Source organism: Mercenaria mercenaria, chromosome 2, assembly GCF_021730395.1.
Source record: "Mercenaria mercenaria strain notata chromosome 2, MADL_Memer_1, whole genome shotgun sequence".
Lineage (NCBI taxonomy): Eukaryota > Metazoa > Mollusca > Bivalvia > Venerida > Veneridae > Mercenaria > Mercenaria mercenaria.
Window position 1 is genome coordinate 34,949,453 of NC_069362.1, and position 288,358 is coordinate 35,237,810.

Here is a 288,358-nt window from a genome sequence, read left to right on the forward strand (position 1 = left end):
ACAAAATCGTGGAATAAGGCTATTGACGGTAGAGTGTAGAAAGTGTTCCGACCTACTGCGGCAACACCTAAGAATATTGACAGTAGAGTGTAGAAAGTGTTCCGACCTACAGCGACAACACCTAAGAATATTGACAGTAGAGTGTAGCAAGTGTTCGACCTACTGCGACAACATCTAAGACTATTGACGGTAGAGTGTAGAAAGTGTGGCAACACATGCGACTGCCTTTGCTCGTACCGGCGTCAAATAGCCGTCGGCATCATCTTAAAGTTTCTCTCGAGCTGTTATCCATATAATTACTAAACTTTATTAAAACAAAATACAATAATAACCAACTCAACACCGCACAAATCAACATACGAAAGGTAAACTCTTTGAAGCTGTATAAGAAACTGTGCTATGAGCATCGGAATATTGAGTGTTGGATGGTTGGCCTGGAGGATTTTACAGCTTTGGTTGGTGTCTCGAAATTATACACACAACTTACAGTTTAAGTTTCCAAAGCAATGACTGCAAGAGATCCTTAGGAATTAAACAAAATTAGACAGTGGTAAGAAAACCCGAGTACTACGACATAAATGTTTCGAAAAAGGCGGGCTAAATGTGGAAGTCGGAGAACAATGAATCTGACCACCTCACTTGCAACTGCCATAATCCATTAATTTGGTGGTTATTTATAGGTAAATTAGAACGTGCTACGCTCTTAGTAACTCATTCTATAGAAACGTTATGCTGCAGAAGTAAGCTGCGAAATGAAAACATACCGCCAGTCATCTTATATAATTTTCATAAAATAACACCACACAAACATGTTTATTTTTGAATAAGCAGATGTTTGGAAATAAAGGAATTCATGTTACAATTTTGTAGCTGGCTTACGGAAGGTCGGTGGTTCTACCCAGGTGCCTGCTCGTAATGAAATAATGCATGGAGGGGCACCTGGGGTCTTCCTCCACCATTAAAGCTGGAATGTCGCCATATGACATTTCATGTGTCGGTGCGACGTTAAATCCGACAAAAAAAAATGACGTATATTTCGGCCAAAAACCATATGTCTGTGAACCTGTTAAACTTATCTTTACATGTTATTCACAAGAGCTTACCTATGACTCCTTTTCGTATTAATCATCATCTTTTAATAAAGCACTTTTGATCTATACGCTTGTTCTTCAAATGATAAGTATATATCAAGATATTTACGAGCGCCTCTCGATTTGCAATTAATTTTATGCTGATTTGAAGGAACCAATCTTGCTTAGATGCTTAAAACACAAAGTAATATGCTATAAAGATTTCGTTGGATGTTTTTGTTGATAAATGTTCTAAATAAATACAACAATGATACAAGTACAGAAATTCTGAATGTGAACAGAATGTTGCTTTAGCTGGTTTATGGAAGGTCGGTGGTTCTACCCAGGTGCTCGTCTTAAATGAAATAATGCACAAAGGGGCACCTGGAGTCTTCCCCCACCATCATAGCTGGCTTTTCGCCATATTACCTAAATTGTGTGTCGGTGCAGCGTAAACCCCACTCCCACAAAAAAAAGAACTTGTGACCATTGAGACCATACAATGTACATTCATTCACGTTCCTTTAAAACCGCTAGTTTATGGCTAGTGATGTTTTTTCATGTTCTATGCGTGGACAATATACCCTATCAAGTTTCTACTCAGTTTGTTTTCTTGTAGGTTTTGTGTACTATAAAATAGCGAGAGGAAATGAGCAATGACTGAGTTCGTGTAACATTTAAACAAAAATCAAATCTTAAGGAAAAGTCCATATATTTTTATGAATAATATATGAGGATATTTCATGAGTTTCTTTTTATAGTGAATTTATTTAAATTTCTTTAACGAGTTAACTAAAATAATAATAATAATCGAGGCTCTGTCAAACTTCAATTTTGTTTGAATTGCTACTGTCATTTTGATTAAGTTCGTTTGTCGTTAAACTTTCGCCCTGGCATTTCTCCTGTTAATAACACAAAGTAGCCATAAAAGGCAGGCACTTTCGAGGAAATAAGCCCTCGTCCACAGTATTTCAATACAGTACTTATCACTTTTAGGAAACGAGTAGATACTTCAGTCACTGCGGGGAATCACATTATCAAAATAATCTCTAAACCAAAATGAATTTATGAAAAATATGGGATAATATTGAAAGAACTTTTGCTGTACATCTAAAATATAGCCTAGCATATGACAACATAGATGTATCCTAAAACTACATAGATTTCAATCACAGACACCTTCTGATTTTCTGGAACACTTCAAGAAACTGAGACTTCTAATTTTCCCTAGTGTTTGTAATTACAGGATATCTATCATTATTGTCAACTACATAATAATTTAACAATTTTGATTAGTCATATGTTAGGCTATGTCTAAATTCATATCTTATCATGGTAGGACATTTATTCATGTTCTTCAAAATATAACTTTGGTTTAGAGATTATTTTGATCATGTGATTCCTCAAAGTGTCAGTGTAAGATTAAATAAAATGCGTATAGACATCATGGAGTAAACACATGACTTTCTTCAGCATATGGAGTGCCATATTACATTAGATAAAATAAAGTGATATTTTATAAACATAAAACAAATGTGTCATAAATGTATATACCGGTATTTGACTAGGTTATATGTATCCTATGTTCTTAGAGTAGACGCTACTCCCTACCAAGTTCTACCTTGTAGTTCAAAGTTGTGTATCATAAAGTAACGAGTGTCAAATCTTGAAGCAGGCAATATCTTATATTTTGATTATATAAATCAAAATATAGTATTTTAACGTATTTTACATAATATGTTAGAGTAAAATCAAATTATATAAGTTGACATTTTTACTTTTTTTCTTGAAGAAAAAGTATAAATAATATTGTTACCCCATCTGAAAATATCAAAGTTTTATCTAATTTTAAACGTTACATGTTTGAAAAATATCTATTAATAAATAACACTGAATTAACAGCAGTATCGTAAGTATTCAATAGGAAGCCACGCTACAATTACTATTATCTGTTCGAGGAAGAAATATGCAATGCAAAAAACAAAAAAAAATCAAAACAAAAATCCTGGAAACACTCATATGAATATCAAATAATAGCAATATGAGTCATCTTATTATCTTATTCATCCCTATGTAATCAGATAACTTTGCTTATATATCAAATACATCGGGGATATAATAGTAAAAAAGCTTCATTCATTGCTTTTATATAAAGATTGATGTACAAGTAACAAATTGATTGTTTTCTGCCCCAATAATGGAACTGACATATAGATAATCAGAAAGTATCAATTCCTCTAGCTGCTAACTGAAGCCCATTTCAATACATTGTTTTGTATGAATTTGTATATATCTTACATTTAAAAAATATATAGTTGAAGTAAACATATACACAAGGACAAACAATAAAGAAAGACCAAAACACAACCGGTCAGCGCATAAAGCAGTTCATGTATAATCGATACTTATTTAGACTTCATACAATATAACCAATGATAAAAACTAGCCTTCAACCCATAACAACTGCAAAAACTGAGTTCCTACTATACTCCGTTCAGTTGAATGTCAAATTAATCAGACTAGACAAAAATGGAAGAAAATGCATCATAAAAGATTCATTTCCTTTTAAAGATGGATAAAGTCTGGATGTTTAATGATAATAACAATCAGTATCTAACAGATATCAAACATCTAAAACTTGCTAGGTAGTGCGATCTGTTCGGAAAAAAACTGAGAACACTCAGACAATATATCAGTTTTCTGCTAATAAATTATTAATGTGGTTTGTAAATATATGCGGCTATAGTGTCTATAATATTCATTTTCCACCAATGAAACAAAATACGAGTCAAGGCTGTACAGGGGCTCTTGGTTTGTGTAGTTCATGTGATAAGCGTGTGGTGACGCATTATGTCGTTCACTATTTTGATCGTTTTCATACTTTTTACAAAATATATATACCAATCCATTTTTGGACCATTTGTAGTTCTCTAAACAATACTGCCTGTAGTGCGTATGACGATAAAAAGATTTAGGCAAAAAATTTAAATAAAATATATAAAATGTCACACCCATCAACTACCATTTGAACAAGGCTTACAAGTCGGAGTAAAGGATTAATAGGTTTTATTTCCTAAAGTGACATAGTTTACATCTTTTTTCTCGTCATAGCACAGTGACCAGCTTTGTTTTATCTGGGAGGAGATGTTTCAAAATAGTGTAAGAGTTTATATACGTATTGAATATCACAAATGTACACAACGTCTTCAAGTGGCTCCTGTAACACATCACTTTAGCCGAAAATTAGTTATAAACGAGGATAAAAATGCAACCGTAAAACACATTCAAAGAACGCAACGTCCATATTTTAAGAAGATTGTGTAATTGAAACAAATCGTGAGATATTATTTTGTAATATTTAATGTTGCTCATAAAACAGTGAACATGTGTTAAACATTTGAACTATAGCATTTAATCATTTTGCCTAGAAATAAAGATCATGTAAACATACAAATTTCAATAATTTCATAATTAAAATCATTTTATTAACAACTGACGTATGAATTAAAAATAATTACAATAAGTTTCGCTGTACTTACCCTCTTAAATATAACCCGTTTACCAAAGCATTGATAAAATACCTGTAGGGAAATCTTAAATAATTATAAGTCATAAAGCTTATATATAATGAAACAAAAAAAGTAAAGAGAAGCAAAATGAATAGCCATGTTCCCAGAAAGTTATCACCCCGAAAAGAAATGAAATCAAACAGTAATGTACTTATGGATGTGAAAATGACTGGCATTTACGGAAGAATACATTTGTAATAAGGGAACCTGAAACATCGATATTAGAAATAATACTTATTTAAACGCAAAATATCTACATATAAACTGATAAGGCAAAAATGTTGTTGTTGTTTTTTTTTTAATCAGAATATCAATTTATATGAAAAATAATACTTTTCATTGGTCGGAATCATTTGACCAGTCTGGCCAAAGAAATACGAAGCCACGTCGATCGCGGTATTCAGACGTACTTCAATGAAATAAAATCATCTAGATTGAAAAATAAACGACAAAATATATATCTAGATTAGTAAAAGCTTGTTGAAGTGGCCTAAGGATCATAGATAAAGTTGTTTTATATATGTTAATAATACCACAAGTATGGCGTAGTTTGTATGAGATGTACTAAAACAAAGAACTATTTTCATTAACTAGCTACTCCTGGTAACTGATACTTATAAGTAACACCCTTGTTACCCGGATAATACAAAATGATGTGATATCTCTAACATGCTTTAAAATGGCCGATCAACGATTTTGAAAATTTCACGTTTTTCGGTAAGTTGCTGTGGCTTGATAAGAGATTTTAACCCCCAGGTGTTGCAAAAAGAACGAATGGCGATTTGTTTCCATGAAACTCAAACTATTTTACTGTATTTTTGTGAATACACAATATGTTAAATAGTTTACAGAAACCATGTAAGTTTAGTTTGAAAAATCATAAAAAAATATTTAAAATTGTTTTTCATGCTTGTAATTCACTGTATATACGACTCTACCATTTCACTATCTGACATAGTTTACAGTAAGTTGATTACTTTTGATCTGTGTATGAAAAGTGGGTAATAGCCAAAAATGACCATGGATAATGCCCTAAATGCGTTGTCTTTGAAAGTGGATAATAGCCAAAATTGATTTTTTTTTCATTGACATTACTTTGTAACAACATGATGATATGAGCCTGTTAACATTTTTATGCTTGTAACAGGCACAGTGTACAACTTGCACCTTCCTGGTATCAAGTACACACATGTGCATAAGTATTATTTCCCCCCCCCCCCCCCCCACACGCTGTCCCTTTTTACCCCACGGTCTCCATATTCCATATAAAATACAGACATGTATTTGATTGTCAACTACCTTTTATAATCACTTTTATTATACCTCACATAAATGTCCAATGCAAATTTCCCATCAGTTTAACTTGAATAATATATCATATTCCCCAGTGATTTTATATCACATGCGCAAAATCGTTATTTTCAATTGTTGCGCAGGTGATATGATCCAAAATTTCATATCACATACGCAACAGCGTTATTTTATTTTTCTGCGCATGTGATATTATTTTTTCATATCACCCGTTGAGAGATTGATACTTTTGCATTGATTAAAAGAGTGAGTCGATAAATTTTCAGACGAGGTGCTTATATAATTATACTTTAGGATTGAATTACCCTTTTCTGCTGCTCTTGCATGTGCGAACACGGCCGAATTTTGTTTTCATGCTACGTGCAAAATATTTCGAAAACACTTTTTCATCAAATATTGAATCGAAACTACTATAATAAGTTTGGAAATGATCTAAGAAAATGAGCGCTCACACTTACATGTTTCGTTTAGAAAAAAAGAAAGTTATCGCCGTTTTTCGAACGCTACTGATTGACACAATGTTAAAATATTTGAATAAATATAGTATGTAAACGTCTCGATTAAATATATCAAAAAAGTCTTATTACATGGCAAAGTCGCCACAAATTATAAGTGCTAACAAGTAAAGACTTTTAATTCTGTCTTCTTTATTTGGTTAGTAATTACTCTTTAATGCTAAATAAATTACTATGTTGATTTTCCAGTAAATGCTTTGACCCTTATAATCTTTCGGTATAATAAAATAAATATTGCATTCCTGAGAGGGTGATATGAAAAATGTTCACCCCTCGAAATATGAATATAGACCTCGGCTGGCGAGGCAGCCTCGGTCAATATTCATATATCTCGCGGTGAACATTTTTCATATCACCCTCTCAGGAATGCAATATTTATATAATAGCACAAACCCTGTTCACATTCTGAAAACCTAGGTGTACATATTGGTACACCAAGATCTCTCTTACACGCACACGCACACGCAATCCACGTCACATGTTGTAATTGGAAATCCCGGACCGACAGTCATAAATTGTTTGCGTAAACGCGGGATTCATTTCCGTCGTCCAGCTCGATGTCAGGCTCTAGTCATCGTCAAGAAAGCAACGCTGGGCTCTAAATGACCGACGACGTCACTGGGGAACTGTTGTATTTAGCGACGAATCAAGATTTAATCTCCATCACGCTGACGGATAGGTCAGAATATACAGACGCCGCAACGAACGTTTCGCAAATAACTGTGTGCGTGAGGTTTATCCGTACAATGGTGGCAGAGTCATAGTATGGGCAACAATAAATTCCACCTTCAAGTCCACCCTTGTATAGGCTGTCATACAGAGCAATGGTGGCTATACGCGTTATTGACTGCACTGACGTTGAAGCATGGAAAGAAATATGATCTCAGACGATATTCATTTTTTGATGATAAATTTTTTTCTGTTATGTTTACTTTGATTACACATATAAATTTGTATGGCTAAACATCAGTAGGTTATAAATATTGACTATTACAATACTTGTTGCGTTTCTTTTTCGTGTCAGTTTACAATGTTGACTATTATCCATATAACATTTTGGGCTTTATCTTCGAAATTTCTGTGAACACTTTGGTCAGTATCCATCGACAAATACATATACTTATATATTTGTAAATTTGGGTTATTTGATCTAAGATAAAAACTTCTTAACATGTTCATATCATTGTTTATATAATAACTGAAAATTACAAAATAACACTCATTACCAAAAGTCCACTAAATGAGGTTGACAACGGTTTGAATCGCCAAACGCGTTCTCAAAAGCAAAATGTAAACATTATTAAAGGGTTTCCGAAGTGAATAATATGTCCCACATGCAAATTGTTTAGTGCAAATGGTACAGCTTGTAAACTATTTTGAATCAGTTATAACACTTTAAACGATCAGAATGAGTAATTAGAAAATACTGAAATAAACAATGTCCTTACCAAGTCTGACAGTTCATCCAGTTTGTAGCATTTTGGAATTATCATATAATTTTGTATTATCCGGGTAACAAGGGTGTGTAAGTCCCGTGACACAATGCTAATTTGTACTACAAGTATAAGTAAATTGTGCACAACAACACAGAGGCACACGCCAGAAACAGATTGTCACACCCCACAAACACTCGGAGCCTCGCGACAAGAAATAGTCATCGCCACACATCACATATAGTAAGAGCCAAACACCACTAACATTCAGATCCACAACAACACAAACAATCAGGGCCGCACACCACACACCTCAGGCAGAGCCAAAAACAACAAACAGTCAGAGCCAGAGTAAGGGCACACACCACAAACAGTTAGAGCCATACACCACTGACATACAGAGCGACATACAACAAACAGTCAGGACCACTCACCACAAACAACAACAACCTTACACAACTAACATACAGGGCCACATACCACAAACAGTCAGAGCCACACATCACAAACAATAAGAGCCACACACTACATACCTTAGTCAGAGTAACACATCATAGTGAGGGCCAAGCACCACTCTCAGAGTCACATACCACACACCACAGTCAGAGTCACACACCACAGTCAGAGCCACACGCCATACGCCACAGTCAAAGTCACACACCATGCACCACTGTCAGAGTCACACACCACAGTCAGAGCCACACACCACAGTTACAGTCACAAACAATAAACAGACAGAGCCACAAACAACAAACTGTCCGGGTCACACACCACACACCACAGTAAGATACACAAACAACAAATTGTCCGGGTCACACATCACGAGCGATCAGAGCCGAACACCACATACCATAGTCAGAGTCACTAACAGCAAACTGTCAGGGCCACTAACCACTAACAGTCAGAGCCTGACACAACTGACATTCAGAACCACACAATACAACCAATCAGAGCCACACACCACAGTATGAGTCACATACAAAAGAAAACAGACATAGGAGCCCTACATCAAAAACATTCAGAGCCAGCACCACACAGCAATACATCAAAAACTACATCGTAAAACAATTGCAGACGGAGTGCTTCAAATATCCTTCAAGAATGTCATTTTAATTACATAAAAGCGATAGAATATTTGAGGGATTCAGTTTGGGTAAAACAGGGCGGGGGCATATAAAAATAGGGACGTAAGACGGGGAGAGGAAAGAAAAAAAAGAGATAAAGAAAGAGGACAGTGATTCAATAGCAACAGTCACGTTCCAAGTAAAACCATACAAGGCAACATATATAACATATCAAACAATAAGCAAACAAGAAACGCGGCAATGCCACGAAACCAGGTTTTCAACACTTTTCATAAGAATAAAAATGTATACTGAATCACAGTGCACCACTTTAAAGCACAACCCTTACCCTAACCCTAAACCCTAAACCCTAACTCTTAACCCTAACCCTAACCCTAACCCTAACCCTAACTTTAGTAACAATGACCTTGACCTTGATCCCAGAAACCCCAAAATCAATCCCAAGCTACAACTTTATATAAGTTTTCTATACACCAAGTTTCATCATGATAGCTCATTCCTAAGTTACGTTATTGACCGGAAACCTTTTTACTATTTTAAGTAACAGTGACCTTGACCTTGACCCTAGAAACCCAAAATCAATCCCAATCTTTGTCTTGATATAAGCTACATACATACCAAGTTTTATTCAAATATCTTTACCGAAACAAAAGTTATTGACCGGAAACACCAGTTTGACGCCGCCCCCCTCCCGCCCGCCCGACCAACGACATTCCCCAATCTAATAACTCAGGTTTCGTTGAAAACCTGGTTAAAAAGCAAGTTGAAACGGGAAGAGAAAATTGTTGAAAATAAGTCCAATCATATAAACAAAATTAATCCAAAACACTAGTACACCAATGTACACAATAACATTATTTGTCAGAAATCAGAGTACAAAGGGCATCGTTTTTAAATGACACGACTGAACAAACTGTAAGACAGGTTTAAAGAGTCTGAACAGTATAACAAACGATTTTTTAGAATTCTTAAGAGAGGAAGAAAGAATGTAAAGATGAACAAATTATAAAACATATATCATGTAATTTGAGATGTTTATCCGCCTTCTTGAAAACCTAATATGAATGTCAGATTAATGGAGCATGTGTTCATTTGTACTGAATATAATTACGATATTAGTCATATTCCAGCTGATAGGTTGAACTCAGAGTATCAGTGCACTTTTGATATATCAACATAATCACCACTGATACCATTCCACGCGTGCTGTGTTGCACAAATACAAATAAAAGGTATGTTAATTGGAAAATACATAAACACGAAAACAAAGAATCTTTTACACCTTTGGAAATAACATCGCTTTCAAACAAAGTGTTTGCTCTAACTGTAGCAATGTCGTTTACGACAGATAATGTATTGATGTTATAAAATAAATATTTCAGTCAAGTGGGAAGTACACCTGCTGAGGAGAGAAATCACAAATACGACCTCGATTAAGCTTGTATCATTCTACTGAAACTAAGCAGGTACGTTTTGTTGGATGGTATTTATTTCCAAACTCTTGCAAAGACATTGATCACGAGAGTGAGAAGACACTTTAAAAAAAAGAAAAACACTCTTGGTGTTATTCGTTTCCAATCTCCCCAACCGTCAAGCGTTCTGATGGCTTGATATAGTGATTGAGGAGATTATGTACCTCCTACCTAATTTCGAAAACAATAATAAACGACGTTGCAACTGAAAATTCTTAATGCTTACATTTCCGTTCCGTAAATATCTCAAGATTTGATCCTTGATAAAATAAAGAAATATCACAGGCCTACTCGGGTGATATGGGATATTGTCAGCATTTGAACAAAAAGAACACCCTCGGCGAGCGCCTCGGTTGTTATTTGCAATAATCCCATATCACCCTCGTTGGCCTGTGTTATTTATGTACTATTACTCAAATTCCGTATCTATAAAGTGCTCACGCCTTGTCTGAGAAACAGCTGTGGAAAAAATATTACGCAAAAAGTGTTCTGGTGATACTTTTGAAAAAGCAGGTTGTTGCTTGATTCATATCCACAAACAAAGGAATTTGCGGAGAATGTACCCCCCCCCCCCCCAAAAAAAAAGAGAAAAAAAGATATCTCATTGTCCAAATATCTTTCTCGAAGCTTACCATTTTATATAAGTGGTTTGATATTAAGAATTATTTGTCAAGTTCTCGGGGCTTTGTAAGGAATGACATATACACTTAGTCTTAATGCATCAGCCAGTGCATTTATTCTTTACCAAGAAGAATCTTTTTCTGCTCCTAATTCAACCAGGTCACATTTATCTGTTAGATAGACATGTGGACTTATCTAATATCTCAAAAAATCGATTAGACAGGAATGCGGACTTACGCAATATCTTTATAGAAATCTAATTTCTATTGCCGCTGAAAAAAGCTTTTAATGTTCCTCGCTCTCACCAAGGAGATTGCAAGAGAGATAATGGTAATAGCACCATGCAGATCTTCACAAATGAATTGTTTTGAGGTACGTGTACTTATCTTAAATTTACCATGGAATAATTTGTTAAAAGCCTTTCATTAGTGCATCTGTTAGATATTTCTAGTACACAAGGTGAAGTCAAGGAAAATCTTTAAGACTTTATGTTCAGGTAAAACTAATATTTTCACACACGGAATGTAGCTTCTTATATGATATTTATTTTTGATAATCAAGAGCATTACAAAACACGGTGTGATAAATAATTCTTGTTTAATTACCACGGCGATACGTAGTACTAGTATATACTAGTATTCACAAATGGATGGTACTGTACACATCATAACTGGCAACATTCGTAAAAAAATACATAGAAAAAGGTCAGTGATTAAATGATAACTTTGCAAGAAAACAATAGCTGCATGCATTCAAATATTTAACATTCGAAACTCTTACAGATGAAAATGCTGAGTAGTCGATGGTAAGGGCGTGCTTTAGCGACTGCTAGACAATACAGGCCAGTTTTAGCGAATTCTGTCTAGTAGATGGTTATGGTGGGCTTTAGCGTTCGACAAACGAAAGAATGCTCAGATGTTTAATACGGCTCCTAGGTTCCGACTTAAATCAAGCGGAAAATTAGCTCAGTATACTGAGTGTAAACTGCAAGAGCGCCAGCGACAACACCTAAGACAACTGACAGTAGAGTGTAGTTTTGTTCCGACCTACTGCAGCAGCACCTAAGACTATTGACGGTAGAATGTAGAACGTGTTCCGACCTACTGCGGCAACACCTAAAACTATTGACGGTAGAGTGTAGAAAGTGTTCCGACCTACTGCGGCAACACATGTGACTGCCTTTGCTCGTACCGGTGTCAAATAGCCGTCGGCATCATCTTAAAGGTTTTGAAATGTTATCCATACAATTACTAAACTTTATTCAGAAAAATACAATGATAACCAACTCAACACCGCACAAATCCACATACGAAAGGTAAACTCTTTGAAGCTGTGTAAGAAACTGTGCTATGGGCATCGGAATATTGAGTGTTGGCGGGATTGCCTGGAGGATTTTACAGTTGTGGTTGGTTTTTCGAAATTATACACACAACTTACAGTAAGTAAGTTAAGTTTCCAAAGCAATAACTACAAGAGATCCTTAGGAATTAAACAAAATGAGACAGTGGTAACAAAACCCGAGTATTACGACATAAATGTTTCGAAAAAGGCGGCCTAAATGTAGAAGTCGGAGAACAATGAATCTGACCACCTCACATGCAACTGGCATAATCCATTAATTTGGTGGTTAATTATAGGTAAATTAGAACGTGCTACGTTCTTAATAACTCATTCTATAGATACTCTATGCTGTAGAAGTAAGCTGCGAAATGAAAACATACCGCCAGGCATCTTATATATTTTTTATAAAATAACACCACACAACACGTTTATTTTTGAATAAGCAGATGTTTGGAAATAAAGGAATTCATGTTACAATTTTGTTTACTGCTTTTGACGTAAAGTTCGGCCAAAAACCAAATGTCTGTGAACCTGCTAAACTTAACTTTACCTGTTATACAAAAAGCTTACCTATGACTCCTTTTCGTATTAATCATCATCTTTTAATAAAGCATGTTTGATCTATACGCTTGTTCTTCAAATGATAAGTATATATCATGTTATTTACGAGCGCCTCTTTTGATTTGCAAATAATTTTATGCTGATTTGAAGGAACCAATCTTGCTTAAATGCTTAAAACACAAAGTAATATGCTATAAAGATTTCGTTGGATGTTTTGGTTGATAAATGTTCTAAATAAATACAACAATGATACAAGTACAGAAATTCTGAACGCAAATAGAATATTAGTTTTTGCAGGAGCTCATCATTAAACGCATTTTCCAATTGCCACACAATACGAAAAGTAGGAAAAGAGGCCACAAAAAGTAAACCCGTGCTTGCATTCGATGTTGTTATATTTTTATACTTTGTGAGTATGGGACCTTCGTGGCCGAGTGATTAAGGTCACTGACTTCAAATTACTTGTCCCTCACCGATGTGGGTTCGAGCCTCACTCGATGCGTTGAATTTTTTATGTGAGGAAGTCGTCCAGCTGGCTTACGGGAGGTCGGTAGTTCTACCCAGGTACCCGCCCATGATGAAAAAATGCACGGAGGGGCACCTGGCGTCTTCCTCCACAATCAAAGCTGGAAAGTCGCTGAATTGTGTCGGTGCGACGTTAAACCCAACAACAACAACAACAAAACTTTGTGACCACTGAGGCCATATAATGTTCCTTTAAAGCCAATCCTATGGGCGTAAATGACATTTATTATTTTTCATAGACAGGCTCAGTCCAACAGAGTTGGATATTATTTCAGCAAGGATGGACTTATATTTGAAGTTTTAATCAAAGTGCAGCCATATCTATTTATTTGAAATCTATTTTGTACATGTAAGCCGTTTAAGTGTCATGTCCGTCATATAGTATGTTCAGAATAAAAGCTCCCTTATTTTCTAGAATTAATATAATAATATTATCATTTTATTACAATAAATTAATAATATAATGTTATTAATCAAGCAAGTTCATAATGGCCTTGTTATTTTTCCGAGGGTGATCGTATTGGTACCGACGAAGGCCGTATGCCGAGCGCCAATACGACTGCCCAAGGACAAATAACTAGGCCAATATGAAATCGCTTGATTAATGATACTATTATTATTCAACTTTCGACTGTTGGCGGTAACACCACAAGAACCCTGTGAGTTACCTTATAGCAGCTATGCACGTTCAGGTGAAAAATCTTGACAAAATGTTTAGACTTATTTTAGAAAGCATCATCGTTTTAGCCAGTAAAACAGAATGAGTTGTATGTACTAGGTACTTGAGAATAATTTTGAGTGATATTTTTTATGTGACATAATCAGCAGTAACTGGGACTTACCTTATTGTTTTTTTTTGGAATTCTTATTTTCTTTAGTGGGTATCATATCATTTGAACTGTGATATAAACTGCTTTAAAAGTCATTTCTTTTTAGGCTGCAGGCAACGAGACACAAAATTGTACACATGTGTTTATCAAGATAATACAACCAACCAAGCATATATATTACACCCCCATGCCTCGTTTAATTCTTATCCGAAATTGTTTGCAGTTCAACTGACACTCGTGTTAGCCAATTTATTCATCCACTTTCCAGTATGTGAATCGCTATTAATTTATCATTGCACAAATAGTCCACACTATCAAAATGTCTGTTAAAGATAAGTCCCATCCTTTTAATTAATCTGAGTTTCGCATATTTTCTCATTATTGTCCTTGGAAATTGTCAGAATTTCTGACAGGAAACACTTGTTTGTACACAATACTGAATAGGCGAAAGTATCGTTGTAATCTATAAAGACGTACATCGACATCGTACGTCCGCTCAGTCATACTTGGTTATTACATGAACATGTTAGATGATATTGGTCAAAAATGTTGTAGTGTATAACTTTGATGTAAAACAAAATGGCGTCATTTAAAAATCTAACGGAAGTGACTTCTTTGTATGTGCCCTCTCTTTTGAACCAATCAGAATGCTTGAATTCCATATTGGCCCTGTTTTCTCGTATTGGCCCTACTTTTCTCATATTGGCTCAGTTATGCTTTGTATTATCTCTACTTGTTTCATATGATGTGCGCAATTGATCTAATACAGTGTGTACTATTGTAAAGTTGAATAATAAAGAAATATTATTATTCAACTTTACAATATTTTACACTGTATAAGATCAATTGCAAACATCATATGAAAGAGACAGAGCTAATACAAAACATAACTGAGCCAATATGAGAAAAACAGGGCCAACACGGAATTCAAGCATTTTGACTGGTTCAAAAGAGAGGGCCAATATGGAGAAGTCACTTCCGTTAGATTTTTAGATGACGCCATTTTGTTTACATCAGAGTTATAGATTACAATTCTTTTTCACATTTTGACAAAAATCATCTAACATGTTCATGTTATAACCATATATGACTGAGCGGGATGTACGTCTTCATAGATTACAACGAGTGTCAGTTGTGAACTGCAAACAATTTCGGATAAGAATTAAACAAGGCATGGGAGTGTATAATATGTGCTTGGTTGGTTGTATTATCATGATCAACACATATGTGTACAATTTTGTGTCTCGTTGCCTTCAGCCTAAAAGGAAATGACTTTTAAAGAAGTTTTTATCACAGTTCAAATGATAACTCATTAGAGAAAATAAATAGAAAGTTCTAGTTACCCTTGATTATGTCACATCAAAAATATCTCTCAAAATTATTCTCAAGTACTTACATACAACTCATTCTCTTTTACCGGCTAAAATGATTATGATTTCTAAAATAAGTCTAAACAACTTGTCAAGTTTTTTTCACCTTAACGCGCATAGCTGCAGTAAGGTAACTCACATAGTTCTTATACTGTTACCGGCAACAGTCGAAAGTTGAGTAATAATATCATCATTAATCAAGCGATTTCATATTGGCCTAGTTATTTGTCCTCGGGCAGTCGTATTGGCGCTCGGTCTACGGCCTCGGGCCAATACGACAACCCTTGGACAAATAACAAGGCCAATATGAAATTGCTTGATTAATAACATTATAATATTGATACGATCTCTGAAAACGCTTAAATTAGATTTGCTTTTGTAAGTGAATGTCTGTTGAATATTTGTTGATAGATAGCACTATACTAAGACATATTGAACAGTAGAGTTTAAGGCATTGTCATATTACTGAAGGGAAAAGCCACGTTCCAGTACGCATTCCCCTCAAAGAGCTTGGTACAATGGAGTTATTGTCAAGTTTTCAAATGTAGAGGACTGGCAAGTATTTTCCAGTTAAAAAAGTACGCGACCAATGTATTTGTTGAAAATAAGAATATGTGGTTAATTCATGAACTGACACCCCTGTAAAACTGGCATTTCCACTATTTGCTCTTTAAGTGATTTACTTTTTGTAGAGCAGTCCCGACGAAATAGTGTCATTTTTTTTTCTGTCCGTTACCGGTGTTTTGGTAAGTAGGCTTGGTGCGGTATGGGTGGCGTTTTAGTTAAACTTTTGTCCTTTTTGATTTTTTTCGCGTGTTTTTGCCCATTTTGATTGATGTTCTTGTCGTTAAACTTATTTTGTCTTGGTCTTTTCCCTGTTATCGCCATACTATATCACTACATAGTCACCAAACAGGCCTATTAATGCTTTTTAAAGTTTTTTGTCTCAATTATCACTTCCTGAAAACAAAAACAGTTTTTCGGTGCAGGATTAGAAAGTAAAAATACGCAGGGCACCATGTAATAACACGTAGCTTTCCTAAGCATGTGGAGCATCAGATTACAGTAGAAAAAAACCCACAATGTTACAAGAAATGTGCCATAAACGATTAGTTATGTCTTTTCATGTTCTATGTGTAGACACTATACCCTATCAAGTCAAAGCTTTCTTACACAAGTATAAAATGGCTTTATTTCACTCCCAAAACGCCAAACATGTGAGAAACTGCTTACTTTTAATTCAATTTGTACAGCAACAAGGAAACAGTCCAACTGGAAAAGACAAATTCAAAGAACAATCATTCAAGTCAAATAGTACGTTTAGATTAAATGGGCTTTCTTCACTTTTTAGACGAGTTAAAATTTTAATAACACTGGTACCTTGAAATTATATCAACTATTAAATGTGAATGTTTAAAGAATATTTATTTATTTATTTATTTATAGACAAATTGTGTGAACTATAGAATGGAAAAGCAGACCCTTCGAATCGCAGCTGTTGTTTTATGAGCATTTTCGTAAGTGACCGATGCTTTTTCCATTTTCAGTCAAATGCAAATTTCTAAGAGTTGCACTTGTTTAAAATAATGACAATTCGTGACAAACACCCTGTAAAACTGTAGTACTTTAGTCAGGAAAATATAGGTTGTTTTGCTGTCCGTTACCAATGATTTGGTAAGTAGGCTTGGTGCTGTATTGTTGGCTACGCACTCTGAACGTAGAGTTTCCTGTGAGACTTGTTATTGCTTTTGTTTGCTTTGCTACTGCCACTATGATTAAGTTCGTTTGTAGTTAAACTTATTTCGCCTTGGCATTTCTCCTGTCGATAACACAAAGTAGCCATAAAAAGCAGACAATTTGGAGAAATCAGCTCTCTTCCACAGTATTTCCATACAGTACTTACCACTTTTAGAAATCGAGCAGTTACTTCAGTGTAAGACGAAATAAAAAAAAATGCGTATGGACATCATGCACCAAACACATGACTTTTCTCTGCATATGGAATGCCATATTACATTAGATAAAATAAAATGATATTTTATAAACATACAACAAATGTGCCAAATGTATATATTTGACTAGGTTATGTGTATTCCATGTTCTTAGAGTAGCCGCTGCTCCCTACCAAGATCTACCTAGTTCAAATTTGTGTATCATAAAGTAATGAGAGTCAAATCTTGAAGCAGGCAACACCTTATATTTGAATTATATAAATCAAAAAAAAGTATTTAAACGTATTTTACACATATTAGAGTAGATTCAAATTATATAAGTTGACCTTTTCTCCTTGAAGAAAAAATATAAATAATATTGTTACCCAATCTGAAAATATCAAAGTTTTATCTAATTTTAAACGTTATATGTTTGAAGAATATTTATTAATAAATAACACTGAATAAACAGCAGTATCGTAAGTATTCAATAGGAAGCCACGCTACAATTACTATTATCTGTTCGAGGAAGAAATATGCAATGCAAAAAAAAAAAAAAAAAAAAAAAAAGAAATCACACCCAAACTTCGAAACACTCATCTAATGATACATGACAGAGCACTGTTTTACTCTCCAGTGTATGAATATCAAATAATAGCAGTATACGTCATCTCAATCAAATTGTTACTTGTACATCAATCTTTATATAAAAGCAATAAATAAAGCTTTATTGCTATAGAAATTATATCCACGATGTATTTGATATATAAGCAAAGTAATCTGATTACATAGGGATGAATATTATTGTTTTCTGCACCAATAATGGAACTGACATATAGATAATGAGAATGTATCAGTTCCTCTAGCTGCGTACTGAAGCCCATTTCAATACATTGGTTCATGCATGTTTTCAGTGTATTGTGAAAATCAGGAAGTGAGCTACGGCCATCTTGCATTTTTGCATTTTGTACGCTTTTTGCCGAATTTACTGTTAACAATGCCAATTTGTTTTCTACTATCGATTTCAAGTTGCTTTATTGCTTTAAATTGTCTATGTATTTATTTTGTAAATGTCAGCCATTTACACATCCATTAAGTATATTGCTGTTTGACTTTTTGTTTGTTTCGTTTCGGAGTGCTTACTTTTTGGGAACATGGATATTCATTTCGGTTCTTTTTGCCGTTTTTGTTTCAATATATATAAGCTTTATGACTTATAATTCTTTAAGATTTTCCTACGCGTTTTTTATCAATGCTTTGCTTAAGGGGTTATATTTAAGAGGGTAAGGGCAGCGAAACATATTGTAATTATTTTTAATTCGTATGTCAGTTGTTATCCGGATTCTTTTAATTATGAAATATTGAATGTTGTATGTTTTACATGATTAAGAAATTTTGTATCTTTATTTCCAATATACTTTTAACTATAGCATTTAATCATTTCGCTTTGCTTCAAATGTATAACACCTGTTCATCGAGCAACATTAAATTTAACAAAATAATATCTCACGATTTGTTTCAATTTCACAATCTTCTTAAAATATGGACGGCTGCGTTCTGTCAATGTTTTTTTCCGGTTGCACTTTTATCCTTGTTTTCGGCTAAATAGATATGTTATAAGAGCAATTTGAACACGTTGTGTACATTTGTTATATCTAAAACTTACATAAACCCTTATACTATTTTGAAATATCTCCTCTTCTCCCAGATAAAACAAGAGCATCGCAATGCAGAGCATATACGCCCGAAGGTATGACCTTTGACCCTTAAGTGTGACATTGACCTTGTAGCTAGCTATCCAGAACATGCGCTCTGCACATCGTCTCGATGTGGTCAATATTTGTTTCTTCGAAATCCTTCAAGGGATTCAAGAGTTACAGAGCGATGATTTTTGACCCCTTAGTGTGACCTTGACCTTGAAGCGAGACTTCCAGTACATGCGCTCTGCACGTTGTCTCTATGTGGTGAAAATTTATGTCAAGTTTCTTTGAAATCCTTCAAGGGGCTCAAGAGTTACAGAGCGGACACGAAACACACTCATATGACCTTTGAACCCTAAATGTGACCTTGGCCTTATAGCGAGCAATCTTGATCATGCGCTCTGCTCGTCGTCCCATGTGGTGAACATTTGTTTCAAGTTTCTTTGAAATCTTTTGAGGGGTTTAAGAGTTACCGAACGGACACGAAATTGCTAACGGACGGACAGACGACACAGGAGGTAAAACATAATACGTCCCTTCGGGCGTATAACAAAGTTGGTCACTGTGCTATGACAAAAAAAAGATGTATGTCACTTTAGGAAATAAAGCCTATTACTTCTTTACTCCGACTTGTAAACCTTGTTCAAATGGTGGTTGATGGGTGTGACATTTTATTTCATTTTTTTTTTGCCTAAATCTTTTTGTCGCCAGACGCAACACCAGCAGTTTTGTTTTATCTGTTTAGAGAACTAAAATGTTCCAAAAATGCATCGGTATATATATTTTACAAAAGGTATGAAAACAATCCAAACCGTGAAAGAAACTCTGCGTAACCACAAGCATATTACTTATATAAACTACACAAATCAAGAGACCCTATACAGGTTTGACTCATGTTTTGTTTCATTGCTGGAAAATGAATATTATAGACACTATAGCACGCATATATTTGCAAACCGCATTAATAATTTGTTAGCAGAAAACTGATATATTGTCGCAGAGAACAGATCGCATCACCTAGCAAGTACTTTAGGTTTAAAATATTTGACATCTGTTAGATAATGATTGTTATTATCATTAAATAATCAACTTTATCCGTCTTTAAATGGAAATGAATTTTTTAATGATGATTTTTCTTCCATTTTTGTCTAGTCTAATAAATTTGACATTCAACTGAATGGAGTATAGCAGAAACTCAGTTTTTGCAGTTGTTATTGGGTGAAGGCTAGTTTTTATCATTTCGAGAGTTTATATTGTATCATATATACATGAACTGCTTTATGTACTGACCGGTTGTGTTTTAGTCTTTTTATTGTTTGTCCTTGTTGCGTATATGTTTACTCCATCTATGTAATTTTGTGAACAGGTAAGATATACACACATTCATACAAACACTGCTACATGGATACGAATTTTATGTGCCTTCGATCTTGAAACATGGCTCCTCCTAATGGATATTTAAACTAATTGTTTTAAGTATATGACCGTTACTATTTTACTTTTCTCCCGACAAAATGGAACCAAAAGAGGAACATATGTGCAAAGCTTTCTTGTGTCTGTTAATTAAGCCCATCTGTTTTGCTAATAAAACACTTCTTACGTTTCGACACATTGCACGCTTATAATGTAGAACGTCGATGACATGAAAGTATTTCATATTACAAGGTGACATATGCTTACAAAAATGGCCATTCAAGCGATAAAACTAATGGGAATTGGAACGCAATAATGTCTGTTTAGAGTTACATTGAATGAAACTCATTTAGGTTGTAAATGTATGTTTTATATTTTTCCTGTCACTCGTTTCAATGCAAGAACTCAATAAGAGATTTGTTCTTGTCACTCATTGCATTGACAGGACGGAAATTTAATGTCTCTCTTTGTTAATTACAGGAACAGACATTGCAACTGAATGCAGACAACCTGTACAACAACGTCATGTCAAATATGGCAAAGTTAACAAGCTGGCACGCAGTTGAGATATTTCTTTCCGGTATACGTTTATGCAATAGTGTTTAAAAACTTTTAATTTCTGCCATATAGCACGTTATCATATAAACAGATGCAAGGAATATCATAACATAATATTTCTAAATAACCAAAGTATTTCTATATAACCAAAGTCTGTAAAATATAGAAGCATTACAGTAACTATAACATCATTAGTATCGTTAAAATAGTGAAATTTCAAGTACGAGGGTCCTGCAAAAAGTTCTGTCATTGGGTTCGGATTTCTTAAGTGCTACGTTTTATCAAAATTATTTTTATTACAGACCTTCAAAGTATTCCCCCTTTACCGAAACACATTTTTGTAAGCTTTTACCCAGTCGCGAAGAGCAGATACATAGTCTTCTTTTGGTATCTGTTTGAGAAACTGATAAATAGCGCTGCCAAGAGAACGTCTGGACTTATATTTCTTTCCAGAAAGCATTTCTTCTGAAGTCTACAGCAGCGATGTTTGCGTTGGTAACAGAGGTTTTAGGCCTACCAGAACGGGTATCATCTTCGACAGATAATTTCCCAGCTTTATAAGCGTAAACCCACCTAAAAACTGTGCGCATTGAAATGGCCCGAGGTCCATATATACCACACAATTCATCAAATATCTGCTTTGAATCTATATCAAGCCTAGTATAGCTACGAATTTCAGTCGTCTGTTCTCCCAATTTACAATGTGACATGTAAATTGGTCAGTGTATATGACAGCATGTATTTTGATTTGAAATAACTCGGCCATTTGAAAAGCCATTTGCTCGAAATTAAGGTATATCGTTAGCTATTGGACACACCATTCAAGTGGTGCCATGAAGCATTTAAAAAAAACATGGATAAAACTATGGAAGCCCAAAAGTAACAGAACGTTTTACAGGATCCTCGTATGTACTTATCGAACAATCTATCGTAAAAGTACACTGTCTACGGTCATTGTTTAATACAATGACATAATTTCCCCACTTAGCGTGTCTGGTGCAAAGGCTTACCAAATTGCTATACGCTTAAAGACATTCTCTTCAGACTCAAAATTGTCCCCTTTTTTGTCATCAATTTATAGAATAAATACTTGAATCGCAGATATTCTAATGCCAAATTTCTGAATAAGTATAGCTATGTCAATTTAATTTGCATAATACACAAATATGATTGCAACATAACTGCAATAATCTGTACCGTTTAGAAGGTCCAATTGTTCGTATTCACAATATTTATATCAGCTCTTATTACTGCTTGATACAACAAAAAACAAGGATAAATATCAAACAGGCAATGCCACGTTCTAAAAACGCAGCTTCCCGAAAAAGAAACTCACAACACGCAGATCTGCACACTGCCAAACACAATCACATACAAAGCAAACACACGAGGACAAAACGAACAAATTATAAAGGAACACCGTGGGGTACCGCCTTAGAACGGTCATTTGGAAAACACTACTGGGAGAGCTTAAACCGGTTGATGGTGGCACCTAACTCTAACCTCACTCTTACCCCCACCATGTTCCAAAGTCACACAACAGTGTAAATAAAAGTAATACATCCATGCAGATTACTGGAAAGTTTCATACATTAATGGATGATTTACTCAAGCAAATTAATGTTTTAAGATAACAAGTATGTGTCGAATATATTTTCTATTTTATTTATTGATTTGGTTTCTAGTCTTGAGCTGGTCTGTTTGGTTTTATTTTTACTGGTCATATCCTGAAAATGGTAGTATCACCCTAGAGCGTGTTCCGGTTATACTGTCTCTTGTTTAGAAAGAGCCATGAACATATGCAAAATAAGTACAGGTTTTAAATACAAAACAATAATGCCGTCCATACAGGCGTCTCTTGTTGCAGACTATCGTGAGTATTATTCATTCTGCACTAGTGTATGTATATAATGATTTTACAAATATTGTATGTCGAGAAATACTTGTCCATAATTATTAGTATGATTTGAAGGAAAATCACGTAGATTCATACGTACTTCACTGAAATGAATCGTCTAGATTGCGAAATAAACGACAAAATATATTTGGATTATTACACCACTAACATACAGAGCCACATACCAGTCAGTGCCGCCGTACACCTCAAACAATAAGAGTCACATACCACACACCACAGTCAGAGCCACACACCACACACCGCAGTCAGAGTCACACACCACACACCACAGTTAGAGTCACACACCACAGTCAGAGCCACACACCACACACCACAGTCAGAGTCACACACCACAGTCAGAGCCACACACCACATACCACAGTCAGAGTCACACACCACAGTCAGAGCCACACACCACACAACACAGTCAGAGTCACACACCACAGTCAGAGCCACACGCCACAGTTAGAGTCACAAACAATAAACAGACAGAACTACAAATATCAAACTGTTCGGGCCACACATCACACACCACAAGAAGATACGCAAACACCAAATGTCCGGTCACACACCACAACACATCAAGCCGAACACCAACACCACAGTCAAAGTCACCAACACAAACTCAGGCCGACACACACACAATCAAAATCACCAACAACAACTTCAGAGCACAACAACAATCGGCGACACCACAACACAATCAGAGTCACCAACAACAAACTGTCGGGGCACTACATCACAAACAGTCAGAGCCTTACACCACTGACATTCAGAACCACACACTACAACCAGTCAGAGCCACACACCACATACCACAGTAAGAGCCATAAACACAACAAAACAGACAGAGGAGCCCGCATCACAAACACTCAGAGTCATCACAGCAATTCTTAAAAAACTACATTGTAAAGCCATAGTAGATGGAGTGCTTCAAATATCCTTCAAGATTTTTTATTACATAAACGCGATAGAATATTTGAGGGATTCAGTTTGGTTAAAACAAGGTGGGGACATGTAAAAATAGGGGCGTAAGAAGGGGAGAGGGAAGAAAAAGTGATAAAAAATCGAGGACAGGGATTTAATAGCAACAGTCACGTTTCAAGTAAAACCACCAACATACAAGACAACATATATAACATATGAAACAATAAACAAAAATGCAAGTTGAAACGGGACGGGAAAATACTTGAAAATAACTCCAATCATATAAACAAAATTAATCCGAGGCACTAGTACACCAATGTACTCAATAACATAATTTGTCAGAAATTAGAGTGCTAAGAGCATCTTTTTTAAAGGACACGACCAGGCAAACTATGAGGTATGTTTAGAAAAGTCTAAACAGTATAACAGACGGTTTCTCAGAATTCTGAAGAGAGGAAGACAGAATGTAAAGATGAACAAATTAAAAAAAAAACATTTTATTATTTTGAGATGTATATCTGCTTTCCTGGAAACCTAATATAAATTATGTATGTCAGATGTATGAAACATTTTTTCATTTGTACTGAGTATTATTAAGATATTAGTCCTATTCCAGCTGATAGGTTAGGTTGAACTCAGACTATCGGTACATTTTTGATTTATCAACATAATAACCACTGATACAATTCCACGCGTGCTGCATTACACAAATACAAATAAAAAGCGTGTTAATTGGAAAATACTTAAACGCGAAAGCAAAGAACCTTCTTCACATTTCGAAATAACACCGCTTGTAAACATAAGTGTTTGCTCTTAACGTAGCAATGCAGTTTACGACAGATAATGGTACTGATGTTATAAAGCAAATATTTCAGTCAAGTGGGGAGTACACATGCTCATTAGAGAAATCCTAAATACGACCTCGATTAAATTTTATCATTCTACTGAAACTAGGCAGGTACATTTTGTTCGGGTGTTATTTATTTCCAAAACCCTGCAAAGACAAGCATTCAAATTATTTGATCTAGAGAGTGAGAAGATACTTAAGGTAGCAGGGTACACTTCGAATTTTGGCCCCCGTCAATATTTGTTGTAATTAGAACTTCGTGATTTTGAATGTCTGTGAATTAATGTGAGAGATACTGATTGTTAATTCTTTAGAAAATTTACACAGCCGATACATGTAAAATTCTGATGTAAGTTGTAAAACTAACTGCTGCTAGCTTTGTATGAATCGGTGAGTCACCTTGGCGCGGGAAATTCAAATCACGGAAGGGTTCCATGCTTGTTGATTAATACTTAGGAACTTTTTCGCTATTTTGTTAAAAAACGAGCTGGATGGGCTCCATTCCGTTTATATCCTGAAGTTCAGTAGGGACTATCAAATTGAGAAATGCAATAAAATTGGGCATTGTTCCTGCAGCGGGATCATTGCAGGCTGTTCAAAAAGTGCAAAATTGATGATTTTTGGCATGCTATTTTTATTGGATTGTGTAAAACTTTTGTTTTGATAACTTTCTGTATTCTTGTATGAGAGTCCTGATCTTGCCATTAATTAAAAGCACAAAACATGCATGCAATTTATAAAATGGCCACCCTAATTCTGCTCATTAGGGAAGTGCAATATTGCGACTCGTTACATGTAAGCCTGGCCGTGCCCAAACTTTTCGAATCTAAGTGTACCCTGCTACCATTAAAAAAACTCCCTGGCCACCAATCTCCCTACCGTCAAGCGTTTTAATGATTTGATAAGGTGATTGAGACTCTTATAAACCTCCTAATTTCGAAGAAAACGAACGACGTTGCAATTGAAAATTCTTAATGCTTACATTTCCGTTATTGTAAATATCTCAAGATTTTTTCCTTGATATAATAAACAAATAACACAAACCTACTCGGGTGATATCGGATTTTGTCAACCTTTGAACGAACAATAAGAACACCCGATTGTTATTGGCAATATCACATATCACCCTCGTTGGCCTGTGTTACTTATGTACTTTTACTCGAATTCCGTAACTATAAAGTGCTCACGTCTTGTCTGAGAAAAAGCTGAGGAAAAAATATTACGCAAAAAGTGCTCTGGTGCTACTTTTAAAAACAGCAGGTTGTTAACTGATTCAATTCCACAAACAAAGGAATCTGCGGAGAATATACCAAAAAGATATCCCAATGTCCAAATATAATTTTCGAAGCTTACCTTTTTAGTTCACCTGAGCCAAAGGCTTAGGGTGAGCTATTGTGATCAGTCACCGTCCGTCGTCCGTAAACTTTTACTTTAAACGAAATCCCCTCATAGACCGCTAGGCCTATTTCATCCAAACTTCACAGGAATGTTCCTTGGGTGAAGCTCTATAAAAAGTGTTCAAAGAATTGAATTCCATGCAGAACTCTGGTTGCCATGACAACCGAAAGGAAAAACTTCCAAGTTTGTTCAAATCATGACCCCGGGGTCAAAATTGACCTCGCCTGAGGGGTCATATGATTTTACATAGGAAAATCTTAAAAAATCATCTCAAAAACCAGAAGCCTAGAGCTTAGATATTTGACATGTAGCATTGCCCAGTAGACCTCTACTAAAGTTGTTCAAATCATGACCCGGGGTCAAAACTGACCCCGCCCCAGGGGTCACTTGATTTTACATAGATTTCTATAGGAAAATCTTCAATTTTTTTTGAAAAATAAACCAGAAGGCCTAGAGCTTAGATATTTGACATGTAGCATTGCCTAGTGGACCTCTACAAATTTTTTTTCAAATCATGACCCCGGGGTCAAAACTGACCGAGCCCCAGGGGTTACTTGATTGTACATAGGGAAATCTTCATAAATTTGCTAAAAATAAACCAGAAAGCCTAGATCTTAGATGTATGACATGTAACATTGCCTAGTAGACTTCTACAAACTTTGTTCAAATCATGACCCCCGGAGTTAAATTGACCCCGTCCCAGCGGTAACTTAATTGTACATCGGAAAATTTTTCTAAAAATAAACCAGAAGGCATAGAGCTTAGATTTTATCATCAGTTTGACATTTGAAACATGTAGCTCATATTACTCAGGTCAGTGATCCAGGGTCATCATGACCCTCTTGTTATATTAGTGGTGTGACATTAAGAATAATTTGTCAAGTTCTCGGGGCTTTGTAAAGAAGTTAGTCTTAATGCATTAGCCAGTGCATTTATTCTTTACCAAGAAAAATATTTCTCTGCTCCTGATTCGACCAAGTCACATTTATCTATTAGATATCCAATATCTCTAAAATATCTATTAGTTAGGAATGCGGACTATCTTTATAGAAATCTAATTACTACTGCTGCTGAAAAAAGCTTTTAATATGCCTTGCTCTCACCAAGGAGATTGCAAGAGAGATAATGGTAATTGCACCATGCAAATCTTCACAAAATGAATTGTTTTGAGGTACGTGTACTTATCCTAAATTTACCATGGAATAATTTGTTAAAAGCCGTTCATTAGTGCATCTCTTAGATATTTCTGGTACACAATAAGGCGAAGTCAAGAAAACAGTTTAAGACTTCATGTTCAGGTAAAACTTATGTTTTCAAAGATAAAATGTAGCTTCTTATATGATATTTATTTCTGATAATCAAGAGCATTACGAAATATGGTGTGATAAATGAGTCTCCTTTAAAGGTGGATAATCAGATTTTGGCCATGTAACGGATTTGTTCGAAACTTTAGCATCTGATCATTTACACTCATTTATGTTCACTTAACACTTAATTCAAATTAGATTTTCACTGGAGGTATTTTTAAAATTTCATTTTCCTATCCTGGTTGCCCAACCAAAATAGAGTTATTTTATCATAAGTATAAATTTGATAAACATACTTTGCCTAAGGAAATGTATAAATATTAGACATATTGTAATATATTTGTAAAATATTTGCATTAAAAATTATGTATTTAGATGGAATTCATTAGAAACGCAAGTTTGAAAAATTATTATTACCTCCCTTTGCCTATCTTGGTTGTGCAACCAAGATAGATTGGAAATAAATGAATTCAGAAGCTACACACAGCTTTTAAACTTGCATTTTGGTTCAGATTGTTCAATAGTTGATATGTCTATCAAATGCAAATGTAAAACTAGACATTGTATCGAAATGAAGAGAAATACCCAGCTTTTTATATACTTTCATATTAAAGGGGAGTAATTACAAAATTTTATAAAAATAATAAAATATACATTTCAAACAGGAATCTAACTCTATGTAATCGGTCTTTTTGTTCCTTAAATAATTCTCTACCAGAATATACAAAAAGTAAAAAATGTCATTAAATGTTGTTTAAATGTGATTGACCACCTTTAATAACTACGGTGATACGTATAGTATGTACACATAACAACCGGCAACATTCGTAAACAAGAAATATCTTTAAAAATGATGGTCGGCGAATTGTAATAAGGAAAGAAGTTTATGAATTTTTCATCTAACATTCATCTTTCATCTAACATTTTTCAAAATGCAAAACTAAACACTCTTTTAATTTTTCGCAAAGGTTTCGTAGGGTTGCAATTTTGTTTCGTTTATCCTTAGACGAATAATTACAGCAGTAGTTTGATGAAGATTCATGAAGCGGTTCATGAGAAGAGGTCATTAAACGTGTTTATATTTTTAGCTAAATTGGTCCCTATCCCCATTTGTAACAAAATAGCAGGAGACCTTACGATATTGTTACACATCGAGTTTGATAAAAATCCATTAAATTTTAGTGGTTAATGCGAAGAAAGGCATATCTACTTCTAGCTATAGTGGTCCCTAATAGGGCCCAAGTTCCTATATAAATAAATTTGGAAGAGGACCTTATAATAATGCTCCAGACCAAGTATGACAAAGATCCACCAAGCTGTTCATGAGACGCTGTATAAAGGCATTTCTAGTTTTAGCTCTAGCAGCCCCTAAAAGGGGTCAAATGTCCCAGCTGAATAAAGTCGGCTGCGGGCCTAATAAAGATGCTACAAATCAAGTTTGATTAGAATACATGAGAAAAAATCAATTTAAGGATTTATTTATTTATTATTTTTATTTATTTCTAAAATAGGCCAACTGATCCCGCTTTAACAAATAGCTTATTCGCTATTCATGAATCTTTGGACAATGACGTCACACCTATAAAAAAGTGAAGGTCAAGCAAAACATACAATTGTAATTATTTCAATATTTCTGTTTCATAAGCAAAGTTTGACCGAAGTCATATCACATAGATAAACTGTATGCAGCGTACCTTCATTTCAGTGTAATGAGATTCAGTCATTATACAGCACATATATAATAAAACAGATTTCAACTGAGTTCAATATTTGCATACCATACTAAAGAAAAATATTCATATATAATAAATCAGTCAAATACTTTATAACAAATATATCAAAGCAAACAAGTACTCATTTTAATATGCAATCTGAATAAGTCACAAAAGCAAGAAACATTTTCATATACAGACGACAACTGTAACAAGGAAAATCTTTTAAAAAGCACTTCTCTACATAAAAGTCTCTTATCACACCCTTATTAATGTGATACGCAGACCGTTTTCAGCTCTTTCTTTAATTTGATATATGTTGGTATTTGAACAGATTTTTATCATATTTATTAAACTTACTTATCATTTTGAGATATATTAATATTCTTGCTAAATATACAGAGCCAAAGTTAGCTTTAAAACTGTGAACAGCGTCGTTTAGGATAAACGCTTTGTCTACATTTCACTCAGCGTAGCACAATCAACAGAGTGAAAGAAATTGACACTCTCGTCCAATCAGGCAGAGTGTTACATAAATCTTCCATTTGATAAATTATCTACAATGCGTTATCAAGTAGTTTGATTTGCAAACTCAAGTCACGTGGCATAGGTAACGAAAACGAATATAGACGGCGTCGCCGAAAAATAACGTAGAAAAAGACCATTGATTAAATGATAATTTCGCAAGAAAACAATAGCTGCATGTATTCAAATATTTAACAGATGTTGGTGTCTTTCGAAACTCTAACGGATGAGAATGCTGAGCAGTCGACGGTAAAATGCTGTCTAGCCGATGTTAAAGGCGAACTTAGCGATTGCTGTCTAGTAGATAGTAAAGGCGCACTTTAACGAATATTGTCTAGTCGATGGTAGAGGCGAGTTTTAGCGAATTCTATGGAAAGCCATAGAGGACCCCCGCTAATTCCATTAAGATTATATAGTAACAGCGGGAATTCGGGTAACCCCGCGCTTCTGCAACCCCGCCAGTAGCTCCCGCTGATTCAATATACTGATATAGTAAATGCGGAAGCCGCCGATTTAAACGATCTCCCGCTGATTCATTATGAATTAAATAGTAAATGCGGAAAATCTGAAAACCCGCTGCTTTAGATAGGACCCCGCTGATTCAATATAGTAATTGCGGAACTTCGGAAAACGCGCCCATTCAATAACCTGCGGTATGGAAAGTCATAGAGGACCCCCGCTAATTCCATAGAATTCAGTCTAGTAGATGGTTATGGCGAGCTTTTGCGTTCGATAAACGAAAGAATGCTCAGACGTTTAATAAGGGCTTTGGGGCCGGCTTAAATCAAGCCGAAAATTAGCTCAGTATACTGAGCGTTAACAGAAAGCTTTATATTAAGACCAGTTTTAGGAACGTGTCTATAAGGCTGATATAAATGTACCGTTCAATGCGCTAATCAAGAGAAAACCACCATTTAAAGCAAACTTGCCGTGGACAGTTTCCAGGCTCTTGGCTCTAAAAGTCAAATCATTCTATTGGTCGACAGTGAACTCGTTATTTCCAAAGACCAACATGACAGTTACAGTCCCACCCCAGCCACTTTATTTTTTTAATAAACATGTCATAAAAATCTCCCTAGAAATGTTCAAGGGGTCTGATTCATATTTCAAAAAATAAAAGAAAACTATTCGAGAAAGTTCATTTTCTAAGAATGATAACGCTACGTTATTCCAATTTTTTATTTTGTCCCTTTACATTTTTATTATGCTTGTCCCGGACATAACAAATAACCTGTTCAAGGTATTGTGATGAAATTACACATGTACATGTTGAGGGTTCAAAATGCCAAAGACGTCTTTAAAGGTCTACTTAACGATATGTGAAAAAAACAGGCTTTCAAATAAACTATTACGTTATACGTTACCCAGAGGCAGGAGGCTTACATTGTTCCTACAACAGCCGTTTACAGTTAGTGTTAAGATGATTAAACAAGAAATATCTTTAAAAAAGATAAACGGCGAATTTACATTAAAGACATATGTTTGGCATTTTAAAAATATACATTGGTAATTATATATGTTTTTTTCTTGCCCGCCCTGTGCAGGTTTTAGGATTTAACCCGATATATTTGAGGCCCACTTCTTCAGTTGTGTCTTTACAACAAAGCCTTGATTTTCCAAGCAATTGAATAGTCACAACACAATTAATCGGGCCTCAAATTGTCAAACGTGTTTAATAAAGTTTCACTGTAGTGTCATTTTATTACAAGTCACGAGCTTTTTGTGTTTCGGCCATGGCCAAGTAATTTTGCGTTTTTGTTTCTCTGCTCTGTTATTGTCATTTTTCGGGGGTGTTTTAACAGGAGAGAAAATGTGTGTTAACAGAGAGATTCTCGCACTCACGTGCTGTGATAACACCTTTGTTAAAAAAATGTATATATGCGCGTTCCATGTCAAAGCGTAAATTACGGCCCCAAAACGGATAATACAAAAGGAGAAATTTAATGACGTTTAATGACAATATATTCATTTACTTGGTTTTTACGAATTTTATGCTAGAATAGCGTTAGCGCATGCTCTTTTCTTGTTATAACAGCTTTATAATCCCTCGGGAATCGTTGGTAGCCTCGCCCTACCGGGCTCGGGTACCAACCGATCACTCGGGATTCTGCAGATGTTATAACACGACAACAAGAACAATCTTTAAAAAAGATTGTCGGCTAATTGTAGTAAGACAAGAGGTATATGAGGTTTACAAATCGTGTCGTTCTATTATCTGTCTAACATTTTGCAAATAGCAAAACTAAACACCACACTCAACAACAATTTAAATGGCTCTCTTTTAAATGTTCACAAAGGTTTCCTAGATGTGCAATTTTGTTTCGTTTATTCTACGACGAATTATTACAACAGCGGTTTGGAAGGCTCTTCTCTACACAGAAGACTCTAATCACACTCTTATTAATGTGATATGCAGACCGTATTCAGCTCTTTCTGTAAATTGATATGTGTTGGTATTTGAACAGGTTTTTATCATACTAATTAAACTTACTTATCATTTTTAGATATATCAATATTCTTGCTAGATATAGTGAGCGAAACTTAGCTTTAAAACTGTGAACAGCGTCATTTAGCATAAATGCTTTGTCTACATTTCACCCAGCGTAGCACAATCAGCAGAGTGAAACAAATAGACACTCTCGTCCAGTCAGGCAGATTGTTGCTTAAATCGTTCATTTTGATAAATTATCTATAATGCGTTATCAAGTAGTCTGATTCGCAAACTGAAATCACGTGGCATGGGTCGGTCAAGGTCACGAATTCGTTCTTAATAAGGCATTCGCCGAAAAAAATACACAGCAGTGATATTTGTTTGCGGAGTGAGTTCATTGCCACTATACTTAGTTGATAAACAAGAAAAGTGCTATCATTCCCACTAATTAACATGTACGCACGTATTATGTGGATGTGGTATTACAAAAATAGATATAAGAAGTCACCATTGTTTACAGAATAATGCTGAGGATTGTCTATATATTGATATCTATGTTTTTCACCTTTTTAAACATATGAAGAAAAATGTAAAAGTATCCATAAACTTTATTCAAAATAGGCTTTCTTCTTAAGGTTTAGACCTGTAAATAGGGGATTATATTCTGAAATCTCGACAATTTATATTATTACAATATCCGTTTTTTTCTTTCAGACCGCACCTTCCACTCAATCCAATATCTCATAAGAAAATGAAATGTCTTTGACCTCTGGATAAGTTAGTTTGAAGGCGACCTTATCAAGTATTTATAAGAAGATCCGTTTGAAAAATGAAATGCGCGTATGATAGAAGACGTCAAGTCGAGCTATGTAACGTATGTTTGTTCGTGTTATAACGTCTGAAGACGTGGACGTTATAACACGAAATGAACATGCGCTAACGCTATTCTATCATGAAACGCGAAAAAAAACTAATAAACGGATACATTCTCTCTCGCCATTAAATTTCCATGAAATGCGCGGGAGTACCTGAGTTATTTTTTTCACGTTGACGTCATTTCAATTTGAATTATCCGTTTTGGGGCCGTAATACGTTTACGCTTTGCCACGGAACGCGCATATATAAAAAGGTGTTATAACAGAAACTCTCTGTTAACACACATTTTCTCTCCTGTTAAAACATCGCCGAAAAGTGACAAGAACAGCAGTTTTATGCTAGCATGTTGGATTTAACACCCTGATAAATGTAATAGATCCTCAAATTACGGTGTAAACGGGGCCAGGCTCTAGTTGCAAAATAAGCTTAACAAAATGATAAAGCTGTCTTGTCTTAAAAACGTATTAAAGAAATATTTTAGTAAGTAAATTAGTAGAAAAAAAAAACACTCGTCTGTGCGTTATTGACATATGGCAATATGTAAGAAATAAACTGTAGCTCTTGTCCTTTTTAATTATTTATTGATGCAAGATAAATATATAAAATTTCAAAGCCAAAGTAGCAGAGAAAAGAGGATCCAAACAAAAAATAACCAAGAAATACCAGTCTTTAAGATTAAGGACCATAGTTCTGTCAAAATGCAATAGAGTTACGGATTTAGACCTACTTACTTCTCCAGTGATAATGAACAAGTGTACAAAGTTTCAGAGCTAATTCATATAGTATTCAATAAAGTGTTCTGAAAGTTTAAACTAACATTTCCACTTTTCGAAGTATATAAAGGGCCATTTTTCTGATAAAATACCTGTCAGGGTTATGATTCTTGGTGAAAGCTTGTAACTAGTCCAACTCGTGCCATAAGTAATTATCAGTCACTCTGATAATACGTCCAACTCACTCACGTCAGAAAACAGGCGTTATCATTAGTCTAGAAGCTAAGAAACGAAAACCATATTTTAATTTGCTGTAGGTAATATAGGTATTTGCTAAGTAATATAATTTTCTTGTGACAGAAAAGTCCTGTAACATGTTCTGCATAAAACCTTATGGCAAAAACAGACACTTAATATATGCATGAACATACGCATTGTCAAGCTAGATTTATCCGCTGAAGTTAATCCCGGGTCAAGGGAAAATTTTCTGTTCAGCAATATTTTTCTTTTCACCATTAAATCAAAACTTTGTTAACAATCATTACTGGAAGACTGAAGTACCCCTATTATGCCAGTTTTAAATTTAATTTTAATTCGGTAATAGATGGTCTTTTTGCGTCAAATCGCCATAAAATCCCTCTCGTGTATTCAAGACCTATTTTCAATAAACTATCTTATCATCTTTTGTGTAAAAGCTCATTTCGAATCCAATTTTACTCTCAAATAAGTATCTAAATTAAACCTAAATGATTGATTAAATTAAGAAACTTGATTAAATGCAGAAACTGGTATCGGAACACGGAACTAAAAACGAGAAAATATAAAAACCTCAATGACATGAAAATAATTCACATTTTTAACTATATTATGACAGTGACATTAAAAATGTTTGAAGTCCTTTATCGTTCTCATACACATTTATCAGTTTATATTTTTCTCTTGCATACCAGACGGGGATTTCCGGCATTTTACCGGTGCTGGAAAAATCCTTCTTACACCCGAGATGACTCCCGTGATGTAAATGACATATTACGAACTAAATATATGTAGGAGATTGATGTAGTAGTTTATATTTTATTTCATAAAACGGAATAAACCTCCAATACCCTGACATTTCCGCTTTGTTCCCGATAGCATATTTCTCGATTCAAAAAAGGTTCCGCTGCAACTAATAAAACCAAAGACCTATGAAAATAAAAATGTATTTTATACTTTTTTGATAAAACAAAACTGAAGTAAGCTTTGTTATTTGTCTTTGAAGCATCATGGCGTTTTTAGCTCACCTGTCACGGAGTGACAAGGTGAGCTTTTGTGATCGCTTTTCGTCCGGCGTCCGTCCGTAAACTTTTACTTTAAATGGCATCTCCTCATAAACCGCTGGGCCGATTTCATCCAAACTTCACAGGAATGATCCTTGGGTAGCCCCCTTTCAAAATTGTTCAAAGAATTGAATTCCATACAGAACTCTGGTTGCCATGGCAACCGAAAGGAAAATTTTTAAAAATCTTCTTGTCCAAAACCACAGGGCCTAGGGCTTTGATATCTGGTGTGTAGCATCATCTAGTAGGCCTCTACCAAAATTATTCAAATTATCCCCCTAGGGTCAAATATGGCCCCGCCCCGGGGGTCAAATGGTTTATAAAGACTTATATAGGGAAAACTTTGAAAATCTTCTTGTGTAAAACCACATTGCCTAGGGCTTTGATATTTGGTATGTAGCATCATCTAGTAGTCCTCTACCACGATTGTTCAAATTATCCCCCTATGGTCAAATATGACCCCGCCCCGGGGGTCCCAAGTTTTAGATTGACTTATATAGGAAAAAAAAGTTAAAATATCTTCTTGTCTGAAACCACAACACTAAGACCTTTGATATTTGGTTTGTAGCATTGTCTTATGGTTCTCAACCAAAATGGTTCAAATTGTACCCCTTGGGTGAAAAGAGGCCCTGCCCTGGGGGTCCAAAGTTTTATATAGACTTATATAGGAAAAAGCTTTAAAGATCTTCTTGGGCTTTTGATATTTGGTATGATGCATTGTCTAGTAGTCCTCTACCAAAATTGTTCAAATTATGCCCCTGGGGTAAAAGGGGCCCCGCCCTGGGGTCACTTAGTTATTATGTGAGTTAAATAGGAAAAATACTTAAAAAATCATCTGATTCTATTTCCAAGACCGTTTAATTATAATTACCTGATGACCCCAAGTAATGTGATGTCACTTGACTGTGACCTTGACCTACTGACCTAGTTTCTTGTTTTTTAAGATACAGTCTTGAAATTTTGAGGACATACACAGTTTTGCACACAATCGTAAAACTGAATTTCATTGACCATGAATGTGACCTACTGACTTTCTTAATATTTTATCATCAGTTTGACATTTGAAACATGTAGCTCATATTACTCAGATGAGCGATCCAGGGTCATCATGACCCTCTTGTTCCTATTTACGGACGTTGGTTTCCCGCGCTACTATAAGAAATGGTTCTAAAAAAAGTCGTTCGATTGATTTTATTTTTATTTATTTATTTTTTTTTAATATGGTATGCAAGAAAAATATTCGATCACTGGTTGTAGGAGCAGATGGGAATATCTAGCTCTCGGAAAACTGTTTACGCGGTAACTCGGCGGAGCCTCATTACCGCCTAAGCAATTACCCTCGAGCCAGATACTCCCATCTGCACATGCAACTAGTGAAAGAATCTTATAGTCTGCGTACATTGTACACACTTTGAAATATGCCCAGCCCCTTGCTCACCAGTGAAATTTATGAAACAATATTTTGGCAACGAAACCGGTCACATGATTGCGTTCAATGTGAAGAACAGTGATATTCAAAACGCCTGTGATAAAAACCCTTTTAGTCTGCAAACGCTCAGTAAGGAAGTCGTCAAAATTCGTGTACTATACATTTTCCGTATGGAATTTGTAAATGTTGTTTTTACTCAGACCTTCAGTAAATTAAACTTAAAACTCCTAAAAGACACAAGAACAAATATATTCTTCCTACAAAACACATTGATTTCTCAGAAACGGCATGAAAACATATGTGCTCACTAAAGAGCTGATTATCAGAACAGTGCAACCCTTTTTCTCCCTCTATGTATTGTCATTTTTATTGATAGCTATCAAGGCTATCAAGTATCAATGTATTTGTATCAATACATAAACATAATTCTTACCAGGATGAAAAATATGTATAATGAACTTACTATGACACTATCTACTTCAGGCTGTATGCATTCAGTTTTGAGGCATTGGACTACTGCTCTATACCATGATTGACAATAAAGATTTAAGATCACAATTTCTGCAGGCCGACACAATTTTAACTTACCTATATAAATTGATATTATATTGATAGTATGAAACACAACTGAAATACGTTATAAATGTGTTTTCCTAATAGGGCCCATATGTGCAGTGGATATTTATATACAAAAAACGACAGCGCCTAAAGCTACAGAGTAAGGTTTTAGCTGAATTCCATCGTTTTAAAACATTTTGTTGAAGAAATAAAGTATTCACGTGAAATAAACTTGGGCATACATATTCTAGTTAACGTGGAAAACCCATACTGTACTCTTTGACAATTCATCATGTTAAATAGAACCGTCCGTATGCTTTTCAGAACACCGCAAACCAAACTTTGCAACGATATCATGTGTGGCTGATCGCTGGATCACCAGAAAATAGTGAATAAGACTCGTCTCTAAATTTCACCGCTCGGAATTGCTTCGGCGTAATGAAAGGTTGGTCATTTCAGTAACCTAGCAACAAACTTCCTGTCTTGAACGGAGTTATATTTTATGATTGATTTGTACAATTTCTGAATGTTGTAAGGGAGCAGTTGTTGCTCAGCCTTTTTCATAACTCCATGAAAAGCGAAGGGATTCTTGGATGATTTGAAAGTTTATTCCAAATAACATTGAATCATGTTTTACGTTTTTAAAGTAGCTTAATGCAAAAATAAGAGGCTTTTTTCCATGAGTAACAGAAAATCAAATCAGAATACCGATATTTTCAATAGCCAACAGGCCACACCCATATTAAATTCTAATTCACCTTCCGAACAAAATACAGTTGAAAGTATCCTTAAATCAAACAAACCATCATATTGTCGTGTTGATTAAGCTTTGATCTTTACCATCAGAAAAAAATATCAGCTATAATATTTTGTCCATTTTATTCATATTTTTTGTGAATGACGTAAGATCGCGCTTGCAATCATGCGGAAAGGGTCACACTTGATATTATCGTACTCTTTTATTTTTTTCAAAACAAATATATCGAAGAGCAATGTGTCAACATAACGGCATCATAACATAACTAAACTTCCCTTAAAATATTTCGTATTGACGCCACTGAAATGTGTACAACCAAAATGTAGAAATCTTAGTTAAATTACACTTTTTTTGAAGCAATGATCTTTTGACGGGGAAATGGGAAAATCATTCTCAACATATTACATAGAGAGAAATAAGATCTGATTTCCCGAAAGTCATACTTAGAAGTAGACATGACTCCATGTAGCGTCAGTTTATCATCTTCAGTGTCGTATTTTACTGCTTCTGTTCTCCCTCCACCACGTCTGCGCCATATAATAATCAACAATTTGCAACGGAAATATTATTTTCCATTCGTAAACATATTTGTGACTTGTCATTTCAATACATCCGTTGCAGAAGAAGATTCGTACTTTTTCCAAATATATCATTAAATTGTTTATGTTTAAAATACATATGTATTTTGTTGTAAATAGCAATTGTTGTTGATGTCCCAAATGATTATGTATCACTACTCTTGTCCCAAAAGAAAAAAAACAGATAACAATCTTTCTTGGAATTTATATTGTCCCGTAACTTAGATAGAAGATGCAGAGACTTGCAATCTAAATTCAACAAAATGAATCTGTCTTGAAATATAGATTTTTGTCTTTAATATGATGTATTGCTAATAACTGAAGTAATTCTGTGGGATGATATTTCATGGACAACGTTATTTACCTACGATATTTGATAGATGACGTTATTGTACCTGCGTGATATTCAACGGATAACGTAAATTAGCCTCCGTAATATTCCTAGGATGACGTAATTTTATGTCGGTGATATTCCATACATAACGTTATGTTACCTTCATGATATTCAACGGAAAACGTAAATTCACCTAATATGATGTTATCTTTGTAATACTCCGTGGATGACATAAATTAATCTTCATGATATTCCATTGGTAACGCAATTTTACCTCAATGATACTCCTTGATATTCCACGGATAGCGTAAATTCATCTAAGCGATATATCACGGATGGCGTTAATCTACCTCGGTAATGTACCATGGATATATTCAATTTAAGGTTTAGCAGTATATCACCAAATCACAGAAATGTTTGGTAAAGAAACAATATTTTTACCAACAACCTACCTGTCTAATACATGTTTTACCTTACTGTCCTGTACCATTGGATATTTAAAATATTCTCAAAAATTGTCCCCCTTTATAAATGAATGTCATTTGTAAAGAAATAAAAGTAATAAATTGTTCAAATCGATGTCTATAAAATTTTGTTTAGTTAGAAACAATTGTTTTTCTTTAAAAATTGTTCTTCATTCTGGTTATTAAAGGCACTGACCTCCAGACTTTGGTTAGAAATGATCTTTCTTTAATACTGAAGTTTTGTCATATTATGAACATTAAAATAAAAGTTTTTATTTCTAATTTACCTAAAAATTGCATATCAAGAACAAAAAGAAGCCCGCGTCTCGGGAATCGAACCCGGGCCGCCGCAGCAATAAATTTTTTTACTGTCCTTACCAATATTGCCGCGGAGGATTATGTGTTATTTCTTTAATACTGAAGTTTTGTCATATAATGAACATTAAAATAAAAGTTTTTATTTCTAATTTACCTAAAAATTGCAAATCAAGAACAAAAAGAAGCCCGCGTCTCGGGAATCGAACCCGGGCCGCCGCGGCAATAAATTTTTTTCCAGTCTTTACCAATATTGCCGCGGAGGATTATGTGTTGTTGTTGTGGAACGATCTGGAGGCCAGTGCCTTTAGTGGCCTAAGCAACATTTATGACGCGTTGGACAGATGTGCAGGATAGATCCGACAAGTCTCGCTAAGAATGACATATCTGAAGAAACAAACATTCAATTATAAACTCTGAATCTGACAACATATTTCCTCCACTTAATGGCTATTGAATAATGAGCAACCGACGGGCAACTCGCTACGGGATTCATTTCAAAGTTGCAACATTATTTTTCTTTTTTCTTGCAGTCTGTATCGTGGAACGTAAATGACATGTATACTGTTTCTTATCTGATAACAAGTTTTGTAGGCGTCTCTAAAAGAAAATCCTTTGAAATGCAACCAAGAAAATAATAGCAAATTAAGTTTGATGTTTGTCTCTTCATAGAAAATGTGACGTGCAACACTTCTTACTCCCACTATTATCGGCTCAAATTGAAATATGTGTACAGATACATTGAATGCGCCCCATGATCCTAAAGAACAAGGCAAATAAAACAACACTGCGTGGCAAATACGGAAGCATGGAGGGGACATCGGACTTTTTTATTTTAATTTATCTCGTGGCCAAGCATGGAGGGGACATCGGATTGTTTTTATTTTAATTTATCTCGTGGCCACGAGATATAACTAAAACGAAACAACAATTTTTTAATTCGTGGCCACGAAATATAACTAAGAAAAAAAAAAAGATTTCTTAATTCGTGGCCACGAAATATAACTAAGAATAAAACAAAACAAAAAACAATTTTTGCTAATTCGTGGCCACGAAATATAAGTAAGAAAAACCAAAAGACGATTTTTGCTAATTCGTGACCACGAAATATAACTAAGAAAAAAACAAAAAACGATTTTATAAAAGAGTATTTCGTTCTTTTCTTACTTATATTTCGTGGCCACGAATTAGCAATGAACGGTCAATCGTGGTAAATCAGACGATAAACCACAAAAAGGCATTGTTTGTTTCATTCTTACATGCTCCTTCATTTGTACTGGATAAAAATGCTGCACTTCATTTATGTGAGTAGATCTTGTAATGAGCCAGATGCCATGCAGTACTGTCCTTGCTTTCACTAGATAATCCATTTGCATTGGTTTTATTTTGCTTTATGGTATTAGTTTGTCTTTTTTATAAAACCTATTACTGAGTAAGATATATCGTCGGGTTAGAGCAAAAACCTAGTATCTCCATTTTTGAAAACTTTTCAGGAGAAGCAAAAAACTATCATTTTCATGTACCTTTTATTTAGGATACAATTTTTACACATATACTGGAAATAATATATTCTATGTTCTGTTTAAGTGATTTTTAGTAAACTTAGTAATTTTGGAGTTAGAAGCAAAAATTGTTTTTGCACGAACAGTTTGTACATATTTCAAAGATAATTTTTATGCAAAAACCACGTTTTTTGAGAAACAGTGTTTTTGTTGGAACAGTTACTCAAAAATGCAAAAGAAATCAATGATGAAAAAATATTGCAGTTGCAAATACAGGCTTTTTGCTGGCACATTTATGTTTATTCCAGTCTTAATACACCATGCATAAACACGGTAGATGTACATACAGGATTTTTGCTCTCACAGTCTGATTATATTATCACTAAATTGTTGCGCAAGAACATTGCTTATTAAACTGAGTAGCTTATGCACTGACCATATCCATAAAAGTACTCGGTAAAACACCATTTAGAAACATAATATATTCAGATAAGATAGTTTGCCACAACAATTATAACAGATTTTAAGATAAAAATTATGACAATATATAGCAACTACATACACAACGTCTTTGCTCAATTGATTCTCTATTAAACTGTGTGAAAAGAAGAAAAAATAACAGTATCTGAAGTACATTACTTTAATAAAAAATAATTATGAAAGCATAGAGTAATTAATATTATGCGAGTTATCTGGTATATTTCCAGTTTTTATTCCTGGCATTCAAAAATAGTCATAGGGTAACTTCTTTTTCCGTTTCCTTCAACAATATTTCTTGCTAGGATCTGTGTCTCCATCGCTTCCCTCAAAGTCTGGTTCTGCAAGCATTTCATTAGTCAATTTACTTGTCGGAAGAGACTTGTAATAATCATGAAACTCACTGGGAATAAATCTTTTTTTTCGCAAATTGTAAAGAGGTTTTTCTTTTTTGGCGATTGATATACAGCTTCAGTAGTTGGCATTTGGCTGGTAGTTGACCATCTTTTGTGAGTTGTATCCTCTAAAAATCCTTATCTGTCATACAATATTTGAAGTAACAAGCCTGGAATTGTCTTTAATTAACCTGACCCACTTCATTTTCGTCCAGTTTACTTTCACTCCATTGTCCGAATATGTGATCTTGATGTTGAGAACATTTTGTTTGTTTGTGTTGGGTTTAACACCGTTTTTCAACAGTATTTCAGTCATGTAACGATGGACAGTTAACATAACCAGTGTTCCTGGATTCAGTACCAGTATAAACCTGTTTTCCGAAAGTAGCCGCCAACTTTCCCACATGAATCAGAGGCGGAGGACGAATGATTTCAGACACAATGTCTTTTATCAAATCGTCACAGGGAACATATGCCCTGCCCGGGGATCGAACTCAAGACCCCGAGATCCGTAGACCAATGCTGTACCTACTGAGCTAAGCGGGTGGGCAAATTAAAAGAAGTGTTCGTATTTTACTGGCACAATAGTGTACGGCTTGCCACGTCTGGCCATAGTTATCACAGTATCCCACTAGTTTTGAACGTTAATCTATTTTTTGTCAACTAGATTGCAGCGTGCATGCTGTCGCACTCCATATGTGTGTTGCCAGATTCAAGAAATTTGCAATCTACATTGTATTTGTTTAGTATGCTTGATTGGGTTTACCGTACGTAGCAGACTTGATGAAATAACTTGATTTCTGGTTGGCCCGGACATTCATCCGACTATTATACCACAGTTTCAACTGATTGTGGTAGAGATTGTAGGTAAATGTATATACTCGTAAAAATCTCTCAGGAACCCCTCTTTCCATTATAACTTCGGACATAACATGAACCGTTGCCGTTTCCGAAACTGTAAGCTGGTAGATTAAAGCAACAAAACTTCCTCATACAGTACATTACACTGACTAAAGTACAAGGTGTGTACAGCACCGATTGTAGATCAAAGGTGCATGTGTGTTGCGATTAGTCTTCCAATGGATCTTTTTACAGCTTTTATTTACTGTCATGCTTGGCTAGGTTTTTGTCTTTTTCCTTTTCTTCCCGAGCTGTTAGTTTACATTGTTGGTGTTTCTGGAACTATTGTTTCATTTTTTCTGTAAACACAACATCTTTTTCAGCTACATTGTATTTTGCACACAAATTGCAATGATCATTTTTAGAAACTTGGAACGTGTGATAAAACTCGTGATTAAATATACGTTTGTACATCTGACCAAACGATACTGTCCATAAGTATGGTACGCTGCACACTGCATTATCATTAATGCTTGTATTTCCCGGTGTTATTTCATTGTAACACGCATTATTTTGACCATCTTTAACGTTAGTGTCCATCACTATGTTACTTTGCACTGCGTCATCATTATTGCTTGGAGTTTCATTGTCACATGCACTATTTTGCAACGTTATTGTCTATCATTATGTTTTTTGTTATGCGTCAGCTTTATCATTGTTTATTTGTTTGTATTTTAGGTATAATTTCTTTGCTTTTGTCACACACACTATTATGATTGTTGTTAACGTTACTTTCCATCACAATGTTACATTACACTGTGTTATTATTAATTGTAATCCCTATTGTTCTTTCATTTCTGGACCATCGTCAACGTTATTATCTATCACTGTGTTACGTTGCTTATTGCTTATATGTTCAGGTAAATAAACTTTTCACAAGGATCATTTCTAAATTCTATGATTTCATCATTCACTGTTATTGATTCATTTTCACCACTATGTTGCTGTTTTTCTAAAGCTGAATGTCAGCCTTCTGTGGTACAAACTCAGGGCACCTTTGACTTTGCGTGTATTTGTTTTCTATTTGTTATCCTTCATTTGAAGAATCAAACCAATATAAATTATAAGGTACTTATAATGTTACATTTATTAAATAATGAGTGTTCTGTTTAAATGTTATACTTGATAAAACTAGAGCTATCACAGAAGGTGATGAATGTATCCCTGGCATGCACTGACACTGTATATTGCAATTTGACGCACAAAAGAAAGTAGCATGCACCATGCACAACTAGGGTTGGTACTGATCACTTGTCTGAAGTTTCATTAAATTGTGTGCAAGAGTTCAGGAGATTAGGCACGCACAAAGTCCCATAACTGTGGACATTTTCCTGAAAGAACCTAACATGCACAACTAGGGCTGCTACTGATCACTTTTGTGAAGTTTCATTAACTTGTGTGCATGGGTTCAGGATATTTAGCACGCACGAAATTGCATATGCAGACTTAATGTATATAGTAAAGTGACAAAAAGTCCCGTAACTCTGCAAAGTTTTATAGGAAAGAACCAAACATTCACCGTGCACAAATACTCTTGTTACTGATCACTTATATGAAGTTTCATTAAACTGTGTCAAGGGGTTGACGAGAGATGGTGTGCATTAGATTGTGTCTACAGACAGACAGGTGGACAGGCGGACAGACAACCTGAAACCAGTATACCCCCTTACAACGAACAGAAACACAATTTGTTTTATATAAACAAACTAATAAAATAAGATATTCATATTACATGTAATTAGATTTTCAATAATTATTACCTTAAAACTCTATTTTCAGTTGCTATAATTAATATTGAATACAGTCATTTGTTTAAATTTGTTTAAAATATAATAATCTTTCCTATGCTAGTTTGCACAAAACCAGTCACATTAAAGATGCAACATTTACCTTACAAAAACTGTAAATGAGAACTTAATAATGCAGATTGAAATCCTATATAATTGTTTTTGTATCATGACTTGATGCTAAAGTTTTATGTATATTTGGAGCAAAACTGTCGTATATGTTTATACAAGGACTGGGCTGACATTTAAGCAATTTAAATGTAAATCTGTCAGTGCAAAAAAACACTGCAGTTTTAAATACTTGGTTGCTGCACCAACTGCTTCGTAAAATATTACGGACATGTTGCATTGCATCTTTTTTTACTTTGTTTTTGCTCCAACTGCATGCACAATGACAACCGGTTTTGTTCCAGCAAAAAGCCAGTATTTCTAAAAACGTGGTTTTTGCTCTAGTAATGAATTAAGTTTACAAGAAATTGTTCCTGCAAAGTGATAGTATTTTGAAATACGTGCTTACTGCTGGCTTGTTTAACTATATAGATGTGAATGTTTAGGCAGCATATCAAAATACGAGGTTATGATCTTGGAAAATCGCTAGAAAATCAATACTTGATTTGGTCACAAATCAATATCTCATCTAACAAAACGACATTTCCTATAGGTCTAAAAATTTGTGACAATGTGCAAATGACCAAAATACATGTATTTATGTAAAAAAGTCATTTTACCAAAAATGTATAGATACTAGGTTTTTGCTCTTACCCGGCGATATACTGTAATGTTAAAATAGAGTTTATTCTTTTATAAGTAGAACATTTCCGAATGGGGTTTTTAATTCAATATCCATAGAAAACTATGTACTTCTAATTTCTTTCGGGGAAATCTTTCAGGGTTATATTTGCGCTGGTTTTCACGCGAATTTATATGCATTTCAACTGTCAAACTTGACAGAAACCAACGGAATCTTGCATATTCAATTAGGCAAGAAATTGCATGGTAATTTACCTATTCATGAATATTTCCTATCTTACGCAAAGCTGAAAACATGCTGAATAATTTGAAAATCCAGGAATTGATTTGTTCATAGAATTTGCTTGATAATGTCGGTATGTCTCCGGAGAACTGATGTGATGAAGCAATTTCTGTCAAACGTCATTAGGTAAGTATAAATTTATATTGATGTTGAAAGTGAATCACAATCCAGATATAATAATTTAATTTCTCATCGACTGTTTATGAAATCAATTTAACAAATATGATTCATTTTACGACTACCACAATAGTTCTAGATCTGTTGCCACTTTGCATCGAATGTTTTAAATTATAGAAACATTCTATTTTTTTTCTTGTATCTTAGAATTTTGGGAGCGTGATCAAACATAAAGAAATAATAAAAAAATACTAATATAATTGACATAACTTTCACAAAAAAGCCGTAATTTGTATTTACGACATAAAATCTATATTACCTGCATCGCAAAATCTTTATTATCTATGTCATAAAGTCTTTGAAAATAATCTTAATTTCGGTAACATAAATAATGGCGCATGTTTTTCTACTATCTGATTAACCTAATCCAGCATAAGTGGGAGAGGGATAACTACAACAGGCCCCGCATGGTTTCGTCATGCGCATGCGTCAATTAGTTACTTTTTTTAGACGTTGGGAATTCCAATACAGTATATACAATTACATATATAGCTGTTGGAAATTCCAAAATTTACATATCATTTCGCTTAAAAAAGTATGCATCTTGCCACCTCCAAGTTTGTCAACACGTGTGTTTAAAACCAAATAATGTTGGCCTGATATGTCTCATTAGATTTATGTGGCATTGAAAAAAACATCAAGTAATGAAATAACAATGTAGTATTTTCTTATTAAACCGTTTGAACTTGTGTTGTGAGCTTACTGTACAGTACAGCAGTCTAGATCTAGTACAATTTGAATACGTACATTTTTTATTTTAAACTTTCTCAATGAAAATGTAAAATTTAAAATGTAATTTTGCGAAAATTAGTAATATATTGAAGTAGAGTTCGATATATTAAGTTCAAATAAAGCAAACTGACACAAATACCAACAGAATATTGAAAGTAACTTCGCATGTGTACAGAAGGACAAAATCACAGAATCATGCAACAAAACTCCTTGTAATTTACTGCGTTTTTTTAATGATGTAAACATTTTTGTCTTCGTGTCAAAACCGTTCTTTTTATCAGAACAGTAAGTTTTTTAATGAATTTAAACATAATTAGATCTAAATATCGTTATGCATTTTTCATTAAAGCTCCAGTCTTGCATATTCTGCATAGATAGTGCATGGGTCGGATAGCTTTATCAAAACATGTACATACCATCCTGTTAGTGATGGTTCCCAGGAATATGTACTGGACAATAAGACACACAGACAGACAGACAGACATTTTATTTATGTCTAATGGAACAGCTTAGTATATCTAAATCGCTTTCGACGCGAAATAAAAGAAAAAAAAAGAACAATAGTAAAAAGTCGCGGTTACATATGTCTAACAGCAACAAACGTAGACTGACACATTTGTGCTTGAAAATTTAAGCTGTAAATTTAATATAATGTCTTATATTAAATTGTTTCAACGGCATATGGTATACGCAAGACATTCGGAGTATAATCAGTACTATAGATAACCTAGCAAAACGGTCAAATATACTGAACAAAAAAAAGTTTAGTCATTATATATTTTGCAGTAGATATATGTTTAACTTGTACTTTTTTTTTTCAAATAACACATTGACATTATAAACAACGCGACATACTACAGTATAGGCACTGGTATTGTAAAATGTTCAACATAACGAGTTGAAAATTTGTTGAAATACGTAACAATTAAGTCGCACACAAGAAGTAAATGATGCTTTATTCATGAAAAGTATGCGTAAATATAGCACACCCAATCAGGATAAAAAATCTGGAATTACTGAGACTCAATCTTCAGCATCTAGCCGGTAATCGTCAAATAAAATGTCACATTTTCAAATTACTTCCTTTTATATTGAATAAAGAGTAATCTTGAATGATCCAATAATCGATTATGGATTAATAAAATTGCTGTCTCTTTATGCAATTGTTTTAAGTTTATGCACTACTATTGTTCTTTGTTTCCAGATAAATTTTCGCATGATATTGAAAGGCAATCAACCGACTTAAAAAGAAATATCTTCAAAGTTAGGCATCTCGAGAAGGACTGTCCAAAACGTGATCACTAAAGATTTGTAGGTTAAACTTCAAATAAAGTGCAAAGTACACAAGCTTAACAGGGCCCAAATTAAAAAAGTAGGGCTAGATTCATGAAGGCTGTATCTTACATTTCGCGGCGAAAGATGGAAAGAATTGTTACTTCTGACGATACATTGTTCTTTCTGGGTAGTTCATATGAGTCGAAACGTTTGTTATTTTGAGAAAGGGAGAAAAAGTTAGAGACAAACTGAAATTCGATAAATGTCATTCGTTCGCCAAGGTTTCATGGCTTGGGTAGGTGTTTTGTACAGAGGAAAGACCAAAATTCGTGTCATTGATAAAGTCAATATGATAAAGATAAAGTTTTTAAGCCATATAGCATGCTACGCCTGTTGAAAATGTCTGTGTGAGAACAGAAATGAAAGAAAAAAATCGATGATCAAAAAATTTTGTCACTGTGTTATATAATACGTGTTCTACAAGTATTACGAGTAAATCTCCATAGCGTTACGGTCTCGTTGTATACCTTTTCCATATTATATGACACGGAGACAAAATCTTTTGATCATCGACTTTTTTCTTTCATTTACATATAAAAACATAGAAAAACATGTCTGTGTTGAAAAATTGGTGTTTTGAGGGGAAAAACACGCTGGACTCCTGCCTGCGGATTTGGCGGCTTTCTAACTAAATTCGTAATTAATTTTTTTTTTCGATTGGTTAGCGCCGTTGACTTCAAACCATTTGCCCCCTCGTCGATGTGGGTTCCAGCCTCATTCTGAAAATTGTATTCTTTACGTGAGGAGCCCGTGCAGCTGGTTAACGGAAGGTCGTTGTGTCACCCAGCAAAATGAAAATGCCCAGATACCTCTCTTCTGTAGCCCGGCCCGGCTGTCTCCATAGATGATTTCTTCAGTAATAGATGATTTTATTATTTCAGCAGGGATATGCAACAATTGCGGGGAATCTGGACACATTCAGAATAATTGCCCTGATGCAGATGGTGACTCTAAAACGTGCTATAGTTATATAATTTTTTCATATATTAGAATATTTATAATTCATTGTTCCTGATAAGATTCGGACTTACAAGTCATTGAAAAAAGCGGCAACGAAAGCATTTTGATTTAGAAGTCCTACATTTGCCACCATGGAAAAGAAGGTCGCTCGATCAACCTGAAATCATATTTTAATGTCTCTAATACCTATGTGTTACTTTTGAGTTAAGGTATTGTTCGGTAAAGGAGTGTCCGTTCATTTTAAAAGAAATCAACCACTCGCTAAACATTTCCCGTGACATATGGTCTTACAAATACCTTGGTATCTTCTATTTATAAATAAATTTAACGGTGTTGTCAAATGTGACATAAATGACGTCACTATCTATACATGTAGCATGGTCTGCATCAGTACTATAGGTAATCATGCTCTGCCTGTTGTAAAGACTATGTAACAACAGTTGGAGCCTGGTCTACATCAGTACTATAGATAACCATGCTCCGCTTGTTGTAAAGACTATGTAACAATAGTTGGAGCCTGGTCTACATCAGTACTATAGATAACCATGCTCCGCTTGTTGTAAAGACTATGTAACAATAGTTGGATCATGGTCTGCATCAGTACTATAGATAACCATGCTCCGCCTGTTGTAAAGACTATGTAACAACAGTTGGAGCCTGGTCTACATCAGTACTATAGATAACCATGCTCCGCTTGTTGTAAAGACTATGTAACAACAGTTGGAGCATGGTCTACATCAGTATTATAGGTAAGCATGCTCCGCCTGTTGTAATGACAATGTAACAACAGTTGGAGCCTGGTCTACATCAGTACTATAGATAACCATGCTCCGCTTGTTGTAAAGACTATGTAACAACAGTTGGAGCATGGTCTACATCAGTACTATAGATAACCATGCTCCGCTTGTTGTAACGACTATGTAACATCAGTTGGAGCATGGTCTGCATCAGTTTAATAGATCACCATGCTCCGCCTGTTGTAATGACTATGTAACAACAGTTGGAGCATGGTCTGAATCAGTACTATAGATAACCATGCTCCGCCTGTTGTAAAGACTATGTAACAATAGTTGCAGCATGGTCTACATCAGTATGATAGATCATCATGCTCCGCCTGTTATAAAGACTATGTAACAACAGTTGGAGCATGGTCTACATCAGTACTATAGGTAACCATGCTCCGCCTGTTGTAATAAAAATGTAACAACAGTTGGAGCATGGTCTACATCAGTACTATAGGCAATCATGCTCCGTCTGTTGTAAAGACTATGTAACAACAGTTGGAGCATGGTCTACATCAGCACTATTGGTAACCATGCTGCGCCTGTTGTAATGACTATGTAACAACAGTTGGAGCATGGTCTGCATCAGTACTATAGATAACCATGCTCCGCTTGTTGTAAAGACTATGTAACATCAGTTGGAGCATGGTCTGCATCAGTACTATAGGTAAGCATGCTCCGCCTGTTGTAATGACAATGTAACAACAGTTGGAGCATGGTCTACATCAGTACTATAGATAACCATGCTACGCCTGTTGCAATGACTATGTTACAACAGTTGGAGCATGGTCTACATCAGTACTATAGATAACCATGCTCTGCCTGTTGTAATGACTATGTAACAACAGTCGGAGCATGGTCTACATCAGTACTATAGGTAACCATGCTCCGCCTGTTGTAATGACAATGTAACAACAGTTGGTGCATGGTCTGCATCAGTACTATAGATAACCATGCTCCGCCTGTTGTAATAAAAATGTAAGAACAGTTGGAGCATGGTCTACATCAGTACTATAGGCAATCATGCTCCGCCTGCTGTAAAGACTATGTAACAACAGTTGGAGCATGGTCTACATCAGTATAATAGAAAACCATGCTCCGCCTGTTGTCATGTATGTGTTACAACAGCTGGAGCCGTTGGTGCAGTACTTTCCGGAGCAAAGGGCCTTAACGCAAAAAGTTAACGTCGGGCTGAGTGACCTTGACCTTTGACATGGTGACCCCAAAGTCAGTAGGGGTGGGGATGTCAACGTGTACTATCAGACTGCCAAGTTAGATAGCCATGGGTGCATTACTTCCGGAGCAAAGGGCCTTAATGCAAAAAGTTAACGTCGGGCCTTGTGACCTTGACCTTTGACCTGGTGACCCTAAAGTCAGTAGGGGTGGAAAAGTCCAACTGTTGTTACATAATCTTTACAACAGGCGGAGCATGATTACCTATAGTTCTGATGTAGACCATGCTCCAACTGATGTTACATTGTCATTACAACAGGTGGAGCATGGTTACCTATAGTACTGATGCAGACCATGCTCCATGCTCCAACCGATGTGACATAGTCGTTACAACAGGCTGAGCATGGTTACCAATAGTACTGATGTAGACCATGCTCCAACTGTTGTTACATAGTCTTTACAACAGGCGGAGCATGATTGCCTATAGTACTGATGTAGACCATGCTCCAACTGTTGTTACATAGTCATTACAACAGGCGCAGCATGGTTACCAATAGTACTGATGTAGACCATGCTCCAACTGTTGTTACATAGTCTTTGCAGCAGGCGGAGCATGATTGCCTATAGTACTGATGTAGACCATGCTCCAACTGTTCTTACATTTTTATTACAACAGGCGGAGCATGGTTGTCTATAGTACTGATGCAGACCATGCTCCAACTGTTGTTACATAGTCTTTACAACAGGCGGAGCATGGTTATTTATTATACTGATGTAGACCGTTATCTATAGTACTGATGCAGACCATGCTCCAACTGTTGTTACATAGTCTTAACAACAGGCGGAGCATGGTTATTTATTATACTGATGTAGACCATGCTCCAACTGTTGTTACATTGTCATTACAACAGGCGGAGCATTGTTACCTATAGTACTGATGTAGACCATGCTCCGACTGTTTTTACAAAGTCATTACAACAGGCGGAGCATGGTTATCTATAGTACTGATGTAGACCATGCTCCAACTGTTGTTACATTGTCATTACAACAGGCGGAGCATGGTTATCTATAGTACTGATGTAGACCAGGCTCCAACTGTTGTTACATAGTCTTTACAACAGGCGGAGCATGGTTATCTATAGTACTGATGTAGACCAGGCTCCAACTGTTGTTACATAGTCTTTACAACAAGCGGAGCATGGTTATCTATAGTACTGATGTAGACCAGGCTCCAACTGCTGTTACATAGTCTTTACAACAAGCGGAGCATGGTTATCTATAGTACTGATGTAGACCAGGCTCCAACTGTTGTTACATTGTCATTACAACAGGCAGAGCATGATTACCTATAGTACTGATGCAGATCATGCTCTAGCTGTGGTCAGCCTAGATAAAGCTGTCACCTGTCTATATAGGTCACTCCCGCTCAGTCCCGAGGCTGACCGCTGTAGTCAAGTTAGACTGTATTTCCAAATAATACAGGAAAGGGAATTTATTAAGGATAAAATGTTCAAGTGTTATAGCTGAATTTTGTAATTCAATATTACCGTTAAAAAATAATTTGTATAAGCGTTCACTTTAGAGGCCTCCAAGGTCGAGTGGTTAGAGTTGCTGACTCTTAAGCCATAAGCCTCTCATCGCTGTAGGTTCGAAACCTCGCTTGGGGCGTAGAATCTTTCATGTGAGGAAGCTCTCCAGCTAGCTTAAGGAAGGTCGGTGCTTCTACCCGGGTGTCCGCTCGGGATGAAATACTGCACGAAGGGGCACCCGGGGTCTTCCTCCACCATGAAAAGCTAGAACGTCTACGTTCCTGCAAGGGGTTTGACGTTAATGAAAGATAGAGAGATAGACTTTCCTTTCTTATTGATATAGAAATAAATGTAGAACAGTGAGAAAGATTTTTTACAACTTAAACATGCATTCAGGCCAGATCGTGTGAAGGTATTTCTTGTCATGGCCCACTTATTTAGTGGCAGCAGTAGTTCTTAGTTTTTATTATTTTAGGTGTTGTTTCTTTGGGTCGAGCATTAGTTATTATATTCATTGTATTATCACCCGACCCTGCTGATTTCTCACTCATTAGCGCAGATTAACACGAGGTGCCCCGATCCTTCACACTGATTATTTCTTTACAAATTTAAATTGAACGTTTCTGCTGGTAAATATAAATAATTACAGTAACGCTAGTATTATTTCTTATTACAGGATTCAGCTTTAACACTTGAACACGTTATCAGATATTGACTCTTATTTCCTTTAAAATATGTAAATTTACTGATAATATGTAAATAAATAAATAAACAAATAAATAAATAAATAAATAAATAAATAAATAAAGCACATTCTTAGACCAGTTCCTTTGTCAAAAAATTTACACTTGAGCTCGAAAGGTAAGGTGAATATTACCATAAACAGAAAAACATAGTGAAATTGGCTATGTTTATGACCCTTGCTGTAAATACAGAGGGTGTCCAGCCGCATATGTCTCGCATTTCATTAAAACCAGGGGCCACTATCTCGAAGGTACCTTATCTCTTGAAATGTTCGTAAAGGGTTCGTAAGGCATTCGTAGCGATTTTTTCCGCTATCTCGTACACCTCGTAAGTTATGAACGTTCGTAAGCTGTCACGTAAGTTAAGGTGACAAAATCCATCCCTTAACACTCTCGTATCTTTTAAGCATCTCCTTTACAGTTTTTTAAAAAAAACATATTTGACGATGTTTGTATTATTTGAAATAGTCTAATTTCAGTTTTGTGTCATAAATTCATCCAGTCGAATGTTCGGTCAATAGCACAATTGAATTTTTTGTATGGTCGTATTGAAACGGTATGTTCTTTTTAGAAATCATGTTACCTGTATGGTGTCATGTTTCTTTTTGACAAAAGAAATCAACATAACACATAACAACTGTTCATGCCATGTGTTTGCGTCTTCTCTTTCAACAGATGGGCCCACGACATCATATAACAAAACTATAAGTAACATTAAGCATGCGATATGTAGCGGGGCAGACAAAACTACGGTTGTCAAAACGACATCTCGACTCAATATGTTATTACACATAATCATTTTCAGTCTCCGATTGCTTACAGTGTTATTTCAAGCGTTAATATTTTTTCCATAAGACGTTCAGTTTTCATACTGGCCGTGTGATGTCATTCATAGCGTCACCTTCATGTACTTTGTCTCCATTAAACACCACTCACTTTATGTAATCTTTTTCTACACATCTTCGTATTAAATGTTATATACTGTTGTATAGGTGCTTATGTGATAAAAAGATTTTTAGATTTGTATTAAGAAATATGCACTCGTTCTTTCGTGGAATGCTATTGTGCTCCTTAAGTCGCGCAGAACTCTTGCATATTTCTCGATACAAATCTAAACTTTCTGTAAGTACTGGATGTCTTGTCACATGTCGTATTTTCGTGTGAGATACGTTATTATATTATTTATAATAATATTATAATATTGTAAATTATAGCATATTAACACAGTTTACGTCAATGACGTACAACGAGCATAAATAATGATATTAAAGGGCAGCACGAACGGATGCACGGCCATATTGTCGCTATCTCATGTATTGTTACCCGTCGATAGACATTTCACACCAATGTGTGTTGCTAAGCATCGTATGGTATGGACTGCGTTGACCTGTAATAGTGGTCATATCACACAAAACCCGACTATGCGGCATGACCATGATTATTGATAACGCTCATAACAATGATTGGCATGAAGCCGCATGTCGTTTCGCATTGTCGTATATCGTATTTAAAATTCATGCATCTGGTCATGTCGTGTTGTCTCATTTACACAAGTTGGTTCAGAAAAATATTACTATTCATAATTTATGACTTACGAGTATTTTGGTAGAACCACGATGATTTTTAGAGATGTAAATACACATCTTTCGAAGTATGGAAAGACGTAGGTGGTCCTAGCCCGCGTATTTGTTTACGACATGGATGTCATGCATTCATTTCCATTACTTTCAACGCTCGAGATGAAATCGCCATGATATGGAAAAATGTTGCACGATTGTAATTCATTGAAATGCAATGAAAAATATTTTTTTTACTTTAATATAATAATACCCATTTCTATATTATCAGTTTATAACAAAGCAACTCTTGCTTCAGTTCTTCTGATTTTATAAAGTTTTACTTATTAACCATAAATACAAAGCTTGTTTTACCACAGCCTTTAATAACATATAGATGTGCAATGTGGTTTTAAAGTAACACTTTCTATCTCCCCTCATTTTTGATTTCAAAGAACTGTCAACTCATCGGAGACGCAATTTCAAAGTGTTTGGATCGGAACTGCCTACCAATACATTCTTATCAGAGAATTTAGTTTTAAAGCAGCATAAAACTTAAAGATCATGTAAAAAATCATGCCAACTTATACTTAAAACATATTTCCGCTTTTAAGCAAAATAATGTACACGCAATGCAATCTAATTCTGAAGAGAAAGGATTCTTTTAAACTAGTTAAATAGGATGGTAGCATTTTCATTGTATTAAAGTTCGTCATACTGTAGATTTTCATGCCGCTCTTAGTTTATTACACGAATCAATTAAAAGAGCGGGTAGTGCGATGGCACATATGTGATAAAATTCATATCATATTTCAGTAGGAAAAAAGTAGTCATGATTTTAAATTACATATGCGCTATTTTTTTCTAAACAGTCGTTGATTATACGGGCCAAAATAATACGTTATACATGTACTAGTACAACTGACGCATGCAGATATTACCTCGTCAAAAAAGAAGGAAACTGATACGTTTGCAAGTATTATTACATGCGCAGATTTCTTAAATTATTTTTAATATGTGCATTGATGTTTTCATACAAATACATGTGGTGAAGTTTAATAAATAATTAGAAAAACTCGGTGTAAAATTTACGTGTTTTGATCTTTTTTCTGTCTTTCTGTGCGTTTATTCTTTCTTTGTTGATGTGTGCTGTTTTCTTTGTTGTTGTTATTTTTCATCAAGATACGTGCGTAAAACACCAGTAACGCCAACATCTATGTCACCGTAGGATAGAAGTACTCTCTGGAAACATGTCTCCGGACACTTATGATAAATTTACATATATTTAGCCTCACCAACCACTTTTATTATTCCGACCCACAGAGTTCTTAAAACTTATCAATTACAAACTTGTTGATTAATATTTAATTGCGAAAAAAGATATAAATTTATTAAAATACAAATTATTCGGTCAACATTCTCATTATAAACACGTGGAAGAGTCCATTTTATAGTTACGATATCGTAACCTTACGAGAACGTTAAGTACTGTTTAGAGATAGCGGAATAACATTACCTTAGTCTTACCTTAACATTCTCGTAAATCCTACCTTAACTTACGATACGAACAACTGATGGAGATAGTGGCCCCTGGTCTTTAATCAATGACGAATTAATTTTTTTTTTTTTGTTTTTGCTGGGTTTTACGCCCATTCAACAATCTTTCAGTCATATACAGGCGGGTAGTTTCCTAACCATCGTTCCTGGGAAGTACCAGTACTAAACTCCGATCCTCCGACACAATCTACCAAGTGTTCTCACATAAACGATCATGGTCGGTAGCCGGGCTTGAACCCACGACCCTCCAGAGATGAGACGATTCAGTGATTACAAGTCAGCGACCTTAACCACTGGACCACGGAGGCGGTCATGACGAATTAAAGTAAACAAAAAACATGTATATCAACACATGTTTTGGATGTTTTAATATCAATGAATCAATGTACAACTCTATTCTAAGCGCCCCTTCGAAATTCTGACAAAACACAAAAAAGTATTAGACTTTCTATAGATCTATGTCATTGAAAACTAGGAGTAGTCTTAGAGTACAACATTTGAGAAATTGTCTGTGTATTGATATAGTTATCAATAATTTGGAAGACAGGTGTGATAATATTTTTTACACAACTGCTCTATTGTTCTCTACAGGTTAATAACTAAAATATTAACCTACATACCATACCTGCCCACGTGCGCAGGTGTCATACCATACCTGGGCACGTGAAAAACGCATAAGACGAGCTTTTAAATTACCTGAATGTTTACATAATGCGACTTCAGACGATTGCCTTTGCCAGTGGCGTAGGCGTTGAAAAAATGAAATGCGTGTCATGATTCATATAGTAAGTTTACAGAGTTAACCGAAAGAAAACACTAATTGAGGTTTATGTCAGAAAACTGCTCTCCAAATTTGTGAAAAATTAACCCGTGACTGCGACTGTCCAAATTTGAATATTATTTCATAAAAATCGTTCTAAATATATAATAGTGCCAATTATCAAATATGGAGAAGAAAATATAGTCCATGTATGATTCTGGCTGACTTTAATAATCAAAAGGTAGAATGAAAATGATTTTCCGCTTACACTATTTGAAAGAAATACTGAAAAAATATCAAGTAGAGATAATGTTTTAAGGTGCAACGATAAATTGTCAGAAAAAGAATAGCATAATATACAGTAATTAGCCAACATTTTTTTTTCATATTCCAAGATATCTTTGAACTGCACATACGATTGAGCGACTTTTTTGTAAGATAATTTGAAAAGGCATAGTAAAATAATAAACTAAGATTGGCGACATATGGGCCACCAAGATCATTTTGTTCATTGTTGATATCAATGTGATTTTAAGTAAAATCATTTCAATGACATATAAAATATGATTCAAATCGTTCAAAAATTGAAACTGAATTTGTCGCTTGTACACCATTTGAAAATAAATATCAATATTAACAAAAATTGTAATACAGGAACACTGAAATTGAAAAACAAATAACCATCGAATGTGAAACTGAAAACAGCGACAAGGAACATTCCCTTTTTTCGATATCTCCAACCCATCGATGCATGATACAAATAATTAAAAGTGCTATAAAAATAATACGTGAGCATGTGTGTCAGTGCATTGCCTAGCTACGCACCTGGGGTCAGATTTCCAAACATAAGGTATAAGTATGTAAATGATATTCCCGATACATGTATTTTACATTATAAACAGGTTTCCGTAAATGTCTTCCATCTGACATTTTCAAATAAAAAGATAAGATAAGAAAATTTAGACGTTGTGTAAGTCGGTTACTTACCTCTTAGATCGGCGTTCATGAAATGAAAATACCCGCGTTGTGCTGTAACACCTCGAGCGCTACGCGCTCTCGGCGTCACGATTCGCACGAGCGCGGGTATTTCCATTTCATGAACACCTCCTAATCGGTTAGTAACCTATACGTATATGCATGTACATATGTTAAAGTTAATTTAGTTTTGTGCACTTCCATTGTACTTCACTTACAAGAAATACAATTACTCAGTGCATGTCTAAAAATATATATTGTGCTGGCTAAATTTAGATAGGCTATATTAAGATGGGCTATTTTTAAAGAATATTCGCACATGCGCACTTTACCACCATGCGGGGCCTGTTGTAGTTATCCCTCTCCCAGCATAAGTAGTAAATTCTTTGTTTTGTCTTTGAAGATAAGACAACACCATTTATTTTCATCATTTTAAGATTTTATCTCCCTTTTTAAATGCGTTATACAAAACTGGACCACATTATGCTGTATCGCCATATAATGTACTGTTAAAATGCGAATGTGCTGCTTATCAATAAAACGAACGTTTCATTTGGAAAAACAATTACCGAAAGATTAATAGCGAGCAATACAGCTTAAGTATAACGAATATTTCGATTCAAAACGAACGACAACAGAATTTTAGAAACTAACGGCTTCCTCCGACCAAAATGCAATAGGCAAAAGACAGAAATTCGACTCATAACGATTATGTCAATTATTTAGATACTAAACAAAACTTCCAACTTGACCTCGGATGAATTGTTCTCATGTGTATGTGGATCCTCAGGGGTGGGATGCCGTAGGTAACCCTTAAAGAGGTCCCACCTATGCCTCTGGCACATGCAGACTTGCCGTATTAAATTGTTTGTTTTTCTTACTGATAAAACGATTTGGACTACAAAATGCTAGTTTCTGCTTACAGAAGACATACTAGGTGATTTAACGTAAAGCGCAGCCGCTAACGAGAAGGTGGTATAAATGGTTTCTTCTGATAACTACACATTGAATGGTCAAAGAGTGTATGTTGCAAATATCTAACGAAACAAAGAGTAGATTTAGAAATACCAAGTTCATTTGTTTTTGCAATTCACAAGGAAGATGCTTATGCTCGTAATTCGAAACTTGATCGGATGATAGAAGAGAATGCCGCAATGAAATCTGTGAAGAATTCGGAAAATGTCATCGGCCGTATATTCCGAGTAAAGAACATACATTAGGTATATGGAAAAAACTTGAGAAGTCTAGAAAGACATGCATAAGGGCGCAGTAATTCGACTGTCAGACAGAGGATGAAAGAAATAAATCTTGGATAATGAATTGCTTCCCTTGTTCCTATGCGTGTCATTCCTCATCGTACACTGTTTAGAATGGAATTTTATGTCCGTGAAAAGACTCGTCCGCTAAGCTTGATTGATTAAGGCAATACGTGGCAAACTGATATTTACCATCCGTAACTCGAAGCAGTTTCTGTCCGATACCATTACGTAAGGATGACTCCATATTTCCTGTGTCTGTCAATTAGTGTCACTGGTATGCTTCATTTTTCTGGCAGACTGTTTATGTAATCAGTATCCATGATTTTGTATGGGTCATCTGATATTAACAGTCGGCTTTGGTGCGAATTTGGAAAGAATAAAAGTATGGGTGAATCGATCAGTTTACCAAAAATGAGGTTTGCAAATGAGGGATGTCTCGCTATATGTGGTAACTGCTTTTTTCCGAAGCAATGCACAAATCAGTATAATGTTGTTTTTTAATTGGACCACTTTAGGTGTAGTTTTAGTGATATTGTTAATTATAGGTATGGTACCAAATATCCTTTCTTTTGACTGAAAATACATATTTTTGAAAGTTCGTATCAATCCGATTTATGTTTATCCTACTTCTGCTTTCAAGCCTTTTAAGGTAGTTCTGCACGTTTGATAAATCGGAAGAAATGGCGTAACGTCATTTATCCGGAAAAGGTAGAAAAAAGCCTGGATTCGGCGTACGGAAAATCAGTTTATGAATAAATGGCAACCTGTCAATAGATTGGCTCTGCTACTATCTTTTTGAAGTTAATATATGACATTAAAACATCTGACATCCTAATTAATTCAAAATAATGTCTTGAAATTAGCGTGTGCGGTTCCCTTAAATCATGGTCAAACATCTCAAAAATAAGCACTCGGACCTATACATTTTATTTCACCAATTTATAGGCCATATGTTTATTTACAACTGTGAGAAGATTCATTAAAATTTACATTGTAGAAACATTTCAATGAAAATTTTATGAAAGTTATGATTTCAGACTCCCATTATGAAAAAAAATGCGTGAGGTCCAAATATTTCAAATCAGTCTAGAAAAAATCAAACACACGACCCTATGTTTTTATTTGCTGAATTTTCTAAGTATTTTGTGAAGTTTTTAAAAATCAGATTTTAATCAAATTCTACATTGCAGAAAAAATGCCGATCCGATACGAAAAATGCAAAACATCTGATAGCGGCACACAATACGATAAACTGCATGATTTCACTGTTAATTTTGACGAGTATCTTTTCCGTACCAAAACACTAGTGAGACTAATAAATCCGCTAATGAGTTTTTTTAGAGTAGTTTTATGACAGAGATGTAAAACCCTTTGCCTGCTTAACGCTGCTTACTTGTTTAACGGATGTTCGTTCATGATTATTTCAACGATTCATAAGCTTTATAATTTACGATATGCGAATTCTTTTTATTTATTTTTAATTTGCTTATGTTAAATTTATTTCGTATTTGCTTATTTCAAAACAAACGGTGGTGTTTTCCTGCGTAGCGGACTGAAGTTTCTGGTGTTTTCATCTATGCCGGAAAACACCAATCGTGCATCCGGGATGTTAGCCTGGTACCCGACTGTATATCGAGAATCATTCGTTTATGGAATGTAGAGAGTAAACACGGGCACCAGTCTACCGGGATGTAAGGTGACTTTTCTGTTGTAAATGACGTCTGACGAATAACATCTTACAATTTTTAACAACAACAAATACAAATGTCCCGTAAATGATACACATTTAGCCGGATAGGTGTTTTAATCACTGTAATATGTGGTGTCGAAGTAGTTCCGGGTCACTAGGGAGAGGTTCTTTGAAATTGCTATGTCTCCATTTGAAGCTATTGGTATTTTGATGCACTCCGTTGTCCGGTTTATGAAAATTTACCTTGCATTAATATCGTGTATGAACGGCTTACAAACCGCAGAAAATCACACTGTAAATCCTATCTTAATACGGCTTGCCGGTTGGAAAAATATTCTGTCGAAATGATTTCAGTCACGCATTGAAGGTTATTTAGCAGTAATTGAGTATAGGGAATGGTGTTGTCAGTTTCGCAAATTTAATATGAAAATCTTCGCCCGACTGTCTCTTGTACATGTGGCAATCATTAGTAATTGTCCTTATTATCGTTATTTTGAGAGAAACGTTCCTGTTGGGACCAGCTCATTTTCTGATCAGTATTTGCTCTCATATACCCATGTGTATAATTTTGTCGAAGAAAGAATAACTTCTAGGAACAGTTTGTTCATTTCGTCTGACCTAAATTTCGATAGTTACTAATTCATCACACGCTATATTTATAATGGGGTATTAGTTCTCAATTAGTTAAATGTGTTGTTATTATGAGTTTGTGATGTTTCTGCTGTTAAATTTGGATTTTGGATTCGTATATCGTTGGCACGCACTTACAATGTAATTATTATTATTATACCAGATTTATATAGCGCCCTTTTCATGATAAACACGTTCAAAGGCGCTTTACAGCAACTGCAGCCACAGAGGGCGCGAAATCATCCTCTACTAGTACAGACACAGAGCGATCTGACCAGAGGTACAGAGTGAGATAAAGCCCCCAGAACAGACAGAGAGAACTTTTCAGATACAGACGTGATGTAATGTCAATGTAATGTTGGAGGAATCGAGATTACAAATATGACGTGTGGTATCTAGATTTATCCAGTATCACAGTTTATGTTCTGTTTGAAGAATGATATAATTAGTAAACAATGTACCGTTAGAGAGGTTGATATTTATCTTGTGTATTCAAAGTCAAAGCACCTGTTAGATAAAATTATAAGATCGATTACAGTTAAATAACAAGAGTTGGTTTCGACACGTTTTATCCTTACTTTTCTGATGGTGGCTGACCTACATTAAAGAAAAAGAAATCATGTCCTGTAATTTATCTCTAGGAATTTTTATGATGTTTTTACTGCTTCATAATATTGCATAACCCTTTTTACGTGACCCTCTCTCTTATTTTCCATTTCTGAAATGCTAGAGGACACGCAGTAGCCAGTGTATAAAAAGGCTACAATGGTACAGTAATTTCGTTTTCATTATTTCATCCAACTTTATGTCTTCAATATCAGTACATAAAAAACTAGGGAGTGTACATCTCGATTTGATGTAAACAGGAAAAGTCTGCTTTATGAAAGAAACAATTATGAACTGTACAAGATAGTTGTGAACTATAAAATTAACTTAAATCAATCGTGTATACGTTCATACATAAATATACATTAGATACATTATATACGCAAAAAGAGTTTATGGCTGTGTCTGTATATTCTATTTTATCATATTTAAAAAATAAGAATTTCTTGTCAATCTAACTGATTCGAGAGTATTTTATTAAATATCCAATAACTATTAATTTAGACCCTTTTCTTAAGCGTTGTCAATATGAAAGTACAAGATAAATCGTACACAAAACAGTCGTACAGTGACAAACTTTAGAATATCGACATGTACCTCGCAAGTGAAACAGAAGCGGTAAAGTAAAACGCAAAAGTATCTCGAAATGTACACCATAGGTAAAACAGTTGTAGTGTAGTGACATGCTTAAGCTTCTCGACGGTTAAACAGGGCCGGTAAAATAATGGCAGAAGCAAATGTAAGCATTACAGATGAGCAAACTGTTTATCAATTGTATGTATTGAAATGTATTTCATTAAGCGATTTTAATCAATCAACAATTGTTATCCAGTTAGTAATGGAATGTGCAACACCCCTCCTCCCCAGCATCCCTTCAGCGGAAATTTAGTATACAGACATATTGAATGGTATCTAAGATCACAAAGGACCTCCAAATATAACAATACACTGTAGGTATGACGGTATTAAAAACATTTCTTCTTTGAGTCATATTAAATTGTCAAAGTCTACAGCATTTTATTTTACTTTTCCTTTCTTTCACTTGTTGCCAGACCTTGTTCCTTGTATAAAATAATCCAAATCCTATTGAAAACACAGAAAAAAAAAACAATATGTCGACCATAATGCAAGAGCACCGGCTAACTTTGAATGACATCACTATTGTAAACAATGTATTCTTCCGCAAACTTGCCCAGCATCCTCAGCTGTCACTAAGCAACATCACAAAACTTCATATAACCATCTTCCATATATCTGACCTCTTCTAAAATACTCTAGAAGGATATTCTTACTGATTAAATTGAAAATAAAAGCAATACCTAGCATGAAAATGCATTTTTTAACCAAAAAAAATTTGAACTATATAGTGTCAAGGACTACATTCGAGTGGACCGCGGATTACTACCGTCATACCTGTACAGCTACGGGGAGATGAAGCATAATTAATGTAACAACTGTAATCATGTTTTTAATAAAAAAGGAAATTCTTATTATGTGCGTAAAATGTCAGAAGTTTTGCTGTACTTAGTAATTACGCTGGTATGTTATAAAAGAGTCTTCTATAAAGAAAGTTATAAGAAAAAATTGTTAACCAAGGTGTCCTAAATATGCCCATTTTTATGTATTATAATGTATAATGAATAAATCTGAGAAGTTTCAACCTAATCTGCTCAATGGAGACTTCAAAAGTGCCATTTCTGTACGGCTACCCGAACCGGTTTCAAACATCATCATTTCGGCTATTTTTTCCACAACACAGTATGCATAGATTTTTAGCGATAATTTAAGAAATGCGTCAAAATTTAAAATAAAACTGGTCTGGAGGAATGCGAAATAGTTGAATAAGTACCATAAAGAATGATTGTTTTACTCTTTTCCACAACTGCCAATTTAAGCCAGTTACACCTTAAACAATCATGAAAAAAATACAAAAAAAGTCACTTCTTTCAAAATTATCATCAATTTTTTCCCCTTTTTCAGTAACAAATGTCTTTAAAAGTACTTTCATCAAGCAAGTTGACATATCAACAGTATGTAATGAAAAGCTGCTACAGCAGAAGCCTTGTTTTCTTCATACATTGTCACCTGTTGAGTTAATGGGTTTAGAAATTTAAAAAAAGTATCTATGGCTCTAAAACTGTGTGATTTGAGCAACAGGATGCACAATGAAAAGTGACACAAATGAGACACATGCATGTTTCTAGGTAATGCTTCTAAGCTCCTGTCAATCTGATACATCACTCTGTGTGCATGATAGTACTTTGAAACATAAATCCTGGAAATTTCACCCTAAGCCTCCTGTATCTTACAGATTTTTTTATCTCTGAGGGTCCCATCCCACCCCAGACATCCAATTTCACTAAAACTTTCACATTATTCCATTATCCTTTCTCTAGTTTGCTCATAAAACTCATTTAACTCCACTATTATTGCAGAAGACAAAATATAATAATGATCTACATACTGACCCGGAAGTACTTTTAGGTATGACGGTATTAAAAACATTTCTTCTTTGAGTCATATTAAATTGTCAAAGTCTACAGTACTTTATTTTACTTTTCCTTTCTTTCACTTGTTGCTAGACCTTGTTCCTTGTATAAAATAATCCAAATCCTATTGAAAACGCAGAAAAAAACAATATGTCGACCATAATGCAAGAGCACCGGCTAACTTTGAATGACATCACTATTGTAAACAATGTATTCTTCTGCAAACTTGCCCAGCATCCTCAGCTGTCACTAAGCAACATCACAAAACTACATATAACCATCTTCCATATATCTGACCTCTTCTAAAATACTCTAGAAGGATATACTTACTGATTAAATTGAAAATAAAAGCAATACCTAGCATGAAAATGCCCTTTTTAACCAAAAAGATTTTGAACTATATAGTGTCAGGGACTACATTCGAGTGGACCACGGAAGAATACCGGCGCATTACTACCGTCATACCTGTACAGCTACGGGGAGATGAAGCATAATTAATGTAACAACTGTAATCATGTTTTTAATAAAAAAGGAAATTCTTATTATGTGCGTAAAATGTCAGAAGTTTTGCTGTACTTAGTAATCACGCTGGTAAGTTATAAAAGAGTCTTCTATAAAGAAAGTGAACTCGAAATAGTTCTACTGGATAGCCATTTCCGACTTTTCTCATATTCCCTTGTTTGTGATCAGGAATATGTGTCTCTATATTCATTATTTATCAAAGTACTCTTATTGATTCACATGCAGTCAAATAAAATCTATTGATCATTAATATAATTTCCAAAGCACTAAAAGCTGTAAAAGCTAGTAAGCTGGTAAATTGCATTAATTACATGTGAACGAAAAACTGCGAAGTTGATTATTTTCTGTACAAAATGATGAAATTATTTTCTGAACAAAATGATGAAAATCCTCGCATATGTATCTTCACTAAAATGTTTAGAGAAATTTTATTTTCACTCTCTCGTAATAAATGAACATGCTGGCGTTAAAAAGTGGTAATTGGTGTCAGTAAACTAGTATTAGCTCTCAAGCTGTGCCAGTAACCGTATCAAGGCATTGTCCTGCTGTCGTCTTCATGCGATATATGCTTGTGTTTGATTGTTCCACCTGTGTGTTAATTGTTTTCTATTGCATTCATTTGTGTTTATGTAAACATAGTCTGTGTGGATATGTGTAAATTTGTTCATACCCCTATTTCTACATGGAGTGCTGTTTGATTGGCTGTGTTCTTAAAATGTGTTTTTATTTTCTGTTGGTATGTTACCCTTGTTTTTTATTCTTAACCTTCTATGCGTTGGTTGTTAAAAGCTGCGAAGTTTAGAAATTTAGTTGTAATTGCATCAATTGCATCAATGCTCTATCAGCAAAGAGAATAAAATGCGTTTTCATCTTTTCTTAGATAATGCTTTACAAAGTTACATCTTCAATCCTAATTAATTATTTCCAGTGAACTTAACTGATGCATGATCCCCTTTATTAACTTGTCAAGAACGTGTTCTCGATGACTGACACAATAGCATAATTATAGTTTCACTGGTGACTTTGAATGATATGAAGAATTGTGATGATCAATTATCTTGCTGTCAAATACAGTAGAGATTGCTCGAGGGAAAGCGTTTACCAAGGGAACACTTGCATAAGCAACAAGTTCTAAGTTCTTCTTTTGTGCTGTTACAGAGAAAGTAAATGTTGCAGTAAGAGAATTTTTTGTTAAACTAGAGATCACGTTTTGCCTGCCGTTCTCTTAGGCGATGTCTTAATGCATGTTGTACTGTTCATGTTAAAACACATGTCTAATAAAAAAAAGTAAGTATTTATATCTATTAAATGAGGAATGCGATCCTACTAATTCTACATAAACTTTATAGTTAGCCCATCATTCTAGGAACATGTAACAATTTGTGAAATGGGGGACAGTGATAAAGTTCCATGCAAAGTCCTCTTCATATTATAAATCTTGCATATGCTTAAAACATAACTGAATGAATCAGGACACAAGGTAGTTGTAATAATGTGTAAAATATCAAACTTTTAGTAACTGTACCATACATGTGCAAATTTGGTGCAAAAAATGCATAAATGAGATAAATATATTAACAATGCTTTGACGTGCATAGATTATGTTCAATATAAAATAAATGCAGTAGTCATAAGTTGTTTTAATAATTGAACGCTGGTTTGTGAACCAGTATTGCCTTGAAATCCGTGAGTACGTAAAAACTTCCGAATTTAGATCAGCATTGGATACTTATGGTCTCCGGAATTGCGGCTTTTATTAAATCGTTCAATAACATGGCTTTACAATACACTGACCACTTTGTAATCTATTGCTTTCAAAATACGTTTAAAAACAAAATACTGAGTTCTAGACTTTTTAACCCTAAGATCAAAACCACAAACAAGGATACATGTGTTACGGCTAGGGTTTTGTTGTAACAGTTACATTCAACGGATGCTATATAAATATCAAGCACGATGAACGCGTGTATTGCTGATAAAGGTATTTCACCTTCAGGAATGTTCACACAGGACGACGACAATAAGAACTTCGGATTTTGTTATCATATGCATGTACAATTTTATGAAATAAAAATGATGTTAAGACAAAGAAAATGCACATTAAATTAATTGTCTAGGGTTATTTTTCTGTTGTTTTTTCCTCTTGGGCGGATAGCTCAGTGGTTTGCACACTGACCTTCTAATCTTGAGGTCGGGGGTTCGATCCCTGGCAGCTACTCGGGAATTTTCAGAAACGCTTTTCAGTGTTTCCCACCCAACTAGAGGTGAACTTGTCAGGAACCCAGGCAATCCTTGCGTGTATCAGTGCTATACACTGGGCACGTTAAAGAACCAGGCTGTCTATTCGCAACGAGCTAGGCTAAGTTAGCCGGGCAAGCCTGTATCTGATTTCTGATCTCTCTGTCGTGGGGACTTTGTCTCACTCTGTCCCTCTGGTCAGATCGCTCTGTGTCTGTACTAGTAGAGGATGAATTATGCGCCCTGTGTGGCTGCATTTGAACTATGTAAAACGCCTTTGAACGTGAAATTGATCATGAAAAGGGCGCTATATAAATTTGGTATAATAATAAAAAAAACGAAATACGCATAACGGTAAAATATTTCATAACGAACCAAACCGAAACTGCATAGCAAAATAATTAATTAAATTGATTTTCGGGAATGTGTTGAAACATATTAGAGACATCTGAGATATCGTCTGCCTAACTAATAGTAACGCTCATATAAATTTGAGCTTATTACATGGAACTCCTTGTCGTTTGATATATTTCTTTGCGAACTTTATTCAATAACTACAGCGTTTCTGTACAAGTCCTTAATTTTTTAAATATCATGTAAAATAATATAAATTTTGAACGAGTTTGGTGGCTGATTTACCTGCTTACATGGTTAAAACAAAATTTCTGAAAAAAGAGAATGCTTAATTTATTCCTGACAGCCATTAAGTACATGTGCAACATAAAATAGTTCCATTCAACGACAACGATGAGACAGAAGTAGTCCAGTCCAAGATTATATCAGGTCAACCTGACCGTTTGGATTATGTAAGCTTGTTACATCACTGACTGAATATGTAAGTTTCTGATTCATGTGGGGTCTCGAACAAGACAGTTCTACTTTGATTTATTACTTGTATATAGAATGTATATAGTAACATGTCAAGCGGATTTATTTACCATTAATAAATAAATGCGTTTACATCTGGCTATTTAACTGACAGGCTTTCATACACGATGAAAATGTGTTCAATAAGTTTTGCGGCTGGCTTTCCTACTGTATTCATCTCGAAACCATTAATCTGTTTGTTTCTTTTCTGGAGATAAAATGTGTCATCTGAAAGGTTTCATTAAATTGTATTTGCAAAAATTACGTATAGCATTAGGCAAACATTGATAAACTGTAAATGCAGTCATTCTCTGCTTCCTTTAAACCGTCAACAAGTATTGTTAAGAGATGGAGTCACTGGAATTGAACAGGAAAAAATCTGCCAAAACCCGTCTCCATCAATGTTACTAAAGCTTTGGCTATAAATAGAAGCATAACATTTGAAAAGCATATGACAACGACTATATTAAACTATTTCGTGCATAATTGATGCACAATATCCTTGAGAAAATAAAATCTAGCTTATGTCAAGATCATTCAACTAAGTTTCATTATGCAAAGTTCAGGTCCCATCACTCCTCATATCATTTCTAAATCTTGTTCTGATATTTAGATATTTAGATATTTAGAATGCTTTGAAAATACATCAATAATGTGAAGTTCCTTTTAAAGTACTTTAATAGCGCATGGTATTTAACGTCGAAGATTAACTAATATACACTAGTAGATATTTTAATCCTGATGTACCTTTCAAACAACTGCAAGCCACAATTCTGTAAAAGATACTTAACATCTTTATTGCTTCGAGATAGTAGCCAGCCTATCCTACATACTTGGTGTTGTTGTTGTTTATCCAGGAGGCATGTTTAGAAAAGAAATATTTTATTTCCGGACGAACGCAGGGAGGGAGAAAATAATTCCTTTTCTTTTCGGTATTTAACTCTTTGGGGTAGATATTGCACGGGATTTTCTTGTATTGAGCGGGAGAAATCAGTTTCGAGGTTAGCTAATGCACAGATAGGTTATTATCTGATGCGACAAATTTCTCTGTAAATAGTCTTGCTACGTTTGGAGTTATAATCATGTTTATATTTATGTTATGCTATTATGAGTACGTGCTTCTAATTCTGATTTAAGCATGATTACCATGAAAGCCGGGGGGGGGGGGGGGTACCTTTACTGTTCGCAGCATTGGATACCTTCTACCTCCCCTTCCCTCTAAAAACGTATTTGGGGGAGAAAAAAGATATATATTTAGGTTTGGGTTGGGGCAGCTGGCCCACAGTTTTACCGGACTTTCTTTGTTATTTATGAAAAGAAAAAGTCGTTTATGTAGAATCACTCTATCATTTTTAGAAAACGTTAGTAACAGTTAGATGTTTTACATTTAGAGGTAGAGATGTGTACAGAAGGTATTATATCATGGATATGAGTTAACATTATAATATATTACGATTGATATTGTTTACATAATATGTTCTGTCAAATGCCAAATTCATAACATGTTACAAAATGATGCATGTAAAATAAAATAGAGATAGTAGCCAGCCTATCCTATTTGTACAACATCCTTGTTGTATATTCAGGAGGTATGTTTAGAAAAGAAATAATTTTATTTTCGGACGAACGCAGTTGGGGAGAAAATAAGCAAACGTATTGTCACTCCTACTAATTAGTACATGTGCTGGTACGTCATGCACATAAAGGTGGTAATTGGTTACTAACGACAAACCTTACGTTGTGAGTTGCCAGCAAACTGATAATTGTCTCGTATTTGATGTAAGAAATCATGTAAGGAAAACGAAGGACATATGAGCCGTGTCATGGGAAAACCAACATAGTGCGTTTGCGACCAGCATGGATCCAGACCAGCCTGCGCATCCGCGCAGTCTGGCCAGGATCCATGCTGTTCGCTAACAGTTTCTCCAATTCCAATAGGCTTTAAAAGCGAACAGCATGGATCCAGACCAGACTGCGCGGATGCGCAGGCTGGTCTGGATCCATGCTGGTCGCAAACCCACTATGTTGGTTTTCTCATGGCACGGCTCATATATCACATGATTATGTCTTAAATGACCTGTATCCATTCTGACTGAAATACCAACATCAAAAGTTGACGAAACTGTTACATAATGTAGTTGAGGAAATTTAAGTTTATATGTTAAAATTATATTATTTTTTGACAAATAATTAATAAGTGGTATTTCTACTGCCAAGGTGGTATGACGTCATCTGGCCTAGTTTTGTCTCTTTTTTTGCTTTGCATTTTCTTAAATATTTCTTGTTACTTACCTATTTTAAAGCTACGTTTTCTTAAATCGTGTGACTATTAACGGGACATTATTTGGCAGGCACATCGTGTTTGTCATCGCTTGAAGTTTTGCGATAACATTTCTTGTTTTGATTAAAAATTCAAGAATAAGAAAGAAACCGACGCTTTGATGCGTTAGATTAAACACACAATGAGAGTATCTCTCTAGACCTATTTGAAAATTTGGACCCTAACAAAGGATCATTTCGCAGAATCTGTGGGAAAATTATGATTTACAGACAAGACGGAGAAAAGAAAAAAAATCTACAGATATTTCTAATCGTCGTAAATAAACATCATTATAGGGTAAAAGAAAGTTTGTAAGTACATATGCTTTTGAGATGTATGCTTGTATTTAATGAGTCCTGCAAATTTCAAGCTGATTTTAAGATATTATGTTAAAAAATCGCATGCTTAAACACATTATTAATTTTATCAACATATTTTATCTAAAGAAGGATAGTAATGTTGTCATTTTTATGAATTAACTTGTTTGTTTTTAAGTGATTTTTACTTCCGAATGTCTGATCTAAGTTCATTTTGTGTTTTAACACCTTTAGAATCCCTCGGGATTATGCAGATGTTATAACAAGAAAAAATGTGTTATCCCTACAATGAAACATACACTGATATAAAATGCAACTTAGTTGATGAAAATGATCATAAGACTGGTGTAGCTAAGTTAAAGTGAAATAAAATTATACCTTAAAGTTTACTTAACAAATAATCAAGGCCTTCGAGTGATTTTACCACGGTTCAGAGTCCAGATGCGTAGAAGGCCTTGATTGTTTTCATTCTGACATGCTCATTGGCATATTTCAATAAGTATTATGGACTTCATTTACCCGAGGTTTAATGTGTCGGACGTCGTGTGGCAATATTTGACGTCATAATTGACGTCATAATGCTCTCTTACCGGTCCGCCCGTCAGTCGTTGTTTATCGTAGAATATAGTTAGCTTGATTCCCTTCTTTGTTTAACTGGAAATCAAATCGAGTCATGTTAGCATATTGCATATAACATAATGTGTGATGCTGGGATCCAGCTATCACTGTAATTAACCTAAATCGTCCACAAATGACCCATTTCCAATTATTTATAGCAATTCAACTATAATTATATCAAAAAAGAATGCATGTTGAATGATGCACTACCCGCCCGGTTAGCTCAGTACGTCTACGGATCGTGGGGTCGCGAGTTCGATCCCCGGGCGCGTATGTTCTCCGTGACGATTTGATAAAAGACATTGTGTCTGACATCATTCGTCCTCCACCTCTTAATTCATGTGGGGAAGTTGGCAGTTACTTGCGGAGAACAGGTCTGTACTAGTACAAAATCCAGGAACACTGGTTAGGTTAACTGCCCGCTGTAACATGACTGAAATACTGTTGAAAAACGGCGTTAAACCCAAAACAAACAAACAAAAATAATGCACTATCTGTGCCTATGTATCACGTTTTAATACATTAAAAATACAAATTATTCTGACAATGTGAGCCGAAGCTGCGACCGTGTGACTGAATACCAAACTAGACAAACAAACATGTTTTCTGTTAGGTCTCTACTTTCCAGATTTTATTCAATTCCGAAATTTGTCATTTTCAGTCAAATATGTGAAGTTTCTCTATTGTAGAAAGCAACTTTCAATTATTATATCGTATGTAAAGCAAGATTTTATGTTTTAATCTGTTGAGTTTTTCATTTTTGTTATGTATTATTCTCAGTTGGACCATTTCCACTTTTACCAAAACGGGTCTATAATGCTCAAATAAGACACATACTGATAATACTGTGAATATTTAGGACCTAGGCGAATATGCCAGTGATCGTATATGTTAATTATGTTTATTCAATTAAGCAAATATACATATTAATGACGCTAGAAATGGAATACAGATGAAAGATATGCAAAGATCCAATTCAGTTACATGTCTCATCAATCACCACACTCAAAATTCTGTACGGAATATGGTAAACTTTATTTGTATCGATTATTCTGAAAATATTGTCATTTTACGTATTTTGATTAATTCACCTTACGCATATTTTCTAAGAAAACAATATATAGCGGTAAGAATTTGAGATATACGTATCTGGATGGCACATTTTGTACTTTTAGAAAATGTCCGACCGTTTTTCAGTAAAGTAGGCATGATAGTACGACATGATGCAAATTACTGTGTGTCAGGCTAAAATGGACCATGAATTGGTTTGATAAGCACAAAAAGAAGACTATTTCATATACAGCACGCCTTCATGCAGTCTTCTTTGTATGAAATAACTAACAATTATAAAATAAACAAGCAAATTCAGTGAATTTATATCCCCCGCCGAATAAGTTGTTTTGTGAAATGAAGGGACTGTATTTGAAAGACTTTCAATTTCCAGATATACACAAGATATGTACAAAAGGACCGTGCAACAGTTTGTTGGTTCCTGCTTTTTACAATTCCCAGGCGAACAGCTCTGTGCTATAGTGATCGATATTTGTATTTATGAAGATCCATCGATGGGTTACTTTGTTATGTGGGAATTTATGGATTGTAAAATAATCCAAGGGCAATGACTCTAAAGTTGATGCAGTGATCCTGACGAAATTATGCATGCAATACTACCTTAAAGTCATCTACAACTGTGAAAAGTTTCAGGAAGATTCATCTATAGGTTACTTCTATATAGTCAAAAATCCCTATGTTTTTACCAAATCATGTGGAAACACTTTTCTTTAACTGGGTCAAGGGGAATACTACATTATGTGAGCAAAGGGTATGTACTAATTAATGATTATGTGAGGTTTAGTGATCCTAGCTGAAATATTTTCTGATTTATAAGCATTTTCAACTTTTTTCATAAAAAAAAAATCAAAAGGAAAAACTCTTACCAACCTTTACTTGGTCGAGGGGGAGTGTGGTGGTGGGGGGGGGGGGGGGGGGGGGGGGGCGATAATACTATATATACGTAAAGGTCATGTACTAAGGAATAATTGTATGAGGTTTCGTGACTCTAGCTAACTAGTAAATACTTTTTCGAATCATAGGCATTTTTAATTTCGGACGGACTCACGTGCGAACAGCCGGATGGACAATGCCAATATAGGAGAATAATAATATCAGGTTAAACAACATATTAAAACGTTATAAAACCTTTGCATTTAAGCATACTTATGTATTTCTTAAAAAAAAGAATAGAATGACATTTAAAGTTACTAGAAAGATACTGTAATCCACAAATATGCTCATGTATATCATGTATATACACCGAATTTTAATAAGGAACAAAGCGGAGGTTGATGAGTAAGATTTGGCCCCTGGAAACTAATCTAAGCCCTTCGCTGGTTGATCAGCCCAAAACCGTTCCAATGTGGTGTCCTACTATTTTGCGTTTCCATGTATATATTTTTTTTGCTACTTCTGTGTTGATATTATTACATTCATTTGTGATTATGTCCACATATTATCTGCCTGTGTGCACGTATATATAAATAAATACCAACTCTTATTTCCATTTGAAGTGTTGTATGGGTGGTTATAGTCATTGAAGATTGACGTGCGTCCTTGTTTATCTGCAGAAGCAGCCTTACACAAAACACATTTACAGTAATTCTGCACGTTTCATAACCCGGAAGTAATAGCGTAACGTCATTTATCCGGAAAACGTAGAATAAAGCCTGATTTCGGCCTACGGAAATGGAAATCGTTTTATGAATTTATGGCAACATATAAGTGAAATTATTACAACGGCAACGTTACTATCTTTCTTTAAAGTTAAAATATGATATTAAGGATCTGACACGTTAAAAAATTCCGAAAATATCTTAAAATTAGCTTGAAAAGCGCGGATCACTTTAATCGGGGGCAAATATCTCATCAAGCGTACGGACATATACATTATATTTTACCACATTAAAGGCCGTATATCTTTTTACGACTGTGAGAAGATTCATTAAAATCTGCACTGAATTGATTACGCAAGATTTCTCCAGATTCTGTTCATTTTGATAGCAGACATTCTCGTTAGAAGTTTTGTTTGTTTGTCAGGGTAAAACGCCGTTTTTTTCCCAACAATTTTTCAGTTACATATCGGTGGGTAGTTAACCTAGCAAGTATCTGTCGACTTTCCAATGTTATTCAGAGCATGAAGGACAAGTGACTGGGAAGGTCATGCAGATAGAATTATTTTGTGAACATTCTGGCTTCAGTATTTTATTCGGAAATAATAAAACATAACAGTACACACTCTGTTGTTGTTTTTTTTCTACTCATGAGTACAAGACAGTCATTAAAATAAAGCATAATACCGCTTTCCGAAATTATTCGCAAAATGAAACACGGAATGCAAAAGAATGACGGAAGAGCTGTCATAAACAATACCCAATTGCTAAAACATTATTATTATATAGAAACGTCCGTATTACACCAGCTATGTCAAATGTTGAGAAGATCCTGGATATCAAATAAAGACATGTTCCCATTGCATTTCTGTAGGAAATGTATCAAAATGAACAAGTAATCAATTTGTGTTAATAAGTAATCTGGTTTAATTTCACTCTGAGACAGGGCTTACTGGTACTTGATAAGAAGATCTATAAGGCGCCATTATATATAGATTTCTGGTGGATTAAATCGAAATTTACTTTATTCACTTTGAGAATTTCGTATCTGTTAAAAATATTTCGATTTTATATTACTGGTTCTTTGTAAGAATCCAAATCCCCAGTTAACTTATAGTCATTTTGATGATTTTAGACATTGTTGTCTGTATTAAAGGAAGACTGAATTACAACGCAAAACTTCGTTTCTGTAGACAGGAGGCACTGCTTTTAACATTTTCTGCTTTTTAAAAACTTTTATCAGTCTAAATTGGCAGAAGTATTTCCAGTTATTTTGATATCCAGTTTGTACGGGGGACGAGCCAGATTTTACGATGACTTTTCTTCTTAAACAAAGATTTAGTAATATTTCACAGTGAAACTTTGTTGTTTGTTTTGGGCGTTATGTGTTTTCTGGAAATCTACCCTTATTTTTTATTTTTTATCCGAATGTACTTTCATATATCTTCTAACTGTTGCTTGAAACAAGAATTTATCGTTGTTACAGGTACAATAGTACTAAATAGGTATTCAAGCAGCACTTCCGGGCTAGTCAGATAATGGCGGAAAGAAAAAAATCCTCAATGTTTTCCCAGTTAAGTAGCATTTTCAATTATATATATATATATATATATATATATATATATATATATATATAAAAATGTAAACAAGCCTTATTACACATGTGTTCATGTCCACATCTTAGCTGTCAGTTTGGAAGATACTCCATAGTGCTGACCTGTCAGACAAATCTTCTCTCTTAGAAGACACATGACCCCTACTTTTCTTGGGTGTTGTTTTGTGGTTTATAGGTCATTTAAGAACATAAGGCTAGTAATACGTTTTTAAAATTTATTTACTACTGTATACCCTAATAGTAACAGGTAAGCTCTGGAGCTATGCATTCAAGTGCAAATATATTTAACAATATAAACAAACCTTGCTAAGATCAGGCATTACGATTCTTTCAAAATAATATACACGGTTACTCTTGTGTTTAAAATCACTCATCTACATATGAGAAAATTGTAGCGATACCATATTTTTGAAACCATTGGCTATTTATAATATCGAAGATTTAGGAATCACAGTTCGAATATAGGAATGATTATAGTCTCACTTTTTTATCAAAACGATATAAAATACATTATTGGCAGAGTAATAAATTTAGAATCAAATTATGTTCAAAATGAAGTTCTCCTGAAGTTTTGTGAAACAAGTACTATTAGCAAAGTCTGTTATTGATTCAATGTAAGATATTTGACAGCAGTATTATCTTTGAATTGAAGGAAGAAATTCACGTCCCTACGACACTTGCCCCGGGTTTCCAGGCCCTCACCTATGTCTGACTTTAACACTATGAAATATTATCTCCAATTAAGAATCACAAATCGAGGGCTGAGCGCGAAACTATTGTATCTTGTTCTTTATCTATATACAGTTACAATAGTTTCGCGCTCAGCCCACGAAATGGGATTTATTTAACGTTTTCTAGACAGGCACTGTGTTAGGAGTGTGACATTTTACTTTCGTATAATTGTACAAAATTGAATGTAATAACGCTGTCGTCTATGTCACCAGGCGTCACAGTTATGGTAACATTAATTGAAACAATTTCTAGACATTTCTTTATGAATATATGTTTTTAGGACATCAAGCTGCTGTGGTAAGTTAAGTATCTGTTTCCGGCAAAAGATTAAAGTTGTATGGTGTAGCAGGCAGTAGCTTATATTCCATTATACTGTTTCATAAAATTAAACAAAATTATATTTCATTTAAATGCATGAGTTTTCATACATTTGCATGTAAAGAGAAATTGATGATCCGCTTTAACCTGTTTCTGCGTTTAAAACATTGGTAAATCAAATAATGGTTCAATGAACAATGTAATTATTCTCAATTAACCATAGTAATTGTGCTAAAGTCTGTAAAAAGAAAAAGAAAAGCATTTTTCTCTTACATTAACCTTAATCGAAAACTTTCTTCTTTAATATAAAAAGTTTCACTGACGGTTCTAAATGATTAGAAGAGGAAGAGAAATATGCAACTACCCTTTTGCAAGTTGCGAGAAACCGTAAAAGATACGAGGTTATTTGTATCACTTATCATGAAAACAAATATTAGTTCATCTGTTCTTGATTACTACAGACAGTTCTAAGAACGAACATTGTTAAACCCTTAGCCTTTTTCTCTATAATTGCTATATATCTTGCAAAGAACGGTCGCTCTTCAATTGATCAAGTAAAAGCAGCTTGCATTGACAGGGAAACTAATTGAAAAAGAATTATCTGTACTACAAAGGAATGATAATTGTTGAACGTGAGCTGATTTATTCATAGGTGTTGACAGATCAATGACTCCAGTCATTATGTAAGTACTTTATCCATGCTGGCAGAGATACATGCAGACATACAAAATAGTTTGACATTTCCACAAACTTTGTTATGATTAACCAACACTTCATATGACACGACTGTTGCACCTGCATTTAATCTAACATTTATAAAAAGTGCTAGTTGTATATATATCTAAATTTTCATGTAAACGATATGTATGTAGTCTTATACGCATTGTTCGAAAAGAAATGACGTCGGTGTGATCAAACATCCCTGACACTCTCGCTCATTTTTATACAACTTTAGTTGCAGTGATCGAATTTTTTCCCCAGATTTTACACGTTTTATACTGCAGATATTTCAGTCTTAAGAACCAACTGAGTCATATGTAATAACACGAAAATCATTTCCAAAGATCTTTCATACCTGTACTTAATTTCAAACTAGTTCTAAACTTATAACAGCACAACTTGTTACCATGTTACCTTAACATATATGGGTAGCGCTTATTTCATAAATATATTACAGTATTGTTTAAATTCTAATCTACAACACCAGTAACGTATTGTCCCTCGGCAGATCACATTCTAGTACACACTGTCCGTTTACAGTCCACCTTGTATATATGTTTCTGTTGTTGACATGGAGCATAATTGAGCCGCGCCATGAGAAAACCAACATAGTGGGTTTGCGACCAGCAAGGATCCAGACCAGCCTGCGCATCCGCGCAGTCTGGTCAGGATCCAGGCTGTTCGCTTTTAAAGTCTATTGCAATTAGAGAAACCGTTAGCGAACAGCACGGATCCTGACCAGACTGCGCGGATGCGCAGGCTAGTCTGGATCCATGCTGGTCGCAAACCCACTATGTTGATTTTCGCATGGCACGGCTCAATTAATGATGTGAATTACATGGAGTTACAGCAATATAAAATACCATCGGCGGAGATAGGGGTCTAATTACTTAGAGTATGGAAGCGAATTGTCTGTAAATGCTTGAGGTAGGATATCAATCACACTGCGATTAATCGGTCAGTCACCAAGACAATAGGGTAACTGGTGGTTCATTGTATACATTAGCATATTGATAACCTTGTGAATCAATGCATTCAATGCAATAGTTCTAAAGCGATATATATATATATGTCACATTCAAACAAAAATTAAAAAGCGGATTATCTGACAAAATGTAAGTTTTCGTTATGAGTCCGGCTCTTTGAAGTTGTCTTAACGATAAGTTGCCGAGTCATACAATCTATAAGAACCTTTGAAACGATAGAACTCAGCAAGAAATAGCAGACTTTGTTTCATAGAGTATGTTCTTGAGCGAGTATGAAGTGTGTAACACGCCTTCAGCTTAAGCTAAATTCTTAAATACAGACACATTGAACGGACTCCAAGAAGAACAGAGCCGAGACGTTTAACATACATTTTTATAGACACCTTAACATATAAATATTCTACATACTGAACAATTTCGATGAATATTTGAGTTATTCAGAATTTGTGTCGTCTATTTTGATTTATAATGTCTATGAATTCCTTTTATAGAATTTTCCAATTTTTTAAATTAATGTAGCACCTGGTTCGCAGTATCAATTGTCATTTATATTTTGCTTTAAACTGAGAAGGCCTTATATGTATATTTCTTATTACAGATTCTTGATTCGTATATTTTGATATGATCATTTTAAAGCAGCAAGATTTTTGAACACGCTTCCATTTTACGTTGGACTTTATAAAAATGCACGCTTATCTAAAATGAGTGGTTTCACGTCCCACTGACACAAGAATATGTTTATAAAATGCTTCTTTTTTGTTAAGGGTACACCATGCGACTACCATTTTTTCACAATTTTCCTTTATAGTGTCTGTATACCTTTTGGCAGCGATTTTTTGTAAACGAAATTCCGGGTACCAATCAAATGTTTATTCAACCTTAGACACCTTAGACCTGACCCGCGTGCTTGTCAAGCAGTAGAAAATAACATATTTCACACACGACGTTGTACTAGAAAACGGTCAATTACATGCATATGTTTACCTTTACCAATAATGATTTATGATGCTATTAATAATTAGTACTTACAGAGATCTTACACCTAGCAATGGCAATGGAAAATTGAATATCTGTTATAACGGTCCTAATTACGAAGATGAAAGACTGCTAGATTAGAGAAATGCAGAGTATGCCAAACAAACATTACAACCACAATACAATGTTCTCGTTAAGTTGTTATAAATTGACAGTATTTATGTAAGTTTGAAAATGTTTTGTGTGAGCTAAGAATGCTCTCACTTTATCGCTATTTCAGATTAATGTGGTAATTGTTCGGCATTGCCATATTTTATGTTTCTTTGAAACATGGAGTATGTTTCTTTGAAACATGGAGTATATTCAATATACCATCTATGAAATAAACTTCAACTTAAGCCTGTGCTAGTGGGATTGAGAGGTTTTGTACCTACCATTAAAAGCCAAACGACGTCTGTTATTTTGTTCAGTTAATACATTAGCTTCCAAAGTATGTTCTTACACATTTTAAGATAATTTTGGGTAAACAGACCAACACTTTGATAACGGTGACTGTCATGGCGTTTAATAGTAGAAATACTCTTCAGTCTTTTTGATTAAATGAGGGTTCTATCGGGGCAAACGTTCTCCAATACTAAAAGTGATTGTGTCATATTTGCATGTCAAGAATTACGTTATAAATAACCAAAGAAAGATTTAGCGCTTAAAACTTCAGGAAACTGCTATATAATGTAGACTAGGATATACTGAGTTGATATGTCAAAATGATATTGTCTTTGGATAAATAATAAGTAAACGCTAGTCCCCATGGCAACGTCATATGACGTCATCCGTTCCATTTTTGTCTTTTTTTCTATTTTACATGCGATAAAGCATTAAAATTGGTTTAAACAATATTTATTCACATAATCGCATTTGTTACAATGTTACAAACATCATCTTTAAGGACTGAGTAGGACACTATAAGCTTTTTTTAGAAACTCTCTCCCTATTCATAATGTAATCTTAAAGGTAGCAAAATAAATCATCTGTTTTACATGTTCTGCTTGCAGTTTCGTCGTTTATCCATATGGTTTACGTATGAGACATAAATTTGTCATATTGTAGTATAAAAATAGGTTGAGAAAGAATACATTTTCGCTTATAAAGTTTGACTGTTTATATAAACATAAATCTTAACTGTAACGACTTATTATATATTAATGTCTTAAAAAATGGGATAGGAAATAAGGGAACGAGAATAATAGGTCAGGAATGTCACTTAAGACGCATGGAGTTTTGCGCTATGGAGTAGGTCTAAGATGGCATAGAACCTGGTACACGAAGCTATTGTCAAAGCTATTATTGCTAATAGTATAAAAGTATATGTACCAAATGTCTTTTTTTATGTATATAGTTTTGTACATGTCATGTATATGTGAAAATATTGGTTTATTTAGTGTGCTTGTAATTGTGAAATCACCATATAACAATGTATTTAGTGTAACAGTGCTCATTTGCCCAATATTGTTTAGAAGGTCTGTGCTTTCTCTTTGATATATGGGACAGCTGAAAAAGAAATTATATGTGTCCCCCCCACTCCCCACCACACACACACACACACACACACACACACACACACACACACACACATACACACACAATGGACTGGTTACAATATTTTGTTGAAAAAGATGTTCATTGAGAGAGCTGCGTTGTGTCCTAGTTCTTCCATGAAGAATCTGGTATAATTAACGTTCACCTGCATAATAATAACATGGGATTTTCAGGCTGTGCTTAAAGTCCGAAAATTCCTCTGATCTAATGGTAGTTGGTTCCAGTCAGTGACAGCTGATGGCAGAAAGTAGTCGAGTGTGACAATGCAAAACATTACTTGCCACTTACCAATTTTTCAAGCTACCCTTTTCTGTTTGAGTGAATATTGACGTGAAGTGTAAACGTTATACCAATAACGTCAAATCAAAAATGTCACATCATTAAAATGTTTAGCATGCATATTGGTTTTGTCATCGCTTAAAAATAGAAGTGTTGAAAGGAGACATGAGATAACATTTTGTGTTTTAAATCACAAATCAAGGAAAGAAACAAATGTTATGCTGCAAGAGGTTCACGGGATATGCTCTGAACACACCCCCCCCCCTCCCCCATAATTTTATAAGAGGAACGCGACGTTTTCAAGTGGTCAGACGAATATCGCTGACGACTCGTGGTACAGTCATGAAAAATAACGTTCAGTCACGTTTTATAAATTAAAGAGCTCCCTGATGCAGCATCACAGTTCAGTGTACAATGTCTTCAATACGACATGATTATCATATGAACAGTATTTATTTATTCGTACGAATGTGTAAAAATGAATTTAATGGCGATAAACATTCAACCAATGGTAATCACGAGTTGTATTTATTTATTGTGCTTAATATGACATCGTCATAATGACGTTGGATCGCTTTTGACGTAGTGACGTTGCCTAAAAGACGACAAATAAATAATGTGAACGTTCTGAAATCTGTAATTTAGATATTCGAATTTAATATGTGCATATCCATCATATCTTCAAAATTTAGCCAACTGGGATCAGAAATAAAGAAATGAGAGCACTTTTCCCGGTATGTATTGAACACTACTCGTAATATATTCAAGTTTTCTTATCGTAGAACCAGCTGTTTTAATACGCGACGTTATATAAATTACACGTACTGATGCATTGTGAAACTGAAATAATTTTTATGATGAGAACTTGTATATTTATGTCATGGTATTCACTACACATGTTTTGAAAGCTAACACAAGTACATATGAATAGCTAATACAATATTTGGAGGTACTTTTGCTTACTTTGTAATTATCAAACTTCCTAACATATGATATCTTTAATTTCAATTTTCATGATTCTCGTTTATGTGAATACAACCAAACATGGAAAATGTTAATCCACACTAACGTGTGTTCATAATTTATTCATACGAAAAATATTTGATAAATTACTGTATTTACTTTATTTCTGTTAGTGCAATGAGCTTACAATAAGTATTTGATTTGTATATCAAACCACCAGAATGTACACATTACACCTTCTGTGTTGCAGTTGTAACAAATGCAAGAAAGAGTACAAGTCAAATGGTTTATCGCGGCCAGAAATTTGTACAAACCGGACAGAAGTTGCGAAATTGTCATTTGTGCAAGAAAGAAGCGTTTACCACAATGTCCAGTACTGGACAGGTATAGTGACATACGTTTAAAATATCATGCTTTCTGTTTATGCAGGTAAACTTGTGTTTGGTTAAATTTCAACAGAGCACAATTGTCTGAACAGTGTACAACTCATTACTGTTTTTTCAGGCAAGGGTGGAAAAAATTGGCAGACAATGAAAGCAGTAACATTTTTATTAAAAAAATAAACAATGAGACAAACATTTCCAACATCTTTGGACGGTTCAAAAATCCCATGTTAAACATACGATAAAGCCCGAAACGCGTGAAAATGTTCCGAATGTAAATCGGGTGAAGTAGGCGCTCTATGTATAGAGTTAGATTATGCGTCTTGATACTGTACCAGAGGGGTCGGTCAATTGTGGGTTATTGATTACACTGGGCGAGTCTACTTACTTATTACTTGAGGATGAAAAAAAACGTGTTTTTTAAATGTTGCTCTTAAACAAGGGTGGCGGTGGAACTACAAAAAGTACAACAACAGTTAATTCACAACAAATCGTACGGTATGTTTTATAATCAGTAAAAGGTAGTCGTATTTACGCTTATGAGACCTGTTTCACCCATAAGTAAAGAATTCACAGGTCCATCATGAAATATTTTCCCCAGCGCGCATATACTTCACCTATTTCATATGATCGCGGCTGCCGATCGCGGCCGCCGCGATCAATTAACAAGATACATGCTGTTTTGTTTTAATGCCAAGGCAAGCGTGTCTGCAAGAGGGACTTGATTATTCTGCATCAGTCAGTCTCACGGAATTTCACAGTATTATTTAAATCGCCATTATTTTGTTCTAGACAAAATATAATGTTTAAATCAGCATACCTGAAATATTAGACTTACCACTAGACTGATAATAAAAAATTGGTCACATTCTTTTAATTTATGTTATTGTGACATAGCCAGTTCTAATCTACAGATTTCCCCAGATAACTGATTCTTCGAATATTATCATATTGGACCTAGGATATAGACTGCCTATATTCACAAGATTCAAAAATATATATCACAGTCTAGGAGCTAGTGTACTGAAATATATACTAGTACATGTATATCAGGTTCTGTTTGCCAAGGCTTGGTGGTTAGAATATAAAACATTCAGAAAATCATTATTAAATGAGCCGTGCCATGAGAAAACCAACATAGTAGGTTTTCGACCAGCATGGATCCAGACCAGCCTGCGCATCCGCGCAGTCGCAAACCCACTATGTTGGTTTTCTCTCTTTTTCTGTTTGCATGGCTCAAATATTTATTTAATAATTCATGTCACTATTGCACTACCTAACACATAACTTAAAAACGTATAAGTTTCAGATAAGCAGAAATAGATACTTATAATATAATTTTAGCAAAAAATATGTTTGTTCTTTTTTTACATCGAGTGAAATTCCGTCAGACTGGTAAATGTAAACAAATGACTTTGTTCTCGCAGACACATTTTTTTCCGGAATTAAATCAAAACCGTCTCCAGTTAACATTTGTCAGATCTCTTTTTGCAGTATGTGTATAAATTTTATTTGAAGTTAATTGTTTGACATATGAATTAGAAAGATTATTACATATTTCACTGATTCATTGGTCGAATATATCATTGCACAAATGGAAAATACACTGTGGTTATTTATCACTTTCTTTTTTGTATGCATTATTGATGAACAATTATACATTAATGTGGATTAAAAATATTCAAGTTTGGTTGTATTGGTATGAAAAGTATCAGAACATTAGATACAGCACGATATAAACTTTACAAAACATTATTTAAGTAAATCTGAATAATCACAAAATGTCAAGATTGTTATGTACGAGGTTTCGAACATAATTTCAAATTATTGCAGTCTTTTAACAATTTCGTTTTAAATCGCATTACTTTTTAAATCACATGATCGTATCTAGTTACGATTACTTCCTTTTTGTTTTGTCGTAGGCATGTAAGATAGAACAGTGACAGTAAAGTAGCAAAATATTGTCTAAAAAGACTTGAATATAATTATGATTACATTTCGTCATCATTCTGAAAAAAGATATAAAGGTGCTCATGCTCCAACTATTCCAGCATATTGTTACAGTGATGTGTCCGGCATTACACTGTTCCAAAATAAGCATAAGAGTGTTTTAATATTCTATTGTGCACAGTGATTTTGCAATTTAGGTAACTATAGATATCTATATGCCAGTTCAGTATTTTGAATACCTTTATTGATTATGGTTCTGTTTTCGGCAACATTATGAACCTCAACCTGTGATTGTGCGCTTGCATTAGCCTTTCGAACATTTTCGTTCCACACAGATTTTCTAGCGATGACCGGCTCAACATACCTGTCAAAGATTTCAATAATGTCATTTGATAGTAATGATGTTACGCTGGCTTTTTTTTCACTTTTATATACTCCCGATTTAAGAAAAATATCTTAAAATCTAAGTAAATGGCAAGCTTGCATAATAGAAAAAGTGACAAATATTGGCTTGATGACGTTGCCACGGGGCCTAGCATTTATTTATCATTTGTCCAAAGAAAATAGAATTTAGTCATATCAATATTCCCCTGTCTACATTATGTAACAATTTCATCATTGTTTGATGATATGAGTATCTTTCCGAGTAATTATTGTAACTATTGAACACCCCTCGGACTTTGCGGCAATAGTTTGAAATGGCAAGACACTCGGTATATATTTGAGTTCAGACTGATTCTTTTTCAGCGTATATAAAGACTATGAATTCATATCAGACTAATGAGAAAATTATACTGTAGTTGGCATGTTCTCAGCATTTCTTTTGTCTAGGAATAGCAGTCTTTTATCTTAGTAATTAGGACCATTATAACAGGGCGTCATCAATTTTCCATTGCCTTTCGTTAATGATAAATACTGCTCTATCTCAGTAAGGATTGTTCATACATGTAGTATCATAAATCATAGTCAATAATAGTAATTGGCAATTTTCTTGTAAAACCTCATGGGTATAATATGTTAAATGTTCGTGTGCTACATACGCACGCACGTGATATAATGCTGAAGAAATACACAACTGTTACATTCATAAAAGATATATCTGTTAATTTTGTTATATGGCAATCTCATGTAGTTCATTTAGATAGCTTTCTCATACAAAAATGCATGCACTCCGAGCAAAGCTACAATTCACAGCTACGATGCTCTTCTGAGTAAGTAGATGTCAATAATATTTTTATAGATTTGATTAACTTCTCGGACATTGTGACCCACTTCACAAAATGGAAGCTTTTTAGATACGCGTGCATTTTATACGTTCTTAGGTGAAATAGAAGTGGGTCAAATATTTTGGAGCTTTTAAAGGCTTATATCAAATATATGAATCACACATCGATGCTTACTATGTATAAAGAATATATAAATGATATCTGATACAGTGAAGCAGATGCAACATTAATTGTTAAAGTAATTCACTAAACATACACCCGCAATTGGAGTAACTCGTATATCATATTGAAATATTTCTTCATATAGGACTTTTTAATTTTCTGGTCTTTTGGGAAGTTGTAATCTGTTCAAATATATGTATTATACCGTTCTACTATAAACTGTTCCAGAGTTTGACTTTCATAACCTCTCATAAACAAATTCAGTGAAACCCCATCTCCTATTACTTTGCTCGGTAACGTTTTATGTTTCCATTTTGTCAAATTATTCCACTTTTTACATTTTAAAAAAAAATATTGTTTAAAGGTATGTTTCCTGGTAATCAGAAAATGTATTAACTGTAGAAACATTTTGTCTGTTTTATGGTTCAATGCCTTAGTAGAAATGTTTACATAACGACTTCAAACATTCACTTGACTGTACCAGCTCACGTTCAGTATGTCATTCCTAAGTATAACAAATGATTTTTTATAATGCCGGATTTAGATATTATAAGCTGCTTTACTTATTTCCAATGAACAGCGATCGTACTTAGTAAGATACATATCAATCTAGAACTACATCGAAAAAGAAAAGTTACGACTAAACGATGTAACCGCGTTGCCACAGCAAAATGCAGAAAAAAAAAACACTTAGCAATAATGTGAAAAGATAGACATACAATCATCGTTATATTACCTTATTGTCACAAATAATTAGAACATTTACTTCTGATTACGTCTAATTATCATAAAATGTCGGATAATAGACAAAATGGAATATCTTATTGCTTTTTGTTTGGATTCGTGTGAGTTGTCTGGTTTGTCAAGCCGTAAAGATAACACGACCCGGGGGGAGGGGAGTACGGGAAAGAGTAGATAAAAATAAGTGATTCACTAGTGCCAACAACCACACGTCTTGCCTGCAGTCCAAAAACAAACAAGTTTTTTCATCTTAATCAGTTCATTATTTTATTAATTTGCTAACCTAAATATTCGAATAAGCCATTAAAATATATAAATGGTTATGAGGAGGTTTTACTGGTTTTCTATCTATAGTTCAGCAGTATTTGCAGTTTCGTTTTAAGAGTATTACTTCAAATTGTTATTTAAAACACATCAACTATTTTTAAGTTGAAGTATTCACCAAAAGTATTGGCATATAATTAGATCAGCTGTATTGTCTGCGACTGTTTTCAATTAGCTACCATATTTTTGTAATTAAGCTCATCATCCTCTTTAGTAATCGCCTCAGTTAAAAAAACTGTGCATTACGACATAGAGTATATTTTTCTAGAGCTTTCCTCCTTGATTTTATGTGAACTAGAAAACGCATGGTGTGCGTTCTACGTCATACAAAAGTTAGAATTTAAATTTATAATTTTGGTATATCAAAATACATTCACAAAATCTTACATTTCCTGAAGACATTCAATATCGGAAAAAATACATAACAGACCCTTTTCCCATTCCATAGTTACATGCATAGTTATCTGCACATTGCTATCCAAAACAAGGCGCAGACTGCTGGTAGGAGACATTGATATATCATAATAATCGTTTTTTTCTAATAACATATCTGACCAAATTGAACTTTATTCTTGATATTATTTTTAAAAGACTTCTTCATACATTTCCTGTCGGTTGGTTCCGTAATGATAACTTCATTTCTGTACATATTCATTATATTATCCTTATTACGTTGCAAGTGAAAGTAAAAGCCTAAAACTCGCACTGAATTGCTAATACAAACCGTGCCCGAATATGATAAAGATCTTGACAGTATGTGGGACAGTCCTTCTTGATTGACACCAGGTTGGTTTTCTGATTACTGTGATCAGTTTGCAAGCAGGAAAATGCCTCCAGAAGTATGCCTCTTTTTTAAAATACTTTCATTTGTAAGTAATTATAATAACTAAACAGTAAAAGTCAATAAGGCGATTAAGCGAGTCTAGGCGATGCGTTTGCGCAGTGTATAAAATAGCCAAAATGCTGTAAAAGCAATGTTTAGATGCATCTTCACTTAGGAAATTGTAACATACTAATAGAATATCAAATTATCAACTTTAAGATTTCTGCTAAAAACCTCAAGGCAAGTCTGAAAAATATTTGGATTGGCGAGAAACACATTTACATGGTTGTTAATTAAAATCATACCGCTTTTCAAATAGATACAATATCGCATAAAATGGAAAACTGGTAAAGTTCTTTTGATTTGTTATATTCTAGGGTGTCATTTAAAGTTTCCATATGGTGCTATATATAGTCAGATAACTGCTTGCATTTAGATTGTCAACAGCCTAGAATATTTTGCAATTATGCGAAATAAAACTGTCTTTCTTTTACATTTTCGCTCGACTGATACAAAGAATTGTCAAAATGTAGACTAATCACCAGGGCGCAACAGTATTTTACATAAAACTGTATAAAAGTCAATCGTTACATCGGCTGAAGTAAATCCAGTGTCATAGTTCTTCATTGCTGAATAAAATGAACCTGTTGGTTGAAGAGCTACTAAATGCTGTTTATAATCCGATGTCTTTGCATATATTGAAAAGTAATATTTCAACTTGATTTTACTTTTAATTCAGATTCCAATCACTGAGTTAAAATTTAAAGTCGGAAACCAGAAACCTGGTTCCAGAAATCGAGGATAGCTAAAACAATAGCAAATTTTGATATATACAAAATAAATGAAACATAAGCATTAAAATGATTAAAAAACGAAAAAAGCATTGTACAAAGTATATGATAACTATTACTAATGGACACAATTTTTGTGCAACTGAAAAGGCCGTGACGGGCTGAAAGCATTTTAGCGTCTTTTCCTCGTAAAATTAGTATTTAAATAAGTCTAAAGAATAGTGGGATTAAAGTTTTGAACAGGAACTACCTATCAACTACCTATTTTGAAACATAGCAGTTATTTGAATGTCAGAGTACTGTGTCGCACTTAAGTAATTTAGTTCTATCAATGTTTGTCTAATACTTGTAACCAAATAAAGATTTACATTTAAGATTTCTTTTTATTGACTTTTAAGGAACTCAAGAACAGGAATGGAAAAATATTTTGTCAAGCAACATCCTATCGCTTCATTATCATTATCACATAGTTCTGACCCGGAAGTCTGCGCCTCGTTTTGAAAATTCGGGATTTGGTGAGAAATCCCGAGAATGCTAAATCCGCCGAATGGGAAACCGGTCTATTGTACAATAGTAACTGACAAATACCACTCTCAAGTGCTTTATTTGATAAACATATGCACACAGCCAGTATCTTTTTAAGCCTTTGAAAGAGGAAAAAGTCACAAGGACTTGAATCTGGTGAATAAACTGGATGATTGATTTGTACAACTTTTTCATCTCTTAGAATTGTCATGGGTCACTGCAAACCACTTCTTGGTGCATTTCGTTGTATTTTCTTTTAACGGCTTTCAGTACTTTGTCTCCATAAAACTTTCAAGTGATTGTCTGTCCTGACGGTGAAGAAATTTGAGCAGCACAACCCTTTTTTGAGTTACAGAAGATGGAACACAATAATAAAATCTCTAAGAAGACCCTTTGGAAAAATAGAACCCAACCAAGCAAAATTACAGCAGACTCGGTTTGATCGCTTCCCCTGTTGGATATTCATCCGTGTTCTTACAATATTATGAAAAGTAAACTTGCTATATTGGTGTTTTCCTTTTAAGCCAATGCTAGGGGAGGCTTGGCACATACCATTTCCTCTCGTTGACAGACTTCAATCAGTTATTACGTTACGCTCTATGCTTTCAGATGTTCTCCTTGTATATTTCATTATTTATTGTTTGTGAAACATCTTGATATACGTTATGTTTGTTCATCTTGCTATACGTTATTGACGCCAATGCAATACTGATTAATATTCATGTCATATATGACAAATATTCTCAAGGAAATGTCAAAGTATTTCTTGTCGCGTTCTGAAGGTAGACTTTTTTATGGAAATCTCTAAAGGGAGAGTTCAAATATTAAAAATATATTTTATCACCGACATATAATCATCGCCTATTTACGCTACGCATTGGATCTGAAGACAAACTATAGAGAGTCACGTTTAGACGACCTTTCCGTTAGCAAATCAGACCCTTACTTTCAACATTTTGAAAGTGAAAGTAGAAGTTAAAAAATCTATATTTAACTTAGGATTTCAGTCGTCAAGGGTTTATTATTCTTATGTCTACGGTTTCGTGCTTTTTCTTTGCGAAGAAATAAGATAATAAAGCTTATGGAAACGCATAAGAATTTGTTGTTTTCCCTTTTTTCCATTCAAAATTGAAAAGCGTTTGTAACTTGATACTGGAAGTAAAATGCTTTAATTATAAAGCTTTATATTTTACAATTGGTATGTGTCCCTCTGTGGTGTATTGGTCAATAACGCCGAAAAAATTTTATTGCCGGGGCCGCCGGGGTTCGATTTACATTTCGGGAGTTAATTTTTTCTTGATTTCGCATTTTAAAAGATAGTTTAGAAACAAAACTCATGTTCTTAAACATATGATATGCCGAAAGCTCAATTCTACAGAAAGATTATTTTAGCCAAAATCTGGTGTCCAACGCGCTTGTTAAAACAATTTAGTCGTCTGATTAGTTCATATAAAAATAGATTGGTGGAAATAAAAATAGCAATATTGGAAATCCGATTATATAGAAAGATGAATTTGAACGGGTCGTCATCAGATCTAACATTTGGAAAGATCGAGTACTTGTTAGAACTGACATAAACGTAGAAATCATTCAACCATGATACTTGCGCTCAGTCAAATTAGCTAACAAGAACCAAATATTTGTTAACTGTCATTCTCCATCTTTTTAACTAAGTCGTTCGGTAATCACGGGTCATTTTACAGTTGAAAATCTGTTCAGTTTCTGAGTACAGTGGTTCCGGTATTCAGTTTTTAAGTTTTAGCATGCATTTTCACTACCGTCCATGAACAGGCTCAATCAAGCCGAGCCTGCAAAATTTTCGTTTCGGTCGTGTTGAGCGACTTGTGGAGTTTCCATTTTCTATTTAAAAAAGATAAGAATGCATTCGGTGTTGATGGATCTTCTTTTTATTCATGGGTTATAGTGTGGAGGGGTTTCCTCCTCTAATATTTACGAGTACAATACCAAGGAATGCATTTATAAGCCGGTGCTAAGGAATGTAAATGGTGTTGTCCGCTTCATTACTCCTTATGACCAGACGCAACCGGAAATGGTTGCGATTATTTTGCTGAGCCGTGTTCTATACTTAAAATGAATCGTTTCATAGATTTAATGGATTTAAAAAGGGTGATTTCTTCAATATGAATAACGATTATTCAAACACTGTATTGGTATTGAAGCAAACGAAGATAAAATTTACCTTTCCGCCAACACAAACTGTTCATGAAGTAGTGTATTGTTGTTTGCATGATTTAAAATGGGTGTTAACGATGTAACGTTACAGTGATATGTAACTAATGATGTCATGTTTAAGAGAGAGATGAAAATATTACCTGTAATTAATGGAACAGGCGAAAACCGTACCTGTAATCAATTGAAAAGTAACAGAAATAAGGTTCTGATTACAAACACATGCGGTTTATAGTTATAAGATAGATTACATATTACAATGCCAAAAGCTAACAAATACTTTAGTATTTTGCACATTTAATCTTAATATTTTGAATCTTAGATATACATTTGTGCCCTTTTTACTTACAATTTCAGTTTAATTTTGATGCTTTTGCCTTATCTCTGTTGTAACTAAGTGTATTTGATTCATACTTAAGACTAAAGGTTGTTCAATATATCACCAACATTACAGTATACGGACTCTCTGTACGCCAAAGGAACACTGGTTAGGTTAACTGCCCGCCGTTACATGACTGAAATACTGTTGAAAAACGGCGTTAAACCCAAAACAAACAAACAAATGTACGCCAAAATGGTAGTCGCCAAAAACTAGGCGTTCAAAAATCAAAACACAATTTTTTGCTGTCACGGATGACTTGGTTTACTTTTCTTTGTTTAATTTGTTAATACCGCATACAACAAGTGTATTTCTAATTTACATACTGTCTAAGAGCTACTATTACGTAGATACTAAAAATGCCTGATAAAACTCATTATATACTTAATTTCAAGTCAAATCGCGTGTTGATATTTGTTCGATTTCGTAATCAAACTATCAATTCTTTGAAATACATGTTTCTTGAGCTTTTTCAAAATGAATACGTTTTCAAGAAAATGTGTTTTTCTGGAATATGTATGTCGATTACAAGTGTCCCACTATTCGATACATTACTGGCCCACTAATCGCAATTTTTAAAATCCTGACTGTACGCTTAGTCGAAAAACTGTACGCCTATTCAAAACTTCAAAACTTCTTTTCATTCTTATATTTCAATGTTTTGACTTTGTCTTATGGTAACCAACAGTTAAAAATAATAGTTATAATTTCTTTCGTTTTTAGAACAGTCGTGGACCAGTTTAGATGTTATTACTGCAGTTTTCTCACTACTCACTACACTTTACACAGCAATTAGATTTGTGTCTCAAGAGTCCTTTATTTTCTAGATTTTGAAAGGGAGATACACTTAGATGTAGAAATACCCTACTATTCATGGGGTTACAGGTCAAGTATGGAAGGGGCATAATTCTGCAAAATGCAAATCAGAATTATTGGTATTGATCCCACAGATGCAGTTGTTAACGGTAAAACTATATTTTGAGTTTCAACTCAATAATTTTGATAGTATAAAAGATATGTCCAGAAAACACTATAACCAAGTGTAAAAGGGGTATGATTCTGTCAAAAACACAAACAAGGTGATGGGGATTGATTTGACACATGCAGATGTTGAACACGAATATATAGTTTCAAGTCATTATCTTTGATAGTAACAAAGGTATGTTTCGGAAACGAAGCTTGCGAAAAAGGTTTAACCAAGTATGAAAGAGGCATAATTCTGTAAAAATATCAGATTTATGGGAATTGTTGCCACACATGAATTGTTGATACTAAAGATGTATGATTTTCAAGTCATTATATTTGATAGTACCAAAGATATGTCAAGAAAACGGAGCTTTCCCAAAACCTTTAACCTGAAAAAAGTATAACACCTTGGTGACCTTGACCTTGGGTATAATGGGCTCAGCTCCTGCATAAACTTTGTTTGTATGCTGCACAATGTTTATGTGAAGTTAAAATAAGATATAAGCAATAGTAAAAAGATGTGACAGAAAAACAAAGGTTGCTGAAAAACTTTATCCAAGAAAGCCAACGCCAAAGCCGAGGCGAGTAGAAAAGCACCCATTTCTCTGGAGCTAAGAATACAAAGAAAAAACTGAAAAACAAAGTGTCCTGTCAAACTAAGCGGAATAAATATATACTTTTCTCTATGTTAGCGGAAACACGCATATATATGTTTTATTTCTTGTCCAGGGAAATAGACCAATAAATGCTGTTTGACTGTCACAAGTGATATACAATATAAAACTTGTATCTATTATTTCAATGAGTACAGTGCATGGAGCTTATAAGGTCAAACACTTCATCATTTCTTTATTGAATAGTCGTACAGTTTTTTGGCGAATAGTTGAACAATTTTATATCAAGTTTTGCGACTAGGCGGTCAGTGCATAATTCAGATGCATTTTGGATTAAACAATATTTCATTCAGGATTGTAAATGCATATCATGTGCAATGATTGATAATGAAACATTCAGAAGCGGTTCCGACACGAATTTCCTTCGCAATTCCAAATTAACGGGCATTTTTAGCCTGAAAGCTTCGTCTTTTGCTTTGACCATCCTGTGTTTTTTGTGAAAATATGTTTTAATTTCAAGCGTTAATATCTGTTGTACGACTGTGTGTTGCAGAGACATTTATCATACACTGAATAATACATGCAACAAGAATATTTATTCCAAATAGCCAGAGAAAAATATAAAAATACCTACTACCGACAGCTTCCAAAACTTTGAAAAACGAAAGTGAACGCCTAATTTTTGGCGACTTCCGTTTGGGCGTGCAGATTCATAACTCGGACACAAATATGTTATGAACTATGCCCCGCCCCCAATTTGCTAAGAATATCAGGTTCAAGTTGTGATGTACTTTTGCTCTGTCTCAGTTATTTTTAAACAGATTTATTTCAGACTTAGTTATTCCAAATTATTAGCCACATGACACAGCTGTATTACTCTTGCAGATGTTTTCCATTTATGTCCCTTTCATACCTAATTAATGTTTTGGTACACTTTACCTCTATTTATGTTATCATATTCCTAATTGCTGACAAACATATTTACAGATGCGTAGCAAGTTTGAAATTTTGTTATATTAATATTACCCGACAATTTTAAAACATGGTGTTGTTCCTTCTTTTATTTATTTGTATTTAATTATACATGCATAACGTTTAACCAGCCTGGACTTTAAAAAGCATGCAGGGTAGTTAGTTATCATTCTCGGAATAGAGTTCATGGTGTTTATAGACCTATGAGAAGATTTGAATACCTCGCTCGCTACGCTCGCTCGGTTCACAAATACTCACAGATCTATAAACACTTTGCAGAACTATTCATCGAATAACAACAGTTACTTACTGACAGAATACTATTAGCAAGAACATGTTGCTAATATGTCTCTGTTTCGCTTCACTGAGGGTTTCCAAACATAGCCCTAACTGATAAAGTCTTAACAATAGAAAGCAGCTGAGCAAACAGCAGATTCCCTCAAGTTAAGTATGTTATCTTTCTTTAGAAAAGTAACAAAACTTTGCATAAAAATCTTGCTTTATATCATAACCAGGATTTTTGTAAAGTTTATAGCAATCCATTCCATTCACAAAGTCAAAATCGTTATTTTACAATTATTCAAATGTTGTATGTCAAAAAAAGCTCTAATTTACAATATGAAAAACACAAGTAAAATAATTCAAATGATGAATATAAAGTTAATGAAGATATTTTGAAAATCAGAATGTTCCTATTAATTTCTTCGAAGTTCTGCACAACGACGGTTAATACTAATCTTATTACCATTTTTCCCGTACTAAGACATACTGCTCCGTAGTTATACACCCACAGACTAATCCTATACGCACCGTACCTCAACGCACGGACATATCCGTATGTGTGACTGTAGCTTTATATTGAAAAAGGAGCCAGGTAAAAAAAACAACCTTGTTACGGATATATTGGAACAATAGTAATTGCAGGTACGCGTGAGATATACAAACACAAGTATGATTTATAACATGTTTCCATTACGTGCTTTTTCACTTGGACGTAATTGGTAGTAACAAATTAAAGCAGCGTAAAACTCATTACGACAAATTACGGCTGGCACTTCTTCAAACAATTTATAAATGTTTTTGCACGGAAACAAACGCTGTAATGTTTCCCAAATGGTTACGTGAATAATGTTATTTTATGCTAAATACACTGTTTCACAGATGGTAACGCTTTACAGGTATCTCGAATTTATGTCAACAATATCAGTCTCAATTTAGAGAATGAAAGGTAATTATACCAAAAGATAAATCATGAGAGAAAGCCTCGAGCAAGATAAATCCAGAAACGTGTCTGGAGGGAGAAAAAACATGGTCCGGAAAATCAAATGTTTGTTGGTGTATGAAATGAGCTTACATATTTCATATTTCATATGCTGATACGCTCGTACCAACCGCCCGCTTAGCTCAGTAGGTAAGAGCGTTGGTCTACGGATCGCGGGGTCGCGAGTTCGATCCTCGGGCGGGGCGTATGTTCTCCGTGACTATTTGATAAACGACATTGTGTCTGAAATCATTAGTCCTCCACCTCTGATGATTCATGTGGGGAAGTTGGCAGTTACTTGCGGAGAACAGGTTTGTACTGGTACAGAATCCAGGAACACTGGTTAGGTTAACTGCCCGCCGTTACATGACTGAAATACTGTTGAAAAACGGCGTTAAACCCAAAACAAACAAACAAACAAACAAACGCTCGTACCAACGTTAAGGCACATACAGTACATTGAGTTGACACGTAGTGAATAAGTGTCAGATAATTGCTGAATCATAATGGATTTTTTATCTTTTTTTGTTGTTTTATTTTCAGAATAATGCATATTTCAGAGAATCTTCAAGACTAACCAAATCCGAAAACCAGCTAAAAAATGTTTTACAGCTGGTAATTCTTGATGTGATTGGTTTGTTTCAGAACAATCGAAAGGAATGAAATAAATCTTTCTATTGTTAAGCTTAAAACGAACTATCTGAAACAAACAGTTAGTCACAAAGCTGCACGCGTATGGAATTCACTTCCTTCTTACATAAAACTTCATAATAATATGTCTGCGTTCAAACGTGCTTTAAAGAATTTTCTCTTGCTACAATAGTTTTTAGCAATTTATTACTTGTAATAACAAGAATGTTGTTGAATTAATGTTATTTGTTTTTAAATGAGAGTGAATGTTGAATAATTCGGTTACCAATAATAATAATAATAATTTTATCGTCTCATAATCCAAATCTGGAATATGTATGTTATTTCATTGGACAGACGCCTTAATTGTTATGAATTAATCTTTGTGACGCTTGGTAAATTTTTGAGCCAGGTTTGCAATGGGTAGATTTTCAGGAAATATGTCGCAAAGGTTTGAATTTTCAAAGCCCGAATGTTTGTTACCGTTTGGAAAACCTTATCCAACTTACATGGTTACAAATTGCAACAATGGCAACTTTTCTGTTATATACATGCAGGTATTGTTACATATGTATTTTTAATGTAAAACCTGGTAAGCTTAAAATTCCTGTATGTGGGGATTGTGATAATCAAATTCTAGACTTCTTTTAAAACAAGATTACTTATAATTTATGTATATCATGATTTTTAAGACTTCTATAATTTGAGACGTGTTTGTCGAAGAAACATTTAAGTAATTCTGATATGTGTATTTTTGTATAAATATTTGATTATAAATTGACTGTATGATTGTGTAAATGTATGAACGTATATGAAATTTAATTTAAGACCATACAGGACATAAGTTGTATGATATTTGTATTTGTACACTTAGTATGTAACCTTCAGAAAATAAAGTTGTTATCTTATACTGATATAAAAGCTTCGAGGTCTCCTCGGCCGAGTGGTTACGGTCGTTCACTTCGAGGTCTCCGTGGCCGAGTGGTTACGGTCGTTCACTTCGAGGTCTCCGTGGCCGAGTGGTCACGGTTGTTCACTTCGAGGTCTCCGTGGCCGAGTGGTTACGGTCGTTCACTTCGAGGTCTCCGTGGCCGAGCGGTTACGGTCGTTCACTTCGAGGTCTCCGTGGCCGAGTGGTTACGGTCGTTCACTTCGAATCACCTGCTCCCACCACTGTTGGTTTGAGCCATCCAGCTGACTAACGGTTCTCTCAGCTGCCCACCAATGCTTGAAATGAACCTGGCCCTATCAAAAGCTGGAAAGCCACCTTATGACAATAATTGTGTAGTGTGCCATCCAACCCCAAACAACATCAACAATAACAACAAAAAAGTGTCAAAAATTCGTTTTTAGTGGAAGTTCGCATTATGTAGTTGTAACCCGTATTGGATCGTGTTTAGTTTTATATGTACGGATTCTATTTTAAGATGTTAGTTATTGTTGCGTCTTAACATATTTGAAATAAAGCTATAGATACCATTTCTTTTCTGAATTGTTTAAACAAAGTCGATATGGTATCAAAACAAATATATTTATCAAATTCTTACTGATATTGAAATGCTGATTTATGTTCTGGTATGCAAAAACCATTATGTACTGAAAGCTCTTCTTTATATATCTATGATATGGCTAAATGATATAAAGTTATCTTAAACACGTTAGGTAAATAATCCCACTACATCTGTTTGCGGGTAAGAGCTGAACAGTGCAGAAGAAATCCGCGATTCAAAGCTAGTATAAAGTACTTGAACTTTCTAAGAAATCCCAATTAAAATAAATACCAACATCCTTCCACTTCGAAAGTGATTTTAGACGTAATTGTTATCATAGTGGTTCTCAATCAAAGCGAGGTATTAGAACAACATGATTGCAAACAGAAATAATAACTTGTAATTGAATAAAGCAAACAGACATATTAATGGCGCTCAAAATGGATTACCCCAGAAATATATGCACAGATCCGATGTAATTACACTTTCCCCAATTTTCACTCACGAGTCTGTACAAATATGATTGATATTGTTAGCATCGATCATACTTGGAATTGTTTACGTGCTTTGATAACATAATTATTGTAACGTGCGCCGTTATACCGTATAATATAAGCACCAAGAATAGAACTGTAACTTTATTTTTTCTCCGGGCTACCGTGCCAGTTTGATTATGTATAAATAATTCAGGACAGCAAAATAATTATGAATGTTATATAAAGCTGTGTCCCGGGAATACTGACATCATTTCTGCCATAGGGATAAAATATTTAACTATCCCCAGGACACAACTATATGAAATAAAATCTGTAAAAAAGATCCCTTGGAAGCACAGAATGCAACCAAAAAAGAATAATAGCAGACTCGGTTTGATTGAGACTGTTCATGAGAGGTAACGAAATATGCAACACCTCTCACGCCCCCTAGCACCGGCTTCAGCGGAACTCTTACACATATGCTGAATGGACTCCATGATCCCAAAGGAACAGTAAACACTGAGGAACCGCACACAATGGCAAACTACGACCGGAGTAACTAATACTTTTAGCTAAGCATATATCCATGCATCTCAAAGAATATAACGTACATATATATCATACATTTAGGGATTTGGCTAAAAGTATTACAGACCGCCTTCCTGTTTGTTTGTAAGTTTATTTATAGTCGCTACCGGTAACCCATGTGGGCAGACTGTTAGTACTATTAGTGGTAGGATAGTCCAAGATACAGAAGGCGCTAAAATTCCTGAAGCTTCCCGAATCTTTAGCGTGCCAGTTGTAAAGTTCCAATACACGGGACTCTTATCGGACCCCAATGTAATTTTTGTTGGAGAAGCAGGGCCTCGAGGCCAGATGATACTCCTGCTGTTTATGGCAATTAACGATTCATGCATTGATTATATATTATCTATGTAAAATTTGATAGAATTCAAATACAATGGTAGTTGTTCTTTATTTCTTATAGTATGTTTCTTGATTAAAAAAATATTTTACAGAAAATACATAACATTACGTTTAAAATGATAAAACTGACTAGAAACTTTGTTTTTATTCGTCTTTAAACCGCTATGACGTCATTTAGAGCTTTTCTTTTGTATGGTAATATTAAGGGAAATATGTTCACATCTTTATTGCTGTTGAAGTGGAATAAGATATAAAATATAAATTAGAATGCATTTTGACTGAAATACTCTGTTCAGAAATGTGTAATATGCCAGTAAAATTTCATGTTCTATTTCACCATTTTGATAGATAGTCCTGCAAAATTCTAAAAATCCCAAATCACCTTCAATTCTTAAACGATGAAACCTTTTAATTATAAAAGCGTGTTAATGTAATACATGAAGGAAACAATTGAGGTTATCTAGTAAAATACACATCTTCACGGAGTTTATTTACCTTTTCCCGCTCAAATGCACTTTGTTGTTGCTTGTAAGTTTACCTGCAGGCATATTTGTAATGTAGAATATGCATTCTTTGTTAGATATCTTCCTTTTCTTTATTAATTTCAGAAGCGTAATATTTTGTGTGAACGTTACAATAGGTGCAATGTAGGAATATGCTATCAGTCATCAGTTAGACATTAAATGGTATTAAATTTATTATGATTGTATTTGGATTCCGTGTTCACACGGATATAATTTCTTTACAAATGCAACAATTAGTATCATGTGAGGTGGTATGTGACTTCCCCTAAAATGATCGTTTTTGTTCGATACCATATTGGTCACCATAATTTACCAAAAACGTTAGAAAAAAATAGGAAATACTTTCTACAGAGGTCAGTGTGTTTGGATATAAATGTAAGCGTGTAAAACACATATTTTGGCTATACATGGTCTATCTTTTAAAGAACATAAAACGTTTGTTTTCGAAATATTGTTTCATAACGTTAATTATCATTTAATTAAGGCAGTCTCGAGTATGAAGCTTTTTTAAACCGACATTTTAAGTAGACCTACGGAAATTTCAAAGTACTACATCATTTCAGATTAGATGGTATCGTATCTAACTTCACCCATCCAGAAAAATACTTGGACTAAGCACACAATTGCAACAAACGTCGTACAAACTATGACTGTGAAAAAAGTTTCACTTTCTCTGTCAAATATACTATTAGGAAACAATTAAACCAACGAAAGAAAATATATATTTCAAACACATTTGTCTCTCTAAAATGTTTTGTTTTTAGTTTGGTTTAAATACTATGAAGAACAATTGTCAATGAGGATGCGCAAATCTGAAATGAAAAGTTATTTTAAAGGTAGTAAGAAAAGACCAAACACGATCCTTAATGTAGTTAATTTTATGTTTAATAATTTCAAATTATATTTCCGGGAATAACATATGAGCCGCGCCATGAGAAAACCAACATAGTGCATTTACGACCAGCAAGATCCAGACTAGCCTGCGCATCCGCGCAGTCTGGTCAGGATCCATGCTGTTCGCTGTCAAAGCCTACTGCAATTAGAGAAACCGTTAGCGAACAGCATGGATCTTGACCAGGCTGCGCGGATGCGCAGGCTGGTCTGGATCCATGCTGATCGCAAACCCACTATGTTGGTTTTCTGATGGTGCGGCTCAAATATGTGCAACGAAGGATGAGAATTATTTTTACTTGTACGATGTAACATTTTCTATTCAAATGTTTTAGAATAACAATGAATTACCACATTGATGTACCTGCTAAGGCGAACCAGTTCATATCGCCACCTAGTTGTAATCAATAAAGATATGTAGCTTAAGATGGTAATGATGTTAAGATTGGTTATTGAATATTGTATATTATGACAATGATCTTTAACAGTTGCGTTTGTGGATCAATGGCGGAATCAAGCTTGGACGGTAATGTTCAATAATTTTACATGAACATGTAGGCGAGAAAGAACTATAAATTGGAAAGTGATATTATAGATAATTGATTTCTTCAGTCATTACATGTAGATGTTATTTACTATAAATGAGTTCGGATTTTTCAAAAATTCTTTGGTTATCAAAATGTTATAATAATCTGTTCAAACTAGATTTATATATACCTTTGTGCTGCGAACAGTCTCGGCAAAGTAATCACTGTATCAGTTGCCGGACAAAACTGTCGACTAAATGCTTCTTGTTCGGGCCATTGTTTTAAAGTTATCACTGAATCAGTTGCCAGACATACATTGCATTAGAGTCTTGTAAGCGTCCATTTTTTGAAAGGAAATCAGACATAAAAAACGAATTGTAAATCTTCCTAAGGACTATCTTTGTTTTGTTTTTGTAGGGTTAATAATTACAACGACATCGTTTATTAATGCAATGATGCATGACGATATTTTCCAGCTTTTAGGCTGATGCTTATGTATTCTAAAATTGAACAAGTCAAATGGTTTATCGCGGCCAGAAATTTGTACAAACCGAACAGAAGTTGCGAAATTGTCATTTGTGCAGGAAAGAAGCGTTTACCATAATGTCCAGTGCTGGACTGGTATAGTAACCATGCACGGACACAGCCAATTTTCTCAGAGGGGGTCCGATCCCCTGCCCTCCCCCCCACCCCTGGAAATTTTGAAATTTAGCACTTCATTTTTTGCATTCTGGGACAGTTTTATGGACTAACCTGTTAAATATGGGAAAATGATAAAATCAAGCTTTCTTGAAGGTAAAATTCTTAGTTTCTTTTAGATAAATAATATGAATTATGTCGGGGTCGTATGTAGCAGCAGCCGCATATACTTTACATGCAGTCCTAATGTTGCCTTTTTCGAAAAACATTTTCTTTCCTTTTTGTCTTCTTTCCTTTTTTAAAGATTTTCCAGAGGGGGTCCGGACCTCCGCCCCCACCCCCCGCCCCCCTCTGGATCCGCGCATGGTGACATATCATGCTTTCTGTTTATGCAGGTAAACTTGTGTTTGGTTAAATTTCAACAGAGCATAATTGTCTGAACAGTGTACAAACTCATTACTGTTTTTTCAGGCAAGGGTGGAAAAAAAGTGGTAGACAATGAAAGCAGTAACATTTTTATTAAAAAAAAAACAACAATGAGACAATCATTTCCAACATCTTTGGACGGTTCATAAATCCCATGTTAAACATACGATAAAGCCCGAAACGCGTGAAAATGTTCCGAATGTAAATCGGGTGAAGTAGGCGCTCTATGTATAGAGTTAGATTATGCGTCTAGATTGATTAAACTGGGCGAGTCTACTTACTTATTACTTGAGGATGAAAAAAACCGTGTTTTTTAAATGTTGCTCTTAAACAAGGGTGGCGGTTGAACTACTAAAAGTACAACAACAGTTAATTCACAACAAATCGTACGGTATGTTTTATAATCAATAGAAGCTAGTCGTATTTACGCTTATGAGACCTGTTTCACCCATAAGTAAAAAATTCACAGGTCCATCATGAAATATTTTCCCCAGCGCGCATATACTTTACCTATTCAATATGGCCGCGATCAATAACCGCTTATTCAGTGGACACGTTTAAACAACTCTGAATATATTATGATACACAAAAATGATTGATTTAAAATATCACTTTAGTATGACGTAGATCTTACCCCCTACGTTACTAGTCTAGATGTAATTAACGAGAAGAGCTGTTAAAAAGTGCATTATTCCGTAGTGTGCTGTGCTTAATTACTAAGACAATGGTTGTTAATTGCATATTACTTTCGCTAGCAATACAAGCAATTATATGCAAATGCGTACTTAAACAAATTTTATGTTTTCTACATGGTGATTATGTTTAAGTTTCGAATGAATTCTCTCGGGTGATGGGCACCATTAACCGACTTAAACTCCCCAGTGTTGTGTTTCTGCCACGAACTGTTCAAAAGCGGTGCTTTACTTTCTGCTTTATTTTCTATTTTACTTTATGTTAACTGCATTTCAGTAAGGCTTTTATTCAAGAAATAAAACAATTTTTTAAAGTTTAAAAACATATATAAGCTGATGATATAAAATCACTTGTATATCTTAATGAAATAAACGTCGCATGTCCGGAAAGTTGTCCAGAACAAACCTGTTTCGCTTAATTGTTCCACAGTAAATTGTTAGTAAATTTACAATTGACATGAAACGTTTTACAGCTCAGACAGGAAAGTCATGACAAGTGTTTGCCAAATTTCTTTGAAAACCAGCCTTCATTTTTTTCGAAGATGACTTTCAAATTTCACAAAGGAGATATATAGGAAATGTACACCGTCCTGCAGCCACATCTTTTGTTAGATTTTAACGAATTCAGTTGAAGGCTAACCAAGGAACAGTTCTATTGAATTATGATAAAACAGGACCAGTAATTTAGATGGATATTGTGTTTTACTTATTTCTAATTTTATCTCTGGATACTATAGTTTCAATGAAACAGAATAATTGGAAATACCTTTGTAAACAATAACCTCGTAAAAAGTTGTAAAATTATTCTAAAAACAGGCGCAGTTTCTTACAAAAGGATTCTAAAGTTTCTGCTTTAAACACTTAGAGACCACACCATCCATATGTTTTGCCAAATCTGATCAATGAACAATCTTGAAAGAGGGTCACAAAAAGGAACCTTTAAGTAAAATTGTATTTACCAGAAGGTTTTGGAGTATGATTAGTTTTAGGTTAATGGCAAAATCGTATAAAGATGTTATTTTTTTATATGTGGTGGCCATGTTTTTGTCGAATCGGAATACTAGTAATTTGAAAAATAATTGCAAAATATTACGCATGGAATATAATAAAATCAGTCCTGCGTATTCTGACATTGTTCACTGTAAATACGGAAAAGTGACCATGCTGTCTGGTGTCCATATCTTTTATTTTGTTGGATTAAACGCAACATCGAGCCAGGTATAGATCATCTGGCAATATTCAAGTCTTTTGATAGTGGAGAAAGAACCAAGGTACCCTCCGTGTCATTATTGTAAGCACATGCGGGGCCTCCGTAAGGTAAATGACTCGCATGAAAGGATTCAGCACCACAAGCGAGGGTTCGAACCTACTGTGATGAGGAGCAATAAAAGAGAATTCAGCAAACTTAACATGTCTCTCGGCACGAAGACCCCTAATATTTGAAAATCGGGACAACGGTTTCTGACGTCCCTCTGGTTGTCACATTGAAATAACTTGAACAATTTAAGTAGAGGCGCCCCCAAAGTGAGACCAAGCAGAAATGTCTGAAGAAATCCAAGCGCTATGAAGTTGCACAGAACATTTCAGAGGCAGAGGAGATATTGTTGAAAATGTGAACGACGGACGCTGAATATTTTTATTCAGACTTGAGAAAAGACTGAAATCACAAGAAGAAAAGTCAGCGGAAAAGGTGGATGTGGAAGCTAAACGACTTATTTCCTAAAAATAGAGACACTTCGTATTTCTGAGATACCTTGTAAACCAGCTGCTGGTTTCACGGTTTGGTACGCAAAAGAAAAATGTCCAAGTTGAACAACAAGACCTGGCAGTAGCTGAAAAAATACATTTGTTGCTTCATTTTTTTTTTGTGGTATTTTTACGAGATTCTGTAACACTTTGTAGTCTATTAAGTGTTTTCTTTAGGACATATCTTGTAGCCTAATAAATTGTTTATAAAATTTAAGTGCTTCATCTAAGAAAATAGAAAGTGTTCAGTTGTTCGGATTAAGTTTCGTCTGTCATATTTTTGTCTTGTTATGAATTCCCGTCTTTCTTTCTTTCTACGTCAGTTACACGGACATTTCATTATACCGAAACTTTTGATGCATTAAATATATTTGATTCCTAGTCTGTTAACTTTAAACCTTCACAGTGTTTCTTATTTGTGTTTGTTTGTTTCCTTTTCTTTCGTGCCATAATTATTGCATATGTACAGGTACTCAGCTCCTGTGCGAGGTTCATTCAATATAAATGCAAACATTTCTATAAGATCTTTATCCAATGCATATCGATTATTGGTCCTCTTTTCAATATCGTTGCCCCTTAAATTTCGGATTTTTTGTCACATGGACACGACAAACATTTTTTTACAAGTGAACATAAGATCACTGACAAGATTTAAGATACATTAACCTCGTGACCTGGTGGAAAATGTCCATATTTCTTAATAAATAACGACGACCGTCTTGTCATATTATTCCAATGAAAATTACGTAAACCATATCATAGGTACTTATATTTTTTTTGTTGTAATCGTATTTCTTTGTATGTTTCCCATGACATTTTATTTGCAAAGGAACATATATTGTCACACAGCAACAGAAGAATTCTGATAGAATTAATGCTATTTTAAATATGATTGCATTACTAAGCAACAAAATAAAAAAATATAGCCAGTTTTGAAGTATAGTATATCCGTCTTTAAGGCGGACAAAAACGGATATAAACATTTCATTTATAACTAGTGTTACTGTGAAATACTTTATGTCATCGGTATGAAATTTCTTATTTTGGCCGTAAAAACTATTTCGTAAGGATATAGGTTTCAAGGAATTGTGTTTGTTCTTTGGGATTAGATATCATGGATTGACGAAACCACACACTCATTTTACAATATTGATGTAAAGGAGTTAGAAACACTATGACATGATATATAATAAGAGTTAAATACATTCTTTATTTACCCTTGTGGCTGTGTTATTTATTTAATCACCGTAATGTTTCCTTTTTTGTCAAGATATCACTGTGTCTGTAAAGTTGATCAAGTGTAAAGACGTTTATGAATATGTTATCTCTTGAGAAGCGTGTTTCCTTCGGTGTGTCGACCTTACAAGCGGCAAAGCTATCCAGGTTACGTGCAGAATGCAGGTGTTTTTGTAGCAAGGTACTTGTTTTGAGATTATGTCTATCTAGCATCGATTGTCCAATGTCTTCTACTCTCCACGTAACAATAATATGAAAACGTTTATAGAAGCCAAGAAAACAAATATACCAACGTACAAAAATAACTTCTTAGACAATAAAACTTTACAAGTTGAAACAAACTGGCAACACAGACTGGTCGGAAATGTGGTCGGGAAAGGCTTTTTTCTCTCAAAAATTCTGACTGGAAGGCTTTAAGTAATTAAGGGAAAAGTAGACAAGTCGGCTTAGGTCTTACTGTTTATTCACTTAAATGAAATCATCAATAGCACTATTTCGTCAACAACAATTAATCTCAATATGATACAAAATTATATTTATATACACACACCACTATTTATTTCAGTTGTTTGAAATAAATCACTATACATTTACAAAATACAGTATTGGCTAAAGACATGCCAACGATTTCTAGTTTATGTCGTTAAAACTTCAAAACACTGATCGTTTTTCAAATGTGTTATCAATTAACTGTCATTCTTCATATCCTCCAAAATGTGTATACTCTAAGAACAGCTTAGATCCAATATGAAATAACTTTACCGTAACAATTTAATACTGTTTGTAATTGATTAATGTTATTCTCGAGACACTATCCTATTCAACCGACGCTTGTATTTATAACAAATATCCTCGCAACGTAGCCAGACATTATAATTGTCATTAGTGTATTTAATTGCTTCGCATAACATTTAATAATCACAACATATTACATTAACTTTTTATCACAGAAAACAAGCTATGATTTCTTCATACACTTGGAAACTAACAACAACAAGTTCTTTCCATAATTGGAATATTGCAATATTCAAAGCTCTTTACATGACGTATATTGTAAAGATACATTATTTCCAAAAGGAGTAATTTTTATCCAGCAACATAACAGACATAATCAAAGATACGTCTTAATTGCAAAAGTCACCAAACCGAGACAATAAATGATTCATGCTTAATGACTATTTGCTTTTCAATATTTATCACAACAGACTAAATAAAATATTGATATATACCTAGTTTCGTTTTCGGTTTTATGTAATTAAGACACATAAAACCCTTGTCGTAACTGGTGTTTTATTATTTTTCATTTTCCGTCGAGGCATACATATTTGAGAAATAATGTACAATGATCCTCGATAAAATATTACTACCAATCAATGCATATTTCTAGAGTTTTCAGAAAAAAAACACAACTTCAGCTACGGCTGGATTCGTGTGATCAGATGCTCTTTCATAGTTTTAGTCACCAGTTTGTATCTGGTCACGTTTTCAAGCTACATGTACACGAGAGCAAAATAATTATTGCGGCATTTTACAAAATGTACAACAAAAGACTTTAGATACGTTCGTGCAGAATTCTTAACCTATCAACAGCATAGTACACATGGTCCCTCTTGATCAGACTATGGAAACAAACATAAACAATGTCAGTATCTAGACTATAAAGCAGTGGCATATGTTGACGAATGATACGTTCCATATGTTTTAGGGTCCATTACTGCTGGGTTTCTGTGACAACGAACAGTCTGCCATACCCCACGCAAACCTGTTAAATACATAAAATTGAGATTTATTAAATTAAATTGAACTATTTTGCTATCAATTTGAATGAAACGCATCTGTTTACAGTCATAGTTTATCCATAACCCAATAAAAACAAAACAACTAATCGATACAGAAACTGATATTAATTGATATTGTAACTTACGTTGCACATGTTTTAAAAACAGGTTATAAGTCAAGGTGAAATGGCTTACGAGCACACTTAACAACAATGGCTGTTCGTTAATAAAGGAAATATACATTTTTTAAGAAACAGTCGTGTTTGAAAAGTGTGTCAGTACGTCTGTCAATACGTGTCGTTCATTTGCGTCTTGAAATATGTCTAACTGAGGCATACTTAAGAGTTGTTATTTAATCATTACATTGTCAAACAGTTTCTTAATGTATGTCAGAACTATTGAACGTACGCAATAGGGAGAAGAACGAACACATCCTAACACTTTCAACCTGTATTCAAGCAGTAGGTCTAAATAACTATATTTTCGGTCTTTAAGTATGTAAAGCTCATGTAAATCAAAGACTTATGAAAATTTCTGATAATAAACTTCATATGTTATGTTCAAATATATATAATCGCGTTTGACTGTTTTTTGGTCATTTTCATTAATATATTCGCCATTATTTGAGAATTTTGACTTGTAATGCTTTAAGTTTTACTGATTCGTTGCAGTAGAAAAATATAACAAGTATATGTTATGTTTGATTTAATCAGATATTTTTTCAATACGAATCATCTTTTATGTCGACAATATAAACTAAATCACTTATATTAAGACCACAGTTTTACGAAGCTTTGGTTTCAATGTATTTGGTTGCAAGGCTTAAACTATTGTTTCATTAGCTCTTTCAGTAACAAGATGGTTCGTCTTCGTTACCCCATGAAAAACCCTACTACTACCTTGATATCTCATTATGCAAATTGTAGATGGAATACTCGCGAAGAACCCTGTTACGGATTCTGTACATGGAAAAGTAGGGGTTTCAAAACGTATCTGGAGCATACAACTTATTCATTCCGTCCTCATATATATGATAGCATCTACAGACATCGTTTCCAGTACATTTCAATAAAAGCAAAATTATTTATTGCCTGTTAGTATAAAATGACTATTTACGAGAAATCAAAAAAGTAATAAGCCGTTATTTTTTAAAAGCAAAGAGTATGTCACGAATGAGAATGGATTTGCTTTAACAGTCTAACATGACTGAGACTCACTTTACATCCTTTACAATGCAATGATCGCTTTATTTTGTTGTACAAGAAGTACATATACTACAATATTTATAAGCTGTATCTGATAGGCTCACTGTTCATATTACCTATCATGAAAGATCATCTAGTAGATTTCAATAACAATTGACCATATTTTTTGTTCAACTTCCATTTCAAAAGGTTTTATTTATTAAGCCAGAAAATTGACGCGTTGTCATTCTGAAATAAATTTTGTGGATTTTAAATGGAAGAGAGAATTTTCTAAATTCTAATTTAAAATCACAACGCTTCTTCTTATCGGTGCTATTTAAAGAATCCCGGAACTCACTTTGGATCAATATTGCCGTTCACTAATAAGTATCCCTAAGCAGACAATAAGTGAAATCGACATGAGCCGATTGACTTCTACGGCAAGCTACGTTTTTATCCATTTTGTTTTCTTCTTCTGTATCGTTACATCTGTCGTGATTTTCTTGCAGATGATCGAGCGAGAGTGATTGTCGGCAGAAAGTGTCTGAGTTAAATCCAGTAACAGCATATTTTTCTGCATCAAGTCGTTTCTGTCTAATGTGTGATAATATCTGTGGTGAGGGAAATGCGGCAAGAAGAGGTGTCAAAGTGTCAGAGGAATTCCTTGTCTTCACTTTAATTTCAGGTGTCCTAGGCAGGCTACTACCGTGTGTTTTAATACTGCTTGTGGAGGTCGTTGAATGTATAGACAATCTGTCGATTGCCTGTCGCCTCATCCGTGTTTGAGGTATCATGCTGTGGCGTCTAGGGTCTTCCATTCCTCGTCTCAAGTCAAGAAAAGCTAGAAATAAAGCCAGTTAACCAAAACTATGAAACATACAAAATACAACAGAAAAAAAAAGAAAAAGAAAAACAAGCAAACAAAACCAAAAGAGCAATAAAAGAAAAACAAGCAAGATTGCATTACAAATATAAAATTAGAATATAAACATGCGGATCGTAAGCTTGCATAATAACTAAATTAAATGTTAATTAAGGGTAATCTAATAACTTCTAACTGCTCTAGAACACTTCTAACTAAGTTTTAGAATTGTTTTGACAGGGCTGCATTCATAAGCGGTTAAAATATGTTTACAGTATAATATCTAACTGTATTTCCCAAAACACTAACCATTAATCTAAATGTAGATTCATTAACAGACAGATTATTCTTTCTTTATTCTTTCTTTGTCGATTTTTTACGGCTATGCCATAAAGGTATAGTTTCAGTACAAATTGTGAACGACTTTTTCCGATAGAAATCATAAACTTAATTTCACATTAGACAATTTTGTACACCTTTCATGATTTTGTAGCTAGCTTCCAAATTAATCGTTCTCCGATTATGTGAATAACAGTATATTGGGATATATGCTATAAATCCTTTAAGTACCGAGCATGCAGTTTTGAAAAGGAATAGGTATGAACAAAATAAAAAAAATGATTTTAGATAAAGTAACAAGCAAGTGTTATCAAAATGTAATAAACAAGCAATACAAATACATGTACATCTAAGATGCATTTTAAGCCTAAGTAGACGGTGTGTATTACCTTGTTTGAAATTCTTGTTAAATCCTGCGTAAATCAACGGATTGAGAGCACTGTTAGAGTACGCAAAACATCCTGCCAGAAACTGCATCGTAAAGTACCATTCCCCGAGCTGAAAAAAAAAACAAAAACAATAAGGGACATCTTGATAAACTCCACGTAAACAATATACACATGTTTTATCCATACTTTCTTGTTGCACTGTCAAACAAAAAAAAGGTTCTCATTATGATATCAGCTTGTTTACACTAGGGTTGATATATTTTGCAATGATAATGTTCAGCAGTATTTCCAGATAATTTATTATTTTAGGTGAGTACTATTCGACTTTTCGAAGATTTTGTGTAAGAAAGACAATTTATAGACAATTTATGTACATAAGGTTAACTGGATTCTAAGGAGCGTAAACATTTCGAGTACGCAGAAACAGTCTAAAGATGCCACAGCCACTTATTTATTTTGCCATAGTGGTATGTTTAAGAGAGTGCTATACCATAAAATTCTAAAGCGGGCATGTCAAACCGGAAGCAAATGTGAACATTTACGACACACTAAATGTCCTTCCGAACAAAAACGTTGACCTGTCTCTGATTTGATGCTAAGTACCTTAAAGCTACTTTCCACAGAATAATTGAATTTCATTACAGAAAAGGTTGTTCTACTTGTACCTGATCAAATAATTTTGTTTTCAATATTGAAGCAGTGAAAATGGTTTAAATTGGCGTACGAAAGATAATAGGTAAGGGTAGATTTAAAGGTAGAAACTGAGACAGAAATGACTTACTTAGTTACTAGTATGTGGAAACATATTTAATACTTCCTAGACCAAAACATAAGTCGGTCAAATTTACATTACTTCATTAAAAATGAAATGTTTTGAAGCTATATAAAACATGGAAGATACGTGTTCTTATATTTTTAAGGGCTTGATGTAACATATAGAGGTATTTGTTTGTTTCAGTGTAAGGTTAAAATATCTCTCACGAGTAAAACACCAGATGCAATACTTTCACGATTGTCATAGGCAAAAATGAAAGTGTAAGATTGAAAGATATTTTTATCTTACATGTAAAACAAACATATTTTTTTATCATTTCATGTTTTGACTAAATTAGCCCATTTATAGTTTCTTACAAGCGAAAGATATATATAATACATTTCACTGTCACAATACTACATATCTTTTAAACTAGTTTTTCGATAATTTTCTGAAAAGCATGTAATAAAATTCGTTTTAATGAGAATAGATAGTATATATAAAGCATAATACTAATACGATTTTCAACTACACACACTTCGCGAAAAGAGTAACACCGAAGTAAGTTGAAAAGTGTGTAATATCCATATTTTTCATCTCCTTCCGATATAAAAGATTACCTTTTGATGGTCATGTACTTAAACACATAATAGAATTTTCTTCAAGTGATAAACGAATATTTAGGAGCTAAAACATTTAATTACACTTACAATAAATTGCTAATCTCAATAAATTAGAATCTACTCTCATGAAAAGGTATAATACAGTTTATTGTATTGGAAAAAAATATGAAGTGTTCAGAAATGCTAATGACATCGTAAGCCAATATTTTTAACATTTATTTATCGCTCATTTCATTTCATTCGTAAATATGAAATAGCAAGCTTTAAAATTCATCAAAACTATAGTTTCAAAATTATAACTTCTTTTATGATCTCACCATTTCTCTTGTCTCTCGAAGCTCACTGTAGAGCAGAACTATCTGGTAGGGTAACCAACATACACCGAACACTGCCATAATTGTCACCAACATTGCAATCACCTGAAAAATAAAAACAGATGCACGACATTATTGCCTAATTAGAATTCAAACGGTAATGACTGTATTTTATTTCTAAGATACAGATTCAAATTATCAATTGCTTGAATAAGACTAATAACTCTTTCAACAAGCTACACTTAGTGAATTAAATCTGTAAGAAGATTCTAAAGTCATCATAAAATTCACTAAAAGTTTTCCCTCTATATCAAAACGGTGTATTTACTTGGAAATACCATGTTCTACTCTAGAAGAAATTATATCTAGTTTATCACATCATGCATGTAGCTGCCAAATGATTAGACTGTTAAATTTTATAACAGGAACGCCACCTAGATTATAAACTGCGCTTGTCCACACAAAGTATTTAAACATTTCACAAATGTAGTCGAAACAATATGTACTACATCCTCCTTTGGCTTCATTCATGTTTCAAACACATAGGAAAAGCTTTCAATATCGATATCAAAGTAGCAAGCATTTCTAAATGAACTAGGCTTTATCAGATAGGTATATGAGGTAGGTAACGTCTTCAAACGAACAAATGTATAAATTTCAAAGAGAATTAGGAGATTATCATACTGGCACATTACATTCAACGATTTACATTCATTAGATCCTTGTATTACCGGTTCGTACAATCATTTCAGTGTATCACTGTGTACGGAGACGGTGGGAGGTCTTATTCAAAACATTTTTAATATTGCTTAATATTTATGCAATTAAGTAAGAAAGCGTGTTCAGCGGATTGAGATCACGAATATTGATAATACGTATAGACAGTCTTAAAGCAAGCACAACATAAGAGATTACTCTTGCATGGCACTAATCTACCAGTACTCTTTAACATGCAACAACTATAAAAAGTGATAAGATCAAGAAATATGCATTGTTTAATTGTCTTAACTGCAAGGAAGGTATGACATAAAATGCATCTACCACTGTTTTTAATGTAAGAGTGTGTTGTAAGTCCATCAAAACATTTTACCACAATAAATAATAAGGAAAATATCAATTTTACCTTTCGTTTTGTCTTTTGCTGTGCTTCGTAACCAGCATTCACTCTTTCACCAGGAATGGTACTTGATCTGAGTTTTCTGATGATAACTGAGTACGCTATTGTCATCACAATCATAGGGAAGAAATATAGGACAGCTGACACGAATGTGAAATATATTGTCCTCGATGGCATGTATTCCACGGTATAATTTAATCCTGGAACTGATTTTGTTTCCAGTGGCCACGTGTCATCGCACCATCGTTCTGTATAGTCTAGCCATTGACGTTCTTTAAGCTCTCGGAACCATAACAACGGGGCAGCGATAGCAAATGAACACAGCCAGATAACACCTATGGAGAAGCGAGCTTTTCGATTCGTCATGTGAGCCTTCAGTGCAAAAACGATCCCGAAGAATCTGTCGTAAGCAATCAAGGTCAAGGACAGAACACTTGCTACCAGACATAAGACTAAAAAAAAAAGAATAACGAAATCACTTAATTAACTTGATTATTACATACAACAGTATATTAAACAATATCCCTACATGTGGGTCAACTGTTTCATATTCAGTCTAGTTTATTTTAGAAATGTTTCTCATATGAATTATTTTCTTATCAGATAAAATGATAAAGTAATTTCAAATTTCTTCTGCTCATATTGTAAAAGATTGTAATAATCTCTAAATCTGATACTGCACGATGACATAAATGAATCAAAATATTTAATATACCTTAAATGTCACATTCACAAAACAAATAATATGCCAGAACAACCAAGAGTTTGATTGATAGGCTCAGTAAATATGAAAGGATATCAGACAGGAACTGCCTAAAGCAATGAATGGTAAATATCAGTTCCAACCATATTACCATTATCAAGCTTACTGAGTGGACAAGTCATTTCCTGATCGTAGGAGGCTGATTCAAATTATTCAAAACTGATGCGACTTTGTGTGCGATAGGGGATTTCTGACGATTCAACTATCAGAGTCTATTCAATAATTGACGGAACAGATAAAAGAAACGAAGATGAAATAACACGAAAGTAAAATTAATGGTTTTCTTCTCTAGCGTAAATTTTGTTTTATTTCACACATTTCCTTTTAATATCGTTACAAAAGCAACAATAAACTCACTAGCCCATGCCTATGTGTAGTGAACAAAACAGCTTACCCGCCATTTGCCAAACATTTAAAAAAAATATTCAATGCACTGTTTAGAAATTCAGTAGAAGTTTTGATCAATATATTGTTAATGACATACCAACATTTCAAAAATATCAAATTACGAAAAGATAAATACTTGTATATGTTTTCCTAGAAAATATTTACAAATCATACAAATATCGAATGATCTCTTCGATAGGACATGACAGAGATGTAATTTTGTTTCTCTTGTCATATTTCCCCTCTATTATTTAACTCTGTTGCTAGTTTTTTTTTAAATCTAGACATTTTGGAATATTTTCATATGACTATTCAAAATCGGGTTAAAGTCCGAAAATATGCAACTCAAAGGGAAGTCATCGTTTGATTTTGTTGAAATGGAAAAATGTTATAAGTTATAGAATCAAATAATATTTTAGAAGATGAACAAACTGGATTCTAAACTTCAGACATTTTCAGCCTTTATCAATCTTACAAAAGCCTATGATTAAGTCATAGACATTCTTTTGAGAAAATTAAAACATATAGGAATAAATGGTAACAAGAGTAAAGCCATAAAATCACTTTACTGTAATGTATCAATGTGTGTGAGAATAAATAAAATGTATACGGATTGGTTTGATGTTAAGTTTGGATTAAGACAAGGTTGTGGTCTGTCACCTATTCTTTTTATGACATTTTTAATCAGTGATATGGTCTTGAAAATGAAGGCATTAGACCTAGGTATTAAGGTAGGAAATTATGAGAAGATATGTATTTTGTTGTATGTTGATGATATGGTTTTAGTAGCAGAAAATGAAAAAAAGTTACAAAAGATGTTAGACCAACTTTGTGAATGGAATAAGTATTAATGTTGTGATTAAGGTGTCACTCAGTTCGGGGGTCGTGGGTTCGAGCCCCAATGGGGTCACAACCATGCCTTCTCATATGACACCCGTACTGCGTTTTTTTCCAGGAAGCGGACTCGACAGTGGTTAAAATAAGCTTAAATCTTTCATCACAATCAAGCTTAGTATAAACTTAGTGTGGGGAAACATCATTTGAGCCTCGCCATGAGAAAACCAACATAGTGGGTTTGCGACCAGCATAGATCCAGACCAGCCTGCGCATCCGCGCAGTCTGGTCAGGATCCATGCTGTTCACCAACAGTTTTTCTAATTCCAATAGGCTTTAAAAGCGAACAGCATGGATCCTGACCAGACTGCGCGGATGCGTAGGCTGGTCTGGATCCATGCTGGTCGCAAACCCACTATGTTGGTTTTCTCATGGCACGGCTCATTTTCTTTTTGTTTCATGTTTATTCAATGACTTGCAAGTTAGAGGATGGAATGACTTACGATATTTTTCTAGACTCTTTTGTTTGATCTGTAATTGCCTATGGCACTGCCATTTAGGGTACACGTCAGTTTTCATGCATAGATACTATTTAAAATAAAGCAATGTGTTCATCTTTAAGATACACTCTTTCTGCTGCTTTAATTTGGGATATGGGTTGGCAACCAACAACAGTAAGACAGTTGTCATCAATTACTAATTTATGGTTTAGACTTTGTGAAATGTCAGCTACTAGAATAAATCATAGGATTTTTGTTTATACTTTTCATGTATGTAGAAATAGATGTAAAAATTGCTATTATAGATTCAAGCAATGGTATCAAAAATCAATTGTGATGAATTGTGTACTCCGAATGTCGTAGCGTCTATACAAAGTATTGTTGAAAAGGTAAAGTAAACTGAAGAATTTATAAACTCAGATGTCGATAGTAGTAATGTTGCTTAAAGTAAACTTAGAACATACAAACTTTTTAAAACTGAATTTAATGTTGAAGAATATTGTAAAATGATTATGTGCAGTACACATAGATCTGCTCTAGCAAAATTAAGATGCGGTGTAGTGCCAATTAGAATCGAAACCGGCACATATAAAAGACTTCTGTTGCATGAACGATTTTGTCCATTCTGTATTAACAAGGTCGAGTCTGAATTTCATGTAATCATGGAATGACAGTTATATGATGACATAAGAATAAGTGTTTTGTCCATGCTCAGCAAATGAAAGTTTTTCAAGGTTTTCTAACTCTGACAAATTAAAACTTTTTTTCTAGTCAAAGTCATATTCGTATACTAGCTAAAACCTGCGTTAATAATTTAGTATATAGGTTGGTTTAAAATGCATTGATTGTTATGTAAATATTGCTAAACATGTTTATAAATACAATATTCTATCATTTTTAAGTTTGTCGTTTTAATGTTTTAACTATTGATGGTGTAAGGCTTCTTATTTCATATTGTAAACAGTCTCTTTTAATTTAAATTTTGAACGGCACTGTACTTTTATCTGTTTGCAAAATAACAGAGTAGTTAGTTGTTTTGTTCAGTATATATGCCTCATTGTATTGTTCATAACTTATTCATACATAATACTTGACAATTCTTTCCCTATTAAAAGCAGGAATAAATCAATTCGTAATTAATTGGCACACCAAACCATCGGAAAATCCAAGTACAATGTACATAACGGCGAGAGTGACAAATGCTAAAAGGAAAGAGATAATTTTCTTTTATATGGAAATTGTTTTGCAATTGTGATCAGTTTACGTAATCACTTTAATGAGATTTGACATCGGGATCAAACTACCATATTATTATTTGAAAACCACAGTTATATACTTTTTGATAAGTATTTTCAAACTTCAGCTTTTTTGCAATATATACAAGTATTACAATCCTAAAATCGATAAGGTATTTCATCAATAAAATAAACCAGTTGTTAGGAGTTGATCATTTACAACACATGGTATTATTTTATCAGTACACGATAATTCTAAAGCAAATTTCAGAACTGGTGTTTATTTTAAGACTGATGCGAATCTTTTAGAAAGTAAAAAGAACATTGTGCTTGATTTATTTGTAATTGTCAGAATAATTGGTATGTTTGATATATTGATAACGTAACACATTAAGCACATATAGTGCTTGACTCCCTCTCCATGCTATCATTGCTATAATTATTGTTGAATTGTGGTTAATAATAGGAGTTGGGTCATTTGTGGCTGATTTGGCTTCATTATGTTGATAGCTGGATCCCAGCCTCACACATTATGCCATATACAAAAGTTAAAGGGAACCAGATATTTGATAGAGCAAGTACTCGTTGTAAAACGCTATGTTTAAATTTGGACCAATCAGAAACAAGTTCTGAAAATAGCACGTCTGCTGAGGTATAAATAGGATGGATTACACAGAGAGCATTCGGTATCCAGCGGTAGAAGAAGACACATCAAGGATTTAACTGATAATTTATTCGATTACGTTGATAAGGAGACTATTGCTGTTACCCTGTCAGGGCGGATAAATTATTAAAAAGAAGACGTTTGAAGTTCATAGACTAAAGAAGAGTTACTGAATTTCAACAAGGTTTCGAGCTATATGGCCAGCGCATAGGAGTTTTACCTTAAGGTGAAGAAGGTGTAATGAGCGGGATTTTCAAAAACAAATTACACCCTAGATAACATACGTAGATAACTGCAGAAGTTGATCTTCACCCGATGTACAGTTATTGGAAAGATCAAATGCACACTTTTTACGCAAATGACGTCGAAATTTCACCTTTAAGCCTAGTCGGAAATAGTTGTGACGTTGCCGTTTTCATGGCGATTAATTTAGTCTCAGCGCATTCATTTTATTTAAAAGTATTTTTTTTTCTCATTTTATATGATATGTCAGTCGAAACCTACACGGTGATGTAATTTTCAAATACATACTCCCGCTATTCGCTGAAGGATTGCTTACTTTATGCAATAATCATGACAAAAATGTTCTATGAAATTATTGTTTTCGTGCGGAATGACTAAGTAGTGGACAAAAACTGGTCCACAGAATTTTTTAAAAAACTAATTTTATCTTATAAATTTATTCTACTGTAAATTGAGCAAATAAAAATCAGGGGTCACCGACTTCGTTTTCGCAGTATTGTCATAAATTTTACCCTACCTCCATTTTCTCGTGCATTTTTCAAACATAAAAAATCATAAGAAAATCATTTGATAAATCTATGAAGTACACTTCTACCAGACAAATGTTAGCCCACAGCGACACTGACTGCACGCGAGTTTGTTAAGTGATAAGTTTGAGGCTGGCTCTTTCCGATTAATTAAGTTGTAGCCATAAATCTTAGCATGTGTTGTTCCAAAATCTGACCTCTACAGAAATGACATTTTTTTGTATAAATTGGCAGCATGCATTTACTGGTCCATAGATTTTTTTTTAAAATTTACACAGTAATTTTAAAAGCATTTCTCAGCAAAATAATAGAAAAAAATTCTTTGACTACCGACTTCGTTTTCGAGCTACGAAGTCGCAAAAAATGATAAAGTCTCAAATGGCGCTATGGGCGGCGTTTGACGTTGCGCATTTTCCCGCTTTTTTTCTGACGTTACGCAAACGTCTTATTACTAAAACTGTGTATGCTGTTTGCAAATAGATATTCAGCCATTCCGTTTTAAAAAAATCTAATATTTTCTAAAACATACTTTCATTCTTGTATTTCCAAATCATTATATTTCATAGTTGTCTTTATCACCTGAATACATGTGGTAATTTTCAAGTTACCTACTTAGATTGTACAATTGCGAGACAAAACACAATTAAGCAAGTGCATATACATGTACATATGCAAATATTCGGTCGGAAATAATCTGAATTTTCATTGTATTCCGTGGTGAAAAGAAAGCCGTACATTTTTTCGCATGAAATGTTAGGACATATTTCAAGATGTGTTTTTAAGTATAATATACGGTGCAACTGGTGGTAAATGATTTCTTTGCATGGAGAATGTAACAATATGAAATATATCTTTTTATGTGCCCTATCCAAGTTATGTTTGGTCGGGGCAATTAGTGTTCCCCTCGCCCGTCCGTCCGTCAGTCCGAAATAGTGTCGGGCATATCTAAGAAAGTATTGACCCAGAGTAATCAAACCTCACAGGATTGTTATCAGTATTTCCATTTGAGTATATAATGTTTTAATTTGATCTCACATAGTCAGACCGGTGTTATGGCCCTTGACGTAGTCGAAAATATACATAAAATTGTGTCGCATGTATCTCATTAAGTGCTTCAAGATTTTTGTTACATTTATTTTAAAAAAATGATAGAGACATGAAACCATGTAGGAATAATATGCAGCATGTAAAGTTGTAACACATTTGAGACTGAGCGACCGCCAAATACTTGCTTTTGCTATAATTTATCTTTTGGAACTACTGCATCTAAACAAACCTGCTACAGATGTTGTCAGTAATAAATGTTCAGCAAGTTGATACCGTTAGGGAGTTCGGAAACAATAACAGTTAAATTGACGGTAAATCATTATTACCTACAATACAAAACAAAACACAAACCTCAAAAGTTTTTCAGAATTTTTCATTTTTATTATGACAATGCGTTTGATAACTGCTATGGTTGTATGTTATACGGCAATGATAGTAAATGTCTGATTGATAAATAAAATTTATACACATCAGCAGTCTTCAAAATATATATGAATTTTGACATGCCTTTCATAATTCTCAAGTGTACCCATTATCATATTGAAAAGACTTGCACATTTAAGTATGTTTTCCGACTGCTTGCGAACCTGTCGCGCATCTTCGGGTTTTTTTCCGGAAGAATGCTCCGAAACGAGGCTATAATTTATGAATAGATGCAAACACCAACGATAATGTTTACAAACATAGGGAATTCAACATTTTTGTAACTCACTAAAACTTCATGAAAATCATTCTTATAATACAGGTAGTAAACAGCTATACTACAAGTTTTCGGGGTGCGGGGTGTGTGTGTGTGTGGGGGGGGGGGGGGGGGGGGCTCCGAAATAAATGTGTTTTTAAAACTTCATACGCAAACGTATTCAGTCAATCTTTTTTTTCAGCATAGTTTTAAGAATATAGACCTTATATATGACACTGTCAATTTGAAACTAAAAATGTTGTATAACTCATATTTTTCATGCAAATCAAGTATAATTACCATCAAGGAAATACAAAAAATGCAGTTATTTTGTGCAAGTGGTGCGTCTAAAAACGGAATATTCGTTTGAATGAATTTTAAAATCACGTGATCCCTGGTTACGGAAAAGCGATAAACACGTAAGTAGGACAAAATAACCACTCATGTCAGCCAAAGAAAATACAAAAAAAAAACATCATTCGTTTTTCTGCACATGTTTTGACTTCAAACGAAAAAAAAAAAAAAACGTCCGGTGTATCGCCCTCCCGCATCGCTCGGCGCCACACTTTGTTTCTTAATAGAACGTAATGACGCGACGTTGCGAAGCGTAATGTTGGCGTTCCGCCAGACGTCGCTGAATTACACCTTCTTCGCCTTAAGGGTAGTTGAATGCTATAGACGATAGCAGAAATAGGATGAGCATCGGGAAGCCGAGACAGAGACCCAGAGTTTGGTAATCTACTGAGATAATAGGAGAGTTCCAGCTTATAGACGGTTCAGCGTTAGGGGATATACCTATATGGTAGTTGAATGCTACATGTGATAGCATATAGGCGCTGAGCATCCAGGAGTCAGATCATTCATATAGAGTTGTAACTTCAATTAAGAGGACAGAGGCCGAGCATCTATGCGATAGTACTCATATGTTGTTGATTCAAAGACATTGTCTGACGGGAACTTCAACAAAAAGACCAGTCAAGTATAGAGTCTCCAGCCTATAGGAGTTTGAGCTATTTATGATTGTTAGTTTGAAACATTTAGTGATTTGCCTGATCCCTGAAATTGTCTAGCTCATAACTGAAATCATTTACGAATCATTGGTACACGAATCATTTAGGCAAGGTAGCCAGAGGAAAATTCTATATATGAGATATTTGGTCTCACCAGCTCTACGTTTTAACAAAGGACATTCTACATCGTTTGTCAGCTGGTCTAAGACATGGTCACCTTAGCGATTGGACCCAAACCATTGTTCAAGATACTAAAGGCGTAGGCACTTCCCTGGGTCATATAACTCGTATCCTGACTGTAATGTAGTACTTTACTTCACACAGAAGTCAAAATGTACATTTAGTATTTACTTTCTTTGAATTTTAACTGTCAATCGAGGCAAAGTCATAATTCAGGTTTATGAAATATGAAAACAGACGTCAAGTAACCTTTCTACCAATGAAATGCAACGTAACAAAATGTTTCTAATACATAGTTGATGGTTGTCAAACAAGAATTTCAGAAATGATAAGCAATGTATATCGTGTATGCAAATATGTTATAGAATTCATTAACAGACTGACTGTTGATGAAAATATTTCTTTTTCACCAGAGTGTAAACTCAAACCGCTTTAAGAAGTAATATTAATTGTCCTGGTACTCAGAATTACAGACTAATTTTATTGTATCCGATTCTCTTAGGTACGTAAATTATTATGTTTTACAATACTTATAAAACGCAGAATTATGTGGATCAAACACCGAACTATTTTCACCTGTATGTTATTGCAGAGATATAGGTGCTCCTAAAATATTACGCTATATTACGGCTGCCTTTATTACAAACAAAAAACACATCAAACAACCATTTTCCTTGATTCAGTGAATGACTGTTAATAATATCTGTATTATAGAATGAAAAAGGAACTATACTAAAGCAAATAGGCAAAAAACCTGCCAAGAAAGACAAAAACAAGTTTATAATCGATATTATCTGTTAAATAGGTACTGTTTTTGTCCATTTTGGTATAATGCCATGTTATCATAAACTGAGCTACTGGGTGTGTCAGGATTTGTTATTATTACTTTACAAGAATATGTCCTGTCAAATTGAATGTACTATCATTTTACTATTACGTTTTATGCTTCTAAATAGTTGTTTAACGAGTCCTTCACCTTTTGGTAAAACCCGTTTATATTTTGTGCAACCATTCACACAGGCTTACATTTGCATTTGCATGTTTGAACATCCACAAATTCTTTGTGGTAATTTCATAAAGCATAAACCATTTTGATATCGGTGGATTAAAATATAAACTACCTTAAGCAATGGAATGCTCATAATTATATTTCATTGGAAAATAAAATCGTTCAAAATTGTCTTATTCTCAGTGACGTTCACCTATATGAACTTGACACAGTTTAGTTGTTTTTTAATATTGATAATGTCTAAAAAAAAGGTTCACAACTGGGTGCTTTGCATTTTGAAACAAAGGCACTTGGTCCCATTATACTCTGACTCATGTCTTACAAGAAGGCCAAAGGACAACTGTACAAAACTCGCCAATCAACTTAGAATATGTTTTATACATAACCAAAACCTTTTTGTTTATACACTCCCAATTCTTTTAGAAGGTATCTATGCATATGACTTTATACCTTTCACTGTACGCTATAATAATCACATGAACTGTTTTCATGACTAATGGGCGTTAATCAGATTTTGGACAAATAATGGGTCAGTTCGAAAATTTTATAACTGATCTTTTAAATGTAAAACTAGAAATTTAAATGAAATCAAAAATAATAGTCCACTTTTTTAAAATACTTTGATATATATAAACAGGTTTATTGCAAAAATTCATAAAAAGTAATGAGATATTAATGTCTTATGAAGGTTATTAGTTGATGTAAAGGGTTATTTTGTTCATTAAATAAATCAGAGCTTACACATTTGATTCCGGCGCTTGTCATGGCTAGCTGATTTGGCTACTAGCTAGCAGTAGTACCTCTCCAGACATTTTCAAAATGCTAATATTGTATTTTCCATACGGAAATTATTCCCTCATCCTGTGGCAAGACATTTCGAGTAAATCTTTGGAGATAAAGACCAGTTTGTTACAAAAATGTCTACAGCAGAAACATTCTGTTATCAAAGCACAAAATAATTGGGAATGATCGATACGAACGAAACTCATCATATTTTGTACAGACACTTAGTCTGGTGATGGGCGAACTGTGTAATTGCATTGGATCTTTGCATATCTTTCTCCGGTAATCCATTTTAAACGCCATTAATATATATGTATCTTCATTATTCAATAATGAAATTATCATTTCTGTGTGCAGGCATATTTGTCTAGTGCCCTGCTATGAATGAGAAGCGTTACTATTCCGTCTGAGAAATAGTTTCTAAAGGAGAAAAATTAGTTCCTATGGAGACTCCTTGATAAATCGAATTAGTTGTACATCACTTTTTAATTATTTTTCAACCATGTTATGTAGCACTAACATGCAAACAGCTTGCCTGAGATGTTTTCAAAGCATGTTTTGGGCGATACGTTTAATTTGATAAATTTCAACACTTTTCGTTAATCATATGAACTAAAGCTTTTTCTTGAAAAATGGGCTTTACCTTAGACAAGTACGTATTAATTGTTTCAATGTTTTCTTCTGTGTAAGGTGGATACAATAGGGTTATTATAACAGTAACTCGATCTGGGATGCTGCAGCCTCGTGAGATCCGATCTGGCAAAAATCCACTCGAGCCGAAAATAAAATTTCGGATCTTACTATATTTCTACCTTTTTGTTTGTTGTTTTGCTACTGAGCGAAATATTCAATGTTTATCGATATTAAAATGAAACTAAGTGAATTTTTATTGGGCTATTTATAGAACTGTGTCAGGTAATGCATATTAATGAAAGTAGTCCGGCAGCATACAATACTAAATGTACAATTCCGAATTTAAAAGTTACAATGCGGATTTTTTTTCTGCCTGTTCATATTTAATTTTAATTGTAAAATACAAGCCGATTTGTTTACAGAATTTATATAGGTATATAATAAAATAGGGTTATTATAGTAGTAACTCAAGAGCCAAGTGTGATCCGTCCTTGCAAAATATACGAGAGCCGAATACAAGATCCCAGATCGAGCAACCTTTGTAATGACTCTTTTATCATATACCTCTGTATTTTTGTTTGTTGTTTCGTTATCGAACGAAATCTTTAATATTTGGCGATGTTAAAATAGAAATGAGTGAAGTTTTTGTGTGCACTATTTATAGAACTATGTCAGGTTATGAATATTTAATTAAAATAGCCCGACAACATACAATACAAAATGTAAAATACGGATTGTTTTTCTGCCTGTTCATATATACTTGTGAAATATAAGCAGTATTTTCAACAGAATTGAATTGGGTTTATAATAAATATCTATCTGTCATTAACTTAGACATCTGTTAGGGATGAAAAGACTAAACACAAATACGTAATATGATATCTTAACAATGATTTAACAATGAAAGACTACACGTAAATATCGTGATAACAAAACACATAATGCTCAATACGCATTTTTATAGGGAATTCCAGGCAACAGGTCAAGTAGAAACCTTCTATATAAGTACTGTCTCACAAAAGTGAAGCAATGTTGTGCTTCGGCTTTCTTATAAGATTTAACTCTTCACCTGTAGATATGCCGTGTATAGAATTCAAGGTTTTTTTTGTTTTGTTTCTTTTGTAGTGTAGAAAAAATATAAATAGAGAAACATCTTAGAAAGAAGATGGTATTAAATTTAATATGGCGAAAGAACTTATGGTCACATTATTACAATCCTTTACATATGCAACATTAAGTAGATTAATACGAAATAAAAATATATATATATATATAAAACATCCTCCTTGAATGTTGCGGGATTACAAAGGGTTGTGCTAAGTATGTAGATGCACCCGTTGCGAACGCTCCCTTCTTAAAACAATAACAATATTCTATAAGGACTTGTGATTACTAGCGACTTACCCTTAACCCCCTGTACACAAGGGAAACAACCTGTTTATAGAGTGAAACTGATGCGTGAACACCGCTTTTTAGTCCTAATCATGTCCATGATGTATCAAGACAGTAGAAAGGTAATTCATGTATTTTACCCGCTATACAGGATCACACAGTCCTGCATCCAACAGTCCTGATAATGTTTCCTTAATTTTTTCATATTTCTAGATATTTTCCAATACTTTAAAACATATATTTAGGTAGCAGAGTCTATTCTACTTCCAGTAGTCGCTTTCTCAACAAATTTTATCTTGGGATGGGATATTCTTTGGGTTCTATCATAAAATCCGTCGTCTGTTTTTGACAAATTACATTGCAAAAATGTCAAATTTTCCCCAGGGTTTGATTTGATCTTTTCATACTTTTCTTTTCATAGTACTACATGCTTTTTTCATGCCTAGAGGTAAACAATGCATGTCTTGCAGGATATAATAGCTACAGAGCCACCGAAGACTACAATAAAGTTTAGCAGAGTTGTTACCATTTTTCCAAATATTTCCCCAGGATAATGTTTTATGGCTCAACGTACTCTTGTTCAGAAAATGGTACTTTAAGTACTTTTTTAGACTCTACACTTAAGTTGACTACACATATTTCTAAAATATGCAGTGCATACTTGAAGTTTGTATTTTTAGTTCCACTGCCTATGATTACTTAAGGCGGTAATGATTTTAAGATTGTATATTGATATTGTGTAGATGTCAAATGCCGGAATCAAGGTTTGAGGTAAATGTTTTTTAAATATATAAAAACAAATACCAAAAACACAACATAAACGGGGGATGTGATAATTAAATTTATTTCACCAGTTATTACTTGTTCATGTAATGTTTTATTTATGACTCCGTGATTTTTTTTGTGATTTATTTTCATAGCGCTTTAATGTTGTTAGTATTTCTTCTAACTGTACAGTAATTTTTTTCGCAACGAACTGCTGATGCAAAATTGTCTAGTATATTACTCAATTGTCTCGCAAAACTGTATATTACAATATGGTTGCTTCTAGTACATGAAAGGAAATTGGACTTTATTAAGTAACAGACAAATTTTAGTTCTTCCTCCAAACTGTCTTAGGAATTTCCATATCAGGAAGTTGTCGTATACGGTTATTATCATAATAAGTACTGCAAACAAGTACTGCAAACAAATTAAATATAATATCATATCACAGTACTATAAAATATGTTTAAATTAATACTCCAAACTATGTCTTATGGCCACTAATATTAATTTTAAAAATATTTAATGTAAACTATAACAACAATAAAGTTCATTCGCGAAATTTCCAAATATAGGTTTCAGAAAGTAAAAGTAAATATACAATTTGTACCCTATGTTGTTGTTTTTTTTTTCAAGAAAAAGAGCGAGTGATAGAAAATCTTACAAAACTTTCGAATTACTGAGAACTCGCAACAGGCGTTTTTAGTCTGTAAGTAATTAATGAGAAAAAGCTGTGGAAACGCATTATGCCGTAACGAATTGGGCTTAATTATGGAGAAAAGGCTGTTAATTGAGTAATAAGTTCACAGGAGATAATACAACAAAAATAGGAGAGATAGTTTTAACACTTTCAGCATGAAGAGTTTGTTCAATGTTTAGCAAATGCGTGAATGTCTGCTAAGTTCAAATGTTTGTTATGAAGATTTAGACAAATGAATGTTTACCTGTGCTTTTTTGGCGGTACTGCATTATTGATTTCAATATTGTCTTTTGCTTTTCCCTGCTTCAAGTGCAGTGTTTTCCTGCAAATCTTTACGTATATATACAGATATACTTTTAAACTCACAGGCTTTGATATTTATATACCCTTGGTTTTTAAACTCACAGGAGCAAATACATCTATTTCAATGTTGTTAATGCCGTCAGTTCTCCAATCTTATTTATTATTCGACCTAATATGAAGATAAATAGATTAACATATTCCACTTCCCATGCTAATTATTGTCAGTTGGGAAAATAAGATAATTCAATTGACATTAATAGCTGTCATTCTATATTTCTTGTCAGTTCTTGATGCAGTTAGTATTTAGCAGATAGATATGAAAACATTTCGGTTTTGATAGAAAATGTCGTTCCATTTACAACAGTGTATCTTTGTTATCATTACGCAAATATTGGTTATGGACGAAGATGTAAAAAGCACTAAAATATTTAAATTATTGCAGTGAAATAGCTAGCCATTTCCTTTTTCAAAAAAAATATTGTGTCATTTTTTTTTCTTCCAATCGTACAGTAATTTTGCTTTGACCTTACTTTACATTTCTTATAAAAAAAACAAGGGACAAGAGCTAAGCACGAAAAGTTACATTGAAATAATTGCAGCTAACTTCCACAAAGCTACGATTTTCTTGGGCATTTTTCCTAGTTAACAAAAAGGTATTAATTTTAATCTTAAAAAAATAATGCCGCATTATATCATTTATTGCATATATATGTGCATATTATTGTACAAGCTGAATTTTCTCATAAAGGCACTAATTGTGTCTATTAATTATTCTCTATAATCAATTATGAAATGCACTGCGATCTAGTCCAACGGTTTGTTTGTGGCAGTATGCTCTAAGGACTGGACCAACGGTATTTTATATCTGAATTCGGACATATACCAAGGCTGGAAATCTGACACTGTGAATGACAAAAGGACAAGGTTTAAAGTACTAAAACTCACACCTTTTGCACCAAGGAAAATACGGAATATACGGCTGTTTTTGTATAAACGAAGACTGAGAATATTTGAGCCGTGCCATGAGAAAACCAACGTAGTGGGTTTGCGACCAGCATGGATCCAGACCAGCCTGCGCATCCGCGCAGTCTGGTCAGGATCCATGCTGTTCGCTTTTAAAGCCTGTTGGAATTGGAGAAATTGTTAGCGAACAGCATGGATCCTGACCAGACTGCGCGGATGCGCAGGCTGGTCTGGATCCGTGCTGGTCGCAAACTCACTGTGTTGGTTTTCTCATGGCACGGCTCATTTAACATTTTGCATATACGTTTTGTTAAATTGTATGTGCTTTGTTATATCATAAGATAAGTTCTAATGTTTCCTGATTACGGAACAGGGCATGGGCATATTTATCTCGTCGGTTCCATAAATAAACAAACAGTTACATCATTTGTTCATCACTCGGATTGTTTAGAATATATATTGTTTGTATAAAAATCCCGAGATTGTTTATATTATGAAATTCTAGATAAACATCAGTTCACGACCTCTACAAAATTTTTCTTGTCTGTTAGAACTCCTCCTCAAGAAGCTGTTAATTGTTTTTTAGAATATATGTGCAGCCAACCAGAAATGTACAACCGCGCTTTAGCAAGAGTAAACATGTTTACAGGTAGTTCAAAAATATAGCATGATTTCATAAGTTCTGTCAATTAATCCCTGATCATATTGCCTTCCTAGATTATGATTAATTTATGGAGACTAAAATGAAACCGCTAAAACTTTATCTTATAATATATACTTTTTAATTTTCAGTTACAAATAAAGATCTGTATTTTTTTATGGAAAGTAAAATTTTGAAATTTCTGTTCAATATAAATTCCTGAAGGAGCAGTTTTGGTCATACCAGTGAAGCTGACTACGTGTAAGCCGTAAAAACTGAGTTTGGCTATAAAGTATCTAAATAAAAATACCAATTTTAAAATAAGTATTTCTCCATATTCTTACATTTCATGACAATTAATTAAGAAATAGATTTTAGTTTTGCATACTGTGATGGCAATAAAACACGGTTTTGAGCTCAGATGCGTTGTAATCTAATCACGAACTCCGTAATTAGATTACTACGCATCTGAACTCATAACCGTGTTTTATTGGCTAACACAGCACGCAAAACTAAAATCTATTTCCATTTTAACACGCTCAAATTACACCAGGAAGGGGTACTACTCTGGAATACTTTTTAGACGTAAATTGACTAGGCAAAAGTAGGTCATTTTGCAAAACATGTTTAAGACAATACACGGTAAAATCCTTCTTTGTTTATATAAAAGTGTTAGAATAGTATGTTTGCCAATTTCACGGTGAAATAATACTTTCACTGTTACAGAACAATCATTGATAGTCGTGAATAATCGACTACACATGTATTGACCACACAAAAAGGCAAGAGTACATGATTTCTTACAAGAATGTAAAACTTTATTAGCAATGACGGTTAGCGAGACCAGAATAGACTTGGTGCTTGGTGACTTACATTGAGACAAAAAAGAAATGGGTGGAAGCGCATGCATTTCAAAACTTCAACTATTGTAAAACAAAGTACGTATTAATACTAAAGCTATACCTTGTGAGAATGTGTTGAATTTACAGAAGAAGCCTCCCAACACCCAGTTATTGTTGTTTAGATTGTTTACGAGATGGACCCAAGTACAGAAGACCGTCACAAGGATGTCAGCGACAGCAAGATTCACGATGTAGAAGTTGGTCGTTGTCCTCATTTGTTTATGCCGTAGCACCACCACTATAATCAACGTGTTTCCTACCAAGGAAAAGAAAATGATCATAGCGTAAAGGTAGGATTTCAGAATGATCTCGTACAAGGGCACTTTCTTTATCTCCCCGGGGAAAGGAATGTTTCCATAATCCAACGTCTCATTACCGTAATCAAGTCCATAAAAGCTGTAATCTACATCTACATCTACATCATCATACGCGTAATCCATAGTTCCAGTAGTTATGGTCAAATAAATATTACTGAAAAAAAAGTAGCATCAAAGAAAAAAAGTCGCAACTGATTTCCTTTTCATCATTTCGAATCCATGTTTTACTAAAACCATTTTCTTGTAATAATTATAGATTTTGTGCACATATTGGATCTCGTGGCATCACAATTATCCATTATCAAAGCGACGACAAAAAATCCAAACAATATCAATTTTTTACCTTTTTTTAATTGTCTTTGTTGTTGTTTGATTTCTTATACACACGAAAATGCTGAGATAAAAAAAAATCTATGAAAATGGACGCTAATTAACCCTTTTATAACAATCCATCTCAAAATAAAAACGTCTCCAAAGTAAACTTTATATAAAATGTAATTGTATATTCAATTCATTGTATCGGAGCTTTTGCGTTCTTTTGATGTAAACAGAGTTCGTAGTAACCCTACGATTAGTTCTGAGATTTTCTAAAACTCCCAGTTACTCTCGCGCGATGTGCTAAGAAAATAATATTTGAAATAACTGTTCGCTAACAGTGTGATCAGAAATCCAATCTGTCGGTCATTCTTGTACAATTCACTGTCGTACATTCTTCTAAACCGTCTCCTATTGGATAAAGTGAATTGACGACATTCCAGTATTCTCACTTATTAACTCCTTTTCCTTTGAAGACGTATATACCTGTTTGCACAAGCATATTTTCACAGAACACGGCAGAGCGTTAATGCTAGGCGAATGATGAACAGCCGTACATTTAAAGCGCTTAAGGTAAAAGATGACTGAATTTGATGTATGGCAATGATTTGGTTAGGTAGAATCGAAAGTCCCCTAAGGATCTCCAGTCGGAGAAATTTCTAAATATCAATATCTCATGATTGACATGCATGACATGACATATCGAGAGAGAGTAAACGGTTTGATTATTTCTTGCGCATGAATAAACCAAATGAAAGCATGAAAAATAGATGACATACTACTCGGCAATTAGCGATGTAATTAATAAAAAACTATATCTTGCTGTCTTCTTTGATGTTAGACCAAGCTTTCGTTTTATTCGAGCATAGAATTCCATTGAATACTCCTATGTATTACAATCGTATTAAAACAGACATTTTTTATTTGGTTACGTGTTTACATAAATGATTTTAGATATGCTTTACATTTTTACATAAATGATTTAAGGTATGCTTTACAATTGGCGTTTTCAATATAACTTCTCGGCGATATATGACCATTTAGTGTCGATTTGCCGTAAAACCCAACTCACTCACTCACTTTAATTAAATGACGGAATTGTACATATGAAAAGAATGTGGACTACTGGCATTTGAGAAAAAATGTTTCGGTTTTATTAAGGACCAGGTCTATGTCAAATGCTTCCGAAGTATTGGAACATTTTGATAAAGTTGTAAAAGCTGGGCAGACAACTAAATTTTTATCACATTTATAACATTTACATATATCTTATAATAAGTATTTGTTCGTTATAATTATTAGAATGTATTATAATCGTTATTATTACCCGAAAATAGAACGTCGAATTTACATTAGAAAATTATACCCTCACCCACCTTCCCCTCCAAACATACACGATTTTCGGAAATTTCATATAAGTTATTGAAAGGATGTAAAATAACTTGCCTTCTTTATATTGGGGCTTAAATGTAACAACGAGGTTGTGCAAATCACGAAAAAAATCATTTCTGAATTACTACAGTTACAAACATTGTTAACCAGTACTGTATAAGTGGAAAACGAACGACATTTAAGAAATTCCCATGCCAAGCACCTCTGGATTAACAGTTCCTTGGGCCAGCTATGTTAATTTATTTTTGTTTTTATATTTTATTTGTTTTGTATTTTATTAAATATTGTTGTCGTGTTGTCTATAAGAAAGATACATAGGATGTATTTTCTTTTTGTTGTTACAGAATTATGTTCTGTGTTATTTCTAACAATAAATATTTTCCCGAAATTTTGACGAGGAGTCCAATTTGTTACAATATTTCTCCGTTATCAATGATTTGCTTAAGGGTACCCTGTCATCAACGATTACTGTGATGGTTTAAAAGTAGTATACTGGTACATATTTGTAGAAGATCGTCTGTATAATATGCTATTTAGTTAATGTAGTTTTTACGTAGAGGAGCAGACAACGACTGTTTATATTAACAGATAACAATGTATAGGAGCAGACGAGATTGTATAGAAGCAGACGACAATGTATAGGCACAGACGACAAGGAATTAGAGATGACGACAATGTATAGGAGCTGAAGACAATTTGTAGAGGAGCTGATTAATTGACAGATATGAATGAATAAACATATTTCAAAAGTGCACAACTAAATTAACCCTTATCATACTGGACACGATTGATTCTGCCTTTTCGACCAATGTAGATCATGATCAGCCTGCACATCCGTGCAGTCTGATCATGATCTGCACTGTTCGCCATTCAGTCAGTATCTTTTTGGTGAGCCCCCTTTTAACAGTTAATGGTTTTGTCCAAATTAAAAGATGAAAAGTTAGAAATTTGGCAGGGTAAGTATTACATCTCGTCCTACATTACGGACGATTATGTTCTTAACACAAAATGTTTCATCATAACAAAGAAATTATCAAAACTATTATTCAGGTTTACACAAAGTTATAAAGATAATGCAGAGGCTCATATTAAACTGCTCCCGACCTCATTTGTATATTTATTATAGCATGTTAAGTAATTTACCTGTTCTGCGAAGTAATAGAACCAGAGTAATTACGACATTTATTAGCCGTATATTTGGTTTCTTATTATAATTCCTGGTCTTTAATGAAATGTTATTACTTTACCTCCTTGATGCCAAATCATATCACTAGGTACCTTTGGCACATCACTTACTTATGACATCAAAGTTCAAACTACCGCTGAAGAGAATGAGATTAGAGATTCCCCAATCAAACTATTTGCTGTTAAACGGTTAAAGGGCATTCTTCAAAGGTTTTTTTTTCAATAGGTGTGCTAATGCATTACACACCCATTTTGTATTTCGATTGCTGTAATTATTGAAACTGGAAATACAGTAAATATTTATTAACCAATTAAAAACTACTTTCAACAAATATTTAGTATTAAGATAAAAATAATCAGTTTAACCCCCTTCATTCCGCTACAGTTTCTATTTGTGGTTGGCCTACTTTGTGATGTGTGGTTCTTGCTGTTTTGGCTGTGCTCAGTGCTTCCAGAGAGACTGCTCTTACAATTTTGTATTTTAGCTTGCATGTGCTCCTTTTGCCGTCTCTATCAAAAACAAAAACGCCACTGATATTATCAAGCAAGTAGTGGGTTAGCAATAATAGTAGGGGACGCGAAAGAAGTCACACTTTACATTACCTTTAGTAAACAGACTCAATCAAATTATTCCTGCTAATTTATTTGCTTGGTTGCATTCATCTGAACACTTTTCCTCGCATTAAAAATCACTGACCTCCAGACCACAAGACAACAGAAAATGGGAAACTTTTTAGATATCAGAAAAATTTCCTAAGAAGGCATCGACACTTAGTAACTGAATTATTATGTGTTATGAAAACACATAATATAGCGTAACAAGGTATTTCTAATTTATTTTTATAAAAGAAGATAAGATTTTGGGACTAAACATTATCAGTACTTATTTAAATATTAGGTTGTTTAAGGTTCTTCTACATTAGTTGTTTTACTCTGAAAATTTACTAACTTCCGATTTTTTTTCTGTAGAAATGAAGGAGATATAGCTTAACAGGGTATTTTTAGTTTATTTTTATAAAAGAAGATAAGGTTTTTGGACTATAAATTATTGAACTTCCTTCAATATTAAAGGTGGTCAATCACATTTAAGCAAAATTTAGTGACATTTTTTACTTTTTGTATATTCTGTTAGAGATTTATTTAAGAAACAAAAATACCCATTACTTAGAGTTAGATCCCTGTTAGAAATGTATACTTTATTGATTTTCATAAAAATTTGTAATTACTCCCCTTTAATATGAAAATATTTAAAATGCTTGGTATTTCTTTTTATTTCCATATAATTCCGAGTTTTACATTCGCATTGGATAGATATACCAAATATGTAACAATCTGAATGAAAAGGTGGGTTTTAAAATGCATGTAGCTTCTGAATTTCATTTTTTTTCCATTCTATCTTGGTTGCGCAACCAAGATAGGCAAAGGGAGGTAATAATAATTTTTCAAACTTGCATTTCTAATGAATTCAATCTATATATGTAATTGTTAATGCAAATATTTTACGAATATAATACAATATATCGGTTAGTTATACATTTTCTTAGGTAAAGTATGTTTATCACATTTATACTTATGATATAATAACTCTATCTTGGTTGGGCAACCAGGATAGGAAAATGAAATTTTAAAAATACCTCCAGTGAAAACCTAACTTGTATTAAGCGCTAACTGAACATAAATAAGTGTAAATGATCAGATGTTAAAATTTAAAACAAATCCGTTACTTAGCCAAAATCTGATTATCCACCTTTAAGTAGGTTTATCATTTTTATTCAGTTTCTCTCAGAAACGAGTCTGTCTGTCAAGCATGCCAATAAATTTCTGCCACAGGGTTTTATCATATTTACGATTCAGTTTTATTCACGGAAAGAGAACAGTACTTAAAGTTCAAAAGCGGGTTTAATTTGAAATATAATAAAGTAATATTGAAATTCATGTCTAGCAATTCTTCTACATATAAAAATATATTTTAGATGTACGACACAGAGGATAGGATAGAAAAGAGATAGCCAGAGGTATGCTTAGGTTACTGTTAAAATGCAGTAATGGATGCACTTTTATAGTGAAAATAAATAATGTTGAAACTTTGAGATTTGTTCTTGATTAGTTGTTTGTACTAATTTTTCCATTCAAAATTGAAAAGTGTTTGTAACGGTGTACCGGAGTTACATTGCTTAAATTATAAAGCTTTATATTTAAAGATTCCCCTGGATAACACTACTTTTAAGCCAAAATCTGGAAGTCAGTGCCTTTAAAGACATACAATGTGATTTTAATGAAGCTATGTTTTACCTGTACATTTTTCCATTAATGAGGATACTATGTGGTACTTTATACGTTGTTTAAGTATACACATTCAAGTTTGAAGTTTTCTAAAATTGTTTATAAAATATCAGTTTACAAACGGTTTCAATGACTGATGATTCAGTACTGTGGGTTCGAGACTGTGAATTTTTGAGCATTATTATCTGTCTAAATACTTAGATGTTGTTTTTTTTTTAGAAAAAAAATATTTTAGAATTTTTTTATGCATTATTTTAGGACAAAATAGTTAGGCACTGTGATTTACGGAGCTATGTCAAATGTGTTTGTTCTCTTTCTAAATTTTAATGTTAATTAAAATGTATGCTCTGTTTTACCTAACATGGATATATTCTTATGGTATTTTGTAATTACCAAGATGTATAATAATTACTTCTTTTATAACTTACTGCACAAATTGAATAAATACTTGTGCAAAAAGTGCTTTTTATCAAACAATACAAACTCAGTTTCAGTTTCTTGGTTGCATTTATTCTTAATATATTTTTACAATTGAAGTATTGGATGAATAATATAAATAAATCGCTCAAATAAACGATCTTCTTTCAACGTCTTGCATCTAGAGCATTTTAAATTGCTTATTACTTTAACATCTACCTTGCTTCCGTTTTAGCGAACGAAATGTTTTGTTTAAAAGATATGAATGAATGATGAATACTTCTTGTTTCACATATTTACATATTACAACATAAAGACCGATGTTAAATACAAATATTTAGCCTAAGCGTTGTATCATTGATAAAGAGACATACGTGTAATACCCAGTCACACATACGGCGCGGATAGCTACGTCTAGCCACGGATAGAAACGTAGTAATCCGTATCGATCCGTACCTGAGCCGTACCTTAACGTAGTAATCCGTATCAATCCATACCAACCCGTACGGCTCAGGTACGGATCGATACGGGTTACTACGTTTATATCCGTAGCTATCCGCGCCGTATGTGTGACTGTGGTATTATAATTATGGAACAGAAAATAATCACATGATTTTCACAATCCCGAAAGGATCACAATGGAAATAAGGGGTTTCACATTTCCCTTTTTTGTGTCATCCTGGATATATGAATACGTGTCCTGGTACAATTTTTTCTGCAGTTGTTGTATTTTATGTTAAAATGATTCGTAATTGTCTTCATATATGTTTTAATTCTAGTACATTGTATGTGTAATTTGAAATTGTATTTAATTTGTGTTGTACCACTAACCATTGTATTTTATCTACTGAATAAATCATATCAAAACAAAAAAAAAGAAAGAAAATATTTCTGTACTCATTAAATACATGAAAACCTTTAGCTGAATAAAGTTCCTCCTTCTAATCGTTCTTGTTTCATGATGTATGTAAATTTAAAAAAACTTGCTTGTAAATATTTTATATCAAATATTTGAAGTGAGGAAAATTCGTTGAGGCGAATCACGACCGGATGTCTTTGTATGCGATGTAAAACGTTATGAGACAAACGATTGTGTTGCACGTTTTAGATATTGTTTGTTCTTGGGCGGTGCCCCACAGTGTTGATTTTACTGTGTATGTTATTGGTGTGGTCTTTGGTCTTTTACGTGGATCGACTCTGTGTTTACATTGTAGGTTACTGGTTCAAGGAATGTGCTTTCCCTTTGATAATCATATCTATTGTCCAACTTTTCCCCAACTTCCGCCCTTTATATTACCCTTCCCTCCCTTTTTCTGTATTTTGATATAATTAAAATGGTACTTATTAGAATGTTAGCATATCCGTTTCAATATTTTTTGTATGCAGCATATTTTGGTTTGGCTACTTTGCGATGCATGTGGTGCCTGTTGTTATGGAAATATCCTTCCCTTTTCTATTTTATTATTTTTTGATCTATGTGACCGTTCATTAATTCAGGTTGTTACACACACTTTACATTTGCTATGATTGTAAACATTTTCGTATCTCATATGACGAAATGCCTGACTTAAAAGTACACGTCGAGAGTGATGTAACCTTGAAATGCCGACTGTGGTCAATATGTTTAATTCTCATAGTATATGTAATATGTGTTGAACGGTTAGTTTGGACAATGATTTAACGTTCGAAAAATCAATGCGCTTTGCTTCACTTGCAGATTATGAACCTGATGTATGAAATAGTTTTCTTCGAGTATCTTAAATGTATATTTACACTAATGAATACAGTAAAACTGAATCTGATTGTAGATTGAGACAAGACAGAGTGATCGACCTTGTTTACTTCTATTTATGATTCTAGATGAATTCACTTATATGTAAAAAATCTTTACAATAAATTAATTGGATATTTATTTGTTAGTGAATTAAGAATTATTTGAAGATTGCAGATCAAAAGAAATCTTCGCAGTAAATCTTGAGATAGACAGATTACTTGACATGAACTCGGAATTTAGATTTATGCTTTATACAATTTGCAATAATAAAAGATACGTGGGTTAACAAGGAAATGGCAACAGCATTCCGCATTTTCGAAGTAATGACACGTAAGCATTAGGAACTTGTTGTATTTAATTACTGCATGCCTTGAGTTGATCCTTACCCATATTTTTGTTGACACTAATGTGAAACTTTGACCAAGTTTGCCAAACATTTTGTCTAAATCAAACTCGGTACATATTGCAATTATTTCAAAGATATACTATGAATCTTATAAATTTGAAATTGTTCTTATAATGTGCCCACTACTAACACTTCGTAAATCATAACGAGGATCTTTGTAGCAATTGTAAAATGATGTTTGAGGATATGCGACAGATAATATGTATCATAGACATTCTAATATTGGTAAAATTCAAATGACATTAAATGTGACCACAAGATTGACTCTTGAATGATCACCTTCCTGAATTTGCATCAGGTCAAATTGTCCAATTTCAAACGTACTTGAGGAAAACTTACTTTAATTTGTATAATAATATCTTCTTGTTGGCTTTGCTTACATTCTTTATCTATATCATTAGATCATTTATATACATTTGTTAGATTTAAGTCAGAGACTTTAGTAGTGTGATTTTGAAATCGCGGCACTTTCTTGATCTAAGTACCAATTATGTTAAACAATATCGAAACTATGCAACTGATGAACATATTTTAACGCTGTTTGAAATCAAGTTTAGGTCGACCGTTAAAGTGACTGCATTCAGTGTCTTACAACGATCACTAAAGTCCCTGCTGTAATCACTAATCTTATGTCGAAATTATGTATTGATAACAACATAAAATGTTATGACTTTCTATAGATTATTTATAATGGATGCTTCTCCTTATTCAATATAACGTCAAAGGCTTTAGAAATGTAATTAATATAAAAAAGAACAATATTTTAACCGTTGTACGAGTTAGTAAGCTCTCTCCTAACATCATTAAAAAGATAACGAATATGTTTTACTGTCAGATAATATTATATCTCGTGTAAAATTCAGATTAATGCTAGAATCAAAATCTCTAACTATAATTCGTACTACAGGTACATGAGCAATCCACTACTATGTAAAACTGGCCTAGGTAAATTCCTGAACACATTCGGATTCTTTTTAAACTATCAAATAGCTATTGATAATAAATCGCAGTCATGGTGATTTTTAAGGTGACATACAATGATAATACTAAGTTTGATACATTTATGTTTGTGTCATTTTTTCTAAATTCCAACGTTTACGCACCTTTGCTTTTAAAAGCGGTATAGTTTTTAGTTGATTTGAGAAATGGCTGTTTTCAACGTTGAATGTACACAATCTTCATTCAAATAGATTGTGACTTAATGATACAGCTAGTTAACATTCATATACGAAACAAAATACGAACATCTTAGAACACTTGGTTAAGTGTACCGTAGACTGTTATACTTTCTTTCTTGATCTTAAGACACATATTTGCTATATGACTTTCAAATAACAAAGTCACCAACAGTGAATCGTAAGTTCGGAATAAAGGTAGTTGAAATGACAAGCTTATTTTGACCATGAGTGTCAATGGATCTCGAAGTCATGGGCGGTCTGCCTCAAATGGTGATTTTGAAGTCTTCATTTTAACCCATTTAATGTGTAGCAAGCCCCCGCCTTTGTACATAACGCACGGTACAGATACAAAAACAACTACTAATGCATACCATATAAACCAATATTTAATTCTTTCCGACCTGAATGTCAAATTCAATATCGTGAATACTTTCAGTATACAAACGTAATTTCCAACGCTTCATTTGAACTTATGTATATCAATGTAATGTTGAATGCAAAATAATCATTTGCATGACATTTTTTTGACTCGTAGGAAAAGAAAGAACTACATGAACTACAAATATTAACGATCGTAACATAGTTAGATCATTATTACTGAATTAATATAATGTAACTACAAAATGTACATTTAACATTTGTTTTAGTTAAAGCAACAGACATATATTAGTTGTTATTGTGGTTTAAATCGACCTGGCCGGAGCGGTTTCGCGACGGCCACGCATTATTGTGCGGATATGTAATATTTTCGGCAAGCGATTCTTATCATGGCACTACGTTACATCAACTAAAGTGGGTCGTGTTACCGAAAATTACGGAATGAAACAATTATATTGCCTAACCCATTTTGCTCTTTTTATTGAGTACATTTTTGAGATTACATTATTTGCATAAGCAGAATTAACTCGCCCCGCAGTCAATAAACGCAAAAACTTACGACCAGACGAAGTGTACCTTCAGTAAAGATATATTTAGACATGATATAGAATCATGAGTATTTTGGCAACATCTTCAAAATATGTTTTTGCAAAAGTATTTTACAATTAACGTCGTTTATTGTACTTAAGAATGGTTCATAATTATGTCCTTAAGTGTTTTCTTAATTAATGCTTAGTTGAGTTTTTAATTTGCCGCTTTTAAAAATATCATAATAATAAATCATAGGTAAGTACAAGGACTAGCTGATTCAACACATTTATCAAAATTTTTATTGCGCATTAGAGAACTATGCATTCGAATGATACTTCCTAAACCTTAGTACTTGTGATAAATTTAGTCACATTAATGGAAATATTAAAAGTCATACTTATTTATATCTAATAGACAACAGGAAAGTTGAAATAAGTAAACAGCATAATTTACAGTTACAAGCTGAAATCTGATTTGACCTTTCAGTAAATAGTACATAAGAAACATTATAAATCCAGTCGTTATCTTTTTGTTTCATTCATAGTTTAAAATAAATGCTGTTACATACCACATAATGAATAAATCAGCCTCAGATTTAATCAAACATGTGGGTTCTATTAGTGCTTCAAATATTATATGGCATAACTAATTTCATGAAAGGTTCCGCATTATCTTACACATTGACTAAAATATTTCATCAATTTTTAGTAAAAAGCGGTAGGATCGAACTTGCTATTAGACCATTTTCATTTGATTAGTAAAAGTCATTGTTTTCTTTTTTCAACTTCACAGTTATATGAATAACAGCACGAGCAAGCAAATACAGTTGCACAAAACTGACTTAAAAGTTCTTTCACAAAAATAGTTAATTCTGCCAGTCTGTATATGTGCATAACAATATCGGTATTGATTGATCATTAATTATTTTTATGCAATAGACTTGTTTATCCTTAGACAAATATTTCATTACAAGGTGCATTCAAACTTTCTTAATGTCCCAGTCAATAACTAACTGATCGTGAAGTTGATCTTTCTGTTTGTCTGACTTCATCTTATTCTGTATTCTGCAGATACAAAAATAACCAGAAATAAAAAAATCAATAAATGTAAGTACAAATATCTCAAACCAAATAGATTTTGTCACGATCTGCACCGTCTTGTAATTATCATGATCTCTCCTGCAATCTCTTCAGTTAGAGCGAGACGTATTAAAAGCTTTTCGCAGCGGTAAGAGTAATTGGATTTGTTTAGTACGAGCAGTGTTAGATTTCTGTCTAATAGGTTTCTTCGCAGTTTGACTTTAACTGCCCTAATTCAAAAGACTTTTGCCAGAGAGAATGCTACATTTCTCGCTTGCAATTTTGATAAAGCTTTTTTTACTAGCAATATTATTAAACATTATACAATGTGGACCTGTGACGAAGTTTGTAAAGCCCTTTCCTTTTTATTGAACAACATTTACATCAGGTTTGGGAATGCAGTTTTTAGACAAGTTGTTGGTATTCCCATGCGAACAAATTGTGCACCCCTTGTCGCAGATTTGTTTTTGTATTGTTATGAAAGAGACTTTATGTTGAGCCTTTCTCCAGATACGCAGGCAGATATTATAACTGCATTTAATAATACATCACGCTATCTGGATGATATTCTTAATATGGATAATCCGTTTTTTGGTCATTTGGTGGGTACTATTTATACTAGGGAGCTTCAGTTAATTAAAACTAACAATTCGGATACTGATGCTTCATTTTAGACTTACATTTCTCTATTTATGACAATATTATACATACCAAGATTTATGACAAGAGGGATGATTTTAATTTTCCCCATTTGGATGGGGATGTACCTCAGGCTACTTCTTATGGGGTATATATTTCTCAATTAATTCGGTTTGTCAGAGCGTGTAGTCATGTCAAGCATTTCAATGAACGTAATCAATATATTACAAGTAAAATTCTTCAGCAAGGCTACCGTTATAATTACAAATTGCGTAAATAGTTTGCTAAATTTTACTATCGTAATTCTGGTTTAGTTTTAAAATTCAATAGTAATTTAAAGACACTTCTGCGAGAAGGTATTTCTAAACCCGTTTTTTATGGGGATGTGGTTTACAAACTTCGTAAGATATTGGGTCATGGTAATTTTCCAAATGTATTTGGTAAAATTATAAAACGTTTTATTAAAAGAGGTTACGACCCAACTGTTTTAAGACATACCGCATTTTTAGTGTTCAACCCGTTTACAGTTGGACACTACGCTTCCCTCTTTGATTGTGTCTGACGGAAGAGGGGGAGGACTTTATGATAAGCAGTTTATAAATCCTACCAGGACTGAACTGTTTTGATATTTGTCTTCTGGCCTGTTTCGTCGGGCCCTTAAGGGTGTTTCTCTTGTTGCTCTGTCTTGTGAAAAGGCATTGAGTACATACGTTTTTGGTTCTTAAGGTTTGCTTTTTATATATTTATACACGAGCATTTTTTTGTTTTACATGCCATGCCTTTTTGTTTCCATTACGTATGTAAGAGATTCACCTGGAGGGGATTACTAAGCCTGTGCAGAATTCTTTTTCCTCAATAAATTGGCAATGGATTCTTAAGATACAAACCGCTTCCATGTTATGATAAATGTTCGCTTACCGAAAAAAACAAAGACAAATATCAAACAGGGAATGCCACGTACCAAAATCGCAGCCTCCCCAAAACGAAACCTACAGCACGCAGACGTGCACACCACAAACACACAACCATACACACACACAAAGTCAACACAGGAGGACAAAACGAACAAACAAAGGAACACACACACATACACGCGCACACACAAAGCCTACACAAGAGGACAAAACGAACAAACAAAGGAACACAGTGGGGCACCGCCTTGGAACGGTCAGTGGCAAAAACACCACTGGGGAGCTTAAACCGGTTTATAGTGCGCACCCAACCTCACTCTTACCCCCGCCATGTTCCAAAGACACGGGACAGTGTAAATAAAAGTAATCCCCTCCAGGTGAATCTCTTACACACGTAATGGAAACAAAAAGGCATGGCATGTAAAACACAAAAATGCTCGTGTATAAAAATATAAAAAGCAAACCTTTAGAACCAAAAACGTATGTACTAAATGCCTTTTCAGAAGACAGAGCAACAAGAGAAACACCCTTAAGGGCCCGACGAAACAGGCCAGAAGACAAATATCAAAACAGTTCAGTCCTGGCAGGATTTAAAAACTGCTTATCATAGAGTCCTCCCCCTCTTCCGTCAGACACCATCAAAGAGGGAAGCGTAGTGTCCAACTGTAAACGGGTTGAACACTAAACATGCGGTATGTCTCAAAACAGTTGGGTCGTAACCTCTTTTAATAAAACGTTTTATAATTTTACCAAACACATTTAGTATCCAACGTAACTTAATTAGAATTAATCACACCAATCGCAGTTTTTTGTGGATGTGTTTAACGTCACATCGACACAATTAAAGGTCATATGGCAATTTCCAAGCTTTTCATGCTAGAGAAAGGCCCAAGATGCCACTCCGAGCTTTGTTTCATCAGGGGAGGGCACCCGGGTAGGACCACCGGACTTCCGTGAACCCGCTGGATGGCTTCCTCATATGAAGAATTCTACGATCCTAGTGAGGCTCGAACCATCGTTACTTATCTCCTATCATTATATCATTTAAAGCAGTTCTGAGGTCCTGATCTTCCAATAAAATAAAATAAAATAAAATTGATAACAGGTTCAGTCGTTAGAATTGGATAAATCACTTGTAATATGAATTGCACAACACAATTGTATGATAACTATACTGGCGACATTCGTCGGGTGACGTTCGGAAGTGCGACATTTGGCGGGGCAACGTTTGTCGGGACGACATTCGGCGGGACGACTATTGTCGAGGCAACGCGTTTATGGGCATTATTTGGCGGGGCACAATAACGACGTTTGTCGTTGTGTCCTGCAACAGAACAAATAACGAAATAATAGAAATCAGACCCCATTGTTTATCCTACCAACGTAATGATGTGATGATTTGACAGGTAATACACAAGTTTCATAGCTCTAGTTTGCCTTTTCACCAGGTTAGACCTTTTTCCATTTAGCAATTTTATAATGTTTGTATGTACGCCTGTATCTCAGTAACCTATAGTTACAATTTATTGAAACTTCACACACTTGTTCAGTGTGATGATCCAACATGCAAGGTACATGTTTCACAATTCTGATTATTGTTTTATCCAAATTATATCGCTTCCTTGACTTAAGAAAATACGATGTTGTTTTTTTTGTATGTAAGGAGATATCTCACTAGCAACTTTTAAAACTAAAACAAAATTTCACACACTTGTTCATTGTGACGATCCGACATGCAGTGCAGCACCTGTTCTATGATTCGCTTTTTCGTTTTTCATAAAGTTCTACCAAAATGTCAAACAATGCATCCACAGTGGGGTTAAACACAAATAGCCTGAATTTAGACCTCTGTGGCCAACTCATGTAAAACATTCAAACCGAAATCCTTCAGAAATGAGTGGTGTTTTTGCCACTGACCGTTCAAAGGCGGTGCCCCACTGTGTTCCTAACTTAGCAACTGACTATAGCTCTAAATCAACTACCAAGCGTCAACCTCTTCCTTGTATTTCTATATGACCGCATCACACAAATATTCTGGACGTGTAAAAATAGTCCCATATTTATCTTTTATAATCTTGGTATTGTGTGAGCAATTGAGGACTATTGTTTTAAACAACATAAACAAGCAGCAACGGATTCTAGAATAATTTTCATGTGACAAAATACATAGACAAACTGTAGAGAGTAGAAAAACTAAACAAACAGTTTGGCATCAGCTTTGAATTTGCATTAGCAAAACAACCACTGGGGAGCATAAACCTTTTAACATATATGGAAAGGTGATGAGGTAAACAACTACTAAATAGTCACGTATTTCTGACAGACCATGCCCTTCAACGATGATCCTGTGGGAATTTGTTAACGTACATTTTACGTGTGGTGTGTTCGTCAGAGCGTTTAAAACTTAGCAATGCCTTATCATATATACTTAACTTTTTCGGTTGTAAACCAATAATTCAGGTCATCTTGAAAGATATATATACAATGTTTACCCCTTCTTGGAAATACTGGCATTAAAATTGTCTGTAGTAACATTGGTTTGATAAAATAAACTAGTAAAATAAGCAATTTATAATGATCAACATTTGAATATTTCTTGAAAGTATACCTGAATGTTTTATAAGCAATACATTTACAATAATCTAAAATAATGTTTGATGCACCGCGGAAGGTAAAAGTAAATCTCTCGTGCGACAAAAATAATATCCAGTAAGCAATTACTGCCAATTTCAGAATAGCTCGCCGTTTCAGTGTTTGCATCATACACTTGTAGTCACTGACTGATATCGATTTTCTTATCGTGAGTGGCTTATTTTGTAACCGTCATTTACATTAACTCCGCCCAAGTCGCGAGTCAAGTTATGTGGGTTTTTTCCCATTAATTTGTCTTAACAACACATAAATTGCCAGGCATACAATGTATTTATGGTTTTAAAACTTGATGATATTACAGTTTAAGTCGTATCTCAGAATCAGTTTCAAATGAAACATTTTTTACAATCTGTGACTGATTACAATTACGTAAAACTGTCCCGATTAGTGTCGCATTATCTAAAAGTACTTAATTTTTCTGTCAGCGATGATAAAAATCATTAATCCATTATAGCCTCACTACAAAATGCAAATTAAGTCAGTGCATAAAGTTTATACATGTAAAATTACACATGTGTTTTTACCACTTGGTCTGAGATCTAAGTTTACAATAGTAAATCATAGCCCGATTGGCATCACTTTTCATGTCAAAAAAGTAAAATATTTAATTTAAACATAAACTCCCTGTTTAAATACGTTACTCAAGCTATAAAGGCAATAAACAGTTCTGTGAGTTTGAGATTCTACCAAATATTGGCTCGAATTAACTGAAATATAGCCGTGGTACATGGAAGAACCTCTGCAAGAAACGTCCAAATTTCTCAGATAAAGAGATGTGATCGGTAGCAAGGCTCGAACCCGTGCTCTCCCCACCCACCCAATTGACCAAATCAGGGATGACAGTGATTTCAAGTTAGCGACTAACCACTTGACTACGGGATAGTCACATGATGGATGGATACTACAATTCCTAGTTTAGAAAATCACAAGGGCACATTATTGCAATAAAGCAGAAGTCAGCATTGACTTAGGGCGACGAGTTAGACTTACAGCTTATTTTTACATCTATTTTTTCCGTTTGACTAAAATGTTCATGACATCACATACTACATGGTTTCTGTATGCAGTAATAATTTGACGGATTTCTATGAAAAATTTATCCTTTGTTTTAATATTTTACACATCACGCGTATATATACAGAACTTACGTGTCTCAAAAGTGGACTCGTTTGAGAGAAGAAAATATCGGTAAAAGTATTTTATCTTTAATTTCATTTAAAACTGTGATAGTAGAATTTGAATTGTAAAAGGCGATCTTGCATAGACTTTATTCACCGTTAAATTGCCTGTCACAAATACTAGAATTTAACGACCGTACCATTTAACAATATGCAGTTAATCAGAGTCACATGACCTTTTGAAAGTTTAAAATCATAACTATAGTTTTCCTATCATATCTTGTCCAACTTCGACAATTCTGGGCGTCGAACTTTGAAAAATCGAAATACATGTAGCATTTAGACACCAGACCCAGATAGACGCATAATTATACTAGTAGTGACCTCATCACATTGTATTTTACCGACAATCGGATTACATCTCATCATATGTAGCTTTTTACCATGTAGGAAAGGAAATACGTATTAGTTAAAACATAATTGAGCCGCACCATGAGAAAACCAAAATAGTGCGTTTGCGACCAGCATGAATCCAGATCAACCTGCGCATCGGTGCACTCTGCTCATGATTCTTACTGTTCGCTAATAGTTACTCTAATTGCAATTGGCGTTGAAAGCGAACAGCATAGATCCTGACCAGACTACAGACGCACTATGTTGGTTTTCTCATGTCGCGGCTCATATTTTTTTGTATAAGTAAATGTTTCCGTTGTCATTTAAACAATGAGATTTAATAATGACAGGTTCTTCATGACATTTAATTTGACGGATTGTATATATTTCAATATAAATTAACGGATATCTAAGCTTGTGAAATGTAAATATTTATTACTACGTCGTGTGTTTCCGGGGAGTGACTGATGAGCCCCGTTAGGCTAGGTTTCGTAATTGTATATTCAAACAGTCTTTTGATTTGCTGGGCCTTTTTGTGTTCTCATCGTTCTCAACAACATGTATTAAAAAAGAACATAAATATTATATTTTTCCAAAATACCTTGCACAAATATGAACTTCCGCTTTAACATGACACTGTTATCTTACGTTCAAATTAATTAGATATTGAAAATCTATCATCTAAACTAACATTAAGAGACCTTGAGAAACACTCAAGGGTCCACAGGACCTCCCTCAACAGTCACCCACTCTTGAGAGTTGGCTCGACTGTCACTCACCTTTATGAATACAAATGGAATCTTTCCTGAGTAAAGACGTGACCGTTAGGCAATTTATTTGAGTGTACTCAATGAGTGGTGTTGGAGTGTTGTATGTATCCTTGATAAGCCCAGGGGTGTTGAAAGATATCCGTCATAAAATTACCTTGGGGCTATATTGCAACCTGTATTTGAAAGTAAACGGTGTCGATTGTAAAGATGTCAACTACTACATTATCAAAGTTTATTAATAGTCATTAAATTTACAAATGTGATTGAAGTGATCGTTTACAAGAACTAGGAAAACAAATGATGAATTGTTTATGTTGGACTATATAAGGAGAGTTGTCATTCTACAATTTCGATACTTGAACTGTGCTTATCATTATGTAATACATTTGGAATGAACATTGAAAATGTTGACACATGATTAGATTGAAAGACACATAGATCTAGTTTTTAACAGACTGAAAACATTTTACACAAAACTTTGTTTTTTAACGATATAGTGACACTGCTACAGGCATAATTGTAAAGAAATATTGTTAAAGTATATTACACAATACGAGACTGTACTTCCTCAATACATCACAGTGTTTGTTGTTACTTCTCCGAATGATTTTGTTTGAAAGAATCGAACTAAGAAATAATAAGTTTTGTTGTATTTCGTTTAGAGTACATCAGTGTCAATCCTCAGACAGTTCAAATCTTTAATCTAAATAATTTTATGTGTATATGCTGCGGACGTGTCATGCACAAGTATGTACGCATTATGCAGGATTATCTTAAAATAAATTCCCGCAATATTTTACTTTTGTACCTAACCCTTTACATCGTTTTTTGTACATTTTAAACCACTGCGATCGATAGAAATACACTTTTGGGCGGAGCAAACTACACGCGTGATCCTCTCACTGATAACTAGAGTGACAGCTACGTCATTTACTACATGCGTTTGATGTAAACGCCCATTCGGCGAGCTTTTCTGAAATTGGCAGTAATTCTCACCTGGGCTTATTTTACCTCTTCGCTTACACACCTGAATTATTAAGGCTTCTCATGAGGTCTGTTTGTCGGAAGATATAATTTTCATGTGCGACTATTCTTTACGTTTTCCGTGTTAAATTAGAAAGAATCATTATTGTTTTCAAATTAGCAATTGAAAAAGCTGAGTATAACCCGCAAACATACAAAAAATCCGGTGTACACTTGACATCCAAACTTTAGCCACACTGCACGTTTTGTGTCTTTTTGAATCTTTAGGTACTTAGGTTTATACATACTTACAATAGAGATTATTATGATGTTTTGACATCCATCATGTGAAAATATTTTGATTATACTATAATAAAAACAAAGTGTTTGAACATTTGACACAAAACTGTACAATTTCTACGATTTTAGAAAACTTATTTATTCTAAATACAATTCAGATCGCCTTGCCAGAATAGCGATCGTTTCTATAGACATTGCTAGATTTGCTGAAAGAATTGAGTAATACGCAGGAAATATCTTGAAGAACTTGAACGATCTTTCACTTTCTTTAGTTTTTCGGACAAGCATAAAACGTAAATTTACAGGTAACATTCTTTCTTCTAGTGTATTTACCGCCCAGTCATATATGATTTGTTACTTATAGGCACGCTTCTTGTTGTGCGTGACTGAAATAATATAAATACCTAGTATTTTTAACGCGCCGCAAAAATATATTAATTAAAAATTACGTATTGCTTTATACACTATGGTATTTAGAGTACCGACAGTATCACTTTTGCATATATTCTTGTTTTGGGATTTTGTATGCCCGATATTTCTTTTAAGATATATTTACGGAGAAAAATCAACGTGTATGCTACATTGTTTAGCTATTTTTTTCAGCAATATTTCAAACCAACGGCAATACTATGTGGCAGAATACATACTGCTATTACAAACAGTGAAGTACATAAGCTATAAGAGCCCTACATAACTTTTCTTACTTTCATGTCACACATGTTCAAATGATTACAGAATTATTTTCCATAAGACGTACTAGGGTGTCCAGTCAAAACAAATTATTTGATTGTATTGAAAGTAACTTTTACATTATATTTCATTATTAACGATATGCAACATATCAAATGGGCGATCCTAATAAAATTAGGCACTTATCATACTCATATACTTGTAGTTAATCGAATGATGTATTTTGACAGTGATTTGCCTAATTCGATTTACAGTTCTTACAACCATATATCTGCTGAGAGCTTTTAGAGACAACATAACTAAAGAAAAAGCCAAACTTATAACGTTGTGCACTTCCCCATAGTATAACCACAGGTTCAATACACTTAACTGAAATTGAATTGTACATTTCATAGTGAATTTCCTAATTGAGTTTACACCTTTTGCAAACATACACCTGTTGACTCTGATGATGCCATCCCAAAACGAACCGATAAAACACGAGGTTATGTCTACCATAAGACATTGTGTACTGTCCATTGCAGAACTCTACCAGTTCTAGAGCTTAACTAGTAAATAGGAATTAAACGTACTAGACATGAGAAACGTACCGTCACAATTACATTAACTATCTCATACGTATTGTTCTTTTTTCGGGAGTGGTGTCGGGCGTGCTTCACGGCTGAATGGTTGAGGTAGCTAGATTTCAGTCGCCTCTTTTTGTTCTTAACATCCAGTTGGTTTGCAGAAGGTGGAAGTTTGCTAACACGGTTCTGGTCCATGTCTGACATCTGATTCGAAGGATCACTTGAGCTTTTATCACATGACCTATATTTTGTCGGTCTGCCGTAAAACCAAATAAACTTTGTTTTGTTCAGTTGAATATAAAGAAGCTTAAGATATTTTTAGCAAACAATCTTTAGATGTTTGGTTATGAAATACTTTCTAAGGAAATGTATTTATCACATAATTTATTTCATCAGAAGAAATACTTTCTTAGGAAATGTCGTATTTATCACATAATTTATTTCATCAGAAATATTCATAACGAGGCTCTGGAATAGCTGTAAGTAAATCTTTTTTTTTCTTTTTGTTGGATTTAACGTTGCAATAACTTAATAGTAAACAGTATATTCAAAGCGACGGCACTTTTCTGGCAATATCATGATCATTTTTTGCAAAGAAATTGTTCTTAAGTCATATTTATTTCGACTCTTGCTTCTTTTTATATTCATCCGCGAACTACATAAGAGTAAATACAGGTCAGACGCTTTTCCCATTTGTTAAACTGTCTAGATATTAGATCTATTATGAGTAATGTGCAGACTTGTTCTAATAGCATAGCCGAAAAGGGGAAAAAGCAGCTAAAAGATAAACCAGTCTGAATAGTGAAATAGTGTCCACTGGACCGTTTGGCATATTCTCTGCAGCTGAGATTTATCAATTACTACGAGGTTGATATACGGCTACAGTGTGCCTAAAGTCGGTATTGGCACACCTGTGACGGTATTGGTCCGAGGGCCGTATTTCCTTACAGGTGTATCAATACCGACTACAGGCACACATCATATTTCATTGCAAATAATTCGTGCCAAAACACTTTTTTTCCAATTTGGACATCCTTGACTTGGACAAAAGTAAATTTAATTGTTATAGCAAAATTGCAAGTATTGAAATACCCCAAAACATTAATGTGCACATTATCTTTACACCAAATATTTATCGTCCTCATTTACATAGGGAGTAATTTTTAAAGAAAGACCCATCAGCATTGTGAATGAAAGGCGGCATTCTGGTGCAGTTTTGCTAGTTTCATAAGTACTAATGACTTATTAAAGGTAAGGTGAGGTTAGGTGCACCATAAACAGGTTTAAGCTCTCAAGTAGTGGTTTTGCCACTGACCGTTCAAAGGCGGTGCCCCACTGTGTTCCTTTATTTGTTCGTTTTGTCCTTGTGTGTTTACGTTGTGTGTGTGAGTGTGTGTGTCGGTCGTGTACGCGTCCGCGTGCTTGGTTTACGTTTGGGGAGGCTGTAGTGGCTTTCCCTGTTTGATATTCATCCTTGTTTCAGAACAAGATATCAAGTCAATGTTAGATCTGAATCACCATACTTTGTGTCATTGTCCTGGGCACTACTGATACGTGTGTCCAAGTTATTAACAAGTGTCTCATAAGAGTCTCCACTTAGAGCGATGTTGTTTACTATGGTGGACAATTTTCAAAATGCCTCTTTATTTCAGCAGTGTTGTATTGATTAAGGAGGTAGGTTACCTTCATATTTGTATGTGCGCATGTCCAACCGGAAGCTAACGTGACGATTTACGACGACGTTTACGACAAATTAAATGTTTTTGTATATTCATTTTCCTGAAAATAAATCATGAACCTGCCTCCGATCTGATACTTTATGGTTTAATAATGCAAAAAGAATGAATCAATTCCCAAAGAAACGCTTCAAAACAATGTTGCCTTAAAATGACGTCATTGACGTCATGGCGTTACGTGTCAGTTACCGCGCAAAATTAATAGCTTTTATCTTGAAAGTACGTAATTCTGTGCATTTTCTTTATTTTAACTATCTTCAAATAACAAATATTTGCTGAAATATTTGTTACGAATCTTTTGCTCTGAGTAATCATCAATATTTTGCTTCTTTTATTTAGTTATATTGAAAGGTAATGCGGATTGTAAGAAAATGAATGATGGCAACCAATGTTATTTGGAAAATAGTTGGATGAAAGGTTACTTGTAACGGCCATTTTCAAATAAAAAATCTAGCAGTTTGATTTGTATTACCTATTTTTCATGTTCCGTTGATAATTTGTTACTTATGTACTAAAAATAAGATCTAAAGCTGTTCAAATTTCAGTAGAAAAATGTGGTTCCTTAAATTTAACTGATGTTACCATTGAAACGAAGCCCGTGACCTATGTATCTAAATGTAAAATTCAAAAGCGTTGACACTGGTCTATTTAAGAAACACAACTTCGGCTTTTTATTTTCATTTCAACAATATCCATTAGAATAATATCAGCATGCTGAACGATTTTTCCATGAAAAATGCCAGGCGAGGGGTACTGTCGTATGTATTCTAAGCTTTGAAATTTGTTTGAATCAATGCAAATAACAAGAAAATATAACTAACGTTAGAAATAATATGTTAATAAAGTTACATTTACTAGAAAGATAATCTTATTCAATATTTTTGTACGAAATTACGACAAAAAGCAAGATATAAGCTATGTTAAACATCTCTGTTGCCATGGTTACTGTAAACTTTAAGAAAAATAGAGAACCATGTAAAGTGCATGGTATTTTGCTTAAAATATTTCCCAAATATTCCATGTTAGTCATTAACAGAATACCACTTAGGCCGTCGAAAACCCCTATTTTTATACATAATTGTTTAAAAATGAGAGAAAATGCGTTACCATGAAAACACGAGCCCCGCGACATATGCATTTAAAGATTATATTAGAAAGCTAACGTGCATACTAGTAAAATTGTTAATTCTGCAGACTTCTACGGATATCAGTGAAACTAAAATACACTAAAAATTGTTAAATATCCGTATTTTCCTTCTTCTTTTAATATGAAATATCTTTAGAGGGTCATGTTCTTCAAACCTAGATAAAAATTGAATTTGAAGAGACAGAGACAAACAAAATTGAGATTGTAGCAGGTAAAACTCCATATTACACGAAATACAAACAAATGCTGCGGTTAAACTAACTTGAATTTACCGTTTTAACAAGGTAACCTACCTCCTTAAGGCTCATTTTTTTATATTTCCGTGATAGCTGCTGGTGGAGTGTGTGTGTTGGGGTTTAACGTCTTTTTCAACAATTTTTCAGTCATATCAACGACGGTGTCTACTTGTAGCAGTGAGCACAATGCCCAACTTTATAGTGCTGCCTCATTGGAATATCACGCCGTAGACACGTGACATGATACCCCACCCAGTCACATTGCTGACACCGGACTGACCAGTCCTAGCACTACCCTCTTAATTTTGAGCGCCAAGCGAGGAAGCTACTAGTACCATTTTTTACGTCTTTGGTTTTTGACGCGGCCGGGGATCGAACCCACGACCTCCCGCACTCGAAGCGGACGCTCTACCAGAAGGCTACCGAGGCGGTTAGCTGCTGGTGGAACATTTGCGTTTTAGAGTTTATGTAAAGAAACTCTTCCTTCCTAAAGAATAAGTGTTGTCTCGGCTATTCGTGAGCCAGTTTGCCCCAGTCTTTTTTTCCCACGGGTGCATTCTCAAAACACACATCCATTTTTCACGCCCATTCCGTAACGAGAGTTGATTGCAATGTAAAACATAGAGCTTGGAGCACCCATGTCCTCCGGCCTCTAGTCATCAAACAGCTTGTAAAGTTTCACTGGACAAAACTCATCTGAAAGATGAACATTTTATATTAATTTCAGTGAGCAAATATTAATTTAGTGTCAGTGTTACACTGATAGAATGTAAGATGCTTATGTTGAAATATGTTTGAGTTCCTTAAAAAATAGAAAAAGCTCAACACGTCAAAAACGAAAATGTTTCAGGCTCGGTTTGACTGAACCTGTTCATGGACGGTAGTCGAAATTGATGCTACCGTCTACACCCTGTAGCCCCGGGTTGAGCAGAACTCAACATTTACACATGCTAAAAGTACAAAAAACAATTTAGAGACATCCACAGATGTGTCCATACGGCGGTGCACATGGAACCTTCAATGATACACTAGCGCCATGAAAAGCGGCGCATGGTCCTCAGGAAAAATAATGGATTTACCCTAAAAGAGAAAACAATGAGCAGAACTAATCTGATGTTATGGAAGCCATGATATTGGACGATTGTAGTTATTTAGAAAATAATGCACGATTAGTCCCGATTAAAATGTAATGGAAACAGAAGAAAGGCATGTAATTCATCTTTTCTGCATTGCCTTAATTACTCTAAAAAACCGTTTCATTCTCAGTTCAATACTATCAATAAATGTATGTACCAAGCTACGCAAACATCTTTTGGAAGAGAGCTTTCGCGTAACTGACATTACCATTCTTTGTCTCTGTCTATCATTCCGTATATGACAAATGCTCTCGAACTAACTCAATTACTCACCATAGAATAGATTTATGCACTCGGCTTCCGTAGTTAGATTTAAGAAATAATATCTCATTTTGTGATCTTTCGTTTAACAAAATCATTGTTTGGAGTTAGATTTGTTTGGAGTTAGATGCGAAGGAATTATAGCCCTCGTAATATAACAATACGCATCTGAACGAGAAACAGATTTTATTCAAGAGCAAATCATAAAATTAAGATATATTTTTTCAATTTTTAACGAGAAATTGTTTTATTCAAGAGCAAATATATTCTTTCGATTTTTACACGTTATATCAAGGATGTTTAAGTACTTCATTGACGTAATTCTTGTAACGTCAGAAAAAAGTATTGTTGTATAATAAAACACAGTTTTCAGCCCTCTTTGGTAAAATCGGAAAATGAATCGGTTCGTGTTAGAATGTTTAGCAAAATTGCATTGGCGGATGCCTGTAGATTATCTACAAAAAATCCAGACAACTATGAATTAAATACGAACTTGCCACTGCTTGCAGATAACATCATCATTGACGGCGAATCGTTTATGGTACATGTAGTTATAATCTAAAAAGTTACACTTATGTTATTATTCATTTATTCAAAAAAAGGTATGTTCATTTTAGTATAAAATTTATCTTTTCAGCATATTTATAAATTCCTATATTATAGTGACGTGTGCAAGGACATTATTATAACAAAGAGAACATTACACAATAAAAGCACTAGTGATTATTATTTACAATACATAACAAGATAATCAAAGATTTGTTTGTTTTTTGTTTTGGGTTTAACGCCGTTTTTCAACAGTATTTCAGTCATGTAACGGCGGGCAGTTAACCTAACCAGTGTTCCTGGATTCTGTACCAGTAAAAACCTGTTCCCCGCAAGTAACTGCCAACCTTTCCACATGAATCAGAGGTGGAGGACTAATGATTTCAGACACAGTGTCGTTTATCAAGTATTCACGGAGAACATACGCCCGAGGATCGAACTCACGACCCCGCGACCCGTAGACCAACGCTCTTACCTACTGAGCTAAGCGGGCGGGCAATCAAAGAATGTATTATATTATTATTATTATGAAATGAAATAAACTGTGATTGTCGCTTTTGATACAGGCTAGAAATTAAGTCATATTTCAGGGTTCGTGTTTGTTTCGTGCATGAGATGTTTTTTTCTTGTTTCAAAGGGATAATTATGATGCTAATGTCTGAAAAATAACTGAAAAATAAAAAAGGCATTGCACCAAAATAACATTCCTATTTATGACCAATTTGTGCTTTTACATTAAGCAAAAATAGGAGAACAACAAAAGCACAGCATTGAAAAAATATAGATCCATCTATAAAAACATACATTAGTCACGAAACAAAACAATAAAGGTGAGTCATTGAAACACAAAAACAACCACCAAAAAATGTCTAAAGGAATCATAACACTACATATTATTTTCAACGGAGGTGACTGGCCGTATTGTTCGGAACGATTTTCTTGTATATATGCTTCAGAGAGGACAGCTTTAAAAATATGGAAGACAAGACATCATATGCCGATGTGAGTGGGCAGTGTTGCATTTTCCATTACTGCTCATGAACAGACTCAATCAAACCGAGTCTGCAATTTTCACTGTTTGCCTTGTTCTCGGTGCTTCCGAGGGATCTACTTTCCAGATTTTATTAAAGTAAGTAACAAAAATAGTATTGCCATACATGTAATTGTCAAATCAGATAAGATATACGACACGGTCCTATTGTTATAAGGTACAAAAAAACAAGGAAGAATATCCAACAAGGATGCCGCGTTCTAAAAACGCAGCCTTTCCAAAAAAATAAAAACAAAGACAAGTATCAAACAGGGAATGCCACGCACCAAAAACGCAGCCTCCTCAAAACGAAACCCACAGCACGCAGACGCGTGCACCACACACACACACACACACACACACACACACAAAGCCAACACATTAGGACAAAACGAACAAAGGAACAAACACACACACACAAAGCCAACACATCAGGACAAAACGAACAAACAAAGGAACACAGTGGGGCACCGCCTTGGAACGGTCAGTGGCAAAAACACCACTGGGGAGCTTAAACCGGTATATGGTGCGCACCCAACCTCACTCTTACCCCCATAATGTTCCAAAGACACGGGACAGTGTTAATAAAAGTAATCCCCTCCAGGTGAATCTTTTACACGCGTAATGGAAACAAAAAGGCATGGCATGTAAAACACAAAAATGCTCGTGTATAAATATATAAAAAGCAAACCTTAAGAACCAAAAACGTATGTACTCAATGCCTTTTCAGAAGACAGAGCAACAAGAGAAACACCCTTAAGGGCCCGACGAAACAGGCCAGAAGACAAATATCAAAACAGTTCAGTCCTGGTAGGATTTAAAAACTGCTTATCATAGAGTCCTCCCCCTCTTCCGTCAGACACAATCAAAGAGGGAAGCGTAGTGTCCAACTGTAAACGGGTTGAACACTAAACATGCGGTAAGTCTCAAAACAGTTGGGTCGTAACCTCTTTTAATAAAACGTTTTATAATTTTACCAAATACATTTGGAAAATTACCATGACCCAATATCTTACGAAGTTTGTAAACCACATCCCCATAAAAAACGGGTTTAGAAATATCTTCTCGCAGAAGTGTCTTTAAATTACTATTGAATTTTAAAACTAAATCAGAATTACGATAGTAAAATTTAGCAAAATATTTACGCAATTTGTAATAACGGTAGCCTTACTTGTAATATATTGATTACGTTCATTGAAATGCTTGAAATGACTACACGCTCTGGCAAACCGAATTAATTGAGAAATATATACCCCATAAGAAGTAGCCTGAGGTACATCCCCATCCAAATGGGGGAAATTTACAATACTAAAATTAAAATCATCCCTCTTGTCATAAATTTTGGTATGTATTATATTGTCATAAATAGAGAGATGTAAATCTAAAAATGAAGCATCAGTGTCCGAATTGTTAGTTTTAATTAACTGAAGCTCCCTAGGATAAATAGTACCCGCCAATTGACCAAAAAACGGATTATCCATATTAAGAATATCATCTAGCTAGCGTGATGTATTATTAAATGCCGTTATTATATCTGCCTGCGTATCTGGAGAGAGGCTCAACATAAAGTCTCTTTCATAACAGTATAAAAACAAATCTGCGACAAGGGGTGCACAATTTGTTCCCATGGGAATACCAACAACTTGTCTAAAAACTGCATTCCCAAACCTGATGTAAATGTTGTTCAATAAAAAGGAAAGGGCTTTACAAACTTCGTCACAGGTCCACACTGTATAATGTTTAATAATATTGTTAGTAAAAAAAGCTTTATCAAAATTGCAAGCAATAAATGTAGCATTCTCTCTGGCAAAGGTCTTTTATAGGGCAGTTAATTTGTCATTTATTAAGTTATGTGGTAAAGTGGTATACAAAGTAGAAAAATTGTATGTACTGACTGTAGATACCTTGTAATTATTAATTTTCAACTTATCCAGGATTTCACCAGAATTTTTAATCGACAAAAATAAGTGTTTACCAGAGTTCTCGTATCTTTATCGCAGTATCTTTCCACGTGGGCTTTCACAGCAGTTAGACATGATGTTAATAGTTTTGAAATATTTGTAGTTGTACAAGAGCTTGAATTAGCGATGAAGCGAGCTTTATATGGCTGTTTATGCAATTTAGGAATCCAATACATGGTCGGTTGTTTAATTTGGTGATCGTGTGTACGAACTTTTAAATTAGAAACTTCAGTGATGTGATCAATTAATTCGGTTTGCCAGGGCGTGTAGTTCATTGTCAAGCATATTCAATGAACGTAATCAATATATTACAGGTAAACTATCTTCTAGCAGCGGCTACACCGCTTATTTACAAAATTGATAAATAATTTTGCTAATTTTTATTCTCGTAATTCTAGGATTGTTACGTTTGTTTTAAATTGCAATAGTAATTTAAAGGCACTTCTGCGAGAAGGTATTTCTAAACCCGTTTTTTATGGGGATGTGGTTTACAAACTTCGCGTCTGCGTGCTGGGGGTTTCGTTTTGAGGAGGCTACGTTTTTGGTGCGTGGCATTCCCTGTTTGATATTTTTCTTTGTTTTTTTTTACAAACTTCGTCACAGGTCCACATTGTATAATGTTTAATAATATTGCTAGTAAAGAAAGCTTTATCAAAATTGCAAGCGAGAAATGTAGCATTCTCTCTGGCAAAAGTCTTTTGAATTAGGGCAGTTAATTTGTCATTTATTAAGTTATGTGGTAAAGTGGTATACAAAGTAGAAAAATCGCGCACACGATCAACACACGCACACCACACAAACAAAGCAAACACACAAGGACAAAACAAACAAACAAAGGAACATAGTGGGGCACCGCTTTGGAACGGTCAGTGGCAAAACAACCACTGGGGAGCTTAAACCGGTTTATGGTGCACCTAACCTCACTCTTACCCTCACCATGTTCCAAAGTCACAGGACAGTGTAAATAAAAGTTATCCCCGCCAGGTGAAACCCTAACTCATTAAATCAAACAAAGGTCTATTGTTTGTTTTTAAAGTTTGATTATTTTTCTTTTCGGCGGACTTATTATATTTCTTTATTTCAATGCACACTGGGAATTATGTTGCAAAAGAGTCATGTTTCAGGGTTCACTTTTGTTTTCTGCAACGACTTAATATTCCCTATTTTTGAAAAGTGATAATTATGATATCACGTTTGAAAACAAACTGAGAAATGACGTCATTGCACCGAAATGACATTCCTATTTATTGCTTTTTTCTGCTTTTCCACCTGCAACGACTTAATATTCTCTGTTTTTGAAAAGTGATAATTATGATATCACGTTTGAAAACAAACTGAGAAATGACGTCATTGCACCGAAATGACATTTCTATTTATTGTTTTTTTCTGCCTTTCCACTTAGCGAAATTAGGAAGACCACAAAGTCAAAGCATCGAAACAGTAGAGAGGCACATCTTTAAACAGAATTTACGTCAACCACGAAACAAAAATATTGAAATTATTATAAAAAGTATCAGAAACTTTTGTGACATACTTCAGGAAGCGGAAAGTATCACCCTGTTTTCAGCGGAGATGACATATTAATTTGTTCGAAACAATTGTCCTATTTTCTAAGGGAAGGGAATTTCCTTCAAAAGATGTAATGTATATTCGAACAGTGTTTATCAATTTTTTGAGTGATAACAAGTGTTCGTTGAAAATATACTATTAGTCGCACATTGCTGCTTGCTTGGTATATTGTGTTATGCTCTTATTGAAAGAGTCAATTGAATTAAAAGTTTCATTTTGACTGCAACACGTTTATTGAATTATCGTCATTAAAACACGCAATTGTTACTCTACGTGCATTTGCGTATATTGTATGCATATATATTTTAAAAAGCGAGAAATTTTGCAAGTAGAAAGAAAGGTCTACAATCAAATTTATGATCTCTTTTTATCAGCAGGTCAGTCTGTATTATATACAATACCATTGTTAGAAGTGGTTTGCAGAGAACTGTTTGTACACCTCTGACTGAATGCATAGACATACAAATGAATATAGACTTAGAATTGACCGATCAACGACTTAAGGTTATATGTGATCAGAATAAAACACTATTTTATAAAATGTGCCTTCAATCTCTAAACAACGTAACACGCGTTAAATCTGGCAATATTTTACACTATAATGCAAGGAAAACAAGGCTCTTGTGCAACAATAAATGTACCCGACAGGAAATTTGCTGTCATATGATCCACATTTTTTTAAACATTGAAACTACTGAAACCGAAATATTTTCCAAAAATCAAACATCCCTCTACCAGAATGCATGAAATATATTTTGTACTTTTGCTGTAAATTTAAAATATTACTTTTGTAAATGAACGATGGGTAGACAGACGGACTTACATACATACAAACTAGGAAAATAAATGATTTACATATTTTCAATATTGCTTTCTATCTATGTCGAAGATTGCCAGAAAACTGAAAAAAAATCTTGTACTTTTGAAATTATGGCAGAGTCCTCCAGTTGTGACATACTTTCGAATAGAAAGACGGACAAAGATGAAACAGCATGCATGTTTTCATTTTGTATTTTATAATTGTATCAATGTTCATGAAAAACAAAAACCCTCTTGGATATTTAATTTATGGCATGATCATGTTTTTATTATCATTATTACTTGTTTTGGACTATTTGTTGCCATGAAAATCGTTAGCAACAAAATAACGGGTCGTGCATATTTTCCATATTATCATCTGTCCATATACCATCTCTCATAAGATAATATCTTGTACTTTCAAAGTTATTGCAGGATCCCAGTTTGTGCGACTAACTGACGAGCAGATGATTCATACCATAAATCCCATCCGGCGAAATACCAGTAGGGGAAAAAAGGTTATGATACTGGTTACGTATTGTGTAGAGTGATGAAATCATGTTGTTTTCTTGGTGGCGCAAGCTGTTTGTAAAATGTTTTTTATATGTGCGAGTTGCTTTCATAAAATATTCAATTCATTCATCGACAAGTAGGATGAATACGTGGCTAAAGTGTCGTTTATCATTTAAGAGGTTGGAATCATGCTACAAATCCGCTGGAGAATGACATGACAGACTGTCATAACACGGATTTTACGAGTTTTGCTTAAGCAATACAGACTGATAGATTCCAACTCTAACATTTATAGCAATACAATTGCAGTAATAACTATAAAATGTCCAATTTAAAAGCTCTAAGGACACGAACCAATATTTGTACTGCCATTGAAAAACCTTTATTCTGACGATAAAAACATTTCATTAATGGCATTGCAATAGTAAATTCAACAATAAGCGTAATGAGTATTCTCAACACATAAAAATGTTAAAACAAACATATTGCTTTTATTCAAAACACCATTTTGACATATCTTTTACACGATTTAGACTCTAGTGTTGTTTGTAAAATGTTTATAAAATATATACCATAACCAACAGCGTTGTTTGCCCAGGGTGTATTCATAGACAAACATGAATCTAAAAGCCACGTAATATTTTTCTAGATCTAAAAAACGCTCCAGTGATTTAGTTGGAAATGTCTATAAACAATAGAAGAAATACAACACATTACCGTCTACATGTAATAACAATCTGCGTGAACTGAAATTGTTACATTACCAGGGTGGCGAATCACGTGATCGTTGTACGTCATATCGCTATTCCGCAAAGAAGAAATTATCAACAAAAATCGTCGATTCAAATCTTCAAATCAATGTAAGTTTTTTTATTTCTCAACTAATTTCTATGAAATATATTGCATGCAAAGGAGAAAACAGTATTCTATCTCCCATGTTAATGGTTTCCTTCTAGACCGTCGCTAAATATACAAACACCCTGGAAAACCTTTTCTGCTCGGCCCGATCGCATTGGCTTATCCGCCAAGAAAATGTTATTTTTGGCATGTATTGTATACAAATTCTATTCCAGTGGTCATGTATTCGCACAGAAAACTTCCAAAGTTTTCTAATTACTCGAAACAAACGTATTTAATACGAAATCAGAGTATCAGTGAAAGGAAAAACGTGTATTTTGTGAATATGCTAATCCACCAAGAAAACAATCTTACGCTAACAATTTCACTGTATGAAAAAATGAGATTTTCTACTAAAGGCATATGAAAATATTTCATAAGTTTCGTGTCTTTCGGCTTCATTTTTTCAATCTATCTTTACTTTAACTAGCCATGCGAGCTTACGCTTGATACGCGACTGCACTGACGTTCCGTGTCATTGTATCATTACGCGTGTTAGAATCAAGGTAGGTTTACACATCGCAATTTAATCCCTTAAATTATGTACCCGCGCACAGTCTCGATCAAAGTTTGATAAGCACAAAAATTTGAATTTTTCAAACATCGATATTATCAACTCGGACTCAATCATGTTTGGAATGATCTACAATTATTTGAAAAAAAAAATCATATAATACCACCAGTTCATCATTGGTTCTATAACTCATACGAATGTACATGTGTATCGATTTCTATTACATGACAATGTTTACATTTAAAAAAAGCGTAAGCAACTATAATATTAACCTGGCAGAATTGTTGCCTGTCGACATACTCGTATCACGACACATGTTCGTTGTGTAAGGACAGCTGAAGTTTTCATTTTGTACCGACTATATCGAAGAAAGGGGGAAGCGCATTTGTTTTCTCATTAAATTTAGAAAGTAACTACAGTAAGTCAAGAAATTGTACACTTATTAATGTCCACTCGGCATGCTTAATATATGCGCGGTTTCTGCAGCCCCGGAAATGCATAAATAAAATATGTATCCTTAACAACGTCGATCGGCTGATGTCAGCTGAATAGTTTTAAATTTTCAATATTTTCAGTACTTTTGATGTGTTTATTGCAAAAATAGCGATAAGACACGTTTGTTTTCGTGTAATCTACCCCTCGGGATGCTGCAGACGTTATTATACAAAGAATAAAACATAAATTAATAAAAAAAAAGTACGTTAACCCTATATATATATATATATGTATTACTTCGCCCATACCTTGATGTACAATTCAGTCATAAAAGCATCAATACTTTCACTGTTAAGTTAAGAGTGTTTTCGGTGAGGGGACTACGTCATAGGAACGTGACTATTCCTAATGGGTTACGGATTTTGCTACAACTCCATGTGCTTCAATCAAGTTGTTATCCTGATACAAGAGCAACATAATTTTGCTTGTTACTGGTTTTATTTTTCAAAGTGTGGGTATGTATCAGTTAAGAAAGGTGTGGGATTAATGATTAACCATTTTCAACACATAAGTGATGATTTATTATTTCTGTGTTTAAATGGCTGTTTTTCTATAATTAATTGACTTGAAATAATATAGTCAGCGACCTTAAATACATATTCTTTGATTAACAGCCGATAAATTTTACATGATGACAGTTAATCACTGCAGCTAAAAATAATTAAAACAAGCAAATTCGATGAATTGGAATCCCCCGCCGAAAGGGTCAGAGTTGAGGAACGGCAAAAAAATATATCCTGCAAAAGGTTAAGAAGTTAAGAAGCAAATAATTTCATTAGTCAAATCAAATTAAAAGAAAGAAAATGAATGGTTTGTTTGGGGGGGGGGGGGGGGGGGGCTACAACAGTTTACATGTTGATTATAAATATTGGTAGAAAACGAAAAATGAAAAAAAAAAAAAATGGGGGGGGGGGGGGGGAGAGGGAGGGGGGTGACCAATGTAAGGTGGTGACCAGGTGTAGGTACACAACATCACATGTTTATAATAAATGTGCATGGAAAAGAATGGAAGAAGTTTAATGAAATTCTTCCAATTGGTTGGTTTGTTATGTACAGATCTGTGGATTTTTAAACAATTAAAGGGCAATAACTAAATGGAAAATTGACCAATCGAAAAAAAACTTGAAGGGCATCGTCGCAGTATCTTGGTTCATGTCTATTTCAAGTTTGATGAAATTCTACCTGCTAGTTACTGAGAAATGGCTGCAGACGGACATTTTTCATTAAATCAAGGGCAATAACTCTGAGGGAAATTGACCTATCAAAAAAAAACTTGACGGGCATCAGCGCAGTATCTTGGTTCATGTCTATTTCAAATTTGATGAAATTCTACCTGTTAGTTACTGAGAAATGGCTGCAGACAGACATTTTTTATTAAATCAAGGGCAATAACTCTGAGGGAAATTGACCAATCAAAAAAAAAACTTGATGGGCATCATCGCAGTATGTTGGTTCATGTTTATTTCAAGTTTCATGAAATTCTACCAAGTAGTTACTGAGAAATGGCTGCGGACGGACGGACGGACGGACAACGCCATTTCAATACCCCCCTCCCGATTTCATCGGCGGGGGATAACAAGAACGTCCAATAAGAAAGGCAATATTCAAAGTACGCAGCCGCCCATACAACATTCCACGCATGCTAATGTATACACGACCATACCGACTAAGAACGTGCATAAATATAAACACGAATGGATGCAAAAATACAAACATAGCATTAACAAACAGACGCGAACAAACATGAAGAGGAAACACAGAAGACATCCAACCTTTGAACTGTCAGTGGCGAAACCCCACTGAGGTACTGACGTCAAACCTCACTCTTCTAAACTTCCAATATTATACGACAGTGTAAATTAAATTACTTGGAAGCAAGTTAATCCCTTACATACGTAAACAGTAACCTCGAGAATACATTGTAAATCAAAACCATACGAAATCGTAAACGTTTGTCACTTGAGAAGGATTTAAGTTCTGATTGTCATGAAGTCCACAACCTGTCTAGTCACCGCACAATCCAAGACGAAAGCGTAAAGATATGACTTCTGAACTTGCAATGTGTCTCAGAACAATTTGTCATAACCTTTTCCGATAAAAGGTTTGTTTATTTTCAATAAATAACGACCGGAAAAGGATATACCCGAGAAATTTACGAAGTTTTAAAGTTCATCTCCATAACAATAATGTTTTAATACACTTTGTTTTAGAAGTGTCTAGATTACTTTAAAGATAAATAACTAATAACGGGGATAAAATTCAGCAAAATATATTTTCCACGTTAGGGACAATGAAATTAAAACCATCTGGCTTAATATATACAATACTTGATGGAGAGATGGATATCAAATACAAAAGTAATGTCTTCCGCTTTATTAACCTCGTTTAACTGAAGTTCTTAATAAAGTACCTTAGCAACCATGGAAACAAAGTACGGGTTATCCATGTTTAAAATATTTTCCAGATAGCATGCATTGTTGTTAAAGGCATTGATGACGTCTTCCTGCGTATCTGGTGATAAGCTTAGCGATTTTCTTTACATAGCAATATAAAATTTAAACTTCGGCATGTGGCTCGCAATTAGTTCATAACAAAACTAATAAACAGAAAAGGATCTTGCAAGCCACGTCACAAGTCCATCTACTGAAACGTTTAACAGTAAATTCCTTGAAGCGTTACTTCAAACTAAAAGAAAATGCCTTCTTTTTATATAACACAACGGAACTGAAAGTCAGATTAAAAGTACATATCTTCATTAATAATAGGTATCTCAGAAGGCATCGACCTTGTTATCCCCCGCCGATGAAATCGGGAGGGGGGTATTGAAATGGCGTTGTCCGTCCGTCACGTCCGTGCATCCGTGCGTGCGTGCGTCCGTCCGCTGCCATTTCTCAGTAACTATCAGGTAGAATTTTATGAAACTTGAAACAAACATGCACCAACATACTGCGATGATGCCCGTCAAGTTTGTTTTTTTTTTTGATTGGTCAATTTTCCTTAGAGTTATTGCCCTTGATTTATTGAAAAATACCAAAAAATGTCCGTCCACAGCCATTTCTCAGTGACTTTTAGGTAGAATTTCATACAACTTGAAATAAAGATGCACCAATATACTGCGATGATGCCCGTCAAGTTTTTTTTTTTTTGATTGGTCAATTTCCCTTAGAGTTATTGCCCTTGATTTAATGAAAAATCCACGTCTGCAGCCATTTCTCAGTAACAAGCTTGTAGAACTTAATGAAACTTGAAATAAATATGAACCAACGTACTTTGATGGTGCATATCATTTGTTTTTATTAATTGGTCAATTTTCCTTAGAGTTATTGCCCTTTAATTGTTTAAAAACCTACAGATTTGTACATAACAAACCAACCAGTTGGTAGAATTTCAATTAACTTCTTTCATTCTTTTTTCATGAACATTTATTATAAACATGTGAAGTTGTGTACCCACACCTGGTCACCACCTTGCCTTGGTCACCCCCCTCCCCTTCCCCCCACCCCACCCCCTCCAAAAAAAAAAAAAAGAATTTTTTTTTCATTCCTGTTTATTACTTTTGTTTTCAAACCTTGATCAACATGTGATGTTTTGTACCCTCACCCAGTCACCTTTCCCCCCCCCCCCCCCCCCCACCACCACCAGTTTTCTGTTAAATTGATTTTGACTAATGAAATTATTTGCCTCTAAAGTAACATTCTTAACTTTTTGCCTGATATATTGTTTTGCCATTCTTTACCACAAACCCTTTCGGCGGGGGATACCAATTCATCGAATTTGCTTGTTTATATTAATTTATGTTACTACTTACATTCACAAACGTCTGACAAAATCTTTACAACAGATTAATTGGAGTTTAATGTTTTCATAATTCTTTATATCGCAATAAGAGTCATTAAAAGTAGGAGAAACTCTTTGAAAATCAAAAGATATGTTCGTAATAAATCTTCTGATATCATTTCGTTAAAATAATCAGAAGTAATTGCCAGTTTTAAAGGTTAGCGATAAATATTTGTAGAATATCTGATCATTTAAGTTTTAAACCATAAGATCTTCGCTGTACAATTTTTACAGAATGTATGAAATATGTTTTTACTTCATCTGTTATGCTACATATCAAAAACACAACAACAACAACTCAGGTATGTTGTAAAGATATGAATCAGATTATAATGAATAAATAGTTTTCTAATTTTATGTTCCCATTGCCTTTATTACTATTGGTGATAATTGTAATTTAGATGAAGACTTAAAGCTACATAAACGAATGGTTGCGGGCAATGTCTTATACGTCTTTAAAAGCCTTTAGTTTCTCTCCTTTGTAAGACACATTCCTTTTTGTGGCGTTCATGGCAGAAGACTAGGTTTACTAGTTTTATCAAGTTCAATTTTCTAGAATTATACGGATGCAAGTTTAAGTAAATGACGCGAATTGCAGGAAAACATAAAAGGGGTTGTCAGGAGAAAAATATAAAATTACATACCAGACAGGCTTTTACCGAGTTTTCCCGGTACTAAAATCGTCTTACACTCTGGGGTGTAGGATGAGTCACGTGCTGTAATTTATGAATTAAAGCTTTTTATTTAATTTGCTATTTTTGAAAAATACGTTATGCAAGAAAAAGGATCTATCACTGGTAGAAGGTGCGGATGGAAATATCTAGCTCTATGGTAACTATTTTGTGGTAACTCGACAGAGCCTCGTTACCGCCTTAACAGTTACCCTCAAGCCAGATATTTCCATCTGCACTTTCAAACAGTAAAATATTATTATACTCTGGTATACTCTTGTTAAAGACCTGCTCCAGTCCGACCTTTTAACCTTAGATTGTCACTAAAACAGCATGAAAATCCTGATTATGAACAGTGACGCCTGTCAAAATAGAGGCTATTTTATATAAAATTCTATATAAAATACCTGTGGATTTGCGTGCTAAAGTGTGGCGCGTGGCCGTTAACTGTTACCTATTGTAATCATGGGTTGCATACACACAATAGAACTTGAATAGCCGCGGAGCAGGGCTTTAAGTAGAGATTTACCCTAAGCCTTCTTTACGCAAGGGAAACAATCTAATTATATGGTGAAATTGTTGAGTGAACACCATTTCTTAATCCTAATCCTGTCCCTGTTATATCAGTGCAAAGGAAAAGTAACCTATCTATGATAAATGCCATGTATGATTACACAGTTATTTATCTAACAGTCTTGAAATTAATTTCTTCAATTTTCTCATATTTCTAGATATTTTTCCCATACTTCGACGCATATGTATGGGTAGTTGAGATTGTTCTCTTTCCAGCAGTAGCCTTTTCAACATATTTCACCTTGTGAAATTCTATGGGTTTTGACTTTTTAAAAAAAATCGTCTGTTTGTTGACAAATTTTACCACAAAAAATGTCCTACTTTCCCCAGGGAAATCAATTATTTGATCTTTACATAGTTTTGCATTCAGGTTGCTAATTCATGTGGCAAGTAGGCATGCTTTTTTCCTGATTAGAGGTAAAAAGTGGGTAGTTTGCATGAGGTACTAGGTCAATTGTCACCTAAGCCTATCATAAAGTCTTTGCGGAGTTGTCTCCATTTTTTCCAAATATTTCATCCGGGGTCATTTCTTTCAGCTCAAATAACTCTTTTTCAGGAAATGATATTTTAATAATTTTCAGTCCTCGTATTCTGATGCACTTAACTTCACATACATATAATATAGATAGCTCCTACTTAAAGTTTGTATTTTCAGTTACAATGCCTACTTTAAGTAAGATATTATGATGTTTTATAACAGTCCATTGAAGATATTTTGGTGGCCAAAATGACTGAAATATACAAAGGAAAATAATCTACATGTAATTAGATCAAGGATGTTTACCTGGGAACAAATTTGAAGTGTATATGTGACAGGAAAGGCCGTACCGGCGACAGTAACCATCAGAACAAATCAACACCCTTTACAATATTTACAAATTTATTTACATAAGATGATTATTTACAATGAATAGATGATATGAAGAAAAAAAACTGATTATAAGAAAAAAAAATAAAAGTTCAGTATCACCAGATACAAAGTTCGTATAGTTCCATTCTAATGTGACGTGGTACAGTTCTTTAATTTAATTGCGAACTTTAAGTAGCACAAACAAAACGTATCTCTAAATTCAGTCCCTTTAAACCGTGAATACGTTGATTCCGTATTGGCTCCCTATGGTGGTAGGTGATTGCATCCCTGAGCTGACTTCAGAGGATAACAAAAATCATCGTCTTTGCGGTTTACGGCACAACCATGGGACGAAAGCTCTGCGCTGGGAATATCACATCCAGGCGAGAGAAGACAAGTGAACCTCGGGCATTGTACTTCCGGGTTATGACATCACCAGGTAAATCGTCTGATGGAAGAAGCTAAAATATATAACATATGGTAAGCACCATAGCAAAACAAATAAGTCAGGGCATAAAACTGCTCCTTTGGGTACACCATACCTCCGTAGGCTCCCATAAATAATACGTGCTACTTATACAAAATATATGTGCTACTAAGTTCAGACGTCACGTGATTAAAATACGTCACTAATTACTTCCATTATTACAAAAATTACTTACTTAAAAGACTAAAATTGAAGTATAAAAAGATATGAAAAGTTTATGATGAAAATTATAGTAATGGAAATGATAAACTGCAGCCATTATTTACAACTACAAATTAACAAAATTCAATGTAAATCAAGCGTTATATGATGGTTGGTATCCATATAATATCTAATGCCATACACTACAACGGACATTAGATGTGCTATAGACTGGCACACAATTTCATATTACAATAATCTATTACATACATGGTACTAAACTTGCCATATAGAGTTATACATAACAATACAGTGCAGGAATGGCGTTCCATAATTAACAAAATGTTTGACATAAGTTTTTGAAACAGTGCTTTACAATTATCACGATACAAATTTCAGTATAAATCTAACATCTTATACATAAATGAAACGTTTAGACTCCTCTTTCGAAATAATTTACAAAAGTCTGAAAAAATTAATAAATTATCCTGACATACCGAAACTAGCCAAAATCATGTGCCGAAAAGTAAATGTTACAGAATTCTGTAGAATGAACAAAAATTTACCAAATAAAAATCGTAATGCAAAAATCAAACAAAAATCTAACAAATAAATTTCTTACCTCGATCGAGCATAAATTTCTAGCAAGAAAATTATTCAGACATAGATTCGTCTATAATGTCGGAAGGTGGTGTGCGCAAGGCATATCTAGTCCAGTCTATTTAAAGGGTAATGTCCCGCCAAATACTAAATTTCATGGGATTCACGGCCTATGCGTGAACTCTTACTATTTCTATTTTCACGGGATTCACGATATAGCCGGGGAATCTAACTACTTTGGCGCGGATTTAAATTGACAATTTGAGGCCCATTATAGTGGTTTTGGGGATAAAAACATAAATTACTGAAGTTTATAAAATATCAACTTTCTTATTACTGAACAGAATTTAATGAAATTTACATGAAAATTTAAGTTATGAAATACAGAAAAACATGAGAGGTATTTTATGCATGAAATCTGACATTTACCTCAATAACTCAAAAATTTACAAAAAGATGATGCAAAACATGCATTTACACTACAGATAAAATAAGGCCCGTATGTCAGTTTGTGACAGTATATATATTGATAAATGTTTACAGGGTTAGGCTAGGTTATGTTTAGCGGTTATAAATTTGGCCGGACAATAATTACCGACTTACTCGTCCACCTAGAAGTCTGTATAATTGTAATTTATAAAAGACTTTGGCCTAAATTTTCATGTCATCAAACTAAAGTATACCTTATATTTGTGTTACATTAACGTTTATGTTTGTGGAGAAATCACGGATCATATAACAATCTTAATGTATTAAAAACTATATATTGTACTCGATTATACTATTGCGGTTTTAAAGGGAAATCTGCATGTTTTTTGTGAACATAAAGTAATGGCGTAACGGCTTTTATCCAGATACCATAGGATAGAGTACGGTAACGACAGCTAACCTAAGCTTAAATGGTGTGTAAACGTTACCATATTTCTAAAGATTTAATAAAATGATAAAATCGGAGGTATCTTTAATCTTGGGCAAATAAGTACAAAATAATCACGATAACCTATAAATTTATTTACTACACATATAACAGACAGTCTATTTATTCACATCTGTGGTCCCTTTAATTGTATCATTAAAATCTACATTGTAGAAAAAACTCTATTGTCGAAACGTCATCAAAATTATACGCTTTGAAAGTGAACAGCATGGATCCTGACCAGTCTGGTCAGGATCCATGCTGGTCGCAAACCCACTATGTTGGTTTTCTCATGGCACGGCTCATATCAACACTGAGTCTTGCTTAAGGTCGACATTTTTCAAATCAGTTTAGCGAAAGAAGTCAGCTACATGACCATATCTTTTTATTTATTGTTTATTCTAAGGTTCTGAAGTCATGAAAAAAGGATTTTATCAAATTCTAGAATGTAGAAAAACAAATGATCAGAACATGCAGAACCATAATAAGCTAATCCAGAATTTGTAAAAATATTTCAGTATGTTGGTCCAGATATTATTTATTTTCGCTTGTTTACAATAGCAATGTAATAAAATATTTGATATCAGCATATTAACTCACATGTTCATTACCAGCAGTGTTTGCAATAAAATGGCGTTATGTATGTATTTACGTTCCGTTTCTTTGTGAAATTTAAACACAGAATAAAGATATAATTTAGATCATATATTTACGAGGGATAAAAAGATAGACAGACGTATCAGTCAGCTGCAGATAATGAGTGAAAGGAAATCTCTTCGAAGATAAGAATTTCATTATTAGACGTTTTCACTAATGGGTATCTGTTGTTTCTTTAACATTCTTCACAACCTAGGCAAACATTGTCCTTCGACACTAAAACGCTGGTCCGATTTTGGAATAATTTTACTGAAGTGTTTTACAAGTGACCCTCTACCATATCATAAAATATTGAAGATTTCTCAAAATCCTTGTCGCGCTATGGGATGTGATTACTTTCCTTATATATATATTATATATATATCCTTGTTAAAAACTTCTGGGCCAATTTTAAACCAGTTTCAAACAGCCCATCCTTATGACTCCCTACCAAGTCTTTTCAAATGATTCGAATCGTTAAAAGGTGATCATTGACTCTCTGCTTGTAGTGTTCAATGGTTACGGTAAAGCCAGAACAGGTATGTTATTTAAGAAATAATATATCCCAAACAGTGATTTGTTGTTGAATAAAATCATTGTTTGGAGTTTAGATGTGAAGAACTTATATCACGAGGGCGCAGTCCGAATGATAAAATAATACGCATGTAAACGACAAACAATGATTTTATTCACGCACAGATCACTGTTTGAGATATATTATTTCGATTCTAACACGTTATCAAGGATTATTATGTCTATATTATGCCTTGCCGATATCCATCAAATATTTACCTGATTTCTGTTGATTTCTTTTCCAGCGTGCCGCTATGCCGTCTAACGCAATGACGTAATAATTGTGACGTCAGAAAAACGAATTGTTAATGATAACACACCGTTTTCAGCCTTCTTTGTTTAATAGTAAAACAAATTGGGTCGTGTTAGAATATCTTATTGACATACAGAAGGAAATCCTGCACATTTGGATATGCACAAGTACAAAATTGCGACCTCTCAAACTACAACAAGTAGACAGCAAAACCTGTCAATAGAAACGAATATCTTTTCGAACCATAAACAGCAACAAAGCAAAATAATAGCAGTCTCGGTTATAACCTCTCATGAACAGACTCAGTCAAACCGAGTCTGCTATTATTCTGCTTGGTTGCATTCTTTGCTTCCGAGTCTGCTGTTATTCTGCTTGGTTGCATTCTTTGCTTCCGAGTTTGCCATTATTCTGCTTGGTTGCATTCTTTGCTTCCGAGTCTGCTATTATTCTGCTTGGTTGCATTCTTTGCTTCGAAAGGATCTTTTTACAGATTTTATTGATTTAATCTGTTCACGGGATATAATGAAATGCACAACACCTCTCACGCCATCTAGCACCGGCTTAAGAGGAATTATATTACACAGGTATTGTATGAACGCTATGGTCCCAAAGGAATCCAGGTTGGGTAGCCTTTTTATGCCACCACACAGCATTTAAAGATTGCTGTTGCAATAGTTAATAAATCTATAACGTTTCACAGCTAACCATCATTTATAATTTATAATGCTTATATTTATGACAGTCGTTTACTCGGCATTAGTACACATACTCTAAGGCTATTCCTATTATCATAGAAAAAAACTGACCCAAAGAGCTGAATGAGAAAGGGCCGCGGCTTCATTTTACTTCAATGAATTCGTATAACAAGCTGAAATTCATAGAAATGAATACAAAGAGAAGTAAAATCGCAATACTACTTGGATGAAATACAAAAGCAGAAATACATGTTATAAGCTGATAACGAATACACTTTCAAGATGTAGAGATTTCGTCAATCATAGCTGACGTAAAACTGAAGCGAATAGTTAAGATATGAAACACATGTTTGATTAATTTTATTAAGTGCTGTAACCAAACTGAAATGTACATGCAGGCGCATGGTTTTGAAGGCCGCAATATTTGAAGAAAGAAACTAACAGAATGATGGGAAAGGCAATGTTTCCATCTTCTAAGATTTCTTAAATTATTTAAAGAAGTGAAAGCCTTGAATTATTTAAAGAAGTCAAAGAAATTTCAAAATCAGCTTACAAATAAAAAAGTTATGAACATTTCAATATTTGATCAAGATAGCGGCCATTTTGTTTCCATGGCAACATCAAACAAAATGGCGGATTTATCAAATTTCCAGATATATATTTGAACTGTAAAATCATTCTTTTCTTTTTCCAACTAGAATGATAGACATTACTATGTTTCATATCTTACAATAAAGAAACATTAGAAAGTAATCTATATTAAAGTTTATTTGCTAAATAAAGAATTCAGCAGTGTGTAAATGACGTCATAAACACATCAGCCATTTTCGTAAATTTCAAACTACTGTAAAATCATTCTTTTCTTTTTCCAACTAGAATGATAGACATTACTATGTTTCATATCTTACAATAAAGAAACATTAGAAAGTAATCTATATTAAAGTTTATTTGCTAAATAAAGAATTCAGCAGTGTGTAAATGACGTCATAAACACATCAGCCATTTTCTTAAATTTCAAACTCCCAAATCTTTTGCAATAGTGGTCCGATTTTAAAAATTCTTTCAGCGTTTGGAAAGGATTATGGATAGCTTTCATATAAAATAAATTTATTTCAGGCATTCCTTGCCGGACACACATGTGTTTCTGGTATGTTGCACTATATATTTCATTTACCTAACTAAATGAGTTTTGCAAAGAATCTCTTTTAAATAGGGAAACAGCAAATGCACAGCACGATTTTGAATAGACTTACACACACATATATATAAACATCAATTTGCATTTGCTTTTACAAGTTCTAGGTAGTGGTTATTATGTCAAAATAAACATGGTACAATATTAACAGAATATTCAAGACTTAAACAATATATACGTCTTCGACGCTCTTTATCTTATGAACAGCAAAAGAAAATATCCATACGTATAACTGGTGTTTTTTTTTTAATAAAACACTTAAATTTATAAATTTGACTTATTTTCTTCATACCACATAACAAACAACTTCACGTGGTAAACTTAAAAAATCGATTAACCGTGAAGTCAGTAGTCCCACAATAGCCGTTTTGCACGAAATTCACGTGTGCGTGTAATTAATGATTTTATTTGTGAAATGTAATTATCATTGGAAACATTGATGATTGACTCACTCGAAAAACAGCAAAAAATAAAAAAAAATATTGTTGGTTGCATGGCACGACTGAATCAGATTCAGCGCAAGCGCACAATTGGGATATTACAATGCAACGAAGATATAGGCAAAATTTTGTGCAAAACGGCTATTGTTGGACTACTGACTTCACGGTTGATCGATTTTTTTAAAATTAACATGTGAAGTTCTTCAAATGTGATGTGGTATAAAGAAAATAAGTCAAATTAATAAATCTTTTTTTTTTAAATACCCCTGTTATACATCTGGATAGTTTCTTTTGCTGTTCAGTATATTTTTACCGTTGATAGTGAAACTCTATCAAAGTAAAGAAAACTTGTATACTTTGGCTGAAATAAGATGTACTGAAACCGTAGAACAAACGTCTTGTTATCAAATTATAAAACATGCAAATGACTGGTATGTGAGTATGCGATACGATTTTAATGTTATTAATAGGTTACAGATGTCCACTGACAAATGTTAGTATGTCCAATGTTAGAAACACCATTTTTGGGGCGGTGCGTAAGCTCCGCCTCCAATGGAATTAAGACGGGAAAATGAAAGCCCGTCACTTCTTAGTGCAAAACGGCAAAGCGCATCCACTTTCTACATCCTCTCATAAAGAAGAGCACCTAAAACAAAGCGGATGAATATGACCTATATTGCGGCTATTTTAGACTTCTCTGGTTCCCGTCGTACTGTGTATTTTAGTACGACAGTGAAGGAGGGGCAGGTAAACCAGACTATTTTTACACTCTGACGTCATGAGGGAAACCCCCACTTGGTTTTAATCTGAATTGTCTAAAAATATACAAATCAGTGACTTGTAGCCTGGCGGACTACTTTTTTAATTTTTTTCTTAAAACGACGCCATCTTGTTCTTTCGAATAACTGCAAATAAACATATCGACGCGATTATTATTATAAACTGGACTTTTATTAGGTTCGTGAGACCATGGTACAAATGTATAGTGTATGCATACCGTATTTGCAATTACTACATAAAGGTTTTTATAACGGAAACGCTTGAGGAAACGGAAAGTAACTCATGTTAGCATTTGTTCAGGATTTTAGCTTTCTGCAGTTCAATCTAGGAAGATATTGCATCTGGAATGGAGTGTTATTGATCATCGAGGATACGGGTTGCCTATTTGTTCTGTCAAGCGGCGTTATGGCGTGTGTATAAGTCACGTCATTTGTTTGCTTGGTGAAGATGGGTAACTCGGTAAACAACTGAACTTCGGACAAAATTTTGCATGGCAGCAAATCAAAATTATTCAAGAATGTTAAGCAGAACAGAGAGGTCGGGCAAAAAGCTAAACAAGGTAAGCGTTTGTTTATCAGCTCATATTTTTAGTCCTATCAATAAGACCTGACATAACATATTTTAACATTTTGATGTCTATCGGTTATGTCAGGTCTTATCGGATCGCAATTTATAACATGTAGTCAGAAGTGAACACACATCATGTCGCCTTTATTCTTCAAATTACGAACAACATAACCTAATCCGAAGTGAAAGAACACTACTTACACCGAAAATAATCCTTTTTTCAACTGCATTATGTGAATAATTACAAAATAAAGTTATAATATATATATACTTTTCATGTATAAATATCGAGTTGTTTCTTTCCACTGTATGTATCGCTGTGTATCTGTGTTATGGTGTGCAACATTGCCGGTCTATTCCGAATGTTGTGTAAATACAATTTATTTTGAGAATCAATTTTAGACGAAATATTTTCGCTCTAAATCACTTGGCAAATAGTTCCAGTTGTTTTTAGTCTAAGTTGCATCTAAATATATTATAACCTGCTGCAATTGCTTGAAAAATGGCGGAATGTGTATTGAAAACTGTACACAATTGGCATATATTGGATATAAGGGTTTTTAAAGGTAAATTTAAACAATATATTACTAGAATATGATAAATAATGGTAGGCTTAACTGTTTAAATCTGTGTACATGGTATATTTTGCGTTTGAGAAAATGCTACATTCCACATATTAGGGCCCTTTTAGACGTTACAATGCAGATTAAAAATGAAATATAAAATAAAGAATGTTGAAGGTAAAATGAGCATGTACACATCTAATATTTTGGACTACTCTTATTTTATAATATTTTTGATTTATTTCAAAGGCTCTATTCAATAATTTAGCTGTTTGTGTATTCTAGTATTCTACTGTCAATTCTACTTTTAAATTTCTTGTACAGGCGCGCAGCTGCACATAATACTCGTAAAGAGGGGTAATGGAGTATAAATAGATAGATAATGCCGCAGTGTTCGAAATTCGCAGCTCGGGCTACCGATTTTCCGCAGGTACAAGCCCGACCAGGCTACCGAATTCTCCTAATTTGTTTAAAAAATCATGCTAATTAAATGAATACTGCATCCAGACTGAGAAACGCTTATGGAATTATTGTTGGTTTTGCACTCTCACGTGTTGACAGTCGAACACATTGTCAAAGATGTAACCGCAGTGCTAATTGGCTGAATACAATCACCTTAAGCGTAACGGATAATTTGATTAGCTTTCATACTTCTCGCGAAAATCTCACAAGTACCTGCAGTAGGCGGAACTTAAATTATGCTATCAGCGTGTGTGTAAATGTGTATTCATCACTCGTTATTACATCTTGCAAATTGTCAAAAGTCTGAGTTGCAGTAATTGGCAAGTGCGGATCCTAAAAAATCGGGGGTAACAGTTTAGATTTTGTTTTGGCAAGGCGTGTCATGTCCGATGCTTTTGGAATCTGACGATGCTGATCTGGACTGGAGTATTTAGAGTTAAAATTTTTCAAAACCATGGCAAACATGTACAGTATGTCTTTTTTATTACTTCAAACATGCATAGAGATGTCTGTAAAACAAAATGTTATATGGTGCAAAAATTATGTATTTTAAGGTATTTAAAGTTCGGGCTAGTGAAATTGGTGTTGGGCTTGGAAAATTTCCAATCTGGTAGCCCCAACGGGCTAGTGGATTCAAATCTGAATTTCGTACACTGTAACGGTTTGACGTATTAATCTTCAGATTTCTATGCAAGGTAGCATGGGTGGCAAAATCTGATTTTGACTTGTTTGTCCTTTTTGTCAGTTGCTATTTTGTACTTGTCTGTATAGTAGTTATATAGTAAATTCTATTTAAATTAGACTCGTCCGTACAAGCTTTGGGACAACTTGGGCAATACGGACAATTGAATTTGCCACCCCTGGGTAGTCGAATGTATCTGATGATGATCATGAACGAGCATTAAATTACATCGTCAAAGGTAATTATTCTTTGAAAGTCAACAGGTGTACGGCTCCAGATGCATTCGGTTTAATAATATTATAAAACGCACATTTTTATGCGCCTAAAGGGACGTATTATGTTATGACGCTGGTGTCCGTCTGTCCGTTAGCAATTTCGTGTCCGCTCTGTAACTCTTGAACCTCTTGAAGGATTTCAAGGAAACTTTACACAAATGTTCACCACACCGAGACGATGTGCAGAGCGCATGTTTTGGATGTCTCACTTAAAGGTCAGGGTCACACTTAGGAGTCAAAGGTCATATCAGTTTGTTTCGTGTCCGCTCTGTAACTCTTGAACCCCTTAAAGGATTTCAAAGAAACTTGACACAAATGTTCACCACACCAAGACGACTTGTATAGCGCATGTTCCGGATGACTTGCTTCAAGGTCAAGGTCACACTTAGGGGTCAAATGTCATATCAGTTTGTTTTGTGTCCGCTCTGTAACTCTTGAACTGCTGGAAGGATTTCAAGGAAACTTGGCAGAAATGTTCACCACATTGTAACGATGTGCAGAGCGCATGTTCTGGATGACTCATATATGACTTTGCTTTGTGAATATTGCTCTGCATTGCAGTGCTCTTGTTTTTATTTGGCAGATCTCTTTTTTGTACTTACAATAATTTTTTTTAATTACTTCCCTTTAATGTTGCTATAAATAGCTTATTTTGAAACTTTTTTATTATTGGCCGTAGGGAAAAACCGAGACCACTTTTCTGTGGTACAACATGGATGGTACCTCCAATTTTAAGGTGTATTTTTACATACCTATACCTGATAAGGATTTTTTTGTAGACTTTAAATATTTTTTTGGTGGACTTAGATTGTTTTTTTTAAGTTTTCCTTTTGTTGTTCCAGTCTTTTGGGGCTACAACAGTCAAGTTCTTAAAATTTTGCTCCCATCCTATGATGTAAGCCTTCAGGCGTATATTGCCCCGCTTGGCGGCACTCTTGTTACAGATTGGTATCCAATCAATTGGACCTCATTCTATTACTGTACACTGAAAAACAAATTGTTAGTGCAACAAATACCACTCCAATTAACTGAATCCTGTCGATTTGCCATTTTCGGAATCGATAATAACTTAGGTATTCCGTAAACCACATGACCGAATTTTGGTTTCACAACCTTTTCCATGTCGAATTAAATCTTAATTAAGATAGAAATCAACTGTTGTTTGTAGCCACAGTTTTTCCTTATCAAATAGGATAGATCACCCTGACGTCACGCATCAACACCTGTTTATCTGATGGTGGGCAAAAAAATAATTTTACATTGTTTGTGTATGGGATTAGAATTTTTAATTCTTAATAATTTCGTTCGGTTTTGAGATATTAAAAAAACAAAAAAGTTTCAAAATGCTAACGATATTCATCTTTCGTTATTCAAATATCTTTTGAAAATGAATAACCGTTTTAAATGTCATATGATTTAAATAGCGCTGTAGATGCCCACAACTTTTAGGAAAACACCATAAGTTATTTTACAGTAACAACATCTTTCCATAAATGGCATTTTTTCCTAATCTGAACAGTTATCACGCAGAAATTTTCACACTTTTGAGCAAGTCTCAATGAAACTTAGTCAGAATGTTACCCTTAATAAAACTTGTGATGAGTTCTTGATTGGGTTATCTTAGCTCTAAAACTAGGTCACCAGGTCAAATCAAAGGGAAAGCTTGTAAACACTCTTGAGGTCAAATACTTGGCCCAATCTTAATGAAACTTGGTCAGAATGGAACCCTCAATAAAATCTTGGAAGAGTTTGACATTGGGTCATCTGGGGTCAAAATCTAGGTCACCAGTTCAAATAAAAGGAAAAGCTTGTTTACACTCCAGAGGTCACAATTTGGGCCCAATCTTAATGAAACTTGGCCAGTATGTTATCCTCAGTAAAGTCTTTGACGAGTTTGATATCAGGTTATCTTGGGTCAAAACTAGGTCACCAATTCAAATTAAAGGAAAAGCTTGTTAACACTGAAGAGGCCACATCTATGACTATATCTTAGTGAAACTTGGTCAGAATGTTGATCTTAAGGATCGTAAGGTTCAATTTGTATCTAGGTGATCTAGAATAAAAAAAACAAGATCACCAAGTCAAATCAAAGGAAAAGCTAATTTACACTAAAGAGGCCACATTTATGAACATATCTTAATGAAACTTGGTCAGAATATTAATTTTGATGATCTTTATGTCAAGTGCAAATTTGGGTCAAGTGGGGTAAAAAATTCGGTCACTAGGTCAAATCAAAGGAAAAGCTTGTTGAGGCCACATTTGTGACTGTATCTTCTTGAAACTTTGTCGGAATGTTAATCTTGGTGATCTTTAGGTCAAGCTCGAACTTGGGTCATGTCGGGTCAAAAACTGGGTCACCGGGTCAAATCAAAGGAAAAGCTAGTTTACACTTTAGAGACCACATTTATGACCATATCTTTATGAAACTTGGTCAGAATGTTAATTTTGATAATCTTTAGGTCAATAGCCCAGTTGAGCGATACAGGGCCTTCATAGCCCTCTTGTTTATATTTTCTCTGACTCGCTTAATAAATTTAAATTTATATGACACTAACCTAATATTCTCTATTTATTACATATTTGACGTTGCAGGAGTGTAATACAGCCATTAAATAAAAACGATACTACACTATTGTAATAAAGCTTTGACATTGACGTCATTTATAGTATAGGCAATGTCGGTCAAATTGACTTGTTTATATAGCAGAAGAAAGTTGAATATTTGGTGTTTCGACAAGAAAGGCTAACATGTGATAAAAAGAATTCATCTTACATTTGTGACTATCCACGTTGAATTTATTAAACTCTTTGAATATAATTGATAAAATGTGGTGTTTCACATTTTATCATGCAATCTATCTTATATTTGGCATGAGTGTCATCGTCAGTCAGACGAAGTCTCTTGCGCAAACCACAGGTTCCTATCTCAATATTTGACTTTCATCTAAGAATGTTACAAAAACAGCTGAAATGCACCGCCCCATCAGTACTCTCAGTGCTTTGATATTAAATGCAACAGCGAGTGCCCGAGTAAATCCACCAATTTTATGTTTGCAAATCCAACTGGATTACTCCTTTTAAATGTATGTGACTGGCTAGAAGTCACAACGGTTAAGGACAGGTACTGCGAAGCATGCGCGACTACTGCGGCCTATTTAATATGCATTTTGTTGGAATTAAATGCCTGAAAAAATTCAAATAAAGTAAAAACCGCTCATTATAAAGAGATATGAAATCAAATTAAAAATTACCACTTTATCTTTTACCTGTCTTTTACCTTCATTCGTTTAACTTCTTGCGATGTTTTCCTCAAGATTGATTATAACTTCAAAACGCTTAAAATTTCGTAAAATGGACCATAAAACATATAAGCAATCTATTTAAATTTGTAACTGAACTAAAGAAACGCAACAAATCGGAAATATTTTACAATGTTAAGAAACCCCTGTGCATGTCTGAAATGTCCCAAGCTAAAATATTGTTATTGTTACAGAAAATTTATATAAAGGCAGTAACATGATTATCATGCTTCTTTCAACTCCAAGACAATCAAGACATTCAAAATAGTTTGGTTTGTGTGTTTATCTCCAATACTTTTCATATGTTCCTATTTCAATGGAATGCGCAAAACTGCTAAGTTTAGATAGTCGTAGTGGTCTTGGTCTGTTGTGAAAACAAGATTTGTGTACAGGTTATAAACTTAAAAAGTTTAATGTCTTCCAATCTTAAAATAAGCTTTATCATTGATATAATTGACTTATCAAATCTTAACATGTCGATGATAATGATCATTATCATCTCATCAATAATCGTTTTCATCATCATCATTATGTAATCACTGCAGTCATTAGTCTGTGCCTTTATGTATATTGAATATTGTGAATTGATCAAACTAGTAATAATAATAATCACCATCACCATCATCATTGTCGTAAAATAATATCATCGTTATCTGTCACGTTGAAAGAGAAATTAAATAGATCACGTAACGACTACAAATAAGAACTAATCTTTCTTCCATTCTTCGTGCTTTTTTTCACTGTAGCATCGTGTGTTTTACTTAAGTATGTATTTGTAGCATTCTGCATGCTCCTATCGCATGCTTGATAAGAATGGCAGTGTTAGAATTTTATGTCTAAGAAAAAGAGTCAATGAAAGAAGCGATAAGGCTTTTCCTGGAATAACTGTTTAGATAACGTACATACTCGCAGTTGGGCGAAGCGTTTGAAAAGCGTGCTGAAAACTTATTGCAGACGTGGAGGAAAACACTCATTTTGCTGTCTTCGACACTCTTTATCTTATGAAAATCCGTCCAGTAGTAAGGAAAATATAGGCAAAATGTCATTTGAATTCCGACATTTTCTCCGTGTGTACGACATCCAAAAGGCACGTTGGTTGGCAACCCTTTTTCTGCAAAAGAACATAAATGTCCTAATTCAAATTTGTAAACCAGAGAAGGTGGACACTCTTCCCTACATGTATATACTAGTAGTTGAAGCTTAACACAAATCTTCTTTGCTGAGACTTCTTAGTCCGATTTTAAAATAATAATACGCAAATGTTGCTTGCAAGAATGTTCCAATTATTTCAACAGCTCATTAACTGATAGTCCGATTTTGCTCCTTGGGTGATTTCTGCTAAAATTGTTAAAAACCATCTTGATATGTCATGTTTTACCTATATAGCTCTATGGTTAACTCTAAAACTGCAGGTCAGTTTTCAAAGCAATGCGACGTGTGTGTGGTGTTCGGGTTTAACTGTTTTGATATCTGTCTTCTGGCCTGTTTCGTCGGGCCCTTAAGGGTGTTTCTCTTGTTGCTCTGTCTTCTGAAAAGGCATTGAGTACATACGTTTTTGGTTCTTAAGGTTTGCTTTTTATATATTTATACACGAGCATTTTTGTGTTTTACATACCATGCCTTTTTGTTTCCATTACGTGTGTTAGAGATTCACCTGGAGGGGATTACTTTTATTTACACTGTCCCGTGTCTTTGGAACATGGTGGGGGTAAGAGTGGGGTTGGGTGCGCACCATAAACCGGTTTAAGCTCCCCAGTGGTGTTTTTGTCACTGACCGTTCCAAGGCGGTGTCCCACTGTGTTCCTTTGTTTGTTCGTTTTGTCCTCGTGTGTTGGCTTTGTGTAAGTGCGCGTGTGTGTGTGTGTTTGTTGTGTGCACGTCTGCGTGCTGTAGGTTTCGTTTTGGGGAGGCTGCGATTTTGGTACGTGGCATTCCCTGTTTGATATTTGTCTTTGTTTTTAACGTCTTTTTTAACAATTTTTCAGTCATATAAACGACGGTGTCTACTTGTAGCAGTGAGCACAATGCCCAACTTTATAGTGCTGCCTCACTGGAATATCACGCCGTAGACACATGGCATGATACCCCATCCAGTTACATTATACTGACACCGGGCTGACCAGTCCTAGCACTATCCTCTTAATGCTGAGCGCCAAGCGAGGAAGCTACTAATACCATTTTTTACGTCTTTGGTATGACGCGGTAGGGGTCGAACCCACGACCTCCCGCACTCAAAGCGGACGCTCTACCACTAGGCTACCGAGGCGGTATACATGTTTTGAGCTGTGAAATTCTGACAAGCGTTACCGAACAACAATGGCCCTCTGGTTTTGATTATACAGTTTCAATGTTACAGTTTCGACGGCATGTCTTTTTTCTCTAGAAACTGGTCGCGTCATTTACCTCGGTTGGAGACCGCTTATTCTGTTCGAGAAGGTAATGAATATTCATATGTGCTATCTACAGGACAAAGATCAAATACCTTTGAGAAGATTATAAGTCTTAAGGCTGAATGCTGTACGTCTTCAGAACAGTTTATTATTAATTTAAGTCTATAGCAGAGAATTCAGTTTATTTCCGTTGTGAAAAGTGTACCATAATTAGGCAAACATATCCTCAATTAGCCAGCTGCTTGTCAGCAAGCTGTGAACACTAATAATTTGCTGCCTTCATGGAAATAATCATATATTTCTCGGAGGCAATCTTTTACAGCTAACTATTATACCTTTCTTGCATATTTTGCCACAAGCTTATGCCAACATTATCAAAATTACGCAAGATATGTTCGATACGAACGAGATTTTTTTCTTGGTTTCGTTGTTTAGTAACGAATGAAAGTGTAACTGCACCCGCTGTTCGAGTATCCTTCTTCCTCAGTCCTTTCAAGCTTCTTTAACATGTATATTGCTTTATTTCATAAAGAATCAAACAATTCTGTTCGCGGGCTGGATATTTCATTCGATATAGAGCAATTAGTAGTATAAACGTTCTACGTTATCTATGAATAAACTCATAACATAAAATAAAGTTAAGAGTGTAAACACTTTTAATATAATTATTCATAAATCTTATTGTAGAAACATGTTTAGACGTATTCAAAATAAATAAGGAAAGACGGAAATCAAAAGGAAGTGTCACTTTCAAAGAATGCAGCAACCCATACAACACTCTACAAATGAATTAAAAAATGTAAAAGGTACAAAAATACATGAAGATGATACATATCAGAGTACCTCGTAGGAACAAATAGTTGTGAATTCGCCAGTACTCACTAATAAATCCCAACTATTGTCTTAATAACAAGACTGCGTATTTTTTTGTTTGGTTTAACGTCGCACCGACACAGTTATAGGTCATATGACGACTTTCCAGCTATAACAGTAGAGGAAGAGTGCCCTGCTTGCATTATTTCCTCACGAGCGGGCACCTGGGTAGAACCAACGACTTTCCGTAAGATGGCTTCCTCACATGAAGATTTCAACGCCCAAGTGAGGCTCGAACCCACATCGGTGAGGGGTAAGTGATTTGAAGTCAGTGACCTTAACCACTCGGCCACGGAGGCCCCTACTTGTAAATAAACTATCCGTCAGTTGAATCCCTTACATATAAAACATTAACAATAGGAACACATTTTTACCCACAAATACGCAAGAGAAATATAATTCTAACACAATCCGCAGTAATATGGAAACAACCTATGTATTTTTCTACGATATGGCTTTTACATTTTACCTCTACAATTGTAACATATCAGACCCCTTCCATTATATTCTAATAATTCCAGTGCCAAATGGTAGTAAACAACATTTCAAAAAACAACAATTACATAAAACGTCGTATCGACTTATGTTCTGAGTTTGATCCGTGCAAAATTCCTTATGAGCAAACTTGCTAAGAGGTTTCGAAGTGACGTAATGGAAGTGTGGCGTTACAATAATTTTCATATATTTTTACTTGATAATTGTATTCACAAATAGTTTGCGAGTTGTTTACTAGTTTATAAAAACTCCTGAAAATTCAGATCTTTACTGTGCTGTAACGTTTATACCTGGATCATGTAATATAAAACCGCAGTTTGAAAAATCTTCTGTCACGGATTAAGTGGATCAAAAAGTAATGATAAAATTTGCCAAAAGATTTGCAATGTGTAAAGGTATACCTGTCGAAAGAGCGTTTTAGTTATAGTAATATTAGAACTATAAATGCAGACTTTGGCAAGTACCATAAAACCGATTAGATGCTAATGCTAGACGAGGTACATTCAATCAAGGTTAGATAAATTTACAATATCTTAATACCTGTCTACATACAAAAAGCCACAATTAATGTCACCTTTCAAATTATTGTACTAGTTTTACGAAAACAACTTATGCCTTTGAAATATGACTAAATCTATTCAAGCCCAAAGACAGTCATAGTATATTGGTCTATGTTTTATAAAACAGAAAAGCCGAAAACTGTCCATTATGTGGAAAAGTCAAGATTTGTGATATTATAAAATTGAGAAGTTACTGTAAGTCAAAGACGGTTTATTGACTTGTGTCTCTGTACTAAATAAAAAGATATAGGAGGGAGCTAAACCTAGAGGTTGCTGTTTTCAAAAGTGCTGTTAAGGATCTTTTTTTAAAATATTAGATTACACATGCAGAATTTTGTCCTATTGTGCCAAACTTTGTACCTAGTCTTTAATTAAGTGCAATTCTTAATTATTAAATATCTTAAGTCTTTTATGATTTTTTATTAATATCATGTTTCATGCCTCCCTATGTCAGAACATCACTAACAGGGACCACAATGGAAATAAGGGATTTATTCCCTTTTTTGTATTATCCCTGATATTGATTTACTGATATGGTTTATTACATATGCATATTTCATGAATTTTATTATTTTTTTCCTTGCTGATAAATCTTAATATCATATCATGAATGTTGTCATTGTAGCCATGTTGTCAATATCGAAATAAACAAACAAACAAACAAACAAAATCACGAAAAAGCGTGTCTCCCACCATTTACCATGCAGAAATTGTTAAATGCAAGACATTATGGACCATAACTCCAATGGAAATCACTGAACCATAGCATTCCAATGATACTCAACCAGGCTTGGCAGTGGTAACTCCTTTGAAGTTTGGTGGGATTCCAACCAAAGGTATTGGAAAAGTAGCTCAGATCAAATAAATAACAAATAGAACAAGGGTGCAGAATGTCACAATATACGCCCGTCACAGCAAATTTGTTTACACTAGCACCTGTATTTGCAAATGGAATTTTAATTTTCTAGTTGTTTACAATGTTGTTTTTTTTTAGAAATTATTGTAATTCTTTTATTTTTCTAAGTCCACAAAAAAAATCCTTACCAGGTAGAGATACCTTAAAATACACCCAAAATTTGAAAGTAACATCAATGTTGTACCACAGAAAAGTGGTCTTGGTTTTTCCCTACGGTCAATTATAAAAAAGTTACAATGTAAGTTATTTATAGTAACAACTAAGGGAAGTTAATCTTTAAAGAGAAAAAAAAAAAAAAAAAAAAATCAAAAAAAAAAAATTACAAGTCCACACAAAAATCCTTACCAGGTAGAGATAGCTCAAAATACACCTCAGAATTGGATGTAACATGCATGTTGTACTACAGAAAAGTGGTCTCGATTTTTCCCTACGACTTGTAATGAAAAAGTTACAATATAAGCTATTTACAGTAACAGCAAAGGGAAGTAATTCAAAAGAAGGGACCAGTGCATGACACTCCGTCTCATGATGGTGTACAATTGTGCCAAGTTACATCAAAATCCCTCCATGCATGAAGAAGAAATGCTCCAGACAAAGTCATTCTTGTATCTGACCTTTGACCTTTAAGTGTGACCTTGACCTTAGACCGAGGGACCTGGTTCTTGCGCATGACACTCCGTCTCATGCTTGTGAACATTTGTGCCAAGTTGTATCAAAATCCCTCAATGCATGAAGAAGAAATGCTCCGGACAAAGTTTTCATTCTTGTATCCTTTGACCTCTAAGTGTGACCTTGACCTTACCCCTAGGGACCTGGTTCTTGCGCATGACACTCCGTCTCATGATGGTGAACAATTTTGCCAAGCTACATCAAAGTCCTTTCATGCATGAAGAAGATATGCTCCGGACAAAGTTTTCATTCTTGTATCCTTTGACCTCTAAGTGTGACCTTGACCTTAGACCTAGGAACCTGGTTCTTGCGCATGACACTCCCTCTCATTATGGTGAACAACTGTGCCAAGCTACATCAAAATCCTTCCATGCATGAAGAAGATATGCTCCGGACAAAGTCATTCTTGAATTTTTCATTCTTGTATCCTTTGACCTCTAAGTGTGACGTTGACCTTAGACCTAGGGACCTGGTTTTTGCGCATGACACTCCGTCTCATGATGATGAACAATTGTGCCAACTTTCATCAAAATCCCTCCATACATGAAGAAGATATGCTCCGGACAAAGTCATTCTTGAATTTGACCTTTGACCTCTAAGTGTGACCTTGACCTTAGACCTAGGGACCTGGTTCTTGCGCATGACACTCCGTCTCATGATGGTGAACAACTGTGCCAAGTTTCATCAAAATCCCTCCATGCATGTAGAAGATATGCTCCGGACAAGGTCTCTGGACGCCGCCCGCCCGCCCGCCCAACCGCCCATCCGCCCGCCAGGGGCGTTCCCATAATACGTCCCGTTTTTCAAACGGGCGTATAAAAAGTGCAATCTCTATAGGTCGCTCAAAACGAGAAAAATGAAAATGTTGCAGTCTCGCTTTGACTGAGCCTGTTCATGGACGGAAGTGGAAATGCATGCTACCGTTCACGCCCTCTAGCCTTGGACTGAGCAGAACTCAACATTTACACATATTATAGGTACAAAAACAATTTTGAGATATCCTCTGATGTGTTCATACGGCGTTGCACATGTAACCTTCAATGACATACTGGTGTGCAATTCCACGAAAGGCGGCGTATGGTTCCCAGTTAAAATTATGGGTTAATGACTCCGCTTAAATTAATTTAATCAGAACAAGACCATATTATGCGCAACTATGCTTCACACTAATCACTCGTGAGGTCTAATGAAATTCAGCGGACTTGTATATAGAAAGTAGTGTAAACACTGTAAAACATGACTAATCAAGGACCATAACACTGCTGAAAATAACTGAAGCGGAACATTTATCTATTCTATTGTGTTGAGTTAAACGTCGCACCGACACAGTTATAGGACATGGCGAATTTCCAGCTTTGATGATGAAGCAAGACCGCAGGTTACCCTCCGTGCATTATTTCATCACGAGCGGACACCTGCGTTGAACCAGCGATCTTCATTAAACCAGCTGGATGGTTTCCTCACATGAAAAATTCAACGCCCCGAGCGAGGCTCGAATCCATATCTATGAGGGGCAAGTATATTGAAGTCGGTGACCTTAACCACTCGGCCACGGAGGCCCCAAAGCGGAACATGTCGTTAATATGCTTAATAAGACTACCGTCCATGAACAGGCTCAATCAAACCGAGCCTGCAACAGTTTCATTTTTGTCGTGTTGAGCGACCTGTGAAGTTTTCACTTTTCTCTATTGGATAATCATCTCAGTGTTGTAATATTTTCTGGTCCTTCGAGATCATTGATTTCAAAGCAGCATGCCTCCAGATCGTTTGACAACAACAAAACAATATTTTTTTTAGATATCTTGAATTAAATACTATATTTCTTAAGAAGGCTTTAAAACTTAATTACTGACAAACTTTATGTTACGGAAACACATGAGAATTTGCTGCTTCTACTACTTTTTACGATGAAAGTCCGGGGTTCGATTCCCGACGCGGTCATTTTGTTTTCTTGATTTGGAACTTTTAAAATATTTTAGAAACAAAAATTCATATTCTAATGTTCATAATAAGACCAAACTTCAATTTGAAAGAAAGATTATTTTTTAGCCAAATCTGGAGGCATGCTGCTTTAACTCATTTAGATTTGAAGATTGAATACTGCTTAAGCCGATGCTAGGGGGCGTGGGCAGTGTTGCATTTTCCATTACTGCTCATGAACAGACTCAATCAAACCGAGTCAGCAATTTTCACTGTTTGTCTTGTTCTCGGTGCTTCCGAGGGATCTACTTTCCAGATTTTATTGGCACTGATCACTCCTGTACTAGGTGGTGAAAATGCGTCCTATTGTATTAGAGAAGTGGGTAAAACATCATAAAAGTTGACAAATCAAGGTCATAACTGTGCTGGAAAACACCGAACTGGAACAGCTGACGATATGCACAACTATACTTGGCACTGATCACTTTTGTGAAGTTTGGTGTAATTCATCCTTGTTGGATCGGAGCAGTTGCCGGATAAGTTTAAACACGACAAATGAAGGGCCATAACTTCACTGAATATCACTGAATCAGAACATGCCGACAATATGCACAATGAGGCTTGATACTGATAACTTCTTGAAAACTGGGTGGACTCCAACCCAGTAATAAAAGAGAAGTGGCCGATACATCATAAAATTTGACGATTCAAGGGCCATTACTCCGCTGAAAATCACCTTACTGGAAAAGTACCGAAAAAAAAACACACAATAAGGTTTAGCACTGATCAACCCTGTGAGGTTTGGTGGTAATCTACCAAAGAAAAAAAGAAGACAAGAGGCCAAAACATCATCAAAGTTGACGAATTAAGTGCCACAACTCCGCTGAAAATCATCGAACCGGAAAATGCCGACGATATGCTTAACTATGCTTGGTAATTATCACTCCCGGGTAGTCTGGTGTAAATCTACCAGCGGTGCTGTAGGAGTTGCGTGGAAAAACTTTGCGACAGACGTTCGGACTGACTGATAGACGGACAGCACTAAATCAGTATGTCTCCGTCACTACATGTGGGAGACATAATTAAATTGCATACAATTTATTTTATTTTGTTCGGTTGAACGTTGCATTGACATTATTGGTTATAGGGTGACTTTCTTGCTTTGTTGGTGGAGGAAGACCCCAGGTGCCCCTCCGTGCATTATTTCATCAAGAGCGGGAACCTGGGTAGAACCACCGACCTTCCGTCAGCCAGCTTGATGGCTTCCTCACATGAAGAATTCAAAGCCCCGAGTGAGCCTCAAATTGCATACAAAGATTTATAAAAGATATTTTTATATTGAAGATGTACAATGCTGATTTTTGGAAACATTTTTGTTTTCGTTATACTATTATTTTAATGCTTCCATTATTAAACTTTAATTTAACTAGGCATACGATATGTACATCAATAGTAGCAAATGCTTTGTCCGTGCAGAGCTTGCAGATTATATAGGTCAAGTAATCTAACACAATCGTGGGTTCGGGAGAAAACATTCTAAAGAGTATTTGTATACATGTATTTTTAAACTGCATTTTCAACCAAATAGTGAAAAAGATATGCTCACAAAATGCTATTTTACCATGAAAATTAAATTAAATAAAAAATATTTCTTCTTTTGAAATTCTGTTTTTAATATGTTTGAGAAGTGAAACCTTACTGCTTGATTCAAAAATTCATTCAGTACCAGTGTTCCTTCATTTTAAAGAACCAAATGAAATATGCGTCATCTTGGAGATAAAGCAAGGTTTTGATTTTTGAAGTAATCTTTAATAATTTTATATTATAACTATCAGCTCTCATTTCTAATAAGATGTTCCACCACAGTTGTATTACATATGTACGAAAGGACAAACATCGGTACAGTACTGTTCTAACACATACATTCAAGGTTCTTCGTAAAAATAACCCAGTCTACTTTACTTATGATCAAATGACATTGCCAAGTAAACAGAAGTTAACAAAATAATGTGCCATCAGTTAAATCAAAGACTAGTATGGCAATCAGAGCTTTTGTTTCATTGCCATAAGACTTTCTTCTTTGTCCTGTAAAGTTTAGGGAAGCTAATCAGCTGGCTACTTTGTAACGGATGCTAAAACCAATCTTTTAAACTGACCGATAATTTTTTTTCATATAAAGTGTAGTCCAATATTTTATTCTTGAAGTGTTGCTGTTGAATCTGTCTTGTTTGGAAACATATCTGTAGTCTGATCATTATTTAAGATAAGCTAAAATGTAATTATATTTTAATTGTAATCGTTTGAATGTATTATGTAAAGCACTTTTGAACATGTGCACATGCATAAAAAGAGTGCTGTATAAACGTGTGTGTGTGTTTGGATTTAACGTCTTTTTCAACATTTTTTTCAGTCATATAAACGACGGTGTCTACTTGTAGCAGTGAGCACAATGCCCAACTTTATAATGCTGCTTCACTTTAATATCACGCCGTAGACACGTGGCACGATACCCCATCCAGTCACATTATACTGACACCGGGCTGACCAGTCCTAGCACTATCCTCGTAATGCTGAGCGCCAAGCGAGGAAGCTACTAGTACCATTTTTTACGCATTTGGTATGACGCGGCCGGGGATCAAACCCACGACCTCCCGCACTCGAAGCGGACGCTCTACCACTAGGCTACCGAGCATGGTATACTACTAACAATAATTATATAGTAATTAAACATTTTTTCAGTTGAAAATATAAACGCTAAATTTTTTATCATTTTTAACCTTACCAAACTAACTTAAACTAATTGCAATGATTGTTTTAAATATTTGTTCGTAAAACAAACCTTTCTAAATTATGCATTACATTTTCATATAAATAAAATTCGGTACTGACGAAGAATTTTCAGATATCATTCTCCGTGCTGATCCATATCTAGCGTAAAGTAAATTTGATTGATCTAATTTCTGATAACCGAAATTAACATGGACAAATATTCAAAATGATTAACTACTTTCCAAGAACATAATAGACCGTCTAAAGAAGTCTACAGTATTGTACGTAGTGTATTTATGATTGTTTACTCACTGTTAACTCTTTATACCTTTTACAGTATTCTAGTTTTATTCAATAATAGATCTACGTGGTTACGGGATTATGATGACTAAAGAGTTCTTTCGAAGAAAATGACATGAAAATACTAAACTTAAAAGAACCTTATATGCCTGATTTAATAACTAATAATACAGTACAGAGTGTAATGATTGTACTTTATCAGCTCATATTTTTGCTTCTTCAGTAAATAGTTTTATTGTTCATTGTATAACTTAATGCTGTTTTATATGCAGTAAGACTCGTTTCGTTTAACTGGTAAAATTTTCAAATATAACGTAGACAATCCTGAGCTTCAGACAAATATTGTGAAGCCTGGGTTTTATTAGCGGTTACATTTTCTCTTAGACACTTACCACAGTATATACTAATTAGTAGGAGTGATAACCCACGTGTTGTTTATTAACTTACTATAGTGATTATTATGCTCATTTCATAAGCAATATTACCGCTCCTGAACTTACAAAAGACTCCTGACAAAAGATTATCTGTTCACGTTTGTTAGAACCATATTAGCATTCTGGTTTTCGGATAAACTATGAATCAATGGTTTATTTCGACCTAGAAGCCTTATTAAATTTCACAAATATTGATTGGCGAAATCTTTTTGAAAACATATGTGCAATCTAACTTCCAAATGGCGTGGTCACTTTTCATCAACAATTTCTTTAAACAACATATCGGGCAAAAACCACTGAATGGATTTTGATGAAACTTTACACAAATGATTCCTAAGAAGCCTTTTTCAAAGTTGTTCAAATGGTTCCGGTTCATTGAACATATGGTCGTTTTGGTTAAAAATAGGTTTTCAGCTATCAGACTTTAAAAATCCTTTTCTCTAGAGCTTTAGTATTTAGCATGTGATAAAAGGGTTTGACTCTCTACCATACTTGTCCATATTATTGCCATAAGTTAAAGAATGACCATGTCCCTGTGTCTGACATGTACTTACTATATAAGCTTTTATATAAGAAACTTTGAAAAGCTTCTACTCTGAATCAATAATAACTAGATATTCGGCGTGCGATATCAGATTCGTAATGTCTACTGTAATTGTTCATGTTTTTGCCCTATGTTTAAAAATATGTGTGACATGTATATAATATGCTGACATAGGAAAAACCTAACCCTGCACTTATACAAACACACTTGAAGCCTTGTACACAGGTAAGCGCTTTAGGCCAATGACCCTTTTGTTTATAGGTCACATGGTTTCCTTCAAGCCTTTAGCCGTGTAAGACGGGCGGAAGTGCCTCTATAGGAATTATTTCATTACAGGCGGGCAACTGGGTAAAACCAACAACCTTCCGCCAAGTCAACTGGATCGGTTCCTCACATGACACAATGCTACACACCAAGCGATGTTTCTAACCCAAATGAGGGTTAAGTGATCCTTAGTTAGTAGTCTTAACCGCTCGGCGACGGAGGCCCCACACTTAATATGCGGGAGGTGGTTATGGTGAATGACAGGGAAGGTATGACACCACCCCCAAAAGAAGTTTTAAAAGATTAAACATAAATGGAGCAATTTATAGGCCTTTGCATCGTTTTATTTTGCTGGATAAAGATTTTACCACACATATCTGCCCCTCCCCACATTACATTTGTAGCATTTCATAACTTGCATTTTAGAGAAAAGTGTAGGCACGTACTTATATGAAGTTACGCCACCGTAACTTGAGAAAAACCGGACCTAATCAAGTAGGATCTTATGTTACTCAAAACCAACAAATTAGCCGACTGCCTTTGTAGCGTGGGTTTTCATTTGTATACACTTTACGTGGCTAAATGAATCAAATAAGTTGAAATTTGTTTGTAGATGATTTGGATAGAAACATCATTTCATCCTTTTAGTTTTCCTTTTGCCTTTCCCTTCCCTCATTTTACTAAATATCTTAATAAGTACTGTTGTTATATTAGATTATCACGATGTGTTACATATATTTTATTTTGTAACATTTGTCACTAGGTATTTGCTATAGGTGGTTCTTTTATGTTCTGCTTTAATTTGTACACAATTGCGTTGTAATGTACACCTTCATATATATATATATATATATATATATATATATATATATATATATATATATATATATATATATATATATATATACATAATTTTTATCAATACCTGATTCTGTCAGACATATTCAGCTAACACTGATTTATTAAGTATTTAGACTCAAATGATGAAAAGAAGTAGTTCTAGAGAGAAGAGCTAAACACTTGCTGGTCTCGTTTGATAATATTCATTCGAGTATTTGCTAAACATAGAACAAATTTTAAACGTTGTCTCTATCTGAAGCATAAAATCTATTTAAGTTTTTAGTACATTGACTGGCTTAACATCTTCTGTAATTAAGCACTGCAAATTACGGTATAATGAGTTTTCAACAGCTCTTCTCGTTTATTACATCTAGACTAAAGCACGTTGTTTTGCGAGGATCAACAATTCTGCCTCCTCATTTCTCTTTCGTATTAAATAAACCCAGTTAACAGAGAACTTTTCAAATTAAAACAAGCGCATACTTGTTACTACAGTCATTTCATTGCAATATTTTAACTTGTTTTGTTTAATTTTATACGTCATACTTAAACTATATTTGATATTCTGTTATGCATTAACAGTACGCGACTATTTGTGACAATTTGCACAATTTCCTTGGTTTATCTTCAACCTACTTTGACTTGTAACCAAACAGTACCGGCACGGTTCATTTTTTTCCGAAATGTCTTTACTGAAAACTTTGAACATCTTCTACTCAGGTAGCGCTGACCTATTGTCAAAAGGATAAGTAGATGACCCTCGACTTAATTCCTTTAAATCATTTTACTTCCTTAAAATATACAACATTATAAACAGTTCAAAAACATCCCTTGAAGTCGCTACCCTATTTCGAAACGATTTCACAACAATGCTCCTTTGGTGACTCTCTACCAAATTCCTTCAAATTATTGTGTTTTGTCTGAAAACAAGGCTGCCAGGTTCCGGGTTACATTTCTCTAAACGGCACTATGGAAAACTTTGAAAATATTGTCTTGTTCTTGCAGTCATCGTCAAATAATTTACTTATTTATTTTATTTTTTTATATTTTTTTTTTTGGGGGGGGGGGGGGGGGGGGGGGGGGGGGGGGGGGGGGGTTAACGCCGTTTTCAACAGTATTTCAGTTATGTAACGTTAACCTAACCAGTGTTCCAGGATTCTGATTCTGTACAAACCTGTTCTCCGCAAGTAACTGCCAACCTCCGCACATGAACCAGAGGTGGAGGACGAATGATATCAGATACAATGACTTTTATCAAATCATCACGGAGAACGTACGCCTCACCCAGGGCTCGAACTCACGACCCCACGATCCGTAGTTCTGCGCTCTCCCTACTGAGCTAAGCGGGCGGGCTATAATTCATAAGTATTTCAACGGAATGTAAACTTTGTCCCATTCAGTACGAAATCCATCAAGTATCTTGCAATTTATACTTTCCAGTGTAAAAAACATAGCCCTTGTATTCAATCAAAGATATTTGAAAGATATGTCATTGGTACGAGTAATTAAGCCACATCTTTTAGAACGGTGAAATTACTAATAAAATATATTCATTTAATATGTACGAGTACAACCACTGTTCTTCTAAACAGTCTCAGATATGAATAAAACAACAAATAGTCTTTTGAGTTTTTTTTCTGTCTGCTGGGAAAGGTTACCATGAGTATGCCTAATTTTTGAATGCAATATATTTCTGTTACTAAATTATTTCGTCAGATCTGACAAACAACCTTATTTAATTTTCAAACAAAAAGAAACAGCAAACAATTCAAGCGTAAAAACGAATAATTATTATAACCAATAAGTAACGAAATACATTCAAATAGCGGGACTTTACTTGTGGTCCTTTTTGATCACGCAGTTTTTTTCGGTTGAAATGTTATCCTGACTTGCTAGGGGTATTTCCTCCTATAAATAGACTGAATCAACGCCAGTCCATTATTTCCTCGATTGTGTTCTATGCTTCCAAAGGAATTTTATGTGAGGCAGCAACTCATCTGGCTTTTGGAATGTCAATAGTTCTGTCCAGGTACCCGCTCCTAATTGAAACAATTCTCGGAGAGGCATTTTGAGTCTTCCTCCATCATGTTAAGCTGGCTGTCGCTATATGACCCATTTTCTTTAAATTCCGCATGCTGGCCGTAGAAATTCTTCTCGGACTTAGTGTCGTTATATTTGCAGGTCTTTTGAAATCATGGGAGTGCATTTAGTTTTATTATAATAGATCTAGAATTCCGATTAATGCATTGCCGTTAGGTATCACCTTACTTGGACTAAGTGTTGTATTTCCGAGACCACTGCGTTCTGTTTATCTGCATACATTTATATAATTTCATTTAATATAAATACTAGGTGTGTTAGGGTTTTGCATTTTCCATAACCTGAGTCTGCAATTTATTTTGCTTGGTTATGTTCAAAGTTTCCGAAGGAGTTTCTTACAGATGCTACAACTAGTTATCAATTTGTCAGCCTAAGAGGAATTTCAACCATATATCTAAAGATTTCATCTTTCAACCTCAAGCATTTCTGTACAATGTTTACAAAACAACACTCCTAGAACACATTTAGGCACAGTTTCATATGCAAGGATTACCCTTGTGTTATTTAGAAGATAATCAACTTCCTACATTCCATCAACCTTTATGAAGCAATTTACCAACCTTTAGTGCTTTTGGAAATTGTATTTAGGATTAATGGATTTGATTTGACTGCTTGTGAATCTATGAATATATTTTGGTAAATAATGAATACAGAGAAACAAATTTCTGTTTGTACGCATAGTAATATTAGAACGGCCAAAAGCGGCATTTCTGTATCAGTACTAATATTGTTTTTGATTCTATGATTTACTTGTTTACCTTAAACGATAATATTACAAAGTACAACAAAACTAATCAGATTATAATGCGCACTTCCACTGAAGATACTTTTTCCGTGATTAATGGGATTTTTTTTGCGTAAGAGGTTTCATGTTTGCTATTTTCTTGTATGTTTGTATGTGCTTTTGTCACTATTATATAATTAAATCATAAATACATCGTCGTGATATCGTCGTGAGAAAGAATGTCTTGGAAAAATACTCGAAGCCATTACTTTGCTTCCAAAATGGCATCATTTGTTCAGACGTAAAGTCTGTCAAACTCGTGCGTTTACGATTGGTGTTTCGAAATGTGAACTGAAATATTTTTCGTTGTTAGACACAGGCGCTAGGTGAAACCGGTCGTTACATGTCCGCCATATGCTCGGCGAAACGGCAATTGTTGTTAGGGAAATTATATCGGTATTGTGTATCTGTCAAACGTTTTTACTTATATTCACACTGACATTAGTGACAGCTAGGTTTGTAAAATCATAATATTTTATCTGAATCACGTTTTTATTCAAGTACTAAGTTGTTCTTTTGCAGTTTCTTAATAACAACATTCAGATTTTCCCCTAGCGGCTGCGGAAGGCTCGTTTTAGGTTTTAAATGTAACGATAGTAAGATTTTGACAGAAAAAAATGTAACGCTCGTAATAATGTGCTTAAAATGTAATACATTGACGGAATTTCTTGTTACTTCCGTAATAATTTGACAGAAATACAACACCAGCCGTCAGTAATTGCCAGCAATTTTGTAACCGGTGTGATAGAATTTGTGGTCACAGCAATATAAAAGGAAATTTGAATGTGAATTTTATCCTCCCGACAGAAAAAATAATAACCAAAAATCAAAATACCCCAGCACAATTTGACCAAGGAAAAATGCCCTCTTTATTTATTAAAAACATACTATTACAAGCTTTTGTTTTCATTTAATTACTGTAACAAAACCAAAAGAGGGAATTTGTCTGTAATTTGAGTATGGGAATGTGTTTTCTCATCTTGGGGACACAGTAAATATTCTGAATAAATTGCTGGTGTGAAATAATCAAGATCGGAAGTGTTATGCCGTCCGGTAACTGTCTAACCTCCGTTCTAGTATCCCTAATACCCGTCCCAACCCCTACACACACACTTACTGGTTTGTTTTACCTTCCACAAGAGTCTATCATTTTCAATGGTTAAATGGTGGTCACATGGTGACCGTCCTTATTTTTTGTTTGTTTGAGGCACCTTTTATGGTAACTCCGTTTATTTTCTATGTCTTTAGTACATACATACAGGCATACATTTACATTTTGCACATGCAATGTTATAACATTGACGTTTACATTGTCTACAATTTTCATTTAAAATATAATACATTCGTGTATTTAACAAAAGTACATGCAAAGTAGAGAAAACACGGAGTGTAGTGTACACCTTTTAGTAAAGTTGCCTATTTTTAGTTTGAAACACAAATACAAAAAAGAAGACAGTAATATACTGAGGACGGTAATATCGCTCAGCTTTTGGCCAGGTTGAAAACTATCATTCTTTTAAGGTAAAAAAAGATCGCTTCCATCTACATTAGATGTAAAATATTTTGTTCCATTTATTTTCAGATTTAATAGTTTCTATCTTTTTTATTATTTATCTGTCTATCGTATAAAAGCTGATTTGGTTTTTACAGCGCTTTTTAAGGCATTATTCAGTGATAGGTCAGGAAACTTTACCTATCTCAAGGTTTCTGAGACTTTTACCTTTGGCCTCTGATCGCAAAAAAATATGAGTATTCTACTGACTACAGGGAATTATCCTTTGACTATGGGTCTAAGCGTACTGCAGTTATCGACTGAAAACCGTTGTTAGACTCAATGTCACTGTGACCTTGCCCTTTGATGTACGGACTCCAAAGAATAATAGGAATCATTTACTGACTACAGGCAATCACCCTATGAAGTTTACGCCTGTAGGCCAAAGCGTTCTTAAGTTATCGATCAGAAACGGGTTCAGTCTCAAGGTCACTGTAAGCTTGAATTTTGACCTACTGACTTCAGAAAAATAAGGGCCTTCTAATTACTACAGACACTCATGTCATGAAGTTTGACGCCTGTAGGCCTGAGCGTTCTTCAGTAATCAGTCGGAATTATAATAATTATGCAAACCAAAATTGAGAATAAACGTTACAAACAGCTTATAAAATTAAATAATTATTTGCGTAATTATGGTTTACTAAAATAGATAAGCTGTCGAAATCTAGGTTAGACAAAACGAACAAATAGTTCCTAGAAGTTATTATTATACTGGAGGGTATGAAACCAAACACTGATCTGACTTCTAAGGTATGTCTCATTTGAATAATAAAAAACTATTACTACATGTATAACAGGCGAGAATTGACGTATTTCTTTTATGAAACTGACAGCAAATACTATTCCCTGTACTCAGTTATTGCTTACTAACCTACAATCTGTGTCTGAATCTTGACAACCAAATGTTTTTCCAGCTTCCTAGCAAACAGCGCATAATGGATAAAAAATCATTTTACTGGTGATATTTATCATATATTATCCTTTGTTGATATCTATTTCAAATAAGACTATATTTTTTTCACCAAAAAAAAATTAAAAAATAAAATAAACGCGTTTCTGTCACTGGTGTCTATCTGGAGCATTATGAAATAAAACTATTATCAGTCAAGAAAGTACATGTATATTCATTTGTAATAAAAAAGAGAATTGTCAGAAGAAAGATGACAGGAATTTTTTGGCGTTTTCATCTTAGCCGGAAAAAGTTGTCTGACAACCCGGAGTTTGAGCTGACTCTCGTAATTTATAAATGAATGCATAAACTCGCCGCGCGTCAGCGGATATTTCAATCCAAATCTTCAGTCAATGAAATATTATATATTATTAAGTTAGTACCAAGGGAAAACGGAAAAATATAGCATATTAATTGCATGTGAAGATCGAATGACTTCGTTGAAATAGAGAATACAGCTGACTAATGAAAACACCTGATTGCCGATACAGATTTGGAGAGAAGAGATGGAAGACAAAAAGAAAAAAAAGTTTTTGTCTTATATTTGTGACTTCGTATAATACCAAAATACTATAAACTATCATTGAGCTGTATTTAATTGCTAAGATGTTGCAAGTTTATCTAACTCCTGCCTCCGGATTTGTTCACAACATGTCTGTGTTTTCCTGTCATAATTGATCATTCAAAATCCAGCAACTGGTTTACAAGACAGAAGTGTCTCAATGTTAATACTGGCAGCATAAATTGTAAACAGGTACCATCAAAGATAAATCAATTAGTAATCTGTTGGTAAATCGAACGATTAAGATTCAACTCGCTGGGTTTTTTTTTCCAGAGCAAATGGAATGATTTTCCTACAGAAAAGAATCTGAACATGATGCAACGTTAAACCCCAGTGTTGATATTAGAGCTACTTGAACCCACAGCAGTAGGCGAAGATTTTTTTCAGTAATATCTATTCTATTTTAACCGCGTACGAAATTGCAAGCAATAACATTTTATAAATCTTATGTGAATCATTTGCATGGTCTGATGCGACTGGTAATAAACTGTAAAATGAACCCTTCGTTACTGTTGAAACGGTTCCATCGAGATTCCAGAAGCTTGCCTTTTGTTGCACTCGTCATTACTGAAAGCATTTGTCACAGCTGGTGCATCTGCTCTTTTAATAATTTATCATGGTAAGAATACAAGCTATTTACGCCAGTGAGACGTTGTCCGATGTTATTTTAAAACACAGGAAAAATAAATTTCCGAAGTTAGTATGACGTACTTTTCTACTTGCCCATATAAGAATAATCAAACTAAAAATTGGACAAAAAAGTTTGTATATGGATTTTTGAAATATATAATTCAATTCCATTTCTCAATCAAAGTAGAAGTTTAAATTTCATTAAAATAAATATATCAGACAGACGCATAGTACTATACAACAACTGCGTTTTAGTGCGGTCTATATCGACTAAACCTAAAATTATTAGGTTAAGATTAATTAATCAAACAACTCGAAGGCTATTTGACAAAAAAGGAAATAATCACTTTTTTGTTTTGACATGAAGCTATATTAACCGTCATATATTTTTGACTTTAGAATGTTATGACGTTAACTTCTGGATGCCATTTGGGTGTGTTTTGGCTGCGCCTTTGAGTCAGTAAGATTTTTGTTTATTCGTGGTAATTTAAGATTTAAAAACACATGTAATAGTTTCTTATTAATTGTTCTTTACAATGCTACTGGGAAAAGGAGACTTCTTCATATTACGAGACGCCCATTAACTTCTTGCACTTGTTGAGTCACCCACAAGTGTTTTTGTTACAGAGTTGGCACCAGCACAAACTGACAGTCACAGGAAATAAGGAACTATCCTACTGTAACGATATCGGTAAGGAACTGCTTCGAATTATGATAGTAAAAACTAGAGCTATCACTAAAGGTGATGAATGTACCCCCCGCATGCACTGACACAGTACATTGCAATTTGACGCACACAAGATTGCATAATTATGTGAACTGTATGTATATAGACTGTATGTATACAGTATAGTAGCAAAAACAAAGTCCCATAACTATGCAGAATATTTATCTAAAAGAATGTAACATGCAGCATGCACAACTAGGGTTGGTACTGATCACTTGTGTGAAGTTTCATTAAATTGTGTGTAAGGGTTTGGTAGATTAGGCACTCACAAGATTGCATATGCAGACTGTATGTACATAGTATGTTAACAAGAAACAAAGTCCCATAACTCTGCAATTTTTGTCGCTGAAAGAACCTAACATGCCCCACGCACAACTACTGTTGTTACTGATCACTTGTGTGAAGTTTCATTAAATTGTGTCAAGGGGATGAGGAGAGATGGTGCGCACAAGATTGTGTCTATGTATATAGTATAGTAACAAAAAAACAAAGTCCCATAACTCTGCAAATTTTTTTTCTGAAAGAACCTAACATGCCCCATGCACAACTACTGTTGTTACTGATCACTTGTGTGAAGTTTCATTAAATTGTGTCAAGGGGATGAGGAGAGATGGTGCGCACAAGATTGTGTCTATGTACATGTATATAGTATAGTAACAAAAAAAAACAAAGTCCCATAACTCTGCAAATTTTTTTTCTCAAAGAACCTAACATGCCCCATGCACAACTACTGTTGGTACTGATCACTTGTGTGAAGTTTCATTAAATTGTGTCAAGGGGATGAGGAGAGATGGTGCGCACAAGATTGTGTCTATGTATATAGTATAGTAACAAAAAAACAAAGTCCCATAACTCTGCAAATTTTTTTTCTAAAAGAACCTAACATGCCCCATGCACAACTACTGTTGGTACTGATCACTTGTGTGAAGTTTCATTAAATTCTGTCAAGGGGATAAGGAGAGATGGTGCGCACAAGATTGCGTCTACGGACAGACGGACAGACAGACAGACAACCTGAAACCAGTATACCCCCACTTACAACTTTGTTGTCGGGGGGTACAATAAAAAAATATGTGGAAACTCCACAGGTCGCTCAGCACGACGAAAATGTTGCAGGCTCGGTTTGATTGAGTCTGTTCATGGACGGTAGAGAAAATTGATGCCACCGTCCACGCCCTCTAGCCCCAACTAAACATTTACACATGCTACAAGTACAAAAAACAATACCACTTTTGCAGAAAGTCGGTCAGTCGAGCTCAGCGGACAAGTTATTTCATGGACATAAGATGTTATTTCCAATTATTCAACTTTTATGCGACTTCATTTACGTTAAGGAATTGTGTGTTTAGAAATCCAAATATTCGTTTGCAGAAAGATTAACACACAGCTACGTATGTATAGAGACTTGAGGGATCTGCTTTTATTTTACAGTATTGTATTCTAACTTTCTAAAGGTCTTCTTGGAGACGGTATTGCATTCTTCATTATCTCTCGTGAATAGACTCAATCAAACTGACAAAGCTGTTATTTTCCTTTTTTGTTACGTTCTATGCGTCTACAGGATCTACTTAGACTTTATAATGAGTCTTCCATTAGTATCTGAAACATTATGCATGTTTAAAGGTATATTCTTTATCACGTGTTTAGTAGGATTTTATTTTTTCCTAATATGAAATCTTTGAAAAGGGCAACTTTTATGAGACGGTATACACTTTAATCTCGAATTATAATATTTATCGTTTTAATATTTCAATCCTCATTTTATTCGAAACATTCGCGGCAGAAACACATTGTAAAGGATAATGCAGAATACAAACCGTGCGACTTTGGGCAATACTTTGGGATCTTGCTTTAAACAGAATTAGCAAATTACTCTGCACGTTCATTTCCTTTAAGTAGTTGACTGTTTCACGGAATGTTCACTTGTGGTTCATTAACCAGTTACTTTTTACCACTGAGCATTATTCCCGTTTAATCAAGATTTCGACAATAAAGCGGAACATTTACAGACAGTAACAAAATAACTGACATTTAAAGTTGCCCATCCTAAAGCATCATTTCACAAGCCATGTCATTTTCTTTGTGAATTTCACGGATGTAGTGACACGCTATCGTTTCTCTCTATTTTTAATTATTTTGTTACCATGTAACGCTATCGGCAGCGCGGTTTTCATATATGAGAACGTGTTCATTTCTTTAGATATATATTCACTAGTGAGAGAAAATAAACCTATTTTTTTATCGCTTTATAACGTGGCGCCAAAACAGACGTGCATGGTAATGTTTGCAACGTCACAGCTAAAAAGTTTCACTTATAACCTAGAAAACAATTACACATTCATGCCGGGGGTAACTTCTACTGTAATATGATATCAAAATCATACGCGGGTTGTTAGAAAATTACAAAGTGCTATTCCCCCTTAAACGTAACGAATTTGCCTATTTAATTTATAAAATGTCGCTTTGCATTTTTTCGCTATTTTAATATTTCTTACTTTTCCTATTTAATATGTCTTAATCTTAAAATGATTACTTCTGTTTCGTGTTTACTGTGCGTTTATGAAAATAAAAAAGGTACTGACATACAAACTCATCCATACACTATTAATGTATATTAATATATCACAATCTAAATATTCGACTTCTGTCTTGGACAGAACTTTATTAATACAAAATCGTAGCAAAAATGCAAAACTGAAAACATGAAACAGCTAACATATACAAAATCGTATGAGAAAATATCGGTAAAGAATAATTATATACACCGTATGTAAAGTTTGAACCTACAACATTGTCGTAGCTGCTACAATGGGACAAAATGAATAGTCTACTCGACACACACTAATTCACCGTTAATCGCGGTTGCTTCTTCAAGAATTTGAACATCATACATTTGTTTTCTTTTAGGAACTATAGGCGTGTTGACAAAAAAATCAGCAATGTATCGACAAAAAATAGCAATGGTTACATTTAGGTTTAAAGTCAAATGTTTCAAACTAAAATAATATATTTCATTGAATCAAATTTTGAATTTGACATTGCCTTTGATTTCCTACCCTTACGTTTGTGACTTTCATGTATACTCTTTTTCAAAATAATGTGGTATATTAGAAATGCATTTTTATCAAAGTCTGTTCTCATCTTTGACGGTGTTATAATAAAAGTAATGTGTGTTATGATAAAGGTCGGGGGCCTCCTTGGCCGAATGGTCAAGGTGATTTCAAATCACATGCCCCTCACCAACGTTCGTTCGAGCCTCACTCGGGGCGTTGAACTTCATGTACGGAGGCCATCCAGCTGGCTAACGGAAGGTCGGTGGTTGTAAAGTTGTCAATAACTCTGAAATTACCGAAGTGATCTTGACGAAAGTTGCGCGTGCACCACGGGGTGGGTGGGGGTGGGGGGGGTGGGCTCTGCTTTTATTGGGGCAAGTGGAATAATACTGCATGTGAGCCAAAGAACTGTTCTTATTAAAATTTGTGATTTTTTTTATTCTAACTAAATACGTTCAGTTATAAACATTTTCAACTTGGGGCGCACGCACACACGGACGAACAACGCAAAATCTATATCACTTTACCATAGAAGGAGGATAAAAAGCAGGACAACACGAACTTTTTAGCAAGCCCATGTGCTTGAGCCATAGATGTTCTAACAAGCAGAGTTTTACTGCTGTAGACTACTTTGTGCTATTTGATAAAGTTAAGGTTACTAGCATACAGTCCATGAAGTAAGGAAAGTGTTTACTTCGTGCACTGTTATTTTAAAGATGAACAGTCATGAAATGATAAATGACAACACAATCAAACAATATAGTACAAACAAATTCGGTGAATTTATACCCCCACCCCACCCCATCTCCATTCCCTCCACGAATAAGTTTTTTAAACGAGGTTTGAAATATATTTGATTTCTAGATATACACAGGACCATGCCGCGGTTTTTTGGCTCCTATTTTTAGAAAATCTAGGGGAAAAACTCTTTCCTATAACGATATATAATTGTATTAAGTTTCATGAAGATCCATCAATGGGTTAGTTTGTTTAGTGGAAATTGATGAATTTTAAAACAAATAAAAAGCAATAACTTTGCAATTACTGAAGAGATCCTGATGAAAGATACACATGCACCACCATCCTAACGTGATCTTGTCACAAATTGACATACGGGCCTTATTTTATCTGTAGTGTAAATGCAGGTATTGCATCATATTTTTTGTAAATTTTTTAGTTATTGAGGTAAATGTCAGATTTCACGCATAAAATACCTCTCATGTTTTTCTGTATTTCATAACTTAAATTTTCATGTATATTTCATTAAATTCTGTTCAGTAATAAGAAAGTTGATATTTTATAAACTTCAGTAATTCATGTTTTTATCCCCAAAACCACTATAATGGGCCTCAAATTGTCAATTTCAATCCGCGCCAAAGTAGTTAGATTCCCCGGCTATATCGTGAATCCCGTGAAAATGACAAATAGTCAAAGTCCACGGCTTAGCCGTGAATCCCATGAAATTTAGTATTTGGCGGGACATTACCCTTTAAATAGACTGGACTAGACACATGATTTTGGCTAGTTTCAGTATGTCAGGATAATTTATTAAATTTTTCAGACTTTTGTAAATTATTTAGAAAGAGGAGTCTAAACGTTTCGTTTATATAAAATGTTAGATTTATACTGAAATTTGTATCGTGATAATTGTAAAGCACTGTTTCAAAAACTTATGTCAAACATTTTGTTAATTATGGAACGCCATTACTGCATTGTATTGTTATGTATAAATCTATATGGCAAATCTAGTACCATGTATATATTATTGTAATATGAAATTGTGTGCCATTCTAAAGCACATCTAATTAATGTCCGTTGTAGTGTATGGCATTTGATATTATATGGATGCCAACTATGATATAACGTTTGATTTATATTGAATTTTGTTAATTTGTAGTTGTAAATAATAGCTGCAGTTTATCATGTCCGTATCTATAATGTTTCATCATAAACTTTTCATATCTTTTTCATACTTCAATGTTAGACTTTTAAGTAATTAATTTTTGTAATAATGGAAGTAATTAGTGACTTATTTTAATCACGTGACGTCTGAACTTAGTAGCACATATATTTTGTATAAGTAGCACGTATTATTTATGGGAGCCTACGGAGGTATGGTGTACCCAAAGGAGCAGTTTTATGCCCTGACTTATTTGTTTTGCTATGGTGCTTACCATGTGTTATATATTTAAGCTTCTTCCGCCAGACGATTTTTCCTGGTGATGTCATAGCCCGGAAGTACAATGCCCGAGGTTCACTTGACTTCACTCGCCTGGATGTGATATTCCAAGTGCAGAGCTTACGTCCCATGGTTGTGCCGTAAACCGCAAAGACGCTGATTTTTGTTATCCTCTGAAGTCAGCTCAGGGATGCAATCACCTACCACCACAGGGAGCCAACACGGAATCAACGTATTCACGGTTTAAAGGGACTGAATTTAAAGATACGTTTTGTTTGTGCTACTTAAAGTTCGCAATTAAATTAAAGAACTGTACAACGTCACATTAGAATGGAACTATACGAACTTTGTATCTGGTGATACTGAACTTACTTTTTTTTCTTATGATCAGTTTTTTTTGTCATATCATCTATTCATTGTAAATAATCATCTTATGTAAATAAATTTGTAAATATTGTAAAGGGTGTTGATTTGTTCTGATGGTTAATGTCGCCGGTACGGCCTTTCCTGTCACAGATCTATACTTATATTAAATTTCATGCAGATCCATCAATGGATTACTTTGTTTTGTAGGGATATATGTAAAATAATTTAAGCGCAATGACTGGTCAATGAAGTGATTCTCATGAAATAGCCCTTTCTGGAAGATCCGTCGATAGTTACTTAAGTATAGTCAAAATTCCTTATATTTTTTGCAAATAAACAGGAACACAGGAACAACTTTTTTAACTGGGCCAAGAAGGATAAAACTTCATGTGAGCAAAGGTCATGTGGTAATTAATCAATATTTGAGGTTTGATGATTCTAATTAAAATACTTCTTGAATTATAGGCCTAAGCATTTTTAACTTTGTTTTACCAAATTTCGGGGCAAAATCAGCTTTAACTGTACCAACGGTGATAGTAAATGTCATGTGCGAGTTAATAATTATTTTAGGTTTGGTGATTCTAGCTGAAATACGTTTTGAATTATGAGTTTGATTTTTTTTTACTTTTTGAGTTATGAGGGGTATTTTTTCAAAAAGTTTAGGGGAAAAACTATTGGGCCAAGGGGTAAATATTACAGTATGTGGGGCTGGGTGATTCTAGCTTAAATACGTTTTGAAGTTTAGGCATTTTCAATTTCGGACGGGCGCACTCACGCACGGACAGACAAACAGCTGGACGCACAACGCTAAAACAATTTCCTTTCGCCTTCGGCGGAGATAATTATTCAACAATTATTCGAATTTGTGTACGATAAGAAATATTCATGAATAGGTAAGCTAGCATGCAATTGATTATGCAAGATTCCATCGGTTACTGCCGAGTGGGACAGTTGAAGTGCAGATAAATTCGCGTGACAGTCAACACAGCCATAAACTGAATGTTTCCTCGCACGTTGTTAAATAAATAAATATTTGTTTTTTATTTAATAGTAGCTCACACTATTTAAACACGATATCGTTCTCATTAAAAGGTTGCAGAGAAGACATAATGGAAAGTTTATGAATAAATAAAACTACTTAAGTCAAAAACTGGCACACATATTGATTAACTGAATAAACGAAGAAAATAGCATCACATACCAGAGTATATTTTTTGAAAAATATATCAAAGTGTACCATAATTCTCCGTTGTTTCGTTATTGTACTGCAGAAATGCAATTCGGCAAAACGGGAGTTATATTACAGGTATTTGGAAAGACACCCGTATTAACAGCACTAAATTGTAAATCATCTCAAAAGAAGTTGTACTCTTCTTCATGCCAATGGACTCTGTTTTGTTTCTGTTAATTTCAAGCTATCTGTTTTCTACAATTGTGCTCGTACTACTAATGAAAACCATCGAATCTTGATTTGGTTTACAGACGCTTACAAATATATATATATATATATATATATATATATATATATATATATATATATATATATAAAACCCTGCCGCATACATAATATTTGATTATTTCCACCAAAGACAAATTAACACTGCAAGAAACGTTGAAGATTTATAATATGTTGTTACAGGACGAAATGTGCCCCGTGAAGTGTCACTCCCGCGTTGCTTATTATTTAATAGTAACGATGATACCGGTAAAACATTATTGTTTGTGATGGTCGTTACTGGTTATCAAAATGTAATTAACGTCTTATAGAAATACTATGACCGCAAATAAGTTTATAATAAAAGTTATATAAGAAATTTAAGATATTCAAATATTTGTGCAAACTTGTCAAAACAAGATTAAGAAAAGACTTTAAATTTTAAAAAAAATGGCTCTAGTTGGGTTTGAACCCACGAACTGAAAATATGGAGAAAAAAATAGGCCAACGGCCACGGAAACAGATAAAATACAAAGGTCTAATATCATATTATATTAATAATAACAGACAAGGATTGGTGATAATCTTCTCTTAGTCGTAAAATCAATTTGCCGGGAAAAGCTATAGATAAACTATGATGTTATCTTAAATACTATTGGAATTCAATGAAAACAGGTCCTGACTGAATGATACCAGTGATGAATTGCTTCAATTTACTTTCAAATATGCAATACAGACTGACGTTGTCAGTCAAGCTTTGTGTCAAACCGTGCTTTTGGAATGAATGCGACTTCGAAGATATTACATTGGATTGGAAATAGAACTATGCATATTACTGCAATCAGATTATGCAAGTGAAATAGGATAGTATACAAAAGGAAAAGTCACCTTCCCATAACATCGAATGCAAACGCAAAATACATAAGTATATAAAAAAGAAAAGATGGAAACTCCACAGGTTGCTCAACGCGACAAAAATGAAAATGTTTCAGGCTCGGTTTGATTGAGCCTGTCCGTGGACTTTAGTGGAAATGCATGCTACCGTCCACGCCCTCTAGCCCCGGGTTGAGCAGAACTCAAGATTTACACATGCTACAAGTATAAAAACAAGAGGGTCGTGATGGCCCTATATCGCTCACCAGAGTTGATCTTGCCTACTTTCCTAGTTTTTGACTTCACATGACCCAGTTTTGAATTTGACCTATAGATCATCAAAGCAAACATTCTGATTAAGTTTCATAAAGATTGAGTCACAACTGTTGCCTTTAGAGTGTTCACAACCTTTTCCTTTGTTTTGACCATGTGACCTAGTTTTTGACCCCACATGACCCAGATTCAAATTTGACCTAAACATCGTCAAGACAAACATTCTGACCAAGTTTCATAAAGATTGAATCACAATTGTAGCCTCTAGATTGTACACAAGCTTTTCCTTTGATCTGGCCTACTGACCTAGTTTTTGATCCCACATGACCCAGTTTCAAATTTGACCTAAACATTATCAAGACAAACATTCTGGCCAAGTTTCATAAAGATTAGGTCACAACTGTTGCCTCTAGATTGTTCACAAGCTTTTCCTTTGATCAGACCGGGCGACCTAGTTTTTCACTCCATATAATCCAGATTCGAACTTGACCTATAGATTATCACGACAAACATTCTGACAAACTTAAATTGTGGTTTCTAGAGTGTTGACAAAATTTCCTTTGATCAGGCCTAGTGACCTAGTTTTTAACTCCACATGACCCATTGTCAAATCTGACCTAGAAATCGTCAAGACAAACATTCTGACCAAGTTTCATAAATATTGGATCACAACTGTGGCCTGTAGAATGTTCACAATCTTTTCCTTTGATCTGGCCTAATGACCTAGTTTTTAACCCTACATAACCCAGTTTCGGATTTGACCTAGAGATCATCAAGACTAACATTCTGACCAAGTTTCATAAGAATTGGGTCTCAAATGTGACCTCTAGAGTGTTCACAAGGCAAATGTTGAAGGACAACGCACGACGGACGCCGGACAATGACCGGTCACAATAGCTCACCTTGAGCACTTCGTACTCTGGTGAGCTAAAAAACAAATTAGACATCAGCAGATGGAAGAAACGAAAAAATATAGGATTAAAGCAGGCCACCGGGTCATTGACATAAATATCAAATGGGTGCTTAAACAGGATATGATGCACAAACCCTCACTCTTACCCCTGGCCTACTGACTCCCAAACCAATAAAGGTCATCTACTGATTATATGCAATTATGAAGTGAAAATTGTAGCTCGCCCGCTTAGCTCAATAGGGAGAGTGCAGATCTACGGATCGCGGGGTCGTGAGTTCGATCCCCGAGCGGAGCGTATGTTCTCCGTGACGATTTGACAAAAGACACTGTGTCTGATATCATTCGTCCTCTACCTCAGACTGAATTGGGGAAGTTGGCAGTTACTTGCGTTGAACAGTGGTTAGGTTACATAACAACTGAAATACTGTTGAAAAACGGCGTTAAATCCAAAACGAACGAACAAACTGAAAGTTGTACGCTAATGCGTTCTTTAGTATTGAAAGAAAACTGTTTTCAGTCTTAAGGTTACTGTGGCACTGACCTTTGACTTACTGATCCCCAAAACAACAGAAGTAATCATCTGACAAAAGACAATTATCCTATGAAGAATGACAGTCTCTTGGTCAAAGCGTTCTTTAGTTATTGTTTTTTTTGTTAGGTATAACGTCGCACCGACACAGCTTTGATGGCGGAGGAAAACCCCAGGAGCCCCTTCGTGCATTATTTCATCACGAGCGAGAACCTGGATAGAACCAACATGCTTCAGTAAGTCAGCTGCATGGCTTTCTCACATAAAGAATTCAACGCTCCGAGTGAGGCTCGAACCCACATAGGTTAGGGACAAATAATTCTAAGTCAGAGATCTTAGACCTAAACAACTCGACCACGGAGACCCTCTTTAGCTATTGAGTGGGAACCGTTTTCAGCGAGACCTTGACCCTTGTCTCCGTTACCATTAAGGGTCATCATATTGTGAAATTTGACGACAATATGCCAAAGGGTTCTTTCTTCAGCTTAAAGTCACCGCGACCTTGACCTTCCCAAAATTTGTTTACTAGGTTGGTTCTGTTTCCACTAGATCCTACGGTAATGCATGATGTAAGTGAATTAACATATCATCTTTATGAGCAAGCCCCAGCTTGTATACTCGTATTATGCTGTAATGGTACACAGTTTACTCTCTTAACGCGTACATGTTTTCTACTGAGCATACTTCCAGCATAAAATAGAAAAAGAAAACAAAATTTTAAAAATGTTTTATGGCAAGTACATAGGTATTCAGTATATCGTGTGAAAACCAGATTCATACAACAACAGTACAACAGTGTGGCTGACTCACGTGATTTTTGGAAATCAACGTCTCCATTCAGATAATATTTTGCCTATAATTTCCCTATTACATGACGGATTTCCATTAATTAAAGTGCATTGGAGACAGCAAAATAAGTGCTTTCCTCCTCAAAAAGCATCTACCATCAGTTCAGTACTTTTTTCAAACACTTCGCCCAACTGCTTTTTGTGGACTGTATTAGATAACGCACACACTTTCGCGAAGTGTTAGAGAATTGTACCAATATCTGATTGCAGACGTTTTGTTCGGAGGAAATCACTAATGTTTTGTCTTCGCCGCTCTTTATCTTATGAAAAAGAAAAATATAGGCAAAATGCTACATGAATAGCGACCTTTTCCTCGCGATATCCAAAGGTCACGTGGGTATATTAAGAATAAAGAATGCTTTGATAGATTTTGATTATTAGAACATTTGAGGCAGTTTTAAGTGAGGCTCAGTTTCGTATGAAATTTGGAACAGATGATATATTTCAAAAGATATAAGTTTACCTTAAATCTCCGTTTGTATATAGTTTTGTTTTTGTTTGAAGTTACGCCGGCAGAGTTCAGGTCATATGGCAATTAAACATTGTAAATATTCCCATGAGCCCATCAGAGCACTGTTTCAGGCACGAGTGAGCGTGTGGATCTTTCCTCGCATGACGACACGATAAGGATTGAAATGCAACTAATTCAATATGAGCAGCCTTAAGGTTAGAGACCACCAAATTTCCCAGAGACATTACATTATAACATTATGGCATGTACAGCCTTCCATAAATCGAAACATGTATATCTAATCACATTTTTTGTCAAGAACTATCTTAGTTCCACCAAAATATTGGACGGAAAACATATGAATAGTGATACTTTATTTAAGAAATGTTCGTGTGAATGAGATGAATCCCTGTTTACATCGTTGGTATGGCGGGAGAACTTCGTTTGGTAATAATTTGTTTCAATACACATAAAATGTAGCAAATTTTGTCAAAATGTAAAATAAAATACTAAAAATGCAGTGAAAATTTTCAATTTTGAAAAAAAATCACTTCATGGTTTTGTTTACATGACTGACCAATCAGAACGGACAAACGTACGTCACCTCATCCCCAGGTATACACTTACCTTATTCCCAGTATTTCTTTGAATTGATGGCCACCAATTCTTTTTTTTTTTTATTTCGGCTACCGAGGTAACCCATTTATTGTCCCCGTCATAGATGTGCGAGGGTCGGGGATCCATCCCCCATCACATCTTACAAAAAGTAACATGATTGCTATTACAACTAAAATATAATCATATTAGCTAATGAATTGTTGTAATAAAATTCTCGGGGATTTTCTTTTTTTTTTTTTTTTTTTTGACAATAGGGACTAATACCTTCTTAATATACAATTTAAGTGAATCTTTATTTAACAGCTAAACTATACAAAAATGTATTTACTTAATCTGTTTAATTATGCACTTCATAAAAAGGTTATCGATTCTTTTCTTCCATTATAACATTGCGGCGTGACGGTCTTCCATCAATCGAAACATGTATGTCAAATCCTATTTTTGACAAAAACTATCTTAGTTCCACCAAAATATTGGACGAAAAAAAATGACTAGTGATATTTTATTTAAGAAATTTCTGTGTGAATGACCCCCTGTTTACATCGTTGGCATGGCAGGAGAAATTCGTTTGATAATACTTTGTTTCAATACACATATTTGTTCATCCAGGCTGTTCGTACGTAGGAACAAATGATTATGAGAAACGAAAAAGAATTTTGAAATGAAATTTGTTCGTACGTATGAACAAATCTGGACTGTTTAAACAAAATGTCAGAATTGAAAATTTATCTCTTGCATACAGACCCTGGATTTGTTCGTACGTACGAACAAAATTCCAAATTGCATTTTTTTACAATTCTTTTTCTGTTCTCTTATTTGTTCGTACGTACGAACAAATTCAGGCAGTTCGTACGTACGAACAAATGATTATGAGAAATGAAAAAGAATTTTGAAATGCAATTTGGAAATTTGTTCGTACGTACGAACAAATCTGGGCTGTTCAAACAAAATGTCAGAACTGAAAATTAATCTTTTGCATACAGATCCTGGATTTGTTCGTACGTACGAACAAAATTCCATATTGCATTTTTTTTTAAATCAATTCTTTTTCAGTTCTCTCATTTGTTCAACGTACGAATAAATACAAGCTGTTCATACGTACGAACAAATGATTGTGAGAAATGAAAAATAATTTTTAAAGCAGTTTGGAATTTTGTTCGTACGTACGAACAAATCTGGGCTGTTCGAACAGAATGTCAGAGCTGAAAAATGATACAGAATATGGATTATTGTTTGTAAGTAGGAACAACCAGGATTTCTTCGTACGTACGAACAAAATTCCAAATTGCATTTTTTTTTTAAATTAATCCAGGCTGTTCGTACGTACGAACAAATGATAGTGAGAAATGAAAAAGAAGTTTTAAAGCAATTTGGAATTTTGTTCGGACGTACGAACAAAACTGAGCTGTTTGAACAGAATGTCAGAACTGAAACATAATACGTAATATGGATTATTGTTCGTACGTACGAACAGCCAGGATTTGTTCGTACGTACGAACAAAATTCCAAATCACATTTTTTTAAAAAATAATTCTTTTTCAGTTCTCTCATTTGTTTATACTTACGAACAAATCCAGGCTGTTCGTACGTACGAACAAATGATAGTGAGAAATAAAAATGAATTTTCAAAGCAATTTGGAATTTTGTTCGGACGTACGAACAAATCTGGACTGTTCAAACAAAATGTCAGAACTGAAAATTAATCTTTTGCATAGACCCTGGATTTTTTCGTATGTACGAACAAAATTCCAAATTGCTTTTTTTTTTTTTAAAAAAGTTAATTCTTTTTCAGATCTCTCATTTGTTCGTACGTACTAACAAATGCAGGTTGCTCATTACGAACAAATGATTGTGAATGAAAAAGAATTTTTAAAGCAGTTTGAAATTTTGTTCATACGTACGAACAAATCTGGGCTGTTCGAACAGAATATCAGAATTGAAAAATAAAATGGAATATGGATTATTGTTTGTACATAAGAACAACCAGCATTTGTTCGTACGTACGGCCAAAATTCCATGTTGCATTTTTTTAATAAATTCTTTTTCTGTTCTCTCATTTGTTGGTACGTACGAACAAATCAAGGTTGTTCGTTCATACGTACGAACAAATGTGAGAAATGAAAAAGAATTTTAAAGCAGTTTGGAATTTTATTCGTACGAACGAACAAATCTGGGCTGTTCAAACCGAATATCAGAGCTGAAAAATGATACGGAATATGGATTATTGTCTGTACGTACGAACAAATGATAGCGAGAAATTCCAAACTACATTTTTTTAAAAATTAATTCTTTTTCAGTTCTCTCATTTGTTCGTACGTATGAACAGCCAGGATTTGTTCGTACGTACGAACAAATGATAGTGAGAAATGAAAAAGAATTTTTAAAGCAATTTGGAATTTTGTTCGGACGTACGAACAAATCTGAGCTGTTTGAACAGAATGTCAGAACTGTAACATAATACGGAATATGGATTATTGTTCGTACGTACGAACAGCCAGGATTTGTTCGTACGTACGAACAAAATTCTAAATTGCATTTAAAAATGTGAGAAATGAACAAGAATTTGTAAATTTTATTTGGAATTTTGTTCGTACGTACGAACAAATTCTGATTTTCTGTTGCTGTGATTTGCGATTTCTTCAATTTTTGCTGTGATTTTCACTGGTAAAAACTCCATATAGCGGCAAAAAAGAGGGACAGACCGGAAGATCCTCTTTTATTCCGGAAGCAGATATAAAATGTAGCTTTATTGACAAAAACTAACCTTGTTCCCTGTACTTTTTTAACTGCTGGTCTCTGACCTTAATCACTCACTTGGACACGGACGTCGCCTTGAATTGAAGGCAGTAAAATGCAGACGGAAATCTTATTAATTCCACTGCAGTTTCTATCTCCTTTTTATATGGAAAATGAGTTAAATATATAATTATATACATTTGTAATACGAAAGGCAAACATGCCTTAATACATATAACTTTATGTATACCTTATTCCTATCGATTTCGTTGTTATAAGAAACTTCGCTCTTGCGAGCAAATCGCGTGTCCGAAGTCTATGCAAGTTTTCCGGAAACACACATACATTAAATACGAGTGCAAAAAATTCGAGAAAAGTAGATAATTAACCGTATTTTTTATTTAACCCATATAAAAGTGTTGATAAATTTCTATTTTCATTGAAATACAGTGAAATCTACGGCCTATAATAATATACAAACAGAAGCATTTATTTCTCCATTTTTATACTGTAATTTTGAACATTTATAAATAAATATAAAATAAAAATATCTTATTTTGCAATTAAGCAATGCAGTCTTTCAAAAATTTTATCATCTGGCTTCCAGAAAAAAACACAGAAAATTAACAAAAAGTACAGAAAATATTCTGCTGAAAATTTAGATCGTGCATATAAATCGTGCATATAAAGCAGTAAAAGAGAAAGCCTTAGGGTTCTTCTTCTTCCAATACTGTACATGGCCCACTCTGGAGCATTGTCGTACAAGTGCAACTTTACAAGGTGGATGTGAGGCGCAAAACAAGTGCAGGTCAAAAAATGGTAAAATCGCAGGAGTACGTATTTACAGTGAATTACAGACAATGCCCGCCTTGAAAGCCTCTATGGTAGTGGCTCCAGTCAGGTGAGCTGGCAAAGTGTTCCATAACCGTATACTGGATGGAAAGAAAGAGTGCCGGTATGAATCTGTTCTGCAGAAGGGGACCATGAATCTTGTGGTGGTAGCCCTGTTGATGGCAGCTGAAGTGTGGTAGTGGGAGGCAGGGTCTATGTCCACAAGGCCGTACACAATACGGTATACCATAATGGCCTTTGCGTAACGTCTACGCTGCAGCAATGTCTGCCAACCTAGTTGGTTGATCATGTTGCTGGTGCTGCTGGTAGTGTGGTAATCTCCAGTTACAAAGCGCGCAGCTCTTCGCTACACAGCTTCAAGTGACTGAATACACATCTGAGTGTGGGGATCCCAGGCTGGGGCAGCATATTCCAGTATGGGCCGGACCAGGGACGAATAACATCTATCCTTGATGCTACTTGGGCAGCTTTGTAGGTTGCGGCGTAGAAAAGCTAAGCTGTTGTTTGCTTTCTTGACCACTGTCTCAACGTGTGGTTTCCAGGAAAGGTCCTCGGAAAGGGTTACCCCCAAGTATCTTCCAGTCTTTGCCTGAACAGAGAGCTGAAAAACAGTATGGTGTGCCAGAACAGACTTTAAGAGATAGGGTGAAGGGTCATGTGAACCATGAGACTGCTAAGCAAGGAGGCGATACTTTTTTCAATCATGAAGAGGAGCTGATGCTTGTTAATCATGTTAAGATCATGGCTGAGCTCGGTTATGGTTTCACAAATTCCTAGCTACAACATACTGCTGGAGAGATTGCCTTTGAACATGGGAAAAAGGCAAACAGTAAACCGCGTAGCAATTGTTGGCTCTACGGATTCTTGAAAAGATGGAAAGGTGAACTTTCTTCAATTAAAATAGAGAAAAGTGGAAACTTCACAGGTCGCTCAACACGACAAAAACGAAAATGTAGCAGGCTCGGTTTGATTGAGCCTGTTCATGGACGGTAGTGGCAATGCATGCTACCGTCCACGCCCTCTAGCCCCGGGTTGAGCAGAACTCAACATTTACACATGCTAAAAGTACAAAAGCAATTCAGAGACATCCGCCGATGTATTCAAACGGCGGTGAAACGTCGTAAACTAGAAAGCAACAGAGCTAAAGCTACAACATCTGAAAATGTTAATCATTATTATGAACATATTTTAAGTGTACTTGACAAATATCAGCTTTACGACAAGCCACAAAACATATATAATGTTGATGAGACAGGTCTGTAACCAGAACATCGCCCTCCAAATGTTATAGCAGCTCCAAATTCAAAACCCCAAGCAGTAACATCCCCAAGATCCACAACTGTCACTGTTCTAGGTTGTGCCAATACCATTGGAAATCACATACCACCATATTTTGTTTTAAAAGGTTCAGTCCTTTGTTGATGAAAGATGCAACACCAGGTGCAGGCCACGCAATGTCCGATAGTGGTTGGTCAAATGGAAACATCATTAAAATATATCTTCGTGATCATTTCCTGCCATTTGTCAGAGGTCAGACTCAAGGAGATGATTATGTTCTGTTGTACGTTCATCTTGTTTGTGCTGCCAGCCCATACGTAGCACCTTTTGCAACCACTAGATGTGGCAATGATTGGGCCATTCAAACATTTCTACTATGCAGAGTGCGCCCTTTTCATGAAGCAACATATTTGTAAAGTCATGACAAGATATGAAATGTGTCAACTAGCCTGCAAAGCTTACATTAAAGCCATGACACCAATAAATATCATATCTGGCTTCAGCAAGATAGGAATCTATCTATTTTCAAAGGAAACTGTGCAAATGGAGAAGCTTGTTCCATGTGAAAGCTTCAGAGAGAATCTGCCAGTTCAGAAAGTGACAGCCTTGAACTCTGGAACAGAAGCATTTGAAAGCATAAAATTTTTCTGATAATGAAAGCTGAAAATCCAAAGAAAAACGTCAAAGTGAAGATACTCAGAAATGTAACCATAAGTAAAGAGAAACATGTAAAAAGCAAAAAGCTGGGGGCAGAGCAATAACTGAAGATGACTTTTTAAAACGAAAACGAGTATGAAGAGAACAAGGAGAACAAGGAGAACAACCAAAAACTGAAATCTGACAGAACCAAGAACAATAAAAATCCGGCAAAGAAAAAACAAAACGTCAATGAAACAAGAGCCCCACTGTCCTCTAAACCAAGTACAAGTGGAATAAACATAAGAAAAACATTGACATACACCAATGAAAATAATGAATCCGATGTTGAAGAAGAGATAGATGAGAAAGATGTGTGCTTTGTGTGCAAGATGTTTTCACCAAGACTGAAAGAATTTCCATACCTGAAAATTGTCAGTTGGGGACAATGCGACAAATGTGGTCATTAGGTGCATCTGACTTTGTGCACTGATGTGCATGTTCTGAGGAGGCACAGTACTTTTCTGTGCCCTCACTGTGTAGAATAAATATCAAAACATACAATACAGTTCTACAATGTAAATATGTTGGTTTAATGTAGGGATAACGCATGCTTTTTCGTGTTATAACATCTGCAGAATCCCGAGGGATTGGTTGGTGCTCGAGCCCGTTAGGGCGAGGGTACCAACGTATCCCGAGGGATTCTGCAAATGTTATAACACTAAATGAACATGCGCTAACGCTATTCTAGCATAAAACGTGTAAAAACTGATAAATAGATACAATAACTCTCAACGTCATTAAACTTCCACGAAATGTGCGGGAATGTCTGAGTTGTTTTTTACGTTGACGTCATTTCGTTTTGAATTATTCGTTTTCGGGCCGAATGACGTTTACGCTTTGCAACGGAACGCGCATATATAAAAAGGTGTTATAACAGCACGTGAGCGCGATAATCTCTCTGTTAACAGACGTTTTCTCTCTTGTTAAAACACCGCCGAAAAGTGACAAAACAGCAATTTAATGCTAGAATGTTGATTTAAAACTGTTAAACTTCTTTTAAATTGTTATAAACAGTTCAAGCAACTTTAAAAATAATTTAATTAAGTAACAATACCTGTTGAAATAAATAATTCATCTGAAAAAGACAAACCATGAATTTACCAAACTTGCATCATTAACAGTGTGCACCACAAGCTTTTTATTGTGCAGTATACTTTTCGGTGGAGAATTCCATGTTGCTATTAATAGACTAGCCAATCATAGCCAAGAAATCGATAGGAAAGCATCTGGGTGATTCTGATAATGGAGGTCAAGGTTTAAAAGGTCAGTAAACTTGTTAAAAATAATGTTTTTGTTTGGTTTTGATATTTATTGTTCTGATTTAAGTATCTTACTTCATTATTAAAAAATAATAAGTTTGACTAGCAAGATATACAACGCGCATGCGCAAATGTAACAGTTAAGAACCACGAATTCTTAGGAATAGGGCATAATACATGGTTTAAAATATTGAACATAGAATTACCTAATAAGTGCAGCCATATGGTGAAGAAATCGTGCTACTTGAGGGAAAGCATCAAATTTGGTTGAAAGTGAGGCTATGGTGTTATAAATTCAAAAGTGAAAGTAAGTTTGAAAAAAATCAAAATGGCCGAATTTATTCAAAATGGCCGCCATTCATAAAAAATATGAAGAAAAGTAAGGATCAAACACACGCAATAGTTTTTTTTAGCCAGTTAACATGTGTTTTTAATCATTTGTATGCAAACACTGATTATACACACTTTTATGAATAAATTTCAGCTGTTCATTGTTTTTCTTTTCTATATAATTACAGAAACTGAGTTACTTCTCTTTGCTGCAGTTTCGCTATTTATACCGCAGACAGCTCGATCTGTTTAAATTCTTTGCAGAATGTTAAAAATCCTAAAAGATCGAAAAGAATACTAGTCTGAATCCAGATAACAAAACAGATTGTAAAATAAGATGTTACCTTAACGTTTTCTGACGGATACTGTAGAGAATACAACTTAATATTCGGACTAAAGTAATATATGTGTGCTGTCATTTAGTTTGTTTCCGCCAAATAAATTGAAATCGGCACCTTTCCTTATACAAAAATGTATACCCCAAAGATGAATGTAGACTATTGTTCTACCATGTGGTAAAATTTCCATAGAAATTATCATATGTGTCAATTAATTTATAATTTCAAAGATGTGGGAAATCAAAGTGATCCCAAACCTTATCAAAGAATGTGTCATTTAACTCCTGTAAAATATTTAGCAAAAAACAAATATAATTTTTATATACTAGTAATCATAATGTATATATTGCTTTTAGCATACATGTACAGTGAAACACCGCTCGCTCGAGGTCGCAAGGGGATGAGCAAAATGCTCGAGTTATCCATGGTTTCGAGCGACCCAAACATTGACCAACATACGAAGAAAGTTGAAGTTTGTTTTACGAATTGTCATCGAGACCATTTGCAGAGGAAACGGTGATGCGTAATAATAACACACTCGTGACATTTAAAAAAAAACGTATTACAAACGTTATTTATGATAGATCGTAAGAAACAGCTAAGACATTTTTTTTTATTTGAAATACTGTAATCGAATTCGCAATTTTCTTCTCCAAATTAAGATCTCATTTTATCGTCTCAATTTTATAAAAAGGCTATCTTATTTCCTGTATTTGCATGCAAACAACTGTTGATTAAAATATTAAGATCTCATAATTATCTTCTCGATCCCGCAGAAAAAAAGTAATAATTAATAACAATTTTGATCAATAAAATTTTTCTTCCACCTTTCATCAATAATTAAATTCATTATCAGATCAAATATACCGACAAACAAACATTTAAGATAGTCGGGGAATAGACCATGCAATTCTCACGACGTGGGAAAGTTTTAAATTAACCGATACATTCTGACCGCCGAAGATGTGAAAATTTTTGACACCTCTGCTCGAGTTTGCCATAAGCAACAAAGAGTAAATTAATACACAGGGACCAGGTGTCATGCTCGAGCGATCGAGTTATCGATGCTCGACCCAGCCATGGTAATTTCACATAGAAAATAGAAGGAAATCGGCCGGGACCACATGAATTGCTCGAGCGAGCCCGAGTGCTCGAGTCATCGATGCTCGAGCGAGCGGTGTTTCACTGTAGATACTAATGCATTATAAAAATACATTAAAATAACTCAGGTTGAACATGGTGGCTTTATCAAAGTCCACTCGAGCCCTAACCAAGGATGAAATTGAAAAAGGGAATGTCACATTCAAAATACAACATTTCAAACATTGCTACTAATCTACTTTTGATGTAAAAATGTTATATACAATGAAAAGATATAAGAAAGAGTGTCCAACTTCAAGAAAAAAATACCACCAAGAAAACTTCAGATCATTTATATTGATGGCTATACTTAAAACCATATTCCGTTTTCAATGAGTTTCAAGTGAGAATCAGATGGTTGATCCGGTTGTCATGCATAAAGGTTGAAGACTATGGTAGTTCTAATGATTTTTTAAATTTTAATTTAATCGTATCTTATTGCTTATTAATATTTACATTTATAATAACAAATATCAAAAATGTACATGTACAGCCAAGAAAATAGGCAAATGGGACGGGCCACAAGTTCTCACAAAATCAGTAAACGGCCCTTCCCAATAGAAATAACACAATGTAACTAGGCGGAGAAGACAAAAAAATATGCGAAGTTGTGTTATTAGTTGTGTTATTAATATTGAAATAATTTGTAATTAATTGAGAGAGAGAGAGAGAGAGAGAGTGCTGGGGCTTGTCCAGCATTTTAAAGTGTTGTCTGTTAGTTAAGATATTTTCATATTTAAGAAAGTGTCATTAGAATCTGCCTGTCTGTTTTATATATTTTTGAACTTGTAGAAAGATGAACGTGTTTTCATCTTCCGTATATCGATCACTCCCAAACAGAATTGTTTGTAGGATTTAGCGGATGAAATTTACGCGTCTCGTGAAACAAAACGAGTATGATAATTTCTACAGTTAAAGAAAAAAAGATTGGCGTCTTCGTTTTGATGACCACATTCACATGAAGAATTGTTGCGTAAATGATTGTTAAAAAAATCAGCATTCAGGTTACTACAACCGTTGCGTATGCGTGCGTGATATACAGAAAATTTTCGGTCACCAATACAAAAATATTTAGGAACTATATCTGCTTTGTATTTCGCTTTCAATCTGGTTTTGAAAATATTCCATGAATCTGAGTTTTTTGATATCTATTTCAAGATTATTCCATAGAGAAGTAGCAGATGGAATAAAAGATGAGTTATATATCTGGGTGCGGCGGGCTAACGTCACGTAGTCATTGCTAGTACGAAGTCGGTATGAGTTTGATTCCAGGAAATAAATCAGCAAGATAATCTGGAAGCTTTCCTTGTCTTGCTTTGTAAACAGTAGATAGTTTTTTGAATAATACGCCTGTCTTTTAATGAAACCCAGCCTATTTCTTTTATTAATTTTCCAATGGAGACAGATCGGGTTAGTCCCGTGACAACTCTACAGCCTCATACTGCAGTTTTTCTAGAGATTGCTTGATATTCAGTACACCCATCCCATACTATAATATGGGTCTCAAGTACGAAATATATATCTGGTTTAGTGAATTACGATTTACTTTAAACTTTAAAGCTCGCATAGATCCAAGGACTTTCGATGCTGATGAGATGATGTTATTAATATGATCATGCCATTTTCCATCTGATCTAAATGTCAGTCCTAAATGTTTATGACTTTCGACAAAATCGTGTTGAACATTGTTAAATATGTACGAATGTTTACGTTCTGATCCTCAGGTAAAAATACTACTTCAGTTTTGTTTGGATTGAATTCAACGAGCCACTGCTTGGACCAGTCACTAATTTTCTGAAGTTCAGAATTTAAAGTATTTTGCATAAAGTTTGATGATGAAACGAGCTATCATCAGCAAATAAACGTGTTACATAAATTTTCAGTAATGTCGTTAACACAGATTAAAATGAAGAGAGGTCCAAGCACTGAGCCCTGGGGAGCACCAGCTGTAACATACTCCGTATCAGAAAAAGATGATCCAACAAACACTTTGTGATTACGTTCTTTAAGATAGTTTTTAAATAAGGGACTGAGGAGGGTCGGTCAAATTTAATGCAAATAAAAGTACCTAAGTGATCACTGATGTTTGGCGGAGTATCAAATGTACCATGGTGCAAAACTGAAATATCATTTGAAATAACAATCGGATCAAGAAGAGTTGTAGACAGAGGAGTTATTCGCGTTGGTTCTGTTATAACATTAACCATGTCGTTTAACATAAGTATATCTCTTAATTTATGATTGTTCAAATTTAGTTGGTCCTCGTTGATGTCACCTACAATCAAGATTTTATTGCTTAAATCAAAAGCTTTTTCAATAGAAATATTAAGTCTCTCCCAAAAATCGACAGTAGCATTCGGCGTTCTGTAAACTGTAGCAATTAAATATATTTTATTTCGACATTTTACTTTATCCCACAATGATTCAGGTAGATTTCGAGATCAAAAATTCTACTAGATATAAGATGTTATGTGACATATAATAAAAGGCCTCCCGAATGACTGGTATTATCTTTGCGATAAGGCTCACTATATATAATTGTCTATCTTCAAAATTTCTGTGTCAACTAAAATATCTAAATGAGTTTTGGTAAAGCAGAGCAAATCAAAATCTAACCAGTTGTCTCTTACAAAATCAAGTTTGTTTCTGATACTTATATTTTGATGAAAGACCGACAAACAGTTCTCATTGTTTATCGGACCAGGATTTACTTCAACATCCCCTGATAATATCAATATTTTTATCAAGATAAAACATATTCAACATTCAAAAACAAATAATCGTCTTCTGGAATAAATTCTCTGATAGCAGCATGATAGTTCCAAAGAATACTAAAATTCCATTTTGTAGATTAACAAAATTAAGAAAAATTATTGTGATTATTTGTCTCCTTAGACAAAAGGTACCACTTATTATTTGTAACAATGGTTAGAATTGGCTGGCAGTAAAAACGACATCTTCCCTTAATTTTCTGAGTACTATTGTAAAAAAGACCTATTGCCGCTCGGTAGACACATAGCTTATTCATTACCTAAATGGATATAGAAATATGTAGAAAGTATAGTTTGTAGCGGCGTATTGGTCGTAATACATTTTTATGATCGTAGACCCTAAGACGCTGGACAAGCAGAACAGACAGAAAATATCGAAAGAAAAATGTAAGAAAAAAATGTACATGAAAATTAACTCACTTGACATACACAGATGTCGCATGTTATAAATAAACAGCAACTGCAACAGTTGGAAAATACAACATTACAAGTGATACATAAAATGAGCAAATTGACGACTTTATATTATCTCAAAGACATATTCGTTCGCCAACACATACAAATATATACATACAAACACATATATAAATATACATCTGTACATGTTTACATATATTTACATAATCATACAAATATACCTATACTAAATTCATAGCAGGTATACTTGTACGCCAGTTTAATTTTACCTCAAGGAAGGGATATAAATCTGTTCAATGTTAGAAGTGAAATACTTGATAAGCCTCACTTGGACTAGAGTTTTCTCTAAATATATGACTGTTAGCGATCTGCATGGATATCACGGACAAATCTTGATCAAGGTTTTGATAGACACACGTATATAAATATACATCTAAACATATTTACATAATTATATTTTACCTAATCATACACATATACCTTAAGGAAGGGATATAAATCTGTTCACGGTTTGAAGATAATAATTGAATAAGCCTCCCTTGGACCAAAGTTTTCTTTGAATATAACACTATCAGCGATCTGCATGGATATCACGGAAAAATCTTGATGAAGGTTTTAAAAGTGCTCTACATGTTGAGTGTGTTAGAAATGGGAGCAAGGAGTATTTATAAAGGGAAAATGCTTTCTTGGACTTATGAAGGTACTCATTTACTTGTTGATGTTTTGTATGATTTTGGGGCATTCATGCATGTACGTTTATTATAGTGCATATTTTCTGACCTGGCGGAGATATTTTTAGTACAGGTTGTACCATTAAAATCAATAGGTAACTTGGTGCAATCGCCTTTATTCGTACGGAATAAAACCAAATCTAATGATGTAGCCGATTACCCTAAACTAAACGATAGAATGGCCCATTGATGACCTTTCTTTAAATATCTCTGCCAGGTCAGAAAATATGCACTATAACACGTTTGGAGTGTTGACATACATTTTACACTTTATGATAAATGTGTAAACATGCACATCGCACAGTGACCTAACTCTTCTTAATACTTTAACGGTTTTCTCATGGATGTAAATAATGCTCTTATACATAAATAGTATGTAAATATGTTGTTACACGGACATTTGATTTGAACTTCCTTTGTAACAATTATGTATACAATTTTGGTCAAGGAGATAATTGATTATCGAAATGGGGTAATTGAGTTGATTTTAATGTACATTATTTACTACGTATGTTTGCAGCACGTACACGTACACGTGCACTCTAGGAAAAAAAATAAAAATTCATAAATAACAATTATATATACTCTTTTGGTCAGGGAGGTAATTACTTATCGCTATAAGGTTCGCTATAAGGTTACATGTTGTCAGTTAATGGCAATGTTCGGTGTTTAGTACGTGTATTTATAGCACGTACACGTATACGTGCACTTGAAAAAAAATAATAAAGATGTCATTTGCTCTATACCCGCTAATGACACCTGAATGAACACAGTATGATTTTTTTAACGATTATCAAGCATACGGTGTTTTATATCACTGATAATAAAGCTTACATCAATTTCGGTAAGTGTACAGTAAATCTAAATATTCATGACAAAAACAATTAACGACTTCAGTAAATGTCAAGAAATCTAGACATTGACTACCTTAGTGAATACAACTCATTGATACAAAATAGCGTTAAAAGTCGTTTCTCTATCAAAACAAAACATAGTTGAATATATACAAATAGTCAGGACGAATTAAGCACGCATGTACATGTATGAATTAGTGCAGATATACTAAAGAATTTTTGAAGTAGAGAACGGGCATTTTGATACATGTATATCATTGGGCTTCACTTTTCTGGAATGCGCTAGGTATGCGTTTATTACTACAAACATAAGTGTAATAAAATACAATGTAATTAAACAAACGAAATATGAGCTCTTGTAATAATACTCGATTTGTATTAATTAGCATAGAGTGTAGAGGTATGCATGTACTAATACATATATCTTTCATGTACATTGTAAACAAACAAATGTGGTATGTTTCATGTAATAATACTCAAAGCAATGCAACAATGTTCATAGATTAATTCATAGAAAGTAGATGTATGCGAATAGTTATCATGTATAGTAGTCGCAACTTGACCGCGATGGTGACCTTAGGTTGATTATTCATTTCGATTATTTCATTGTAGAAATCAAGGGTGCTTAGGGTAGCCGTGTATATTTATAAGGAATTAGTTTGTATACAGTGTAGTATCAAAGTATATATACTTACATAAGATCAGTTAAAACTTTCCAATACACTATTTTATATTTAAACAAATTTATATTTCCTTTTCTCGTGCAGGTCGTGTTTTACGTACACTCCTTTTCAATAACAGGTTGTGCCTCATCATGTATTGTAATGCAAAGTTCAACCATCGGGGTCAAGTTGCGTCTACTATAGTTAAAATGTAAATAAACAAATGAGGTATGAGTTTTTGTAATAAAAGAGTGAAGACGTATGCGTGTACTTATACAAATATCTGTCATGTAACATACACATTGTAAACAAACAAATGTGGTATGAGATTAAGTAATAAAACTCGAAGTAAAATTATTTTTTATAGAATGTAGAGGTTAGCTATGCATAAACTAATACAAGGTATTTATCGTGTAATCTATTGTGATGCTGAATAAACAAACGTGGTATGATGTTTCATGTAATAATATTCAAAGCATTGCAACTATGTTCATAGATCAATTGATAGAAAGTGGAGGTATGCGAATGATTATCATGTAGTTAAAATGTAAACAAAGAAATGTGGTGTGTGTTTTTGTAATAATACTCGAAACATAGCAAATTAATTTAAAGTTCCAACTATCGAATGTAGAGGAATGCATATTAATTATTATAGATATTAATCATGATATTAAGTTATTTATTAAAAGTACAATGTAAATAGACAGTTCTATCTATAGAATGTTGAGGTATGCATGATAAATAATATATTTTCACTAGCAAAGAAGAAATAAATAACATTTCAAATAACTTGTAACATTCTTGCTGGATTGAACAAACTTTAATTGGCATGTTTACAACATAAACAAACTTTATTTTCTCTAACATAGAAGAAACAAATAACATTTCAAATAACTTGAATCATGCCAATTGTATTGATTGACAAGTAATTTCTAAATTCATGTCAGGATAAATTGACACATTTATTATCATACTTAGTAAAAACTTAATAGGAGTCTTGAAATATTGAGCTCAGAACATAAAAAATGACTGTCCTAGATCCTTGGCCATTGATAGTAAATTACCAAGGGTTTTGCATCATTTCATCTGTTGGGTCTGGTGACAAATGATCAAGCTCTTCAGTATGTCTAAACATCTTGGCAGAACCCTTCTCAGACAGTTTTTAAAAGATTCTGCCATCCATGGTCCAGTAAGAATGCACTTTGTTTATTTTTTTGAGATCTCCTAATCTCTTTACAGTGTATTGTCTATTTCTAGTGAGATCCTCTGTAATGAAAACATTGAATGAGTTTGTTTTACATGTTTTCAGATTTGACTTTGACCTAAATACAGTATCTTTCTGCTTCCAACTCTTGAACTTGCAAATAATTTGAAAGTTGCCTTTGTTATTTTTCTTTCCAATTGCATGGCTTCTGTCTATATCATCACATGTAATGGTGGGATTTATTTTCATTTTGTGGCAAATGTCTTTGTTTGTTTTGTTTTGGGTTTATCGCCGTTTTTCAACAGTATTTCAGTCATGTAACGGCGGGCAGTTAACCTAACCAGTGTTCCTGGGTTCTGTACCAGTACAAACCTGTTCTCCGCAAGTAACTGCCAACTTCTTCCACATGATTATCAGAGGTGGAGACTAATGATTTCAGACACAATGTCGTTTATCAATAGTCACGGAGAACATACGCCCCGCCCGAGGATCGAACTCGCGACCCCGCGATCCGTAGACCAACGCTCTTACCTACTGAGCTAAGCGGGCGGGCGTGTGGCAAATGTCAATGATAATATCATCAGTGGTTGGAGTTGCGCCATCCTCATTGTTGTTGATTGGCACATTGTGGAACCTGATTGTGGATCTTCTTCCATACTGTTCCAAGTCATCATTTTTCATGTATAAATTATCAATATCATCTTTAACTGACTTCAGATCTTGCCTTAGCCTTCTGTTTTCAGTTTCTAGTGTTTTTATTCCACCCTTTTGTTCATCAATGGTTTCACTTTGACTGGATTGAACCATTTCAATAGAATTTATGCGGGCGTTCAATGAGTCAGTTATTGGCTGGAGAATTCTTTCTACTATATTTAATAGGGCAGGGACCATAGCAGCAGTCAGAGCAGCAGTGACTTCTTCACCGGCAATTGCAGGTTCACAAGGTCTGTCAGATTAATACTTTCTGGTTGAGGTTCCATATTATTCAATATAATAGTCTGAGATTCAAAACCCGGGGATTGTATTCTCGTTCTGGTCGGATCTGGTGCACCGACATGGTCCAGACCTGCCTGAGATAGGCTAACTGTATCGCCAATTGGACGTTTCACAATGGTGTACCCTTTAGATCGTGATTTGACATATTCAATAACGTCAACAGTGTTTACCTTTACACAATAATCAATGTTTATTACGTATCTTTTTGCTGAATGATGCTCCCACTTATATAGAAATACACAATTGTCGGATAGTGTAAACAAAGGATTTCACGTCCATGCGCGTATCAAGCTAATAGACTGTTGTAGTATTCACCACTTATTTAATCGTATGTACCTCTTTCAGCGTTTAGTCATCTTCAGTTTTATAACATTTTCATCCACTTTTAGTTAATTTAGGCAAAACTAATATATTTTTTCCAACTGTTGAAATTTTTGCTTACGCTGCCGCCATTTTTACCGGAAGTCACAGTTTACTTCTAATGACACAGAGTATTTTGGTCTTGTGTGCATATTTTGCCAATAAAGTTAAAAATTCTATAATGTTGTAAATAATAAGACTGAGGGGATTGAGAAGAAACTTTTAGGTTTGAGTATGTAATTTGTACTGTACTATTTCGCTGCAAGCCAAATAGGTCTCCTTCAATACAGGGGTAATCTGACTATGATCGGATGTCCTAGCTATAATGCGAGCTGCTATGTTCTGTTCATGTTGTTGTTTGAGCAATAAGGTTCTATGAATATCACTCAACAATGCATTGCAATAGTCTAATGCGAAGTAGGAAAGCAATTCGTAAAGGTGTGATTGCATCACAGGTACCGTCTTAACTGACCTATTACGTGCAATTAGTTTATACTACGAGAATTAGTGAACCCAGATATAACTTACGTAATCCAGACTGTATCCCCACCATAGCAAGTAAAACATCTTTGTTTTACAACTCCTCCTTTCCGTCTACAATCAGAGCCTGGAACTCATTACCTGATGAATTAAGAAATGCCCCGTCCTTGAATATATTCAAGAACCTTCTAAGTAATATAAATAAGCCACCACAAGTCCCCTCTTACTTCTTTCTCGGTCCAAGAAAACTTCAAATTCTCCATACCCGCTTGCGTACCGAATGTAGCGCATTGAATGCGCATCTATTTGCCAGGAATATTGTGGATTCACCGCAATGCCAATGCGGAAGTGAGGAATCAAATTTTCATTACTTTCTCTCTTGTCCGTTTTACATTGATGAAAGAAATATTCTACTGGATGGTGTAAATTCAGTTTCTTCGGATATTGATATTACTACTGATTTATTACTCTATGGCAATTCCTACCTAACAGATGATACAAACACTACAGTATTTAAATTAGTCTATAGGTTCATTGAGTCTTCTAAACGTTTTGAATAATACTTGAAATTAACCATCTGCCCATTCTCGTCAAGTCTTCATGTCTCACTTATCATTTTCACTTTTTTTACAGTTATAATAATTGTTATTACTTCATGACATTTATGGAAAATTAACTATTAGTAATCTCATATACTACCCTGAATGTGTAACTGTTTCATACAGGAAAAGATCTATATAAGCCTTAGGCTTTCGATCCTATCCTAAGCGTTTTTGTGAATTCTGTTGATTGTATATGCATTTTGTAAACTATCTCGCTAATAAAATATGTTTAAACCAATTAGTTTATACTAATTTCTTTTAACTCGAGTGTGATGAAAGCTTCAAGCTTATTGTAACCACTCTCGAGTCCGCTTCCTGGAAAAACCAGTACTGGTGTCATACATGTATGAGAAGTCATGGTTGTGACCCCAGTGGGGCTCGAACCTACGACCCATGGTTTAAGCGGCCGACATTATGTGCAATAATGGATATACAGTCCAGAAAACAAAATTGAAGTGTTGTTACACGTCCATCTAAAAAACTGCCTATGATTCCTCGATTCCTCACATACATAGTTGAAGATTCACTAGCCTCCCTCGACATGTTAATACTGAACCTGGAATTATGCTTTGATATCAACATTATTATTTCTGTTTTATCAGCATTGAGTTTGAGCAAGTCACAATACCTAACTGTAGCTTTTATAGGCTTAAAGAAAGGTGTTGGAGAAGTAGCAACAAATCATTCCATAGCATCTACTTTTTGCACCAACAGTAAATATATGTAACTTTTGGGATTTAGTTTGTGACCAATAGGTAAACTGTATTCCATTAACATAGGTGTCGCTAACTCCCCATCAATGCTCACCATTTGACAGTAATTGCTTAGATGACACCCGACAAATGGTGTTACAAGTCAGTGTAACACAATTTGATTGTCAAAGGCGGTGGTTCTAGTAGTTTGGTGAAGAGGCTGAATAATGTCGTTGTCGAACTTCGTTAGGTCAAACCTGGTCTTTCATTAGCGCATATTCAGGTGAATGAATTTTTCTGTATGCATACTGCAGTCCTTCAAGGAGTTAGTTTTTTTCTAGATGTTGCTCTTACTGGATATCAGCTACCGTCTCCAAACCCTATAAAATGAGTTTGAGACGGGGAACAAGCATGTTGTTTTTGTGACTGTTGGTTCTAGCCTAGGTTTCTTTAACATAGAGATCTTATTCGCACACTCTTTGGTACATTACCTAAATCCATGGAATATATTTATATATTTTGCTATTAATAGTTACTAGTAGTACATCCAGGAATTTCTTAAAAAGTCATGTCTGCATCTTCTGTTGCAAGATTCAAATCACCAAACAGTTTGTTCTAACATGACGTTCTATAACATGTAGAGTCTAACCGATCTGACCTTAGTGATATGTCTTGTATAAGTGTATAACATTCCTTATGTTTTCAGATTTATTGAATAGCAAGATCTCTACCTTATGTTTGTTTTGGGTTTAACACCATTTTTTTTTTCAATAGAATTTCAGTTTACGGCGTGCAGTTAATCAAACCAGTGTTCATGGATTCTGTACCAGTACTAACCTGTTCTCCGCATGTAACTGCCAAACTTCTCCACATGAATCAGAAGTGCAGGATGAATGATTTCAGATGTCTTTTTATTTTATCAAGTAGTCAGATCTGCGCTCTCCCGAATGAGCTAAGCGGGCGGACTAGATGACTACCGTCCCTCTACAGATTTATGATGGCTTTGGAAAGCTCTATTCAGAGTAATAATCAATTCGAGCCCGATATGACCTATCTCTTTATATTTGATTATTCATTGTGACTTTAGGTTTTGGCCGCTTACGTTCGAGCTTGCTTTTTGGAAGTTTAGCCTCGTAATTTACTAGTAAATCGTTTGTAGTTAGGTGCACTTTGGCCGAAATACGACTATTTTAAGTGGGCAAATGAATGCTATCTATCAGTGAACACTAGATGTTTACATTTACACTCACAAGCTTATCAACATGAGGCTTTGAATGTATATAATTAGACGGTATTTTTCAAAACAGCCATATGCCATGTTGATAGTTCGATAACAAAGACTAGGATAATTAACTGCATACACACTTACAACACACCTGTAGATACAATAGCTTGCAGTCAATCCCTATGTGTGCTTGCCTTATGAAAACATATAGTGGATTTGGCCAGACACTTGTGACGATGAGTATGGTTTGATGTTTAATGTCTTTATATTCCAAACATGCTCTTGAAAAGACAAATATACCTAATATGCAAAAGCAGTAATGCTATGTATAGCTATTTGCACATGTGGTGGTAATTTTAGCAACAACAGCTGATAAACTTCTAAACTAACTACTTGGATAATAAACATATACTTTTTGCATTTGCAAGATATATGGATAAACATTATTTGGTAGGAATCAAATATGTATTTATCTCGTTGAGTAAAGTGTTCAAAGTTCTTTACAAATTATCTTTACAAATTACATAAAATAGTGTCTGTTGCTGAAATAGGCTGTGTAAATGGAATGTATTTCTTTATAACCTTTCCAGTTAGGTATGGCAATATTTGTTTTTAATTATAATAATTTAAAATTCATATTCGAATATGTTCTTAATTTACAGTATAATGATGGTTCAGTTCATGAAATAAATGACTACTTTATATTGATATTTTTGGCGGCCATTTTATTTTTGACGGCCATTTTGATAACACAGTAACATCCAATATATGTCAACAAATACAGTATGCAGTCCTTATTATCATATATGTAAATACTGAGCATTATTTTCAGTTTTTGTAGAAATATATGGTGTGATAACAGACTATTGGAAGCAATATTGGATTTTGGTGGCCAGTTTGAAAATGGCCGACAAGTTCGTTTTCTTATACAGATAATACCCAGTAACATTTATACTAAGTTTGGTGCTTTTCCCACAAATGACACGGTTTTATGAAATAAAGTCACCATATGGCTGTACTATACAGCATATCATCAACGCTAACGTTTCATTCAAGAAGGAAGATTTAGCAATTTATAATCGACGTCTTAAAAGCGTAAGACGATCAATCCTTTTTCTTGGAGCGTTAAATCTATTCATGTGATATTGTGGCATTCTACGTGTCATTTGCGGGAATGCGTTTTTGTTCAACGAGCTGTTAACCTACATTGATTGATCTCTTAATGATAAGAAGTACAAAAGATTGTCTAAGATCAATGGCCTTTTACTGGCGGTCTAACGCTGTGACGCCATGGCCGCATACATATACACACAACCGCACGCACCTACAGTCTTAAAAGAATTGTGCTGTTAAATTCTTAGTTCGTAATCTTGACAAACTTAAAACAAAACAAATCTGAATAAATAAATTCTTTATTCCGTAAAAAAATGAGAACTATTTTCACCGAACAAAGAAGGCAGTTTTTTTTATTTATTCCATTGACATATCGTTTCTAATATGATAATGATTATGTAGTGCACAAATGATACATGATATTATACGAAATATAATTTTTTGTAGAAAACCCTTGTTTTGTTATCCCATTGACGCGATGTAATACATTTTTGCCTTGCTTAACCTTCCTACTAAATAAGTCTTACGATAACCGGATTTTTCTAAACCAGCCTTATGACCGTAGGTGTTATAGTGGCATGAAATCTTTGATAGTGAAAATATAAAGTGACGGCCGCAAACCATCACTCGGTACTTGCTGCATACTTTGCGCTATGCACACAATGAAGATATTTGTCACCGGTATTTGCGGAAATATTTTAGAGTTGTGCTGATATATGATTTATTTCGGCAAATGTTTTATTTCTTTTTACGAAATCCAAGGCGTACATCGTAAAATCTATATTTGTTTAAACCACTACAAACGCCTGGTAAACAGAATATTCTGTGCTTTCATGACACATATGATTGGAAATAATTGCATTATGGCAAAGAGATTTGTAAATCGCATTCAAAAATACAGGCAATGTTTGACTTGTTACTGAATAGTTGTCTTTTTATTCATCATGTCCTAATCTCAAACTCTGACACCAATCGAAAGTACTGTTGTATCTATATGACAACGTGTTAGAAAGAAAGTCAATTCAGTATTATGTCAAATCAATTGCACAAACAATCTGCTAGAAAAAAATGATACATTACATCGACTGTGATTGGCACTCGCGGGGAATTGGAACTGTCTTTTCTCAGTGCTATAAAACCTGATTTACTACAAGATCTCTGTAGTAAAATCACTTTGACACATACTGGCAAAATCAAGCAGTTAAGCGAGTAAGACTGGGGATGACTTTAATGAGTTTACTCTCTACGGTATTCATATGAGAAAGCACCGTTGAAGAGGAACGAACCTGCTTGTTTGTTCATTTAAAAGAATTCTACTATATTCCCATTTTCTTCACGTAAATCCATTCAAACAAGTTTTCATCGAATGGAAATTGTCATCATTAAATGGTATAGTCTACAGTGCGCCATCGCTGTCAAATGCAGGGAAGGGAAAGGAGTTCAACGATATTTTGGATGATGTGTGTCAACAACAACGACAGATATTCATTTTAAGGGTTACATGTTCTATGTCAGTGATGTTGAAAATTATTTTCTGAATAATCTATCTTGTCGATTAAAGTAAACGTTTTAATAAGTTGTGTGTGTATGTGGTGTGTGCGTGTGTATTGGTCGTGTGCGCATTTGGGGAGGCTGCGTTTTTGGAACGTGGCTTTCCCTGTTGAATATTCTTCCTTGTTTTTATGAGCGACATTCGTTTGTTTTGAATATTTGTATATTTGAATTGTTGATTTGTCTGTTCCGTTTAAAATGTTTGTAGGAGGAATTTTTGAAAGTGGAATAAACACATAACTGAAAACATGACGTATGACATAAAAGAAATTCTGATTTTTCCATTAAACGTTTTCCGACACAATGGACATTTTCTTCTTAGACGCGACGTCATAAGTTGGAGCTAAAAAGCGTAACGCCAGAAAAACGCCGTTTTCTTACATTTGACGCTTGGAAATAACTCGAGCGTTTACTTGTTCTAAAAATCATATAACGTTTCTATTATTCTGTTTTCCATGAATGTTTTTATTTGAACAACAAAAAAACATAAAATTTTCTTATTCCATTTCTAATTTTTCGTATTATTACACTTAAGTATTTTCCGAGCTTATAAGTTTACAAATTGTTCCTAAGTATCATAATGCACATCATGTATGTATGTCAATGAGTACAAATATTTTCAAAACAACATATACATGTACAGTATTTTTTGTAGATCAAATGACAGGCTCACTATAATTCTGAACATGTCTTTACAATTCAAATTTGTTCCGGACTTCCAGTTAGCTCCTCAAGCGTCTGTTTCGTCATTTTCTAGCACGTAGGATCCGGCCTTCTTGGTATTCTGGCAGTTCATGAACTTAATATATTCATTAAAATGTATCTTGAATATATTTTAGAAGTTGTATTTATGTGATTTCTTATTTAAGTAAAGGGATTTCGACAGAATTATGCCCTTTCGCAAAATAAAAGTATCGGTGATTTTAAAGCGGCTTTAACTCATTAATACCTGCAGCCATATCGCCGCTTAATTACTGGTATCAATTTTCCGATACATTCCTGAGCCACTTATCAATTTACAATGTATCTGCTTTGTAAGCCTGTGGATTTTCACTGATAATCAATAATCGATAAGATCTAGGCATCCTTTGATCAATATTAGGGAAAAACATCTGTTTATAACAGAAGGATAAAACTGAAATTTTCACATCTAATACTACAATTTATGATCTATTCAATAATTTAAAATTTACTATTATTTTAGTTTGCAAAATATTTCACAGGCCAACTGAAGTAACATGATTGTGGAAAACTGCAATATTAAAAAATTAGAAAAACAGCCATTATTTGATTATTTTATATTTATTCAAAATTGCTAAATTTTAAAGAAAATGACATTATGAAAGAGCAGAATTATACTTTATTTAATAAAATTAAAAATACTGAATCAAAAAGAAAGACTCCGCAGTATAATAGAATGAGAAGATAAAACAGGCAATACCTAGAAATATCTTTCTAGTTCCGATATTTAGTGATGAGTATATTGAAAATACATGCTTAAATAATAAATATTTTGATTGTTTCGATCGCATCCGGGTTTTATAAATCTTTAAAGTAAAATATTTTCATTGGTTGACTTTGACAGCGTAAATTCACGTCACGCGGCATACAGTACTATCAGGCGGATAGCGCATTTATGCGATCCTCGGCATACACGCCTGTTATCTTTTGACGGATAAATACGACATGCGGTACTCGATAAGTGTTAAACTGAACGCATAAATGCGATCTGCGTCCTTAATGAGTTAAGGAAACTATATTAACGTCAGCTTAAACAACGTACGCTACGGGACATTTTACTTGAACACGGAAAAAATGTAATAACTTTGTGATACATTGAATGATTCTTTAATAACATACAGCTTTCAATAGCTGAAAAATCTAATATTTTAATTCTGTTTACAAAAACGACGCAATTTTGTCACCTGAAAATAAAAATGTTTGATCTATGTTCTGTCGTGGACTTTGGTAGGTACACGATGTTCTTAAAGAAACAGTCCTTTATTCAAGTAGCATTCCTGTTTCTTGTAACAACATTTCTTAGTTATCATTACTTCTGTTCCTGCGGGCCAAATGTCATGTGCACATCAATACGTATACTCCTATGGGGGCATGACTTATCGGGTTTTTTTTTTGTTTTTATCACTGTTTTATGGCAATTCTTTGTCTCTTTTTATAATTTAGGTTTAGAAAAGAAAGAATTGTATTTTTAAAAAACATTTTTTACCGTCAGAAAAAAATAGCTTAAGCTATAATTTAATGTCCTTTTGAAATTCTGTTTAGCGTCTGATATTGAAAGAATTTTTCGAACGACGCGTTTTTGTTTTTGTTCATGTGCTTTGTTAAAGTCAGATTGAGCGTGTAACCTCGCGAAAAGGGCCATCTTTGATATTATTACACCAATGTTGTTTATACAAAAATAGTGATAAAAATAATATTTTTTGAAGAGGTGTGGCATACCAGGTCTACCAGCGCATTGATATTATAAATTTATATTGTATATGACCAACATGCTTACTAAGATAAGGGACAAAAAAAGGAAACTCCACTTGTCGCCCAACATGTCAAAAAAGAAAATGTTACAGACCTGAATCAAAAGTTGCGTCTTTTTAACCACAGTTCGTCCAAGTTGAAATAACGATTATGCTAATAACCTAGTACCAAAAAAATTATACTAAACACAATCTCTGCCCCTTTTCATTACTAACCTATCCGTCTGCTGTCTACTTAAAGTACAGTCATAACTATTGATGTCGGTCTTATAATGCGAATATTTTTAATGTGATTAAGTATACTGTACAAAAACATCTTGAGAACCAAAAAAGAGTTGACAGTAACTCTATGTGCCCTAAGGGACACACTTAGGTAGGAGACCTGAACAATGGAAGCTATTGGATTGTTCTAATGCCATGGAAAAGATGCATTTAAACACGAAAAAAAAAAACTTAGATGACGATCGAATAAAGTAATGTTGCAATATAAAGTACTCGCTTGCGGGAAAATGGTAACTGAATAAAGGCGCCTTTCCATTATTGAAGGCGTTAGTAGGTACCAGAGAAAAGAGCAAGTCATTCGACGTAAGCGTCCGAAACGTAAGGCTACTTTGGTACATGTAAGCTCTGTGTTGAAGGAATTATCACCAAGAGTAAGGTTAAAAGAAGAAAATAAATGTTACATATGTTTTACCATAAACTCCAATTTTAAGAAAATATTACTGTTGATCGATCCAATCCAAAATAAATGTTTTGTCCGTCTACGTGTTTTGAAAATATATAGAACAAAACATAGCTATACATATTCAGTAATTATGATAACACATACAGAACGTGTTAGTAGTATGTCAGTTATCATTCCAGGATTCATGAAATTTTGATACATGTATATGTAAAAATTATGATTTCTATATCTGCACGCCTGTATGCGTCCAGTGACGTCAGAGTACCTATCAAACGCCTTAGGTCGTCCCTCAAGGCTGTGGGTAATAATTTGAACGCCTTGAGTTATGTATCGGGAAAATAACAGATGTTTTGTTTAGTATATGATACAAATATTCCGTCCAGAATATGTCACTTTTAAGAATAATAAACGTTAAATATATTATTTGGTTTCATGTTTAAAGCGCGCGGACGTCAAATGAAAACGCACTCGTTCAAAAGCAATGCAGTTATCTAATTTAACGACTTGACGTATGTAATCTCAAGAAGCGTGAAGAATGTAACTCGGGAATGCTCTTTGTTGATTTTTCATTATAGGTCTTCAAGCTTCAGATTATATTTTAAGCAGTTTCTGTATGAAGAAATATTTTTATATTTATCTTTTGAAATTAATGTATATTTTCTTTTGATCAACACTGATGTTGTTGTTTTCCTTATATATGCTAACTTTCTCCCTAACTGTAGCCCGATAAGGGAATTATTTCGATGGCAATAGTAAAGTAAGTTAGATTTTTTTTCTAAATTAGGATACGACAAAAATATTCGTATTTAGAGATATCCAAACTTCTCCTTTGTAATAACCTTAAAACATTTAATATACATTTAATAATATCTTAAAATAAAATTTGTGATGTAACTTAAATATATAATATTTTAAGATATCACAGAATACATTTAATGATATCATAAAATGAAATTAGGATATCACGAAACGAATTTAGAATATCACAAAACTAATGAATAAATAGTAACACGGTACCCAGTACAATGACTTTATGGCGAAAGAAACACTATTAAGACTTCCATAATGGAAAGATGTATTTAGCAGATACATATGACGCTTTCAGACAAACCCTTTTTCTGCACTTGCCGACTTATAGAAAATCACATTAAGTAATACCACTAAAAGCTTTTTGTCTACTTTTAACAAGAAAAAAAAAAGAACTGCAAGTTTTTTTAAGGATGACAAAAAGCATCACAGTTTTATATGACAAAAAAAATATAACAATACCTTTAGAAAGAACTGCTCTTCCAATGACTTTTACTAATATAATAATTTCTGCGCGAGTAAGTTTACAATACAATAGTGATGCAAACATAATCTGAATATTGTATTATAAATCATGTATATGTATGCACATACTAACTCGTTGATCATAGTAAAACTTTTGTGGTAATTATCATGTTTATTTCCGTTCCGTATAATGTTACGTCTAAATCAGTCACGTACGAACTCTGGCATAATTAGTGATTCGCATTTGAATATAAAGTGTTAGCTCTAAAGTAGAAGAAACTAAACAAGATTCAGCGCAACATTTTCGTTTTTGTTGTGTTTAGCGACCTGTGGAGTTTCCACTTTCTATTTTACTGTAGATCTAGGTAATATACTCTATCTTGAAAACATGCAAATTGAGATTTGATAGACATCGGGATATTTCAACAATACGAACCAAATGGCAAGTTTTAAATCGGAATTAATTCATTTCCAATCTGTCATGGTTGCGCAAACAGGGTAGGCAAAAGGAGGTAATAAAAGTTTGACTTGCATTTCTAATGAAAAACTGATGGGGAGAATACGGGTTCAAGTGAAAACATGTTCATCGCTACGTTGCTTGAGAATGAAAATACTGTTCTGGTAGAATTACAAATTACTATTAAATTTCACACAGGCATCCCCGGATGTCAGGTATAAGAAACGATAGAAACCGTCCGTCCGTTGTGGAATGTTTATCTGATAACTTATTGCAATTTTTAGGCCTGTAGTATAACACCAGATAACATAGCGTTCCAAATATGGATGGAGGTTGTAAAATGGTTGGGGCTTGATCCGTCCTTGCAAAATCAACGAAGAACCGAATACAAAATCCCAGATCTAGCTACTGTTGTTCTGACCCTTTTATTATATACCTCCACCTTTTTGTTTGTTGTTTTATTATTGAATGATAAATGATTGTCGATGTTGAAAGTGAAATGAGTGAAGTTTTTGTGTGCGCTATTTATAGAACATTTTCAGGTCATACATAACAAATGAAAGTAGTCCGACAACATACAATGCAAAAGGTACAATAGGGATTTTCTCTGCCTGTTCATATTTACTTGTGAAATACAACGTGTATTTTTACAAAATTTATATAGGTATTTAATAAAAATAAATATTTTTGGTTGTCGTCGGTATGATTTTAATTTTGAAGGTATAAAATACCATTTCCTTTGAAATAGTTGTCTGTCAAAGCATCTTTTTACTTGCTTCACGTCGCAACATTTTGTTTTCATTTCGTTAATTCAGTACAAATCAAACATTTTAAAGAAAAGTAAATGAATGCAATGGCCAACGTTAACCTTGTACAGTATGCTTGTTGCATGCAGTAACGCTGTGGCATATCTTTATACGGAAAATTGAATTCAAGCCTGAACAAAAATAGGACCCGTTTTACAGCTGTAAAACGTCTTTAAATTGCCTGTATTTTGAGATTACAGTTGTAGAAGACCTGTAAGTGGAAAATGGCCAGAAATACAGTTGAAATTTATTACAGGTGTAACTTTTTTTGGAGAGAAGCAGGAGTATTATCAGCCAACTCCAATGCATTTTGGCGAGTATATCTTAAATTCTTAGAGACATCACATCTTCTAAAATATTGTTATTTAAAGAGGTATGTGTAAGGAGTAACGCTTATATAATTGATATATTGTATACATATAACATATTGTTCTTGACTTACTGCATCATTTGTTTTGCCATTTTTGTAGTAATTGCTACTCTTTCTAGAGAATTACAATTCATCCTAAAACTTTTATACCTCCGCTTTCGTCCCTTCACATCATGCCCTTTCTTTAAACACCTATAATATTCTAAAGCTGTAACTTTTTCATTTTTACAGCTGTAAGTTTTTTTCACACTTATAACTAATTTGCATAATTCGAGCTGTTAGAGTGTTTTCAAGTTGTTTTTTTTATCTGTAAATTGAAATCCAGAGCTTTAAAATAAATGATTTTATATAAAATCTACAGATGTAAATTAAAAATAATCATGACTGCAATTCTAAACAAATACAGGTAAACTTTCATACATTGCCATAACATCGTCCAATTAATTGAAAATGAGACTACTGTTGATAACGGTAATAAGTACCGGGAACTGCAATTTAAACGCATTTTCTTCGATAGATTTATCAGGGGGATGGACGTATTTTGCATTTTGCTGCTTTTTAGGCGAGAAAATACTGTTTGCAGTTCAAAATGGTGTTATTTGTTTACTTTTTGATCTAACAGAGGACACATTTTGCAGTAGTAAGTGTGTTTATGAAATACAAATTTTCAAATGATAACGCCCAGTCGGTGGCCATATAATTTATCTTCACTCGGTTTTTGGTCTTACATGTTTATCGTTGTTTGTTGGTACAGTGCCAGTTTATAGTGACGAAAAAATCGTAGCCGTGCATGGAAATGTAATTCATGTACAAAACGAACACTTTACGGGATGTTTATTGATTTGTACATATACATAAATTAATACAGTTATTTAAGTTTTTTATTTGCTACTTCTCAAACCTTCCATTGCCAAAATATTTTGGTACAAGCAACATTTTGTTGTTTGGTGTTGTATACACGACATTCTTGTTGTTTGATTGTTCTACCGAGAGGTCTTCTGTAAGTTTTTCAATCCAATATAAAGATTGGCAATTAGAAATATTTAGAAGTGATATATAAAATACTAAATGTGATGTGATTCTCACCGATACTAGTGAAAGCAACAAAAATATTATATGCATTTCTTTCGTACATTTTTAATTCCTCATATTGAAGAGCAGTTAACTACTGCCGCCTGGGAAAGCAGGCATATAGGAAGTTTTGATGACACCAATCTGCAGCTGTTGTATGTCATGTTTTAGGTACCATACCAAGGAATTATAAAGACAATTATGTTTTTCTTATTTCCATCAAAAAAGTTGATTTCGATGAGGAACATTTAATTTAGTTATGCCCCTTTTTAACTTCGATTATTTTTGTTTATCTTTTTTATTTAAAGTGAAATATCTCTGTTACTGAGATAGCTTTTCACTTGAAACTTAAAACAGTTATTTACTATCAAAGTCTATACAAGGAGAAACAATCTCCATAACTCTTGTTTGAATTTTGACACAGTTATGCCAATTTTAACTTCGATTTTTGTTAAAATGTTTGATAAAGTCAATTACCTCTCATACTATGAATGTTTTTGACTTGAAGCTTTAAATAGTAATTTACTACTACACCAGGAGAAACAATTCCCATAACTCTGATTTGAATTTTGATACAGTTATGCCCCTTTTAATTTTTTTTTGGTTAATGTTTTATAACGTTTTTACTGGCAAAGATTTAATTCAGAGTCAAGTACTGAGAAAAGTCGAGCGTGCTGTCTTACGGACATCTCAACAACATGACATAACTCTATCCTCCTTATTTGTTTAATCATCTTCCTTTATTTGATGTGTCCATATTCGTGTCGATTCGAGCTCATGATTGAAATTTAAAACGAAAATGGCACTTATGATAAGTTTCACGTAATACTGGTTCAAGTGAAAATGTGCGACGCACACGAACCATTACTCTAGCCTACTTTTTGAGTAATGTCCCTTTGGTAAGTTTTACTGTCCGGGGCATTACGCTACAACTGATGTAGGGAATTAACGCCGATATATACAATGACAGAGGACATTGAAATGAAGTGCAGCGTACAAGGACATAACTTTTACCACATTTTTTAAGGATATCTCCCTATATTAATTAATTTATATAGGGTAAAAGTCTCTTAATATACAGACTATATAAGTTATATATACCTTAAAATAATTTGTTTATTTTTATACGCCAGTTTTGAAAAAAAAACGGGACGTATAATTGAATGTTATTATCCGTCCATCTGTCCGTCCTTCAACATTGTCTGTAAGTAACAAAGTGTAATTGGTGTAGCTTTCAAATTTGACATTTTGACTAAGCACCACTTTGGAAGGATCCTGTATGTTTTTGTTTTCAGTCGATCAAAGGTCCATGACATATTGACCTTGAAACTAAAAAGAATTTTCACCGCATCAAGACAACGTGCAGACTGCAAGTTTTGGATGGCTGTTTTCAAGGTTAAGGTCACAATTAAAGGTCAAAGTTCATATTCATGATATTTACGAGTACAAATGATAGAAAGAACCTAAATAAAATTGCAGACTATTTTGAGGACTAAGGTACAATGCACCATCTCTAACGAAATGTCAAAATTGTACATCCTGCAATGGACTCACATTTGATTTCTTTAGTGACTCAAACAAAATACTTCCAAAAAAAGAAGGAAATATATTTGATAAAAAACACATACATGGATTGAGAATCAAAAAGGAAACATTTAATGAAATTGATTTGTAATTTTGAAACTTACATCATTTTGATAATCTACAGCAAAAATGCATTAATTATATTATAATCCGGTCTGGTTATGAATATGTTGGTGAAATAAATGCAATGAAACGTTGGTATATTTGTGACATGCTTGACTTTCAATCCATAGGTCAGGGGTTCAAATACCAGTCGAGCACTTGACAGATATGAGATGCTATTTAGAGTAGACCACCTAGATATGAGGTGTGCATTGATTCTACTAATGAAATAGTGCTACGTGTGTATTGATGTTGTACCCTAAGCACATTAATGATTAAAAAAGAGCTAAGATTAGTAAGCCAGAAATGTCTGTTTCTAAACGATTTCTCTCTTTCTATTACTTGGACTTTCTCCGCTCTGTCGCTCTAGTCAGATAGCTCTGTGTCTGTACTGAAAGAGGATGAATTTGGCACCCGGAGTGCCTGCCTCTGTGTGTAAACTTGTTCACAATGCACGGGTGCTGAGTAAATCTACTAATCCAATAATGAAAAATATAATAAAAAATTGAAATAATGAGAAGAAGATAGAAGAAGAATGCAATGTTGCGTGTTTGCTGCATAGTGAGATCTAAAAGGATTGAACGCATCAGTGTCATTTACAGGCAAATAATTGTCCCTAGGTAGGACCATGAGACTTATGTAGGTTCTGCGCAGAACACGCGAGTTGAACACGAAGAAAGTATATGTTTCATTATACCAGTTTGAAGATATGTTATTAATTCACAAACGATGAATTATATTTGTGATATAATTAGAATGAAATTAAACAGCTGTTCCATATGAAAACTTTTATAAACTGACATTTTTATTTTGTTAATTGTACATATATTGTAGAAAAACACAAATATATATCTGTAATATATATCACTTTTAAATATTTCTAGTTGCCAATCTTTATATTGGATTGAAATGTTCAAGAAGACATTTGGGTAGAACAATCAAACAACAAAATTGTCGTGTATACAACATCAAACAACAAAAATTTGCCTGTACCAAAATATTTTTGCAATGGGAGGTTTTAGAAGTAGCAGATAAAAATCTTAAATAACTGTATAAATTTGTGAATATGTATAAATCAATAAACATCCCGTAAAGTGTTCGTTTTGTACAGGAATTACATTTTCATGCACGGCTACGATTTTTTCGTCACTATAAACTGGCACTGTACCTTCTATAACTTTTTAACAAACAACGATAAACATGTAAGACCAAAAACCGAGTGAAGATAAATTAAATGGCCACCGTCTGGGCGTTATCGTTTGAAAATTTGTATTTAATAAACACACTTACTACTGCAAAATGTGTCCTCTGTTAGGTCAAAAAGTAAACAAATAACGCCATTTTGAACTGCAAACAGCATTTTTCTCGCCTTAAAAGCAGCAAACTGCAAAAAACCCCCCCCCCCCCCCCCCGTTAATAGTCGTAGCGAAATACCGCGTGACCGACGAAGTAGTATAGCCACATTGATTAAATCATCATTGTGTTAACATACTGAAGTACCTTTTAAGGCTGAACGCCACTAAATCCAGCTCTTCTTTATTTCATATAAAATCCACTTACTACATAACGGTTTTTCGACATTTTCTAGCATATCAGATTTTCAGAGACTTATATTCCCATAAAGAACTAGATCGCTACTTTAGAAAAACAAAAAGAAAAGGGGGTGTTAACTTTTATATAAGAAAACTACAGTTCGTTAAATACAACCCGCTGAATTTACTACTTTTCGCTTCTTTCAATTTCTCTGTTCGAGACATTAAATTCTTACGCCGCCATTTTACCTAGCATGCGATAGGAACATGCCGATTTCAATAGAATGCAAAGTGATACATACTGAAACGCGGTAGAGTAAAAGTAAGCACGTTGCTGTCGAGAAAATGCACTAGGAAAGGAAAAAATGTTAGTACTATTTATATTTGGACTACTTGTGATTCTATTTGGTAGTGATCAGCCTTAAATAGGTTGTAGACGGACTGTCAGGGGAGGTAACTTGAGACACATATTGGAACAATCCTAATTGTCTATGGCAAGTTGCTGATGAAAAAGACTAAACTTTTAGTATGATATATGTTGTGCTGATATTCACCAGCATGTTGCTCAACTTGACTTTTTTCTTCACAATAAATAGGTTATAAATCGATTAAGTATATTTTTATAAGAACTCCCTATTTCAGTCTCTTCCACATCCAAGTATATTTTTCCACTTGCGAACTGTTTTTGATATTTTACACTGCGAGTTACAAGACATATTTCACTGTAATAGAAGTTCATAACTCGCTGAAAAACATGTCTATAAACGTATTTTAGGGTACTAGTATCTCATACAACAAGACAACGTGCAAATTACATGTAAGTCAATTCCCACCTGCAATCTCTGGTCCAGTCATTTTTTAATAGCATACGAAAAATCATTTTATTTGAACCATATAGACTACAAAATGTTTCAAATTGCCGTGATGGCTGTAAAACTTGAAATGTAAAGGGTCAAGCTGGAAATGTCAAGAATTAGAAGATATCAATCCTTATCAGCAACATTACCGTAAATGTCAAACACTATGAAAGCAAAAAGGAACAATTATGCTGGAATGTGCATGATGAAAAAACCAATATCTTCTACCTTTAGTATAGCAAACATCACGTTTGTGGTTATCTGTAATAATCTTATTTTATTGCCTTTTTCGAAACAACCACTTCTTCAAGCAAATTGTTTCTGAATCTCGTTTACTGCCTTTATTTTTTATCAATATGTATTGCATGTCGTGATTCGAAGCGATGCTGGTGCAAAATAGGACTGTGCCGTCACAAATCCTGTATGTAGTGATGAAAATTAGGTAGAATTAAATTCAAAGACGTATAAACGAGGATGCCAGAGCTCGAGTTTCGTGATGCAAACTAAACGATCCATTAGAGGAACTGTTTTACATCACGGCTAAGGCGGTGATTTTGTACGGTTGAGAAAACCTATTTGCAGACAAAGTATTTCCGAGAAATGATAGTCACCTACCGGGAAAAGTTTTTGTTGCAATAACTCCCACATTATTGACGTAGCAAAGAAATTGAAATGTCTTGTAAACTCTCCATATTGCCTTTATTAATCTTATAGTTTGCTACCCTTAAAACTCGGTAAGCAGCACGTCACGCGAAAGGGTTAAATGCGATATAGGCCCTGCAAAAAGATAGGACTAAAAACCAATAGAACCAAATATCTGTGAAAACAGAACCATCAACGCGGCATGTTACCCAGAAACATTCACATGTGGTTATGGCTTTGGACGCATGACACATCAAATCTATGTTTTAGCTTTGTTATCTCTAGTCCTGTAAATTATATAATTATGTTATTCATAATCTTTAGTGAATTGAAAATATTTGCCTGATAAACGTTGTGTCTTTATCATATTGTAAATACAAGAGAAGATAATACTTTGAAAGGAAGATTTTGTTTGTCAATTACGGTGCTTTTCACGTAGTTATTTATCCCAGGCTTGAAATATAGCTTGAGATATTTCAATGACGCTTTTCTGTGTTCAAGTTCATTCATTTGATAGTTTGATTTGGTTTTATATGGCTCATGATTCAGCGGCAAAGAGTAACTGGACTTAAGAAATTCTATTTGAACGTTCTATTTAAATGTTAAATGCTATCACAATGATGCCTAGTACTCTAGATGATGTTGGCTAACAATTTCGTCAATACTTCTATATAAGATGTCAATCATTCAAAAGTAATCGTCCTAGTGAAGAATGTAGATCCAATTTCAACTAACTGTTTCAGTCAGGCAATTAACTATTTTAGTTCTCTGTGTTGAACAACATTTCAACAGGTCAAGTGTAACCAGAGACCAATTTGAAAGAGGACCTTACAAGGTTGCTACGGAACAAATTTGATAAAGTTCCACCAATAGCTTCCTCTAAAGATAGTTATACTTTTAGCTTTAGTGTCTGCATAAAAAGGGATAAATGCCCCCATTGGAAGACGTTTTACAGGTGACTTTATAATAATGTTACAGGCCAAGTTTGATAAAAATCAATCAAGCGCTTCCTGAGGAGTCTCTTAAAGGTATTGCTATTTTTAACAAAACGAAGAGAGTATCTTGTAATGATGCCACAGACCAAGTTTGAAAAAGTAGCTATCAAGCGGTTCATGGGAAGTTGTTCAATGTATTTCTATTCAAGCGCTAGTTGCCCTTTAAAGATGTCCCTTACAATGAAATGACAAAGATCTATCTAACGGTTCGTCAGTAGCGGCTGTGTAAATTTTGTTTTATTTTAGCTCGAACTACAATTAACCCTTACCATTCTTAATTTCTATAATAAACTTGTCCGTTTTTCAATCTGGACAGTACCATTAACTGTTAAAAAGGGTGCTTACCAGAAAAATATTGACTGAATGGCGAATAGTTCAGATCTTGGCCAGACTGCACGGAATCAGTCGTGTCCAGCATGATAAGGGTTGAAAGAAACCAAGTGCCTTCATTCAAATAAAGTTTTGCAAATGGCCTAATACGGATACAATACAGTTTGAAGAAGATCTACGAGTGTCTCATTAGAAGAAGTGGTTTTTAAAGTTTTATTTCTATTTGTAACTCTGTATCAGGACAGTTTTTCTTCCATTTGCACCGATAAGTATGTCTTCATTATGAAACCAATCATTATGGGTAAATTTTCAAGAGCTTGATCAACTAAACAAATTCCCACAAATGTCAAGTAAATTGCAATATTATCAAAGGAATAGATTTCACGCTATCAATATATTAGGAATGTCTGCATAGTAATAGAAATCAAGTAATTGGATAACACTCAGTTTGATCATTTATCATGCATAGAATAAAGATTTTTGAGTGAAATTTTAGTCTCAAATATGCTTCTCTAGAAACTTGTACATATAATTATTATTAAAGAAGTCACAAAGTTTAAATGTTCCGATTGTTTAAACTTATGATGTTATCGGCCATGAAGCTCATGTCTCCAACGTGATAAATCTGTATTCTTGATGAAAAGAGAAGGTTGATCCCTAAAAATCCATCCTGTAAAGGTGGTTAATCAGATTATCACCAAGTAATGGCTTCGGTCGAAAGTTTAACAAATGACCATTTAAACTTATGTGTGTTCACTGACTGCTTAAAACACGCTAAATTTCACTGCAGGTATTTTTAAACTTTGATTTTCCTATATTTGTTGCCCAAGGTAGAGCTATTTTAGCATGTGTAAAAATTTAATAACTACAGTTATATGTGACATATTCACATTAACAAACATATATTTAGCCAAAATTCACTAGAAATGCAAGTTTACATTAGTCTTACTACCTCCTTTTACCTATCTTTTTTGCACAACCAGGATAGATTGGAAATAAATGAAATTGAAAGCTACACTCTGTTTTAAAACTTGCCTTTTGGTTCAGATTATTGAAATATTCCAATATCTATCAAATGCAATTGTAAATTTAGAAATTATATTGGAATTAAAAGCAAAAGTCCATTTTTAGTACTTTAGATTAAGGGGGGAAAATCACAAAATTTCAACAACAAAAAATTGTAAAAACATACATTTCTAATAGGGTAAGTCTAATAGACTCTATGAAATGGGTAGTTTTGTTCCTTAAATAAATCTCTAACAGAATATACTAAAAATGAAAAATGTCATAAAATGTTGCTTAAATGTGATTGACTACCTTTAAAATTTTAATACTGTTCTTACCAAATTTAGTATTAGAAATATCTCTCATATATATTTGTGTGTCAAATAAATAATAAGCGTCTGTGCGATAAAAGCATGTTCCTGGGACAGAAAGAAATGTGCAGCACCATTAACGTTACTCCTCACATCTCTTCCAGCACATGCTAAGCGGAATTACTGATCACAAATGAATGCTAAAGACCAGAAAATATAACAACACTAAGGCTGTTTCCATTTTTCTATTTTACAAGTTAGTGTTTCATACCTTATGAAATGTATACTTTGCATGCGTGATACAAATCTATATATTGGACGGACGAACAGGGGCTAGTATATATAACCAAAATGTATTGTTGGTGAAAAACACAGATACTAAAGGGGGGGGGGGGGGGTCGGAGGAAATGCCTTTTTGGTGTTTAGTATGGTTAACACATGTATTTGTTTAAAAGTCTAGAAATGTGCTATGATTTTGAACATTTTGCCGAGCTTATAAATACAAAAACGACAAAATACAGGCATAAAAAGTATGACCTGATACAGGAAGGAATATATACAACCTATGCAGTCTCTATAGAAAAGCTAACAAGACTTGCACAAGTTGATCATGTGGTGAATATAGTTATATCTCTATGTGACATTTCATATTTGAATTTTAATATCACATAAAGTTTTATATCTGTGTTATTAAAATTACTTTTTCACAACATGATATTAATTCTTTGGAACAGATGTTAATATAATTTCAAGTAATTAGTATACTCCATAAAAGGAATTCATAAACATAGCAGAGGAAACTTGATAGAAATGAGCAGACTGATTGATTCGGTTAGACCAGGGAAAAATACACGATATTGTGTAGTGTGGCCCGGACGCCTTGCCTATCCTTTTTTATTTGTCTAGGCGTTCGGTATTGTGCCTTTTCCTTTGTATGACATTTTATTGTTTATTTTTATTGAAAACCATCTCTTTAAATTGACAATAATATCATATATTTTAAAGACGTTAAAGTAAAACCATGTGTGACTCAGTGGATAGCTTTGCACTTGTTATCTTATTTGTAGCGAGTTCAAAGCAACTGGGGTCACTTTTTTCTTTGATATTTTCTCTTTTTTGCTCTTGATTTCTGTTCAAATATGATGTCTACAGTTTGTTGAATAAATTCATGATTTTATTTTAATTGAAAGGAAATCAAACGTCAAGATAGAACTTCTAATAAATGTCGACCATAAAAGCTAAGCCGTAAACGTTTGCTATTTAACCTATCTGGGTTCCGCACTGATTACAAATATAACCTATTTAAATGTTTACAAATACTTCCTGAAGGGGGACAAAAAATGTTGTGAAAACGGGTCCAACATCAACAAAGTGTTTGTGAATTTGTATAAAGTAAGAAAATAGCAATATTGGTTGTATTATCACCTTTTAAATCAGTGTAGAATGATTATTGTAACGTAAAGTGAAGTGATAGGATTTCACGAAAATAAACCGTTTCGGACTCATTTACGAAAATGAAGCTTAAATGAAATATTCTAGAGCACGTAAATAACGTATTTTTTGTCATAACCACATGAATAAAGAAGGCGATGTACTACAAAATGTATGTTTTAAACTTTTGTCATTTTGCTTCTTCTAAGAAATGTGAGAAAACGTTATCTCTTCTATAAACTGATTTTTCAATTATTTTAACTGTTAAAAACTAAAACTGTTTGCTTTCATAGACATATAAGATTTCACTGTTTCCATGGCAACCGTTCATTTTTGGAAAATACGACCATATAGAGGATAATCGGTCATATCTTGGTCAGTTTTGGTGATAAATCAATAAAAATGGTGCCAAAATGGAGCTATGATTTTGGCATTTAAAAATAGCATTTGTATGTTAATTAATCAATTTGCATATTCATGAATATTAATGAGAATTTTACAAAATGACAAAATTTTATTAGAAAATACTAATTTTTCAGTTTTGAATCAATTTAAATGTACCAAACAGTTTTGATCTGATCTGAAAGTCTCTCAGTGTTTTCTTAAATAGTATTTGGTAACGCTGATGGTAACTTTTTTACTCCAAAATAGGTATGTTTAGCTAATTTGCATAATGTTAACCATAACCACAACCAACATCTCAGGAAACATGATACAACTAAAATTTAATAAAATGATATAATTAAATGTTATCAATGAAATAACAATTATGTGAACTATATTGTTTGGAAATGAAGTTTGAACAACTTCTTGGAGAAGGAATCAGTATGTAACATAAGTTACACATGCTACGTTACCATTTCAATAACCTTGTTTTGTTACATCAATTATTTAGAAAATATAGATCAGACAGCTTTGATCTGGTCTTAATGTCTCTCAGTGTTTTCTAGAATAGTATTTTATTACTGTGAAGGTAAATACTTTTTCTACTTATTTATCTATGCTGAAACAGACATCTCTGAAAACAAAGATATAACTAAAACTGAACAACATGATAACTAAACTGTGATCAGTAAACTTGTGTTATTTGAGCTGAAGCACATGAAAATATAATGTAAATACTTATTTGAAGGAGGAATCTGTTTGTACCATACTTAACACATGTTACGTTACCATTCCAATTATCTTGTTTTATTGTACCGTTATTTTCTCAGAAAATGGTAGAGGAATATTTAGTTATCAAGTTGTTAAAGACTTCTTCTACAAAATAGTACAGCTCCATACTTTCCAAGCAATAAGATTTTTTCCATAACGGCGCTTTAAAGTACGTTACCACTGTACTTTGCTGTATTTAGAAATATATATGAAGAAATCTGAACCACTGACTTCAATATTATGATATCATGGATTTGTTAAAACTTTAAAGTATTAATTCTAACATTCTTTCTTCATTTTGTCAACAAAGAAATTATCTGAAATATTCATTACACGTTCAATGTTCCTTTTTCATTTTGAAATAATACATCTATCTGTGTAATTATACTAATATCTGTTTCTTAAATATCTTGTTCTTTTATTTGATGTTTTCAATATTGTCGTCAATACTTACATTTTACATTGATTATATATTTTTATGTATATATTCTGTATATATTAATCATGTACACATCCCTGCTAACATTTATACACTGTTAATAGGGTTACAATTTGGGGCTGCCTTTCATGGAAATCGTTTAAATGGAATATTTATCTCGTTTTGTGTTATTGTGAAATGCATCAATGCAGTTATTTACGTGAGAAATTAAGAATTGTTTTTTAGTTTCAGACACACATGAATTGTATTGAGATTTCATGGGCTTATTGATGAAATATTCACTGTTGAAAAGGTGCACTGAACAAAAACTATAAAACTAAATGAAATTTCAGGTACTTCAAGTAATCTTTAAATTTAAACTTACATAACTGGAAAAAGCAGTCAAGAATGTGAATGATATTAAGCCTATGAAAACCAAATTGTTAGGAAAACAATTACATAATGCTATTTAAAACTGACAGAAAGATACTGAGTGCTGTATGAACGACACTAATGAGTTGCTGAAAACATTTTGCAATAGACTTTAAGAACTTCCTTTTGAAGGAAAGATCGCAACCAAGCAAATAAATAGCAAACTCAGTTGGATCATGGCTGTTTATGAGAGGTAATGAAGTGTGAAAAGCACCTTACTCCCCCTAGCACTGGCTTAAGAGGAATTCTATTTTAGTAAGTATGGCCCAAAAGGACCAGAAAATCAAAAAAAAAAAAAAAAAAAAAAAAAAAAAAAAAAACACTGAAAGTGAGAACGAGGATACTTTTTACAACCATCATATGGCACTTAATGTTACAGTATATCAAGGAATATTCCAACACATAATATAATTTAGTCCTTGTCTGTACAATTTTGAATACCTAAAAATATTTTGTACATTCTGTCAAACTTGTAAATGTTTCAAAATGACTACAATAGTCTTCTTTATTTCATATGTATAAAGTTTTATATGTTTCTTATATCTTGATTTGGTATCTATAAAACAGTTTTGTCCAGCTGGTTTTAGTTTTAAATCTAAAGTTTTTACTTTAAACACCAGCATATTTTCTTTTGTTTATTAGTTTTGGTTTAGCAAAACTTTGCAAAAGAAATTCAGTCATGAAATGTTGAGCAGTTAACCTAACAAGTGTCCATGGATTCTGTACTGGAACTACACAGTTCTCAGCAGGCAAGTGCTAAGTTCTCTGTATTGTACAGGTGGGTGTAAGTCTACTTCTACTAAGCAGATATTAGACACGATGTCTTTATTTAATCGTCACGGAGAGCAAAGGCATCATCCAGATATCTGACTCAGGACCCTATGATTCATCCTGTAAAACTAGGGTTGGTTTTGTATATGTTCTTTAAATGCTCCTTTTTCCAAAATTCAAAAAGTATTTTTTATGAAACTTGACTTTCACTAACAGGAAGACTGAAAATATCAGCTGTATGATCATAATATTATGGATGCACAGGTGGATATTATTGCGTGTTTTATTCAAATTCCATCTAAAATTAGAGTTACATGGATGGTGCAATATATATTTTAGGCTATTTCTGTTATAACAAAAGAAGACCTTCTTAAAACTAACCGCTAACAGTTTAAATAAATCAGTATGAGACAATTTGGGCTTCAACTTCTTATTAAATATCTTTTTAAAAAGCAATGGTAGTGGTAACGTATTTAAAGTGTGTTACGGAAAAAATATCACACTCTGACAAGTAAAGAAGTATATTGTATTATTACAGTACAAAATAAATAATATTAATCATGTTTATGGAATATTTTCTGGATAATTTATGCAGTACAACAAGGTTGTTGAAATGGTAACGTTACATGTGTAATGTATGTTACATATTTATTCTTCCTTTACTAAAGTGTTAATTCTATGTCTAAAAACATTATAGACCACATAAAAATTGGTTTTTCTGTATAACAATTAATTATATCATTTTATTCAGTTTTAGAGGTTTCAGAATTTTATTCGTTGTTTGTGACACTGGTTCATTTTATGCAATTTAGCTGAGCACATCCAGTTTTGAGTAAACAAATGTGCCATAAAAGTAACAAAATAATATATTACAAAACACTGAGAGACTTTAAGACCAGAACAAAGTTAATTAGTACATTTAAATTGATTTGAAACTTAGAAAATGTTTTTTTTTTAACAAATTTTTATTATTTTTTAACATTCTCATTAATATTCATGAATATGCAGATTAGTTAATTAACAATAAAATGCTGCTTTTTTAATGCCAATTTCTTATTATCACCAAAACTGACCAAGATATGACTGATTATCCTCTATATGGTCGTATTTTCCAAAAATGGATGGTTGCCATGGAAACAGTGAAATCTTATATTGTTGAAAAGAGCTTTTTCATAGGAATATTTTTTTATTTTGAAAGAGTTGGTCCTGCCAAACAATTTGCGGGGGGGGGGGGGGGGGAGTAGACCTCGTTGGCCCCCGTATTAAATGTCAAATTTTAATTCATATTTTGTGACATGAAAGTGGTTGATAACTCAAAAGTCAGTGTAGCCAGTTGCGTTCAGATATATCCTTTGGTGTTTTTGTGTGTGTGTCAGGAGCACAACTTCAAAACTATTCGAAGTATTGACTAAGAATATTGACGGGTTGTGATGAGACAAACTGAGTACTGCAACAATCCACTTAACTCTCACTGCCACATACATATATTAACCCCTTCCATCCTTCCTCAAGAAAAGAAAATAGAAACCAAACTCACTTTTAGTTTCTTGTGTCTTATTATTCTATCACTAAAACTCCTAAACCCCCACACACCGCCACATTCTATAAGCAAGAAAAACAATTCAACGGAGAATGAGAATCCGAACACAGGCATGTAAGATCCTTAACGTGTAGACGTATTTGGTTCGTCATGATATAAGATAATAAATCAGTTACAGACATGTCGTTTGAATCACTTTATTGATTAAAGTTACTTGGAATTTAATCAAACGTCTTTTTCTTAATATACATTATCATGTAGATCGAAATAGTTCAAAGCACTTGGTACCAAAGTAGGAACGACTGATTATTTTTGATGTTATGTCATGTTTGCTCATTCTGCAATTCCTTTTATGCCCTAAATAAGAAAACAGTAAAATTTACACAATAAGCTTTAGGCAAAGGGCCGTAATTATGGTTATTTAACTTGCTATTGTTGAAGCAATAATAAAACGAATTCGAGTAATTTGAACACTTCAGATCAGATTAATACAGTATCAAGCAGTTTGAACATTATTGAACATTTTTTCATTGAGACTGTTATATGTTGTAATGCTTTGAAAATGGAGTTTAGCGTTCGCTTGCAGTTAAAAGTATAACTTTTGTAGATGATGGATGAAACGACATATTTTACTAGCTTACAGTATGAAATTTAAGATAAAACATAATTCATGCATCCTGCTTTAATAGCGTTTCAAATAGTGTTTATTTCTTGTTTTGTTTGTTACTTCATTGTTGTTATTGCATTCGTTTGTGTTACTATGTACATGTGGTCAGCCAGTGTATACGTGTCTAGTTTCACATATCCATATTTCTATGTGGAGTGTTTTATGGAAAGTGTCTTTCCTTTTGGCCTTTTGTCCTTGTTTTTTTGTACATTTATTTCATTGTAAACTAAAAAAACTCACATCTATTTAATTTAGCACAATGATAATCTGCACAAATCACAGTTTTTGTGTTAGAGCATGGAAGAGTTATTGTGAGATACTGTTTCTTCCTTGCATTTCTGTCACCTGTTTACATTAAATTTTTTTGGACGTTTGCTTTGGTTGAATTTAAAATTGTTTGTTAATATATTTAACTTGCAGAACACTTTGATATATCGTATACTGATCATTTAGATAAAACTGCCTTTTCTTGCCTGTTGTTTTGTCGAGAATCATAATGATACAGTAGTTAACCGGACAAGTGTCCTGGTAAAATATCTCATACTCTTATTCACTATTATCCAAATCAAACCGCATGCAAGTTGCGGAATGCTTGCATAAGACGAATCGTCTTATATGCGTCAATTTAGTATCATATTCAAACTGGAATACATTTTCATTTATTGGAAACAGCATCGCGTCAATAAAATTACATCTTCACTATGCTTGCTTGATTGTAACAATATTTCGGACTGATATTGAGCAGTTCCTCACTATTAAGTCGTATTTTCAGTTCTACTTGAACATCAATCACAGACTATGTAATATAGCATTTTCATTCTGGCAGATGTTTTTATGTAACCCATTTTGTGTAACTGATTTATTTCATTTTACAAGAAGACAGTAATATCTTGATACAATGATACCATAAAAATGTCATATTTGGAGATAGGGCAAGGCAGAATAACCTATTAACTGATATATCACACACTGCAATTACTTTCTACACACTAATATGACATATATGTCTTTTGTCATTTAGCAAAATAATTACATCCTGGCTTGTGTCTTTGATTGGTAGATATTTACGAACTATTCCCTTTAGTGAACTAATTTGTATACTGTCAAATATGAAGATACATTAGTTTTGAAATAATTGGAACAGTTTTGTGAAATTGATATTCTGTGTCTTTGTACAAGTAACAAGGCATATTCATCATAAAGAGGAACGTTGTAGTGAATAACAGATATACACACATTAAACATAGCATGACATGGTTAAGTGGAGATGTCATACCTTTTGGCCATACCAAATTGGTTAATAGTTCTTCGGAAAATTTTCAAAAAAAAATGGGAGCGAGCGAGCGAGCGAAATTTTTAATTTTTTTTTCTCTCAATTTTGATTTTTTTCAGAGGCGGGTAGATTTTACATGGAGCGAGCGGGTATTTTTTTTCCAGCTTGGACCCTAAAAGGAGGCATAACCAGTTATGATTATACATGAAATTAACATTTCTTTAAGAATAACACAGAAATCAAACATTTACAGTGTGACTAACACAGTAGATAGCTTTTCTATATGTTTTAAAGACTACATGGATGGTTTTGCAAATAAATTCTTGCCAAAACACACTGAATCAGTTTGTTTTTATTTTGTATTTATAATTACTAATGGATGAGTGTCTTATTTTTAATTTTAATTTAATGTGATGGATCAGTCAGGATCTGTGAACAAACTTTTTTTTAAAGAAAGCACTTTATTTGGCTCTAGATCTAACATATTGAACTAAACAACTGATAACAAATAGTTTGAAAACTTTGTCTGAACAATATTTCTATGTTTAATCAAAATATTTTTAATTTAATCCCCGTGCACGTCTTACAAGTCGGGCTCTGTTCTTTTCACTGTATTCTGTATTGAACAATCGTAGAACGTGCCTACTTCATCACCTACCGGCACATCGAAGGCCAAGTGTGGCATTAGCACACACACTCCAGATTTAAAACAAATGATGAACAACATCATAATTCCTGACTTTTTGAGTTTGAGTCATCAGCTACATGTATTACGAACGCATGAATTCCCATCAATATCACTGAGAAATTTCAAAATTTCTGAGATTTTTACGTACGTGCGGGCGGGTGATTTTTTTTCTTTTTCTCGGGAATGAAATCATTGATGCGGTAGTTCCGACGAACGACAAATCAATTCGGTATGGCCTTAACAGCCGTGCAATACACCAGTAAAAATAACAAAGTTCCATTAATTACTGTATTGTATAGTTCCATTTCAATGTATCCCGCTGTCTCTCAACAGTCTTTTAATTGCCTCGGTTTCTTGAATTTTAATGTTGAATTTAGTTTCAACTAATGGGCTTTTGGTAACGGAAATTTGCTAACCCTAATCTGGGGTTGCGGGGCGGGGACGGTAGCTTGAACTTCCACCGCCGTCCGTGAACAGGCTAAGGTAAATGAAACTTGCAACATTTTTATTTATGTCGTGTTGGGCTGCCTCTGGTTTTCAACTTTTCTGTTTTCTGATGCAATAACATATGAATAATGCCGGTAGATTCCAGTGTGCTAGTGTGTATAAACGGCTGATTAAGTTTGATACATAGTTCAGCGAAAACATTAAAACTAGAAGTATAACAACACTGGCTGTATATAACAAAATAAACAACTTTCGTCTTAATCTTCTGCTGCGATGAAATATGAGTGTTTCCACTGCTGGATGCTTAAGCGGATCTGGTCATTAAATAGTAAAAGTGGAAACTCCACGGGTCTCTCAACACAATGTTGCAGGCACAGTTTGAGCCTGCAATTAAAGCCTTCTGTAAGTACATAACACATGCGAATTGAAAGTCACAGACAAAGGGTAAGGTTTCAGTACTTTCTTTACATCAACGTTTCAACAAAACTGAAATGAACACGTATGTGATGAAACCGCGAATTGATAGGAAATGAAAATTCAACATATTATAACTAATATAAACAGAAGTTGAGAGTAAAGAGAAAATTAAACAATCTAAATGACAGCGCGTTCTCCTTGTTTTGCAGTAAGCAATACTGAGAAGATCAAGAAAGAAATCTACAAGCATTAGGAGTTTCAGTATTCAAAATCGCTCATATAAAAACACTGTGATCAAAATATAAAAACTGTTGGAAAGAAGTCGACACCAGGAAGCACATTCAGACATTATATTTAATTTAAACAATAAACCGGGTTCACCAAACCCTGGTCAAAGAACAGTCAAAATCGACGTTTTATTCCAATTCCACCAATAGTATAGAAGAAGTATTCATGAAAAAGTTACGGACGAACAGACACGGCACCGAGTACATGCGGCATCAAACTATTTCAGGGAGCATAAAACAATTTTAGAGTGTTATAATAAGATAACTAACATGCATGTATTTGACGGAAATGATTTGTCTAACCACTGTGCCATTACATTTTCTTTGAATTGTAAAGTTAACATACCAAATTTTAGTTATGTTGTCTATGATAAAGTTGTTTGAAACTCTGCTGAAAAAAATTAACACGGTTCACAGTAATAAACATATATTAGTGATATCAACGATAAACTCGTTTCGGCGGGTACGATATAAATGAGGTATGTATGTCTTTTCAAACAGTTTATGATCCTTCGATAAGATGTTTTGTTAAAACTTAGAGTAATCGTCCTGAATCAAACAAAAGGGAAAAAACACTATAGTTCAATGATGATTGTAAAAAGCCAAATGATAAGTGAATCTGTTCCGTTGCAAATCGAGATAAGTACTTTGTTGATATTTGTGTCGGAATGAATTGGAATATAATGACATGGCGATTCAGTCCCATACATTTGACTAATATGTTATGAACAAGTTAAAGCATAGCAAAAGTTCCTTCTAGGGCATATCTATATAAATATAAAATGATCATCTTGTAAAATTTTGGTTTCAATGCCTGTTTTATACTGCCAAAAAATTTCAAGTAAGTATTTACGCTAGTTATTTAACATAAATTGTTAAATCCAACAACAAATTAAATCTGTTACCACTTTCAGTAAAGTAAATACGGCAATAAGACATTGACCGGGTTAATCATTTACGATTCGATGATTAGAGGGTCGCTATGGGGTTTGTTTTCATATATTAACTATGCATTTCAAGGTAACGATAATATTTAGAAATTTACATTTAAATTTGCTGATATATGTCTATCTGGTCGACTAAATGTATGTTATGTTCCTCAAGAATGGAGGAAATAACATCCTCGGGTTTAGTAATATGTAATCCACGGAACGCATTCAGTCAGACAGCTAGTCACCTCAATTAGGAAAGAATAGTCTAACGTCAGAGGTTATTTCTAAGGTCACGGAGTTTTATTGGCCAGCTTGTAATGACAATAGCTTTCGGTATCAGTAGCTCAGTCAAGTGTGACTTATTGAACAATAATATTCCTTCTCAAGAGAATGAATAATAATATCAATTTAATATGCTGTCTCGCCGTTTGGTAACTCGCGCGGCTGCAGAGCCTATTCATCATTTTATATGAGCAGCAAGTCGACATTTTCGATAACGTTAAGATTTTGATTGATAGATTTTATGTTGACAATATGCTTCTATACATATTGTTTCCTGATTGATAGATTTTTTATGTTGACAATATGCTTCCACACCTATTGTTTCCTGATTGATAGATTTTATGTTCTATACATATTGTTTCCTGATTGATAGACTTTATGTTGACAATATGCTTCTATAGATATTGTTTCCTGATTGATAGATTTTATGTTGACAATATGCTTCTTTTATCATCTATCCAGTTTTCCTGGAAAACATTGATGAATGGACTAGTATAATATGAGCCGCGTCATGAGAACACCAACATAGAGCGTTTGCGACCAGCATGGATCCAGACCAGCCTGCGCATCCGCGCAGTCTGGTCAGGATCTATGCTGTTCGCTAACGGTTTCTCTAATTGCAATAGGCTTTGAAAGCGAAAAGCCCGGATCTTGACAAGACTGCGCAGATCTTGACCAGACTGGTCGCAAACGCACTACGCACTACGTTGGTTTTCTCATGGTGCGGCTCAATTATATCTTATAATTTTGTCGTGCATAGATATATCATATCAATGTTAACGCTTTATATTGAGGGTGTTTGTTATATCTCTGACACGTAATTATCCAGGTTGAAATCTTGCAATCTGACAACGTGACCATTAAGCGTTTCTTATGGGCTACAATGTAACACAAGTACTGACATAGACATTTGAGATAGTAAATCAATTCTTTATTTATAGAGGATGACTCATTTAGCTGATCTTCTGACTAAGAACTTAACTTAAATGAGGCTCCTTCAGAGTGAAAATGTGATGAAACAGTAAGTATGAACAAGTTAAAGCATAGCAAAAGTTCCTTCTAGGGCACATCTATATAAATATATAATGATCATCTTGTAAAATTTTGGTTGCAATGTATGTTTTATACTGCCAAAAATGTCAAGTACCGTATTTTCCGGACAATAGGCCGCTGCTTCGTATTGGCCGCAGCTGAATATCTTAACTATATCAGAAACAAAATTTAACATATAGGCCGCTCCGGCATATTGGCCGCGGCCTATGAACCACTCAGCTGCGAACATAACCATGTCGTTTAAAAATTGTCCTCGATAAATAGTCATTGAAATCGGTTGTATTTTAGGTAATTACACTTTTTAATCTGTCAGATGCAGTGAACTGTTAAGTCCGAATGTAAGTTTCTTGAGCTATTTATAAAGGCCCTCTCGGCAAAATTGTCCATTCTGTACATTTAACATGATTCGATTGGCTTTCAAAATGCAAGTGAAAAATTAAAACTGTTGCATAGGCCGCATGAGAGACCCATTTAGAAAAAAATTAATTGACGTATAGGCCGCTTCGACGCATAGCCGCACCCCAGAAAATTTCACTTTTTTAAACGTATAGGCCGCGGCCTATTGTCCGGAAAATACGGTAAGTATGTACGTTAGTTATTTATCATAAATTGTTAAATCTGTTACCACTTTCAGTAGAGTAAATACGGCAATAAGACGTTGACCCGGTCAATCTATTACGATTCGATGCGTGAATTTGTTGCGCATAATTAGAGGGTCGCAATGGGGTTTGTTTTCACATATTAACCATGCATTTGAAGGTGACGATAATATTAAGCTGTTAACATGTAAATTTGCTGATCTATGTCTATCTGGTCGACTGAATGCACATATGTTATATTCTTCAGAAATGGAGGAAATAAAAGAATCAATCAATCATCCTCGGGTTTAGTAATATGTATTCCACGGAACGCGTTTTGTCAGAGAGTCGCCTCAATTAGGAAAGAATAGTTTAACGTCAGAGGTTATTTCTAAGGTCACGGAGTTTAATTGGCCAGCTTGTAACGACAACAGCTTTCGATATTAGTAGTTCAGTCAAGTGTGACTTACCAAATTAAAATATTCCTTCTCAAGAGAAGGAACAACAAAGTATACTTTAAACGACTGGATAGAAAATGTTCATTGTTGATACTTGACCTTCAAGTGTAACCTTTACCTTTGAATAAGAGCTATGGGTGTTCTGCAAGACATATTGTCTCATTATGGGGAACATTACAATTTTGTGTCAAATAATATTAAAATCCCTTAATGGGTGACAGAGTTATGGACCACACAGGGAAAAACACTTAACAGACCTTCGACCTCCGAATGTGACCTTGACCTTTAAATAAGGGATATTGGTGTTGCGCAAGACATGTTGTCTTATTTTGCGGTACATTTGTGCCAAGTAATATTGAAATTCTTTAATAGATGACAGAGTTGTCGGACAGGAAAGAAAACTCGACTGGCCTTTGACCTCTAAGTGTGATTTTGACTTTTGATAGGGGTCCGGGTGTTGCGTATTACACGCCATCTTATTATGGGAAACATAAGTAATATAAAAATCCCTTTATGGATTGTCAAGTTACAGACCAAGCAGGAAAAAGCGCTGTTTACCTTTGACCTCAAAGTGTGACATTGACCTTCGAGCTAGAAGTCCGGGTTTTGCGTATGGGACAACGTCTCATCCAGGGAAATATTTGTCATCTTATTTTGCATGACAACGTTATGGTATGGACCAGACATGAGAAAAACCTATTTGCCCTTTAAATTTCAAGTGTGACATTGACCCCTGAGTTACGGTTCTGGGTGTTGTGCATAACACGTCGTCTGATTATTGGGAACTTTTATGCCAAGTAATATTGTTATCTTTCAATTGATGACTGTTCTAGACCGTACACGAAACAGACTCTATTCATGCCATATTAACATTTGACTGCCAAGTGAGACCTTGGCCTTTATGATAAGGGTCTGAAACTTATGCATGACACATTGTCTTATTATGGGAAACATTTGTGCCAAGTACTAATAAAATCTGTTGATGGATGGTTACATTACACAGACCGGACAGGAAAAAGCCATATTGTACTTTGACTGCCGTGTTTGACCTTAATCTTTAAGCTAGGGGTCTGGATCTTGCGCACAGACACATTGTCTCTTAATGGGGAATACTTTTACCAAGTAATATTTAAATCCTTTGATGGGTTGTAAAGGTACAGACCGGACACGAATTCGGGACGATCAAACGATCAAGCAAACGAACGAACGAACGCACACACGCTGCATTTTTACTGTATGCCACCCCAAAGGGGGCGGGGATGAAAATATAAAGTAAGAAGAAGGTTGTTTTATATACGAGGGGCGTTCAATATGTAATGTTACTCCGTACGTAGTTCCGTAACCGCTTGTTATTTTTAGATGCGGTTTGTGTCACATTATAGAGCAATTGGGAACACAATTCCTCATGAGTTATAAAAATCGGTAGATTTAAAATAAAAATATAATCATATGAGTGAGGTGTACTCGGGTATACTGCACAATTTTATGTTCAAAATATTGAGATTGTAATATGCAATTCCTTGATTCTACTATTCAACAACTAGTTCAATTTTCAGTTTAAACAGATAAAACAAATTATTATCTTACAAAAAGATTTGAAAACTAAAATAAAAAAAGTATATAACAGTATTAGATCGAGTGTGTATATTTTTACTCGAAAATGATAAGTTGAGTACAATAAGTCTCTGCAATTTTTTCAGGCGCGATAATCATCATTAAAAAAATTATTGTATCTTAAGTTGATACTAATATCTTAAATCTCGATTGCGAAACTAGTTCTTAAGACTTTGATTAATCTCTCTCTCACTACCATTCCAGATGGAATCAACCTCGAGTTTAGATTTTTTAGTTGTGTTGTAATATTAAAAATATAATTAATGCAATAAATAGTTTAAAACAAACGCAAACTCACCAAAAATTGTTGTACATCGTAGAAAAATGATAGAATTTTGTCATTTTTAGTTCTTTTATATATTTTGCATATTGCTTTCTATATTCTGTTTATAAAATAGAAAAAAAGGCTTGAGGTAGATATAGAAAGAAAACGAAACTGGTTTGCTGTTGCAGTTGCAAAATTAAATTTGTCAGGTCGAGACAATCCGCACACTAAAATCACGTACTACATCTGTTATAACTTTACTAAAACTGGCCTGATTGCCACGAAACTTTGCACTAATATGGTGTACCTCTTTCTATACTTGTCCAATGAACTGTATTTATTTTCACTTGAAGGAAAACACTTGTTTATTATGGGTCAACTATGCCAATCTGCTTCTTTTTCCGCCCTTGGGCACACAATTCACAAAATATAATAGGCAAGGGTAAGATTTCTCGGAAGCACAGATCACCTCAAACACAGCCTAAGAGCCACGTACGCATTTGCAAAGTAGACCCACAACGAAAAGAGCCTGTAACGGAAAATATTATAGACGGGTTCAACCACTCTAACCTGCGCCAGACAAGGACTTATATGTTTAAATCTTTGTACAAATTAAGCAAACATGAAATATTACATATCTACATATTAGACTGCTTAGAACTTCTCCTTTAGAGAACGGATTGTTTTGACTGAATTCAATTTACATTTCTCTATGTTGCAAGAATTTTTTACAAGCTGATAAAGCATTTCTCTACAAAATGCAAACGTTCTGCCTCAGTTCTTTTACAAATACACCTACATATTGCTTTCTATATTCTGTTAATAAAGGTGAAAGAGATTTTAGGTACATGTATATGTAGAAAGAAAACAAAACAGGTTTGCTGTAACACGTTAAAAATTGACTTTTTTTCATGTGGAGACAATCCGCACACAAAAATCACATCACATACAATACAGCCATAACTCTACTAAAACTGGCCGGACTGCCACGAACCTTGCACAAAAAGAAGGAATACTTCAATCTTTCCCATAATGCACTGTTTATATTTTCACTTATAAACATAGTAATATCGCCTTAACCCTTAACCACCAAGTTTGACCTTGACCTTGAAGCTAGGGGGTCTTGGACTTGCACATGACCTATTGTCTCCTTAGGTGAACATTTGTGCAGACTAATTTCAAAATCCCTTGATAAATGGCAGAGTTACGGACCGGAAGCGAAACAGACCCTGTAGAACTTTGACTTTTAAGTATGACCTTAACCTTAGAGCTAGGAGTCTGGGTCTTGCACATGACATGTCGTCCCATTATGGGGAATATTTGTGCAAAGATATTTCAAAATACCTTCCTTAATGTCAGAGATACGGACCGGACACAAAGTGTGACGGGCGGAAGGACGCAGTCCATTTCCGTGTCCCCCCATTTTGCTTCAATGAAGGCGGGGGACAATAATATATGGTTAATACTGTAATCGCAGCAGAGAGTAAAGTGGTGGAAACCCGCTAATACTTACCAAAACCTATGAAGCAATCGGCGGGGTCTTTTTGGTTCAAATATTATGCTTGAACTCATACAAGCAAGAAACCCTCTGCAACCAATAAGTCTAAACGCAAATGAATTAAGATTCTGATATTCAGGTTTGACGAAAAGAAACTCTGAAAGTGTTAACGATGAAACAAGTCAACGCCGAAAGGAATATATGACTGGGGAAAAAGGTGAACTTCCACAATTAAGATATACTCTAAGTGACGTCTTTTTTAAGGAATACATGACATCTTTTACAGATTACTATGAAAAATCATACGACTTATAGACCGGTTGTTTAAACATAACACGTGCACAAGAACATTCAACTAACATAACTATATTCGCCGGCAAATGGTACCTATTACGTCATTATCTACACTGAAAGTATTTTATTACAATATAAAATGTGAACTGGTGCCAGACGGCATTATTTTATTGCCTTCATTTCCAAGAATAGAATAGAATCACATTATGCAATTTATTTTCGCAAAAAAACGTCCTCAGCAATAAAATGGCAGACAAAATTTAATGTCTTTTACATTAATTTCATGCCTTAATTTCAGCTTTATTCTTTTTAACAGTGTTACATGCTATCTCAATAAAATCAAAATATATAAACATACAAATACGAATATTGTTTCAAAGATTACCTAAGCCAGTCCGCTTAGCTCTATAGGGAGAGCGCAGATTTTTGGATCGCGGGGGCGTGAGTTCGATCCCCGGGCGAGGCGTATAATTTACGTGTGACTATTTGGTGAAAAACATTGTCAGAAATCACTCTTCCTCCTCCGATGATGCATGCGAGGAAGCTGGCAATTAGGAGAGAGAGCAGATTTGTACTGGTACGGAATTTATGAAACCTTGTTAGGTTAACTGACCGCCGTTACAAGACACTAAATCCAGAACAGACTCATTGTCTCTTTCTGTGTGCTTAAAGACACATAGACATAATTAAGGTCATATATTGACTTTTCCAACTTTAAATGGTAAAAGAATAACTCAGCTGCCAATGCGGGCAGGATTTCAGGCGTGGGCGGGCACCTGCGTATCCGTTAGCCAGCAAGATGACTTCCTCACATGACATTCTACATAACAAGCGAGATTGTGTTACGTTAACCAGCCGCGCAGGCCCCCTTTGATGATGATGAACATAAGTTTGTAAATTATGTTTTTCTTTTTCCGATTAGGCCAAAATCAGGAAAACATTTAACGTCAAGCGTGTAGAGCAGATTAACAAGATGATGGTGGAACAGACACTTCCCTCATCACCGATAATTTGAGACGCGCACAGTAAATAAAAAGAGAAAAAGTGGTCCAGTGTGCAAGTGTTCGTTTCTCATACTTAGGAATCTATAGCTTAGTTAACGTAAGACTTGATCACTCGACTTTCACAGAAATGCAGTTTTATACTTTTTTCCTAAATGTAATTTGCATATCTCTAGTTAGTGTTCGTATGACTGCCTGGAAAGATCTTAGGTTCTAATTGCTGTTTGTCTCCTGCAGTATAATCTAATCTGGATTTCAATTGATTTCTTCTAAACCAAGGGTATATACTTAATTAACCATAATATTATTTGAATCGTTTACTAACAATCATACTTCGTATTTCGTTGTTTTGGGTGACAGCTGCAATGGAAAAGTTTCTATGTTGTGCGTATCAAATAGCATTAAAGTGATTTATAACATAATTTACCTTCGACGTGACAGTGGTCCTTAATATTTGGGTCATGTATAATTTTGTGTTGTATTAATAAAGGTTTTATCATAAAAAATATCTATTTTAATATCAGTCAGCGGCTAAGAAGATATAAAACGGACACAAATTAAAGCTATTAAAGACGCCCTCAAAGCAAGACCCTGATTCGAGTGAGCAAAGCACATCGAAGGAGTGAGCTAACAGAACATTATAAATACGCATAAAACCATTTAATGAATTTTAGCTGCTAACATCTAGAATTCTTGCCAAACTCGATTTCTTTTCTGAAGCAAGCGGCTTGCATATACTTTCAGTCATCCATTAGCAGGGTTGTTGGAAGAGTATGTGAAGTAAAATGTAGTTATAAGTAACATTGAAATGCCAGTCCAAACAGAAGTATAAACGAGCAAACAAGAATTTAATAGTATCGCTAAGACCAAATGTAATTGAATACATAAATGTTAATAATAGCACCGCATGGAGCAGAGGCTTTCCAGGACATGATGTCATAAATCTTCAAGCTGTGTGTGACTAGAAGCTGAGTTAAATAAGTATTTCTTCTGCATATAAGTGATAACTAACGTTTGTCCGTTTTATTGTGTGAAGGGCCAAGTTTAATATTATTTCTGTTACGTATTTGATTGCGTGGATAGTCATTTTATTTCATTATTTCCGTTACGTGAAATGTATTAACTTAAATGCAAGTGTTCCTTGATTCTACACTTATACTAGATTGTTTTCTGTAACTTAATGAATGTGAACAAAATAGATACAGTGCCTTAAGTCATGTTATGATACAGAACATATCCTACACTCTGTGACTGAACTTGCCGTGTTGTTTATCTTCCTACTAAGGTACACAGTTACACTTTGCAACAAACTCTTGAATTATACTAGTAGAGATTTGACAAATGTTTACCACTATGGAATTTAGGAAAAGAAAATCAATTTTCCTTCTTTTTGTGTAAGTGCGTACGTGTGTGTGGAGGAGGAAAGGGGTTATCGTTGTAATTGGTGTGCATGTTACGGTGTCACTTCATGCTTGCCAATTTTATGCGTTTTGCATCATTTTCCTACAACCATGCTGTTTTCACTTTTTATCGAAATAAATATATTTTCTTGCTTGTTTCAGGTTCATAAATAGTGTTGACTAGGAAGTATTCGAGATGCGTTCACTTTTTCAAACATGACAAACATTTTTGAGGATACATTGAATTATTGGCAATTAGGGGATTCCAGATATCGGTGATTACTCCAGCCCTAAAGCAAAAGACAATTCAATAATGCACACTCGTCTATTAGACATTAACTTTAGAGGTCACCCGCAATATGGAAAAGCACGTTCAGGTTATATACAGAATTAATAATAAAACACAGACACACACAATCTTTTAAATCATTTGAATTAGTGGTACAAACAAGTAATGTTCACAGTTCATTTAAACCATATTTGCAAATTGTGTAAAATAAATGAATAGGTATGGCCTGAATTTTGTCGCTAAATTATGTTTAAAACTGAATTCTATTTCTTTATTATATACATCTACGAATTACTGTTTTGCAAAACTGTATACATTGCCATCATATACAATTCATATTTTCCTAACTTTTTCCAGGTGTCTTGACAAGACTTGAAGGTCTCTTCCATATCAACCTCGTAAAGCGTGAATATAACCGAATCATGCTTCAAACTGCTCGACAAGCCACTGACAATACTAAACCATGAAAACAACTGTGCAAAACTGCAACAGAAATGCGTTTGAACAAAGAAAGACTCATTCAACGTTTCTAAGGGGCCGACCACATTTGATATACTGAAATGGGGAGTGGGGGCTGGGGGCTGAGAGTTTTTTCTGACTACTTTTCCTTGAAAAAAAAATCTTACTCTTAAAAAACTGAGAAAAAAATCTGACTCCAAGTCAAGATTAAAAAAGAAAACTATTTCCATTACTCTGAAAGTCATATTTTTGCTTTAAAATTGCTTATAGATGTAATGTTTTATATGATATTGTTAGTACATATATTATTGTAACAGGGTCAGTTTTCTATTAGTCTAATGGAGAAAATTTAAGATTTGATAAGGGAGACAATTCCGTCAACCTTGTCCACCTCGTATCTTTAGAATTGTGAATTGATAAGATAGTGAGTTTCAGAATGACACAATTCTCTCTTTTATGTACTGTTAGCATTCAGCTTTGCAGTATTAAGTAACAGTCACTGGTTTGAGTGAAGTCAGTGTGAGATTGATGTGCAGTTGCAGATCATTCATCCAATAGATGGTAAGTTACAGGATGTGATATGTGTTATGTGTAACTAAATGTGTTATAAGAGTTATAGGACAAATATGTTAACTGGCCACTAGACGCGTTTGTTGATATGTTCTAAATGTGAATGTACGGTATTTACGACAACACGTGCATTATGTATTGTGTATTGCGATTACTTTGATTGACCTTTTAACCTTTGTTTTCAGAATGTGTTGCTGTACTACTTTACTATGTAAACGGTTGTAATAAATTGAATACAGAAAAGTTCAACCTTGTCGTGTATCATTACCAACCGATTTTACATGTGGACATTAATAGAACTCATTTTGACCCTTAGGGCCTCGGACTATTATTATCATAGCGCCGATCCAACCCGTAACATTATAACATAATACTCATAATTAAGGAAAAGCAGCATTTCCAGCAACAATTAAAAATTGGAAAATGCTAAAGCAGAGTGCGCGATTGATTTCAAAGTATTAAAGCTCTGTGGTGTAATTTTATATATTATATTTCCTTTTTCGGCGACGCCGTCTAAATTCGTTTTCGTTACCTATGCCACGTGACTTCAGTTTGCAAATCAAACTGCTAGATAACGCATTATAGATAATTTATCAAAATGGAAGATTTATGCAAAACTCTGCCTGATTGGACGAGAGTTTCAATTTCTTTCACTCTGTTGATTGTGCTACGCTGAGTGAAATGTAGACAAAGCGTTTATCCTAAACGACGCTGTTCACAGTTTTAAAGCTAACTTTGGCTCAGTATATTTAGCAAGAATATTGATATATCTCAAAATGATAAGTAAGTTTAATAAATATGATAAAAACCTGTTCAAATACCAACATATATCAGATTAAAGAAAGAGCTGAATACGGTCTGCGTATCACATGAATAAGGGTGTGATAAGAGTCTTTTATGTAGAGAAGTGCTTTTTAAAAGATTTTCCTTGTTACAATTGTCGTCTGTATATGAAAAGGTTTCTTGCTTTTGTGACTTATTCAGATTGCATATTAAAATGAGTACTTGTTTGCTTTGATATATTTGTTATATTAAATTATTTAACTGATTTATTATATATGAATATTTTTCTTTAGTATGGTATGCAAATATTGAACTCAGTTGAAATCTGTTTCATTATATATATGCTATATAATGACTGAATCTCATTACACTGAAATGAAGGTACGTTGCATACAGTTTATCTATGTGATATGACTACGGTCAAACTTTGCTTATGAAACAGAAATATTGAAATAATTACAATTGTATGTTTTGCTTGATCTTCACCTTTTTTATAGGTGTGACGTCATTGTCCAAAGATTCATGAATAGCGAATATGCATTTGTTAAAGCGGGATCAGTTGGCGTATTTTAGAAATAAATAAAAAATAATAAATAAAAAAAATCCTTTAATTGATTTTTTCTCATGTATTCTAATCAAACTTGATTTGTAGCATCTTTATTAGGCCCGCAGCCAACTTTGTTCAGCTGGAACATTTGACCCCTTTTAGGGGCTGCTAGAGCTAAAACTAGAAATGCCTTTATACAGCGTCTCATGAACAGCTTGGTGGATCTTTGTCATACTTGGTCTGGAGCATCATTATAAGGTCCTCTTCCAAATTTATTTCTATAGGAACTTGGGCCCTATTAGGGACCACTATAGCTAAAAGTAGATATGCCTTTCTTCGCATTAACCACTAAAATGTAATGGATTTTTATCAAACTCGATGTGTAACAATATCGTAAGGTCCTGCTATTTTGTTACAAATGGGGATAGGGGCCAATTTAGCTAAAAATATAAACACGTTTAATGACCTCTTCTCATGAACCGCTTCATGAATCTTCATCAAACTACTGCTGTAATTATTCGTCTAAGGATAAACGAAACAAAATTGCAACCCTACGAAACCTTTGCGAAAAATTAAAAGAGAACCATTTAAATTGTTTAAGTGCGGTGTTTAGTTTTGCAGTTTGAAAAATGTTAGATGAAAGATGAATGTTAGATGAAAAATTCATAAACTTCTTTCCTTATTACAATTCGCCGACCATCATTTTTAAAGATATTTCTTGTTATTTATAAGACCATACTGAAGATAAACGTTCACTAGAATTCAACATTACACTTTTGAAAAATTCCAAATCACTTACAGTACCACTTCCTACAAGGATCTTACTTGCCACTCAAAATGCACTTTTTTCCAAGGCTTGTACTAAAACCTAAAGTAACCGACAATCATAATTTTCAGTCTTGAAATCGCCTTAGATCTAAAACACATAGACCAAAGAAAGTGAATAACAATATTTATAATTTTTAACACTTTAATATAGAAAATTCATTCTAGATGCAAACTTTTCTTCAGGTAAAAATGTAAAACACGTGTGATGAAACTTCCATTAATGTCAGAAATGACTTTGTCTTAAAACTCAGCAGAATACATGACTTAGTGTTTAAAATAAAAAAGTTTTGCAGGATGTGGTTCCCCTCGAATAGTCTCCCCCACCCTCCTACGCCCTTGTATACATACACCCATATATAATAATGTTTATATATAAGCATATACCTTTTAAAGCTTAGAAGTCAGATCTCAGAGCATGTTAAAAGAAATCTGATATCAGTTAAGTATTATATTAAGCTAAAGTGTAGGGGAGGTCAGAAAACAGACCTACTGTCTTCAAGTTACACAAGCTATTGTGCTTCTCTCCCTTTCTATATGTACCTTGTATAAGGTCTAGACAGTTATCACCTTTGTTTTACCTTTAGAAAAGCAATAATTATTCAAATATATGTTTGATCTTTATCAAACATCAAATATGTCACACAGGTCCAGAGATAAGGGCATGCTCATGATATTCACAGATATAATTATTATGTCAAACAAAATCCAGAAGTGGAAAGAGTATATCTCTAAATATACATCGAAATGTACCAGAGCTATCCTGCAATTTAATGTTTTTCCTCCGTGGGAGCATGCCCCTCGAACCCCCTAATTTGTCCCGATCAAAATCCAGTTTTGGCTGGCTTTGCCGCGTAGGGCTCATTTATCTTTTAGGTATGAAATATATAATTCATGTACATGAACATTAAAAGCAATGTTTTACCATTTTTGCTTAAGGATGTATATTACTGTGCTCAAAATAAGAAACTGTAATTTGAGTCTATTTACTTCTTATTTAAAACTTTAATCAAAGAGACTTGCATTTAGCTATTTGATGTGAACTTAGACAAATTACTCGATACAGAATGTATTTCTTTATCGTAATTGTTAGTTTTGAATGACATATGTGTAACCAAAAGAATCTGAGAAAAAAAAAAGAATTATCTTTAGTTTACTCTGAATAAAATAATCTGGCTTTCAAGTTCTGAAAACGATATTCTGACTTTCACAGAAGGCAAAAGAATTATTGGCTCCATGTAAAATCCAAGCCCCTAATCCCTCTCACAGAACGTATTGCTTTTTTTGTGGTAGTACACATTTATAATGTGCTCAGCCATAAAGGTTTACAGCGAGTTCATTTTTAACCTAATGTATTGTACTGTTATGGTGGCATATTTCTGTCACCACTTAATCAATTAGTTTTCACGAAAAGTTTCGCTTTGCGAATGATGGATATGTAAGTTAAATATCTAGCAAGTGGAAACTCGAAAACCTTCAAGAAGATTATAAAATTATCTTTACAAGATTTTTTGCTTGTTTGTGCCATAAAGTGACATCACTTAATAAGTGGTAAACTAGTTTTTTTTCACGAAATTTGTTATTAACTAGAAAGTGTTCATATTACCTGTTATTCCAAAACCTTATTTCATTAAATAAGTGGAAAACTAGTTATTTTTCTTGAAACTAGTTATATAAAATGAAAGTTAAATAGAAATCTAGATAATTGTCATGATACCACTTATTTAACTTTAAAGTTTTCACGTTACCAACAACAAAACTGTGTGTCTTCCAACTGCTCAGGGTAGGATGATCACAAAGGCCATCCAAATAAACAGACAGTAAATTTGTTTATTTATAGACAAATGCACGGCATGTAAACACTGGCTCCGTCCCTTTTTAGAGGTGAGTTGAAAAAAGATTATCTACTTTTTGTAAAAAATTAAAGACCTTATTTAAAAGAAAACGGGCAATATAATTCCATTCAAAAATAATTATACTTTATAAGCATGGAAGTAGATTTGCAGAGCGAAAGCATGTGATGACTTTTGAAAGTTGGGAAATCGGACCGCTTCAAACAGAAAGTGGACATGTGTCTATAAACTTGGACTTATTTACATAAATTAAAGAAAGATTTAAAAGTTACCATATCGATCTTTTTGAAAAGAATGTCTTATAACTGTATAACATACGTGATTTATTGACAGTTTCATCCATATATGTCCATGTTTGACCAAGAGGAGGAGCCAGCGCTGTAGAGGAGGTGCTTAGAACCAGAGGCAGAGCCAATGCCCTTTTGCTGTTTGGGTGTTTTTATATAATGGTTTTTACTTATCAACAAGTTATCCGTTTTCCTAAGGCTTAAACTTTACTGAGACATATTAATATTGCTTTTCTCTATTATAACATATCTAGTGGCGCTGAAGTATAGGGCCATTACTTGTATATGATACTTTTAATATATTAAAAGGGGAATTTCCCATCCGACAACAATTTTCATGATTAATAAATTTTGGAATTAAACGGATTAGTGTAAATTCTATAGCAATCCATATGATTACAAATGTATGTACTTTTGAAATTTCTCTTTCATATTCATTTTTAACTTTGGTGTGAATTTAGTCATGGTATGTTATTCTGTAAATCTTATGGATTGACATTTAAACACAGTAGCCTAGTTTGAATAAAAAGTTGAGAAAAAATTACTATAAATTACGGCTTTAATTTAGTATTCCACATGTTCTAAGATAACAGTCAAATCGAAAATGTCATGTTTTTGAGATATTTATCCACTGGCAAGATCTAAGGGGTATAGTTTTAACATTGTCCGTGTCCATTTGTCTGTCGTTCTATACACTGGGACCAGACCAGACCTTGTAAATGAACGGGAAAATATACTAACCCATTTAATCGCACAGTTCTTACCTAAAACGTGCAGTTCGCTAAATGTGTACTGTGTATATTGAACAAGTGGTGATTTATCTTCCATTTTGTACCGGTCAAATTTCTTCAATATTTCTTACGCGTAGTTTAAAGTATTTCAGCTTTACACAAAAAGCTTGGTTGAACTTCCCGAGTGAAGTTTCGCTATTCTGATTGGCTGATGTGAAAATGTATGTCAGTCGTCGTTTAACTACACGTGTACGCTAAAATGTGTATATGCAGTATAAATGTGCAATATGAATTAAATAAACAGTGCAGATGTATACCAATGTATGACTTCAAATTTAAAATCATATCTAAGATGAATTTCATTCCCTCGTTTCGGGTTTTATTGTAGAACTGTGAATATTTTGCATTCTGTTTTTGTTTGTTTACATTTCGCCTAACATGTGCACACTGCTGTGACCTCTAGGGAATTTCACGCACGTTTGTTTTTTCTGTAACGTCGAAGAAAGCATCAAATATGTGGAGTATCTCTGCAATATGAAATATTGAGACAATGTGACAGGTGCACAATAGATGTTCAATATGCTTGATACCCATTCACCGAACTGCGCGTTTAAGGTGAGAAATGTACGATTGAAATGAGTTTGTGCACTTTCCCGTTCATGATCATGGTTCTTATAATATACCTAGGGTATGGTATAACATATACAGAGGCATTTTCCGCCAGTGGTTCTATAGCCTTACATTGTATTTGTGTATACAAAAGTCATATTGAGTCAATATTTAATAATTGTAGTTGGCCCCATGAAGTGAAGTGATAATTTCACTGATATCTCTCTCATTATTATTGGAATCATCTTTGCATAATAAAAAGTAATTGTCCTTTATATCAGTAATATAACCGTTTTGTTCATATTAGTGTCATACTATAAAGGTTTAATCTCATATTATATACAACTGTTAGTATTAACTGCAGAATGTATTCAGCTTGTCTAATCAGAATCTACGCTTTAAGACAGGATGTATTGCCCATGTATTAATACAAAAATTAATACAAAAGAAAAACTGCAACTTTTTCATAGCTCATGAATTTCCGTGATGTCTTTTTGTATGAAATACCAATTCATTTAACATCTGAGAACTAATCTTAATGAGTTGTTACAGGATAGCAGTTTAATATAAACCTAATATGACTTTTATATACATAGCCACAAACACAAGGACACGGTCAAAGACAAAACTATATCCTTTAGATTTGAATGGGGAATAAATATTATGAACACATTCCAATATCAGTTAGATTGTTATCTTTAGAACATGCGGATAATAATTTTTAGCCATAATATAAGTAATTCCTTATAAAAACTAGGCTATTTACAAGTCCATCAAAAAGACTTTTAGGAAATCTAGTTTAAAAGCCTTACTAAACACAAAACAAAATCAATAAAACAACGGAAAATAAAAGAGCACTTTCAAGTTTGTTATTATAATGATTACCACATAGGTTACACTACTCAGTTTAATTCCATATTGCATTGGCCGTGAAAACTATTGTCAAATGGGCTATTCTCTTCACATTAACACCCTGAAATTAAATGTGCACTGGCTCCAACTCTGGTTCTTAGCACGGCCTCTAGATCTGCAGCAGTGTCTCCTCCCCTTGGTCAAAAATGCGCATAAACGGATGAAACCCGTCAAAAATCACATAGGTTTAACAGTAACAGACATTTTTATTAACAAGATAATACGATGACTTTGAAATCTCTAATATTTGTAAATTAGGGCGAAATATATAGACAGATGTCCAGAAGTGTAACTACATTGTCCGATTTTGGAAAAAAGGTCTTAAGCTTGTTACAGAAAGTAAGTAAATCAACTCATCCATTTTCTTTGATTACATTTCTAGTAAAGTGGCGGTCTTTAGCGCCGCCTCTGAAGTGTAATTAGTTCTTTTTCAACTAGCTTCCAACAAAGAGAGGGAACCAGTGAACTGGTAACGTAAAAACTTAATGAGATAGAAAATGTCGCCTCTAGAGTGTTTTCCTATTAACTGACACTAGTTTTTACCCCAGATGACAAAGTAACAAACTCGTCCGAGATTCTTTTTTTTGAGGGTCATATTATGAACAAGTTTATTAAGATTGTGCTAAAAGTGTGACCTATAGAGTTTTAACAGTCAAATTGACGAACGTCGCACGACGATGGATAAAGGTTGATCACAATAGCTATGGTGGGTTAAAAATGAATGGAAAAATCTAATCTGAATTTGTGAATCATCTAAGTGAAATGTGATATTGTTGATTATGGAGTGTTGGTAATGGTAGAAAGACACCTTGGTTTTATGGATCAAACTGTACTAGGGGAGACGGTTGATACATCTTGCATTGCAATTCTTTTACATATTAGTTGCGCCTCCGTAATTGTAGTCATTCAAAGAACTTTAAAGTGCTTCTCAGATTCAATTAATTAAATTAGAAAGCCTCTTTTTTGTACGTGCCATCTACAAATCAAACCTATTTAGCTGTTTTGTCAATGCTTATCTAAGTTTCATGACATTTTGGATGTCACAGCCCTGCAGCAGCCATACGTCGAAATTCAATACCTCTTCTAAAATCAAAGCACTCAGAGAACTGATGTGGGCAGCGGTTGACAGCTTCTGGTAATGAGCATGAACAATTAGCTTAAGTTTAGTGATTCTAGTTAAACAACTTTTGATTAATAAGCATTTCCAACTTTTCTTTTACCAAATCAAGAGGTAAAACTCTGTCAAAGGGGATAAAATAATATATGAGCAAAGCTTATGTGCTTATTGAAAATTTTGTGAGGTTTGGTTAATTTTGCTCAAAATCTTTTTTGAATTATAAGCATTTTTAAAGTGATAGGTATTTCAACAACAACACGTATTATATAAAGTTTTTTTTATCTCATCAACGTTTCGGCTAACGCCTTCATCCGGATAATACACATACAAATATAAACAACGTACGTGACGTAAAACTGATAACGTAACGTCAAATGGCGGGAAAACGTTAATCAAAATATCAAAATGCAAATACATATAATTATATCTACAAGGTACTATCCCGGATATGAAAATACCAAAAATTTCCTATAGTAAGATTATATAAAAAAGTGGTGATAGGAAAAAACGGAATAGTTCCCAGAGTATATGCTTAAATGCACAACTGCACATGCATAATATTCATGAAATTAATCTATTGTAAATAGCAGTTTTGAATTTAATCCTTCTGGACTTTTTGTTTTTAGTTTATGGATCCAGAAAGTTTCTTTACAGAGACGGTCAATATTATTTTTGACAATATCAATCGGCATAAATGAGAAGTCATTCATACAATAATTATTTGTATTGAAGTGTGTAGCAACATTGGAAGAGAATGCAGAGTCAATGAAATTACAAATATCAAATTTGTGGCTGTTCATACGTTTGGAAACAGGTTGCATAGTTTGTCCAACATACTGCATTTAGCACTTTTTGCATGTTATTAAGTACACCACGTTTTTAGTTTGACAGTTCATGTTGTGACGTAAATTAAATGTCTCCTTTGTAACGTGACTCGTAAATGATGTCCCAGCATTAATACGCGCGCAATGTGAACAACGGTTTCTTTTACAACTTTCAGATGCGCAAATGTTCGTACAATTAGTCGTAAACTCTGAGCTTATCAAAAAGTCTTGCAAATTCTTAGGCCGATTATACGCTACAGTAGGTTTGTACGTATTATGCACAAAATTGACACCTTTGTTATTTGATAACTTTAAAAGATCCCAGTATTTATTAATTGAACGGCCAATATTTGGTAACGACGGATTATATACCACTGTGAATGGGAGTACATTTTTCTTGTCTCTGGTTGAGGAATTAAGTGCGTCACTTTGTGTCATATGTGATACTTTTTCAAAAGCTGCATCTATCACAGATTTAGGATAATTTCTGTCTAAAAAGAAGTCACGTAATTCATGAAGTGATGAATTAAATGAATCGTCGTCCGATATAATTCTCCTATAACGTTTGGCCTGACTTTAAGGAATTCCGTCCTTGCACATTTTCGGATGACATGAAGTGTAGTCGAGATACTGATGGTTGCTTGTTTCTTTCACATAAATATTTGTTTCAATCTGAAGCGAATCGCTTTTCGATACTTGAACATCCAAGAAGGAAACGGATTTATTCGATATGGTGTGAGTAAACTTAATATTCGGGTGGAAGCTATTTATTTCATTGATGAATGAATGCAGCTCGTCAAGCGAATGGTCCCATATCATAAACACATCATCAAGAAACCTTAACCACAGTGTTGGTTTGATGTCCCGAGATTGGAAGAAGTCATGTTCAAACTTGCCCATGAACAGGGATGCATAAGTTGGTGCCATAGAACTACCCATGGCCGTGCCCATTCTTTGGAGGTTATAATTGTCGCCAAATTTAAAGTAGTTATTTTCAAGTACAAGTTTCAGCAAATGGGAAATTTCTTCTGTCGACAATTTGCTGTTACGGTTGTCCTGTTGTAGAAAATACTTGCAGGCGTCAATTCCGTCATTAAGTGGGATGTTAGTATAAAGAGATGATACATCTAGTGTTACCAAATATGTGTTTTTACTTTTAATTTTCATATTTTTCACTTTATTAATAAAGTCAGTAGTGTCTTTCGCATATGACGGCAAGTTAATCATATGCGGTATAAGTACAAAGTCTATATACTTAGAAATGTTCTCAGTTGGCGAATTACACGCTGAGACGATAGGTCTGCCAAGGTACTGTATAGGTAAATTGATGTCTGGACTTTTATGAATTTTTGGCAGGACGTAGAAACAAGGGGTACGAATGTCCGCTGGAAATGTATCGAATTCATTATGAATATTGCTGTTTGTCTTTTCCAAGTCCTCCAAACAGTCGGAAATATTACGCTGTACTGTATCTGTAGGATCATCCGTGCATTTCTCGTAATATATGTCGTTATTTAACTGTCTCAACACCTCATTTCGGTAGTCTTCTGTGTTCATAATTACGACAGTATTTGATTTATCTGCCTTTTTTATAATAATATTCTTATCTTGTGAAAGATTTCGCAGGGAATCCAATTCAGCCTTTGATATGTTACTATAACGTTTGGTATTTTTCTGAGACTGTAATATTTCTTCAGTTACTTCAGTTATGTAAAAATCTAAATATGTATCCCGCCCGGCGGGTGGGGTAAATGTTGATTCAGTTTTATTGAAAAAAGGGAAATCGCGATAGTTGTCACCATTATGTTCCCCAATATCATTGCTATTTTCATCATTTTTTAACAAATCAATGGGAAACACACTGCTTTTATTGGAACAAGGGGAATAACAGTAAATATGAGCAAAGGTCATGGACTAATTGATAATTATGTGATGTTTGGAAATTCTAATTTTTTTTTTTTGGATTTAACGTCGCACCGACACATGATAGGTCATATGGCGACTTTCCAGCTTTAATGGTGGAGGAAGACCCCAGGTGCCCATCCGTGCATTATTTCATCACGAGCGGGCACCTGGGTAGAACCACCGACCTTCCGTAAGCCAGCTGGATGGCTTCCTCACATGAAGAATTCAACGCCCGAGTGAGGCTCGAACCCACATCGATGAGGGGCAAGTGATTTGAAGTCAGCGACCTTAACCACTTGGCCACGGAGGCCCCCATTCCAATTATAACAAGAGCACTTGCATGAAGTAACTGACAAGGAACAGAAATTATTTGGTCCCTGTCTACTGGACATTTAACATATTGACCTTAAATCAATAATTATGGGTCATTCACCAGTCTTAAATGACCTCCGTATCAAATGTAATCTTAGACCAAAGCATAATCTAGTTTTCTGGCAAAAAAGTTCTACTGTCAATGTGATATTGACCTTTGACATACTGAACTCAAAATCAATAGGGGTCATCAGCTGGTCATGACAAATCTCCCGATCTCATGATCCTAGGGCCAAGCGTTCTCCAGTTATCATCCGGAAACTGATTTGTCTACAGACCGGCCAACATCCATCATCAAGCATTATTATTTACGACATACCCCTCATGTATCCCTAGTCCCCCAATGCATAGTCGTAATAGGCAAGAGGTCAATAGAGGAAAGGAGAGAAAGAAATAAGACACTAATGATTGGCTGTAATAGAGACCATCTACTTTGCATGTCCAATCACCCTATGAAGTTACAAAATTCTAGGTCAAGTGGTTCTCAAGCAAAACCATGTTCCATGTTCAGGCCCCTGTGACCTTGATCTTTGATCGAGTGAGCCAAAATTCAACAGCGGTCATCTACTCCTATTAAGTTTCAATATTCTGGACAAGTGATTCTCAAGTTACTGATCCAGAAAGAGTTTTTCCATCTTCATGCCTCTGTGACCTTTCCCTTAAGTCAAGTGACCCCAGAAACATTAAGGGTCATCGACTTTGTAATTCCCATCATCGTGATTGAAGGTTCTGGGTCAAATGATTCTAAAGTGGTTGGTTGGAAACTGTTTTCAAAGTTCGGGTTCCTTTGACCATAACTTTTGACCAAGTGATTCAAAAATCAATAGGGCTCATCTACTCTACATGTCCAATCATCCTAGGAAGTTTCAACATTCTGGGTCAAGTGGTTCTCAAGCTACTGATCAGAAACAGGTTTCCATGTTCAGGCCCCTGTGACACTGACAGGTGATTTTTTTTTCAAATGAGATCTCATCTTGGTAAAAGCAGGCTACGGATATATTATACATAAATTACGTAGATAAAAGACACTTCAGAATAGTTCTTAAATTAAAAGCAACCATAAAAGAATATTTACAATGAAATTAAATGTTTCATTCAATTTTAAAACAACCAGAACAACTACTACTATCTCCAATATCAGCTCACATCATGATCTTCGGGTTGCATTCAGTCATTTTTCAGCTGTAGATTAATGTAATATGCCTCATAATCATGACAACATGCATACTTCAGTGTTGTTTTATTGTCTGGTCCTTTGGGATCATGGAGTCCATTCAGTTCCGCTTAAGCCGGTGCTAGGGGTGCGTAAACGGTGTTGCACATTTCATTACCTCTCATGAACAGACCGAGTCTACTATTATTCTTCTTGGTTGCATTCTATGCTTCCGAAGGATATTTTTACAAATTTTATAGTTAAAAATGCAAATATTGAAAATTAACAAGTTTCTAACTTAGTTTGAATTGTCTCAAATGAATTCACTGCAGTCTTCCGAATCCCGTTATTGTATAATTTTCCGAGAGAAAATCGTACACCGTGAATATTTGGGGACGAAAACACCGCAAATCTACCGGCGATTAAAAGGCGAATGTTTTTGTACTTTTAGCATGTGTAAATGTTGAGTTCTGCTCAACCCGGGGCTAGAGGGCGTGGACGGTAGCTTGCATTTCCATTACCGTCCATGAACAGGCTCAATCAAACCGAGCCTGCAACATTTTCGTTTTTGTCGTGTTGAGCGACCTGTTAAGTTTCCTTATTTTTCTATTTTATTATCACAGCAGCGTTGTTTGTTCCGTGTGGCGGCCGTAAAAAGTCTCCCCGTACATTCAATCAGGGCTGTTATATTTCGATCTTCTCAGATCGTTCAGCACGACTTTTATGTCGTGTTATTTGTACTGTTTAATTTCTCAGCATGACCATTTCGGCCTGGGTGGTTCCAATACTCCCGCTTTCATAGCCTTGAGTATTGTATTATCACCCCTAGGATATGGTGCCTGCTTTTTGATTTTGTCTTTTGACAGTTCCTGTGATATGCAGGCTCCATAACCTCAGATCACCTTTCTAAATTCCAGTTTGTTTAGTTCTGCCCATTGTTTTCTCGTTTGGGGCAAACCCATTACTTTTTCTGGGGACCAAACGCCGCTCTTCATGGAATTACACGCCTCAACACGTATATCATTGAAGGTTCCATGTTCACCGCCGTTTAAATACATCTGTGGATGTCTCTAAATTGCTTTTTGTACGTTAAGCATGTGTAAATGTTGAGTTCTGTTCAACCCGGGGCTAGAGGGCGTGGACGATAGCTTGCATTTCCATTACCGTCCATGAACAGGCTCAATCAAACCGAGCCTGCAACATTTTCGTTTTTGTAGTGTTGAGCAACCTGTGAAGTTTCCTTCTTTTTCTATTTTGTTAAAAATAATGTTTCTTTCGAATTAATTGTACCCTTTAATGATATGTCAATCACATACACCAGCTGGAATGTAATATTAAATCAAACTGAAGTGCATACCTTCGTATTTTCGGGAAACATGTACGAATATTTCGCCCCCTCCGTTACGGCTGCAAAATAATTTTCCTAAGTCATACAAATAAAAATTATTTACGTAAATATCATGAAAGGATCGTATTTTTCTCTAAGAGAAATAAATAAGATAACATCTCTTTTGTTGATTTCATGCAATATTTCTTTCCATAAACCCATTTCTATGCGACAAAGTTCGACAGATCAACGGGTGCAATTTTATCCGAAATAGAACGCACGCCTTGCTAGTTAGATGTTTTCTGATCATGTGACTAAAACAAGCTCTTTGGTGTTGTTATAATAATGAAATTTCGATTAACTTTTCTAGCAGGAACTGAGTGTTATTTAAAACGTTTACAAAAAGAGGCAATTTGGTTTTAATACCAATTATAGATCTACGCGGATGGTGCTGGAGTACACATACTTCTTCTTATTTATGTTTAATAAGGGTCCATCCGCCCTTTCGGGCACAGTATAGCATTTAAGCTATGTGGTCAGAGACCACCAATTCAAAAAAGTACAGGGAACTTACTGGGAATGAGGTAAGTGTATACTTGGGAATAAGGTAACATCTGTGCGTTCTGATTGGTCAATCATGTAAACAAACCCAGGAAGTGATTATTTTTTCAAAATTGATATTTTTTCACTGCATTTACAGTATTTTACTACACATTTTGACACAATTTGCTACATTTTATGTGTATTGAAAAAATGTTTTATCAAACGAATTTCTCCCGCCATGTCAGTGATGTAAACAGGGGGTCATCTCATTCACACGAAAATTACTTAAATAAAGTATCACTATTCATATGTTTTTCGTCCAATATTTTAGTAGAACTAAGATAGTTTTTAAAAAACTTGTAATTAGATAATACATGTTTCGATGTATGGAAGGCCGTACACGCCATAATGTTACAATGTAAGTCTATTGGAAAACAATTGGTGGTCTCTAACCATGTAGAGTACAGACCCCCGGCACGTCACCAGTCATGCCGTTAAAGATAAATTCTGAAGCCAAAGTGGTGAAAATTTACCTCTACGCAATTTCCGTAGAGTATAAGCCAAAGAAAAATAATTTTGATGCCAAAAGTGAATCACTGTCACGGCTAATGAGACCTAAACGACAGAGACCCGTAAAGAGACGTGATTGCTCGAAGGCGCCCTAAAAAGGGCGGTAAGTGCTGCAAGCCGCTGTCGCTGGAATCCTCCGCCGCTCCTCCGCTGTGGGTGATGTGCCCCTCCCCGCTCGCCCCCCACGTTGAGCGTGGAGTTTGAGCAGCTTGGAGTACACATACGAATTTTACAGGTTATTTATAGCTTATATTGGTCACGTGATGAAGAACTGTTTTGATCATGTGATCAAAGCAAGCATGCTCGTTTTCATACGCGTTATTTTTGTTATAAAGTATAGATTACGACAAATATGTACTTAAGCAATGCATTTATTGATGAAGTTGAATCTCAGAAGCTTTCTGGAAGTTAAACAGGCTTGAATTACGTAAAATATATGGAGGACATGGAACTACTTGTTCTTCGGTTTCGGATAAGCGTTTCGACCGTAAATTTGTGGTATGGTAAATATGTGGTCACGCTTCGCTGCCCACAAAAAAAAAGCCAGCACAACCATAGTGTAGATTAAATAATTTTCAAGACATTACTGAAGTCTAGTGGTTGATAGTTTTGTTATCATCCTTAAAAAGAGCATTAGGTGCAAATACACATGTCAACAGAAACTATATTTTTCGTATTACGGTGTGTTACGAACTTGGATGTATTATAATGTTTGGCGTTTTATTAGTCGGTAGTTTGATAATAGCGACCTTAGTAGAATGAATGAATGAGTGAGCTGAATTTTACGGCAAATCGACACATAAAGGTCATATCGCCGACAGGAATTCGTTCTGAAACATACATTGAAAAACACTTCTAAAAACATTTAAGTAAAAGCATAAAGAAAAAAGCCCTAGTTGTGCTTGTTGATATGTGTAAACCAACGCGCTCTCCGTTTTGTTATCAATTCTGAAAACATGCCTGAAGTATCGAAAACTTCTAATATATTAACATTTTGTTTCGAGCTGAAAACCGACACTTAAGAATGTGGGTCTTCGAAAGTTCTATTTGCGTCGTGAAATCAGCCCCTCTTGCCTTCAGATGAAAGTCAACATTACCCGTGTCTGCATGTTTTAAAGAAAACGTTGTTTTAAGGACCGACGGTCAATACAGACAAAAACAGTTACATCTTGCAATGTCGCATATCCAATACTACGGAACTGAAAATGCTATATCAACTTTTAATGCGATGATGTTTACATTTCAGGCATTTTCCCTCTCAACTCAAAATTGATATCATGTGGGTACTTTGAAAGTTGATGATAAAATGTGTGCTGTGAAAGTTACTAGAAGTTCAAACTTACTGACTTATATGAATTATGCAAGTTACCTTTATAAATTACAATAGTGTGCAGCATAATGGGGATAATAAATTGCATTTTTTTAACCAAATTGAAAATTAGACAATATTTTCACTCCCTTTATCATTTTTAGTACAATTCATGCAAGCTGAACTTGGTGGACAGTTTTTCCTCAAATGCGGGCGAGTAGCTTTTAGATGTTTAATGAAGAAGCAGTAACAGTTATTATTTCCAGGAATAAAACGGGTTGTAATCTGTATTTTATAAACATTAAAATTAATATAGACATTTTTCCTGACAGAAGAAATGAGATTGACTTGTACTGCATTCAAATTTATAAACGCAACTTTTAAAAATATTTTCCTTAATATTTATATTGTACTTATTGTTGGATTTATAAGCAACCCTTCTACAATATTTTTCCGTTACAGTTTCTTTTTGTTGTGGGTCTATTTTGCCATGCATGGCTCTGTGGCCGTGTTTGGGGTGCTCTGTGCTTCCGGGAAATCTACCCTAAAAATAAAGGCTAACTTTTTATCTTGATCATTTAAAGTAACACGACAACTTTAATGACGACCGTTTGTAACCTCGTTTGTTTTCAAACTGGTAATTAATCAAATTACTTTTTGTACTTTTCTTGCATGTTGCATCATTTCTTGCTGCTTTGAAAATATTTTTCACATCCTTAAAATGGCATTGACAAATACGTTGTTGCAGTGTCTTTGATTTTTGTTTTATCTGTCCGCCATCAAGGCCTTTTAATATTACTTGACACAATCATTTTTTCACATCCTTAAATGACATTGACAAATTGTTACTGCAGTGTTTTCAATTTTTATTTCTTTGAAGTTTTTATATCATTACTAAGTGACTCTTACATATTTCTCATTGTTTCTTGTTTTCAGTGTAATGTTTGCTGTTTTACATTTCTGTTGTATCTTATAGATGTTGATAAAAGTTCTGAATCAAATTATTTCGAAGTGAGTTATTTCGTTTTAGGTTTCAAAGATTAACCTCGATAACAATAATATCGAAGCTGTATGTCTCCTGTCAGTAGTAGAAAGGTTTCAGGAACTGCACCGTTTGTCCCTCATACGTCTGTCCACTTTTCATGTCCTGTCCCTACCTGCCATCTGTCCTGGGATTTTATTCGCAGCGCTCAAAGGCCATTGTCGCACATGGAGCTTAAATGTTAAAATATTTGTGTTTCTATTCGCTTTATCGAGGTATTTTAGGTATTTTAATATTACCCGACACAGATATTCCGTTACCGAGATAAACTGTCATGCGTAACTCCGGATAACCTTAACCCAACGATGAAGCTCGTACTGAGAAGTCATATAGTGTTGTTTTTTTTTTTTTGCCTGCTCCGTTTTTGTGCCATCCATCAAAGATTTAAATATTACTTGACAGAGATGTTTTCAATAATAAAACAATGTGTCATGCGCAATCCCTTAGATTCTATATCGATGTTTAAGGTTTTTATATTACTTAGTACAAATGCACTCTATAAAGAGTTTATATGTCTCGCGCAAGACATTAACCCCTAAAGCTCCAATGTCAAAGTGACATAAGTTAATAAGACGTTTTTTTTTTACAATCAAGCTGATGTGCCTTATTGACTAATGTAATTATTTGTGTCAGTGTTGTTTTTTTTTTCAGAATTACTTCCAAATAATATGATTTAATTACACTTTCGTCTATTTCCCCTAGAATTCAAAAATAAAATTTTATGAATTTCTTTTTTTTCATAAGAAGACATGATTAAAGACAGGAATTAACAATTCTAGATTTAGTTTATAATAGCTTATTCTAGCTCGATTATTTAATCACTAGAGCACGCTTCCTGGTGTCGTATTAGAAGGAGTGGTTGTAATCGACGGCCGCCTCCATATTTATACAACCTTTGCACCGCCTTACATGTGGATACACATACATGCAAACTGAGACCCTAACGTTTTGTAATATGTATGTACATGTACAATCGAACCTGTGATAAAGACCATCCCCTAGAATTCAAAAATGAAATGTCATGAAATATTTTCTTCATATGAAGAAATGATTAAATACAGCAATTAACAATTCTAGATAAAGTTTATAATAGCTTATTCTAGCTCGATTATTTGAATCACTCACGCTTCCTGGAAAAGCCAATGCTGGTGTCGTATTAGAAGGAGTGGCTGTAATCCTCGTATATGGACGGCCGCCTCCATATTTATACGACCTTTGCATCACAGAACATATGGATATACATACATACAAATTGAGACCCTAACGTTTTGTTATATGACATATTGTATATACAATCAAACCTGTACCAAAGACCATCACTAAACAGCGACCGCCTGGCTCCAAAGCCCGCAGGGTTTGTTTCCTGTCTAAACATTTACATTATATTTTAAATTTTGAATAAAGTACACTTGCCAAAAGACCACTTTGGCCCTCACAAAGGTGGCCCCGCTGTGTTCCTTTATTTGTTCGTTTTATCCTCGTGTATTTGCTTTGCCTGTGAGTGCGTGTGCTTGAAGTGTGCACATCTGCGTGCTTGGAGTTTCGTTTTGGGGAGACTGCGTTTTTAGAACATGGTATTCCCTGTTTGATAATTAGCCGTGTTTCTTCATATACAATAAAATCTGGAAAGTAGATCCCTCGGAAGCACCGAAAACAATGCAAACAGTGAAAATTGCAGACTCGGTTTGATTGAGTCTGTTCATGAGCAGTAATGTCTACAT

The 288,358-nt window shown here is 34.3% G+C and overlaps 2 protein-coding genes and 1 long non-coding RNA gene across 3 annotated transcripts; 1 reads left to right on the forward strand and 2 right to left on the reverse strand.

The window, feature by feature from the left end:
• The first annotated feature begins 21,232 nt into the window (after window positions 1–21,232).
• On the forward strand, window positions 21,233–97,286 carry LOC123562662 (uncharacterized). The gene is made up of 3 exons (XR_006688600.2): window positions 21,233–21,327; window positions 37,569–37,689; window positions 96,322–97,286. It is a non-coding gene; the product is annotated as an uncharacterized LOC123562662 (long non-coding RNA).
• A 9,142-nt stretch (window positions 97,287–106,428) lies between these two features.
• On the reverse strand, window positions 106,429–130,688 carry LOC123563700 (QRFP-like peptide receptor). Its single transcript, XM_045356652.2, has 5 exons — window positions 129,563–130,688; window positions 113,349–113,794; window positions 112,229–112,330; window positions 110,535–110,643; window positions 106,429–107,744 (listed from the first exon to the last, which is right to left on the reverse strand). Exons 1-5 carry the CDS (start codon window positions 129,939–129,941, stop codon window positions 107,638–107,640), a joined length of 1,143 nt encoding a protein of 380 aa, XP_045212587.2. The 5' UTR covers window positions 129,942–130,688; the 3' UTR covers window positions 106,429–107,637.
• A 148,304-nt stretch (window positions 130,689–278,992) lies between these two features.
• On the reverse strand, window positions 278,993–279,973 carry LOC123562105 (uncharacterized). The gene has a single exon (XM_045354756.2). It carries the CDS (start codon window positions 279,971–279,973, stop codon window positions 278,993–278,995), a length of 981 nt encoding a protein of 326 aa, XP_045210691.2.
• Window positions 279,974–288,358: the final 8,385 nt, after the last annotated feature.

Excerpts from the sequence above, each read along its gene's own strand:
- LOC123563700 (XM_045356652.2), bottom strand. The coding sequence starts at position 129,941 with ATGGATTACGCGTATGATGATGTAGATGTAGATGTAGATTACAGCTTT. Across the intron at positions 110,644-112,228 it reads TTCGAGAGACAAGAGAAATG|CTCGGGGAATGGTACTTTAC; the intron begins GTGAGATCATAA and ends TTTTTTTTTCAG. Across the intron at positions 107,745-110,534 it reads TAACAAGAATTTCAAACAAG|GTTTGCGTGGGGTATGGCAG; the intron begins GTAATACACACC and ends TGTATTTAACAG.
- LOC123562105 (XM_045354756.2), bottom strand. The coding sequence starts at position 279,973 with ATGAACACAGAAGACTACCGAAATGAGGTGTTGAGACAGTTAAATAAC.